General features: G+C 43.3%; 1 protein-coding gene and 5 long non-coding RNA genes across 11 annotated transcripts; 2 read left to right on the top strand and 4 right to left on the bottom strand.

Annotated features, from left to right (window-relative positions):
• Positions 1–10,787: 10,787 nt before the first annotated feature.
• Positions 10,788–13,079, bottom strand: LOC139073739 (uncharacterized). The gene is made up of 3 exons (XR_011522728.1): positions 12,924–13,079; positions 11,728–11,850; positions 10,788–11,209 (listed from the first exon to the last, which is right to left on the bottom strand). It is a non-coding gene; the product is annotated as an uncharacterized lncRNA (long non-coding RNA).
• A 24,827-nt stretch (positions 13,080–37,906) lies between these two features.
• On the top strand, positions 37,907–41,880 carry LOC103556345 (uncharacterized). Its single transcript, XR_011522152.1, has 3 exons — positions 37,907–38,229; positions 39,257–39,324; positions 39,922–41,880. It is a non-coding gene; the product is annotated as an uncharacterized lncRNA (long non-coding RNA).
• Positions 41,881–96,028: 54,148 nt separating this feature from the next.
• SGK1 (serum/glucocorticoid regulated kinase 1) lies at positions 96,029–203,931 on the top strand. 6 transcript variants are annotated; one of them, XM_070557237.1, is made up of 16 exons: positions 96,073–96,463; positions 96,546–96,633; positions 97,117–97,577; positions 141,088–141,303; positions 174,617–174,692; positions 198,548–198,623; positions 199,069–199,144; positions 199,560–199,664; positions 199,769–199,852; positions 199,970–200,101; positions 200,374–200,486; positions 200,828–200,951; positions 201,405–201,500; positions 201,973–202,128; positions 202,234–202,323; positions 202,733–203,931. In XM_070557237.1, the coding sequence occupies exons 3-16, from the start codon at positions 97,509–97,511 to the stop codon at positions 202,898–202,900; spliced, it is 1,581 nt and encodes a 526-aa protein (XP_070413338.1). In that variant the 5' UTR covers positions 96,073–96,463; positions 96,546–96,633; positions 97,117–97,508; the 3' UTR covers positions 202,901–203,931. The 6 variants fall into 6 exon arrangements, with proteins under 6 accessions (XP_070413339.1, XP_070413338.1, XP_070413337.1 ...); XM_070557238.1 differs by lacking the exon at positions 96,546–96,633 and having other exon boundaries at positions 96,029–96,463; XM_070557236.1 differs by having other exon boundaries at positions 96,079–96,463; positions 96,546–97,577.
• LOC139073738 (uncharacterized) lies at positions 149,465–151,746 on the bottom strand. The gene is made up of 2 exons (XR_011522727.1): positions 151,521–151,746; positions 149,465–150,433 (listed from the first exon to the last, which is right to left on the bottom strand). It is a non-coding gene; the product is annotated as an uncharacterized lncRNA (long non-coding RNA).
• Positions 203,932–215,411: 11,480 nt separating the features above from the next.
• On the bottom strand, positions 215,412–247,128 carry LOC139073427 (uncharacterized). Its single transcript, XR_011522151.1, has 3 exons — positions 246,924–247,128; positions 222,188–222,302; positions 215,412–221,178 (listed from the first exon to the last, which is right to left on the bottom strand). It is a non-coding gene; the product is annotated as an uncharacterized lncRNA (long non-coding RNA).
• A 13,246-nt stretch (positions 247,129–260,374) lies between these two features.
• On the bottom strand, positions 260,375–271,730 carry LOC139073737 (uncharacterized). The gene is made up of 4 exons (XR_011522726.1): positions 271,479–271,730; positions 266,498–266,628; positions 262,008–262,574; positions 260,375–261,763 (listed from the first exon to the last, which is right to left on the bottom strand). It is a non-coding gene; the product is annotated as an uncharacterized lncRNA (long non-coding RNA).
• Positions 271,731–276,779: the final 5,049 nt, after the last annotated feature.

Here is a 276,779-nt window from a genome sequence, read left to right as displayed (position 1 = left end):
GCGCTTATACATGCTCTGGCACTTCCCCTGGGATCCATTCATGCATTCAACAAATATTCATTAAGCACCTAACATACACAAGGTATGGCATATGCTAGGCACTAGAGATATAACTTTTAATATGACAAAGTCGCTTTATCCTCCTGAAGCATAAATTCTAGGGAAGAACAATAGGATGTTCTAGGGAACACTATTTATGTACTAATTAAGCAAACAAATAATTATATAGTAGTAAAAAAATTTCAGATAGAGATAAATGCTGTGAATAAAAATACAGGAAAGAAAGACGTTACAGAAAAATCAGGTTGGGAAGGGGTCCTTTTAGATAACAGTAGGTTGGAAAAGGCCTCTGGAAGAGCCCTAATGAAGTGAGAGAGAAATTCATGAAAAGATTGGCAAGTGCAAAGAATGTGGACCACAAATGTCATTCAAGAGTTGGAAGAACAGCAAGGAGCGTGGCTGGAGCAAACTAGCGTGACAGGAATTCAGTCCAAGTTGGCGGCTGGGTTTGGCTCACATAGGACCTTATAGGCCATGGTAAGGATTTGTTCTAAGTGGGTTACATTCTAAAGTGTCTTTTGAGGCAATAGTAAGTTCCAATTTAAAATGTAAGATATCATTCTGTCTGCTGTGTGGGAAGTTAACCGCAGAAGGGTAAGAAGAGAAGCTGGGCGGTCTGTTAGGAGGTGAGTGCACTGCTGTAAGTGAGAGATGACAGTGGTTTGGACAAGGGTGGTATCAATGGACATCATTAGAGTCAGGATATATTTAGAAGGCCCAGACAACAGAGCTTGCTGATGGATTGGAAGTGTGGTATTAGTGGAAACAAGGAATCAAGGATTACTTCAGGGTGCTTTACCCTGAACAAGTGAGCGATGGAACCATTTGCTGAGATGGAAGAGACTGGTAGAGGAGAGATCATGGGTGAGAGGTAGGATAGAGTTCTCTTTTGGGTGCATTAGATTTGAGGTGTCAGAGACATCCAAGTGGAGATGTCTTCTAGGTAGGTAGGATGGGATGTGGCGGTTGAGGGGAGATGTCAAAAATGGAGGAGTAAAGGTTGGGATTCCTCAGTGCATGGGTGGGGCACTTCAACTCTAGAGGTCAAGAAGAGGAGAGGGGCCAGCAATGATTAAAAAGGAGCAGCCACAGTGAGACAAGAGGAAAGACCCAAGTTCTAGTCTGTAGGAAGCCAAGGAGGGGAAATGTTTTAAGATGAAAAATGTATTCCATTGGGAAAATTGATGTTGAAACGTCCTTCACTTGAAATGTGGATATCAGCTCAAATGTTGCCTCTTCTTTGAAGCAAGCTCAGCCATGCTTTTTTCCTGTAACCCTTGCAAATCTCACTGATACAGAAGTTACGGTGATGCATTATAAGAGTCTGTGTTTGTGTTGCCCCTCCCGACTGTGAGAGCTCCCTGAAGGCAAGGACTCTATCTGATTTCATCTCTGAGCCCAGGATTCGTGTAGTACCTAGCCTTACATGTGGTTGATGTTCAATAAATTCTTGAACGGATTTATAAAATTTTTCCACTGAGAAACATGGGGAGTTGATTCTTGAGTCGAGTAGCCAAATATATACCTTTTGAAAGAAGCCAGTCTATATCCACAAATAATAAACTACTGAGCAAAGGATCAGTGGTGGGGAAGTGGCTTCTCCCTGGGAGATGGTCTGAGGGTGATCCCTGCCACTTCTGTCCCTTCGTTCAAGCCCAGATACCTTTGAGCACCTTCTAAAAGGAGCATCACAAGAATAAGATTTGCTGTAGGCCTACTATGACTAAGGGCCTCTGCTCCCTCCTCTTCTCTCCCCTGCTCACCATCCACCACCTCCAGACACCCACAGTTGAGTGCCCCACAGAAGGTCCCAGCTCCCAGCCACCCCAGACAGGAGCAACAACTGAAAGGGGCAGCCCAGCCTGGTACCCTCGGTTCCTGATTTCTCCTTCCCTCTCAATATCTCTGTGCAGATTTATCTCTCCTTCTCTCTAGCTCTGGCCTCGGGCGCTCCCAACCACTCCATCCTCACCCCAAATCTTCAAGGACAGGAAGAACAAACGCACTCTGCATGTATCCAGTACTAAACACTTTACATATAACAGAGCAGTAGGAGGGCCTGGTGGTTTGGGGTCTCGCTTCCACCCAGCCTGAACTCCCCATCTTTCCTCCCTGAATGGGGACTACTTTTATTTGCAGCATCTCCAGCCAGGGCCCATCCTCTCACACTGCCTCTCCATGTCTCAGGCCTGGTACTGTGCCTCAGTCCAGATGCCCTCTCCAGTTTCTACAATCGAATGCCCAGGAACATCATGGCTTAAACTGAATCTCTGAAAAACAGACACCTCAGGATTTCAAGTACTAAAACATCCACCTCAGCTTCCTCTACCTTTCTCTCCACCTAAAGTGGAAAAACGAGGGTGCAGCGTAGAGAGATGAAGGTGGTCGGAAAAGAGACCTAAGATCTTTCTGCCCTAGTCAGTTTCCCTTCATTGGTAAGAGTTATAATAACTCTGAGGACCTCATAAGGCCTAAATTCAGACATAGAAAAGGGGGACTTTCCTCCGTTCCCCAGAGGACCACAATAGAAATGACTCTAGTTATAAGAACAGCTGATGGTGGAAAGGGAAGCAGATGGATCCTTGGAATGTAATAGGACCAATAACTCACCTTCGGGGGAACACCAAGAGGAGGCTCCAGCTCCCTCTTCTCCACCAGATCACCCTCCTTCTCCCAAAGCTGCAGGCTTCCGAGTCCCTGTCCAGGCCAGGAAAGCAAGCACGAATGATGAGTTCAAGCTGGAAGTGTCTCTGCTGCCACAGGCAGAGTAGCAGCAGGGGTGTGGAGGAAGAGCCCCTAATTTTCCTTCTACAGCTCCAGCTTGCAGATATTCTAATACTCAAAACTGCCATTTTCACCTTAAACTAGTAGTAGGTCCCATTGTGCCATAACTTAAATTCTTCAGATTCCACCGCATAATAAAAATTCTCCAGCCATAAGTGTGAACTAGCAAGAGCTCTTTGGGACTACTGATAACTAACATTCTTGAGTGTCTCCTATAATCCATGACCTGGGCCAAGAGTTTCACATGCATCCCGTCTAGTCCTTATAATAACTCCATGAAGTGCCGGTATTTCTAAGACTTCCATTTCGTAGATGAGGAAACTGATGCCCAGAGTAGTTACATCATGAGGAAGCCATGGGCCTAGGATTCTAATCCAGATGGGCTGTTTCGCCCAAGTCCATACGCAAACCCCAGTGCTCACCACCTCAGGCAATGCTGATTCCGTACCTTGTAGCCCTCACTCTCTGAACTTCTTCAGTCTTTTATCTCTTTGTGTATCTTTTTTGACGCTTTGTGATTTTTACCAAATATTAGAATTATTTTTATACGTATCTTCCTTATAGACTTTGAGTTAACTGATGTCCTGCCCTGGATAGATCTTGGAACCTGAAAAGCTCAGAATTGTGTCTTACACATATCAGGCCTTAAATAACCTTATTGAATGAAAGGATGAATGTGAGAAAATAAAGAAGCAGTTTCTAAGTTCTATGCTAAATAGTCCGTTTAAGAAGAGCTTTTTAGAGCGCCACCATTTTGCCAGTTGGGAACTGTCTGTATTCATATTTAGTAAACAATATCTCACAAACCATTCATCACAGATCAACTTTCCTCAAACCCATCAGTATCTAAGACCTTTTGCCTCTTAGGAATTCCTTCTCATATGAAACTATATTAGGAAATATTCTTGATATGTTAACCGTAGTAGGAAAATTCCTCAAACTTTCATTTGGCAGATTCCTCAAACACATAAACAGCTGGTTGTCCTTTTTCCTAATTCTACTTTGCAGTTCCATGACAGCAGTCCTTCCTTCCTGTAAAGTTTTCTTCTGTGCGTCCTCTCCTTCCCTTCGGAGTTGATAAACCTCATACATCCATCCTTCATAGCTTCTTCTCACACACTTTGCCTACACTTCCACTTTTTATTTGTGTTTTATCAACAGAAGAGAAGAGGCTTTGTAAATGCAGGAACAAGAGAATGCAACCCAGCCCCTCCCTTCCCCACCCCACCCACCAGCACGGCCCCTTCCCCGTCTTCCCCAGACGTGGCCATAACCTGTCTAACCACTTTTTCTCAGTTCCCTCTTCCTGGATCCTCCCAACATTAAAGGTGGCAGCTCTACCGGAAAAATACCAACCACATTTCCAGCTGAGTCCCCTGGGCTGGTGTAGACAATTGGATAACCACTTCATCAGTGACTCACATCACAGGTCACTCACCCACTCATCATGGCCATCATAACTTAATTTATAGACCATGGAATATTTTGTCCATCTAGTCAGAGAGACAGAGAGGTGACTAATATGGGTTGTTGCTGTTGTTGCTGGTTCGGTTTTTTTTTCCATGAAAACAAACACTGTGTTTCTTTCATTTTGCAACGGACTGTGAGGCCTCAGTTGCTGAGAACTTTTGCTGCTGCAACTGAGGGGTTTTCTATCCAGTAAGAAATTTAGGTCATGATGAAGTGTTTGGTAATAGTTATTGGTTCTTCTGTTTTGTTTTTACAGCACTGGAAGGTTGTATTACCCCAGGATTTGTCTGTATTGAATTTTAAGCATAATTGGAAAATGACCTCAAAATCCCAGATCTTTATCTGACTTTTCTTTGACCAATAATGCAGTGGAAGGAGGAGGTGAGAGGTAGAGGTGGAAAGAGAGAGGAACTGCCTTGCCCTGGTGCGAAGTATCCGCCTGGTTCTACTGAAGTTAGAGGGCAAATCTACTAGCCGTTCTACGTTAAAGGTGGCCTTGGATGTTTTGAAATCACCACGATACTAGATAAACACTATTCTAACAATTCCGTTTGTTTTTTTTTTTAATGAAGAGCAAAACCACATTATCACATCAGTTCAGCAAACCAACTGCTTTGATTTTTCTCTGGTTTGAGCAATTAGATATCTTTTAGATTTTTATTAGATAGGAAAAATATGTGTCTGTGTTATACTATTATTTTTCTTCTTTCCTGGACCCTTCAATTTATTTAGAACAAGATAACTTGAAAGTACATACAAGGATCTGAAGCACCATCATTAAAATTATACCTATTGAACAACTCTCCCACCCCATTGGCCAAGTGCCATTCTAGGCGCACTGGGAGATACAAAAATCCCTGTTTTTCAAGACTTTTACGATTTAGTGTCAGAATCAGAAGAGATGCATGAAGAAATAAATGTAGAAGAGAGAATGGATGTTATCCCCATTACACATCCACTTTCTTATGAGAGATGAGCTGGGCCTTGTGAAGGCTGACTCCCCTAGTCACCCTCAGATCCTTTTATTTGCTGACTCTAGGAAAGATCAATGAAGATAGCATTGTGATGTCTATGCAACTCTCACTGTGGAGAGCAGACCCTGATGCAAGAAGAAGAAAAAAGAGTGTTTTCTCTTCCTGAGAATTGAATTCTTCCATTTTAACACTTCTCCAAGTTTTCCATGCTGAGGATGAAAAATCCAGGCCTGAGGATGGTTGGAGGAAGGAAGCAAGGTGGTCTTGGAGGAGAGAGTGGTGGGACGTGAGGCAGAATCCGGATTCCTATGCCAGGCAGAGTCTGGGTCATCTGGAGACTGAAGGAGAGCCATCAATCTCTGAGCATGTGACAAACAGAGAATGCTTCTGAGCTGGGAGACTGGCATCCACAGAAGGTGGGAGTGCGGCAACTCATCACCTCTATATCAACTCAACTATGTTGTCTTCAATGAGCCTTGGCCTGGCCTGGGGATGTCCTCACCCTTTACAACATTGTTTCTATTGAAAAATATATTTTTAATTTCAAACAGCCTACAGGCAAGCAAACTTCTGGAAAACAACTTGCTCATTAAATGAGGCCATTCTGCGGGGTATGGGGTCATGAACCTCTGGATTCTAGTCTAAAAAAGACTTAAAAAGCACCAACAACATAAGCTCTGAAGTACTGAGAAGAACAAACAAAGCAACATTGTCTTTTATCTGAAGAAATCAAAAGGTCAGTGAGAAACTTTGCCCTGAAATCTATGTTATTTAGCTTCGTTTCCATCTGCCATCTTCAAAGGGCGAAATGAGCACGGTACAGTCATCCATTCTGAGAGCTGTTCATCTGCCGTGTCTTGATTAAGCCTCTGTGCCTGGCGTTATGCTAAGTTCTTTACGCAGGTTATTGAATTTAGCCTTTACCACCCTCCTAGGTAGGTATAACCATCTCCCTTTCTGGATGAGGAAATTGAAGCTCAGAGGGTTAGCTGATTTGACCAGGACACAAAGTTAGGGAGTAAGCAGAACCAGAAGTGGAACTCAGATCTGTCTGAGCCCAAAGCCAGGGCATTCAACCACTTCCCTCCATGCCTCTATGGGTCAACCCACCCATAAACCAATTTTATTTGGTTTCCAGCCTTTAAAAACAAGTCCCTTTTAACTGAATGACTGGCTCAGGTAACAGGTGCATCTAATCTGTTCTATTTGTCCAGACTGCTCCTACCCCTTCTGCTCGAATCTTGTTCAAGTTCTCAAACACAACAATATTTTCTGCACGCTTTTCAAGTGTGTCATTCTACATGTTGGAACTCTCACAATACCGCTCAGCAGTAAGTAAATATTAACATCCATTAGCTATGCATTGGTCGACTGAGCTAGAAAGAGGACAAATGGCAAGTTCTGGGGTGTAGCAGAGGTGGGACCTGTCTCAGCAAAACCAGTAAAGGTTGATGGACATCTGAGGGCACAGGAAGACATCTCCCACCTGCAGTGGCAGCCGGGACATTGAGACCTCAGGGTGCTTGCCTGGCTAAGGAACTTGACTCCTTCCTCCTCCCTTTGTCACCGAATCATAAACACAGAAATGACCGTGTTTATGAGCCCTTTGCTGTGTGGTAACTGATTCACAGTCTCTCCCTGGGAGTCCTTGGTAACGCATATCCAAATCATGAACAATGTGTTGTCTAGGTCAGAACAACACGCCATATACGATTAGTCCCAGTTAAGGATTTCCATCTGGTCTGACTCAGGACTACACAGCAGGGCGGTCAAGGCAAGTAGGGCTCTTGCAGAAGGAGTGAATGGGCGAGGCCAATGGACTCAGCGCTCTGTACTCCCTAGCTTCCTCTTTGGAGGTGCAGGCCCAAGGCAGTCCCTCCAGCCAGAGTGCATGAAGGCCCCAGGCCATGGGGAGCTCCATCTTGAGGTGCTTCCACTGTGTCACGTCACAACAACCTATCAGTGAAAGGCAAAAAGAAACAACCAAATGCTATCGAACCACAGATGTGTTAGCAGAAGTGTCCCTGGGTGCCTTGCTCTGTAGCATTTTTCACATGCATTTTAAAGAAATCCAGTGTCCTTGTGTAACATTCCATAGATGGTTCCAAATTGATATTTGACCACAGAATCAATTTATACATGCACCCTTGTATGTGCATCAATACAATGTATATAAACATATATTTGTATACAACTTAGCACTAACCATTTGCCAGAGGCTGTCCTAAGCGCTGTAAACACATTACTCCAGTTAAACCCATAACTACACACTGGGATACAGGTGGTGCCCTTATCCCCATTTTACACAAGAGACGACTGAGGCAGAGGTGAGTTGTCAAGGGCAGTGGGGAAACAGGGAGCCAAGGTTTGCGTCTGACTCACTCTTAATTACACTCTACAGATGGCAGCTATTGTGAAAAATACTAACTCTTTGACAAGGTCTCAGTTGCAAAGGACTTTGACCTTCTGCTCTCAGCTTTCTTATTGATTCATTAGATTGCTTCTTCAGCTGATCCTACTGGTGCTCCTGAGTGGCCTCATATGAAGGAGGCAGCAGCAGGGGAGCCCATTCCAGAAAAGCACCCTTGCTCAAGTTATCTCCTCCATATATGTCAGGCTGATGTCCACACTCCCACCACTGTAACCTCAGTTCCGTTCCGTGTGGTAATTCTCCCTCTTTTTTTTTTTTACCCCCGAAGAATATGAAAGAACAAGTGCCATAAAACTGACACCCAAACAAGAACTAAAGAGTGAAAAAGAAACATATACTTCAAACTATTTACACTGATAATTACTTGCATCTGATTAATACCCAGGGGAAAGTTGACCTTCCATTGGCAATAAGCATTTCCTTCATTTCTTGCTTTCTACTTTTGGATGTTTCTCTTTCCTCCTCTCTCTAAAGCAGACTCCACACCACCTGGAATTCCAACTCTCCCTCCGCCCCTCTGGGTCCTTCTCTTTCTCATTCTTCAAGGTCCACGTGGCCATAAGATTCACGGGCCTCAGCGAGGAGCTAATTTTGCTGCAGTCCTCTGTGTGCCCAAAGATCCACTGATGTGGAACTTTGTGTGTGTTCAGAATCCAAGAGACAGAGACAGAGGAGGAGAGAGAAGTGAGTGAGATTTTAAAGTCCCTTTTATCTTACCTGATAGTGGCAGATAATATTCTTAGAAGGGTTCAAACCTCAGCTCCATCCCTTACCCACTCTGCGCTCTTAATCTATCTCAGCCTCTATGTCCACGTTTTCAAAATGAAAACAGTAATTCCTAGCTTGTCAAGTTGCATTCAAGAATACATGTGAGTGCTTAATTCATGGTATCTCTAGAAACGTCAATGCCTCAAAAGGACAGAACACTTGCACAAAAGAGAGGCTTTGCGCACAGAGGTTAAGAAAGAAGCTGAGGCTGGGTCCTTTCCGCAGAGGACAAAGGAAGACAGTGTTCCCATTCAGACATGGTAGAAAAGAGAGAGTTATACTGACAAGAAGTCCTGAGCTTCCCATGGTCTAGCCTTTGAGTAAAGAACGACTGGCTTTGACGACATCACACTTAAAGGAGAATCTAAACTTGGGTCAGAGGCCCACATTTAATAAGTGAGAGGGGCCTGCCCCATGGCCGAGTGGTTGAGTTCACACACTCCACTTCAGCAGCCCAGGGTTTTGCCAGTTCAGATCCTGGTCGCCGACATGGCACTGCCCATCAGGCCATGCTGAGGTGACATCCCATATAGCACAACCAGAGGCATTCAACTAGAATATACAACTATGTACTGGGGGACTTTGGGAAGAAGAAGAAAAAAGAAAAAAAAGAAGATTGGCAACAAACGTTAGCTCAGGGCCAGTCTTTAGAAAAAGTAAAAATAAAAATAAATAAAAGAATAAATATATGAGAGCTTCCGCCCCAGAATGACTCCTTTTCCAGCCTGGTTAGTGGCTGAGCCGAGACCAGCACTGAGGTTCCTGATTCACCGTGGCCCCGGGACTTCACTTGACAGCACAGTGCAAGGCCCTGTGAAAGCGGGGATGGGGGTGAAAATGGGGCCATGGCGAGCTGTATCCATCTGCTTTCCCTATCCGCTACCCGGGAGCTTGCAGCTTGAAGCTAAAGGTTGCAGAGGCAGCATAATATAAAACACAAACCCTGGGAAGAAGGGCGAGAGCATGTGGCAGCAGATATAGGGAATCTAAAGACGCCGCAGAGCCCCTGAACGCATGACGATCCTGTGGACGTCTCTTTATCTCCGCTCCGAGCATTGTTGTGATGAATTGTTAATAAAATGGTTCGTGCCAAGTGGTGATGAAAAAGAGACCTAGTTTTGCCTGACAAACTTAAGCAAATGGAAGGTAAGGGGCTTTTGCTTTTCAGTCAGAATTTTAAAAATACATTAAAAGCACCTGTGTAAGTGGTGTCTGTGCTTTTCGATAAATAAAAGCAGGGAAAGCACAAAGACTGGATCAGAGCAAACGCCTCTGAGTAAAGTGAGCTTGGAAGACTGGTGCTCTTGATATTTAGTCCTGTGCCCCAATCAACTTCATCCTGGAAGAAAAGTTTTACATTTTAAGACTAGAGACAGTCCATTCAATGAGTCTATTTTTAGAATAATGGGTTTCCATTCTTAGATTCTCTGACCTGGACTCATAAGGACAGGTAATATTAGATTGCTCATATTAGTGTCTTTAATTTTATGTTATTTTTATTTTAAATGTGTTTTATTTAGTCCACTATCTTTTAATGGTCAACACTGAAAAATTAAATTTCAGATCCTGTCTTTTTAAGAGAAACTAGAAAGATCAGGAAGTTTGGGGCCACACTCCTACAGAGCAATGAATCAACTGTAGTCAACAGAAGCTGCCCCACAGATGGTGGGGCCTTCCCTCCACCCTTGAGCTCCTGCCCTTTGTGGTCCTGCCCTCTTTCCCTCCTGCCCCACCCCTTTTTACACACATTCTTTCTCTGCCCTGCCTCTGAAGATATTTAAATCTGTTTTAAACCCTTCCTCTTCCTTCCAACAAGAGAGCTTCATTAGACCTTTTTTCTCAGCCCTTCTCTACTTGCTGACCTTAGGCCACAGCACAAAGGTCACAGGCAGACTGAAGGCACATCACTGAACAATATATTTTTGAACCTCTACAACAATTACTTTGGCTCTTTTTAAGATGCTCACATCATGTTTAGCAGTTGTGTTCAATGTTGTAAAGGAAAGTCATCTTGCAAGATCTCCGTCCTTCAACTCTACATCTCTCCATTTCTGTGTCTATCTCAGAAGAGGAAAATAAAAGATGTATAGCCCCTTTCATCTAAGTTAAAATAATTACCAAGCGTTAACTAAATTATTTTGAGATAAAATTGATGATGTAAGTTTCACAGGTATTATTATTTACACTGAAAAATGTGAGGCCTGCCTATAAGAGCATTTGGTAGGTAAACAATTGACTGATGATGATGTTGAGACAAAGTCACACAATGATTGACGGGCAATGAGAGGAGCGACATCTACTAAAAGAAGGCAGCAAGTTTTAATCCATGCCTGGTCTGTTTGCTGTTCCTTATAGACCCAGAGAAATGTGTATGTCCTTCCTTCAGGTCTGTGCTGGTGAATGCTTGGGGTTAGAGCACGTGCCACACGTAGAAAGTGGATTTTCTCCCAACAAGCCTCCCTTCCCCACGCCCCGACCTTTCTGCCCCACAGATCAGAAGCATAGGATGTGAAGCTGCCCTCCAAGCTGCTGAAGACTCCCAGGAAGAACAGAGGCAGGAGACGCGGGAGACTTCCTGGCTCTCCGGGGTAGGGGGGAGCGTATCTCTTCTTCTCTTCTGTCTCCTTCATATGATGGAGGCAAACCCACCACAGTTTTGAACCTCAGCTCTGAAGTCTGTTAGCCATGTTGATGCAGTAGAGGCGATGTAACCCCTCGGAGCCTGTAAGATGAGGAGATTAGCATTTTCCTAAGAAGGCTGCTGTGAAGGTCTGGGTTGCCCTAGACAACTTGTGCGGGCCCCTCCAGATCTGTGCGTTACCCGTTTCTACCCGAGTGTCCTGGGAGGTTGCCCCCTATGCACCAAGTCAATAGGCTGTGTTGCCACCTGACTTCCTATGGGTTGTGCCCGTGGAGGCACCCGTGGAAGGCCAGGGGAGAGAGGAGTGGGAGATCCAGGTATTTGCTCCCCCGTTCCCTCCCCGCCAGGGTGTTGTGGGCTGACCACTTCTCACACAGGCATCTACAGCTCCTGTTGGGCAGCTTCTCCAAACAGCTACCCTCCGTGACTTCCAGCACTGGAGGCCCACTCTTCCCAGCCCCAGGGTCCTGCACCATCCTCCGTGGTTTCCTGCAGCTCTGCCCGCACTTTGTGGGTATGCCCTCTGTGGGACTCCACCCAGATCACCCAGAGAGTCTGGGGGGGGGTCTCTTTCCCACCAGGACCTGAATGATACTCACATGAAGCGCCTGGCTACATATGAGGCTCAGCCGATGCTGATGACGTTCACTGATTCTGTAATCATGGTCAGCTTTATGACGCGTTTTAGGAGGCCTTGTTTCTTGTTCAGAAAAGGAAATATCCTGCAAAAACATGATTCTGCATCTATATCTACAATCATATAAAGTGATTTGGAAGTGAAATGCACGAATCAATTCAGTCAAATGCCCACAAATAAAAAAGGCTTTCATCGGGCTAGATATAATCTCAGAAACTAAAGCAGAATCTGGAAAAATCAGAGACCCTGGACCGTGAACCAGGCCTGCTTTCTGGAGGACGGGTGCAGTCTGAACTTCTGGAAGAGGAAAGTTTTTTGTAATAATCCAATAGCACGCCTGCAGTGGTTCTCAAAGTGTGGGGCCCAGCGTCACGTGGGAACAAGTCGGAAATGTGCATACCCTGGCAACCCCCCAGCCTGCAGACCCAGAAACTCGGATCAGAGCCCAGCAATCTGTGTTCTAACAGGCCCTCCAGGGGATTCTGAGGCAGGCTGAAGTTCCAGAACCGCTGGACCCGAGTGGTTACTAGAAGTAAGCAAGGGCCAACACGCAGGAGTCTAAGCGAGCAGCTGGCTCACTGAGCAGTAAAGGGTTCAGACACAGGGGAGTTCAGAAACCAGGCGGTTTGCTTTGGGAAACCCCGTCATTCAGGAGGGGCAATTGTTTCAGAGCAGGGCTCCAGTCCCGATGTACAATCAAGGTACAGTCGAGGCAGCACCCGAATGTCACAGGGGCTGAGGGCTACATGGGTTAGGAAGCAGAGCACTGTGCATCAGAAATAAGAAATGCAGGACCCTTATGAGACCTGGGGCCCTCAGCAGCCCGGGGGTCTGGAATAGCCAGAAGCCCAGTTACCAGAATTGGAACTGAAGATCAGGTCTGGAGAAGCATGATGAGTAACAATGTTTGGGATGTGAGTGTGTGACCAGGCTTTCTAGGTCCCTTGTGCCTCCAATAGGACTGGTCCTAAGAGCCCCAATGTAGCTTTTTCTTCTGGTGCAAACTGAAAACCGACAGTTTTGGCTGTGGGGAGGGGGTGGGTGCATGACTAGATCTTCACGCAGGGCCTGACCCCCACCCTCCACACCAGCCACCCGCCGGCCAGCTGGCCTTCCGATTGGGCGCGTTGTTTTTGAGAACTAACTTACGGCACAGACCTGTGGCTTTCGGCATGCGGCAGGATGATTTATGGAGCGTTACTTTGTGTTCTGTCCTCTGGGTTTTCTCCCTGCTTTGTTCCTAGAAGTTAGCCAGGCTCCTGGTATGTTCTTGCCTCGGTGGCTTTTGCAGGGCTGAGCAGAAGCTGCTCAACTGTCTGACATCTGGGAAACCTGGAGTTTATTGAAGGGCAGGGGAGACTGTGACCTGAGACAGTGGGTAGTGGGCGGGGCCTTCACAGGCAACAGGAAGGGAGGGAGACAGTGTGGCCGAGTTAGGGGAACCCATAGCAGTGCCACCCCCCGCAATGACGGGACCCCCCCGACCCCCAAGGGGAAGGTGCACGGAGTGACCAGTCCATCTTCTAGCCTTGGCTTCTCGCCTTGAGAGAGTTCCATGGCCCCGAATATGACCAGGAAGCAAAGCCCTGGGCCCGAAGGACAGTTTATTCTGGGGCAATAGAAGCCTTACGTAAACCATAGGCTCCTCATGAGCATGATCATCACCTGCTGAAAAGTCAGACTCCTGGGGCCGACCCAAACCTTCTGATTCGGTCGTAGCTCTGGGGCAGGGCTCAGGCATCCTCACTGTAACATATGCTTTTGATTCAGGACTCCACTCAGGGACATTAGAAAAGGCGAAGCAAAATCTACAAAAGCTGCAGGGGCCCTGTTGATACCTGCAGGGGGTCTTCTCCTTGCAAATAAGTGTTATAGAAATGGTCTTCTTAAAAATAAGTAGTCCTAGTTCCTGCATCTTTAAGGCCCAGCCACTGAGGCCCCTAGAAGCAAAGCTGAGCAAACTTCTTCTGTCACTCCCAGGATCCATAATTTCTCTCTCCACCTTTTATTATGAAAAAATTTATAGTGGGTGAAAATTGAAGTAGATCCATCCATTTCACCGTCCATACAAACCATCAGTTGACGACAGCACATTCTGATGAATGATGCTACTACCCCGTCTGCGTTAGAAACTGTTCCTCAAAGTGAATTTCCATCGAGTCCTCTTGCAAATGTAACTGTTAAACGGGACGGTGTTGGGGTGAGTCTGCTGTGAACGTTCCACTTTGCTCACCAGACGAGGATCGACACCTCACTCCCACCATGGACACTTGGTATACAATCTGAATGCAGTCACCGTCATCTCTATGTGATAATGTTTGTTTCCATAGAAGAGTTCCTCATAATAGACTGTGACCCTGTAGGTTACTTCTACCGGCTTGTCATTACCTTCAGCTTAAATGGGTGGAAACATCGAGCATCTGTCATAGTGGTTGGCAAACTGGAGCCAGAGGATCAAATCTGGCCTGTCACCTGTTTTTGTATGGCCCGTGGGCTAAGAAGGGTTTTTACATTTTTTAATCATTGAGAAAAAAAAATTAAAAGAAAAGTATTTCGCAAACATCAAAATTATAGGAAATTAAAATGTTAACGTCCATAAAATGTATTATTGGCACCCACCCATCCTTATTCATTTCAGCGTTTACTGTCTATATCTGCTTTTGCACTGCAATAGCAGAACTGAGAAGTTGGGAGAGAAACCTCATGACCCATGAAGCCAATAATATTTAGTCTACAGCCCTTTACACAAAAAGTTTACCAGCTCCTAATCTATAAATTCGAAGTTTTCATCTTTTAAAGCTTCTGAATGAGGACGCGATAACAATGGGAAAGTCTTTGGGAAGTCTGGTCTTTCATTTGTAGTAAGCATGGCAGAGTTTGTGCACCTGAGGTCAACATGTAAATAGATACGGTTGGGGACATTCCCCTCATTTTGAGTGTTAATATCTGTTGTGTTTCCTTCCAGTTTTTTATCCCTATTTTTACATATTTCTTACCTAATTGCTATCATACTACAAATGCAGGCATATGCAGACTCTATATGTACAATAGCATATTTAGCTCTTATTCATTTAACAAACATGCGTGGGTTTCATGTCAATAAAAATTCTTTGAAAACATCATAAATGACTGTATGATATGAGACAGAGCATCTTAAGTTTTCTATTAAGTAAGACAATATCCATAAAAGACCAATCAGGAAAGTTATCTCATCCACTGAACATCTCTCCCCTGGAGCAGACCCACAAGCAAGTCCCTACAGAGGTCAGGCAGGTAATGCAAGTGTGAGAAGGGGGTCAGCCAAAGAAAAGTGAATGCTTTCACATTGAAATGCATGGCCTTCTCAGTGCAGATTTCATTTCTTCCTTTTTATAGAGATGTATAAAAAATTCATGGTTCTCTATTATAATAAAAACAACAGCACAAGCAAGATGATAACTGGCAACTGAAAAATGAGACTATATAGAGTGACGGGGACTGTGACAAAATGAACACTGCGTTTCCAAGCCTACAGCACGGATGCCATGTGGAAATGTCCGGCAGTCCTAGATTACGCAATATCCTTAAGAGTATGGTCAAGTACAATTGGACATGTCCATTTTTGTAAAACTTCCCTGTCTTTAAATGCTGGCTACAAATTTTTTAAAAAAAATTAGACACCATATTGGCTGAATCCATGGACCAACAGTTTGCAACCTCTTATGATGTTTGACAGCACCAAGTTTCAGACCACAAGCTACCAGATCCCTAGATCTATGGACCCATTAGCATGACTAACCGTTCTGATTTGCCAAAAACTGTCCTTGTTTTAGCACTGAAAGTCACACGTTTCTGGAAACTACCTTAGTCCTGGGCAAACCTGGAAGGTTAGTCACCCCTGATCAACATTCACCTGACTCTAATTTGTTTTTTTAAAATTTGGCCTATGTATAGAAATACACACACAGGCTATTTGTTTTCAAACTTATGATGAGTTATTGGCCTTTTGGATTTTATCTCCTTTCTTTACTTTCTTCTAGCAGATTTGGTTTATGATGAACAGATCAAGATGTTGAAAGATTTGGATTGGTCACGGACGTTACATTCCATTTCTGGATCCATTTCACCAGCTACACCTGCAAGTCACATTGACTAGCAAACGGCAAAACCAAAAGTGAAATTCTATGGCCCATCAAGAACCTGACACCAGACACTGATGGCATTCTCCTAATAAATAAACTACCCCAGGTCAGGCATCTAACAAAAAGGATTACAAGAGCAAAAGGATTAATTAACCTCTTCTGTGTATTATAGGTTGAACTGAATTAGGTACTAAGCGGCTGAAAAGGGTGCTTCCACTGCCTAGGAGCCAATGAAATGGTTGGAGATGCAAGAGAATCTGCTCTTCTTATAAAGAGTGCCTCTGTTCACCGGATGGGTCAGCCCCTACCCCTCACTTTTGTGATGGATCCTGAGGGTCATCTCACTCTGCCCCCACTCCAGGCCCTTTGAGAGAGCTGAGGTCAAAAAGCTAAAGCCACACTTTTCAGGTGTGGTTTGCAGTGCCATTCTGTATGTGGTTTGGGCATCCCAATCAGATGCTCTCACATGAGACTTCGATTCAGAACTGCATCGTTTCGGGGGCAGGCCGGGTACAGGACACTCAGTTTGCTGGTGCAGACTGAAGGAGAGAGGTGTAGATTCGCACCTGGTAACTGAAGTGGAAACTTCTTGATTCGATAGCTTCCTGATCAATGGGGAGGTGACAGCCACCCTTAATGGCCTGCTTCTACAGTGTGGCTCAGGGCTCACCCCTGAGAACTCAGCCTAGGTCCACTCCCTCACATCTCCCAACAGGTGGGGAATTATCAATATTCCCTAGGAAATACCACTCTTTTGCACTCACCAGAGAAGATTCTGTTCTCTGCAATAAGAATACTAACTCATACATTGAATTGTGCATTTTAAGCTTTCTTGAAGCCTGTAACTTTAAAAATTGTTGTGACTGGAGAATTGGAGAGTACTGCATTTCTTCTGAAATTCCCTGCAGTCCATGGGAAGAGACAGGAAACAAGGAAAGAACAGGGTTAAAAATAGTTCAGAACAAGAAAGCTTCGATTGTGGGATCACCAATGACCATTTCACATTTTCTGATCTTTCTGCCCAGGGATTACTGGCTTCATGTCCATCTTCCCTCCTAGACAGTAAACTCCATGAGGACAGGGGGCCGTATTTGTTTTGTCAACGCTTTCTGTGTGACACCCAGCATACTTCTGGCTTATAGTAGATGCACAATCAACATCGTGTGACTCCAAATACACAGCCAGGTTCGCGAGACGCTAACCTAGTCCAGCTCTTCTCCAAATTCTGCAGAGGTAGAGACAGGTAAGGAGCGCACCAAGGCAGGATGTCTATCTGTTCAGTAACATCAATGGTTACCATTTATCAACCACTGCTGGGAGAGTGGTCTTGTGCTAGTCCATTCTACACGTTATCTCACGCTTCGAAAGAGTAGGTTTATTACTCTCATTTTACACAGAGAGAAACTGAGTCTCAAAGAAGTGAAGTAAGAGTCATAGCTAGTGATTGTTTTTATTCGAACTCCAAATTCTGATTTCAAAGTCCATGATGCGGTTTCTGTTCCACCCCACATCCTCTGTTACAGGGATTCGCTGGCTTTTCAGGAACAGTGGCTCGACAGCGTAGGAGGCTCAGAGCGTCTACAACCCCTTCTTCAGTCACGGGAAGCCCTTTTGAGAGACTCTGGGTGTCCAGGTATCGCCTGCCTCTGTGTAGGAATATCCTCCTCTTGTAGGGTGCGTCTCCTTTCCACTCCTAGGGGCAGACCCGGCAGTGGGGAGACCCACCCCAACGTGTTCTTCTGGAGGCCAAGAGGCAGGTCTCAGAACGCCTTGGTGGTTCGGCCAACCAAATCTGAGGACACCAACACTAATTTCTAGGCAGGAGTGCTTTCAGAGAAAATAATTTTACCCAAGGATCGTTTGTGTAGTACAATCATATTCGCCTTCACAGCACTTTTGGATTCAACTTAAAAACCCCTTTTAAAAGCCAGTGTGACACAAAAGGAGCTTGGTTGATTCTGTCACTTTATTATTCATTCATATATTCATGTATTCATTCAACAAACATTAATACAGCCTCAACTACATGTAAGGCACTGGGCTAGGAGCCCCATTAAATGTGTTAGTTTTCTCTCTCCAATCACTGTAGTACAACTAGGAGGGTTGAAATATACTGTTTTGTAGTAAACGCTTTGGGTGGTTACATCTTTGGAACCTTGAATCCTGCGTGTGTGACTGTAAGAATCGGTTCCTTTCTTGTAGAAACATTCGAGCTAAGCTTAGTCGTAGAAATACGTATCCCTCTGTGTTGGACATGACTCTTCACCACCTCAATTGATGTGAGTGTGCCTTAGCTACATATCAAGTCACACGAACTCACAAACATGCCCAGTATCTCCCATAACATCTAATATTTTAAATGTACTTTCGTTGTCTCTTTGCTGTCTGAGGTTTCTTAGATCCTGATGACAATTGTATTAACAAAATTTTGTGTCTATTCTGCTCTGCTCATCGGAGTATGGGCACTGATGTAAAGAAGAAAAGAAAATGCCAACTTCCAGAAGGTTTTAAATGAGATATTTTTGCTGAGGACACTTCCAGCAAAGACCAATTTTCCCTGACCTTGTCACCCAGCTGGCCTCCTGAGAGGGCCACTTGGACTCCAGCGGATGATTCATTACAGATTCAAGTCCAGGTGGAGAATACACTTGAGCAAGAGCTTAAAGCTCGTTATAGTCTCACCTGCCAGGAAAAGTCCCTGCCGCTCAAGGTCTATTAGAAAGGATACAGCTTACCCGTAACTATCTAGCTTTGGGCTGAAATCGCACAAACGAGTTTCTAGTCCATTAGTACCTTAAAATCAGAAAACTCAATTAGGTACTTCTAAATTAAATGACTGTTAATTGGCAGAGAATTGAATTTTGATGTTTTAAAACTTCTCGCCAAAAGCTTGAGACATTTTAGTGTTTTAAAATATAGTGAAAATATAGTGAAGCAATTAGAGTAAGAAATCTGAGAAGTCAATTCAAATCGGGCTTCCTGCCACCTCCCTCCCGCCTCCCTGACTGTAGATGTTTCTTAAGTACTCTGCACTTGAGTTCTTCTATGTGGAAAACTGTAAGGACATTCACCTTTGCCCAGAAGGTGTCAGGGTGCCCATTTAGTGACTTGAATCCTCCTTTCAAGTTCCAGAATGCACTCTTCGAAGGAAGCAGGCCAGCGTCAACCGCCCCACCCCCAGGTCCCCTGTGGTAGTTGAGCCCAGGCCCAGCCAACCTCTCAGAGAACGGGGAGTCTTCATGCAACTCCTTCTCCGCCCGTCTGGAACGAGAAAGAGATTTTTCCTTTGGCTGATTCCCAGCAGAGAGGGGTTTGTGCCTCAGAGAGAATGAGGTTTAATAGTTTTACCAACCCCGGTTAGAAATTTAGTTCCCACTTTCCAGATGTGTGGACAGTCTTCTCGTCTGTGAAGCTATTGCCGTTCATGAGGAACGAGCGAGACAGCAGATGTCGAGCACACACACAGGGCACAGTAGATGGTGGCTGCAACAGTGAGCACCCAGCGAATGAGTCCAGCCCCGTGACATCCACTGGCCGGCCTGGCGGGGCTGCCTGCCAGCCTTGGGGAAGCCTCCTAACCTGGGAAGGTCAAGTTCACGCAGGCAGGGGGCTTTCTCTGGTCTCCATGCAGAGAAGCAAGAAAAGTGCTGTGGATTGGGGAAATAGACTCAGACACTGCTTTGGGGAAGATGCTCAGGAATGAATGGTCTCTTCATATCCCAGCAACGTAATGTCAGGATTTCCCGACCAGTAACATGGCTTCCTTTTCCTAAATAGTTTTCATAATGATTTCTAATAGGAATTTGCGTATTTAATGGGAACACAATATGCAATTCTGTGTTTCTTATTAATACTCTGAGGAGCAATAATAGTCAAAGCTCCAAAAGCTTATGAAGACTAATACCCAAATGTGGTTAAATGTATTAAAAAGCCTTAGTGAAAAATGTGCACTATTGATCCCACTCACAGTCTTGGCTTTCACGAAGGGTCCATTAAAGCACAGCATGTGATCAACGCAAATTAATCCCCAATGTGTGGCTTTCCTCCGTCTTAAAATGAAATGGCATGAAACTAAAGCTGAAATATTCTGGAAATTGCTGAATAATTATAACCTTTTTTCTTCTTTCCGTGTTTTATGTAATTTACTTATCAAGGGTTTTCAATATTGAGTGTCTCTCATGCAAACAACAGTTTCCAAAGTGGTTAATAAAGATATAATAAAATAGACTTTTTTGGTCTATCACAAAAAAATTAGTTTATCTTCCTCCCTAGGGCCCAAGGCAGATAAATCACAGACACTCAGCCAAGTTAGATACAAATAAAGTTTACATTACTAAATCCTCATGGTTCAACATTTTGTTTATCAAGAAAACTTCTAGACTGTTCATCTATATAAGAACTCACCTCTCCTTCTAATTAATTATTCTAATGTTATTCCCTGATGAGTAGACTATCAAAAATATTTTTAAGCATTTTCTGCTAGAGAGCACTAAATAAGATTTTTTTGTTCTCTGTAGATTTTTAAAATTAAAGTGAAATTTATATAATATAAAATTAGGCATTGTCAAGCGTACAATTCAGTGATATTTAGTACATTCATGATGTTGTACAACTGCCATCTCTATACAGCTCCAAAACATTTTCATCAGCCCAAGAGGAAACCCGTGTCCACATTAAGCAGTTATTCCGTATACTCCCCAACTCCTGTGACTGCCAAGCTTTGGTTGCTTTAAAACTGCTTACAACCAATTAGAGGAAGAGATTTCTATGTGTTTACCATGGGAAGCGTAGTGGTGACCTGGAGTACCTGGTAAAAATGGAGACTCTGGGCGTGCGCGCAAAGACATTCAGTGCAATCAGTCCTGGAATATCAGCCTCGAGGCCGTTTCTCCAGACCTCTGAGCACGCTAGGGAGCTTGCGCTAATAAGCACCTTCAGCCTAACAGGGTGACGGAGATGTGAGGAGAAGGCCCCTTTTTAGAAGTTCCCTCTGATGGGATGAGAAGACAGGGTGCGGGGGCATCAAGGTGGGTCAGGGGAGAGTCTGGAGGATGACGCAGCACATCTTCATGCTGCAGGCAGACGTGGGCACTGAGGAAGCTTCTACTGGAGTGTCATACTGAGAAGGAAGGAAGGTAGAAAGGAGGGAGGGAGAGGGGAGGAAAGGAAGGAAGGAAGAGAGGGAGGAGGAAGGAGGTGGACTGGCAGGAGGCAGGTACCTGTGATCAACTGTGGCTAGAAGGAGAGCTGGTTGCTCATTTTCACCAGGGAGGGAGAAGGAGGAGGCAGGTGTAAAAGCTGGCAGTTTGTGGATTTGGTGGTGGGGAGGTAAGGTGCTTCTTGACTGTCGTCCTCCGCTTTCTCCTCAGCATAATACGTGATTCACTGGTGAGAGGGGTGGTGGGTGGGTGTGGTTCCTTAGAGGAGAACCGAACAGGCATGAAGTAGCAGAACACGGAGCAAGCTTTCTAGAGAAGCGGAGAGAGTTTGCAGGGCTGTGCTGAGGGTGGGAATCATGGACGTGCAGTAATTCCAGTCCTGCTGGTGCAGAACTTTCTCAGAGGGCCCCTCTCCTCAGAGCAGTCAAGGCAAAGCAAGCGTGGAAGCTCGGCCGCAGTTCAGGTTCGCCCGGAAGAGAGAGGGGCGAGGGTGCAAAGGCATATGCAAGAGAAAAAAATCAAAATCTCTCAAGAATACAGAGAACAGACAGAGAAAAGATTTTCATCATGGATGAAATGATAGACGCTAATTAAGCATCTTCCGCATCCTCACCTGGAGCTTTCTCTACCCTAGTCCCTGCACAGCCCTCTCACAAATATCCCCTTCCCAAAGGGTCAACTTTCATGGCCTTTTAAAAATGTACTTATCATGAGAAGACAATTCACATAAGAGCTAATACAATTGGATAACAAAAATGTGAAAAATGTTTCAGCTTCACTAGCAAAGAAATTAAAAGTTTTTTGCTAAAACACAACTAGCTCTATTTGTTCCTCACAAGGGAGATGTGTTGTTTTCGTATGTCCAGCCTCCCTACCATGTATGTTATAACTGAATCCCCTCCCCCCCCCCTCCCGCCACCATGGACAGGAGGAACTTCACTGCCTTTGTTCCAGGTTTCCCTACAGAGACTTCCGCTGGGAGCATCCCTGATCTTTCTCCCCACCGCCTCGCTCTCCTCCCTGAGCACGGGAGTGAGGGACTTACCTGAATGAAACTGGGCTTCCCCACTTCAGACTCTTTTTCTCTTGCCTTTTTTTGAGCCAACTTATCTGCAAAGCACATATATCCTAGTCTGCTCTCTGTCTTATGGCAAGGAGCCTGCCCCTGGGGGACACCGGAGTAGTCTAGCTGAACCCTGCAATTAAGTGGATAAATCTATTTAACTCAGGCCTGAAGAATTAGCAAGCACACTTGGCCATTGATGTAAAACCATATTTTCTAGGTTTGTGTGTAATAAAGTTGATCTTCTAGTTCAAAAAAAAAGAGAAAAGCTGAGGCCTGCCTGGTGGCGCAGTGGTTAAGTTCACATGTTCCACTTCGGCGGCCGAGGGTTCACCAGTTTGGGTCCCGGGTATGGACACACACACCGCTTACCCAGCCACGCTGTGGCAGGCGTCCCACATATAAAATAGAGAAAGATGGGCGTGCATGTTAGCTCAGGGCCAATCTTCCTCAGCGAAAAGAGGAGGATTGGCGGCGGATGTTGGCTTAGGGGTAGTCTTCCTCAAAAAAAAAAGAAAAAGAAAAGAAAAGCATCTCCTAAACTCTCATTGTTTGTTGCCCAGAACAGAGCTCAGAACTTCCCAAGGTTTTCGGTCCATGGCATCCTTTGTGTCTCTGTAATTTCTTCCTCATGTTTCCAGGCCCAGAGAAATATCTAACAATTCTGTTTATTAAGTAGTTGAATCCAAATAACTTAATAAATACTTACGTCCTAACAATTTACTAGCTATTTGAAAAAACTGCATAATTCGAAAGAAGAAATAATAGCCATTTCATTCTTAAATAGTCACAATTACTTACCAATAGGATGTGTGTAGGTGGTGGGCCCTCCACAGCTTCTGAAGCCTTAGAATCAGACGGGATACCACCCCCCTTATTTCCCGTCCCACTCTGCCTTTCCGGAGGTGCCGACTTTTTATCACAGCAATCACCAAAACACCACCTTTGCAAAGATATGATGTCATGAAAAGAAATGTAGTGTAGTCTCATTTTGAAACTGTGAGCTACCTTGAGCTAATGGTTCCTGTGCTGGTCAACAGAAGTTGGATATCGCTGGGTTTCTCTCAGAGACTGCAATCATTCCATGGTGTCCCCGTGAATCTGTCATGGTGTCCCTGGGTGCTGCGGTGCGCAGTTTGGGAACCATGGACCTATCAAAGAGGATTCCATCTCAAGTTTGGCACCCGCACCATCGTGCCCTCCTGCCTCCCCGAATCATCATGGAAAAGGCGATGCTGATGCGGAACACAGACGAAGGTCACAGAAGGACAACAGGCCCAGCGCCTCGGTTAGACAGGCAGAGAGCTCCAACCTGCTGGAGATGAGAAGCAAAGACTAACAGCTCATCCCGACCAGACTTCCAGGGGCGGGAATGGTGTGGGACACCAAGAGAGTCAGACTCCAGGGGTCGGAACTCCCGAAATGACCTCGCTGATTGTGAGTCCCCTCCGGTTCCTTAGAGAAGAGCTGAGGACTGTCATCAGAAGCCTGCATCCCCTTGAATGTCTGTGTCCACTCTCTGATTTGCCTCAGAAATTCAAGACAGTCAAGTGGAAAGGACACGGGTTTGGGGAATAAATAAGCCAGGTTCCAAAACCTGTTTTCTGGTTTTACAAGTTTGTGATCTTGGGCAATCTGTTTCTCTCCCCCAGCCAGTTGTTGCATGTGGCGAGAAGGCTGTAGTGCCACCTGCCTTAACAGCACCGTGAGGATGGAGCAATGCTGCATAAAATCAGGCTCACATAGTCAACCTTTATTGCATCATGGTTGTTCTCGTATCATTGTTTTTGATTTTTGGATGGATCCATAAAAAATCTTCTTAGACAAAGTCAAGTATTAAGAGGAGAAAAGAAGAGCAAACACTAATTTTCATGAGAATTATCAGGCAGTTGCTTCCCTGGGTGACCATCATGGACTGAACAGCAATAATTGGAGGAAGATCGGAATCGGATAATTGCCACCTATGAGCCAGCAGCATTTTAGGTTCAGTTTTTCATGTTCTAGAAGTGAAGAAAGCAAAGCTTACTCCTCTGGGGCAAATGCTTAAATGATTTCTGGATTCACACAGCCCTGGGGTAGAAAAAGAGTTAAAGAAACCAGAGATTAATCTTCCAGACCCCTGACTTACGCAGGTCCCTTGCAAGGCCTTCGGAGAAACCCAGCAATGTGTTCACATCATCGTATGTTCTCGTAAAATTCACTAAAGTAATAGACAGTTGATTCTTGCTGTTTGCAGTAATTATGTTCTATCAAGTCCTCATGAAAACCAAATTAGGGAATCCTGGAGCACTGCTCCTGAGGGGAACACAGGGTCAGGCTCCTGAGAGCCTCTGATCACAGCGTTTGCATCAATCAATCAATACATAACTTTGCTTTATGTGTGTTTCTCTTTAAAGACACTTGATTTAATATTGTTGATTCACTAACATTGAACTCATGGCCAACAGACTCTAATTTGTGCCTGAATGAAGCTTATCTAAAACGCTTTTTCTCCATAAGGCACATCACAGCCTTTTTGCTCTTAGGAAGACGATCGGCCCTTCAGCGCTGTGCGTCAGGGCCATTTCAAAGAGCAAAACCGACAAAAAGCACAAAAATGTGAAAAATGGGACAGTAAATCGACTGCAAAACGGACAGTTGTTTGCAGCATGAGAATTAAAACAAGAAGGCAGAGTGGCAGCTTGTTCAACCTCAGCTTGGAACGCGTGCGTTGGGCAACTCAGATTTTTTGCAGCTCTGTACATATCTGTGAATCACCATGCAAGTGCTTCAATTATTGATTTGGGGGTTACAAATAAATTTTAGTGAATAAGCGAATTCACAAATGAGGATTGACTGTATATTTGCTGCAATTTGTTAAGACTGTTGCATCCATCCGTTCAGATGTTTCCTCCATCACACTTCCTCTGCTGTCTGTTGGAGTGACCACATGGATTTTGGGGATCCAGCTAAAGGGAAGTTCAGTTGGAGATAGATGTATTTGATTTTACGGGTATGTATTAATGTGGTTCACAGTCGCTTCCATCTTGTTAATTCCAGCTGTCCTGGTATGGGAATGTCTCCTGGGAATACCCCAGTCTGCTGGGCCAACCCAGCAAGGATTATGATATAAAAGTGCTGGGCCACAGGCTGCATCACTCTGTGGATGTTCTCTCTGGTTCGTGGCACCACGAGTTTAAGAGCAATGGAGGAGAAATGATGTTTGAAACATACAAAGCCAGAAACTAGTCTGTGGAAAATTCTTCTAATCATCAGATGCTTTTTATCATCAGAAAATTTTAAGTGGAAGATTCAGTTCTCATGATGTCTAGTTAAACAAAAATTCTCTCCTATTAAGAACATACTTAATAATGGTATATATGCAATAGTAAACGGAACATATTTATTTTTCTTTTTTAATAGTTATCATATGAAATAGAATTTATCTACAGATAATTCCTTCTTTTGTAGAGCACAAACATTTAGCCATACTGCAAACAGAGAGCTTCTGTGAAAAGTGGAATGTTTTCTCATCTCCATTATCAATAAGAAATAAATTTCCATTAAATACACTAGCAGACTGAAATATCTTTCTATTTTTTTCATGGAAAATGACTTTGAAAAGACATTATCGTGTGAAGAGAAAAATCAGAGTATGCAGCCAAAATACATAAGAAAGAAAATATTACAGAAGTGTGTCAAGCAGTTTATTAATAATAAATACGATGTTTTTTCTGGATTCTGTGATGTTTGTGATATTTGTCATATTTTTAAATTAGAATTTATAGAGATTTCTTCTCTAGTTCTAAACAAGTATTTACTTTCATACCACTTTTATATACTTTTTCTTTAAAAAGATCTATAAAATTGTATAATCCTAAGGGCCTACAAAACCTGGATCCATCCCTGATGTCATGTGTCCCTTTAGAAAGACATCTTTACTGCGGCGTCTCCTAGAATGGCAAGCAAGTGGAATCGAATTCCTTAATTTCTGGCAACCTTTACTCCAAAACTACCTGCAAACAGGTTATGAAATAACTTTCTGGAAAGGTCACCACCCATGACACACCAGTGAACCAGACCCAGGCGGAGGCCTCAGTGAAGCTAGGAGGAGGTGGTGTTGCTGGTCTCCAGGTAGACGCTTGCCCCGAGGACCCAGCATTCCACAGATAATATCGCTTTCTTTTCTCCCCCCAAACTAAGCAATCTGGAAGATAATTTTAGGACTGTTTTTAAAAAGGAACAAACCCACTTCCTTGAAATAAGCTCTCTACCTGGAAACAAAGACGGTGGTGGCCCAAGAGATAGTGAGAGGGAGGGAGTTGGGTGGGTGGGTGGATGGATGGATAGATTATGGATAGATAGATAGATTGATCGACAATTCTACAAAGAACTTGGCCCGATGTTGAATGTCTTTGTCTAATATGGAATTCACCAGTTTTCCAAATACGTGCTATTTCCACAGCCCTTCTGATTGTACCCTGTGTGCCTGAAATTCTCCACTGGCATTGGCTGACTTCAGGGACTACAGATGCACTTATATGCCCTGGGAATGCAAGCAACTGCTATAAACCTTCGCTTCTTCATTAAGTGACAAAAAGCTGCAAGACTGAGTTACAGCCCTGGAGGTTATTGTCATTCAAGTCATATGAGTAAAAGCTTTTGAAGGAGAAAGGTGAAAATGTCCCAGGAAAGGATGGGTGGGGAGGAGCAGAGAGCGAGGGGACGACAGTGGCAGAGAAGAACAGAACAAGGGGCAGCGAGCACAGTCAGAGCAGCAATGACGGAGCCTGGAGAAGCACAGGGGAGACACGGGTGAAGCGGCTCGGGAGGGCAGCCACTGGCAGCCTATCTGTGTAGTCTTGGGCCCCAGTGGATTCCACCTGGAGTAACTGTGGATCCCAGAAGGATCAGCTCAACCCCAGACCGGCATCCGGTGACTTTCCAGAGGCGGAAGCAGGAGGCAGTGCAGAGCGATCTTGTCTCAGTGCCCTTTGATTCAAGACACTTTGAAGACCTAAAGCACCCACTGAGTGGCCCTAGAATCTGTCGTTCCTCCTGTTCTCTGGTCTGCTTGGGGCCTTCCAGTTAGACAGTGACCAGGGAAAAGTCAGAGAGGGTGATGAAGTCTCTGTAAGCGTGATCCGACCATGTGAGGAGAGCTGGGGAGGAGGAAGGTGGTGGAAGGGGACCCTGGCTTGCTCTTTGTCTGAGCAAAACAGAGAGGGGGTAGAGAAGGTGAGAGAGAGTACGGGGAGAAACATTTAGAAAACATTCAACGTGTCAGCCTTCTTATGGCTCCCATGGAAGCCGCCTTAGGATGAAGCTGCTGCTGTAACTTTCCGGAGTGTTCTCATTGCTGGCACTGGAGAGAAAATTCTGCTCGTATTGTAATTTTTTATAAATCCACTCAATGTTGGTGCAATCCCTCTGCATTAACATTAATCTGTGTCTTTTCTCCTGGAGTAGAGAAGAAGGAGAAGAGGAGACAGTGGGGACGCGGAACTTCCCCAATTCGGTCACAGTCCTGTTCTGCTCACCAGAACTTTTCTGGGGTGACATGTCAAGAAAGAGAGGAAACTTTCGCTAAACGCGTTTTCTCCCAGTTTGGGGTCAGCTTTTGAAACCAATGGTGTGTGGCACAATCAAATGAAATTTGGTTTAGAGATAAAATAAATTCCTACCAGTGACTACAGGAATCGGCTTTTAAAGTGTTCTTTGTTTCGGATGGTGCACATATAGTCTCATGAGACCTTGCCATGTGATCCCCACATCACTTGGGCAAGAGGGAATGTACTGTGTGAAAGAGTGACAAAAACATCATTTTGGTGTTTGGGTCAGTCATCCAACGTGCTAGCGATTCTATTATCAAGCAGTTTAATTTGCTACTGAAATCCTAACCTTGGTTTACTTGTTGCCGTGACGCTGGGCTGAAGTTCAGGTTGCAACATCAGAGGCCTCTGGGTACAAACAAGAGTTGCTTTTCTATCTGGCCCATCAGGGTTAAACGGCAGAGTGTGAGTGGTTCGCATTCTTTCCACCCCAGCTGTCTAGTTGAAGCTGATCATGGCGATTCCTTTCCCCTCCACTGACTGGTCGGAAATGGACAGGCCTCACCCATCTGAGCCTGTGGAGGAAGCAGAGAGCCCACCTCAGGGCTCCTGGGGAAAGAAGACGATCTCTCTCTGCCCTGAGGATGTGAACACAGTTGCTTTTGGCAGCTGGTGTTAGTCGGGGCCTCATCAAGAGATAGTTGGCACACTCAAATTGGAATCACCAAAAATGATTTAATAAAAAGGACTGCTTACAAAGGTAGGGGCAGGGGGAGTGAACGTACAAGATGTAAGCTGCACCCCAGGGTGGGTTGCAGCAGAGCTCTCATCACGCCTGTGCCCCAAAACACAAGGGGCAGGGGTCACAGAACCCAGGAGAGAGTGGTGGAGAGAGGATCACCTTGAGACAGCTGTGAGTTTCAGTTAAGGCACGCGGTCAGCACACTGTGACCCCGCAGGGAGCAAGGCAGAGAACAACTACCCCAGCTTCGTTCTCTTCTCTCTGCTCAGTTTCTTACAGGGAACCCCATCAGCTGAACCCAGGCAGAGGCCAGCAGGTGAGGGAGCCTAGTCATGTATCATCCAGTGGGCCCCCGGGGAACAGAGCAGACAGAGAAGGGCAGAGAGAAGTTCTGAAGGAATAGTTGAAAGCGTTCTACACGCAGCCTCTTAGGAGCAGGGTGTGGCCTAAGAATGATGCTGACACTGCAGAAGTCAGAGCCAGTACCTGGGGGACTGATGACAAGCATCCTAAAGTCTGCCCCATCTCTGGACTTTCTTCTCTGTAAAATAACAGGTCTCCGGGCCATTCAAGCCAGTTTAACTCGTAGGAGCTATAACCTGCAGCAGAAACTAGCTTGACTCAACGCTTTCTCAAACTGCAAGTGGTAACCTGTTAGTGGGTTGGAAATAAGTTTAGTAGGTTAAAACCAGCACTTTTTAAAACCATAAGAGAGGGCCGGCCCCGTGGCCAAGTCGTTAAGTTCTCTCACTCTGCTTTGGCGGCCCAAGATTTTGCCAGTTCGAATCCTGGGCACAGACATGGCACTGCTCATCAAGCCACACTGAGGCAGCATCCCACATGCCACAACGAGAAGGACCCACAACTGAAAATATACAACTATGTACCAAAGGGCTTTGGGGAGAAAAAGGAAAATTTTTTAAAAAATCCTAAAAACAGAAGGGAAAAGAAAGATTAAAACAGAATACATAAGAGTGCATCACACAACAAAGGAATAAGTATCTTCTTATAGACATGGAAATTCACTTCTTACTGTGACTCATGGTTTAAAAAGTTTGAAAGTCACTTTGCTAACTGACAAAGCATGTTCCCCCCTCAGAAATCTCTTCTCAGATATATTATGCATTCAGGAAATCTCCCGAGCAACAGAAGCCTGTGGGCATCTTCAAGAACACAGCAGTCTTTTGGTCACAGCTTCTAGAATTCTCTGTCTGTGAAAAATAGGCCACATAGTTCAAGAGGTTATAGTTCTTTCTACAGTAATATTTTTCCATTTTTATTTTTAATATCTAATGTATTTTCAAAGCTATGCCACTTTCTACACAAGCAAATGTCCAACTCCTGGTTTCTGCAGATACTGAAGAACGATTTGAGTCTCAAATTCACAGTAACTGATTTCTTGTACCCTGATTCCAAACTCTCTCTAAGAGGCCCGCTACATGTCTCCATGGCAGGGCCCGCTCCCAGGCCCTTGTAAATTCCTCCTGCCAGCACAGTTGGCTGGACTAGGAGGTCCTCGTTCTGCCAGGTCTAGCAAATACAAGCAGCTCCCTGATACCTGCTACTAAATCACTGAGTAGAATTTTCAGCTCATTTTGGAAAGATTTTATTGCAGGAATTTTCCAGTCTCTTTTCACCTTATTGTCAGACCATGATCCTTTTTTCTGGTGACATAAAGCATTTGAAATTAAAGGGCATAGAGAAGGTGTGTCAGTGCTAATGCCCTTAGGAATGCTTTCAGCTGCAAGTTACAGAAAAGCAGCAAAGAGATCACATTATGTCGGCTAATAAGAGGCAGGCAGCTCCAGTTCCATTTGAGGGGCAGTAGCTGAAAATGACATCAAGGATTCAAGTTCTTTTCATATTTCCGCTCTGCCGTGTTTAGTACACTGGCTTTTTATCCAGTCATCCTGTCACTTCATGGTTACAGAAAGATCAATGTAGCTACAAGCAATTTATTCTCATTTAGCTACTTTTAAGATAAGAAAGGTTTAAGGTCAAAGAACTTTTCACAAGTCCCTGTATTTTGAACTAGGAAGAAAATCTTCTGTAGAAACCCCTTCCCCCAACAGATTTCCTTACATGTTTTCAGCCAGAAGTCGGTCACATGCCACACACTAGACCAAATCCTGGCAGAGAGGAACTGAATTTTCATGACTGGCACAGACCCATGAGATCCACGGCTGGTGATCACCACCTGCCTTGAGATTTAGGGATCTGAATGAAGTCAGGATTCCGCTGACTTGCAAAGAGGAAATGCTGGTGGATAAGTGCCTTTCACAACACCTTCCTCCTCTCATTCTGCTGGCAAATTTGGACTTGCTCATCAGAGCAGGCTAAATGACTTTTGTAATGTCAGCTCACTGAGAAGGCTCTTGGGAAAAGAGGTCACCACTGTACTTTCTCCATAGTGGGCAAAATTTTAAAAACTAGAGAAGCAGAGACAAATGACCTGATACTCTTAAACCTCAGCTTCAGCAGTAGAAGCTTTAACTAAAGACTTTTTATGCTAAATACCTACTAGAGTGAGACTAATGCTGTACAAACCTCTAAACATTCAGATACATGAGTCGATTAGAACCAATTTTGTTTTAATTCTCTGCACATCTATATTCCACAAAATCTTAAGAGCAATCAAAGTGGCTCTATTATGTGCCCGTGTATGCGTCCATGTTGAAATACAAGTACAGCAAAGATGAAATTAGTTATTTGCTTGGTTGACATATACCTGAAAATGCCTCTCTACTAGATCACTCCATTATTTAGAAAGACCATAAATTCCTGGGGAAGTTCAAAACTGCTCATTTGCATAGTGAAAATCTTGCATAGATGATCTTATATAAACTTTTTTTCTTTAGGCGGATCAAATATATATATTTTTATACTGAATATCAACTTGATCAGTATTCTACTAAAATTTTCAAATGAGCCGTATTCTTGTCTAAGTTTGCTAGTCTAAATATAACTATCTAGCAGTAATCCCTGCATTGTCAAAAACTCAGAGAAATTCCTATGACAAATTATTAGTATAACTCATTTGATGTTTGAACTTGCCTTGGATGGTGATGTTCATGTTTACAGACATGATGTAGCGATAACAGCCAGTCAATATAGGACACTTAGTCTGGGGGGCCCTGTGCTACACTCTTCCAGACATGTTCTCATTTAATCCTCACGAATCTGGGAAGTAGGCATTATTTTCAAAATTTTACACATGAGGTAACTTCTTAGAAAGACTAAGTAATGTTCCAAGGTTACTAAAACAGTACTTTATTTAACTGTTAAGTATTCTGAAGTCATTATTATAAAGCTGTTAGGTTGAACTAGATATTTTGCACTTGTTGAAGTCCATGAAGGTTAGAGTTATGATTCACTTATTTGTTTAGACTATTCAAGTTCTCTGGGTACAAATAAGAGAAACAGATTCTGATTAATTTAAGTAAAACTGAAACGTATCGGAAGGAACTGGAGTAGCTCACAAAATCAGGGGTAAACAACTAGATCATGGAAAGTAGAAATACAAAAATTCCCAGCATCTAAATAGCAGGAGCTAATCGACCAGTTTCTTCAAAAAAAATACCATAGAGATGATCAGCTCTGGTTACTTCCCGACGTCATGGCTCACAATCCTAATTTCTGGGAGGCTGAATCTGATTGGCCTAGCTTGGATCACATGCTTTACTCTTTCTCAGGAGGAAGGCAGGGATCCTGATTATTGGCATAAAATAGGGAAAGAGGAGTTCCTTCAGGGAAAAGGGAGGTGCAGTTTCCAGAAGATGAAGGCGGAGATGCTGGGCTGGCAAAAACATGAGGTGCCCACGACAGTCTGTGATAGAGCTGGGGTTCGAACCTCAAAACACTCCAAATGCTTTACCCCTAACCATCTTTTTCCCCCCAGTGGCTCATTAGTAAAATAACCCCAGTGGACCAAAATGAGACAAATATATGATAATTATCATATAGGGTTTGGCACTGCTGTGTACAAATTCAATGATAATACCAGAACTCTGGGAAAAGTCTTGAGGGAATCCAATGGCAGGTCATGCTGATGGTTTTGGCATCTGGTCTGTTGGTCTCCATTATGCCACAGCCTGCTTGTTGGGAAGTTTTGTTACCAGACAGACCTATCTAATCAACCACATCTGGGATCACTGAGTTGTCTCCATTCTCCATTCAATTGCAGAAGTGTGTATTTCCTATTTCCAGTGGGCTGACGTCAGAAAATTAACATTATTGCTACTCTTAGTAACATCCAGCAGTTTCACTCGTGGCTTACTGTTTCGGTACCAGCTCTGGCAAATGAAATATCAGTTTATATTTTAAAATTTCCAAGTTCCTTTTTGAAGTGAAGATTTATTTTTCCATGAAATTTCCTCGGTCTCTACGAATGTGTAAAGAAACAACTTAGGTTATAACATTTTGCTTTTTAAGTTAAAGGTGTGTTTCAAGTTGTAAAGTAGCCACCTGAAAGCCCTTTTGATATTTTAAAAGCCTCACCATTCAATATCCTCATCCTCTGAAGCTGTAACGTGCATTATTTTGAAATGCCCGAAGGCTTCATCTGGAACTATGAAACCAGGCTTCTTTTTTTCCTCATAAAATATTGTATGCGTTTTAGTCTAACTTGGTCCTGGTGAGTAAAATCAAACAACTAAATTCTAGCAAAAGAAAGGAAAGAAAGGAAGAAAGGAAAAAGGAAAGAAAGGGAGGAAGAAGGAAGGAAGGAAAGAAAGAAAAAGAAAAAAGAATATAAGAATTCTTTTTCAGTACCATTTATTGAGCCCGTCAGGCCCCGGTGTGGGGCACGTGTCTACACACAGTCTCAATTGATCGCAAAGATAATTATTACTAAAAATAAATATAAGTTTGTGAAGGAAATGAAAGGATAAAGGGGAAAAAAGGCACCATGATATTGCCCCAACAGAGCGGGCTCTGGCTGTGCTATAGAGGAGAATTTCACAGGAGTCCATCAGCAGCTTTTATAAAGGCTTCTGAAGGTTCCACGGGCTCATGGAGCAGAGGGGCTGAGGACGTTGCCCTAGATCCAGACGGCAGGAGCTCCAGCCCCAGCTCTGCTGTTTAATAGCCATGGGATCAAAATCAGGGAATACTACATTACTTCAGTTTCCTCATATTTAAAATGGAGATAATAAAATCACCTGCTACATTTTTTGTATGTGAGAGAGTATTTCAACGGTACTTAGAAGGGTGCCTGCACTTTATATTAGTCTGTCGATGAGGGAGATACCAGGGAACCATGAAAATTATATTGTAGAAATAGTATCTGTTGACATGTGGAAATGTTTCTTATAGAATAACACATGTAATATGAGCTAATTTTATTTCTTTAAGATATACGTTTTCATTAGCAAAGGGAGCATCTATAATGTAACGTTAACAGTGGTTATCTCTGAGTGGTAGGGTTATCTTCCAGTGAGAGAATTATGAGTATTATTTACTTTATTCATTACGTTCTTCCATATTTTTCAAATTTTACCAAATAAACCTGACTGATTCCATAATCAGGAAAAGAAAAAATCTCTGTAAGTACAACCAGTATTTTTTTTAATGTTTTTCTTTGAGTAGGAAAGATGAAATCAAGTAGAAAGGGCCCTTCCATTTTGATGGTCAAGATCAAAGAAAAACTTGCTGGGTCGCAGAGGAGTTAAAAATCTGAGGTTCAGTCCAGGGACACTGCAGGGAAGAGAAAATAATGTGGAACTTGGATTCAAGTGCGTGTTTAGATCTTGAGTGCAAAACAATAATCGTGTGACCTTACATAAGCAACTTACCATCTGCGACCTTCGGTTCCTCATTTATAAACTCAGGCTGTCAATGCCTGTTGTGGAGAATGGATGAAGTGTGCGACGTTAGGCAGGCAGCACGAGTTCAATAATGATATCTTTATCTCCCAGAGTGATCAATTTATCATCTTCATTACTCATCAAATGAAAAATACAAGAATATTTTTATATAGCTTCCTGCCGTAAACTGGAATTTAAGTAAGCTCATGAATGTAATAAATAATGCAATAATCTTTATTCCTTTTATTAGTGTTTGAGTCCAAAGGGCAAGACTGAGGTCCATGTTTTTAAGAGACTATTTATTTCTACCTGATGTTTATTATAACTACTATTTATGTGATTTTTTTAAAGGATGATGAGCAAACCAAGTCTCAATTTATTTAGAAAAAACATAATTTCTTTTTTTTAATGAAGTAATAGTAATTATATTATTTACTAAGGGCCTCTGTGCCAGCCACCTTGACAAATCAGGCATTGTTTCCATTATTTTCAGGTTTCAGGCCAATTTAGTCTCATGGTCAAATGACATCTAAATAAATGGGAAGGAAAAAAGAGAGAGGAAAAAGTCACTTTACGGTTACCCGATCCCAAACCTCATTACTTTCAAAAGCTGTGCTTCTCACATTTTAACGTGTCTGAATCCTCTGGGCACTCACTCAGCGGGTCTGGAGCAGAGTCTGTGAGTCCACATCCCTAAGAAGCTCCCAGGTGATGCGATGCTACTGGTCCATGGATCACCCTTCCAGCAACTGACTCTAAAAGGGCTCGAGGCAAAGCAGTGTATCTGGTCTAAATGCTCCCATGTTACAGGGGATGTAAATCGAAGAAAACAGAAATTTCTCATGACTTTTAGTCCCCTCTTCCCTCACATTGATTTGAATATTTCTAAGCTTCTGCTCATTTTGTTCCTGCTAACTTGCTCTCTAAGGTCCACCTCCACCTGATAAGTTGCTACTCACCCTTTCAGGTTCTTCTCCAAAATTGGATCTTCTGGGACAAGACCCAGCCTGTGTGTGGCAGTAGCCAGGCCCCTAACAAATCCCCCTGTCGGTTGAAGAGGATGTTTCTGCTCCCACTGGCTCCTCTTCCCATCCTCATCTGACTCGTCAGCTCAGCGTCCATCAAGGAGCCATGAAGAGACCCTTGCGTAGGGCAGAACACCCGTCTAGGCACATTCTTCCCCATCAGGCATTTCCCTGGATTCTGCTGTCCCTCAGGACACTGTAGGCCACCTGGCCAAGGGGGGTCAGTGGGGTTTTGACCCTTTAACTTTTGCATAGTCTTTCGAGTTCCTTGAGGGGAAGACACCTGTAAAAATACAAGATGATATACAAATATCCGAATAACACAGCAGCATTGATAAAAGCCATTTTCTTTAAAACACAAGAATAGGTCTGTGCCACTAACCCTGCTTTCCATCCAGCAGGGACAAACTCAGACTTCGTGGCACAGAGAAGCCGGAAAGGTCAGCAAAGGAGCGAAGGTGGTCAGTGACGGGCAGCATCCTGGCAAGTCCATGGCTCATCTAAGCAGGGCAACATCACACTTCCTTCCCACGTGGGAATGCGGCCCAGGGCTGCCAGACCCCCCAGATGCCAGAAATTCAGATTTTTTATATGAAATCTCCTACATCAACAAATCCAATTTTTGTTGTTGTTGTTTAAACACTGTGAGAGCCAAATCAAACAAATCGATGGGCCAGACGCAGCTGGCTGGGGGAAGGCAGGCAGGAACACATGATTTTTTGCTTTTGATTTAAAGCGACTCTGCTTTTTTTGTTTTTTGTTTTTGGAGGAAGATTAGCCCTGAGCTAACATCTGCCACCAATCCTCTTCTTTTTGCTGAGGAAGACTGGTCCTGAGCTAACATCTGTGCCATCCTCCTCCACTTTATATGTGGGATGCCTGACACAGCATGGCTTGGAAAATGGTACGTACATCTGCACCAGGGATTTGAACCTATGAACCCTGGGCCTTTGAAGTGGAGCACATGAACCCAATCACTGCACCACTAGGCTGACCCAAAGTGATTCTGCTTTTGAAATAATTTTCACTTCTAGCCTGTTGAAACCAAGCAGAGCCGGGTGTAAAGTGCACTAGTGCTGGACGTAGTCTGTGCTTAGTGACAGCTCAATCTTAAACTGAGATGTGGGCAATAATGTCAAGTCTCGCTCAAGATACTCTTAGCTCCCATCCATGTAAACATAGATATGTAGCCAATAACACCCAGAAGCGTCTAGAAAGTCCAGTTCCTATGTCTGCGCGAATGTTGGAGTATTGTTTTTCCCAGCCTTCTTTTCAGACAATAGCTGCCATGTAAGATGGGGATTCAAGATGGCTGGATGAACGCATATGGTTCTGACCAAAGTCTTCACGGGCAGAGAAGCACCCCATTCTGATTCTGGTGGTGCAGCAACTTCCCAGATCTGGCAGGTGATGGAAAGAGCTCTAGATATTTAGGCTTCACATGCCAAGAAGAAATCTATGAAACTTGCCCAGGACAAATGGCATCTGAGAAGGAGAAAATTAGTGCGTGTGTCAGCAACACACTCCATACCCTCTTTAACCAACAGTATCCTGCAAATCAAATGAGTACACCGATCAGACTGTTACACGCATGGTGCCAAAAGCACTATTTTAATTGCTTCCATTTTTATTGTTTGTCCCCCCATTTTTATTTTTCAGATGGGAAAACAATCACCAAGATATCTGAAATAATGGCTTCATGTCTTATACACCGTGGAGTCCTCTGCAACTCAATGGAATTTCAACAAATATTTGTCAATTGAACAAATGGATGAATGTATTATTTTAAATCACAGAGGCTAGAACAATGACCTTTTTACCCTGTCTTGTGTACCAGGCAACCAATCAGAGGTGCCCATTTATTTCGCATAACAATAAATGACGAATAATGAATAAGCAAGAGGCTTACAAGCTCCTTCTGATCACTCATGGGCAATGCAAACTTCCAGTGTATCACTTAGGGAAGGTAGTAATACCTGGTATTATGAGAACACGTAATAGAAGGATTTGATCTAGTCAAAGTTATCAGGGAAGGTTTCCTTGGAGAAGAGATAAGGATGCATAGTCCTATTCATTAGGAAAAATGGTAGAAAGAACATTCTGGCCTATGGATCAGAAAATTATGGCCCATGGGCCAAATGGGTCACATCCACTTGTTTACATATTGTCCATGGCTGCCTTTGCACCAAGATTCAACTAGTTGGGACAGAAACCACATGGTTTGCAAAGTCTAAAATATTTACTATCTGTACCTTTACAGAAAACATTTTATCAACCACTATTCTAGGCAGAAGGAATAGGATATGCACAAACCCTGTGGCCAGAGAGAGGACAAGGAGAAGGAACAACTGAGAAGGCCTATGTCATCAAAGTGGGAAGAGTGAGGTGAGAGATGACGGAAGATCAAGGTAGAGAGGTAGGCAGACCCAAACCATATAGGCCACATTAAGGAGTTTTGGCTTTATCCTAGAAGCAAATGGAAGCCATTGCAACATTTTAGGCATGATGGGGACAGGAAGCGGGTGGGAGAGTTGACATGATTAATTCATAAGCAAAGGCCATTGAAGCCATGCTATGAAGAATGGATTGAAGGAAGGCAAAGTGGATAAATCACTATACTTAAGAGACTCTTGAAGGAGACCACTCAAGGTAAGCAAACTGCTGTAACAACCCCCACATTTCAATGACTTGACATCATAAAGGAGAATTCCATGCACAATGTGAGTTGGAGGTTGACTCTCTCTCCTCTCGGCCATCAGAGTCCTCTCTGTTCAGCCAGCAGCATGTGTGGGAAGAGGGTCACAGTGGGCTGGGGAGGTTCTTATGGGCCAGGTCTGGAAGGACACACATCAGTTCCACTCACATCGTTGGCCGAAACTCAATCATATGACCACATCTAACTGCCAGGGAAGGTGGTCTAACCGTGTCCTCAGAAAGAAGAGACGAACATGGATACCGATGAGCATTGCAATCTCTGACAACGCTGAGTCTACACTGTGAAAACAAGAAACAGCAATGGGTGAGACAATCTCAGTGAGTGTCCACCGGGGAGATGCAGTGGCTGAACGGCAATGGTACCGCTTGATGATATTTCTTCCTCCCAGGCCAGCACAGTGTCTCAAGGCAGCTGGTCAGTCACAGTGGAGCTGATGTCCATGGTCCACCCTTCTCCCCTGCTTCATCTACTTCCCAAAGCCCATTGAGGGGCAGAGGCGTGGAAAGAGGGGGCTCCTCTCCCCTCAAGTTGTATCAGTTAAACCCCCTCTCAGCTGGAGCACTTGGGCCCCGAGGAAATCTCTGATATCAAAGAGGAGAGTCTTTGCAGAGGACAGCAGCAGCTGCTGGCCTGTCTTCATTGACGACTATGAAAAGTGATCAATACTGCTGCTAATTTTAAAAAGCAAATATTCACAGTAGAGCTGCTCCATTATAACATGGCTCATTGATATTGGGATACAACTATTCTGAGGGCAAACAACTATTATATATATGTACATACATATATGTATCTTTACATATATTTGTATTTATTTATATATGTTATATTTATTTACATATATATAGTATATATATATGGACTTGGTAAGATATCGTTGGCTTCAAACAGTATTTTTTAACCCAGGTCACCACCCATTAATGGGTCATGAATCAACTTAGTGAATTACAGCCATAATTTTAAAAAAGCAAAATAGAAGAGATTTTTTTTAAATGTCAGAGCATATCACACAATAAGAAGAAATGTTATTTAGTGAAAATTTCTTCAGATACACACACGTATACTGGACCACAATGAGAAATTCATATTTCTTATTGTGGGTCATGGTCAAAAAGGTTTAGAAAACCCTGGCTCATAAGATAAACTGACGCTCCTGTCCCTGAATGGCAGTCTTAAGGTGGAGTTTCCAGGAAGAGTTTTATCCATAGATAGTCTGTGCTTGAACTCCATTGATCTGTTCCAATTTTTATCTTTGTGAGGATCAGTGTTAGGTCCAACCAGTGGACAAAAGGACTCCTTCGTCAAATTCTGTTTCCTCTTCTGTATGCAGCGACCAGACCACCAACAGTGATGAAAAGGTCTCACCTGTCATATCCGGACCTGAGCAATAATCTCTAGGTAATACCCTGACGACAACCAATCTGGTTTTGGGGAAACAAAACAAATGCTTATTCAGCTAAATAGTTTTGTTCCTGTGCCTCGTCCACTCCTTATCTGACTCCTACACACACACACACGAACACACACACACAAACACACACACACAGCCTATAGGTGCCCATAAATGATTAAAGCGAGGCCACCAGAGACTTGATCTTGCCAGTCCTCCCTGGATCCAATTCACCTCTGAGCTCACCAAGGTCACTAGAGTTATCAAACGTTTTGTTTGTTTGTTTAGTTATTAGAATAAATACTAAGTAGCTAGTTAACCAAGCTGTCATGAAAGGACATTTCTCATTTATTCACAATTATGCCACCATGTCAGAGTAAGAAGATGTGGACAGTCCTGTTTGAAGCATCCAGTTTGCAGAGAACAGCTGGGACAAGCCTGGAACGTATTTCTCTAGTCTGTTTTCCCCATGGGCAACACGCTGCAGGGGTTTAGGGCTGGAAGGGAGGGAGGTAGGGGCCGTCTAGCTTGAATTTCCTTTCACTGATGAGAAAAATAGGTGGCGAAGTGACTCACTGGGATTCCACCCATTTTTCATCCATCAGTCGACTGCACTCTGCTGCTCCAGGAAAACACCCGTATTTGCATGAGGCTGAGCCCAGGAGTTCTATAGCGCAGAGAGATGGAAGGGAAGACGTCTAAGCAGTGGAGACTCTGCCTTCTAGGCCTGTTGTGTCTGGGGCAGACTGAGAGCCATCTTGCTGCTCCACGAAGCACACTCTGTTTCACAAGCATGGCGAAGGCAGCGAGCAGATGAACCAAGCAGGTGGTCTCCGATGCACTCACCTCCTCTGCTCACCAAGGGCTCTCTGAGTCTCCACTCCCGCATTAAGGAGAAACTGTCCTTGCCTTGTATGTACTGTGTGTTCCCAGACAGGCACGTGCATTCATTTATTCATGAATCATTTGTGATGTGTCAAGCTCACGCCATATGCCAGGCACATGCTAGACCCTTCAGAGACAACAAGAGCAGCAAAGCACAGGGTCGACTGCTGTAGGTGACACCCTAAAGGTACATCCGCAGAGCTAAAATTAGGTTATGTATGTTTATTGCATCCACGTATATAGGTCTTGAAGATAGATTTAAAGACTTAGATTCACACAAAAATTATTGCCAGCCAAATAAATTTTTACAGCTCATCCCATGTTTTCTACTCACAAAGATATCACTGGAAGCAACTTGGAAGGATTTAGAAACCCAGCTTGGTGCCCCAGTTTTACTATTTATCATTTACCAAGTGACCTTGAGCAAATTCTCCAGTCTCCCTATCATCAATTGCTCTTCCCTTAGGCAAGCATGACAGTACCTGTCTCATAGCTTGTCAGAAGGACTAGGATGAGGCATGAGTGTGGAGTGGCTAAAAAGCAAGTTATTTCAGCTTTCTGTGCCTCACTGTCTTTGCTTGTAAAAGTAGGATAATAGAACCCATGTCATGCAATTTCTGTGAAAATTAAATGAGATAATGACACATTCAATACTCAACACATTTTAGTTATTTTATGAAAGTGTCATATCAACTACAACATGCTAGATAAAAGTTAAAAAGCATTAACTGTTAAAGTTAAGCTCGGTCAGAAGAAGAGTATTGGGACTAGAATCATTCCAACATGCTACGTATCCAGGGGATTGGTACCTTTCAATCAAACTCTTGGGCTCAGCGCTGTTTTGGACGTTGAAATAGACGGCTCTGCTTTGGCCGTAATGTCATCTACCTCTCCAGCTAAATGTACATCCTTTTTCCGGGCCCTCTCCTCTGGTCTTCTCTTTCTTTTTAGATCAGTTCTCAAAACGTAATTCCTTTAAGGACCAGTTCTGAGTGTTTATGCTGGTCCTGTGTGTATACAGAAAAGGAAGACGAAATGACGCCACTCTTTTCCATCGTAGTCTGTGTTTATTCTTCCTCTTCTTTAAAGCAATAAGGATGATTTTTTCCCATCTTTGAAATGTCACGTCCTCAAAGTAAGTTTGGGCAGCATCAAAACAATTTATAAATTAAAGGATTATCAGAGTAGAGGGGACATAATTACCTACCGGAATTTGACATCACAAAAAGAAGACTCCAGATAGTTTTCTTTGGGGTTGAATCATCACTATTTATGGGCTGAAGAATTCCTGCTTCAAAGATCATTGGAAACTGAGTGTTAGGCTGTCTCTAGACCTGTTTGTTTTTTTATTTCAGTTCATGTAAAAAATTCATTGGCTACGTTATTTTATACTCTTCATTCAAATGACCCTTTTCAAAACAACCCAGTTTTTTATTAGAATTCATTCAGTTTCTGTGTATGTAACAGTTTATATGTGGAGACAAAACTCAACTTCTCATTTGGTGGAAGAAAATGAGCATGACTAAAATATTAACATTCCTCAAATCCAGACTTGTTCAGGCAACAGTAAGCAAGTATGCGAAGGAGCGTAGGCATTTAGCTTAAATCTGCACAAAGAGAATGACTACCATGCTTTTAAATGATTGGTCCTATGATTTTTGAGATACAAAAAAAAAAAAGAGAGAAGAAGAAGAATCTTGTTGCCAAGTATGGAAAGATGCAAAGGTGAGTCAGGTGAGAATTCCAGCGGCGGTAATCCTAACATGCGCTTCTGTGCCTGTTGCATATTAGGAGACGAGTACCTCGGTTTTCACATTTTTTAGTGAAAAGTGCTGTTCTGACTTAGGTGCCTTGGAAACACCCGCCTCTGCGGTGTAATATTGATGAACGCGAGTCGGGAGCGGCTAGCACTGCGCCTCTCTCTGTGAATAATAGGGCACACATGAATGATTAAAACAAGGCAACCAGAAACTCATCTTGCCAGTGGTCCCTGGGATCAAATTCATTTATTAGCTCTCCAAGGTCACTGACCTCGATTACCCGGAGCCCAGCTACTAAATTGATTAATTGATCCATTCTCTCATTTCACTCATTTAATTTGAAGGGAAAATAAAATGAAAATATTCTGGATGAATTGACTTGTAAGCCATTGTATTCTGCTTGCTGCATCCTCTGAAACACGTGCTAATGGTAAGCAGAGCATCAGCCCTTGTGTCATCACAAAGAAAACCGTGAACATAGAGACCGCGGCTTCTCTCGCACATCTTCCTTGCACTCAACAACTGTGCTCCCAAGTTTAACCCTCGCTGTACAGTTCTCCACACGACTCTAATTTCGAAAGTTGTACAGGCTTATGAATTGAAAGAATATACGGAGATACGGAAATCTAGTTGGATCTCTGTAGAGGAAACATTTAAGGAATTTTTTTAAATGTGTTTCTTTTGTGGTCATCAATGGAGAATCCTAATGCTGATTCTCTCAAAACTTCAAGGCAAAAGTTGTCCACTAGAAGTTTCCTGCAAATGATATTACCTTCTTCACGGAATGGTGAGCACAGAGGAAATAACAAGCGCATACGTATAAATGAATTTATTTTCACCGTAGTGACAAAATAATCAAAGAATCAGTTCATTCTAGGCATCTGAACAGCACCATACGATATTGTTAGAATGACTAAAATGGATTATACTCAGTAGTGTGCTGGTAAATATTTAATAACTGGTTGGGGAGTGGGAGCCCTGATTTGTGGTGTCTGCTGATATCTGCGGGGTAAATACACCCACCGTGACTGATTTCAAGTTATCAACGTAAAGTCACTAAGCATGGAGTTGGGATGAAAGGTGTTGTAATGCACCATTATACAGTATTTCTCCCACGTGGAGTCTGCCAGATTTAGCAAATAAAAAGCCAGAATGCCCAGTTAGATTTGAATTTCAGGTAAACAACAAATAAATGTCTTAGTATTTCCATGTAATATAACTCTAGTAAAAAATTATTCATTGTTTATTGAAATTCAGATTTAACTGGGCATCCTGGATTTTATCTGACAACACAAATACAGATATCATAGGCATAAATAACCTCCAGTGTGTAAATAATAGTGAAAGGTACTGATGAATTTTGAGTATTACCTTTCTTTTGAATGTAACTTAAATTTTAAGTTTATATAATTTGATTTTTAATAATGACTGCATTTGACAACTGACTCACAAAATTCCCGAAAATTTTGCCATCAGCTTCTTGAGGTCAGCTCCAGCGTGCCTCTGATCTTATACTGGAGTGCAACAGTTCTACGCCAGAGACTCAGACTTCGAGAACACGATGACAATACAGACTTAAACTGTGTCTCAGCTCATAACATTACTAAGATCTTCAAAGAGCTCATAAACGTGACTTCGTTAAATTTTACATGAAGTAATGTCAGTAACTTAATTCTCCCAAGCCCCACCCCACCAACCCCCACCCTGGGGAAATGTCCCCTAGCAGGAAGGACACATCTTTAGACGTCTTCCTTTCCACTCAGGGATTTGTGTGGTAACCAGCCCTCTTTAGAACTGGGTGATTTTAATGAAAAAGCTCTAACGTCAAAGCTTCTGCCATTTTTCTGCGGGACAAGAGTGGAGTCCTAGAGGAGAACGTCCTTTTGCTCTCTTGTCCTGCTGAGCACTTTCATGAGATATTGGTAATGCGAAGATAAGCCTGGAATTGTGTGGGGGGTAAAGGTGAAAAATCTGCACTGATCCACAAAGCGATGGGATGAGGATGGTGTGGGTTGCAGCCCGGGAGACGCACGGGGAAGGTGAGCCTGGAGGACAGGCACCGAGGAGGCCCAGGCTGCAGTTGACCTAATTTTTGTAAATAAATAAAACAGGTGCCCTTCACTTTAGTCAAACATTACACGCAAAGGGATTTGCAAAATCAATTCTCTTCTTGATGTTTGGGGCACTCCTGTTTCATGGTAAAAACTTGCAGTGTGAATTATCACCCCACATATATATGTTTTTATTATACTGTGTTTTATTTTAGGTTTTCTTCAAGTGAGGAACCCCCATACACATTCTTTTTCAGGTTATAAATTTACGTAGGATCCAGTAAATGTTAACTTCCGTTGTCCTGGGAGAACATAAAACCAGATACTATTTGTAGCATTAAAAACAGTAGTTTGTACTGTACGTCAGAGTCTGTGCATGATAAAGACTTCCGCACGAAAGGTGGCGGATTTCTATCTCGATACCGGTAGTCAGCTACAAAGTTCTGCAATCTAGTTCCTTTTGTAAAGTTTCTCATTTCTATTATTAGAAAATTGTATCGCAAATAGGAACAGTGACTAAATATGTTTGAAGTCTCTTCTTCTATTAGTTTGAATAGTGACTCAGTGAAGCATTCCTACAGACTTTTCACACTTGTTCATAAACTTTATTTAGTTTCCAAACTGAATTTTGACTACACTGGAAAGTTGTTATGTTATTGTTAATAATTGAGCTACAGAACAAAATTATTTCACTCAGATAACAGAGTTTTAAAAGCTTCTTCTAACCACTTGATTCAACTGGTATTGATTGGCTCAAAGGTGCATCCTAAAATTATTTTTAAAGATTGCATCATTTGTCAAACTCTCTGTATTACCTAGGGCACTAAGTGATGAGAGTTAATCCTCCTAGGTTTTATCTTTGTAAAATGAAATCGAATTTATTTCCATTTTTCTCAGTGAAATTGAAGTGAGATGTACAAATCAAAGAAAAAGATGGTACATGTGTCCCAAACAGAAATGTAAAACTAATTTGAAACTTTAAATAAAATTTTTCATAGATAGTGTGGAAGAAATAAAATGATAAAAATACAGGGGGAAGTGAAAAGAAACGCTTCTATCTAGGACTTTGTCTCATTCGTACATAACACAGTATTATTGTTGTTGTTGTCATTGTTGTTATTTTCTCCCATTAAAAAAGAAGTGATTCTATTTGGGACTGTGCCTCATTCTTATATCATGCAGGATTACTGGGTTGCTATTGTTATTTGCTCCCAATAATTTTTAGTTAAACCTACTAAAGAGGTGGTGGCATTTCTGATCACGCAGTAATGAAATGGTCACCAAATGCTAACCAAGGATCCCAAGTTCACCAACAGGCTACGCAACCTTGTCAAGTCACTTGGCCTCTCTGGGTCTCAATTGCTTCCTCTGAAGAGCAGAAGATTGGAGCAGATATTCACTAAGCTCCCTGTCTAAAATTGTAAAATTCCTGCTTAAGAATCCTGCGACTCTGAACTCTACAGTCACACAGAGGAGCAGCTGCTTTAAACGACTCAACGCCTTGCATGCTGTTAGGATGGTGGGTGATGAGGCTTCGGCAGCCCTTTTAAGTTCTGTTTCATTAGATGAAAATCTCGTCTTTTTTTCTTCAATCAAAGCTAGATTAGAATTCAGAATATTAATAAATGTTAATTTAATGGAGTTAGGGGAAAAAAAAGTCCCGTATTATGAAGAAACTTCTCCCAGGTTCCATTTTAACACCAGAGCAATGTATTTGCCACCCAGGCACAAATAACAGAAACCTTACCAGTTTAATTTTAGAATAATAGATCAACTTAAAGATGTGCAAGGGACCATGTCGTTTTTTGAAATTGCTTCAGAGAGTATACTAGAAAAAAATGTAAAGACTGTTGCTCTGGACAGTCTTACCTTCTTCAGTGCTTTGCTCCTAATGCCTAGCTTAATGCTGGGCGCAGAGTACATCCTCAATAAATTGTAAAGTGTTGGGGAAAAAGACGATCTTAGGGAAATCTCCCAGATGAGTGAATCCTTATTTATTCTTCGCTATCTACTATAAAACCTGCCCCTCAAAAGGTAGGAGCCACTGAGATACTCATTAATTCTCTTGTGTTTGAGACGATGCACTTTCTCACCCTTCCCTTCCCCACCTCCCTTCAGACGGATGCTGAAGAGGAGCAGGGCTGCTGACTAAGCATGTCATCCAGTCCTTAATCGTGGCATCCTCAAAGCTCTGTGTAGCTGAGGTGTGGTGGGGAAGAGGTCTGGAGCTCAGTCCTTTTCCCTCCTGCTGAAGGAAGGAAGAGAATTCAAAAATAGGGCTCAGTGGGATGGACTGAAACGAGTGCTGGGGAAATGTGAGCAGTTAGGGAAACAGTTCTCTTCTTCCTTGTGACTTTACCTGGATGAATGCCAGGGGTGGGTCAATTCCAGAGAAATCTTTTATATTGGTGTGTTTGTACAGTTATAATCTAAAAAGTACATATTGCCAGTTATGTTGATAGGTTTTCTTTTACGGTGAACTAGTGATTGAAAGCAATTTTCAAGAAACAAGATGTCTGTTTCTTAAGCCAGTATTTCTCCAGCTGTAAATCCTGCAGAATTAAGGAGCATCTTTTCTGCTTTAAACGTGTGGTGTTACTCAAGTCTAAGGAAGAAAATGCAAAAAGCAGTCTTAATTCATTGGTGAATATCTTTAAAAAAATTATTTTCTCAATGCAGTGCAGCCTTAGTCACAACAACGTAATGGTATTATTCTTTAAAAACTGCAAAATGTTTCCCCAACAATTCCACTTTAAGGAACTTGTCTAGCAGAAAAAGAAAATCATACAAATATACAAAGATGTACATTGAAGGATGTACGTTGCAAGAAAAAAAACAGAAAAATTGGGAAAAAAGCTCAACAATAAGGTACTGGATAGATAAACGGGAGAACTTTGATCTGGTGTAATAAGCAGCTGTTCAAAAGGATAAGACAGAACTGTCTTTATTGACATCCAAATATGTTAAAGCAAATAAAAAAACAAGTTGCAGAAGAGCAAAAACACAACTCCATTTTTGTTAATGAAGAAACATATATGCAAACGTGTAAGTCTGTGTGCAGAGAAAAGCTTGGAAGAACGTGTTCTAAACTATTAATCCTGCTTATGTTTGGGTAGTGGAGCTGGAGTGAGCTTCAGAGAAAACTAGAACTTTTATTTGTTCCTACATATAAATTTTTACTATGAACAAGTACTATGCTTGTAACTTAGAAAACCCACAATCACTTACAAAAAGCATAATGAATTTAAAAATATAATAATTGGTGGGGCTGGCCCCGTGGCCGAGTGGTTAAGTTTGCGCGCTCCGCTGCAGGCGGCCCAGTGTTTCGTTGGTTCGAATCCTGGGCGCGGACATGGCACTGCTCATCAAACCACGCTGAGGCAGCATCCCACATGCCACAACTAGAAGGACCCACAACGAAGAGTATACAACTATGTACCGGGGGGCTTTGGGGAGAAAAAGGAAAAAATAAAATCTTTAAAAAAATACATATAATAATTGGAAAGGAAGGATAAATTTATTATTCTTTGTAGATTAGTTTAACTAGAAAAACCCAAGGATTCATTGAAAACTGTCAAATAAGAGAGTTCAATAAAATGGCCATTTACAGGACATATATTCCCCTAAAACAGCTTATCAATATTCCAACTATAACCCACTAAAAAAGTATAGTAGACAAAACATAAATGACCAGGAATAATATTTCTGACTTCCTTCTCCCACTGTTCATTCCACGTTTTCTCCGCCCTCCTCCATAACCTCAGCTGGTTGGGTTTATTTACCTGGTGGGATGGCTCAAACTTCATTCCTGAAGGGTCCAAATCCTCAGTCGTCCTGATATATTTGAATCCTGTAATTTTCCACTGACTTTACTTTGGGACACGAAAGTACTAAAAGGCAGCCCAGGGAATCCCCTGGCTTCCACACAGAGGCCTCCAAGTTGTTAGCAGCAACCCAATTCCCTCTTGGTAATTAGGTTGAATCATTCCAGCCAGTGGACTAATCCCCTTCTTTTCATCTTGGTTAAGTGGCATGAGGATTCCAAATTGACTAGGTAGTAGTCTCTTCTTCCTATTCAATGGAACTATTGTTGCACTCCCAGTGGATTATTCCCTCCTTGGGAAGTAAGCCTTCCAAATCAGCAGTTTGTGCAAGGAAAGTGCAAGGAAGTACAGAAGTGCATGGAAAGAAGGGAAAAACTCTGCAGTGGATTATAAGCTGAGAAATGATAACTTAATAATTGTCAGAAGTGTCAAGTGAAAAACAGAATAAAAGATACACACATTCTAAGTAATATACTAGACAAAAAAAGAAAAAATATTTGAGCTATGAAATGAGATCAGGATACTATAAAAAAAGAATATTCAAAGAATTCTCAGAAAAGAGATCTTGGAAATTAAAAATATAATAGCAGAAAAAAAATCTGAATTCAGTGGAATAGGAGGAAGATAGAGTCATGGGAATCCCAGAGAAAGCAAAACAAGAAAATCAAAAGACAGAAAATAAAAGACAAAAGATAAAAAAGTAAGAGGTATCATCCAAAAAGTCCATCATCCAATCGATAAGATTTCAGAAAAAGAGAGAAAAGGCAAATATTTAACAAGAAATTAAGAAAATGTTCCAGAATTAAAGAATGTGAGTTTCTTAATCGACATGGCTCACTGAATATCAATAATAATGGATGAAAATAGACCCACACCAAGGTTCATCGTCATTGATGGTAGAACACTTGGGACAAAGAAAAGACCCCACAAGCTTACAGAGGGAGAGAAAAAAGTTACATACAAAGGATAAGGAAGAAAAATCTCACTAGCAACCTTGGCAGTGACAAGGAACTGGAGAAATGCTTTCGAGATTGCAAAGGAAAATTATTTTAATCCAGAATTGTATACCTAGGAAAACTATCGATTGAGTGCAAGGATAAAACGAAGATATTTTCAGGCATGTAAGGTTTCAAAATTTGCCTTCCATGCACCTTCTACTCGACGCTCCTGGAGGTTGCATTTCACCAAACCAAGGGACCAAATTAACAAAGGAAGAAATGGGATCCAATGAAAGAGAGAGGTGGTAAGAACCCCCAGGACCGCGGTGAAGGAAGGTCCCAGGACGACAGCTGTGACAGCCCGTCTACCAGTCTACACGGAGCAGTTATGAACGCTCCAGAAGAGACTTTTCCATTAAAACAAAATTGGTAGATTACCTGACGTGTCTAAATGACTTGGGAGGTTTTACAATGACAGAGAGTGTGTAGTTGAATTAATCACTAGTGCATAGAAAATTAAGCAAATGAAAAAATAAGATTTATGAATTTGAAGGGAACAGAAAGTGGTATAGGAAAGGAAAAGTGGTAATCGCCCACAAACTGTATAATTTTCAAGAGATAAGACTATATAAACCACATTGAAAAAATACTGAGAAGATACAATAACAAGGCATTTTAGCACGTATGGAAAATATGATTAATTTAGATTTTTGGGTCTGATCAAAAGGCCGATGGTAGAGTATGATTCCCAAAAACGTTTCTCCCTCTATTAGTTGAACTGGTGGATACCAGATCCATCACCACAACTCTGATTGTTGATCAAAATGAAAGAGATTAGGTCTGGCCCCGTGGCCGAGTGGTTAAGTTTGTGTGCTCCACTTGGGTGGCCCAGGGTTCATGTGTTGGGATCCTGGGCATGGACCTAGCATGGCTCATCAAGCCAAGCTGTGGTGGCATCCCACATAGAATAACTGGAATGGCTTACAACTAGGATATACAATTATATACCATGGCTTTGGGGAGAAAAAACAAAGTGGAAGATTGGCAACAGATGTTAGCTCAGGGCCAATCTTCCTCACCAAAAAAAAAAGAGAAAGAAAGAAAAAAATGAAAGAGATCACAAGTGGACCTCTTCATAGGTGTATCAATCGGGGCTGGACAGGAGGCAAGTGGCACACTCCAGGAGGGTTTAGTAAAGGGATTCTTCATAAGGAAGGGGCAGGTGTGAGGAAACCACAAAAAAGAGTGAAGTGCCCCTGGGGTGGTAGTAGCAGGTGTTACAACCCATGAGTATAAAGGAACAAGGTGGGGGAGCTGAACCCAGTGGGAGAGAGGCTGGAAGGGTCACCTTGAGAGGAGCTGTTCCCTTTGGCATTTGGTGGCGGTTCTACAGCCAGCCCAAGGCTACCCTGCGGGGAGGGAGGAGGGAAATACAGGACCTGAGCTCACTCTGCTCCCTCCCTCTGACCTGCTGGGGCTCCCCATTGGACAAACCCAGCTGGAACCGGAGGACAAGTGGGCCTGTCACAGGAATCTGCTCAGGTCTGCCTCTGAGGCAGAGAGCTCCCTGCACAAGGGCGCCAGCGGCGCGGGGAGGGTGGAAACGGATTTCTGGCACTGTGAACATAGCACACACTATTGCACATAATTTCTTTTATCCCACTTTTTACTGCTCATAACCACATTCAGAAAATACCTCATCAGTATGGAAAATTATCCACTTTATTTCATTTGCTTCAGATATAATGAGGCCAAATAATAATAACAATAAATCAACCTTTCTCAACAAACACTTCAGTGAAGTATTCTTTGGGCACATTCTGATCCATTTGAAAGTAAATAAAAATATTTATGAAGATAATTAATTCATTGCATTTTGGAAGTGACTGTTGGCAGAGAGGATAAGGTAGCGTAGGGAAGGACCACGGACAAAAGAAGTGTTTGGAATGCATTTGAAGGGCCAGCATTGGTTTCATTTGGGGAGGGGGTGGTATTTGACTTGGTTTCGAATTGGTGTGAAGGGTGGGAGAAACACTCAGCGTACGGGCCGGCGATCCTTACACCATTACCTGCACTGGAACAGCCTCGCTGCTTCCTGATTCTGAAACACAATGGAAATCTGACCCCAGCTTTGAAAATATATCCTCAGCCACGAATAGGTTACCATACGTGGATGTTATTCAACAAACACTTATTGATCACACTCTCAGTGCCTGGCATCATTCTAGGGGCTGTTGATACCTCAACCCATAAGACAGACATTGTTCCAGCCCTGATGAAAGCTTTGTTCAGATGAAGCTTGTGCAGAAGTCCATTACATTTACATAAAAGATAGAAGATGAATAATGATAAGAGCAGAGCTGCTCCTGTTTAGTTAAGGGTAGGGAGCCTGCGGCCTTCTCTACTGCCCCATTCCTTCTGTCCTTTGGAACACAAGACATTACCAGCAAGCTCCGTCCTTATGAGCTTCACACAGTATTATCACCTCAGGGTTAGGGGACAGCAGTGTCTACTGGAAGAATTAGGCTCAAATAAATCCCAGGAAGATGTTTGCCCATAATTCTCATGTAACCTTTTTAGGGAACTATGCATGCTATGAAGTCCCAGAATGTTCTAGCTTTATCATTCTTCTGTCCATTCAATGAGTGGGTGCCTTCTGTCTGGGAAGCACTGAGGACACAGTGGTGAAAGACAAGAGGCCTTGCCAGGAAGATGGGTTTACACCCCTAACTGCACAATCAACTATTTAATTGCAATTGCGATGAATGTGGTGAAGAGCGAGGACAGGATGCTTTGAGAGTGTGGGGCCGTGAAGGTTCCTTGAGAAAGTGACATTCGGGCAGATTACTGGTTGATTAGCAGGAATTAATTAGTCCAGGGATTGCAGATGCAAATTCCTTCGGGGTAGCAGGCAGGTAACACAAATGTGTGTATCTGGCAGGGGAAAGACTGAAAGAAACATGAAGGCCCCGGGCAGGCTGGAGGAAGTCTACCGGCCTCAAAGCATTCACACTGAAACTTTAAAAATGTCCGGGCTGGCCAAACCAAAGAGGTCTGCAGCCAAAGACAGCAGAAGGGCTGGCAGCTGCTCCTGCTCTGTGATTCGGGCAGGGGGAAGAGCTGGAGCAATGGCCCTGAGGTAGGAGCGAGCCGTCTGCTTTGACCAACTGGAAGAGAGCCTGTGGCGGAGTGCAGAGGCCAAGGAGAGAGAGGGTGCGGCTCCCACAGGCGGGAGAGGGGAGAATAACCACCATGTTTTCAAGGCCTCATCCTTGCAGGTGAGGGTTTTGGTCTTGATCCCGGGTAAGCTTTTGCATTGCAGAGTTGTAAGCAGAGAAGTGAATTAATTGCGCTTACATTTTTCAGAGCTCCCTGGGCAGCAGTATCAGAAAGGATGGGAAGCAGACAGTTAGGAAGTTTCTGCAGGGGTGACTCACCTCGCCTTCAGCTTTTCATCAACATTATTAAATAACTGTGTCTGTCTTCATGCAGTCTCAGCCACGTATTCCTCACTCTAGACGACCAAGCAGGACACTTTCTTCTTGGTCCTGACTCTGACAATGAAATTACAGGTGTCTGAGCCCTGGAACGAAAGACTTGAAAGGAAAGTCTGGCAGCCCAGATACAGAACCTTCTATCTGCTGACTGATAGGGACTTTGGTTCACTTACTGAAACCAAGGACAGTCCCCATCATCAAGAAATTCACTCACTGGGGAGAGAGATACTTAAGCCAATAAATGTTAAGCCTGTGGTGCCAGCGATGCTACTGTAAATCCTAAGGACTATGAGAGCACAGGAACTTGTGTCTAACCAGCCAGAGGTGGAAAATCAGGCGAGGCTTACCTGCAAAGCTAAAAACTCTTGCTCGATTTATCATTTGGCTTAGTATTTAAAAAAGTAATTCTTGTCTAGAGGTTATCTCATGCAGACTTTTGTCAATTAGCAGACACAAATGTATACAATTATATTACTTATGAATACAAATGACTTGAACTTGCAACGTTACTTTGTCCACTGTCTTGGTGGCACCATTCTTGGTTCTTAAAGGTCCAAGGAGAAGGGAAGTCCCACGAGTCAGCAAGTCCCCATAATGTTTATTTAAAGGAGAAAACTTGAAGTTAGAAAACAGTAGAGTGAGCCAGACAACTTTGCTTCTCCGTTTACAAAATGGAAATGACAAAGTCTTGCAAGTTTCACACACAGCCCATCTATTTGCGTTTTTGTTGTACAAGACAAATTGGGTGAACATTCTCTTGTTAAAATTAACTCATATTTTTTTCAACTGATTTATTCATCTGTGTATTTAGGCTCAAAATTAATTTCTTCCTTCTTTCTCTTCTTATGACTTTGTATAAAACATGTTCATATGACATTAACGCTACAAATAAAACGCTGGGATTAAGTGCCATTTCCTTAGTGAACATTATCCTCTTTTGATGTAGTAATCATTCCTCTTTATGATGTCTCTAAATCTAGATTCAAAACTCTCTCGGCTTGTATTAAGATTTCATTTTATAGCTGTTTTATCCTTGGATAATTCACACAAAATCTTGTGGTGTTGGAAAACCAACTTTCATGCAGAGAGCATTTATTTCTGCTCGTGCCCAAGGGCAGGGCTCTATGCTACAATCCCTGGAAGAAGGAACACTTCCAGGGCTCTGCATAGTGACCCGAGGACAAGGGAGTTTCTCTACCATGAGCATTTGCATCCAGCTTCCCACGAATCACAGTGAAGTCCAGCTGTGGACGGTGGATCGTGCAGAAGTCAGCAAACAAGTTTGCTCGCAGTGTACTGACTGATTCGTTTTCAGAATGTTGCTCCGATGTCTCAGACACAAGCCCAAACATCTGTCAAACTGCTTTCTCCCTCCAAGTGACAAAAATAAAAGAAAATAAAATGACAGTTGTCATCAGCCCACTTTTTACCCTGAGTTATACAGTCCTTAGCAACCGGAGTCTCTACATTCGAGCATATTACAATGATTGTCATAACTTTGAAGAAACCAAATCTCTGATCTTTTCCAGAAAAATGTGTCAATCCTTTGATGGTAAAAAGCATTAAAACCTAAAATTGAGAGGGAAACTATATCATATCCCACTAAAAACTCCTTGAGCTAGACAGCTGACAGGGTATGGAGTTAATAATGGTAACATTAGCTAGTCAGTACACCGTGTAATGTGTTAAGACTTCTAAAGATATTATCTCATTTAATCTTGCATCTATAGATGGTAACATAAGGGGACAGTTTTGTTTCGATGTTTAATGTTTCATCTATACTGAAAGCTTAAAAGGATTAATAACGAGAGACAGGGGTTAGCATAGCATCTATGATATAGGAAGTATCCAATTTATTAATTTATTCAAAAAGTATTCGTGAAGGAATGTCTCAAAGGTGTCTTTCAACTGATGTTTATTCCACTGTGGCTGTTTACATGTCTCTAAAGCATAAAGCAAATTTTGAGAAGCACCGACGAAGATGAAAGTTCTCTTTCCTCTTCCTAGAGGCCTACACAGTTCATACCATGAGGAAAGTAAACCGTGGGAAGCAGATGTGGCAGATGGAAAGAACCAGAGGCATTGGCTTTGAATCTCACACACACCTCCCACTCACGAGTCCTCGCTGCAGCTGGTGGTTGGGATAGGAGGGTGGGACAAGATCTCGACAGATGCTAGGGTCACATTCCAGTAGATCAAGGTTGAGGGCAGAGCAGCAGGCCCATGGGGACACCAAGACAGTGTATGTGGGCGGCCTCAAAGGGTGTGACTCAGGGCAGCCAGGTACTAGGAGCTCATCACAGGCACACCAGCTCCAAGCTGGGGAGGGCCAAGGCAGCCAGGGCTTTCCCCGCCCTAGAAAGATTTGGATCAGTGTCTCTGAATCTGGGCATCTAAACCAGCAAAGCTCAAACTCCTTAGCTGGACCCCAAAGAACTCTCAAGATCTTGCTCTAGCAGAACTTGCTTCTCACCCCCTTCAGACATGGGCTACATCACAACCAAACAGCTAGGTTATGGGTCCAGAAAGCACTCAGCATTTTCCTAGGGTCATGCATTTGCTCTCACATCTCCACTACCTGTGGAGCCCCCTTATCTCCACCCCCCCATTACTTGTCTAATTCCTCACCTCCTTCAGATCCCAGTGAAGAAGCATCCCCTGCATGGAACCCTCTCTGACCCCCAAAATCAGACACCATCTGACCGTCCTTGGAAATCTCACACCACCTTCTTTGTGTTTCACTTTTGCACTTTCTGCTTTGACTTAGTTGTTTGTATCTGTTGTTTAATCTCCCTGACTAGGCGAGAATCCCCTGGGAGAGCGATCAAGCCTTACGCATTCTTGTACTAACCACAGTACCTGGGCCCAGTGCCTTAAACGAAGTGGTTACCCAATAAATGCCTGGGGAGTTGATCACTGTCTCCATTGCTGCCTGTTATACTGAGAGTGAATAACTAACTATAATTTAATGGTCATATATATACTCAAGTTATTGGAGAAGAATAACCAAATTGGAGAAAGCAGACTATTGTACTCCACAGAGTGAAATGGTGACGTGTATCTGTGTGTATTTAAATTGACACAAATGGATTGTAATTAGTCTTTGGGTGATGAACAAGATGTAATCTACACAGAATTCGAAATACATTACAATGTACACCTAAAAGTTATATAATGTTATAATCCCATCTTACGGCAATAAACAAAATAAATTAAAAATTAACAAAATAAAAATAAATGGAAAACACATTCCCAAATAACATCGCTCTTAGTAAAAGTTACAGTAAGTCTGTTTATTATTAACCGCAGCACAGATTTTCTGAAAGTCTCAAAGGAATAAGAGAAATGAGGTGGATGGAGGGCATGAAGACAGTAATTTTAGACTTCCCCTGGGAGTGGCGGGCAGAGAGGCAAGAGGGCAAGATCCCCTCGTGTGGTGGAAACAGGTCCTTATTGTCCTAAGAGGCACTCACTGTTTCATGACTTCAGTCACTCCTGCTTTACTTAGAGCAGAGTGAGAGATTACAGGGGGCCAGCTGCCGGCTCCACCCCTCTCCTGGGGCCTCCAGGGGAGCCATAACCTATGGGGCTGCTCCCTCCCTCCCGGGCCTTCCCCTCACTCGAACAGGCCTAGGCCGCTCTGCTGCACCAGCGCCTTCAACAGAGACAAACCCCCGATAAAGGGATGCTGGGATGCAGGGCAGGAGGGGTTGACCGCATCACCAGCCTGGCTAACCGTGAGGTCTGCCTGGTTGGTTGCGTTTCCCAAGTTTTCATGATTGAGATAAAGCACCTTGTAAGACTATGAAGGACTGATGTTCACTCTGAAATGAACGTTTAGTTCTGACCTGCTGTGTTGTCAAAGGCCCCGTAGCTTCTGCCCTCAGGAGTGCTGGCTGCTCTGGAGGGACTGCGGCCGCTGCAAAGGAACACGGTTCCCATCGTTACCCAGACGACCACAGGCTCCCAGACTGGAGCCTCCTCCACTGCTAGAGAGAGCACAGGGCAGCGAGGCCCCTCACAGGCTCACCTTCTGTCTCTCGGCTAACACTGCAGTGACAAGTGGACACAGCAGGGCCATAAAGGAGAGATGACCGATCCCCGTTACTTCGTATGAGGAAAACTCTGCTGGTTGAATAAAGGCCAAGGACTCCAAGCATAAATGGGAACAGAGGCAATTTAAATGAGATAATCTGAAGCACGAGTTTAATTGAGTAAAGTAAATTGAATCCCATGCACTTTCATTCTAGAACTCTACTTCCATTAAATCCAATTGCTTCCCTCTGTGGCTTTGGCTTTAAATGGATGTCGGCAATGATTACACTGAATTCCTGCCCGGTGCCCCCTGCCCCAGCCTTCATGGTGATGGTGCAGTTATGAAGCGATTGCACCTGCCAAACGCACATGCCTCCAGCTCAACACAGGGGCTGACACTGGACAAGGACACCGTGCAAGTGCACGCACTGTAAAATACTGTGGTTCTTTTGTTCTTTTTGCCCAATTGTTCTCACTATCCCCTCACCCCCAGAAAAGGTTTATACGTGTGTGTTCCTCGTACTTTCCAAGGGTTAGCAGCTTAGCTCTCGTAAATTCTTTACGTTTACCTTTCAGCAACATCAGAAGCAGCTATCCAACTCATAAAACTCATTCCATCAAATTGGTGGGGGCAATGTTAGGCAGAAGAGCAGGCTCCTGCCCTCCTCTCAGCTGATAGGCAGGTGTCCAACCGGCCTCTCCCATCAGAGAGAACCTGGTGGAACCATCACCTCAGGCAGTCACTGTCCTCAGATCCCAACCAGCCTTGTCCTTGCCTGCTATCGCTCTCAAGAAGGTTACTAACCTTGCTTAGGAAAGGAGACAGATACGTGGCGAGATGGAGGTTTCACAGCTTTGACTGTCTCTGTGGACATAGATTCGCTCCAGATTAAGTCCCCAAAGTCAGTCAAGGGTAACCTAATTGGGGAAACATCACAGCTGATTTTGTTGCTTTTATAGGGACGAAACTATCCAAGCTTTCAGGTTAGAGATTGTACGGAACTGAGAAAACGAGCTTTCTCTAACAATTCTGCTGACTGAATTTCTTGATGAATTCTGCTTCCAAACAGTGTACAAATAGGAATTTGGGGATTGTTATTGCTACTGCACCATTGTGGGACGAAAGATCCTCTCTCTGCCTTTTTGGGGTGCTGAATCCTGGAATTCTACTCCTGTCACTTAAATTGTGAAATGTCGTCAAAAAAATCTCAAGCCAAGAATAATGCCTGCACAAATGATTCAACTGTTAGGATGTTGTCAAAAGTTTCGTTGTTGGTGGTGGTGGTTGATTTTAGGAGGACTGACTTGTGTCAGTGTCCTATCATAAAACGAGCAGTGGTTCTCAACTTCGGCTACACTCAGAATCACCTGGAAGTTTTCAAAAAGAGGATGCCCAGGCCCTACTCTGGACCAATCGCGTCAAACTCTCTCCGGGATGGGACTCAGCTGTTGGAATTTCTCAAATATCCCCAGAGGACTCTGGATGACAGCTTGAAACCACCAAGCTGTGTCCTGAAATACAAATGCAAGAGGTGATACACAAGGAAAACAGAAAAAAGCCTGGTTAACTGAAGTAATCTCCTAATTAACTAAACTGACCTCTGTCCTAGGCACTTAAAATAAATTCCTGGATGTCCAAGTCCCCAACTGCCATTTTGGGGACAAAAAGAGAGCCAAAGCATTTATGTGTAGCCTGTGTAATGTAGCATGGTAGACCTCAGTGCAAAGGGACCATTCAATATAACTCTTCTAAGATAGCTAGGACTCGCCAACAGCGAAGCCTGGCAGGAGGGCAGGTGGGGTGGTCCCGGGGACAAGGCTGCCCTGCTCCTTCACCCACACACGTGGAGGGTGGGGGCTTCTGGGCTGGGTTCCCAGGAAAGTCCTTCGCTCGTTCACAGGGAAGAAACAGGCCTTTCCTTGGCCCTGCAGGAGTTAATTCTTCAAAGAGGCCGTCTACACCAAGAAGACAATACTCCCTTATCCAGCACCCTCCTTCCGTTGTTCGTTGTTCGCAGAGCCCAGCTAATCAGCAGGAATTAGGACACCAGCGAAGTGACTAAGGCCTTCCCCTGACCTGGGGTGACTCCACTTTTGGAAGTTCCGCTGTGGCCAGCAGGGTTATGGTCCCAAACGAGAGTCTCATCTGCTTCCAGGAGAGGACGGAATCATGCCCCTGGGACTTAGCCGAGGACTTCCTGTTATGTTATGTTCCCAGGGAATTCTTTTCAAAATCAATCTTATGCATCACAACTAAAAAAATTGATTTCGAGAAGTGAGAGGATGTCCAAAGGTTAAGTAACATTAGTGATGTGTATGTGACATCTCATAATTATGGCATTTTCTTGAGTAACTCAGACCTCAGCATGCAGGGCTGCCAGATCGGAAACAAATGGGCCCTATTCTGAAGGCAGTGCCCTCAGGCTCCAGGGTGCATCCAAAGTGCCTGTTGGATTTGAATCTGCATTTTGAAGACACATCCCAGGTGCCTCTGAGGCTGTAGACGGTCCTCAGACCCAGAGATGGGAGATGAGCACAGGGACCCTGTTCGTGCATTCTGAGCTCAAGGACAATGCTACAGGATCAGTACCTCTGACGATGGTCTCCTGAAATGAATAGGGTCTTTTCAGTCAGGCCCTTACTACTAATGTTAACAATGTGAACATGTTTCTAAGGCATTACAGCCCAGCTTAAGTCTCTAGAGGAAACAGTAAGAAGACCATTACCTTCAACTGAGGGCTGCCTGCGAGCCCCTTCCGTCACACTGTGAATTCCCTTCTCTGTGCCCCAACTCCCACCCCAGTAAGTGTTCTACGTCAGGCTCCCTAGCCGTGTGATAAAGTGGTGTGGCAATATCTGGTGTTGGTAACGTTTGGATCTTTAATTGTTTTATTAGCCTACATATGGGTCACAAACACATTGTTTAGACATTTTGTAATTTGCGTTTTAAAAACCTGTGTCCACACATAAACCAGTTTAACGTAATGGAGTTACTGTTATTGTTATTGTTATTGTTGTTGATATCATTCCTATTATTATTATTGTGGTTGCCTTTAAATGTTGGTTTTATGGAGAAAAGAGGAATGCAGTTTTTGGTGGGTTGAACGAAAGGACACTGATAGCAGTATTTTAGATTGATTGCTTGTCAAGTAAGAGATTTGACTAAATGTTTCACCTGGCATCTGAAGGGACTCCATATAGACCAGGGGACTGCGGACGAAATTCAGCACCCAACTGTGGAAAAGGTCAGAGAGGTGAAGAAAAAATAGTGGCGGCGAAGAAAATGTTCATAAAGGAAGCAGTTATCTGTGGAGCAGAAGGACATAAACAGGATGCTAAGGGTGATCCATAAACAAGGAAGGCTGCCTTTCATAATGCAGAGGAAAGAGAACGGGGTCCATGAAGGCCACTCAAGGTCACTGTCAGGACGGGGAAAGACCACTGCCCTCAGCACGTTCCTGGATAGAAAGAGAAATAGAGTGGAGACAGAGACAGAGATGCGAGGGAAGAGAGAAAGAGGGAGGGAGAGAGAGACAAGGATGGTAGATAAAGTAAAGCTTCCAGAGAAAAAGAGGTAAATTCGTTGAGCCCTTACTGTGGGCACTAACAGTCCTGTGACACAGTAACTAGTGCTATCTGCACTGGTAGATAAGGCACAAAAAGGTTATAAGTAATTTGCCCAAAGTCCTCCTGAGCTGAAACTGTAATAAACTAGGCGTTGGACTCAGAGACTGCATGCAACCACTCTGCTTCAGAACTGGGAGGCCGATGGCTCACAGAGCAGGAATGGCCCATTTCGTATGCTCTTTATCATACGGCTGCTCTCAAATTCATAACCACACCAAATAAATAGAGGGGATTTAAAAATAGGTAAAGATAGGCTAGTTTTTAAATGTGCAGATGGGTAGGATCTGGTAGCTATTAATTAAACAAAGCAAAATAAGACAAAAAGCCAGCTTACCACATTCTAATAATTTAAAGCGAGAGAACAGATACCACACCCGGAAGTGATGATGCTTTGTTTAACTGGCCATCACCAGAGAGTGCAAGCTGGACCCAGCCTCTCTGAGTGTCCTCTGCATCGACAACAAATGGATGCTCACAGAACTTGCTCCTTCACTCTAAATAAGTTATCCATACAGGATGATTTATGCGATTGTTTTTCTTTAACATTTTATTATAGAAGTTTTCAAACATACGGCAAAGTTGAAAGGATGTTCCCGTGAACCTCCCGTGTCCTCAGCGCCTGGATTTTCCATGCTGGTTTATCCAGCCTGCACCTTAGAAACAGGATTCTTGGTTGATCTTTAGCTTCACCTCTGAGTCATCTCGCAGTGTCCAGCTCGACGCTTGTTATGACTTGAGTCATTCGGATGGTTGCTGATCATTCACTCTGCCTTAGGCAGGGATAAGTGGTGAGCAACTAATCAAGGGCACAGTCCAAAGAAGCCAAACAAAGAGTCCTTTGTGTGTTGTGCATGTTAGTGCTGGTAAACTCTCCCTGCATACTTAGGGTCAACAATCACCTGGTGGGAAAAGTTTTGAAAAGACACCAGGGTTTAACACTTGCATTTTATTAAGCTAAGATTTCTTAGAATTCTTTTTCTCCCTTAATTTCACTCTTTCTCTTGCTTTTCACCCATACTGGGTAGTGGAATGGGATGGAACTCACATGGTGCATAAACGGATATTTGCTCTCACATGCACTGGCCAAGTCATCCCAAGACAATTTTACTTCTATTCCAGCAACGCTCTCCCTGTAGCAGCCACTTGAACGAGGACACCACATTTATAGACATCTCAATCCTTCTCCCTTCAGAGAACCAACCTCATGGAAATATCTGGACAAATTGCAAGGATGGTGCACGCCATGAACCACAGCTGTGAGAGTTATTGCCTGCCCTTCTGTGGGATTATTGGCCAGGTGTAACTAAGGATTGTTATGGGTTGAATTATGTCTCCCAAAAAAGATGTGTTGAAGTCTTAACCCGTAGAACCTCAGAAAGTGCTTTATTTGGAAATAGGGTCTTTGTAGATTTAAGCAAGTTAAGTTGAAACCATTAGAGTGAGCCTTGTAAATCCAATATGACTGGTATCCTTATAAAAAGGGGACACTTGGAAGTAAACATGGACACATGCAGAGGGAGAATGTCATGTGAAGATGAAGGCAGAGATGGAGGTGATGCATTGGCAAACTCCTGGAAGCTTGGGGGGAGCATGGAATAGATTCTCTCTCTCAGCCCTCCGATGGAACCAACCCCTTGAGGTCAGACTTCCAACCTCCAGAAGTGAGACAATAAATTTCTCTTGTTTTAGCTACCTGGTTTGTACTACTTTGTTACCGAGCTGTAGCAAATTAATCCAGGGGTGTTGGCAGAAGCTGAGACCACTGCCTTTGAGGATATCACGTACAAGGCTAAAAGGTGAGGAAAAGAATCGATTAGAGAAAGTCTAATTGTGCAAATTTCCTTCCAACTGATGTACCAGCCTTCTGAAGATCTCCTTTAAAAGGAAAAATGTTTAAAAATCCACTTTAAAGTGAGTTTTAGAGACCATATCTGATGATAACTTGTTTTGTTGCCTCTTTGGCGTTTGAATGTGGCTTATTCCTGTTTTATTGGAACATGTGAATGTGCAAAGTTTTTCATGAGGATGAAAAAGTAAGTCTCACAGGATACAGGTGTGTAATGGGTGAGTAGATCTGGGAAGAAATTCTGCATTTTTCTTCTCAACTCAGCAAGGTCACTATTCTTACAGCATTCTTATATGCATAAGATCATGCAGGAAGTAAGAGGCTAGATATTTCTCATAGACAATTCTTTACCAAAAAACCTTCAGAAGACACTAGAATTTAATACCCAGTTTCTCTCTACCCCTAAGCCTAGAATCAAGTAAAAGGAAGCAATTTCAATGGCCAGTTCCTCAGAAGTGGAAGGCCTCCCGGGGCTTAACTATTGCCAACCATTTCAGAGGAATCCCTGTTCCTCTAGGATGACCCAGATCCTCTGGGTTCTTTCTTCGTTCCTTTAATCAAAGCTCTAACTGCTGTTCGGTGTCCTTCCTCCTCCTACTTCCTGTGTGCCTCAGCCCTCAAACACGGGAACGTCATTCCAAGTCACCCAGCTTGTAAAACAGAAAGTGGCTTTAACTACTTGGGGCCCTAAGCTGGCCAGATTTTGGACTGTAGCCCAGCCAGCAGCATAGCAGTCGCCGCAGGTGCTGACGTCGTCCTGGCAGCTGTCACAATGAGGACATGCGTTAGGGGCGGTCGGGCCTCGGTTCCCAGAGTCAAGACCGCATCACATATGTGGGAGCCCTCCTCCCAGAATGGCACATAAACTGGGTCAGAATTCACCAAGCTTCTGTTGACTTTTCTGTGACAGTGAAGATAATCCCTGTAATTATTTACCTTTCTGTCCGTTAAGATTGAATACATTATATTCCATTTGTGTGTATGTGTATACACACATATTCCATCTTTAAAAATAAAAATAAGTTCAACGTATTGCTTTTGATTGCCGTGTGATCATTATCAGTAGATCAATATGTATTTATTGAGCCATGTGTCCAGCACAGGGCTAGGCGTGGTGGGGAATATAAAAGAAGGATAAGGAATGGTCTCTGCCCTACAGGTGGATTTGCGTTAATTGAGTAGACAGAATGAAAGCTCCTGTCACAGTTATTGCCAAAACCTATGGTAAGCAGCAGAGAAAATATTCAGCTCCAAATATAACATGAGCCAAAAGAAAGAAGCTGGCTCGACTTCAATAGCCAGAACAACCTCTACCAGGGACATCAGATGCAAGCTGCCTTAAAAAAGGAAATTATAAAGTTAGGCTGAGGGGCAGGGTCTGACAGACTGGATTGTGCAGAACACAGAAACAGAGGCGTGGAAATGGGGCCAGGCACGATCTGTGTTGGGAAAATTAATGTGTTGGATCCAACAAGGCTACAGGTCTGAATGGAGGCAATAGGGAACAGGTACCTCACAGATAGATGTTTTCTCTCTTTCTTTTGTTCTGTATCTTCCTTTTTTATCTCTCTTTTTTTTTTTTTTTTGAGGAAGATTCACCCTGCGCTAACGTCTGCTGCCAATCTTCCTCTTTTTGTATGTGAGCCGCTGTCACAGAATGGCCTAGAAGTGGTGAAGGGCTGTACCCAGGAACCAAACCCAGGCCGCCAAAGCAGAGTTCACCAAGCTTGACCACTAGGCCACCAAGGCTGGCCCCAATGTTCCTTCTTTCCTTCAACAAACGTTGACTGAAAGCCTGTTGGGTGCCAGGATCTCTTCTGGGTGCTGGGGATAAGAGACCCCATCTACTGACAGATACACAGCCTACGTTCCAGTCAGGTAGACAAACAAGAAGGCTGACCACAAAAGGTTACGGTTGGAGGGCAGGGGGAACAAAGTCCTGGAAGTTTGAGGAAATTAGAAAGGAGAAATAACCTATAATTGGCAACAAGGATCAAGACGCAGTCACTCCGTCTTCAATCCACGGGTGCATGGGGTATGGGAGAATCAGCTCCCACTGGAGGCGGATGCACAAGATTCGATATTCTGACAGGAAAGCAAAGTTTCAGTTAGGCCTACAAGGTGAAGTTTATATCCTGAAAAGAAGTCGAAGATTCAAGGTGTTTTGCTGATGGCAGAGAGTGATCTATGAAGCATCAAGTGGAAGAGTTTGGAGACAAGAAAGCGTAAGAGGTTGGATCAACTTCATTGTGTTGGACCAAACAGGAAGATAAAAGTGTGTGTGTGTGTGTGTGTATTCACTTGTCAGTTCAAAGTTGGTTTAGGTAAAGGAAATCTCATTTGTGCTGGAGTTGTACTCCATAAATGTGTCTTCTGCTCTTTATCCTTCTGCAGAAGGATTGGATTTGCAGGTAACTTTTAAGGTGGTGTCCAGCTCCCTTCATCACTCACCATCATCTTTTCATCATTCACCTTCCTACCTTCCTCCTACCACATCTGCCAGCAGTAAAGGCCCCATTCTGAATTCCCTCAGTCCTGCTGCAATAAAATTCTCTCTTCCCGTGGAACCTCCGTGTTCCAAAACCTCCAAGTCCCCCCCTCACCAGCTCCACCAAGTTTTTTATTTTCTGCTGCTTCTGGATTGTTGAAAGTGGGTAATTATTTGGCAAAAGTTAAAGCACACCCCAAGAACACAAGCTACTCTTCCATATACTGAACTCTTCACACCACCCACTAATTTGACAATCAACTGCACTCTCCAAGCATAAGGCTTGGACTGAGTAACCTCCAAAACAGATGAGTCTGTTCTTTTCAGGCTCTGATATGCACTTAGCATATTTGGTCCTCACAAGAATCCAGTGAAATAGACAGATGCAGAAACTGAGGTCAGGCAGTTAAGTCACCTGCACACATTCACATGGGACCACAGGTAGATTTACTGTAAAGCCACTGGAGGTTAGACAACAGGGCTCCCTCTTGAATGGGTTCCTTCTAAGACTCTGGAAAGGAAAGAGGTTCACCAGTATGTTCATGTGGTCATAAGTTTCTATAAAGTTTGTAAGAGTGAAACTTTTTATTGAGATTATGATAGTTTATAACCTTGTGAAATTTCAGGTGTACATTATTGTTTGTCAGTCGTGTTGTAGGTGCACCTCTTCACTCTTTGTGCCCACTTCCTACCCACCTTTTCCCTGGTAACCACTAATCTATTCTCTTGGTCTATGTGTTTAATTTCCACATATGAGAGGGGTCATACAGAGATTGTCTTTTTCAATCTGGCTTGTTTCACTTAACATAATACCCTCCAGGTCCATCCACATTGTTGTGAATGAGACGATTTTATCCTTTTTTATGGCTGAGTAGTATTCCATTGTATATATATACTATATCTTCTTTATCCAATCATCAGTTGGTGGGCACTTAGGTTGCTTCCACGTCTTGGCTATTGCAAACAATGCTGCAATGAACATAGGGGTGCGTGGGACTTTTGGAATTGCTGATTTCAAGTTCTTTGGACAGATACCCAGTAGTGGAATGGCTGGGTCATATGGTATTTCTATTTTTAACTTTTTGAGAAATCTTCATACTGTTTTCCATAGTGGCTGCACCAGTTTGCATTCCCACCACCAGTGTATGAGGATTCCTTTTTCTCCATAACCTCTCCAACATTTGTTACTTTTTCTTTTGGTTATTTTAGCCATTCTAACGGGTATAAGGTGATATCTTAGTGAAGTGTTGATTTGCATTTCCCTGATGATCAGTGATGATGAGCGTCTTTTCATGTGCCTATTGGCCATCTGTATATCTTCTTTGGAGAAATGTCTGTTCATGACCCCTGCCCATTTTCTGACTGGGTTGTTTGATTTGTTGTTATTGAGTTGTGTGAGTTCTTTGTATATTATGGAGATTAACCCTTTGTCGGATATGTGATTTACAAATATTTTTTCCCAATTGGTGGGTTGTTTTTTTGTTTCAATCCTGTTTTCCCCTGCCTTGAAGAAGCTCTTTAGCCTGACGAAGTCCCATTTATTTGTTCTTTCTATTGTTTCCCTTGCCTGAGAAGACATGGTGTCCGAAAAGATTCTTTTAAGACTGATGTCAAAGAGTGTAATGCCTATATTTTCTACTAGAAGCCTTATGATTTCAGGTCTTACCTTTAGGTCTTTGAAGGAGTGAGACATTTTAATCACAATTGGTGATTACACCACAATTGGTAAATACCACTATGCTGTCCGCTCCAGTTTCCCCTCCATCAAATTTCTCTTCATGTTGAGTGGCCTTGAGCACTTTTAGGATCCAGCTAAGGAAAAGTTGAGTTGGGGATCTATATAGTTAAGTTTTATAAGATCCATTCATGTGGTCCAAAGTCACTCATGTGAATAGTTACATTGTTGCCAGACTTCCTGGTGTAGGACTGGCTCTGATGCATGCACTCTCCAATTTCCTACTCCTCACACACACACACACACACCGGGCCAACTCCTCTGGCTCCTACATAAAGATTGTAGGGCTACAGGTTGTCCTACAGCATCTGGCACTGGAAGTATTTGGGTGTCGGTAGTGGGAAAGAAACAAATATAAAGACTTTCACATATAAAGACTGGATTATCATTCCGTTCTCTACAGAAAATATTACAAAATTGTTCATCTTTTCAAGAGGTTATTTAAGAATAGGCAGCCAAAAAAATGTTGGAAAAAGAGTATTAAAGAAGTGTGTCAAGCTAATAAAAATATTGTGTTGTTTTTACAGATTTTGTAACATACGTGACATTTGCCAGCAATTTGTAATTCTTAGTATTTCTTTTCTCATTATAAATATTCACTTTCACATCTAATTTTGTATTTCTAACTTGTATTCTTTTCTTAAAGAAGACCTTTGCCAAGTTGTAGAAGACCTCAAAATACTTGCAAACAAACCAAGTATTCTAACTCCTGGTCTGACCAAACTTGCAGGCTCTCTGCCCAGCCAGTGGACACAGCGTCAGAAGCAGAAGTTACGGGGGAGAATCTGACCAGTGGTAGTTTCCACTGAGAGTAGGTGGTTTTATTTTTTCCAGTGACTTATCCATGTTGAACATTTTGATGCCATGAAAAAATTGAGAAATTCCCCTTTCCCCGCCCCAAACTTCCACCCCAGTACTTTTCCTTTTCACATTCGCCTCTTCATTTCCTGATTTTGGTCTGGGCTTGAAGCAAAGCTACCTGAATCCAGCCAGAAAAGTTGTCATTACAACAGTTTTGGCTTCACAGGGGCAGGAAATACCAACAACCCTATGCAAGCTATTCCTCAGGGAAGAGCCAGCCTGAATGCACAAGCGTGGGGCCCTTGCATAACTCACACTCAGATAAGATCGCACATTTGGAAACCCCTCTCCTCCTAGTCCATGGAGGCCACTGAGTAGTATGGCTTCTCCACAATGAAATGCTGAAATAAGGGACTGTAATAACAATTTTAATGCAAGCCCCATATAAATAACAAATAACATTTCTACTGGGAATATTGTTCCAAATACTAACTTTAATCGTCCAATAGATAGAAAGAAACACGATTGCCAATAAACAGAGATTACGTTTTATTCCTTGAGAAAAAGGGTTCACTGTCCAGTCCTTGCACAATTAAGCGTGTTCACTTCAATTTGGCTCCAAAGTGAACGAAACAGAGCTCCTTCCCCTGCTGCATTACAAGGACAAAAGAAAGAAAAGAGAGAGAGAAGATTGCCATGCAAGCTCCCTGATCCCCCAAAGACCATGCGCAGATTCGCAAACACCCGCGGAGCATATAACATCCAACAACGTAGTGCATCCTACTTTCGGTTGTGAACAAACTGATGTTATCAGTAGGCGGGTTAGAAAGTTTGACACTTAATCCTCCTCTTCGACATCATCTTAAATCCTTGACTCGGGTGTTTATGACTCTCTCTCTCTTCTTTCCACCTTGGGCGCTTCTGAAATTTTTATTGTCGTTTGCAGAGCTTGACATAAAGTTTTGTAGTCCTGTTTACTAGGCTAGTAATAGGATTCGAGTGAAACATTTTAGAATTCACATTGGCCTTGTTGTGACCTGCCCGTTGAATCAGCCTTGGTCGACCAACCCACAGTTTCCCAGCACTGACACAAGGCTGTTTTCCCCACTAATTGGAGAATGCTCTTCACAGAGGTTCACATGCATGTCCAGGCTGGGCGGTCTGAACTGCTCTGGGGAGAAGCACCAGGCAAGGTTTGTGGGTGGTGAGCTCTCCCTGAGGTCTAAGGGTAGCGGAGGGTATGGCATGAGATCTTCAAAACAACTCCCTCTGCAGGAGGCCTGCATTTTGCTCTTTATGTGGTTGGTTCTGAGAATCATTCCATGACTTCTGTTTGCTTAGCTCCCAAATATTTTGGTGTTGATGCATTGACTGTTGAGGATGGTCACAAAACAGACAGTGGGACTGGGCAGAAGGATGCTTGGCGGCTGGAAGAGACCCAGCTCATGGCACGTCTCCTGCAAAGTCCTTCAGGCAGAGTAAGAACTCAGGTCTGTGTCTGTCAAGAGATGATTAAATAAATGAATGAACACACTAAGGGATGAGCAGAAATAGGATATGTAGCTACACTTTATGGGGAATGAGGCCCTGCCAACCCCAGAGGCTCACTTAGACAAAGCCTGCTAATCCTAACGGCATCTCAGTTTGATGTGTTTCCTGGCACTAATTAAGCCCCATCGGACAACTCAGGTCAGAGGTTAAGAAGGACATGCCCCTTCCTCATTGTATTATTGCTAAATTAACAAGAATATCACAGACCATCAATTCTAGTGAAATCTCCAGCATCCACGTTATCAATTATTCTTGGCCACTGTCCTTCCACCCACACACTACCTGCCTTTTAGCCTTTTGACTGTTCATTTTGATCTCCTCCCAAATTAAAAGGATTGAGGAGGAGCCTTAAAACCAGTTTTTTTCTGAGTTAGAAACTCTTATGAAATTGAGGCCAAGAAACGGGATCAGAGGAAATGGAAAAGAGAAGAGGTGAAAACTACCTGTGATGTGGCTGCAGATTTCTGGGGCTCACAGAGCACCTTCTCCCCGGAGGCCAGGCTAGTTGAGAATGGAAGATATAAGGTACACACCAGCCAGTTACCCTCTTCAGTAAACCTAGAGTTTACCCATCATTCAGGCTGAACCCGATCATAACCCCAATCCCACTATAGCTAACATTATAAACCTAGTGATGGAGGTGGGGGCAGAATGGCACACAAACAACAATAAGTGAACCTCATTGTATTACAGAGGAATGACTCAGACACACTGAAAGGGATCGGGAAGAAGAGAACCAACCCGAGTAACTTTTGGAAATAGTATTTTGTCTACACACTAAAAGATCGTAAACAAAAAGAACCGTGCACAAATACTATACTCAAGTAAACTGCATCTCTCATGGGTCTCAGCTGGCAATTCTGAAACTACTTTATGTGTATATTAGGATTGAACAAAAAGTAAATCTATTTTGGATAATGGAAGCAAGGTTTCCACATGTCGGAAAAAGGAGTCACAAGGGGAAAGGGGAAGTTAGGAAAGGGGAAGTCTGGGTGGAATGAGTCCTGTGGTGCTGGATCAGAAACAAAGGCAACAGTGTGAGTGCCTGGATTTACATGCATGTATGTATTGTGTGTGTGTGTGTGTGTGTGTGTGTGTGTGTACAAAGATGGAAGGATCTTTTTTTGAGGGGTCATCTAGGGTCCTTAGAGAGAAGATGAAAGTGTACTTTGTCAGTTGTTTTGAGGGAAGCAGATCCAGGCTCACACTGAGACACCAGGCTCCCCAAGCTATTGCAAAGGGGGCCATCGAGGGCAGGACTACCCAAAGCACAGAATGGGGGCAGGACTGTGTGAAGGCAGAGGGGTAAGAAAATGCCAATAAGAGCTAAGAAGGACCCTGTTCCCAGGATGCCTCGAGCCAGGAACCATCTTTTTAAGTACTGCAAACTTCATTGACTCCATTTCAACTCTCACAGAATAGTCACAAATTCAGAGCCTACCACTTAATTTTAGGATATACTCTTGATCTGTAAAATGTGTTTAAAGGCAGAAGTCCTCCTGTTTAATATTTGCAGGAAAAGAGCAAACCCAAACTTTTAGGCCACTTTTAAGCCATTTTTGAATTAACAATGTATGACCCAAATGAAAAGCACAGCAACTCAAGAGCACATCTCAGGGATTCTTCACAAGACTCAAGAAAATTACAGGCAACCAAGTTACTTTCTCCAGAGAACTTTCCCGTCTGTTAGTCACTTGCATGACTCCAAGGAGAGATGAGTCAAAACGGCTTCATGCCACATGGAATGAATCACTCCTGGTCCAGTGCAGTCTCTGAGGGGTATCAACAAGTCATCCACTCCCTGTTTCCAAGGAAGGATTCATTTACGTGTGAGTTCAAGGAGAGAAGATGACTGTAACACTTTGCATCAAACCAAACAGACTCGAATGAGTTGCCCAAAGACCGAGGCTGAGGGAGAGGGTGATGGCAGCTGCTCTGCAACGTGAGCTCGGAGATTCCCCGACTGAGGAGTTTCTGTCTCTGCTTTACCGCTGTCTGTGCTGTTTTACGACTGTCTGTGAAAAACTCACACCCTACTAAACCTCCCTGTGCTATGACCTCTCTCCATCTTACTGGCAGCCCCAAGACATCAAGAAGGTCTAAATCGGATTTGCGTGTGTTTGCTCCCTTCGCCTGATTGAGCTCTCCAAGAAGTTTACGATAGGAATGTAGAGGAGATGCAAAAGATAGGATCATCCATAAGTTATAGGGTCAAAGCCCTAGCCAGGAGCTAAAATGACTGTGCACAGCCCTGTTTTGGGTCTCAAAGCTCTGAACCTTGAAAGAGCATTGCCGTTTACAAAGTTTTCCTATGGTACAGGCGGGAGTTCAGGTTTCTGAAATTTATTGAATATTTTATTTTAATTGAATAAATTGACATCTACTGAATATGAAAAAATGCTAAGTCTAAAATCTAGGATGAGTTCATCCAACAAGTAGTGATTGTTTACGATGTATTGTACTGTGTCTGGTTACTGGGAACTAGAGACGAATAAAAAGATGGACTCTGCTCTCAACTGGCTTATGAATGGAGAAAGAACATGTAAACACAATAAACACGTAATATGATAAACATAAAGTGTGAGAAGGATGCAGAAATAGCACCAAGGGGAGAGCTTTTAACCCTGGGGGTGTCCGGAGTCCTAAAGAGAGGGTCCTGCAAAAACTGACATCTGAGCTGGTTCTGAAGGAGAAACCGGAGGTCACCAGGCAGCCTTCAGGGGAGGGGAAAGTGGAGGGAGGGGACGGACAGGGCTTTCTTGGAAGCAAAGAAAACAGCAGGTGCAAATGGAGGCAGGAAATAGTATCTTGTCCTATAAAACTCAAAGTCAGTATTCTTGGCGAGTTAGCTGGGCCAGAAGCTAGGAAGGAAGCAGGTGTCTGGCGCAGTGGGAGCACCTACGGCCCGAGGGCATCAGCCGGCCAGGGCCACCTGTGTCACACCAGCTCTCATGCCCAGCCTTGATCTAACAGGCAGTGGGGCGCCACGGAGAGATTTTCAGAAGAGACAGGGTCAGACTTGCATTTCAGATGGATGTCTCCAGGTGAAAACAAAATGAGGGAAACCACGGTGACGGCATGAAGTTTATACATCTGGTTAGAAATGTCTCTCTCCAGTATTGCTTCAATCTTCTAAGTCACATTGAAGAGCGCTAGCCGATCTTTTCTTCTGAGCCTTCAAACCCTGTGCCAACCGCTAATGATGTCAGCAGCAATGACATGGGGACGGGGGTGAGGGGTGGGAGGGACGTTAAGATTGCCACCAACACCCCTTTTAACCTACTCCTTCAACTAGCCCAAATAAACATTCCATCTAAGTAAAGACATTGTGCTTGCTCTGAAAAGGCAGCTCCAAGACAAGGCTCTGAGCCCCTCTTTCCAACCGCATGCAGCTCTAAGACGCCCCTCTAATACACAAATTCTGGAGCATGCCCAGAGTATCGCCAAATGACCCCCAGATGATCCTTTTGTTCTTCCAGAACTCGGAGGTCTCATAATGCCTTCTTAAGTAAGGCCCTGTGGGAAACTTCTCAGAACCCCACTGGTCTGCAAATGGTCAGAAGAGGCCTTTGGAGGTGGGGCCTGGGGAAGGTGTCCCCATTCCTCAATGACTAGTACCATTGCTCCTGAAACTGGAGACAGAGGGTCTGGCCATTGGCTAAATCCTCGGCTGAACCTCCCAAGAGTCTTTTCAGGTGTGAGTTGCCACATAATCATATTCTATCTGAAAAGCCAAAAGCCTGGAGCAGCCCCATAAAACACAGACAGTATTAATGATCATCTGAAAAACCAGAGCGAATTTCCTGTAGTACTTTCAAAACATAAAACCAATAGCTGCTCATAAATACCTTCCTTTGTTTTATTCATTTTTAAGAACTTTGGTTAGCTGCAATACAGTTACTGCAATTTACCTTTTTGAGACTGTAAATACCATGTGCCTATTTTTCTTCTCTCTCCTTTCCTTCTTACTTCTTTTTCACTTTTCTTTCTTTTCTTCTTCTTATATATTTATTTATTTATTTTTTGCTGGGGAAGATTAGCCCTGTGCTAACATCTATGCCAACTTTCCTCTATTTTACGTGTGGGTTGCCACCACAGCATGGCTGACAAGTGGTGTAGATCCACACCAGGGATGTGAACCCACAAACCCAGGCCACTGAAGTGGAGTGTGCCAAACTTAACCACCAGGCCATGGGGCCAGCCCCCATTTTTATTTTCTGCTTAGCTGTTACCAACTGGTAGATTGCTCACAAGAAATTAAAACTACTTTCTTTTTTGAAAAAATTAGTGTCGATTAGGCAGGGTAAACAGATCTTCTTTTTCCTCATCTCACTCATGGGGTTGCCAGATTTAACAAAGAGAAATACAGAAAGCCCAGTTAAATTTGAATTTTAGATAAACTACAAATACTATTTCAGTATAAATACATTCCGTGCAAAATTGGGACATACTTACACTAAAAAATGTCTTGTTATTTATCTGAAATTCAAATTTAACTAGGGATTCTGTATTTCATTTGGCAACCTATCGAAAAAGAACTGAGTTTTATTTTGTGGTATTTTGGTTAGAATATCTAGCCTGAAAAAAAAAAAAAAAAACAATCTTCCACGCAGCTTTACAGAATATAATACGGAGAGATATCACTTTGTTCAATAAAAAATAACTTGATGTCAGTAGAATATTGTCTAGCCATGGCTAGATAAGACATTTTGCGATGTGTATCCTCACGTGGGAAAACCCACCGTAGGCTAAGTAAAAAGAACAGGATGCACGGTTCCACAATAGTAGGAAAATAATAATAGCCAGGCTTTATAGAATGCTCACTGCACGGCAGGCATGTTTTAACTGCTCTCTTGTGTTAATTTGTTTAATAGTCACAACACCACGAAACAGGTGCTATCATTATCCCCAGGGTAAGGATCAAGAAGCTAAGTCCCAGAAAGAGAAGCTAAGTGCCCACTAAATATTATATATTCACACATGTACATACGCGTGTGGTACACATACTACCATCTATGTAATACACATTACCATATATGCATATCACCATACGTGCATAAGCACATTTATACATAAATACGTGGCACAAAAAGCTACATGAAGAAAAAAAGACTAGAAGAAAATACAACACGCTGTAATGTTCATTATTTTGGGTAGGAATACAGTGATTTCTAAAATCTTACTCCTACATCTTCTGTATTTTCCATAAGAGTATGTGTTGCTTTTCAAATAAAACAGTAATACAATTTAAACGGGAAAGTATATCTAATTAGAAAAGCTCTAGTGCCATTTTCTAATACCCCTGTTACCTGCCCACACCGCACATTAGGAAGCCAGTCTGGGGGGTTACGTTATTCCAAGTTTTAGCCCAGCCAAGTCTTTGCTGGGCAGATATGGGCCTCCATTGTTTACATCGAGGGCCCCTCTGTAATCAATCGGCTTAGTCAATCCCCTGATCCCAGTGGTCACCACACATTCTGCAGAAGGTGAAACAAAAAATATATCTGCCAATAAATATATAAATAAGTGGAGCTCCAGTGGCTTCTGGGAGCCATTCCATCAGATGGAGCAATGCTGGCTTCGCAGCCAACTAGGAGAAGTACCAGCAATGTATGCGTGCGTCCAACTCATCCTCTCAGGGTGCTCTGAAGACTCCGTCTCTGCAGAGAATTACAGACTCATGCAAGGTGAGGTCATGATGCTGGCACTGGTGCTCGTCGAAGAGATCTCATCAGCTGTGTATCAGAGAGAGGATCTCACAAGGGCATGGGGCAGGCTCCCAGCTAACCAAGATTTGAGGTCATTCCAACGGCTCTTACGTCATCACTAATGGGAAATTTGTTTTAACAGGAGACTGTCACTATCAAAACATAAGCTTTTGGCTTTTCCTTTAAAGGAAAGATGCCAGCTCCTAAGCTCATCCTTGAATTGCCTTACACGTAATAGAAGAGGTCATTAGTGCAGGGAACAAGCCAGAACAGGAATGTGAAACCAACTGTTCTCTATTCCCACCTTGGAAAGTTCTCTGGGAGGTGTGGTCTGATCCAACTAGATGATGCAGGAGATTGCAGACGAGTTCCCTTTCCCTTTGGGCCCACAGCAAAGTATGTTGCCTTCTTCCCTTTGCAAAGCAACCACGGGGTACTTTTCAGAGAGATGCTACAAAGATGCTTCAGCCTAGAACAAGAATGAGTCATGGTTTGTATAACTCAATGGTGCTGCCAACCCGCCTCTGCTCTCCCTCACAGTTTTTGTTTCCTTGGTATGATAATTAGCTGCTGGCATTATGAAAGTGTCTTCTGCGAAAGAAAATGTGGGCACCTGTTATTTCTGGAATGCGTGTTCTCTGCATCCTATTGAGGTAAGCTATCCACCCAAAGTCCAAGTGTTGGCCAACAGGTGGTCACCTAAGCCAGAGCTTTACCGCTGTCACGTGATGTTTTTACCAGTCCAAAAGAAGGATGGTGATTTCCAGCTCCTGCCTTCTCCCTTCTGCTGAGATAAACAGCAAACAGACTCTATTCAGGAAAAGCAGGAGTCCCACAGTTTCCAAAAGCTTGAGAGCCATCATCAAGTGGTTCTTAACCTCGGCTACACATCAGAATCACTTTGGGAGCTTTTAAAAAAACACCAGCGCCAGGGCCCTACCTCAGAGCAGGTTAGGCAGGCTTTCTGGGAGCGGGGCCAGCCAGGTCATTGGTGTTCTTTCAAAGCTCCCCAAAGGGCTTCTAATGGAGAGCCGCAGTTGACAACCACTATCTCACCCACCAAGCCCCTTCCTGGTGAAACAGACTCAGAGAGGCTAATGGACTATCCTGAGGCCCCACAGCTTGTGAGAGAGTGTGCCCTCCTCTGTTTGTCTGCCTTCCTCTACACAACCAAATCCTTGAGCACCCAAAGAATGATGATGACACGTAAACCAGTGCTGCCCACGATGAATGGCTGACGAGGGCGGAAAGCCAGGAGGTAAAGGAAGGACCAGAACCTCTTCTTCCCTTTGCCACTCAGCCTCTCACAAAGTAAAGCTGTTGTTAAGATAAACCACGATGAACTTTTTAGCCCCAAAACTGGGTCATTAAATATCAGCTTCCCCAAACTTATGACCCATTCCTTTCTGGAAAAATTCTGTGAGTCAGATTGCCCCCCAAATCTTAAGCCAAATGACTTGACTCTAATTGATCTGGCTGTTTTAACTGAGTGCCTGACCTTGTTCAATACCCCATGCCTCACTAAATTCTCATTTCGTGGAGTCTCATTTATTTCCCTAGTTAAATTTGACATTTTCCAATTAATAGGCTGCTCAAAATGGCTTGTTTTCCCTCAGTAGCAGGACTGCAGAGTGAAGAGGAGAATTATGGGAAGTCTGTGCAGCGATGAAGGAGACGTCAGCCTAGAGCCTAAGAGCTGCTAAGGCCTCAGCACCGAGTTCCAGAGTGTTCCCTGGCTTTCCTGGCTCTATCCACTGCTGGCTGTGCATCTTTTACCTGCCGGTCAGGTGGAATCCGAGTGGAACCCAGCCAGTGTGAGGTGGTGGGAGGGCTCAGAACTGGGTGCCAACGTTGGGGTCCTAGACCCGAGCAGCAGATACGGGCCATGTCCTTGTCTTTGTGACTGTGCTGCACGCAGACCACCTTTCCAAGTGCCGGCGTCTCCACATGCTTTCGTTTCCCTAAGACTGTTCTCTGGATCCCAAGCCCACTTTGCCCACCCAAGCGGGAGACTGAAAGTGCCTGAAAATGAACATCTACTCCAGCCCCACAGTGGCCTTCAACCCAAAACTGACAGGAACTGGATTTCCAGCTCCCACGTCCTCAGGTGCTCCCTCTGAGGCAGCTGCTGAGTCTCCCTGGGGATGAAGGCCCAGGGCCCGGCGGTCACCTGGCTTGGTAGCGCCCCTTTCATTAGCCGCCTTCCTTTCTTTCTCCCTTTCCCACTTCCTTGCTGGCATTTCCTCAGCTTCTCCCCCAAATAATGAAATCCTTGTGTCCAGGTCTGATTCTGGGGGAACCCAAAGAATACTCAGTGACCTTGTCGATTTGTCGTCATCTGATCTTAGGAAAGCCATTTAACCTCTCTGAGAGCCGCTGTCCTCGAATGCAAGATAAGGAAAGGATTGTGAAAACCCCCGGGTCACAGCAGCAGGCAAAAGGCTGCTTCGTGTGCTGCCAAAGGCCGCTGAGGGACCCAGGCCCCAGTCTCTTTCCTGCCCCCTCCCCTTGTCTCTGAGTGCTTCCTTACACGCTCCTCTCCAGCCACAGGGAGTTCCTCTGATTTCTTGCAAGTGCCAGGTCCCACTTGCCTCCTGTCTCCTACTCACACTGTCCCTCTGCCTGGAACACTCTTCCTCCTGCTGTTTGTTTGGCTCACTCCTGCGCATTCTCCAGCTTTCAGCAGAAATGTCACTTCCTGTAGGGACGCCTTCTCTGACGCCTGGTCTAGAATCACGCTCTTGTAATGTGCTACCAAATATAATGTTCCCATCCCCACGTTTGGCATTCTTTACATCATTTCCACTTACCTCTCCAAATCCACCTCCCCCCACAACCACCATCATCACCAGCCTCTGCGCTCCGTGAGGACGGAAAGTCAGTTAATCTTGCTCCCCTCTGCGTCCCGGGTCCCCAGCCCAGTGCCTGAACACAGGAGGTACTTAATAAATAATTGTTGAATAAAATGCATACTTATTTACTAAATGTCAGAATTGGTAAATAAGAGGATTTGGGAGTTGAAGCAGAGCTTCCCAACCAGAGAGTCATGGGTCTCCCTCAAGTTGGTTTGCACCCAAGACATGGCTTTCCCTTCAGCCTTGTACCTGAAGCCCGGGAGAAGGATGCAGAATGGGTGTAGTTCCCTTCAGCAGAGAGCGGCTTTATCGTTCCATCCTAGTGTGGGCTGTCATCATTTTTTACATGAAAAATTTTAAAAGTTGGAAAGCACTGTGTTAAAATAATTCAGCCCAGTACTTACAAAAGCGTGGAGTTGAAATTTGGAAAAGAAAGTCTCATTGCAAACATTGAACACGAGCAACGCTTGGAAGCAGAAGGGGCCACACGCATCAGCTGTTAGGGTCAACGCAGCCTTCCTAGGGGTGGCCTTTCCTACATTCCTTTACACTTGGTGGCCTGATGGGTTTTATCTCAAAAATCCTAGGGATGGGGCCAAGTGCAGAGAGACACTCCCAACCTTTTCCAACTACCACCTGTCCTCAAGTCCAAATTCCTCCGCGTGTATAGAGGCCTCCGGGGGCCCGACTTGCCCTACCTTTCTCTCCAGGCTCATCTCCCCCCATATCCTGCCTCACGCTTTCCTTGCCCATTTGTTTGCAGGCCCAATGTGGATTCACAGCTCTGTGCAGCTGCCCCTGCTATTCACCCGCCCAAGGACTCCTCCCTCGCTCCCCACCCTTCCGTCAGTTTTGCCTGCCACTCCTGTCGGTCCTCTGGGACTTGACTGAGCGCCAGGGCGGCCTTCTCGGAACTTCAGCTCGGAAGTCCCACTTTTGGCTTCCACTGTTTTCCCCAGAGATTTCTGTCAGCATGCTTAGGTATTGAAAATGTGGGTGTGCTCTGCCCCACCCTCTCCACTCTAACTGCTCTATAAACTTTTTGAGGACAGGATCGCATCTTACTCAGCTCTGTCTCTTCCACGCCGAGCACAGTGCCTGTCCCCCAGTGGGCACTGACAGATGTTTGCTCAAATCGACTCAACAGTATGATTGTTTTTTGTGTGATCCAGCCCCTGCCTGACCAACACTCTAAATAAATTGCTGACAATCGATTTACTACAAATTATAGTAAAAACACTTTTGCCATGTGCGGTTTAAGTATTATCCAATAATTCACACTGATCGGAAAAAGGAAAATCTTGGCTTTAAAAAAGGTCCCTATAACATGCACAAGTCTCTCGTTCTGAGTGCCGTGATGACAGATGACAGTCCTGGTGGGAGACACCTGGACGAAGGGAAAGCTTTCCAGGCGTTCAATGGCAAGAGTAAGTCGCATTCCTCAGGTTTTTCACACGCGTGAGTATGTGGTGAACACGACTGTGCGTGGGTGACGCCTGAGAAGTCCGTTTTCTATTTTAACCCAACCGAATAGGAGGAGTCCTTTGTTGGGATGAATGAAATCTGCAGTGCAGCGTTGGAACTCATTTCCAAGGGAGGGGTCATCCAAGAAGCCCTGCTCCGTTCCGCCCTGGCGCCGGCCCTAAGAGCACTCGAGGCCGGCCAGCGTGTCCCCGCCGGGCCAGGAAAGGGTGGGCCGCCAGCCCGGGAGCCTGCAGCAGGATGCACAGCCCCTGGGGACGGGAGACTGCCACATCCCGGCCCTGGTCCCAGGCTTTCCGCACAGCCTGAGGTCTCCTGAGGTTGGGTTTCTGGGGCTCTGGCTTGTTCAGACCCTTGGCACATTGCCCCCTCCCCTGCAAACCACAGCACTGCTGTTTATCGAGCTGTTGTCAGAAAACGCAGTGCACATTTGCATAACCTGCCCGCCTCACACGGGCAGAGTCACTGAAATAATTTTTTTTTTAAAGATTGACACCTGAGCTAACAACTGTTGCCAATCTTCTTCTTTTTCTTTTTCTGCTTTTTCTCCCCAAATCCCCCCCTGTACACAGTTGTATATTTTCGTTGTGGGTCCTTCTAGTTGTGGCATGTGGGACGCCGCCTCAACGTGGCCTGATGAGCAGTGTCATGTCCGCACCCAGGATCGGAACCAGCAGCAGAGAAATCCTGCAGCACCGAAGCATAACTACTCGGCCGCAGGGCGGGCCCTGAAATAATTTTTGACATAACTTTCCCAAAGTCGGTGAGTAGCAGTGTTGGGTTAATACCCGGTGGGGGGGCGGGGGGGGGGATCTGCCTGCACTCATGATAACAGCTGTATTAAAACTGTGACAATATTTATAGTGTCTATGGTTACCACATATTGCTCATTTCACCCCCACGAAGCCCCTTTTAAGAAAAAAGCATCCTTCTCTTACCGGTAAGGAAATTGAAGGAGAGAGATTCAGTGAAAGATAAAGAAATGCGCCTCCCATAATCACATAGTGGGGGTGGGAAGAACCTCATTCCTGTCTTTTGGTTCAGAACCCTGCCCGTTCCCTTATAAACGTACACATGGACACACGCACACGCACAAAGGCTTCACTTCAGGGGAAAAAGAAACAGGTGAGGAGAGAGCTCACGAGGAGCCCGACGTGTAATTTATGTAACACAGGTTCTTCGTAAACATGGCAGGCACCACGAGACATAAATTATAAGATCACTCACTGATAATTTACTTACAAGCTAGGAGGTCTGGTAGACCCCAAATTGGCTCACAGTCAGGATGACTGAGTTCTGCCCTGGTTTCCATCCTACTTTGCTCTAAAGCATAGACTACAATTAAGAAAAGACAAACGTGTTTGCAATTTTAGCTCCACAAATCAAAGCACTCAAGCTCAACCCCCTGCGAGCACCAGGAATGTGTGGCTTCAAACGAAGACGGATTCCCTCCTGCTGTGAAGTATGATATGAAGTCTCTAGATATCTGAAGATCTCAAACGTCCACTTAGTGTGAACACCCTGCTGTCGTCACCGCACTGTAGCTGTGGGAGTCGGGCTGAGAATGGGGTTTGAAGATGGCTCTTGTCAAAACAAGCTCTTGGTCTCTCGAGAGCTGCCAAGGGAGTGAAGTGCCTAAGGGATGAGCACACCCTGCAACTGCAAGTGTTCATGAAATAACAGGGTTGGTTCCTACCACTTGCCCTGGTGTGACAGCTGTCCTTCCTGGATCAACATCATATTGATTAATGATGCCGCTTAAAAGCCAAAGCACGCTGCGAGCTGACCTCTGAAAGATTGCCAAGTTGTGTAAATTTAACGGGCCACGAGGAAGGGGGCATGACACTGAAAGGGCTTCCTTGCTACTCTGGTAGGTAAGGATTTACATTAGAATGCAGTCACGTCGTAATAATTTCTCTTTTAATTTGTCAATAGGAAATCATGAATTGTAGCCACTGTGGTGCCAGCACCACCATGTTCCTAGGTGCCAAGTGGCACATCCCTTTCCAGTATTAGAGAAACTGCCAATCCCACTGGAATGACTTAATAACTCGATTTCCAAACAAGAACATAATATTAGATAGAAAAATTAGTTCAATATTCAGCTTCACTGTCTTCTGGCGATATATAATTTTAAACATAGAGTGGATGTAAATTTACCTTGACCAGAGGCTCTTCATGTGTCATTTGCTGTTACAAATCTATGAGAGCCATTGAAATTCTGGAAAATTCAGTTTGCTGCTCCCGCAATAGCCTTCACACACCATGAACTATCTGGGGGCCTTTGCCCTTGCCGACTCCCCTGCTGAAACGCTTGCCCCTTTACCCACATGGCTGCTCCATGTGCTCCTTCAGGCCTTTACTCAGTCACCTTCCCAGAGAGGCTGTCTCTGACTTTTCTTACATTTAATCCTTTCTTCCACCAACCCTGGCACTTCCTATGCCCCTTTCCCATTTTTTTATTCTCCATGATTTACCATATTTTATATCTGTTTGTTTTGTTTCTTGTTAATCTGCCCCCAGTAAGATATAAACACCATGAGACCAGACATTTTTCTCTTTTTTTCCATCTGCTAAAATTCCTGCTCTTAGATGAATCCCTAGTACATAGTAGTCATTCAGTAAATATGTGTTGGATGGATGGATGAGTGGGTGGATGGATGAGTGGATGGACGGATGGATGGATGGATGGATGGATGAATAGATGGATAGATGGATAGATGGACGGATGGATGGATGAACAGATGGATGGATGAATAGATGGATGGATAGAGGGGTAAATAATCATTGGATCCATGAACTCTTTCAGATGGCTGGAATCTGATACAGAGAGTACAGGTCCAGAAGCAAATAAAGGACAAGCTGATTTCTCAGCTTTTATCTCTCTGCTTATTGGCAGTTGTTAAATCATCTGCTGTATAAGACAATTCTACCATTTCATTCCCGAAGCCCTGTGTTGCTCATATCACTACATGGTAATTTCTTCGCTTATCCAGGACAGCCATGTGGTAATATCCTTTGAGATAATCCTAAAAGAATAGTATTTTATGATTTGTTTAAAAGAAGAGATTAAAGTGTTATTGAAGATGTGTCTATGGGGAAGTCTCAAGTCTTTATGTGTGGTGCCTAATGGGCCAAATTCTTTATATAGGTTAAATGTCTAATTGTCAGTGGCCCTTTTTATGCACTTAAGAACTATTTAAGTTTACCTATTCTACGTGCATTAGATGCTAGTTCTTATGTCTGTATGTATTTTCTTTCTGTATGTACTAGCGATGGTGTAGGCATCAATATTCTCACTTAAAGGGGAATACCCAGTTGGTTCTCTTGGATCCTACTTTGATCTGATGGTCCTGAATGATGCCTCTCCTCCTGTAAGATGTCCATGCCCCATCCAGAGAACTTGAAAACACAAATGCATAAAGATATATGCACCCCTGTGTTTATCGCAGCATTATTCACAATAGCCAACACTTGGAAGCAACCTGGGTGCCCATCAAGGGACGAATGGATAAAGAAGATGTGGTATATATACATAATGGAATACTACTCAGCCATAAGAAATGATGAAATCTGGCCATTTGTGACAAGAAGGATGGACCTTGAGGGTATTATGTTAAGTGAAATAAGTCAGAGGGAGAAATCAAATACCGTATGGTCTCTTAAGTAGAACATAAAAAACAATGAAAAACAAACACATAGAAACAGAGATTGGATTGGTGCTTACCAGAGGGGAAGGGGGTAAGGAGGAGGGCAAAAGGGGTGATTAGGCACATGTGTGTGGTGATGGATTGTAATTAGTCTTTGGGTGGTGAACGTGATGTAATCTACACAGACATTGAAATATAATGACGTATACCTAAAACAACAACAACAAAAGAATGTTACAGCAACAAAAAAAAGAGAAGAACACGTAGAAGTAAAGAAGGAATGAGATGTAAGTTACAAAGGCAAAGAAAAAAACGTGCGTGCAGAATGTTCACTGCCGTATTAAAAAATCTCTGACAAGGGGGAAAAAGAAAGAAACAACAAATGCTAACAGTGTATGTTACTGGGTTGCGCCTTTCTTAAGGACAGGGACCATGACTTGTTTTTCTTTGTATCTCCAGCAGATAGCTGTGATTAACAAATATTAGATGTTCAATAAATATCAGTTGAAATATTAAAAAAAAAAAAGTCCATGTCCTCTTCCCCTCCCACTTTTGTTGGAGCTGAGGTAGAAAATTAACTTACAGGAGTTTAGCAGCTAAAGATGGGGGTAATCCTCGGGCAATGAGCAGAATAGGAAAGAATAGGACATCATTCAAAAACTCTTTGAATGATGGGGTTATCACTGGTCCTGAGCTAAACCTGCTTCTGCCCGGCAACCTGGTCCTGAAGGTGGAAGGTCCTCTTTTGCTCCTGCCCCATCCTTCTCTTCCCTCCCCAGTTTGAATGGTCCATCAGCCCTCTCCTCTCCCTTCTCCAGATCCAGTTTTATTTAAACAGGGAGGTAAAACTCCGCTCTGTGCACCCTAAAAGCCTCCCGCTTAGGATAGTATTTTCTATGAGCCTTTGTTTTTGCTTTACTGTGGCCAGAAGGAGAAATGGCCACAAGGCAAAGCATGTGTGGCAAATGCACGAGTTAATGTTTCAAGATACAGCCTTTTACATGCTGAATGAGTCCCCTACACCCTTCACTCCAAGACCCACTTCTTGCTGGAGACTTGCCCTCTTTGCTCTCATAGGCACAGGTTCCCTCCTCAGAATCACCCTGCCTACACCATCCACTTGTCTCTCCTGATCACGCTCAACCTTACTTTAGTTTTTATTTTGTGGTCTTCTAATTTCTCTTAAATTTAGTTTTTCTTTTGTCTTTCTAACAATGTTATCAACTCCTTGAGAGCAAGAAAATTTCCTAAAAATATTTTACAAGCTACTGTGTCTTATATACAGTAGGTATTCATTAAAAATTAAATTAAAGCAGATTTTCATGACGCACTGATCAAGTCCCAATCTGGAAGCGTCTGTGAGATGCAACTGATCAAGAGAGGAGGGATTCTCATCAGCATGAAGTGCTTTTCCAAAGCTTTGAGGATGGGAAACCCTCCTACCCTGAGTGCTGTCACTTAGAGGTCTTGACACAAAGTGCAGGGTAGGAATCGCACAGCCTAAGGACGCAGAGGGACAGAACTCTAGAGGGAAGTTTATATTGAGGATGGTGATGATAAAGATTTGACTATTAACTGTGTTTCAGATACTGCCCCAGGTCCTTCACATGTATGAACTAACAACCCTTGCAATAAATAGTCCGTGTGATCTACACTCATGGAAAAAACATTTGTTTGACATAACAGAACAGGCTCAATATGAAAGAGCAAAACAGAAATTGAAAAAGATTAAGTTTTTGGGTTCGTGTCATTTTCCCATTAAAAGTCTTAATCCTCACCCCAGGGAAAGAGCATATTGCATAATACGAAAGCATTTCATTTTTTGTAGGGCTCTTAAGCTCTCCATTACCAAGGAAAAGGATTTCCACTCAATTAGATCACGGAGCAGGGGATTATGCAGTTTGAGTCCCAAGATGTGAAAGACTTGAAGAGACTGTGGAGGGAAAACTAGTTGAAGACGAGAACAACTGTGCCATGACATGCTAGCACCGTGGTGGTGTCCATTACGAGCAGTCAAGGTATTTCTCCTCCTTCGATCCTTCTTACGGCTGTCCTCATGGTACAGCTCATGGCCAGTAGGAGTGAGTCATGCATCCTCAAATTGCATGTGGCCAGCCGAGTCTGGGGGTCTCAGCCGTCAAGTGGAGCACAGTCTACTGTCAGCACTGTGTTTACTTAGAATGTCAATTAAACTCCTGAGCTGGGACAAGCCAGCGGAAGAGACAGCAGGCAGCATTTGTTATGGCAGGAAAAAGTAAAACACGGTGTCTCCTCAAAAAACCTAGTAAAGAAGCAAATTTGGGTAGGAAAAGTGCTATCATTATTACTAGTTATTGCTTTGTTATTTAATCTGATTTTTCCCAGGAAATAAGAATTTATGGAGTTATAGGACTCAAGGGAATGAGAAAAAGCTGAAGGAAGTAGTACTGATTTCTCAGCCTGGTTTGGTCCTTGATTTCTTTTTAGACTCAGGGTAAAAATAACAACCTCTAGGTGATTTATTTTTACTCTGTGCTTGAAACATATTAGTAACATGATAGTCAGTTTGGTGTTCAGTGTTCTGAATGAGATCTTACTGATCGCATCATTTGATAAAGCTGTGGACTCATTAAGACAGAATTGTATGAGCCCCTTTGCCTCCTCTGCCACTCATTGTCCCCCAAGATACCCTTGTCACGGGAGGACCAGGTGAAAGAGCTCAAAGAGAGCAGCATGTGGTTGATGCTCCATAAATAGTTGTAGAATGAGCATTGGTTGAAATTACAGTCTCCAGTGTTACTTTGGGCAGAGTGATCCATAAAGGTCATCCCTTTTTAGCTAAGTTTGTTTCTTCCATATTGCAAAATGTATCTCAGGGTGAAACCATAGGAGTTCGAATGCTACTAAAACTAGTCATTTACATGTGTAACAATATGAATTGTTCCCTGACACTTAAGTGCAATAAATGTCACCATCTATGGGACCTTCAATAACCAGTCCCCTACACACACACACACACACACACACACACACAGAGGGAGAGTACCAGGTCTGGGGGGCACCCCACCCCAGGCTATACTGTGTGGCGAGGCTGTCCAGCCTGTGCTGCCCAGCAGCCCAGACTTGAGAAAACCGCAGCCTGTTTGAAACTGGCTCCTCAAATCCCAGCAACCTCTTTCTTCCTCCCTCTTTGCGGTGGAAAGCTTGAAAGAAAAAGCTGTTATATATCCCCTGAGGCGACAGAGGACCTAAAAGGGACTCAGAAGGCTAGATCCAGCCTACAGACAACTTTTTGTCTTAGAGAGTTTTAAAAATTAGGAAAATTTTACGTAAATAAGTGGTTTTGCAGCGTCTCTGGAATGTCAGAAGTTCTGGCATCACGGGATGACACTTCCATGTGGCAATACCTGGTGGGAGCTGGGGAGCAGCCACCTTTTCAGAGGGTCCCATTCACTCGGTTCCTGACAGTGCCCAGCTGTCTCACCTGTGTCCTTTGCCCACCTGGCGCTTAACAAATCTTAAGTTTCTCACCTGGCCTGACTATTGGGGGTGAGAGTGGGAGGTCCATAATAGTGAGAGAATCCTCAAAAATATCAATTAATTTATCAGTATGATTGAGGCATCGGCTCCATGCATATTCGCGTTTATAACTTCCCTCTCCTTCAACTTCCCAGAGCAACAAGCAAATAATTGCGTAGAACTTATTACGGGCCAAACACTACTTCAAAATTCACATATTAACTCATTTCGATCCTTGCAACAACCCTGTGAGGGAGATATCATTTTTATCTCCGTTTTCAGATGAGAAAACTAAGGACCAGAAGTGAAGTCACTTGCTCAATGTCACACTGCTGGTGGGCAGCAGAGGGAGGAGTGGAACCCACGTGGTCTGAGTCTAAAGTCTGCTTTCAGCTCCCACAGTATGCGTCCATGCCCTGCACCCACTCAGTTAAAAACTGTATTCTTCAAATCCCTGTCTATGTCTGGATCCCCGAAATCCGGTTGGTTTGGCCTTCTATGGGTTCCCAGTCACCCTGTGCTTGTGACCACCATAACACTCATCACGCAGCCTTGAAATTGCCCGCCAACTTTCTGTCTAACTTTAAAGCAAGACAGCATCTTATTCCCCATTAGGAGGTATATAGCAGACATTCAATATGTGTTTGTTGAATGAAAAAATAAAATATGTGCTTTTTAAACTTTGTATTGCTATCCTCTTGGACCAAATTCTCATCATGTCAAAACGAGACCATTAGCATCCTACTGAATAGCCTCATTGCCTCTGGACTCCCATCTTTCTTATGCAATGTCCTCCTCTGCAAATGCAGATAGTAATAGCCTGTGCTCAGAGCTATTGTGAGGGTTTAATGAGCTGTTCATGAAGTACCTAGCCCAGTGTCTGGCACCTAAAAAGCACACACACTATAGTACCTACTGTTGTAGAGGTCCCTAAAACATTCCATTTAACATCCTTTTTAGAAAGTTACCCCCAGACCCAACTTATACTCCTGCCTCCAGCCTGCCTGTGACTCCTTTCTCATCTTCCCCTTGTGTTCCTCCATGTGGCAGAAAGAACAGAGTGCCAGAAGCCGCAGAATGAGTAGGTCTCAGCCCCCAGGAGCAGAAATTGTACTTGAGGACTCGGAATGCAACGCGAAGGAGGCACGTTACTCTTACGTTAGCACAAGCGTACATTATGGAATATAGTACAAAACTTGCATGAATTTTTCAAAAGATAAAACATACGACTTAAAGAAAATTCTTACTTGCAGGTGGTCGCTTTGGGTTAATATGCCCAGACCCCTGTGGAAACTGGGTCCACTGCCCTCTGGGGGTTACTATCTAGCCCCAAGCAGGATCCTCACTACCCTCCCTGCCCTCCAGACACTGCGTGGTCTTTTGTAGCCACTGGTTTCGCTGAGAAACCTCCTCTGTGAGTGTTTTCAGGTGACAATAATAGTAACAGCCAATCCTTACTGAGCTTCTGCAGTGCACCGTGCACCCTGTTAAACGCTTACATATATTAGATCTTTTAATTATTCCAGGAACTCAGAGACATAGGTGCAGATATTATCTCTTCTTTAGAGATAAGAAACACGCTTGGAAGGCTTAAATCGTGTGTCCCAAGTTACACAGCTAGGAAGTGGTGGAGGTGCTCAAACCCCAGCATCGCCGCTCCTAGCCATTAGGCCACACTGCCTCTACAACAGTAGTTCACTCTTCCATTCTTATTCTGGTATTGATTTAACACCAGAGCTATCCTATGCATATTGGATCTTTGAGATGAACAGGTGAAGCTCATGTCCTTTATTTAGATTGTCTTTCCTTCCTCATCCAAACAGTGGTGATACACCCCTAGCAGACTAAATAAATACAGCTTAGCATACAGACCTTCACAAATAGAGGGGAATTTTGATCATAGATCCTTTCTTTCGCCTTAAGATTTCATGTTTGTGCCCTATCTAGAATACCTTGCATTAAAACATAAATTTATATCACATTTTAAAAGCCTTTCAATGGTCCATTTCATTGTAGAACCAGCACACACTGGGTTAGATTAAGAGTATTCCATTTCACATACACTTGAAGCCCTTCTAGAGAAGCTAAAATACTGGTACTCTGTTCAGCCAATGCTGAGAAGGAATCCTAGGCAGAATTCATTCTTAAAATCCTACATTAAGAATTAAAAATAGAAATATAGAATCATAGGCTAGGTAAGGAATAAATATTTTTAAAATATAAATAAATAAATGGGAGAATTTCAGAACATATGTGTTGGTCTTTCTCCTCCCTGTTCAACAGCTTTCATCCAAATGTCAAGTCTGCACTTCAGTGAAAGATGGAGTGGAAGGAAAAGCCACGTCAAAGGAGAAACAGTCACTGAAATGTGTTTAACCATTTACAATGTCTGACCTTTCACAATTCAAATGATTTTGGGTTGCATATAACTTTCCAAAGTAGCAGGCTTCTCTTCAGAATGTTATTAGATTTCTAACCAAAAATTATTTTTCCCATTCTTTCTGGAAAAGTCTAACCTTTTATTGAACTCCTGATAGATCTCTTAACTTTAGGAACTAATGGAAAGTTTCATGAAACTCTTATGATGCAGATTCAATCAGATTCTTGATCACTACCAGAATCCGGTTTGGATGACTTTATCTCTTTTGATTAAGAAGGCTACTTACAGGGAGAGGCTGTCCGGCTGATTTTGTAATCAGTAATAGAAAAAAAGAGAGAAAGAATAGTCACCAAAAGGAGTAGCTACAACTTCTCATGCAAATTTTGTTATGTCGGCCATTATTAAAAAAATGCACTGGTGGCCAAGGGCTGAGTCTAAACAGAATGAGTCGGAGCCTAAAGAAATGTGACAGATGCGTAGTCCTGAGCCCAGCGCCTAAGGAACAGTTGGATTGTCCACCCATTCTTGCTGTCCTATTGCTTGATGGATACATTTTACTATATTTTCTACTCTATTTTGTGTAGATTTCATACATTCCTGTGATTGGCTAGATTCAGAATGGGAATGTCGTTAACGAGGATGTGACTTCGGGCAAGCCAGTCTCTCTCCAGACCTCAATTTCGTCATCAATAGAATGAAGAGTTTGGATTAGAAGATCTCTAAGTTTCCTTCCAGCTGTATGCTACATTCGCCAATTCTAGATTCAGGCTGTGGTCAAATGGTATTCTTTGTAAATGTCCTAGCATCAAGCACAGCGCCTGAAATCTATGAAGCGTGTAGTCAGAGATGAACGGATGGAAGCTTTCAAAGGGAGGAAGTAAAACATCTGGTAAAAATGAGATGATTTGGGTACATTTGGTAAACCATAGGATTTTAAATATTTTTCAACTTTATTGTAATAAATACTTGTTGTAATAAGTACAACATTGTAGACGTTTATAAAGAAAAAACCTAATTGTCTCCCCCATCCATTTCCTGAAGTAACCAATTTCAACTTTTTGATGTATAACTGTCCATTCTTTTCCCTATGCTCATACAAAAATAAGTTCCCTTTTCTATAGAAAACACCAGGATTTTTAAACTTGACAATATATCATGCAAGCTTTTAAATTTATACTTTTTAATAGCTGCAAGTATTCTTTAGTATGGTTGTATAATGCATTTAATTATGTTCCTATTTCCCCAGATTCTTGTTATTACAACCAATCTTGTAATAAGCATCTCTTTTCGTCGAGTCTTGTGAGTAGTCTTGTACATGGACTGCTGTGTACATTTTCAAAGAGTTTATTCTCAGAAGTCAGATTACCAGGTCAGTGAATAGATATATTCTAATTCTATATAAATATTGCTAAATTATTTTCAAGAATATTCATCTTCTCCCAGCTATATGACAGTACCTATTTCCCTGGAGTCTTGCTTGTTTTGAATACATAATTCTTTTTAATATTTTCCAGTCTGAGAAGTGAAAAACAGTATCCTGTCACTTTAAGTTGCGCTTGCCTAACGACCAGAAATTGTAGCATCTTTCCACACGTTTATTTGCTTATATTTTTCTTCTTTTGCCGTCTGCCTTTACCGATTTGCTTTTTATGTCCTTAGCACCTCTTCTATTAAGTTATTTTTCTTACAAATTTATGGGAGTTTTTTGTATAGACGTTCTATCAACCCTTTGTCACACAGACTGGCATGAATTTTTGAAAACTTTTCATATCTATGACTTACAAAATAACCAATATAATAATATTCATTTTTTAGAATTAATATGGAAATTGAGAGTGCGCCCGTACCAAAAATAGTTTCTAATCACAAAATAACTGCAAGGAACTGAATTCGGTGTCTCCAAAATTCATATGTTGAAGCCTTAACTCCCAATGCGATGGGACTTGGAGAGGGGACCTTTGAGAGAAAATCAGGTTCAGATGAGGTTGTGAGGGCGGGGCCTGTGATGGGATTAGCATCCTTATGAGAAGGGACCCCAGGGAGCTCTCTCTCCCTCTCCTCCTGCCATGTGAGGACGCAGCAAGATGACAACCATCGACAAGCCAAGAGGAGAGGTCTCACCAGAAACTGACCAGGCTGGCAGCTTGCTCTTGAGCGTCCAGCCTCCAGAACTGTAAGGTAATGATGTCTGTTGTTTAAGCCCCCCAATCTGTGGTATTTTGTTATGGCAGCCAGAGCTGACAAAGGCAATAGCAGTATACAAAACTCAAAGATAATGTTGCCCAAACAAAGAACAGCATCCTGCAATTTCCTCACCAATTACTGATGGCTATTTCAACATTTCCCACCCAAACTATCAACTATTACTAACTGAGCATTTCTTTTGGTGTTAAAGGTCTCCTGTGCTCTCCCTCCCCATGTTGCAGAGGGATGCGGGGATATATATCCATCGCTGCACAACAAAGTACTCAAAGTTAGTAACATGAGACAATACCACTTTGCAGTGATCACAGATTCTATCTCTGCTGCCCAAAGTGTGGGACCTCAGCTGAAAAACCTCAAACAGCTGAGGTGACCTCACACTTGGGCGCTAGAATCATCAAGGATTTCCACTCACAGGTCTAGTGTCTGGGCTGGGATGCGTCCAATGCTGGGCTCAGCTGAGATTGCCAGCCAGAGCATCTGTGCCTGGCCTCTTCATGAAGGTCGGGCTTCCTCACACCGTGGTGGGCTCTGGGCGCTCCAGCTTCTCACATCGTGGCTCCGGGGCTCCAGATGAGACCAATTCAGTGAACAAAGCAGAAGCAACATGGCCTTTGATGACCTAATCTCAGAAGTCACAGAGCATCACTTCCTCTGTGCTACATTGCTGGAAGCAGTCACAAGCCCACCCAGATTCAAGGAGAGGGACCATAAACCCCACTTGTCAATGGGAGTAGAATTGAAGAATTTGCAACCATGTTTTATAGCTGTCACATACAGAAGTAAACTAAACATATAAATAGGTATAGATGTAAGTAAACATATGTGTGCATGTATATTAAAGCCGCTCTAATCCTCATAACAAGTCAATTGGAGAGGTAGTATTCTGTCTATTTTAGCTTGCCCAGGGTCACATAACTAGTAAGTTGTAGAGGCAGGATTCAAATCCATCTACACACAGCCACGCTAATTCTACTAGCCCATATTGACTTGACAGGAGACCCCATTAGTTGCAATGCTCATCATTGCCACTTCAGCAATTTTGAGTTGACACTATATTCATGGTACCAGATTTCGCTGGAAAACAAAATACGCCAGAGGAGAGGAAATTGTGTTCACTTTAAAGAAGCGTTATTTACAGAACAGATATACCCCAGGTAAACTTCGAGAGAGTTTCAAATTGCAGCCAATCATGTTCGGGGATCAACTCACCATAAGGCGCAGTGTTTTTTTAGAATTCTAAGACATGAAACTCCTGAGCGCTTCTTTGTTTCTTTGCTGGGGCTGCTCCTGCTGCTGGAGGTATCTGCCCAGCTCGCTCTCCTTGCTCTTCAAGCCCTAGCTGATTTGAATTCACTGAGAAACTGACTGAGCTTTTCATTTCATGGTGCACATAGAGATAAAGCCAAAGATCATGCTTATAGAGTGGAGAAAACAGGACTCTGGCACGGGCTACTGATTTCCCTCTAGCATCTTCTCAATCAATACCGATCGCAGTAGCCTGTTCCATGGCAATCACAGCATGGTGAGATGTTGACAGGAGCCGCCCTCACACATCACAGTTCATTTGTGCTGTCCATAGAGAAGCAGCTAATGAACATCTTTGCACAAGTAAGGTGGAAATATGATCTTCTGGCCTCAGTTAAGGAATTATATTGAACCTGATCTCAAAGGTTTCTTGTTGAAAGAAAAAAGAGAAGAATCACTACAATTACAAAAAAAATATCTATACATCCACTGACACCTAGAACATCTACTTCATTGCTCAAAGTCATTCAAAAGGCAATCCAGTTCATAGGTGACAATGACCTCTGGCAGAATGCTCTGCTGACTTGCTCTGTTCGTTCGCACTGACTGTGTGTGTGCACGTGTGTTTGTGGGCTGAAGTGTGTGTCTGTTTGTTCGCTTGGTCTCCATCAATGCCAGCTACACAGTAACAAAGTCTTGCTACAACATTGAAAATACCCTGACGGAGGAGACAAAAGGTCACTATAATAAGGACAGTCAGGTCAAAAGGGAGCTTGGAGAAACACATTTTCTTTAAAACAAACAATCTTTGCAGATTTTAAATCCTTTGTGTAATTTAAACAAAGGAATAGAAATAAATGCATAAATGTGAAATCTGGGAGAGCTGTAAAATTCACTGTTTATGTTGAATGAATTATCACTAATATTCAAATGAGCAATTACTAACAAATTGATTTGTCCCCTTGGGCTACATGTCACGTTGCCAGAAAAAAGAGGATTTCTTTATGCCTTTGTATCAGAAGCAGCTATGTCATAAATAGATTTGGTAACATTTTATTATCCAGAACCAATGAGAGAAGAAACAAAGAGAAAAGTGTGGGGGAAGGGGTGTGCCAGTGTGGGTGAGTGGCCCAGGTAAAATGCAAGTGACAGAGAGAGATGGGGAGGAGGCATGAATTTTTAATCAGCTGCTACAGCTTCTCATAAACTAAGGAACTAAATTCTGCAGTTCTACCTAAAAATATTTCAAGTAATAGAGAAAAATAAAAGTCCAGTGTGTTTGGTGATCTGACTGAAACCATATCCCGGGGAAAAAATTGAAAGCCTTAAATATGAATTAAATGCCATCAGTAGGCAAGATTTGCCAAGACAAACACAGATCTTCTTACTGGTTGGTTCTCTTATAAATGTGAGCGTCACATACTTGGCAGTCCATAAATAGTGTCAAATCAGGTAACACTGGAGATCCTTTCTGACTTTTTTGCCAATTAGAAGAACATAGTTGATACATACTGACTCTGTAAGGGAGCTGTACGTCTATAAATTACCTGACGTTTTTTAACACAGTGAGAATGGAAACAAATTGCGAGAACCAAGCACTTCATCCTCACTTAATGTCTTGTCCACATAAGAAAGGACAGCCCATCGCTACTTGCATGTTTTCTACAAAATTCCAGGAATCTATTCGGTATTGATTCTTTTTGTTTGTACATAATTCTTTCTCTCAAATAAAAAATATAATAAATGATATTTGAGGTTTGGTTTTTCTTTTGTAATTTTTCTTTGATGCATGCATGAATTAAATGAAAAGAAATCTAATTTGGTGAAACCAAAGGATTCTAATTTTAAAAAAAAAAGTCTTTCACATGTACAAAAACAAACCCAGAATCCCCAGTGGGCTTTCCTAATTCCTAATTACATACATCACTATCCCCGTGGCCGGAGTTTTAAGCATATGATCAAGTCATCCTGGCCAAAGAGGAATGCAAAACATTTCTCATGACGTGGTCTATTTGTGTCCCTTTTTCCTTAGGGACATTTGTCACTAGACGGATATTTTATTGTTTGTTATCTTTTATGTTTTCCAGGTTGCTATAGAAAAAAAAAATCACATTCCATTCAACAACTAAGTGTATCACACAAAAACAGTTTAATCTGTGGAAAGACCACCTTTCTAAACAGTACCACGGCTTTAACCAACAGAGGAGAGTTACTCATTGTTTTGCAAAGCCCTTTCATGTATAATTTGGTGCTGACAATCGCCTGATGAGGTCGATGGGATGCATTTTACTATTGTTATTTTATAGATGAGGAAACTGAGGCTCAGGGAGTGGAAGAGATTTATTCAAGCTCACACAGTTGGAGAAGGGAGGTTAGTGATCAGAACTTCCGGATCAACACAGCACTCTCTCCACTTCCTGTATGTACTGGTAGTCAGTCCTACCTGGTTAGTTATTTTATTCTTTGTGTTATAGTTCAAACATCATTCTTGGGAGGAAAAGTGAAAATACTACAAAAAAAAAGCAAATAGAGGTTCAAGGGATTCTTTTGAACACCAGGGGTTTTGGGAAAAAAAAGATGTGTCATCCCAGGATAGCAATGTCATTGAGGCTTAGAGAAGAAACCGTGAGGACTGAGGTCATTTTTTTTTTTTTTTTAAAGATTTTATTTTTCCTTTTTCTCCCCAAAGCCCCCCAGTACATAGTTGTATATTCTTTGTTGTGGGTCCTTCTAGTTGTGGCATGTGGGACGCTGCCTCAGCGTGGTTTGATGAGCAGTGCCATGTCCGCGCCCAGGATTCGAACCAACGAAACACTGGGCCGCCTGCAGTGGAGCGCGCGAACTTAACCACTCGGCCACGGGGCCAGCCCCGAGGACTGAGGTCATTTGCTCTGACCAGAGCTCAGCACATTGGTTATGGCGGGAGTTTACTTAACGGTTTAGACACCTCAAAGGTATTTAACAATTCCTATAAATGATCCAGCGCCAAGGTCACTGATGTTAGCTTAGCATCATTTTTTGTTTAGTTTATTTGAAAACCATTCACTGAGGGCATTGTCTGGCTCAGGCTCTCCACTCTGTGCTGGGACTACGAAAATGAATAAGCATGTTCAGTGAGAATTAATTTAATTAAAGCAAGTTTAATGTGCAAACAGGATGTTGTAGAGGCCAGGATGTTATAAGAGTCTGGGGGTTATTTCCCTTTTATTATGAGCAGGAGCCTGTGCTCCTTTGTAAGTATACACGCCTGGCAAAGGAGACATTCAGTAGACAGCGGCCACTCAGGGCCCAGCTGCAGGCAGCTTCATTTAAGAAAACATTTAAGAAAACAGAGGTAGGAGTGGACGAGAGCTGCTTTCTTTTCCCAGAGGAGGAGCCAGCACAGTGTACTTAGCACACTTCTCTTCTATCGCAGTGACCAGAATGCAGTCCAAAGTCAGGCACTAGGTGATGTGGTCAGAGGCCCTGCCCTGTGCTTCTCTCCCATCAGCCGGCTGACCTCTACTCATTCTCTAACACCCTGCACTGACATCACCCCTTTGAAGAAAACTTCCTGGGCCTCCTTCCCAGCCACCCTAACTCACCCAAGCCGAGTAGGAGCTAATGCATATATATATATATACACACACACACTTCATTCCTGCTACAGTGTGGGTTTCTCCACGAAGCCGTGACTTCCTTAGTGATGAAACTATTGGTGTTTGTATTCACAGAACCTTCCATAGGATCTGCCATCAACTAGGTGACAGTGCGGCATCTCTACTGGGTGGCCCAGGGTGGAAAGGAGGGAGGGGATTTGACTTTGTCTCCTCCTCCTCTCCCTCAGCTTCTGTTAACCATCCCCTCTTCATACAAAATAAACACAGTACTTAAAACCAGTATGCACGCCAGGCCAAGTGGAATCAAGGCCCTAGTGCCCCCTTCCCACCAAACACTTAGAGAGCCACTCCTCTCTTATCACTCAAACTCAATAAATATCTGTGAAAATACTTTTAGGGGAGAGGCAAGGTAAGGAACAGGAAAGAATTTGAATGGCCATGATTATTTTAATCAGGCTTGTTAGACTATAATTTATATACAGCAAAACTTTCCTTTTTCATATGCAAAGTTTGATGAGTTTTGACAAGTGCATAGTCGTATAACCACCACCGTAATTGTGATAGAGAACATTTCCACCATCCTCAAAAAGTCTCTCGGAATCACCAGAATTTTAAAGGAACTCTTTAGAAGAACCACAAGTCCCATCGATGTTGTAGATTATATAATGTATCCTTGCATCTTGGACAACTTAACTCAGCTCTCCAAAGTGAAAGGTTTATTTTCCCTCCGTCACAATGCCATCATTTGGTTGTGTTGCATTTTTGGAAATCTCGAAACAGTTAGCAAAGATTTCATTGTTATTCCCCAAAAAACCTGGTCCAACTGTAGAGATTTATACTCCAATTCGATGAAAGCAGCATACCTTTTCCCCAGTTAACTTGTGTTTTCTCTTTTTGCCAGAGACTGTCATATAAATATTTTAATAGTGTTAGATGTATTGTTTTCAAGGAGCTGGGTTTCCCTTTTATCAGTTACACATTGTGTTTTCCCTCATTTGTTGATTACATTCCCTCTGGTGACCATGAAAAGGATCTCCATCCTGAGGACACTTGCCCCATTTGGATGTGATTGGATGGATAAGTGGAATGACACAGCAAACAAGGGAATGACTAACAAAATGAATGAGTGAAGGCATGACTGAGTGATCCTCCACCCGATGGATGAGGCACTGTCTGAGAGGCACGGGGGTCAGGCGACTGGCAGAAAGCCACCCACCGATGTCCCAGCAGGACTCTGTTAGATGCCAAGTTTATTTCTTTGCTGGGTCCATTGAGCTATCCACTCTGATTTTTTTAAATCTCCATAAAATATCAACATTAAAGAGTAAAAATGGAAAAATAGGCCACACACAAATTAAATGCCTTTCTTAAAGGAATTTAATGTGCAAAGACTAACAAGAGTAAGGAATCTGGGGGAGATTTTCCCTTGGTAGGAAGAAAGCTTTCATCTCTTCTTCACTGAGAGTCCTTCCTCTGCATTAAACCAGGTCAGTAATACTTTTTGGTAATGCTCTTTCTGTTTTTTGTGTAAAACACTTCATATATTTCCATTGTGTTCTTGTTTCACAGGCTTCTTTAGTGAAAAAGACACCATTACCTTCACTGCTGCCCACTATTTTATGACAAGTAAGGAGAGGATGCTGGAAGATCTCTACATGTGAGAGACGGTCTTTTGTTGTACCTATGCTTGCACTTCATTTCATTTTTCTCCACATTTGGACAGATTGGGAATAAATTTGATTAAATTTCCATCAAGAGGCTTTTTTTCAGGAATACATAGCAAAAGAATTTCAATGAGCATGCAATAAAAACGGTCTGCATCTTCTGTGAAACTCTGATTTAAATGGTCCTAACAGCAAAAAGAAAAGAAAAAAGCTATTAAAGTCCCCCCCCTCCAAGGGGAGTCAACCGCCTTTCAGTGCGTCCTGAGCTGGTGCGGGCTCTCCATCGCTGCTCAGATATTCATGAATCGCTGCGTCTTCCAGCATCGCCTTCTCTCTCCCTCTGCCTTTCTGGCGCGGATCTCCCTCTCTCCCTCCCTCTGGATTCTGCTCTTTCTTACTCCTTCTCTCAGCTGCTTAACTACAGCTCCCACTGGAACTTGCACAATCAAAAAACAGCTCTCTTGTCTCTCGAGCAGCCTCCAGAAGCGCATCACCTGAGCAGAGCTCGGCGGCGCACCCTCCGCAGCGCGGCCAGGTAGCTGGGGGCGCGCAGGGGGTGCCCTTCTCCCCGTCGCTCGGCAGCATCTCCCCGGAATCCGCTGCATCCCAGGGTCCTATGGCGGTGATGCCTGTGTTTGGGAGCAGTGATGGAAGGAGAAAAGTCACTGCCGGGGACATCTGAAAGTGAGGAGAGGTTGCTGCAGTGGCCGGTGCTGCAGAATCTGTGAGTGAAGACCTGAGCCCCGCCAGAGTCTTCGTCCTGCTCCGTCTTCGTGAACCGTCTCCAAGAGGGACCCCGGGAACCAGATGCGCTAAGCCGGCGGTGGCCAGCCTGGATTTCTAACCGTGAACTCCCTACCGTGGAATAATGGTAAACAAAGACATGAATGGATTCCCGGTCAAGAAATGCTCAGCCTTCCAATTTTTTAAGAAGCGGGTAAGGACAGGTTTTGTTTGTTTCTTTTGTTTTCTGCTCTTCTCTGCAATGCTTTTGACTGCTTGGGGGAGGTAAGCCTAAGGTTTGGTAGCCGGAGCCCTGAATGAAAGCCGGCTTCTGAAGCAGTGGTCCAGCTGAGACATACACCTGCCTTGATGCAAACATGTGGGTGGGGGCGCCTAGGAAGAGTGGCTTTGCGAGGAGGGGGTTGGGCTGGGCTGGCTGAAGAGCGTTTGAGTTGGAAAGGGCATTCCTCAATCAAAACCACAAGATTACAGGCAGTTTCAAGGAGAACTGGTCTGAGTACAGTTATGGCTAGTAATTTAGTCGCGGACTAATTCCAGCTCTCTCTCATCCTTGAAAGGTTCAACTTTTCCACACCTTTCATTCACACAGCCTTAAGGGCTGCATTACCGTCTTCACTGTCAGGAGCGGCCGCTGCTAGCTTCCCAAATCCATTCAGCCAGTAACTTGCTGAGTCTCTCTCGATGGTAAAAATAGCCAAGGACTAGAATGACCTTTTACAGAAATGACGGAATCCTGCGTTTTAATTCCTCTCTTTCCAGTTGCCTCAATTTTGCTTGCTATGGCCACCTTTCTTTCAGAAAGAGAGAGCAGTGGGTGGTCTAAATCTGAGTGATAATATGGGGTTATGTATGCTGCTGTACACCTTGATTTCTTAAATTGCTTGTTCTTCTATTTATGGTATTAATGTTACATTGCTTATAAATGAGCAAAAACAGATTTTCCTTTTCTGCATGTTTCACAATCAACTCAGTTCATTGGAGCGGTTACACTGGTGGTCTGCGTAAATCTGCAAATTTATACACAAGTAGGAGGGAAGAAATGAGTGGTTATTAAGCCACTGATGACTGACACTCTTGGCGAGAGTTTCTTAAGCAACAGAAGCTTCCTCCAGCCTCCAGCTGCCCCCTCCCACCTCTTTAATACCCTTGGGCAATTTCCTCAAAATGGCTCTCTCCATTCATTCTTCCTTCCTTTCATTCAGGTCCTTTCTGAGCTGCTCCTTCACTTAACCTACCAGCAGAACACAGGGAACTTCATGCTGGGCTGGACTAGCGCCCTGCACCGAGCCACAAGCTGAGGAGGCTGAGGAGCAGGGCCAGGAACAGCATGTCAGGCCCAGCCAGGGGGCCTTTGACAGAGTTCTCATCAGTATAGCAAAATCTCCCTAAAGTCCATGGGCCAAATATTTGCATTAAGACCAAAGCAAGACCGCTCTATCCTGGCTGCTGTTCATGGAACCCGGGGCACCGGGCGAGGCCTCTCTCGGGGAGACTGCCAGCTGAGTCAAAGCAAGTCAGTGCAACTTCTCAGAGCTCTGCGAGCTTTCTTAGTTTTCCCTGTAGGCAAAATATCTCTTTCCAAGGAAAGGGCCCTTTGTGAAAACTTCCAATTTCCAATGGTATCATTTCCAACAGTAAACAAATGTTTCACTAATAAAAAATGCTGTAGCCCATAATTCAGTACTTAAACTCTTTACTCTCCTTTAATTAATTTATTTATTTGGAAGTATTGGGGGGAGAGGGGTGAGAATGATATTTTAAAACTCCTCGGTCAGGGATCTTTTAATCAAACAAGTAGCCGTCAGAGTAGATTTCTTTTAAATTGTCTCTTATTTTCTTTGCTATGGAAATGTAGTCATAGGTACACTCATTTACCATCTGCTTTCTTTTTGCTTAAAAGCATAGTTCACCAAATCTCAGCTGGCGCCTCTGTAGACCTTGACTTTTGCAAAGAGCTAGCCAGGGTACTGATGTCTTATCTGAGGACTTGCTGAGAAGAGGAGTTTACCCAGAGATAGCTGGCAGGCAGCTTCCCGTGGGTCCAGCCATGGCTGGAGATAGGCTCAGAAGTCCTCCCCTGCCTGCCTTACTCCTCAAGGACAACAGACTCAGCAGAATGTGACTTAGTGCCAAGTCATGGTCAGCCCTGGGGTAAACTCCTTGATTCCTGTCTTCTGGTTCCATCCACAAGTTCTGAAAGTTCTCTTCAGTTTGCACCACTACTTTGCTTTGGGTTTTGCTTCTTGATTTGTTTGGTTTTGGTTTTTAATTACATAACTCATTCGTACATAAATGTGTAAAACATTAAGACAATACCGAGGTAAATGCCGCCTCTTCCCCTGTCTTCCTCCTTCCCCAGAGGGAGCTGATGTTACCATGGTGGTGTCTGTACATTCCAGAGCTTTCCTATGCATTTACATGCACATTCATATATTAGAATGCCTTTGTTTCCAGCTAAGAATCATCCATTTTTCCTATATTCTATTGTGGAAGTTCCACACATTTCTGCATATTTCATTTTTAACCTAGCTGGATAGTCTTACAAAGTGAAGCTTTGTCCAGAGCCCACATGAGACCATGAATAGATCTTGGGAAAAACCCGAAGGTTTTTTAGGGCTCACTAAAAAGACTGAGGTTTGGACCCAAATTTTGATGTCAGAAAGCTTAAATAGCGCTTCTTGTGCCTCTGAGAGATTCCAAAGGGAGCATAAAAAGCTGGCCAAGAGACAGTGCAGATTATCAACCCATCATTCATTCAGGAGAGTAAGCGCGACCCCCATTCATCCGGTGTGACTGTGTTCTAGATGTTACGGGCCTAGAACTTTCCATGTATTATCTCATTTAATACTCACAGTGACCCTAGGAAGTCAGAAAATTATTAAATGTGGAAAATGTGGTTTAGAGAGATTAACCAACCAGCCCAAGGTCACAGAGCTAAAGAGTAGTAGAGCTAAAATTTAAACTTTCTTTGATCCAAAGCCTGAATTCTTAATGCAGAGTTTTTATTTCAAATCACCCTCCTTCCCTTTTTTCCTACAACAGAATCTTTTTCTTCCCAAGTGAAATCGTTACACCACTCCCCAATTCGTCAAACCTAGGAATGCAGCCCAGCTTCACAGCCCCTTCCAGCCCTCAGTGGTGAGAGTGACAGCTCCTCCGGGAGAGCCAGCTTCCAGGAGCACAGTCTGAAGAAAGGCAGTCCTGGGAGAGTTCCCCCAAATCCTTTGGACTTATGCTTTCCACCCTAATGTTTTAAAAGCTCAACTAAATCAGCTTAATTTCATTTAGTGGAGAATTGCTGAGCAGAGCTCATGAGTTCTGCCTTCTAAGTCAGCATCAGATGTCTGTGGATTAAGTTTTATTCTTAGAGTCGCTAAAAATTCATTTAAGATGAATGGAAAAATGTCCTTATCAGTTTTAGTCTCACAATCCAAGAGCTTTAAAAGTTATCAATTGTGCTAAAGATAATCCATTTTCACGGATTTAAAGATTTGCTCTTGGTTCAGTTTTTTGCTTTGTGACTCAGAAAACACAAACAAATGACATTGTCTTCAACTTGATAATCCTTTTTGGAAATACACTAGGTGGGTAAAAAAGGCTTCTATAGCCGTAATTACATTACCTTTGGTAAAACTTCAAATGTCGAGCCTTACAGAATTTTGGATTTGGAATGAACCTTAGCAATGCTCTCATTGTCCTCCCTGTTTCAAAGCTGAGGACACTGAGTGCCTGTGAGATGAGTCGCCTGCTCCAATGAGAATGGGGCGAAACCCCCCTGACAGGTGAGTCCACTTCCAGATCTAGCGGGCTTTGCTCTCAGACCAGTCCAGCACGTCATGCCTTGTTCATTCTTCTTTTTAACAAAAAAAGTAAGAGTAAACTCCAGTTCTTGTCTTCAGAGAGCTAAACAAGAGGTGCTAAGGCATCTCTGTCTTGCCTCAGTATTTCATGGCTTTGTGCATTTGAACAATTCTTTGTATTGTTCTTTAACAGTAATACATTTCATAAGATCTGTCAGTTATATGGCACTAACATTGCTCGGCCCTCTTCTAAAGAGCTTAAGTATAATGCATATTTAAATTTTCACACAAAAACCCAAAGGCAGACACTACTGTAGTCCTGATTTCACAGATGGAGAAACTGAAGCATGCTGAGGTGGAGGAACTAGCCCTGAATCATGCAGCTCATTAGTCAGGGTTTGGGTCAAGACCTGGCTCCAGAGCCCGTATCCTTAACCACGGTCCATCCTGGTTGTTGACATGAAACAGTCCAGTGTGATCAGAGGGCGAGGGAAAGGCCTGACTGCCTCTGCTTCCTCCTCTCTCTAAAAATGACAACGACAGAGCCCAGGTTTCCAGCCCCGTTGTGGCATTTACGCTAGCAGAGCTGAGAAATGAAGTTAAGCTCCTCTGAAGTGGTTACTCTCCACAATGGTTCCGTACAGCATCCCTTTACATTTTATCTCCCTTTACGGTTCTTTTATGTCTGCTTACAGCATCTGAATTGGAATGACAACAAAGGTCCTTGTGTGAAACCCTCCACGTCTTCTCAGAGGGCTGGCATTTCTGAAGTATTTAGAGTTCTTAAGGGTCAGGCGCTGTTCAAAGCACTTTACTAGTGTAATCCTCACAGTCACTCCATTATGCCCATCTTACAGCCAAGGAAACTGTGGGTCAGAGAGCTTAAGTGACTGTCCCAAGATCACCAGTGCTGGGAAGAGGTGTAGCCAGAATTCCAACCCCGGCGGTCAGCTTTGGCACCACCAGTCTTGCCATTTGCATCACTGCAGTGAGCTGCTGCGGTGCTGACTCTGCCGCAGGGGCGGCTGTCCCCTCTGGAAACCACCCAGAGAGGACTATGTGGGGGTTTTCGCTACAGCTGTGCAGTTACATTTTCCAAATGACTCCTGCAGGCTTTCCAACAAATCAGATGTCTGTCTTAGATTTCTCCAGGATGTATTTGATCCTACTTCCTGGAACCATGGTGGAGGCTCCAATGGCTTCTACTGTGCTTTCTTTGGAATTAGCTAAAACGTGAGCCATCTCAGTCCCTCCTGTGTGTCTCCAGCAGCGCAGCACCTGGCCCAGTCCTGCTGCACCATAGGTCTGCTCGCTCACCCGGAGCTCCCACAGGGCGGGAAGTTCTGAGGGACTAGAACCCATTACCTCACTCACTTCATCCCCTACTAGTCAGACCACGCCTGTTAAACGAAAGTATGAAGAAAATGAATGAGCGAATCGTTATAGTAACTGGTCCCTAAGTCATCATCTTATCCTCCTCCCCCTTCTTTCTTGAAACAGATTAATGGCTTAGGAATCTAATGTATTTTAGTTCTCTCTCTGTTTGGACTGGGATAAATGAAGACTTAGAAAAATACCTTAAATCTGGTCAAGGACAAGTTGTCACTACCCTTAGTAGCTGGCAGGTACTTAGGGAACTTTGACCTCAGCCTGTCTGCTGGTTCAATGTCCACACCACAACTTCTTTTCTATAATGCTTTTCTTGTTAGTAATGACTCACTAATCTCTTTTTATTTTATATTGATTTAAATCACTGACTTCAACACTATACAGTTCTGCGTTATGCATTCTCCCATCTAGAATCCTAAAAACGTCTTTCCAATTATTATTTTTCCTCATTTTTCAATGTGGTCTTAGAAGCCACTGAGAGTAAAGAAAAGTTTGAAGTCAAGATGCTTTTGCCACGTTGACCGGTGAATCTTCAAGGGTTTGGCCTGGTGGGGGAGGTGTGTGGTGGGCTGGGCTGGGCTGGGCTGTGGGGGGTTCCTCTTCAGGACACAGAATGCCGTGAGGAGTGGGCCTCATGGGGTAGACGTTGATGCAATCCGGCAGCTCTCAAGAAAGCCTGTGAGCGTTAGCTTCTCGCTCTGCTGCGGGAAATATTTTGGATGGAAAATGTAACAGAGTTCCTTGAAAGTTCCATTTTTCGAAGAACTGATGCTGAAGTGCCAGTGCCGTATATAACACTGAAATAAAGAAATCTATCTGAGCTCACCCATATTTAATGATCTGTTAATGCTTAACGAGATAAAGCAAATCTAAAATGGGGGGTGGGGAGCCATTGAAACGCATGTCTCCACATGGAGATTTCTGACTATAAAAGCATAAGAGGAAGAACGGTATGGGAATTGGATCAATAGAAAAGTTTAATCAGTAATTTAGGTGGTGCTGAGGATCGCTCACTGGAGGAAATGTTGTGCAGGCATATTTTTAAAGTGTGACTTTTTTAATGCACACAAGTTAATTTTTTAGAAGTAAGTCCAAAAAGTTAAATAGTAAATATCACCATTTTCACATTGGCAGAGAAGGAGACTCCTGCCTGACCAGTGGGATGCTGTTTCCTGGTCCCAGCTTGTCAGCATGGCTGAGCCTGGAATCCTTGGCTCTTCCCCAGCGAGGGGAGGAAGACTTCGATCCCTTCCTTGGGGTTTAAGAAAGTTAAGTTCACAGGGCGAACAGTTTCCTCACAGGACCTTAGCTGAAGGAGTATGCATGACCTCTCAGGAGACCTGCATCCTACCCTTTGGGAAAGCCAGCTGCCACAGCCCTTAGTCTTGGTGCATCCTTCCAGCCCAGAAATGAGAAGGACAGTTGCAGTGACCCACCCTGGTCCTTGGTCTAAGGGCATGTGTGCCCAGCAAGTGGCTAGCTTTCTTTGGCAGACCGCAAGGTCAGGCCAGCAAATGTGAAGATTATGTGTGGGAGAAAGAGGAGAGGAGCAGGAGGAGGACAAGAAGACGAGCAGACAGCAAGGCAAGTTAGTGGCCGCTTCGGCTTCCTTCTGCAGCTGCTCGGCATTTGGAGAAAGGATTACTATTACAGTTTGTTTACTTTCACACCTATTTCTTCTCGGCATCCTAAAATGATTTCATAAGTATACACAGCAAAGAGAAATGAAGATGAAGAAGCAACCAACGCCGTAGGAGATCTCGCTCTTGGTAGAGCAAGATGCCAAAATAGCACTGTAATTGCTTTCCAGAGCCTGCTGTGACTTTTTTCAGGAAAGAGTCCACTCGGCTATTTTTATAGCATTGGGGTCACCTTGATCTCTTTTCCCTTCCTAGGTCAGGGCATTCACCCAAAATGCCATTTGCCTGGGGAAATGGCTGGTCATGTGGTGCTTCTCCGTCTGTCCCCTCTTCCTCCTCCTCCTTCACCTCCCCCCCCACCTCCTTCTCCTCCTCCTCCTCCTCTCTCTCTCTCTTTCTCTCTCTCTCTTTCCTGTCTCTGGAGGATAAGCTCACTTCAAGGCAAAAGAGAGAAAATCCTGAAGTGAAATACCCCTAGACTCGTGATCCACAGAAGCAGAGAACTCACGCTCGTCTGACCCAGGGATTCAGGACTAGCTTGCCATCTCTGAGTCTGTTCGAGTGAAATCAAGCTGTATGGAAGATCTTGACAGATCAAAGATTTCAGTTTCTAGAAATTTCAAGATGAAGAGGGTCCCAAAATAGTTAAAGATTTTAAGACTTGAGTCCTTGTAGAACCAACATTAAAATATGCCAGGGAGGGGCTGGCCCCATGGCCGAGCAGTTAAGTTCGCACGCTCCGCTGCAGGCGGCCCAGTGTTTCGTTGGTTGGGATCCTGGGCGCGGACATGGCACTGCTCATCAAACCACGCTGAGGCAGCGTCCCACATGCCACAGCTAGAAGGACCCACAACGAAGAATATACAACTATGTACTGGGGGGCTTTGGGGAGGAAAAGGAAAAAAATAAAATCTAAAAAAAAAAAATGCCAGGGAGGGGGGAAAAAAATCAAAGTTAATAGTTTGAGAATCGAAAATAAGTAAGAATATGTATTTTCAATGTTTATTAGTCACAAGTATAATCTTTTCCATAGAATGATCTTTCTGAAAATTGACTGAATTTTTTTAGAATCCCAAATTTTTCTTGACCAGTACTAATTTAGGTTGTATTGTAGAAAAAAGTTATAGGAAAGAAAACTATGAGTATACAGCTTCCAGGGTAGTAACAAAGGTTGAGGGGGTAAGACTCAGCAGCAAAACTGTGGAGAGCTAGTCTAAAATAATACATCAGAACCCTCTCTACAGTCTCACAGGGCTTCTCTGAATCCTAGAACGCAAACCCCCTGGGGACAGAGCTCTAGCTTGTTCACAGCTCTGAGTGCCTGGGGCATAGTAGACACTCAATAATATATGTTTAATCAATCAGCAAAAACAACTTAACCAAGGGGTTTGGGGAGGAGGTGTCACGTGTAATTGTAATATAACTATCTGGTTAAATAGAGACGGTGTTGATAAAAAGAGGAAGTAAGAATTTAAAGAAATTCTTGGTGTGATTTCCATTGCTTCCAAGTACTGCTGTTTGGCATTACAACTAAGAAAAGTGAGGAAGAATTAGAAGCTAGTGCCTTAATGAATTAAAATGCTCTAAAGCAGCTAACAAAATGATATGTTTGTTTGGTTAGGCTTGGTAGAAACTAGATTTGAGTAATAAACTTTAAACTGGGCGCTATTTTGATGATTAGTTTGGCATTTTTATGATACAGGATGTTAATGATTTTTTAAAAATCCTTGTGACAAATTGGAGGGCTTGATTTATGAATATTTATGTCTTTTACATCAATTTTGCTGTGATTAACAAGAAAAGATTAATGAAAATATTCATGGTTTACTGAAGAATGTGTTTAATGGGATTGTAAAGCTTCAGGAATTAAGAAACATCAAAGACATCTCTGGCACTTCATTCATGGAGGTAAATTCCAGAATTTCTAACCCATCTTTGGGTGACAAGTGAGAAAAGCTTCTAAAAACTATCTTTGATTTTCATGGGGAAATAGAGGCTGTTCTGGTTTGTTAGCACTGCCATGACAAAGCGCCACGAATGGAGTAACAGCAGAAATTTGTCGTCTCGAAGTTCTGAGGGCCAGAAGTCTGGGACCAGGGTGTCAGCAGGTCTGTTCCTTCTGAGGGCTGTGAGGGGAGCATCTCTCCCCTTGGTTTGTAGGTGGCTGTCTTCTCCCTGTGTCTTTACATCATCTTCCGTCTATACGCAGCTGCCCAAATTTCCCTTGTTATAGGGACAGCAGCCATTTTGGATTAGAGCCCCCCTCGTTGTACCTTGATTACCTCTTTAAGACCCTGTTTCCAAATAAGTTCACATTCTGAGGTTCTGGACTTAGGACTTTAATATACAAATGTTGGGGGAACACAGTTCAGAGGTTTTTCCTTATCAATGAAGCCTCATTTCTATCTGACGTGGAGCATCCCTAATAGGGTGGGTGCTAAGGTAGAATTCTTTACTTTGTTAAAATTATTAGTAAATTATCAGAAACTAAATATTGCAGAAAATCTGTAACACTGTAGAGTAGACAAGACAAGAATAGGTTAAAAAGAAAAGATGGTAATGTGGTAGAAGTGGGAGTAAGTAGTAACTGGAAAAAATTTCTGCTAAATGTTATGTAATGAAGCTTTAGGAGCTGGATGGAGGATAGGATGCCTAACATAGCTTTTAAGAGCTTGCAACTAAATAATAATCATCTGTAAATGAATTTCCAGAGAACATCAGTATAATTGTTTTCTCTTTCAACCACTTGACCCCAGATAGTAAATGTTACAGAGTGAGGATTAGACCCTGGCACTTCTTGTCCACTGGGCCTTAGTTATCAGCTTTGGCAAAGCAGTCATATCTAATTTATTTGTCAGTTAGTCACCTTTTCTGTAAAAGGAGCCACACCTTCTCACACTGATGCTAATAAGATAGTGACGCCATTGCTGATAATTAGTCTTCCAGCGCCAAATGGACGAGTTAAATCAGGCATTCAAGGGTAACCTCTCAGACCTGATCTCAATCAGATGGAATTTCAGAAAGTGTAATTTCTTTCATCTGATATCTTGGCTTAGCTCTTGTATTATAAGTTTTATTCCTTTCCAAAAATCAGAGCAATGAAAATTTCTAACAGTGACTTTCTTCCTAATGTCATTATCCTTCAAACAACAGATTCAGAATTTGTCTTGACGCTCCCCTTTCTTTGTATTCTTATGGTCAACAGCCCACATGAGTTGAGCACCTATAGGTGTCAGGCATGATGGGAGGACTGGGGAAAGAAAGCATATTTCCTTTCACCCTCCTCATGCTGCCCCGTCCCTGGGAAGTGGGATCGTGTCTCCCTGTTACATACTCTTTATAGTTTCCTGTACTTTTTTCATGGCACCTGTCAATCTGTAATCAGTGGGTGGAGTAGCTATTTAATTAACGTCCTCAATACTAATTAATATCCTCCTGGACCGTGATCTCTAGGAGGGCAGGGACCTCCTTTCTCTCTTTGGCTTACAATTATACCCTCAGGGCTAGGATCCTGGAGAGTTGTCAATAAATCCTTATTGAAACAAATAAAAAGATAGGAAATTATGAAATTCTGATCTAAGCAGGGGGTAGTTAATCTAAAACCCCACATAGAAATTAAAAGTCCTTTAAATTTTATTCTGTTTTGTTTTAAACAGGGGCATATGCCAGGTCTCAATGTCTGAGACACCTATTTTCCAAATGACATCTCTTTTGAAGCCATTGTCTCTTCCTTTCCTTACCGTTTCCTGTGAAGAGACCCACATAATAAATTGCTCTTACACTTTAGCAGTAGGTTAAAGGTTTTTCTTTTCTGAAAGAAATCACATTTAGCATGATATAACCCCACAGCTTTGCCTCAGTTGCCAGGAAACTCAAAGCTAAATTTAAAGGTAAATTTCAGTGAACAAATTAGACAAACTTTAGAAATAGCTTCTCAGGTGCTAAATTTGGATTTAATCTTGTGTTTTTGTTTTAACTCTTGTTATGTGTATCTCATTGTAAACTGCCTCAGATGTTTTTAAAAGGAAGATAGAAGGCATATAGTATAATAAAAAGGCCAAAAGCAACTACTAAGGACTCATTCCAGTTATAAAAAGTAGATAATCATTCTACCGATGCATTACTGTGACGACACAGCAGAAATGTAGTTCCAAAATATAAAGTGCTTCTCTGCTGGCTTTTCTTCTTGAAAAAGCTTGCCTCACACCAGATAAAATTAGCCACCGGACCAGAGCTAACTTTTAAACTGTCGGTTTATTATCTCAGATGTACAACATAACACGCTTGGGCTCAAAGGAAAATTATAGGAATGTTTTCTGCTTGTCCCTCTACAATATAGGATAATTTTCCAAATTGTATCCAGCTGTACTAAATTTATATCTAGTGTTGCATAACGAAATACCCAAAACATAGTGATCAAAACATCCACTTTTCTTTTTTTTCTTTTTTGCTCATGATTCTATGGATTGGGAATTTGGGTTGACTCATTAGGATGGTTCTGCCGTGTGGCGGTAGCTGGGACATTCCATGGCTGCTGGTGGCTTGGCCAGAATGTCCAAGAACGCTTCACACTCATGTCTGGTAACTCATCGCTTCTTCATTAGCCTCCTCCTCTCTCCGTGTAGCTTGGGCTTCCTCACAGCATCATGGTCTTGAGCTAGTCAGACTTTTTAGAAGGCTGCTGGCTTCTAAAGAGGACACGCTTCAAGAGGGCAGCAGAAGCTACAGATCTCGTAAGGCTCAGCCTTGGAGGTTAGACAAGAGTCACTGCCACTGCATTTGATTCATCGAAGATGTCTCAGGGCCAGCTCAGACCCAAGAGGAGGAAGAGACAACCCCACCCCTCAGTGGGAAGAGTGGCAAAGTAAGATTATTGAATGCTTCTATTTGTTCCACTGAAAAAGAGCATGATTTTCCAAATTGTATCCACAGGTACTGAATTTATAAGCTTTTTTAGTCAAAACATTTTCAGTTATACTCAAAAAGTAGAAACTCTTATAGGAGAAAGATGTTAAGGACTCCTAACAGGGCATCAGACAGACCCAGCTGGACTCTTAACTACATTACTCACAAGCTTTGAAACGTTGGGCAAACTAATGTTCTAAGTATGTTGCTTATCTGTAAAATGGGTTTAATAACAATGCCCACTTCATAGAACTATTGTGAGGATTAAGTGACATAATGCATAGAAAGCATTTAGCCCCAGTACCTGGTACACACTTAGCACTCAAAACATGTTAGCTATCATCAAGACAGCCTCACGAATTACGACCGACTTTCTAGCCTACCTTTCTCCACTTTCCATCACAGTATAAATTGTGATTTTACTCATGAGTCTACTTGTAGACCTGCTGTTATAAAACCTCTTTGCTTTTGGATTTTATTGTTTAAAGATCGTTTCTCAAAAGACCTCTGCGTGGTCCGTAGGTACACACTTTTACTGAGTTATTTAGTTGTTTCCATAGGCTTAGGAACTAGGAACATAATTAATTTGTCTTCTCTAGGTGCTTGCAGTGGGCTGTCTTCATTGCTGAAATGGTCTTTCATTTGCACAGGATCTCAAGTCAAATGCCACCAAATTACTCTGCTTTCTTAGTTACATGTGGTCAAGGCAAGGAGGGAGGAACGGATACACGAACCCTAATGCCCACCATATAATCAGTTATTGATGAGATTCTATCTGAATTTAGTGCCAAGTTTTGTTTTCTGATCTGCCTTTCACTGCCAAGTCAAGACTTGAAATCCATCTGAAGTTTAAAAGTGTAACTCATGAACACTCTGACATGATCTTTAAAATCCTTTTATTGCTCCACTTTCATGGAAATATTTCTTATTAAACCCTCAAAAACTTGTACAGCAGGGTATTTTAGCCTCTGTTTTCTTTAACTCTACGAACAAGCTCTTTTGTTTGTATTTCCTTTGTCCTGTGGACGCTTATCCATCCACACGTTAACTTTCTCTTTCTCAGCGTCCTCGCTGCGGACCATTCCACCGGCACCCATGAAAGCTCAATTGTGGCTTCTGTGGCACAGCACTGCCCAGCTTCCCTCCTGCCTCTGGGCTCTTCCTGCTGTCCCATCTCTAAAACGGGAGTGGCTCAGCCTCAAACCTTGGTCAGCTGGCCAGTCTCCGTCTCGCCAGCTCTTTCTCTCTTTCCCCTCTCACTCTGGTTCTTCACCTTTCTCACTTTCCCATACACTCCCCCCACTCCCCCTCCTCCTCCCCAGCAACACACAAGTTCATTCATTCCCTGTGCATTAAGTACAATCCATTTGTCTTCCTTAAATTTACCAGTTCTCCGAATGTCAGATCCCTATTCCCAGTTATCTACTGAATATTCCCACTGAAATGTTGCATAGACACCTTAAACTAATCCTGCTCAGAACGGAACTCTTGATTTTTCTTCCTATCTAATTTTGTTCCTTCTCCAATTTTCCCCGTGTCAGTAAATGAAACTGCCCTCTACTAATTTGTTAGAGCCAAAAACCTAGCAATTACACCCCGTTCTTTTCTTCCAACATCAGTGCATTTCATTGGCACATCCTGTTAAGTTTACCTCTAAAACAGATTTTTTTTAAAACTCCCCCTCTCTTTAGCTCCAGGGCCTTGGCGCAGCCACCACCGTCTTCTGGACTCTTGCTTTTCCCTGCCTTTCTCCTCCTTGACTTTCCCATGAGGAAATCACAGCAGTTTAGACAGATTGACAGCTTTCCCATAGTAGCTGAGTTTTTCCTGAGGAAACAGGCAGTGGAAGCAGAGAGCACTTCCCCGGAGTCACAGAGAGGAGTGGCGAGCTTGGCATGACAAGCCAGCTTCCTTCTCTGTGGCAATAAACTCTTTCGCTCTCTCAGATATCTACCATTTTGTTTCGTTTTTCTCCTCTTCATGATTTACTTTCCTTTTTCTGAATGAAGCATTTTATCTTGTGAAGAATTGAGGTGTTTGGGCCCTCTTGAAATTAGCTGATGCTAATATGCTTCAGTTTAAATGACATTATTCACTCCCATCTACTTCAGGGCGAAAAAAGTCACAGGGATGGGAAAAGCTACCAGGGGCTCCCAAGGCCTATCAGAAGGAAACGGCCTAATTCTTCTTCGAAACTAGAAGAAACAGACATATCCAAACACTGAGTACTTCCAGATTGGGAATCTTTTTTCCAGACTAGGAATCTTTTTTTCTGAGCGGTTTACTAAGCCAGAGTATAATAATAATGTCAGGGACCTTCCGTTTAATGGGTTTCCCTGTGTGTTGACCAACCACTTTGGATAGTTTTCAAAGTCCTCCATATTCTGTATACATCAGCATATTTTCCCTTACCCCTTACGCTCTTGGGCATAACTCTCCACCTCTATGTGTCAGGAATAGACTGGTCCTCCATCACCTCACTCTTCTACCTGGAAAGTCCTCCTTTCGCTCACCCCTCAGCCTTACCCCGCACTGAGCTGAATTCTGCATGTTTTTCCACAGCCAGCTGTGGTTCCGCGTGAGCTATAACACTTACCCAGCTGCTGTGAATTGTATAGATTGCTTTCTTCAAATGCCTCTTCAACTCTTAGTAAACACTGACTTATGGTAATAATTACCCTTTATTGATTGGTTATAATATACTAGCACAAATAACATGTTCGTAGCACTTCGTTTAGAAAATGTTCGGTGATTTTTTTTTCTCCCTGTGTTTCACAACTCAAGAATGCAGACGTCCTTAGCCTCGCTTTACCAACAAGGGTACTGGGTATCAGGAAGGTTAAGTAACTTCCCCATGGTCACACAGATAAGGAGGCCCACATCAACTGACGACATTTGAGATTATCTTTCTATTACATCACATCACTTCTCTGGCTACTGCTGGGGTTTCTCAATGGGGGTTCTGTGCTCAGCATCTACTACTGTGGGGACTTCAGCAAACTGAAGGCAGTTCTTCGTTTTCATGCTAGCATTGTCAGATTCTGTGGTCCAGGAATAGAAGGGACTCCACCTTCATCAATTCTACCTTCTAAGGAGCTTTTGGCTCCCGCTTCCATTTGCTTACCGACAGTCTGCCCTGGCACTTCCCGAGCTCAGCCACCTTTGTCTTTCCCTGGACAACTGTTACCACCTCCTACCTGGCCTCCTGTAGCCGTCTTGCCCTGCAGACTCCTCCACACTGCAGACTGGAAGAGCGTTCTGAAACACGCGTTGGAGCTTGGCAGCCTTGTGCTTAAAACATGTCGATGGTTCATCACAGCTCTCAAAATAAAGTCCTGATTCCATAGCGTTGCCTACAGAGCTTCTGAGATGGGGCCCTCGATGACACCTGTCACCCTTCATCTCCTTCCCTTTCTCCACCTTCCGCTTCCTCATCCCCCGATTGCCAAACATGCTGAATAGCTTACTCTTCCCCAACTGCTCAGTCCTGTTCCCAGTCCAAGGGCTCCAAACCTGATGTCCGCAGACCCCTTGGGGGCCGAAAGATGCCTGTGGATGGAATTCAGGAAGTTGGATGAGAAAAAGCACATGTTTATTTTCATTAACCTCTAACTGAAATTTAGCACTTCCTCCAGTTACGAAGGCAGCCAACAAACTGCAGTGGTATTAACAGGACCTGCGATTTTGTCACTAACAGAAATCACAGAAATTTTCCCGTCACCTGCCAGTTAGTGAGGGTACCACAATATATCATGGATGCTTACCGTTATTGAGAAATTTCAACAGTTACTAGCCTCATCTTGACCTCGTTATCCAATGCATTAACGAAGAATCACATGCGTACTAAGAGGATTTATACATGACTGAAAGGATTTTTTTACTTTTAAAGATTGGCACCTGAGCTAACATCAGTTGCCAGTCTTCTTGTTTATTTTTTTGTTTTGTTTTTCTTCTTCTCCCCAAGGCCCCCAGTACCTAGTTGTATATTGTAGCTGCAGGTCCTTCTAGTTGTGGCATGTGGGATGCCACCTCAGCATGGCCTGATAAGCGGTGCCATGTCGGTGCCCAGGATCCGAACCAGTGAAACCCTGGGCCATTGAAGCGGAGCACATGAACTTAACCACTTGGTCACGGGGCCGGCCCCTGAAAATATTTTTTAAAATATTTTGCTAACTATAGTTTGACGGAATTGATTGATTTGGATGTATTTTAGTTTTTGCTTTAAAAACTTATTTGAGGAAAGGATCCCTAGGCTTCACCAGACTGTGAGTGGGTTCAAGGCTCAGAAAAGTCAAGAGCCCTGTGGTTGGTCCTCTCCCTTAAAATGTGCTTACAGCCTTGAACTCCATACTCTTGACCTGGCCAGCACCCCCTCATTCCTCAGGGCGGGGTTTGAAGGTACACCCTTGAAAGCCGTGTTCCCCAATCCTCCCAGACCAGGGCACCTCCTGTCTGTTTCTTCAGCAGTGAACTTACCCCAGTCGTGGCACTGATTTCCCTGCCATACATTACTTTTCACTCATTTGACTCGAGCACAGACACGAGCTCTCTGGGGCCGCCCTGCTGTGGCTAGATCCCTGGTCTATCCACAGGGCCCAGCACTCAGTGAGCGCTCGGGAGACCTCGGAGCAATGTCACCTGATTGTCACCCCATCGTAGCACTGTGGCCCGTCCTGAACCATTCATTCATATAAACGTTTACTGAGAGTCTCCAGGTCCCAGGGGCTTCTTCGGCACTAGAAATAGAGCGGAGAGGGACACAGACAGAAACGCCTGCCCTAGATGCTTACGTTCTCAATAGGCAGGCTAGTCAATAAACAGAACTTAAAAGGTAAAACACTCCCATCACAAAAGGACAAGTACCGTGCGATTCCACTCATGTGAGGTTCCTAGAGGAGTCAAATTCACAGAGACAAAAAGTAGAATGAGGGCGGCCAGGGGCAGGAGGAGCCGGAGGGGGAGTTACTGTTTAAGGGAGGCAGAGTTTCAGTTTGGGAAGATGGAAAAGTTCTGGAGATGGATGGTGGTGAGGGTTGCACAACGAGGTGAATGTGCTGAAGTGCACACTTAAAAATGGTTAAAATGGTAAATGTGTATTATTATGTATGTACAATATTATGTGTATTTCATCACATTAAAAAACTTCAGCCGTGCTGTATTCGTTGGGAAATGTGCTGAAGAAGAATAAAGATGGGGAGGGGAGAGGGAGGGCGGGGAGGTGGGAGGCAAGGATGGCCTCACTGCTGTAGGCTCGCATGCTATTTTGGGTCAGGACCTGAGCTACAGGTGCAACCAAATGTTTGGAAGAAGATTCAGACAGATGGAAATCTTCCATCTGATTATCAATGGGGACAAAAGTAGAGCTTTTGTAACCTGTGTTGCTAAATCCCTGAGAACCAGATGCCTTTCGTTCCTCCGTGGTTCCTGGAGAAAGCATAAGCGAAACCTCAGGAGGAACGCTGGCGTCTCACGGGGTTCCTCGGACCTGCCATTTATCTTTCCTCGTCCGCGTTTTGGTTTGACATAAGCACTTCTCTGCCATGTGTCATCAGAGAATTATGAGACCATTTGCGGAGGTGAAGATGACTAGTTTTTGAAAATCAGATAATTGTGTCTGATTTATGTCTCCAGAATCTCCATAAATCACCTTAATATCAGTGCTTTCTTGAGTTAGCTTTATACTATTTACTTTTCTTAACTCACAAAAGATAATTAATGTGGTTTCCAAGTCTGATTGTAATCCTTTAGTAAGCGGTCTGCCTTCTGTTCTTTCTGACATTAAGATACAAGTTTTTATTAAAATAAATATTATCAAATCTTGAGGTTTCAAGCTTTGATATCAAAGTTCGATCTACACAGTATCAAAACAACTGGTTATAAAGTGAAACTTCTGTCCAGTCAAGGCTGTTTTGGCTTTGCACTGTCAACTGAACAGCCTAGCTGATTTTTTTTTGTTTTAGTGGTAGTTTGGCAATAAATAAACATAGATCCTCTGATACTCTTATTTGCCTCAAACCTGAAGGTTCCACCATTTAGGGACACTATGACCAACAAAGCCTCATGAAATATTCAGTCTAAATCTCCTTTGTAATGTTATCTTAGTTGTAATTATTTAAGATTTTAAAAATTTACAAATCTTTCTCAATGAAATAGTGAGACTTTTACAGCTTATTAGAAACTAGCAAATTATGAGCCATCTTACATCATCTGGATCCTAAAGTATAGATTGCCAGACCTTAATTCTTCAAAAATTAAAAATATTCTCTCCCTCTTCTCACCTTCTTCTGAGACATTCATACAAAAAACATGGAGTTTAGCTGAGACCACAGCCTAGAAACAAGTGAGTTATCCAATCATGAAGACGACATACGACTCAGAGACTAACGTCTCCAACTGCGGTGCTGCCATTTAATTTCCCGCTCTTGGTCTTTTTTTATTCTGTCAAATGGGACCCTTTGACATTTCAATCATTATGAAGATGTGCTGTTAATACTTATAAAATTCTTAGAAAATGGAAATATTCAAGTGACTGCTAAACTAGAACTTTCACTGAGCTCATTTCCAGCTTCAGTGTTTTAAGGTCAGTCATGTCTAGGATCGAAAGCTTTTTTAAAGCCCTTTCTTTCATTATTCAAATACATTTTAGATCCTTTTAATCTTTTCCCCCACTTTTCTGTATCTGCTTAATAGAATGTTTGTAAAATGACTCCTTCTCCTATGACCTGTAATCTTTTCGGGATTCATTTTCATAACAAAGTATATTTGTGCAGAGTAATGAACTCTCAGGTTTAATTAAAGGAAAGTAATTTAACTTATCTGAGCCCCACTTTCCTCGTCTGTAGAATGACAAACGTTCTTCTGTCTCTAAGAGTGTACCATTTCTGCACAGTGCTTTGCTGGCCTGGGTCCTTGTAACTGACACATATGCCCCCCAGTCTCCTCCAGCACAGGGCCCCATTGCTTCTCATCTGGACTCCTTCAAAAGGCTCCTGACAGGCTCTCCACTGCCCATCTCTTCTCATTCCTAAGCATCTCACACAGGGCTGAGCTGCAGACAAACATTTGAGATGCAGGTGACAGGTATGGAACTGGCTTGTTCACAGAATTCATTGCACGCCCTTAAGCAAGTGCCCAAGGCCCTAGCAACAGGCCCTCAGTGGGACCTTTCCCGCCTCTCCATCTTCTTCCCTACGTTCCCTGCAGTCCTTCATTTGTTCATTCAAACATGTTTACCCGGGACTGACTCTCTCCTGAGCACTAGGCCAGGTGCTAGAAGCAACAATGAGCCAAACCAGACAAGTTCCAGGCAGGGCACTGCTGCGTAAAGACCCAGGAGGGAGGGAGGGAGTTTGTGAGAGGTGGCGCACAGAGCTTGCGGCTCAAGCAGAGAGCCTGAAAATGGGAGGGAAGTTTGGAGAGTAAAGTAGAAACATGGACAGGCCCTCACAGGCCTCTTTAAGGAGTGTGTCAATGACTCAAGCACAGCGAGCAGCTCCGCTGGTTGAAGGAACTTGCAATTCCTGCCATTCTCCTCCCTCAACGCGTCGCTTCTGTGGGTCCTTCAACGTGAACTACACCCTTCATTCTCTCCAACTTGTAACCATTACTGAGAACGGCAAATTCGAACCCTGTCTTTTCCGTGGAAAACCTCCTCCTCTCCTTAAACCAAATGGAGCTTGTATGCAGCCATTTATGTCCTTATCTCTTCCAAGCCCTGGAGGTGTAGAGTCTGACGGTGGTGGCCCCGTGTGGCCTTTGAGCACTTGACACGTGGCCCGTGTGAACCGAGATGTGCTGTAAGTGCAAAGCGCAAATCAAAGCTTAAAGACTTGGCGCCAAAAACATGAATACGAAGTCCTCACTGATAATTTTATGTCAATTCCATTTTGAAATTATTGTATTTTGGATAGATTGGGTTGAATAAATTATATTATTGAAATGAATTTCATCTCTCTTTTTCTTTTATTTACCATGGCTAGTAGAACATGTAAAATTAGGTGTGTGGTTCAGATTTTATATCTACTGGAAACCACTCTTCTAGGCTGTGCACTCCCTGTGTGGTGAATGTTTCCTCAACTACGTGCCCCTTTCTCCCCCTAACTAAGGAACTCGCTGGCTTGTCCGTAGTAAACACTCAGTAAATCTTGTTTAAATCCATTGCCATTCTCTAAAGGTTTTTAAAAAGTCCTTTGCAATTTTAGTACAGTGCCTATTTCTATCTGAAATGTGGACCCCAAACTCCACAGTGAAAATAATGGGTTGAGGAGGGGGACCCCACGTGCCCCAGGCCCTAAGGTGGCTAACGCAGGGCACATGTGCTGTGACCGTGGCAGACGCAGGGGCCCAGGCTGGTGATTCAGAAGGTTTCTCTGTTTCCAAAACAAGAACTTTTATCACGGTGTATGGAAGGAACATTAGGACAAGGAGATCCTTGTGGTTTCTCGCTGTATCTGTGGAAAAAATTTGAGGTTAAGGTTTAAATTAAACTGACCTTAAGAGAGCTTTTGCAGTTCCCATGTGTGTGAACATCTGTTGCTACAGCTAATTATTATGAATGATGGTTCCTGAGTGATGGAACAACACGTGGTTTTCTGCAAATGGACATTTTCTGCTGTTGACCTGGTCTTCTTTAAGGAGGAGACACAGACCATGGGAAATTATTATGAGTATAGAAAACATAACACGGAGAAAAAGTTATTAGGATCCAAGCATTTCTGGTGTGAGAAAAAGTGTTTTGGACTTCCCAGTACCACATCTGTGACGTTCTGGATAGTTTGCTTTTGGCTGGCTTCTGGTTTAGAGCCATTCTCCTTACGGTTCACAGAGGATCCCCTTGGAGACCCTTCGTACACATTCTTGCTTTTCTTAAGGGATCTTTGAGAATGAACAAACATATTTCTAATTATAAGATGGTTGGGGACACCACTTTGCCAGTTAGAAAGCCTGGTTTAAAGGATATTAGGCTTTGTCCCTAGAAAAGATGTTTCGTTTTAGACTTTTCTCCAGGCTCCTCCTCTGTCACTCTCCCACAGGAGCCTCCTGTTCCAGCCACGCCTGTCTCCTCTTTGTCCCTTGAAATGTTGCTGCTCCTCTGTGTTCACCTCACTCTGTCCCTCACCAGGATTCTGTCTGAATCTCTCACCATCAAATGCCCCCCAAAACTGTGTCAGAGAGCTGCTGAAGATCAAGTCTGGAAAGAATTCTCATCATGGCCCCTCTCACAGGGCAACAGTCGCTGGAGCAGGCTGCCCCTGTGCCAGGGGCCCAGTTTGGGTTTAATTGTGGCCAATATGACAAAATCATGTTATTGATCTTTCCTCAGAAGGAGTGGAGGAGGTGGCAGACACCCAGAACCCATCAACTCCTCTCTGATATACCACATATTATACTTATTTATGTAAAGGCCATTTTATTTATCCCTAAGCTGAAAGACCTTTTGTTAGAAATCATTTATTTAATTATATCCCGCATACTGTACATGATAGGTGCCAGGATAAAAATGTGTTTTTATATGTGTTGTTGAGGTCTAGCACGTTCTCCAGAGAGGCAGCAGGAGGTAGTAGATGGGACTCTGAAGGGAATCAGACCTAGCTTCGTCCTCTTACTTGCTGTGTGACTTTAGGCAAGCCAAGTGACTTCTCTGAGCCTCAGTGTTTTTCCTCTATAAAATGGTGAAGACATTGAGCTTGTGGGGTATTATGCCTAAGAGGTGATAATTGCACAGTGCCTGGGACACAGTTGGCCTTCAATAATAGAAAGCTGCTTTTGATGTATTGGGACATTATTGTTGGAATCATTAGAAGAAATTTGACTTCATTTTTACTGAAATGAGTCCTTACTTTTTTTGAGTACTTAACATTTATGAATCTGGAATGGAGGAGAAACATCAAACTCAGGTTCTATAACCTCAGATGTTACCCCGTTCTGGGATTTGTTACATTTTACACAGTCATAGATTATACATGGCACCAAATGTCCAAGGAAAGCAAAACAAAACAACCTCCCAGTCAAACACTCGGTTTTAATGTTTTGGGTGGCCAGCATGACAGCCTTGTGGTAAATCAGTGTAGCTTTTGATAATAATGTGTGTGTATGTAAGCCTTTACACTTTGCAAAGTGTTTCCACAAACACTATCTTAATTAATCCTCACAATGACTGTTCCGTTCTGGAGATGATAACAAGGACGATGAGAAGGATTATGATTCAGGAAAGACAATAGTCCCGTCCCCCAGTGGAGGAGAGCTTGCAAATATAAGAATGCAGAAGCTGGGGCCAGCCTGATGGTGTAGTGGTTAAGTTCACGCACTCTGCTGCAGCAGCCCAGGGTTCGCAGGTTCAGATCCCAGGAGTGGACATAGCACCGCTCGTCAAGCCATGCTGTGGTGGCATCCCATGTAAAATAAAAGAAGATTGGCACAGATGTTAGCACAGGACCAATCTTCCTCACCAAAAAAAAAAAAAAAGAAAGAAAGAAAGCAGAAGCCAAGGAGGCTCGAATTCTTGGTTCTAATCCTCAATCTGGATGAAAGGAGGGAAGTAAGAAACTAATCTTAACTAGGTGCATATTAACTATGACACATTTTGTCTGGCCCTTGCAATAGGCTTGTCAGTTAGATGATATTTCCATCTGGCAAAAAAAGATGTTGAGGCTTGGGGTGTTTAGTGACATAACTAATGTGGCAGCAGGTCTTCCAGCCCGACACTTCGAATCCCAGCCTGCCCATTTCCAACCGGCACTTCTTTTTGCTGTAAGCCAGGGGCGCCTGTTTTAACTTGGGCGAGCTCTTTAATTGATTAGCCTTCATTTTCCCCAGCTGTAAGAAGGCTCTAAGGGCTCCCTCGGGTCCTGTTAACCTCTGACTGCCAGCTGGGGTCAGAGGGTCTCTTAGAGGCCAATTTTCAGCCCGTGTGGCCTCTTGTGCTGGGTTACCCTCCTTACTGTTTTGTCCGTTAGCATCGATCCTGGGTCAGATAAAGTCGGAGGCATCCGTGTCTTAGGAAAATCACTGCTGAAATGGGCAATCCTCTTTGGAACAAGACCCCTTTAGCAGCTCCTTCCTCTCAGCCAGTGGAATCCATTGACCCGATATTTGTTTCCCAGCAAATTCTGTCTCTGTATCACTGAAAAAAAATTACCAGCCTTAAGGGCTGGCCCAGTGGGTGGCCGAGTGGTTAAAGTCCCACGCATTCTGCTTCAGTGGCCCAGTTGGAGGTTCGGATCCTGGGAGTGGACCTACTCCACTCATCAGCCACGCTGTGGCAGTGTCCCACATACAAAATAGAGGAAGACTGGCACAGATGTTAGCTCAGGGACAATCTTCCTCAAGCAAAGAAAGAGGAAGATTGGCAATGGATGTTAGCTCAGGGTGAATCTTCCTCACCAAAAATAAAAAGAGAATTACCAGCCTTTCGCAGAGATAATTGTTCCCCATTTTAGTTGTACATTTTTAGTGCTTTGAAAAGCACCTAACAAATAGTAGCCTTCAAGAATGTTCGAACATATAAAGGAACGAATTCGTGTTGCTAATATAGCACATCGTCTCAGAAGAATCTTAAACTGAACTGTGATCCATCTAGAATTGGAAGAGGGGCCCTGTAGGTATCTCTTTACGCTAAACGACATGCCCTTGAGTTTTTGAGGTTTTGCCTGAAGGAAGAGAAAGGCGCTGTACAGGGACCAGAGAGCAGCCGGGGACTCGGGCCCCTGAGAATGGCGAAGGTGAGGCTTGGAGAGAACTGCGTGGCATCTGTCTCCCTGCCCACAAGGGACGGGCTTGCGCAGTGGTGGAGAAGGGACGTCAGGAGGATGCTGAAGGGCAGTGTTCTGCAGAGGCTTGGAAACCGAGCATGAATGGCGCCGCTGGGACCTCCAGTGATGGCCGCATGAGACAGAGAGCTGAGCAGACGGATGTCTTCCAGCCCCCTAACCATCTGCCCCTATCAAAGCCCTCTTGCCAGCATCGAAACAGAGCAGCTAAGGTGTCATAAGGATGCCAGAAAGTCGCCAGCAAAGGTGACCGTGCAGAGCCAAGAAAACACAGCAGGGCTAGAGGCCCAGACAAGGTTAAGGTGCGTGTGTGAGCACGCACACACATAACTGGATTTATTTCTGGGGACACCCTGAGGGGAGACTGAGACGAGACGACCTAACGTGGCTGTTACCTTTAAACTGGACTCCTGTGCGCCAACAGGCGCCTGCGGGCTGGGACACCTTCAAAGGAGCTAATCAGATTAGTAGAGTCACTTTAGAAAGTGCTGACGACTTGGCCTTGTGCAGAAGAGATAAAATGTGTTTTTGTTGCGAGGAAACAGAGGGCACCAGGGCTGCAAAACCCCTCCTTGTTTGAAGGAGAAGAGGAACGACACTTGAGGGGAAAATAAGAACTGTGGGGAGGCCTGGGGCACTGCCTCTCAAAGTGGGGTCCCCACGACTGCAGCCTCACCTGGGAACTGGACAGATATGCTAACCCTGGTCCTCATCCGAGATGGACGGAACCAGAAACTCTGCACATGGGTCCAGAAACCTGTGCTTTAAAGCCCTCCCTGGGATTCTGATGCAGGCTTAAGCTTGAGAGCCCTGGCCCAGGGGAACAGTGAAGAGAACTGGAGGGGCCCATGACGTGGGAGGGACCCCTGGCAGAGGCACTACCTCTAGGACTGGGGCCATAGGAGCGCCTCTGGGCCCCATTTATGTAACACCACAGCCACTGACCTTGTCTCCTTGCAGGGAGCGAAATGTATAGAGCCCCAGCCCACACTCACCAGAGCTCTGTCCACCTGTAGACCACGCCCCACATAGACCATGCCCCACGTCGACCAAGCCCCCAGGGCCCACCTGGGGTTTCCTGTACAAGTGGCTCCAAGGCCTCTTCCAGTGGGCCTGACCAGGGTGCTGGTGGGGGCCGGGTGGGGCTGGAGCTTGAGCCCCTGGCAATAGGGTGGAGTCAGATGACCTGGCTGGGGCCTCGGGCAGCCCCAGGTGCTGTTCTCAACATCAACGGGGGTGTCCAGGACAAGTCACCACTCACAGTCTTATCAGCGGACAACCTAAGTGACCCCAACTCAAATTACTGGCCTTCTGAGAAGAAAGAAGATGATCATTTTTTTTCTTTTTTTCCCCAGAAATCTAGTCTTTGAGAGGAAAGCAAGAAATTGTATGAAAATGGATTTTGATGTACTTTAGAAAGAACAGCTAATATTTTTCTGCTTGCCTATTTATATGCTGTATCCTGAATTGGTCACTTAATCACCATTCTGAGGTACATTTTCTTTACCAGGCCCTTATATGTGGAATTCTGAAATAAGGCCTGAAAACCCAGGTGAACTAGAAAATTGATATCAATTGAACTTGAACTTTAGAAAAACTTCCAATTCCAAATGAACGAACTTTTCTTCTAGTCAAGAACTAAAAATATTTTTTTCCATCTCATGCCAGCTCTGGAAATTTTTGAATATGTTTGTTGAAAACTTCTTTATTTCCGGGAAAATGAGAAAGAGCAACTAAATTAAGAGCACCATGGAGATTTTAGGAGCTGCAAAGTAGTGAGAAATGTATTTCATTGTAAGATTTATTATTTCTCTTCAGATCGACACAAAATAATACCTTTCCCATTTTAGAAATTCATTTTTAAAATATTTCAAAGTCTACATCCTAGTGAATTAAAATAATTGCGTATAATTTAATGAAATCAAAGGAAGCAGATACAAGACTGTGTTAAACAGTACAGGAACATATGCAATATCTTTCAAGGTAACGAGACATAGAACTAAAGCCGGCGTAATTTCATCTAAGAATAACGATTAGAGTTAAAAGGTGGCTCATTTTAAATGAGGAAATCCATTATATTCATCTCCAGTGGCCAGGGATGATTATTATATTGTAATGATATTTTATATTGGCTCCGTATTTCAGCCAAAGTTGCTGAAGAGTAGGGAAAATAATTACAGCAAACAATTCCACGAAGTGTACATTGGGGAGAATAGAACTCAAGGCAGGTCTTTTCACGACCGTGTGCTCGCACGAGGGCATGCAGAGTTGGGTGCACCAGCACACTTGAAGTCTATATTTCCAAGGCCCAGTTGGCTGGTTTCTAAGTCACTTTCTACCTTTCAAGTTATTTTCGTAAGATCCACTCAATCATTTTGAGAGATCCAGACAGTAGCGTTAGGCATTACAACATAATAATGCCATTTGTGCATTTCAAAGATAGCCTTTTTAAAAATTCAGTTCTTGATTCTGTGCTTATCTAGCTCAGAGTGTGTTTTTCTGGCTACAACCTCACAGAAAAATTTATGGAAATTGTACATCACTAAAGCCATTTGGCTGAGAGATACCGCTTACATTGATAAGAAAAGCACGGGCTGAAAGTTTATAAATTGGCTAAACTTATCCGAGTCCTGATCTGTTCCAGAATGGTTGGATGGCTTCAGCGAAGCCTCGACTTTAATTTCTGCAAAATGAGAACCACGTGAGCAGCTTCACTCAGTGAATAAACATGCATCTAGGAGCTTTGGGCTTAATACAATAGTCCACGAATTAGAAATTTTGTTTATATGGACCACAGCAAAGTTCTGGGAAGAACGATTATAGGTGCAAATAAAATGTCAAGAGCTATAGGGGCCAGCCCAGCGGCCCAGCACTTAAGTTCACGTGTTCTGCTTCTGCGGCCCGGGGTTTGCCAGTTCAGATCCCGGGTGCAGATCTACTCACAGCTTGACAAGCCACGCTGTGGTAGGCGTCCCACATATAAAGTAGAGGAAGATGGGCACAGATGGTAGCTCAGGGCCAGTCTTCCTCAGCGAAAAGAGGAGGATTGGTGGCAGATGTTAGCTCAGGGCCAACCTTCCTCAAAAAAAAAAAAAAGCTATAAAAAATATATAAGAGAGCAAGAAGTGAAGCCAGCACCTGAGGATTTCTATATATATAAATATTCAATGAGACTGCCTTTGAACCTTGTTCCTAACATGACATGGATGAAAATAAGTTAATCTTGTTAATTTGCTATTTTCTTGTCTAACCTGAGGAGTGACTCAAGGGTCACTGGGATTTATGAACTCATTTTACAGAAGAAAAAGAACACCTTCAAGGAAGTCACAGTCCCAGATAACCAGCCCCCTGCTGCCACTGACGCCGGAAGTCTGATTGCCCCAGGGCTTATCTGGGGTGAAAGAAACAGGATTCCCCTTTGTTTCTTGAAACTCCTCCTGCCAGGCCCCTTAGCTCTACAAAACCCCCTGCTTTCTTCTCTTGTTAAGGTGGATTTGAGAGGACCTATCCTCCCACCTTCTCATTTTGTCCAGTTCCAATAAACCTTTCTCCATCTCCAAGCACCAGAGGTTTCAGTGATTTGCTTACTGCACCCCCGACCCACAAACTTGAGATCAAGAGGTTCCATATCAGAAGGACGGGCTCCTTTTAATGCCTAGAACCTAAACGTGCATGATTTTGGCACTTCACAGAATGAAAGATTTGTCAGATTTCCTCTTGATGTGCCCCCTGAGGGGCGGCTGCCTTCTTTTAAAAGAAAGCCCCATTGAACTTTTGGGTATGGGAAGCCCACACATGCCTGGCTGTTGCCTCCACCCGTGGGTTCATCTTTCACATAACAGCTATTCAAATACTGTTAAACTGTTGTCATGGCCTTCCTGAGTTTTATATCTTCGTCTTTCTTGTTGGATCTCTGCATCAGTTAGAATTCTCCAGAGAAACAGAAGCATTAGGAGACATATATGAAGAGAGTTATTTCAATGAATTGGCTCATGCAGTTGTGGGAATGGCAAGTCAGGAATGAACTGGGCAGCCTGAAGGCTGGCTGCACTCTTGAGGCAGAATTTCTCCTTTTTCAGGGAAACCTTCAGTTTCTTCTTAAGGCCTTTCAACTGATTGGATGAGGCTGACCCAGATTATCAAAGATAAACTCTTTTAATTAAAGTCAACCCATTGTAGATATTGATCACATCTTCAAAATGCCTTCACAGCAACACATAGATTAGTGTTTAATTTAAGGACCGGGGACTATGGCCTGGCTAAGTTGATACCTATAACTAACTATCACAATCACCTTCCCCATTCTCACTGATCTTATTTGGGTGTTCCCTAGTTTGTCAGTACCCTTACTGACATCAGAGAACAAGTCTAGAACCAGTACTACAGAGTTGATTTAAGAGGACGGAGCTCAGTGTGTCACCTCCCTGTTCTGGCCTCAATGTTTCTACTAATATAGCCTCATTGAAGTAGTCCAGAAGATGGATTAGGCCGTTCCTATAAGGCTTAGTGTGAACCAAAATCCCTGAGACTTTTTCTAATTGAACTGTTTTCAAGCCAGTCTCTCTCGTTCCACAGTGTGGAGTAAAATAATTAATGTGTTGACCTTGGCATAGCTCAAGTGTAAAAAAGCTCAAGTAGATAGTTAAATTTTATTAACATGTGCATAACTTTCTTAGTACAACCTGTATGTGGGATTATAGTATGTCAGAATTGAACACGAGCATAAAGATCTTGACTTCCCTCTCCCCATACTTGCAAAGTACTTGCAACTTTCTCTGAAGTAACTCTAGTGACTTCCTGTCTCTTCTGAGACCCAGTTTCATCTTTGGAAAGCTAACTGTGAATAATTACAAAGCTAATTACACTATTTATGCATATTTATTTTACATCCTTACAGAAGGCTCACATGCTTTCCTGTTACTACCATCTACTTATCTTCTAATCCTCACCACTTTTTAGATAAGTATGGTCATGACCTCCCAATGGATGAGAAAATGCACAGAGGTTAAGTAAGTTCCTCAAACTTGCACATCTGAGAAGTGGTGGAAACAACACTTGAGATCAGCCCTTCTAACAGTGCTAGGATGCTGAAATAAACACCAAAAAGGACAGAAGCTAAAACGATGGGTGAGTAGGTAGATGAAAACTTGGATCAGGGCCTGAAAAATATGGTTATGGTCTAGATTCAGGGAAGCTGTAACGGGAAATAAGGCTGTGAAATTTCCAAAGATTGGGTCTGTTACTTCATTCAGACCCTTTAAGGTGACGGACACACTTAGCAATTAATACAAGAAATATTTTCTGAACTTGATCCATGTGAGACACTGTGGAGGGTGACAAGTGATGCAAACATGTCCAAAGTAAAATCTTTATCCACAAAGAACTTACAATCTAGTAAGGGACACAAATTGAGGAGCTAAATTACGTTGTAAGGCATCTATCCATTCCTTCACCTATCTGTTCATTCACAAGTACTTAGGAATTTCGACGTGCTCTCTAGACAGTCATGAATAAGACATAGGTAATAAAAGGGTAACAGGAAGCATAGTGTACAGGATAGAGACGTCCTTCTACAGAGAAGGGCCACGTGGAAGAGCGAATAGGACTGGAAGAAACTCTTCACCCAAGAGAGGAAAATGATGAAGAATAAAGTTGTGTGTTCTAGAAAAAGGGGCCAAGCGCTCCTACCCCCAAATATTCTCATACTGGTCTTTGCGTTTCTGGGGGGAAAATGACTAGGCAGACAGCAGCTATACCGAGACCAATGATTTTTCAAGAAGGTGATAAGTGAAACTGTTAAAGCCCCATATAATCAAAGAGGCAAAACTAATACCAGTGGGTGGAAAGACGAGAGGCACCTGGTGATGAAATTAAAAGTGAATCATTGGCCACTTCCCCAGTCAAATAAATGTCAACATCAAATAAGTGCTCTGGAAATCATTAGTCCAAGGACATGTTAGAAATCTTACTGTAGCCCTCAGGGTCTAGTCCATCCTCTTAGAAAATGGAGTAGCAACAGTGGTGGCAAAGAAATTAGTTTCAGGGGGTCGGCCCGGTGGCGCAGCAGTTAAGTGTGCATGTTCCGCTTCGGCGGCCCGGGGTTTGCCGGTTCAGATCCCGGGTGCGGACATGGCACCGCTTGGCACACCATGCTGTGGTAGGTGTCCCACGTATAAAGTAGAGGAAGATGGGCATGGATGTTAGCTGAGGGCTAGTCTTCCTCAGTGAAAAGAGGAGGATTGGCAGCAGTTAGCTCAGGGCTAATCTTCCTCAAAAAAAAAGAAATTAGTTTCACAAACTAGACCCTCAGAGAATTCTCAGGGTACAAGTGAAGTCCTCCTATCTCCTGTATGCATTATGAGTTATTTTCTCCTAACCCTTCTAGCATGAAATTATGGCAAAAAATTCTTCTATATTTCCCATGATGCCTGGAGGGGACTATAGCTCATGGTAATTGCCCATGAAAATAAACACTAGCAGGACTCTTTAAAAAGTGCCTGAATCGTGGTGCCTGTGGCATGATAGAGTCACACAAGAAGTTTGAAGTTATACTCTATGGCATCATATTCAGCACTCGTGTAGATATTTTTAAAGCCAAGTTTTCAAGTTTGGGTAAAATTTGACCTAGCAAAACGGAGATGAAATGAGAAATAAAGTTCACCCTTATTGCCAAGAACACATGAGCAGCCAGACACTCAAAGGTCCAAAAGTGTAGAATTTGTTAGGAAAAGACCAAATAATCTGTTTCAGGTGGTGCATGGCGCAAAGGTAAGTGAGCTGTGGGGAGCAGGATTGGAAACTGCGAGAGCCAGAGCGTGGAGGGGGTCCAGGTAAAATGCTAAATGAAGTGGCTTGGCCCTAATTCAGTAGACAAGGAAGAGTCATTGAAGGTACTAAGCAGGGAAGTAATATAATCAAAACTCTGTCTTGGGAAGATGGATCTAGCAGCAGAGTGCAGGGTGGATTGGAAGGAGGCAAGGAAGGAAGGGAAATGAGTAGGCTGCTGTGATGGTGTTTAATCACTACTTAACCTGTGACTCTTGGGTTCCTAAAGAAAGTTCCCTCTGGGACTGAGAAGAGAAAATGCTACTGAGCTGGTTGTCGGCTGATCGTAGTCATTCATTCAATCAACAGCATTTCCTTAATATTCGGTCACTAGAGACAAGCCCGGAGTTCACATCTCTTGTTTTCCTTAATACTCTCAGTTTTTATTTTGTTTTAGTGGATTTATTAGCCAAAGTGCCCACAAAAATCCATTCAAGGAATTTTATTTCATGTTTTTGGAAAATTCTTCCCTATTTTTCCATTCATTAGGATTCGTTTTCCTTCTGCTCAGAACATTCTCCCTGTATTTCTTATGAAATTTAAGTGTTTATTTTATTTATCCTTGGACACGGACAAATCGTTTTTTTTTTTTTACACTATTATCTTCTGGCACTTGGTGGAGTGGTCAGGGACAGCTGGATTGTGGCAAGAAGTGAAATCATGGTCATCAGCAATTTAGGATGTAAATGAAGACTGCAAGATCCAGAACTGTAAGAACAACCTGAGTTTAAGCTAGTTGACAGTTTTCATGGCCTTTTGCCATCTAGATCACACAGTCTATTCTCATTTCCACAAGGAGCACCTCAGTGTCATCTCTTCTCACCCCAGACGAAGGCTGATGTTCAGTTTGTATGCATGGTAAGCCAGACTGCTTTTGAAATATTGAAACATTTCCCTCGTGGTTAGGGTACAGCCGCTGTCCAGAACCCCCTCAGTGTTCCTTCCCCAACCTACCCAGCTGTGTCTGCCTGTCCTGAGGGACTCTTCAAGAACTTTTCACAAACAGCAGACAAAGGGGTAAAACTTGGCACAGCCAGGCTCCTGAGGGACCCCGTCTGGGTCCTCTGGCTGACATCTGTGCCCTGTGCCTTTGCTATTCAGCTTGTGAGATGTTTTGAGCTATTATATACCACAAAGCACCTTTCATTTCCTGTGTAATTTCATCCCTTGCATCTAACTACACTATGGTCCACGTTAAAAAATGCACACTCCTTCTCGAATCTGGGTGCACCGTGTCTCTGCCCCTCCTTCCGCTTCTCACCAGGTAGGCTGTTCTCTCAAGCTTTTCCACCTGACAGGAGATGCGCTGCTGGTGTTTCCCCAGGGCGCATCCCGGGAGCGTGAACCCCAAAGGAGAGAGAAGACGCCGCCTCCCAGCTTCAGGATGAAACAAAGATGGCAGAGGAGGATTCTGATTGGCTCTGTTGGGGACACATGGCAACCTTTGGGCCAATCGCCATTGCCAGAGACATGGGGTTTTATAATTGTCTTTGCCTGAATCGCATACCTCTCCTGTTCAGGAGTTCATGTATCGCACTTGGCAAGTACTCAAAATCATAATATTTGAGAGGAATAGCACCCAAATGAGAAAGTGGAGGTGGGAGTAGGAGTGGCAGTGGGGCTGCTTTTACCATAAAAAGGGGCCAAGGGTGCCAGGATGACAAAAACATTGAAGTTACCCAACATTGGACTTTCTCAGCAAAGCTGAGCGTTTATATTTTTCAGTGGTTACCGAACATCTGTTGACTCTAAATTTGTATGTAATCTTAGCTAGTTTGAGTGTTGCTTTTATACTAAAAGATCAGTACAGCATGATGGTCAGAAGCTTCTATAAACCACCTTTTCGTGTAAAATGCTGTATTGAAGCTCTCCCCGTTAAGCTGACGGGTTTGCTACTTCCTTTCGGGGTTTAATGAGGACCATATTAGCGTAATGCATTAAATGTGTATTTCTGGATTATATGCCCATTTTCCCTTTTTTTTTCTTTGACAAGTCAGCTCATGATGCTCAGTACTGCTTCCATTGGCAGAATGCACCATTCTGGGGTGGGGGTGGGGGGCTCCCGAGGGATAATCTTGCCAGGATCTTTCTTTGAGTCTGACCCTTTAGCTTCAATATTATTATTTGCATTTAACAAAAATGCATCCGTCCTGAAATATGTCTTTTTTCCCTTCGCCACTTACACAGACTCATATTAACAGTAATTTCCCTCTGTCTCGGTTGTCCTGAGGGCACAGTGAGTTTTCTCATTTCAGTAGTTTCCATAGGATCTTCCAACATCTGCAATTCATTCTCAACCCACTCTCCCATCTTCCACATTTTCAGAACCCCACACCGTTCTTGCACTTGGTAGGTACTTAGTAAAAATCTATTTATTGGTTTTGATTCTCTTCTTGTTTTTAGGGAACAATTAATCTTAACTTTGTCTTTATAAAACATGAAATGAGGACAAAAAATAGAATACCGAAATAGCAACCATTACCAATACGGCACAAGCATCGTTTGGAGGAAAACTGTTTGCATAAAATTGAAACCGAACGTGCTGTGCGGCTTATTTATAAGACTCCACGCAGGAGCAGAAACAGCAGGGGGGGGTAACAAGCCTCCATGCTGGATGTTAACCGTCTTCCCTTTCATTTAGTGCCTTCAATTTAATTAAGTCGTGTACACAGGTCAAATAACGAGGCTTTTATTCGGTCTTTATCATTGCAACTTAATGGATTTTCCAACTGCCCTTAAGACTGTAAGATTATTTTAAAGGCCTTGTGGGGTTTCTCCAGTTTATCTAATGGAGAAAATACAAAGTTAGGGAAGAATGTGATGGGAATGCCAAGCAGGGAGAAATGTACTGGGTAGAGCCAAGGCTGCTTGATCCTTTGTTCATTCAACAAACCTGTGCTGGGTGCTGCCCATCGTAGAAGTGGGGGATCCAAACTATATTCACAGAGCACCAGTGAAAAAATAGCCTTTAATCTGTGACATGGCCACAAGGGCCTGCAAGGGCTACCTGCCCCAGATAAGGGCGATGAAGTTCACACGTGTTAAAGGACTTGCTCAAAGTAGTTGCAAAGCTAGAACTAGAATCCGGTTCGCTTAATCCAGTTCATTATTCATTTCTGTAGAAAATCATTTTTATATCTTAAATGGTTTTTGTTCAGTAAATTGTGAGGAAATCCCAAATGACCTGTAAACTGACTGCTTAATCTCAGAATAACATAGAAACAAGATTACTCTTGCTGTTTATGTGCCACAACTGACCCTACCCTTAACCAGAAAAACCTATGAAATCCATAACACACCTAGAAGATTAAGGAATTCAACAGCTCTAGGACATAATAAACCTTGGACACTCATTCGACTTGGGGGTTGGGGGATGGAAGAAGGGAAGGCGGTGGTCTTTGGGGGACAAGGCCGTGGAGCTCCACCAGGGATGTGAATGGCACCTCCACTCCGTGTGCTATGTAGGCCTGGCCCCTCCCACTGCTCCCTCCTGGGTCTGCCCAGTGACGCCCTACCCATCCCACCAGCCCCCAGACCTCCAAGGCCCCGCTTATTTCATGCTCCACTCAGCCTTCCCTGACCTTCATCCAGGTCACACAGAGCTTGAAAATAAAATTTAAAAAATTTAAAAGCCACTGGTGAACCTCCGTTTTTTAAAAGCTCCCCTGGGTTTGGAAACACATGGAGAAGACAGGCCTTCTGAAACCCCCTCTGTACACATGCTCATTCATCTAGTCTAGGCTGCCTTTCCCCTGGACCGACTCTGATCCACCCAGGGTACAGCAAATCAGATCGGATCACTCTAAGGTATGAAATCCTAAGTTTCCCTCCCTGTGAATTCAGGATAACATTTCAGTGTTTAATCTCACAAGTCCCTTTGACATTAGACCCCACCACCTCTTTGGCTCCCTCTTTGTCATCCCTGCTCACTGCCAGGTTGGCTCCAGGCAGCCTTCTCTACCCAAAACCAGCCCCATCACAGCCCTATCCTACCTGTCCCCAAAGATGAACTCATACTACCTTTAACAGTTTTACAACTGTTCACTTCCTTGTTGGTTCTTAAGGACAATTGCCTCTTATTTTTTAATCCCTGTGCTTTGACTAGTACCTGGCATTAAGTCAACCAACAGATAGCTCCTCCTCGCTGGCTATATGCTGGGAGCTGGACTAAGCTCTGGGATATAACAGTTTGCCTCTTTCCTTGGGATCTTCAACTCAAAATGAAGGCAGACAAGAATGCGGTGGGAATAGGCTAGGAGGAGGGAAGACAATTTGCAAGTGTCCCATTAATGGAGATATGAGAGAAAATAGCATCTGGGTCCTTGTGAAACTCACATCCTAACAGAGGAAATAGACAAGAAAGCAGAGTGAAGGTGTGTTCCCATTTGAACAAATAAATACCCAAATGGGTCAAGGCATGGTGAGAAGCCAGACAATGGAACACTGTCCCAAGTGTGTGACCCTGAGCAGGAGTTCCCAGGTGGACAAGGTGCGTCAGAGGGAAGAGGTTGTGTACAGTCGAAGACTCAGGACACCAGTCTTTAAGGCAACTGCAAATCAAGTGATAGAGTGAAGGATCTGGGTGCACTGAGGGCACAATGGGAGGCAAGAATCCAGATCGTAGGTCAAGGATTTAAGTTTCGCCATTTAGATGGGTGTTCTTCAATTTGTGTGGCACTCATAAGTGGGTCATGAAATCAAGTCAGTGGGTTGCAATCAGCATTTGAAAGGAATAAACTAGAATAGAAAATGTCAGTGACTTTCAAGCAAAAAGGGTAAATTTGGGGACAGAAACAACCATTTCAGTTATATCTCTGTTTACTATAAATGTGCACGGGGCTTTCTTGCAGTACATCAATCCTATCAAACAGGTTTGAAAGCTGCTGCTGCACGTGGGGGAGCCACCAAAGGGTTTAAAGCTGGGACAAGATCAGCTTCTGCATCTGGAAAGATGCCGTGGTGTCAGTGAGAACAGATTAAAAGACAAGGTCATTTAGGGGACAGCTTTAGGATTCCAAAAAAGACAGTAAAAAGGTGATACTTGAATGGGGAAAAGGATAAAGATTTGACAGCTAAATGATAGATTTGGTGATTCATCTCTCCTTTCCATTCCCACTGCTGCTATTCTTTTTTTTTTATATGTATGCTTTTTGGTGAGGAAGATTGGCCCTGAGCTAGCATCTGTTGCCAATCTTCCTCTCTCTTTTTTTTCTCCGCAGAGCCCCAGGGCATAGTTGTATATCCTATTTGTAGGTCATTCTAGTCCTTCTATGTGGGATGCCACCACAGCATGGCTCAATGAGAGGTGTGTAGGTCTGCACCCAGGATCCAAACCAGCGAACCCAGGACCACCAAAGCAGGGTGTGAGAACTTAACTACTCTGCCACGGGGCGGGCCCCACTGCTGCTTTTCTTGTTTGGCCCTTTATTATTTCTTTTATAATCAGTTCGTCACTCATCTAGCTGCTTGTGTTCTTGACCACCTTAAATCCATCCTTCACGCTGCATTCAAAGACGCCTCTGACCGTCTCACTCTCCTGCTTAAAACACTTCAGTGACCGCTCATTGCCCTACGACCCAAACTTTCTGTCCAGCTTCACTTCTTGCCTCTCCTCTTTGGGCTCATTTTCTATACGTCCCATGCAGACTCTTGCCTCTCTATCTTGGCTTCTGCCATCCTCTTTGTTGGAAATGTCTTTCCCATTTTAATTCACCAGGCTTCCTTTAACTCAACCTTCAAGACTCGGTTTTACCATCACTTCCTCAAGGAAGCCTTCCCCGATTTCTCCCAATTGGGCCAAATACTCCCCATCTTTCTCCCTTGGCCCTTTGTATAAAACTCTTTCATGGCTTGGAGCCATCACTGTAATAGCAAATATTAACCAAGTGTTCACCCGGTGCCAAGTGCTGGGCTTACTTGGGTCATCTTGTTTAGTCCTCACAAAACCCTGGTGAGGTAGGTATTCTTATTATCTCCATCTTACAAGTGCAGAAAATTGAGCTCCGGGAAGGCTGGGTCAGTTGTCCAAGCACGGGTGCTGGGCTTTCAGCCACGCAGAGTTGTTCTAGAGAGCATGCTTTCAGCTGTTTGCTACATCACTTCCTGTGCTGTGACAAACCACAGGCTCACGGGTCAGCCTCCTCTGACACGCAAGCACCCCCACTCAGACATCACTCAATCACATTTCTCTGGGTCACGTCCACCCCACGCCCCCGTCCTCTCCCCACCACAATGCCGAGATGGTTGTTCAACTTTTGTCGAAAACATTAAATGCTGCAGGGTATGCGAGCCAGGCGGGTCCCGAGATGTGTCCACAGATTTGGCAAGGAGGGTCCTGGCATCTTGGTGAAAACTTGTTTCAATGAAGTGAGACTCTTTGTCAGGTTCTTCACTTTAGTCCCAGCAAATGTTAGACGACCCATAAATACCGTTAATGAACAAACTAGCGTGGGTTGAGGAGTGAATGCAAGGTGAAGCAATGGGGCTCATTTTTTCACGAAGCTGGCCTGAGACGGAATGGAGCTGGGGTGCTGGCGAACGAGGGTTGTCGGAACAAGGAAGTTTGTGGGTGACAGGGGGTGTTTCGGGTTGAGTTAGTGAGCTAGCTTTTTAGAGACAGTGGAAGAACACTGCACTGAATATGCTAAGAGACCATGGCCAAGAGAGAGGAACACATTAAAGACGCTGGGAAAGGGGGTTTCTTGGAGGAGACGGGAGCGCAGGCTCCATCTGTCCTGGTGGATTAGCCATGTACAGGCAGCCAGGCTCTTCCCCAGGGACCCGCCCAGCAGGGCCATTTTCCCTGAGCCTTACTTTTCATTTTCAAAGGCAAATAACGCACAGGGTCCCTTAGAGATAGTACCTGAAAGAATTCTCTCCTACTTCCTCTTTTTTCTTTTTTGAAAATTTTCTAAATCCGGGAAAGACTAGTTCAAACTCAAAGGATCAGCCCCATAACTTAAAGGACTGAGGAAATCTTTACCTTCACTTCAAAGGAAAGACTTAGGTCAGTGAATCCCAAGCTTTTTCTATTTAACACTGTCGCGGGGCGGGGGGGGGAGTGCCTCCCGGGAGAGGAGGATGAAGGGGATTTTATGGTTACAGAGCTACAAGTACAGGCAAGGACTGTGCTGGGTGTGCTGGAGAGGAGGGGCTGGCAGCTGTGTGAGAGATGGAGCTGGGAGTGCAGCCCCCCCTCCCCCTGGTCCTCCCCACCAGCCTGTCCCCCAGACTAGGCCTGGGGAAGCGCAAGTTTCGACCCTGAGAATCTAGGGCAGGATGCAAGTAGCTTCATCAGGGCTGAGAGGAAAGGACAGGGGAATCCCAAGGGCAATGAAAGGACGGGGAATTCCAAAAGCCGCTCAATCTTCCAGGGGCGTCTGCTCCGGGGAGGCATTGCCATGTAAGGGAAATAGTTATATAGAGTGTATTTATTACCTTGATAGAGGATGGTAGCAAGGTGTGCTAAGATCTACAAATGAATAAATATAGTTGTCAAGCAATTCTTATTTTTATTGCATACTATTTGTAAGGCCATATGCCAGCCTCTGTGGAATTAAAAAAAGCCTAAGAAACTGTCCTCACCCTTCTGGTCCAGTTGGAGAGATGACATGGACATAACAACAACCAGTGAGCATGAAAGTCCCATGCTTTTACATAAGCGATAAACACTACAGGTGTTTGGAGGGAAGAAAGCTATATGGTGACCACGCCTAGCTGAGGTGAAGAATTCAGACTAACATCCTTCACCCAGTATCACAGCACTGTGACATCTTAGGAGCTGTGCTATGAAGCAGCCCCAGGCACCCATGTGAGAGGAATTTGCTTCCAGGAGCCTTCTCCTGAATTCCACTAATGTCATAACCTGCCTGCTGGCAGGCACTTTCTAGAAAAGGAGTGGGTGTGGAGGTCCCTTTTTGTGACCAATTGAACTATCCAAAGAATTTAACCAGAAAACTTGCTTGACTATATCCAAATTGGAAGTTACTGTGGCACCGTGTACACAAAGTTAGTTTTCTATACTAAAAAGATGCCCCTCTGGAAATGGCAGAAGTTGTGTCCAACATCAAGCATGCTTGAATTTTAAGGAAAAACCAGCTCTTCACTCCCAGAAAACAGACAGAATGATGAGCCAAGCAGGCAGAGCCTTACGAGTTCACAAATAAGTACCTGGCTGCTCCATAATCTTTCTGCATCGGTTGATATCACTATCAGCTAAGCCATTTTAAATTAAGAGTAATATCTGTTTACTATTACATAATAGGAAAAAACCACAAGTGGAAAATCCCTCAAAGCTGGCCAGCGCCTTTAATCACATCTGGCGATTTTCTAGTTTGAGAGGTTGTTGCTTTTGGATATCTTCCCCCCACCCCACCCCCAATAAAGAAATTAGCAAAACCAGGGCAGACTGGATTTAGCAAAGAAACTGGATTCATATTTTGTTCACATGGTTGAGTAACAGTAGCTGCATGGTCAAGAGAGGGGCCTTGCTCCTTGACCCCAGTGTCTGGAGAGGTCACTGCTTCTAAAAAGGTCTGGTGTCATTCAGAGAACAGGCTCCTATAAACCCCAAGTGAGAGAATTCTGGACTTGCTCAGGGCGGGGAGGACGTCTCTCCCGGTCTCTGTTTGTTTACAGGGCTCTCCACAAGCGGTGGCGTGGCTCTGAATGAGGCCATGGCCCAGGTGGCCCGGGAGCCAGGGCTGCTGTATCCGGGCATTCATTCTTCTCACACACAGCTGTTCCAGCTTTCCCAGGCCCATTGTGATGTCTCTGAGGGGCTTCCGAAGCCACTCACAGCAGCATCCCTCCACCCCAGCAGAGCACTTCACCGCCCACCTGAAGGAACACAATAGGCCAGTGGTCATACAATAGGCCAGTTGTCGTCTGAATCCCCCCAGGGGCCAAGGGGACAGGGCGGTTCTCCACTCAGCAGTTTGGAGGGGACCTGGCCTGACTCCACCAGGCGAGGGAAAGCCCCACGCCTTCGCATTCGCTCACAACCCAGCCACTCTCTCAAGTCAAGTCAACACCATAAACCATGCCCGTAACCCGGCCTATCAAAACCACGTGGGAGGCCACAGAGCCAGGGAAATGTGTTAAGGAGTAGTGAGCGGGGAAGGGACACACTGAAGCCAGTCTGAGGACTCAGCCAAAGGAGATACAGCATCTCAGGGCAAAGCGTACACTTAATGCCAGCAGTGATCTTGTTACATGTCTTAACGCTATCTATTTTTGTAACACCTTTCTCCCTGACGCTTCTGGACAAATAGGAATATTTCTAAATTTCCCTGGGCACATTCTGTGTGGAAAGAGAGGGAATATCACACCCCTATGTCCGTGAGGCTCAGAACAGGTTAATTTATGGAAGGTTATTCGCAATCATGGGCCTTTCTAATGAAACATCACCCCACTGGCCCCCACCCCTGGCGGGATGTGTTAAGGCATGAAACACACCCACTCTTAGGAGACTTGAGTAAGTCATATATTTCAGTAGGTTTAAGTGAGAAATAACAGATTCTAATAATCAAAGCCCCAGAAATAGGAGCGTAACCCCTAGACACATACTTTCACACGTACATCCAGGCAAGTCCTTGGGTTTTTTTATGCAAGACTTCAGTAGAATATGGCTATGCATCTTAAGCCTCCAATTCATATTTGCAGCTTCGATCTTTCCCCTGAAATCCAGACTTGATGATCCCGCTGCCCATCTGACAGCTCCCTCGGATGTCTTACGGCTTCATCTCCCCTCAGGTCTTCACCAAAAGGCCACCGCCTCAGGGAGTCCTTCCCGTCTCATCCTATTAAAATTGAACCCTTCCTCCCCCAAATATCCTGATCACTTATCGCTGCTTTATTTCCCCTTACATATTATAATTTACTTATTTGTTTTATTAAATAAATAATCCATTCCCTTAGCCATAACTCAAGCTCCATGAGGGCATGTTTTCTGAGGTCTGTCTTGTTGGCTGCTGTATTCCCAATGCCTATGCTGTGCCTGGCACAAAGTTGGTCTTCAATAACGAATGATGAGTGAATAAATGAATGGGAAAATGTTGAAAGCATTGGATTGTTTTTTTAAAAAAAGAAAATATCAAATCATGGTATCTCTACTGCATAGAATTCTGCTTTATACTTATTCTACTTGATGGAATAACTTCGTGAGTCAAGAGCTGACCCCTGAAGGTGGGGGAGATTTGACTAGGGTTTTATTTGGCCAGCATTGTTTGCTTGTGTGCTGGTTTTTAGTTTGTTCTGTTTTTTAATTTAAACTTAAATGCCCTTGGCAAGCATGCACTCCCAGTTTACCCCAGTCCCCACCACTCTGTATGTTATACCCTGGTCGGAGGGCTTCACGCATTTCCTATTCCTGCCAGCCTCTGAAGGTATTGAGTTTACCATCCCATACCCCAATAGATACAGGTTTCAATGATTTGCCTAAACCAATATCTTGAACTGCATAATGAGTATGACTTTGGGTGACTAACATCTTTGGGTCTCTTCCAACTCTGAAATTCTATAAAAACATCTCTTGGTTGTCTGACAGCCTTTGCTCAAGGTCATCTGAACTACTTTGGGGATGCTTAGCTGGATATCAAATGAAATGACAATTCCTTATGTGATTCTCTTTTTTTTTTTTTTTGAGGAAGATTAGCCCTGAGCTAACATCTGCTGCTAATCCTCCTCTTTTTGCTGAGGAAGACTGACCCTGAGCTAACATCCATGCCCATCTTCCTCTATTTTATATGTGAGATGCCTACCACAGCATGGCTTGCCAAGCGGTGCCATGTCCGCACCCGGGATCCGAACCCGCAAACCCCGGGCCACTGAAGTGGAACATGTGCACTTAACCGCTGCGCCACCGGGCCGGCCCCCTTATGTGATTCTCAATCCTTGTGATGTCTAATGTCCAACAGATCATTAAGGTTATAGATCATTTGTCTACTCTGAAGTGACAGACAATGTCTCTAAATTCTCATCATTTAATAAACCTGGTTTATGTTTTCTATAACCTAATGGAAGGTTAGATTCCGTCACACAGACATTCTTCTATTATAAATTGAAAAATTGTCAGACGATATTGCCTGAGATTTACTCTAAATATAGTGGTCCATAAATATAAGATCTACATTTTAACACACCAAGATTCCTAATCAGTCAGGCCATACAAATTCATTTGAAGATAAATCTGTTTAAAATTCTACTCATAGTAACTTCAAAGTGAAATCTACTTGGCAAAAGGGACGCAGAAAGTGAGCTGGAACAAAAGATGGATTTTAAAATATAAGGTTGGCAACTGAGCAGGAGTGACGACCAAACGTCAAGCCCAAAACCTTCTGAATAAGAATAATAAAAACCGTTTCCTGTCACTAATGAAATTCAGTACGTTTTAGATTGATCAGTAACACATTTGGTCCTAACATCCGGAGGAGAGACTCTGCTGCAGTCTCAAACTTTTAGACTCTCATTAAAGAATCAAATAAGTGCTCTTGGTCCCCTACTACTGAGCTTATGGGGTCCAAGAGTGCAAGAAATACCGCCAGAAACCTCCCCAACGCTAGCGTTAGGAGAGTCAGCTCAAAAAGACCTCTTAAATGGCTATTGAAAAGAGTACATATAAATAAAGCAATGAAAAGACACATATGCAGCCAAAGAAAGATATCTGTTGAGTTTAATTGCTTGAGATGCTTGTCAACTTTAAAAGAAGTTATTCTTTGAAAAATTAAAGATGAGACACTGTCAAAAGAGGGAAAACTAAACACCCATGATCCTAACAGTGAGGACAACAGTTTCTAGTCTGCCTGTTACCTTCTTACTTGGTCTATAGATACTATATATATTTTTACATTTGTAATTATAGTAATTGAACAATTCTGTACTCGGCTTTTTTTCATGTAATTATGTTCTAAACATTTTCCATATTGCCACAGAGTCTTTCTAATATTTATTGTTAGTGAGGGCACAATATTCCATCAAATGGCTTAAACATTCTTTTGCTATTGCAATTTTAGTTTATGCTCAGTGTGTTTTAAAAAAATTTAATGATAGCTTTACTAACTAAAATTCAGTACTTTTATTTCTTCCTCCTTCTGGTATAAGCTAATTTCATTAAATTGGTTAACTCTAAGAGCCTCCTCGGAAGTGCTAAAGAGCATGGAGAAGCCATATTACATCAGGATAAATTTCAAGCATTTGGTGACCATAAGTCTCACAGCCCTCCAACCCTCGCTCAAATTGCAGCCTTGTGAAGGAGCAGACTCTGGATTCAAGGTGCCTGCATCCTGCCTTTGCTGGGTACCAGCATTTGTCTTGGGGAAATTTGCTTTCTTTCTCTGTGCCTGTTTTCTTGTCTGCAAAATGGGATTAGTAATAGCATCTATCCTATAAGACTGTCCTGAGGCTTAAACAGGACGATGCATGTCAAACATTCAGAACAGTGCCTTTCATATTGAATGTGCTCTATAGATATTAACCCTCTTAATATTAGAGTAGCTTTCTATTTTTTCTGTACCTTATAGGGTTCTACACACAAGCAAGACAAGCGGGGAGTTTTAGAACTTTAAAAACAAACTTGAGATAAATTTCTTAGCCAGAGTACCTCCTTTTATAGTCAAATTTTTCAAGGGAGAAATATATGTTAATTCATTTAGCAACAATCAGATCCTACTCTATGGTGTTAGTTTTTTTTTTTTTTTTTTTTGAGGAAGATTAGCCCTGAGCTAACATCTGCTGCCAAACCTCCTCTTTGTGCTGAGGAAGACTGGCCCTGAGCTAGCATCCATGCCCATCTTCTTCTACTTTATATGTGGGATGCCTACCACAGCGTGGCTTGCCAAGTGGTGCCATGTCTGCACCCGGGATCCGAACGGGCGAACCCTGGCCACTGAAGCGGAACGTGTGCACTCAACCGCTGTGCCACTGGCCGGCCCCAGTGAGGTTATTATTGTGTCTAGTTAGAATAACTAGTAATCCACCTTAGACATTTGGGAACTCTCATTCTGTCAGCATAAACATAACAGTAAGAGTCAAAGTAGAATAGTCACCTCCCACCGAACACCGTGTGCCAGGCAAAACACTCGGACCATTCAAAACATTGTAAAATCTGCACAAGAACCTGGGGGCAAATGTTATTACTCCACTCTTGCACATGGGGAGTCAGGCTCAGCGAGATGAAATGACCCTCGAAAATCACACACCCCTGAGAATAACTGGTCCGCGTTGACCAACTTGGGTTATACTAACACTGGAAAGATGGAGAGGTCGTGAGACTGAATTCTCCTTTCCTGAGTCTCCGTCCCCTGAAATCTGCCTCTAAATCCCCATGAAACGTCAAAGGAGGTCAAATGCATTGTTTTCTTTTCTTTTTCACGTTATAGGTACGAAGATGGATCAAGAACCCGATGGTCAGTGTGGACAAGCATCAGAGTCCCAGTCTGAAGTACACGGGCCCCTCGGTGGTACACATGCCACCAGGGGAGTCAGACTTCGAGCCTTCCTTGTGTCAGACGTGCCTGGGAGACCACGCTTTCCCGAGAGGGGGCCTCCCTCAGGAGAAGGAGTCCTGCTCCTGGGAAACTCAATCTGGGTGTGAAGTAAGTTCATTTCTGCTCTGGATCCATCCTCCTGAAAGGATTCTAGGCCTTTGTTTTTCTTTTATTCATGCCACAGTATGCCAAAAAAAAAAGGTTTTTTTACTGCACGTTTATAAGCTTCTGAGGAGAATATAGAATTGTAGCGTTTGTTAGCCTATTTTTATAATAGAGTTTATCTTTTAGAGCAGTTTTAGGTTCAGAGCAAAATTGAAAGGAAGGTACAGAGATTCCCCATATATCCTGTGCCCCCACACATGAATAGTCTCCCCCTCATCAACATCCCCCATCACAGTGGTACCTTTGTTACAATTGACGAACTACGTTGACGCATCATCAACACCTGAAGTCCACAGTTTACGTTAGGGTTCACTCCTGGTGCTTACGTCCCACGGATTTGGACAAACTTATAATGGCATGTCTCCATCATCAGAATATCATTCAGGTAGTTTCACGGCCCTGAAGGTCTTCTGCGCTACGCCTAGTCATCTCTTCCTCACCCAGCCCCTGGCCACCACTGCTTTTTGCTATCTCCATAGTTTTCCCCTTTTCAGATGCCATATAGTGGGAATCATACAGTATGATGTACTAATTTTTTATGCCGTTCCAAGATTTGACATAGCTGACCAATGTTTTGGTCAACTAGACATTTCTCCTAAGTTGCTGGATCACACAGAGATCAATTCTTGTACGTTGCAAAAAATCGATCTCAACGGTCGTCTACAGATTTGTAGCCTCCACTGAAATATTTAGCTCAACATGACTTGACCCAAATCAGAGCACTGTATCAATTTTCATGATTTTTCCCATAAATGTCCACTCGTATTTTTCATATCTACTTATATTTTTACTAAGCCATTTTTTTCTGCCACTCCAAGAGTTTTGGTTTTTAATTTTGTTGATCCAAGAAAGCCAGATAACTGACTTATCTTGCAGGTTCTAAGATTTCAAAACTTTGAGGTTGTATTTTTAACTTATGACACAATTTGGCTCATGTGTATTTTGACTTTTTAAATCATTAGATTAAATGTTTGCTATTTTTATTACCATCTTATTGACATAAAAACACAACATTAAGGGGACAGAGCCAGCCTGGCGGTCTAGAGGTAGAGACTAAGATTCGGGAGGCTCACCTCAGCAGCCTGGACTCGTGTCTTGCTTAGGGAACCACACCACCTGTCTGCGGCTTGTCATCCTGTGGCAGCTGCGTGTTGCTGTGATGCTGAAAGCTAGGCCACCTGGATTTCGAATACCAGCAGGGCCACCCATGGTGGACAGGTTTCAGCCGAGCCTCCAGACTAAGACAGACTAGGAAGAAGGGCTTGGCCACCCACTTCTGAAAAAATTGGTCATGAAAAGCCTTTGACTAACAGTGGCGCACTGTCTGATAGAGTGCCAGAAGGTGAAAGGATGGAGGAAAAAGATTGGGCAGCATTCCCTCAGCTGTCCTCAGGGTCTCTGGGAGTCAGAATCCACTCATCAGCACTGACAACAACAAAAAAGGGTAGAACATGTTATTACAAAGTGCAATTAATTGTAAGTGATCTTCCAATCTATTATTTTAAATCAGTGCATCATAAGATGATAAGTAACTCTCCTTTTTTAAAAAAACAGTAAGTGTTTGCCGGAGATAAAGTTATCCTTTTAGCTGAGTTCCTTTTAACCCTGGGATATGCCATGTCTCCGAATCTGTTTCCTCAAGAAAAAGTGACACCTGCCTGCCTACTTTCCAGGGTTACGGGAAGATCAAATGAGATGACACACATGGAATATTTCATAATCTAGGAAGGGCCATTATTACTTCCATTCACTCATTTACATACGTGCTATGCTGTGAGTCTGTGACACTGACTTAGGCTTCACGATAGGGGAGCACTTTGCCAATCTAGGAACAGTTGTCGTGGGGCACTGTTGTTTCGCCAGACACTGGCTCAACTCCAGGTTGGCCATAAAAGGCAATAACTAGATTCTAAATGCAAGGATTGGCGACTTTTTCTATAAGGGGCCGGATAGCGAATATTTCAGTCTTTGCAGGTGGTAGTCTCTGGCGCTTCTCTTCAGCTCCACCTTGTAGAGACAGCAGCCACTGATAATGTACAAAGGAGTGGGCCTGACTCTGTTGGAGTAAAACTTTCATTTATAGAAACATGTGGCTGGTCCTCCAGCCGTAGTTTACAGCCCCTTAGACTCTTACAGGAATTTGCCAACTCCTTAGAGTCTGAAGAACTGTTCATGACTTGGAGATGGAGAGAGGGCTCTGCAATCCCATAGACAGCACCCATGCCTACTCCTAACTGTTTCCCCAATGGCTGCTGTATGCCCATCCCATGGGATCTGGGCGTAGGTCAATGAGTAAACGTAATTCCACACCAGAGGAAACAAAAAACAAAGTGCTGGAAGGAATTTAAAACAACACTGTGATTCATCCTTTTACTTTATCTGGGCTAATAGGTGAATTATTCTCCAATTTAAAATGGATTACTTGGTTCTGACTTGGCTGGGTTTTTTCTTAAGGTCACCACAAATGAAGAAGATACTTATCTTTTAACAGTTTAGAAACGAATTTATATTTTGTGTTCCTATAGGGATTACACAATGAAATAGTTCCTTGAGAAGGTGACTCTGTCCTTTTAGGAAGTGGAGTTGTGTGAAGAGAAGACAGAGGGGCTGTTAGAGGCAGAGGCTGGTGGTGAAGACCCCAAGTTGTTCCTCTGACAACTCCTGATGTGGATTATTTTAAGCAAGTCATTAATTCATGCTTCCTGCTCAAGGTTCCCTCCTGCAGAAATTGAGATCGTTCATGCTTGCCACTGAGTTTCTTTCCGTGTTCTTTTCAGTAATTTGTAGATGAGATGGGATTTTAAAAATCTTTTGTAAATGTAAATTTACACGTAAATAGTGTTTCTGAATCAGGCAACCCGCATTCTGGTGCCAGATCTGCCACAAGGTCAATATATGAACTTGAGCAAGTCACAAAGCTCTCAGACATCATATGACAGGCCGACCTAATTGAGTCTGAAGCCCTTTTAGGTCTGAAATCCTACAGCTGGAATTTGATGATCTCTAAATGAAAATAAACTCTGTATTTGATGTGTAAAAATCAAACATAGAAAATGAGATGAGACTTTTAAATAAAATAAGAAAGCAAAGAAAGTGCAAATCCTTTATGAATAATTGTTGAGGGTTTTTTTTCTGACTTTAAAAATAGTGCATTATAAATGCTGCCTTTAATGGCCAAAAATCGCTAAGAGTTACAGTGCAGGGAGCTTGTGCCAGGCCACGCCAAAAGTCTAGTTGGTGGCTTTTAAACATGTTTCTTCCGTGGAGGAAACCAGGATATAAGTATTGCCAAAAAATCACCCAGAAGAATAACAATATTGTGATGTTACTAGTAGTGCTGTCTTAAATGGGCTGTTGATAAATTAAACGGCCCTTTCTGGGAAGGAGATGGGAAGATGATATCATGGAGCTGAGTAAGCTGTTACTGAATAATGCATGCTAGAGGAGCTCAAGTTGTTGCATTGCATTGTGAAATTAACGTTTAGGCCATAAAGAGATGGAAACCAAAGTAGTTTTTCAATGGGTGCATGCTGACTAAACATATTCACAGACTCTGTTCTGCAGCCTCTCTCTCAAAGCACCTTCAGTACCCAGATAAACTGAGCTGGAAGAAAAGGAAACGATGTTTTGGAGTGAGAATGGGGAAAGAAATCTGGTATTAAGGAAAGCGTGGGATTAGATCAATATGGCGGCCTGAACATAGAACGCTAGCTCTCCTTCCTTCCTTAAATGACAGAAAACACATATACATATTTTACTTTATAGCAGTGCTAGAAGACAAAGGGAGCCATTGTGTGGATAAGGGATAATTCAGAATCTCTGAGAAACAGAAGGCAGAATCTCTGAAAAACATAACCCCATCTGGGATTATGAGGTTGATAGGAAACCACAATCCAAAATGATCCCATTAGAAAACTCTTGCCCCAGATGGAGATACTGCAAGCTGACATGTTCAAAGAGACCCAGTCAGGTGGAAAATAAAGACGTTCCATGCAAGGCCTAATAAAAGGAAACTAGTTTTAGCAATATAAATTTCAGAAAAAATACAATGTAAGACAAAAAGAGTTGAAAGGAACAAAAGGAATATTTCACATTGATGAAAGATATCTACCAAGAAGATAAAACATTCACCAACCTTTATGTACTTAACAACACAACATCAAAATCTTTAAAGCAAAAACCGATAGAAATACAAAGAAAAATTGGCAAAATCCTGTCATAGAGGGAAATTTTTATCATACTTTTCCCAAAAATTGCCAGTTCAAGAAGACTGAGAACATGTAAGGATAGAGGATTTCAATGAAACAATTAACCAAGTCTGATTTATGTTGAGATTTGTATCTAATAAACAAAGAACATACATTACTTTAAGAATATGTGGAACAGTTACAAAAACTGACCAAGTATTAGATCATGAAGCATATCTCATCAAATTCCAAAAAGCAGAAATCACGCAGGCCACCCCAGCTGATTACAATTTGATAAAATTAGAAACTAACAACAACGTGAGAGCCAACTGCTGTCCCCAGCCAATTCACACACCTGGAATTCACAGGAGCTCCTCCTAGAACTCTGAGCTTAGATAGGAAATTTAAAAAAAGGAAATTTAAAACTATTTTAAGTGCTTACAATACCACCAGAAAAATGCAAATCGAAACAATGAAGTCCCATTTTTTTTTTGAATCCATCAGATTGTCAAAGGCTGAAAAGATTGATAATGTTGTATTGGTAAAAGTATGGGCCCAAAGGCTGTTGGTGGAAGGGTTTTTTGGCAACGTTCCTCTATTAAAATTTTTAAAATCTCACATCCTTTAACTTAGCAAATCTGTGTCTCCACGTCTATCCTAGATACATACTTGCTTGTGTGATAATGGGGTGAGATACAATGATATGCATTACAATATTGGAGATGGTAAAAAAAAAAAAAGGAAACATCAGTGGATAACAAAATTGTGAACTCATAAGGAATTAGTAATTATGGCATATCTGTACTCTGAAATATTATGCAGCAGTTAAAAAGAATGAGATGTGTTTGTAATGACATATCCCAAGGTATATTAAGTTAGAAAAGCAAATTAAAGATGAATATGTATATAGCATCATCACATTTATTTTTTTGAAACTTTGTATTTCTCTCTTCATGTCTGTGTGTGTGTGTTTGTGTGTGTTTGTATAAATGCAAATAAAAAGATCTGGGAGTATCTACACCAAACTGAAATGGTGATTTTGGCTCTCCAGGGACTAGGATTGAGAGTTAATGAGGTGGGGAGCGTATTCAAGAAGGACTTCAGCTTTGTCTGCTGGTTGAATTTTTCAAGACCATATTAATTTATTACCTGTGGGTTAGGGAAAACACCACACCCACCAGGAAACTCACTTGTAGAAAGTCAAGTTACAACTCAGTCCTACTGGTGGAAAGTCAGGGACCATCACAGGGAGCTTTCGCCCCATGAGACCCTTCCACCACTACAAAGACCGGCACCTGGAGCAAGATGGAAACCACCCAGTACTCACCTCCCACAGCTCCTTGCTTCCACTTCCGTCTGTCAGTTATTTCACTGCCCGGGGCGGTGACTGTGTCCACGTCCACGTGTTCTCTAAGCTCCCGCCGTCGCTAACTCTGAAGTGTTCATTTTCCTATCTCCTCCCAGGGCCTGGCATACATGCTAAAGTTAATGTGCTCTTTTCTTCTCTTTGCCTTTTTTAGCTGCAGTGGAAATTTTGCTCATGCCATTTCTCTTTTTTTAACATGAAAGGGAGAGACTAAGACAGAAAACTCTGCAGCCCATGCTGGCTGTAAGTCAGGTGCGTTCTAGAGGTGCTGCCTGCTGGGGCTCCAGGTTTGCCCTCTCCTGGGCTATGGATTTGGTGACGGGGACTTCCTGGGCCTCCCTGTCCTCCAGGAGAAGAGAGCTGGGAAGGTGCTCAGTCCGTGGCCCGCGGCTGCAGCCAGGGCGTCTGAGCTGGGGTTCAGGCCCAGCACAGCCAGGGCTCTGCAAGGAGCCTGCCGACCTGGAGAAGTTGAAACCACACTACTACAAGTGCAAGAATGAGCACTGAGTTTTGACATGCTAAGATTTAAGCCATTGCCTCTTCTCAGCAAAGGCACTAAGAGAAGGCCCTTCTAACTAAGCCAAGTCACACAGTCCCGGGACCTGGGGGAGCTGGCTGCTCAGCCCTCGGCTGGCCGGACGCCTGGCCTCCACCCTCCAGACCCCACGGCGTGGGGAGCTGCCCTTTGCATTTCTTCTTGAAATCATTGAGCTGTTTCTTTGAAGCCCAGGAAGCTTGCTAGTAAAGCGGTCAGCTGAGGAATAGTTTCCATACCGACTGACTTTCAAATCGTTTTGAGTTTTTCTGATCACTTAAGAAGAGGCTATAAAAAATATGCTTAAATCGGCCAGATGGCTTCATAGATTTCTGCTTTCTTTCCATTTCCATAGTAAAAATGGTTTTTATGAAGGCTTACAGGGAATAAAATAATAGTGTCTCCACTTCTCTCTTCCCCCAGTTTTCTGCCCTTGACGTGACGTATTATGGCCTCTGCGGATGGCTGGTGCTTTCAAAGCTTGTCACCCACAACAGTACTTGTTCTGCACCAAATTTTAAGCCGTGTAATTCTTGAGAAAGCATTCATTGCATAAAATAGAAGATTAGCCTCTAAGGGAGGGACGAGAAAATGCCCTTATCTTTTGCTCGTACACTTAGAACATGACAGAATGGACCAAATTGTACCCAGAACCAGCAAACTGGGTTCCACTCCCCTGGCTGCCACAGGTCACATGACCTTACACCTGTCACCCGGCCTCCTGAGGCTCACCTGCAGGTCCTGAGAATCAAAGGTGCTGTTCCTCCCCCCGGGAACCACAGAGAGAGCACCCGTGGAAGCTCCTAAAAAAGCCAGACTCGGCGTTTGAAATATTACTGGTTGGCAAATCCACCTAAGGGTAATAAAAGCTGAAAAGACTTTAAAGCAAATAAATCAGTCTTAAGGAAAACATTCATCACATTTCCAAGGTTTCCCCATTAAAACGATGATGATGATGATGATAATAATAATAATAGAAAATACTACCTAGAAAATAACATGTCTTGGGAAACATTAAAAACGAGTTAGTAAGCTGCCATTTTAGGATAATGAAAGTCCCTATAATTACTCTTTCTATTATTTGTCTGAATATTATTATTCTAATACTGAGGCAGAATTGGAAAAAAGATAGTTTTACCCCAAAAAGCTTGGAATTCTTTTCCCGAGAAAGACAGCATTAAAAAAAAAAATGTTTGTTTCAGGCAGGGTTATGTAAAATGGAGAAAATTCTACTGGTTTCTCTTTGAAGTTCTCAACATTTTCTCCCTTGTTCTACAGTAATTTGAAATGTCCTAAGAAACTTTTAGTCGAGCCCTTCTCTTTGGCTAAGAGCCAGAGGAAGGAATCCCTTGGTATCCTATGGTCCCGCTGAGTTGTTGGTTCCTGAGATTTCCATTTTTAGATTTCATATGTCTTTTACTATAAATCCACCTCCTTCCTCACTTTCCCCCATGATTTTCAAAAATTATGTAAGAATTGTTACACTAGCACTATTGAAACATTTAGAAAGAACTTTAGGGGCTGGCCTGGTGGCATAATGGTTAAGTGTGCACTCTCTGCTTCAGCCGCCTGGGTCTTAGGGATCGGATTCTGGGCACAGACCTACACACTGCTCATCAAGCTATCCCATGGCAGCATCCAACATACAAAACAGAGGAAGATTGGCATGGATGTTAGCTCAGTGACGATCTTCCTCAAGTAAAAAGAGGAAGATTGACAATATAGGTTAGCTCGGGGGCCAATCTTCCTCACCAAAAAAAAGAGAACTCCATTTTCATTACACACCAATTGTTCTTAGTTTTTTGTGTTCTCTTTGAGTTTTTCCCTGTGCTTACTTATTTTGGACATGATTATTGTCATCGTGTACATATGATAGTGAAGCTGCCTTTTTTTCACTCGATATTTATTGGAAACATTTGTATGTTGTAAGATGAATTTAATAATTGTCATCGTGGTTACCATTGCATCAAATTGACATAATTTTATGTAACCACATATCTACTATGAGCCCTTTCATTTTATTTTTTTTTCTCTTTTTGATATGGCTGCAAATGATTTTTCCCCCCAGCTTGAATAACCTTACAAGAAATTGAACCTTAGTGTAAATTGCCAGTAATAGAGTAGAGTTTGAAGATAATTATGGTTCTCGTCAAAATACTTTCGAGAACAATTTAGAAACAGTCAAATCGATAAAAATGCCACCAGCATTATGTGGCTAAACCTGCCCCACCAGCACTTCATCCCTTGGAGATAGTGGCATGCTCTATTTTTTGTTAATTGAACTAAATGATGCTTCAGTGATGTGATATGCATTTCTTTGATGACCAAAAAGTTAAGAAATTTTTCCATTTTTTAAGTTATTACTTGTAATTCCCCCCAGGGAATAGTTTCGTTGCCGCTCTAGCTGATAGAATCTTGCATTTATATTCATCAATTTAAAGGAATTACTTCTATGTAGATTTAAATTCTCTTTCAATTCTATCTGTGGCAGGTTTTTTCTCCCAGTCTGAGTCTTGGTTATTACATTCCCAAAAATGAACCAGGTCTGCTTTTCGTACGATTAGAGAGGGAATATCTATACGAACTTAAAGCTTAAATAAGCACATCCTCTTCCTCCCAAAAAGGTGCTGAGCCTGGCCCTGAGGCCCACAGGAGGCTGGCGAGGGAAAGGGTGCAGTCCTGGGTCACTGTGGCTTTCTGTCACGTGCCACGTGCACATTTTGCGTCCCGCCAGACAGCTTGACAAGCAGGAAGCTGGCTCCTCCTCCTCCAGGAGTACTTCTGTGCTTCCAGTCCGTGTTTCCAGGGCTCTCAGAGCTGGGAGCCACCTCCATCCAGCTCAGGGCTGCCCTTCTCTGCCACAGGCAAGGGCCAGGACTCTGGAGGGGAGCTCTGCCGGGATCCAGGGCACAGGAGGCACAGCGTGGACTTCGGGTCCTCTGCTTTCTCCTCTAGGCACTGACCAAAGGATTGCTTGACACACTTCTGCTGTGTTTAAAGACACGATTCAAGACACAAAATTTCAATTTTATTTTTTTTCGTCTTTTTGTTTGTGTGTGTGTGTGTGTGTGAGGAAAATTGGCCCTGAGCTAACATCTGTTGCCAATCTTCCTCTTTTTGCTTGAGGAAGATTGTTGCTGAGCTAACATCCATGCCCATCTTCCTCTACTTTGTATATGGGATGCCACCACAGCGTGGCTTGATGAACGGTGTGCAGGTCTGTGCCCATGATCAGAACCTGCAAACCCCCGGGCGGCCGAAGTGGAGTGCACGAGCTTAACCACTATGCCACTGGGCTGGCCCCACAAAAGTTAAATTTTAGAGTCAGGACTTTGGGGTAAAACAAGTCTATGCCCAACTCCTAGCTCACTTCATTTTTATTACCTCAGCTCTCCTCTGAGTGACATGCCCCCAGAATGCCTCCTTCCCGGGAGATGCATCTGGAAAAGGATAAGGGAATCCATCTAGACTGTTTAAGACATAAAATATGCCGGGAAAGCTACTGCCGGTCCCGTCCTGGAAATCTCAACCCTCTCACCCTTGGGTTGGAGCATGTTTCATTGGCTCTTGCTGTATGTAACCAAATCTTTCCTGCTTCTAATTAAACTTACTGCTTTTAGTATAGTCCTTCCCAGAAACCATATGGCCATTTTCCACTAAAATAATATCCTTTCTTAGTAGTTTTGAGACTTTGAAAATTTTAAAAGAAAGCTTTTTACAAACTACTAAAAAATCTACAAGCAAGAGCAGAATTTAAGGGATAAAGTAAACTTTAATTGTATTCCATTTCTCTTTTTTTTGCCATTATTTCTCTGTTTTCTCAAAGTTTATGATTACACATTTTTTCTTGGATTGCTTATTGAAGTGATAGAATTTGATCTAGTAAGTAACATTCCTATAGCATAAACTATTAAAGAATAAGTTAAACAAAAATATGAAGAATTTTTTGAAAGATTTAATGATAATTTATTAAAGTAGTATAACTTCATTCTAAAATTTACCTTTAGGGACCTGAAAAGACTCTTCTTATAAACCTTCTAAAATAAAAGGAAGTAGAAATGATTACTGTCACCTTGATATGTCCTATGCACATAAAGTAAATTGCTTCTCGTTCATTCTGCTTACACAGAGAGCCTTGGATAAACACCAAAGTTTGCCAAGACACATCTGTGCATGGTGTTCAGGATAAATAATTCATTCTATTTTCACTTGCCGCTGATGTTAGATCCCTTGTCTTTGTGAGCTAGCAAATCAATCAATTTCTAAGCAAGGTTCTAGCAAAGCTCAATTTAGGTGACATCATCTCTGGAGAGAACCATCACAAGCAGCCAAAGTTCCGTTAGTGACTCAGCAGGATTCCGTAAGAAGATTAAACTTTTCTTAGCAACCTTGAGTAGCAGAGATTGGCATAAGAACAAATTAAAACTCCCTTTGAAGTCAAGACAAACTCCACAGCTTGCTATTTATAATTTCAGTTTACTTTTCCAAGGTCCGTCAGCCTTGATAACTATAAACACACAATTCTGTTCTCAATTCACTCTTCTCTCTTATGCTGGTGGGTTGTTTTCCTTTTGAGTTGATTTTAAAATGACCATTTCAAGGGATTCATCTAGATTTTTACTTGAGGGAAAGTGCAAGAATTCAATCCCTCTGGCGGGGTTAGAGATGTAGCAGACAGGTGGCTCCCTAGTTAAGGGACATGGGGAGCAGGAGTTATAAACCTTCCTAGATTAGAAAATGCTAAATGCATTGACTGGGCAGTACCGAGAAAGGAAAAGCAAGAAATTAGTGACAATTACAGTTCTCTTCTGGGCTTAGAATTGGATGTATCAGCAGCACTGAGCTATTTTCAAAACAAGCAACCTCCTATCAGCGTGAAGCAGACCGTTCAGGCAGTGACCAAAGCGAAACAGGGACCCCAGAAGGCCGAAGCCCCTCCCAGCCCGCCACAGAGCCTCGGTCTGTTCTCTCAACTAGTGTTTACTGAGAGTTTCTGTCACAGGCCAGGCAGTATCTCACCCAGTGCTTCCGGGAGATGGGAAATACTGCCGGGAACCAGGCGGTTATCACGCAGGAGATGCACGCTGCCACGGGGGAAGGGAGAGGCTGCATGCAAGGGGTCCCATGGCCCACTGTGTGAAGGCCCAAGCAGAAGAGCCAGCTGAACTGAGAAGCGAAGGATGCGTAAACCAGTGAGGTCAGGAAAGGTGGGGAAGAGGAGCCAGGCAGATGGGACAAATAAGCAAAGGCCTGGGGGACTGAAGTGACCATGAATGTGGAGCAAGGAAAACGAAGCCAAACTGGGAAACAAGTGTTCAGAGCATTAAGCCTTTTCACAGGGCATTTTAAATAATTTATATACTCTCCTCAGGACACAAAGTTCCGTTTAAATATTTCAATCACAACAGTGTTATCGCTAGGCATAAAGAATGGATAGGAGAGTGTCACATTCCAGAAATTCTTCCCTTGAAGATTTATAGCTTTAGATTAAGGTTTATGGCTCTGACCCTGTGAAGGATAAATACGCATGAGATTTAATACAATCAGCTTGATTCTTGTTTTGCAAAGAGAAACAAGGATTCCAGATTTCGGAAAGGGAAACATTAAGCAAAGATCTCTCATGACTGAAGTAGGAAAGAAGGATTAAAAAGGGGAGTCTGGAACCAGGAACCAACTGTCCCTTGCCAGGTGTGTGATTATTTAGTAACCGAAGAGAAAATGTAAAATGAAGATGTGGTAGCACTGAAAAGCTTCGGAGAGGATAGTAGCTGGAGAGAGAGGGGGCCATAGGGAGAGAGAGGAAACATTTTGGGCTGATACAAATGATTGCAGGCTATACTCCATTTTGCATGACTTGAGAAATCCGGCAGTCTGTGGAGAGGCCGAGCCCAGCTGGACCAGTCAGGGAGTCTGTCCATTAGGATTGATGGTAGGTGAGTAAGCAAAAAGCTGTAAGAGGCGGAGGAGAGAGGCTGTCTCTAAAGGGCCTCAGCGTGGTGTCCTCAGTCTTTGTACGGGAAGATGACATTGACCCTTGTCAATGTGAGTGTGGTGCTTAGCATTAAAGGCTGGATTTGTTCTGATCTGTTCATACTCTCTCTCGCCTAACCTCACTGAAGACTAATAGGACAAGTTTTCAATAGGCCTGGAGGTTCATCTCACTGACTTTCCCCAGGCTGGAACAAAGGGCCTTCACCTGTTACGATGCTCTAATCAACTACACTAGTCAGATCCAAGGCTTGCCATACACACAAGGAAAACAAAATAACACAATTGAAGGAGTGTTTTTTGAGTGATTTTCAGCCACTGAAGAATGCAGAAGTTCCAATTTTCTTCATAATTGAAATCACAGCAGTTGTGAGAACTCGGCTGTTTATCAAAGATGCCAGCAGAAGTTGCAAGCCTTTACTTCATGGATTAAGTCTAAAAGCTGTGTGTACTGCATGTGGGCTCAAAATGGGTTGGTAATGGTTATTATGGATGGTAGCATTTATTTAGACAAGTCAGAAATACCAGGTACAAAAGATGTTTAAAGCAAAAATGGCATAGCCTGTTTTGCAAAGGCACAGGCTGAAATTATCTACAATTTCAGTGAATGGCATAAATTATGTGACATAGAGTTGGCTCTGGCTTCCATTTTCACAGGAAGGACGCTTATAAATCAGTGACATGAGTCATGGGTCTCAGGCATGGTTTATCAATCGAGCACCTGTTTTCCCCATCAGTCAAGTTACATTTGTATCCAAACACAAATAGCTGTATTATTAACCTCAGTCACCAAAATTAATCTTTCAGCATTGAGAGGATGTGCAAATTCAACCTCATAGGGTTCATTTCCTCCTCATGGCGTATATCATGCGCTTAATTCATAAAAACAGTGCTATTTCTTCCTCTCGAGCATCTCAGAGGCAAATGCCCTTTTGAGTTCCGTGTTTGTGGCTTTGTGTGGGCCATGTATAGGTAAATTTTAGAAAAGGCCACAGCAGGTGTGACATTGAACCGAGCCCGTGTGACCAGAAGCAGCGTGCTACCCCAACCTCACTTTGGGGAAATCCAGGCTTCGGAGTTGCCACACAGGATGTCTCATCAAAAGAGGGATTTTCCCCTCTGCTCTGGAACGCCTTACTTCCTCTCCCTACCTCAGCTCTGCAGGGCAAAAATATTCTCAGGGCAGGTCACAATTTGCCCTGTCATGGGCAACTGTATGAGGGGCCGGGGGGTGGGGATAGAGAATTCAGGGGAGTTCAAGCACTGGGGAGCAGAAAGGGCAGGGAGAACAGGACCACCGGAACACTCTGGTCAGCCCACCATGTCTTGGGCATACTATTGGATATGATGCAATATTAAAAAAAATTGTCACTGTCCCATGTATGCATCCAGCATGGTTTTGGTCTTCCATCTCAGGTCAAAGCCGGGCTCTGACAGGCACCAGCTGTCTCCTTGTTTCCTCATCCATAAAATGGATAATAATACTAACTAAACAGAGCTGCTGTGAGGTTTAAATGAGAGAATGTCTAGACGTTTACTTCGTTTCTCTCTGCTTCCGTCCTCCCCTAATACGTACCCTAGTTCTGAAACCTAAAAGAAATCAGACAGGTCCACATGATGCTGCTTATGTGCTGATTCTGAGCTGTGTGTCATGTGCCCAACCTACAACTTCTCCTTCCTCGTAATGGGTGTCCATCAGATACTACGCTTGTCATTCGCAAGCCCGTGTCCTGTGTCTTTTTCTTCAGCAGATAGAGAGTTAAAAGAGGAAAGATTGCAAAGCAAGTGCATTATTATATGAGCCGGTGTCCCTGTGACCTGTGTAGAACCAGTGAGCTTTTTACTAGTCAAGGTATTTTGTCAATTTGTTTCTAGTCTCGGTTGTTATATCTTTTTTCCGAATCTCTTGAGCTAAACCGGGGGAAAGCTGCAGGAAAGATCTTAGAGTTTGCCTTTCTCCCGGGCAAAATTTTTAGGATTCCCACCCCTAATTCTGGAGGTTGGGTCTCTCCAGAATACCTACTATTGACAAAATCATGTTGACTATTTGCCCAATCCACGGTGTGACCTGAAATGTCTTCAGAGAACGATAATTCCACCAGCATTTCGTCCCATTGAGCTGCAGCCCCCTCTGGAAGGGCAAATTCTATTTGTAAGCTCGTGGGAAGGCGTCTCTAGCAAGTGTGTCTTTATCTTCAGTTCTAGGAGATAGTTGCTGCTGGGAAGACTAAACTATTAGGGCCTAAAACACAGAAAGAACCGCAGCTCCTAGAGTTTTTTACGTTGTTTAGTGTTTTCTCAAACTCAATTTTATTATTCTAAACTTTAGTGTCATCGAGACTAAATTTTCCTTCACTTATAAAGATGCAATGCAGTTTTAAAAACATAAATAACAATTACCTATAAATTGATGAGCCACAGTTTGAGCTTTCTGAGAATAAGCCAGATAGTACAATTCCTTTGTGCAGGGTTCATGAATAATATAGATCAGAAAACCCCTAGCAACTGAATTTCTTCAAGGATTGTACTTTAAAACTGCAAATTGCAATGAAAATAACAGGGCTATAACTTGGTACATAATGAATTGTCCCAGGTATACTTTTTATAAGTTTTTATAATTTACTATTAATACGCCTCCATTCAAGCAATTTAGAAATTAAACTCAATCATTTGTATATTAAAGATACATAGATTCTCTGTTATCCTCATATAAATGCATTATTATGAATTCTACATTTCCTACACCAGAAGGCTAAAGCTAAATAGGAAAACATATCGATGACAACACTTCTAAGAATTTTTTTATTTGGAAGACAGGAGAATGCTTTTAAGGTTTTTTATCACTAGCTGAAATACATGTTCAGACTGTCACTGTATCATCTAGCTCATACCTGAGGACAAATGACTGTTTTAAAGATTAAATAAAACTCCCAGGGTCATAAAGCAACATTGGCTAAATCTCTCATGTTCACAATAGCTCCACCGCTGGCCCAAAGCACCTGTCTCCCTCGCTCTTATTCCTTCTTTCAAAGCTCCATTTCGACATTGAGTCGGAGAGGCATCCAGATCAACAGTCCGTCCCACTGCCGCTGTCTTCCCAAAACTGCTCTCCCACTCAACTCTGCGATTCCTGAGTGTCAGCACCCACGGCCCTCTCACTTTCTAATCCCACTCTTCTCTGCTCTATCCTTTTTCTCACTCAGGGACACCACTAAGCCCCTTGCTTTCCCTTTCTACAACATCCTCTGAGACTGTTGTCAGTAAATTCCATTAAATCAGTAAACTTTTCGTCAAAACCTTCCCTCTGGTCCCTCATGTTGTTAACGCAAGTTGGAGATATGTGCCATAGATTAAACAGGGTTGGTTGGCCAAGTGTGTTTTGTAAAAACCAGCTTAGATTCCTCAGAGCCTTCCTTTGGGCAACATGCTCTGAATCCCCAAGAGGGAAGAGCCTGAGCATTCCCCAGACACGTTGGACCAAAAGTCTCCTTTACAGAAACATCTTCAGGAAAATGCTGCCTTAGCTGAGATTTGTTTTTCTACTAAAGACGACACATCTTCTCCAACAGCCTCAAGCAGAAATGCCTTCTTCTCCAGACTCCCCTGCCTGGAGGCCAAGATCTTGGCCGGCCCTCTCCAACCCAGCCTTTGAGAACCTCACCACCTTTACCCAACCACAGTAAAGCTGTATCGACATCATCCACTAAGCTCCAAGACACTTCTTCCTGTTCTTTAATCACTTTGGTTCCTGATGTAATAATTTTCCTCTCTACTCTTTCACAAGCAATCATTCTGAGCAAATTCAATGTTCACACTCATGATTCAGCAAATACTAACAATAATGGTAGTGATAACGAGAACTAATATATCGTTTTTGAATGTCTACTGTGCACCAACAAGTATTTTTAACACAACATACATTATCTCATGTAATCTCCACAACCATTATGAGACAGAGATATCATTACTTCCAATTTGCTGATGAGAAAAATGTGTTATTTAACAAGTCCAAGGATATACTGGATACTAAGTGGCAGAAGCAGGATTCAGGGTCTTATTTAACTGATCCAGAATGTCTTTCCCTGCTTTATGGTAACTCAGACCCTTCCTCACTCCTCTTTAGCTCCACTCTTTCATCAATCTACAGGCACAGCCATTTGTCGGATCTTATGAGTGTCCTCTGCTGCTCCTTCTCCAAGTTTTTCAACTCAGTGGTCCCCTCTTGACTAAGACTTCCTCCTTCACTATCCCTGCCTTACCTCCTCCTTCATCACACCCTCCACACACACACCTTCTATGCTGCTCCTTGTCACGTGGACATCCATCATTATCTGCCGAAGCTGCACGTCCTCTTTTCACCAACCAGAGTTTCCTGCAGTGTGTTTAATGTAGGGTGGACCCGACAAGCTGTGCATAGCTTATAGAGAGCTTAGAGCAAAGACAACACTGGCTTAATTTGCTGGCAGGATTGTAATACACCTTTATAGTCATTTGAGAGTTTGTCCTGGAGTGTAGCCTTCTTTCCCAAAGACCCAATGCTATCAAGCAACATGCTCTCCCTGAACCGGCTTCAAATGCTTGCTCTCATTCCTTCTTCCTCTGAGGCCTTTCTCTCTGTGCCCAGCACACAATCTGTAAAATCACAAACTCATGGGACGACAGGATTACAACGGACCATAAAATCCATATAGTCCAACCCCTTCCTTTTGCAGATAAAGAATTGAGGCCCAGAGAGGCCGTAAACTGACATTGACAGAACTTGCTGAAAGATTAGATAAAGGCAACAGAATTTGCCTATGCCTTTCAAAAAGGGATTAATTGCATGAATATATCCCTGACTATTTCTCATCTGCCAGGTTGTCATGGTTTTACATCCAAGTCTGCTAGTGAACACCCTGTGCATATACATTTCTCGTGATCACCCCCTCGTTGAGAAGCTCATGTGTTATGAAAGGGAAGTTGGCCCACTGCTTTTCACAGCAGCACAATACGGCTCTTTCTGTTGGGTGGGACACTTGGTCCAGATTTCCTTTGCACCAGATGGCTGTCCCCCAAGGGCCCCAGAGCTCCTGGGATCATTAGGATTCCAGATGTGCTTGCTACTGTCCATCTAGGGTAATGTGACTGCAGCTCTCTGCTTGCCAAGTATGTGTTCATCCGTAGACTATATTCAGACATGTGGTGGTGCGCTTCTAATCTGCTTGATAATTGTCATGTTCAATTTTGATCCTCAAAATAGGCATTATGCAGTATTTAAAGATATTTAAAGTTTAAGTAGTTAAAAACCTGGCTATATGACTAGTGTGTTCCTGAAATGGGTTGGTGGACACTTGAGACAACCTGAGTCCCAGGGCCCAGAGTTCTAAGGCATCTCTTTTCTTAATGCATCGAACTTGCTCTGAATCCAATTATACTCTTTGCATTTTGCAAAATAAATCCTTTTGGGTGTTCATCAATCGGATGTACTTTGATATTAGGGAAAAAAATGGCTTTACTTTTATGTGCTGCAGATTGGAGACCCTTATTAAGGCCGGCCTGCCTTATTTCCCAGTTGTACTAATTAAGAGTTCTAATTATTTCCATGCTAGTATCTCAGGACCATCTTTTGAGGCATGAAAGTTTCCAGAGAATTAACAAAAAGAGCTGACTGACTTTGGGTATCATGTGAGAGAATTAATATTCTTTAGTCCTAATTTTAAAAAAAAGTTTTGATGGCAGTTCATTTGACTTTCATCCCTACTTCTTTGGTCTCAGGGCTGTTCTGGATTTCTGCCACGTGCGAAGTAGCTGCCAGAATCCCCTTTCTTTAAATAGCAGTTTGTGTAACTAATGCTGAAAAGGGACACACCTCACAACTGATGCTAACAGGCTTCTCAAAGCAGCTTCATGTCTACTTCTTGTCATTTATGAAGGAGTTAAAACAGATTGGCAAGATCCTTCCTACATCTAAAGTCAATAATTTTCTAAAACCTTGTGATCACTTTCCTAATTCATAAATCAACCCATTTCTTGCTCTCATGAGGAATAATCCAGGTGTGTTTAGGCAGGAAGTCAGTTATTTATTTTTCTAGTCAAAAGGTGAGAGAATGGCAGAAAGATTGTCTTTCCAGCTGGAAGGCTATCCTTTCCAAGAGATTCAGATAATCTCTTTAAATTTCTAAGCTCAGGAACAATTATACTCTAAAAAAGGAATTATTAAGTCACATAAACTGAGGGAGCCACTATATTCAAGAGTAAGATTTCTTTTTCGTTTTTTTTTTTAATTTTAATTTTATTTATTTATTTATTTTTGGTAAGGAAGATTGTCCCTGAGCTAACATCTGTGCCAGTCTTTCTCCATTTTTGTGTGTCGGACACCACCACAGCACGGCTTGATGACTAGTATAGGTCCACACCCAGGATCTGAACCCATGAACCCCAGGCTTCGGAAGCAGAGTGGGTGAACTTAACCACTATGCCCCCGGGCTGGCCCCAGGAGTAAGATTTCTATTCACACTTTTACTGGTGGGAAATTTTGTGAGTTATGTGAATTATTTACAATGTATCATTCTCAGTGGCAAATTTATTCTAATTTAGATCTTCGGGGATTGCAAATACCTAATTTATTTCCTACCTTTGGTGTCCTTTTGCTTGAGAGAAGAGAATATTTTGATGGCAAGCTATTTCAGTGGAGTCAGACTACACAATAGGAAAAAAAAAAAGCTAATAAGAAAACACCTTCCTAAAAAGTGTATGTTTGAAGCTGAGTTTATTTTATGACCATAAGGTCAATGAAAATGAATTCCACGGGTGGAATGTATTCACTCGACAATGAGCTCATTTATAGATAACACGACAGCAGTGTTGGAGATGCCTGCTGGGGGCACCTTGCTGTTCCACTGTAGTCCTGGCAGGAGGGGCAGGGAAACTGAAAATAGCAGCCAGGGCCCCTACCTGAATCCCATTACCTCTTGGAAGTTAATATCCTGATTTCTGAGAAGGAGAGAATTGGAACTGAAAAGGCAACAAACCATTCCGTTCTGCAATTTGTATAATTATCTCAAAAGCCTTTAACAGTCAATAGCTAAAATTAGGCTATTTCAGATATTTGAGTTGCTGACAAACTACCCAAAAATAGTTATTTCTTAATGATATTTTTAAAATCACTGATCCAGGGCTTATGATGGAAACAACAAACTCTTGGGATGAAGCGTAGAAGCAATTATAGGAAGAGAAAGTACCCAATAGTGTGTATAATGTGTGGGAACTGAGTCATACGTAAATTTTTTTAACTTCACTCTTAAATTCTAGTTCCTGGAATCTCTCCTTCAAAAATGACTCACAATCTATTTTGAAACACACCTGCCAGTACTACAGCCTTTCACTATACATTAAAATTCATACAGAAAAATCAGAGACTAATGGAATAATCAGACGATACTAAGGAGGCTCACACAGTCGTGGCCTATGCTGACTCCAGCCTGTGGCCTCTGAGTGGAGGCTGACCTGAACTCTCCCTATTTTGAAGTGTTGTTTCCGAATGCTGTGCTCGGAAGACGAGTTGATTATAAATACCTAGTTCATAGTTTAGGTGAAACACTCGATCTTGTCTTTTATTTAAAATATTTTTTTCCGCTTCCTTAGAAAACTTTTCTAAACTTTTTAATAAAGAATTTAATTTAATTTTTTTTCGAGGAAGATTAGCCCTGAGCTAACATCTGTGGCCAGTCCTCCTCTTTTTGCTGAGGAAGACTGGCCCTGAGCTAAGATCCGTGCCCATCTTCCTCTACTTTATATGGGGGATGCTGCCACAGCATGGCTTGATGCGTGGTGTGTAGGTCCACACCCGGGATCTGAACAGGCGAACCTTGGGCCACCAAAGCGGAGTGTGTGAACTTAACCACTGCACCACCAGGCTGGCCCCTGAATTTTATTATTTTTAAGTAATTCCTTTATTGCCTTTTTTCTAAAAAGCATTTGGATCTACGTTTTCCTCCTGATCTTACTTGCTTTGTCCTCCTTTTGTGGACCATGTTCAGCTCATTGGGATTAGGGTTCACATGAACTCCCTGACTGTAAGAGGACTCTCCCCAGGGACCTGAATCTCAGGCCTAGAAGGACGTGAGCACATCCCTCACCTTCAGGCAGAGCCACTCAAAGATGCCACACAAAGATTATGTTTTATGGCTCTAAACAAGATTGCACAACCTCAACCTGCATTTCATTTTAAGCACGCTTAGTCTGTCCAGCCAAAGCCTTCACACTTTCAACCCAGTCTGTTTTCCCTTGTTTTGTGCTCAGTGCAGGTAGCCAACCATCTCCTTATGAAAAGCTCTCCATGCACTCAAAGAATGTATTCAATTACCATCTGGATTTCTCTTCAAGAAAATGAAGAACAGCTTCTCTCCCCTCCCCTGCCCCCAATTACCTCTCCTCATTGGTCTTACTTTCCAACACCTGAATTACTTTGCCATGTTTGTGGCTGTCTTCTAAATAACTTCCAAGTTCTCCAATCATCTTTAAACACGAGCTCCAAGAGCTCAGCTTTCAGAACAACACTAAGTCGAGATCCCCTGACAGCTTCTTCACATCGTACTCTCATTCCAAATTTATTTATTTTTATATTGGTCTATTTAAAGTGTCCTATTATTAGAACTATTTTTTGGTGGTCTAGATTTGGATTTGTTTTTAATGCCACTGGTTTCAGATAAGAGCATCTATATAGAGTAGACCTTTTAATGCAGCACTGATACACATGTAAAAATTTCTCCAAGAAACATTTATCAACATTATTGCTACAGCTAAAATGGTTTGATTGTATTTCTATTTAATATCTTTTTCTAAGATTTTTTTCTCTGTTTAATCCTGGATGAATTTTCCAGTTCCATGCTTTCCCAGCAAGTTTCTGGCCAAAAAAAAAAAATCAGAAACTAGCTGCATAATAATAATACGATGACTATGCCAAGTTAGTTTGGCATCAGTGTGATTATGAACAAATTTAGAGCCTTTAGAAATCTTTTGGGCTATTTCTGCATGGACTGTATTTAAATCCCATGTCTACTGCTTTTCTGTCTTTCTTTTTTTTATTGGAAAGCAGATTGAAAATGATTACAAAATATGCAGTTTGTATTTCATTAATCCCTCTAAAGAGTCAAGTCTTCAGAAATGATGACCTTGTCCTGCATATTCATCACTGGTCTTTGGGAAGTTCAACAAAGTGCTGCCCTGGCATGTGGATTTTCATCTACTTTGGGAAAAAAACAGGCCCTTGGGGAAACTAAGCAATGGAAATAATGGTTGAAGCCCAGGGGACATAAAAGAAAGGCTTCAAGGGGAAACCTCCACACTCCCTGCCCCCCTTTTGCCAATGACACAAAATGAACCTGTCATAGATTGATACTGGAGAGCCTGGTCTTTGCATGTCAGAGAAACTCAAGAACATCAAGCTGGAAGTGAAGACTGGAGGGGGACACACATGCATTCAGGGTCATCGTAATTCTCTGCTGAAAGAAGTGTGAGATTGCAACCTCAAAATGCATATCATTTATTCATTTTTTTATAATAACACTTTATATCAGGGCCTTTTCCAATCATTAGGACATTCATCCTTCTACTCCATTTCCTAGTCATCAACAAAGCTGTTCTGTTCTCATTAAAATAGGTGATAGATAGGTAGGTAGGTAGGTAGGTAGATTAGATAGATGATAGATAGATTTATAGATGCTAGATAATTTTTAAATTATGAAGATAACATGAAAATATTATTAAAAATCAAAGAAATAGGAAACAAAAGAAAAGCATCCAGGGGCTGGCTCCGTGGCGTTGTGGTTTAAGTTCTGTGTGCTCTGCTCCTGCAGCCAGGATTCACGGGTTCAGATCCTGGGCGTGGACCTACAGCACTTGTCAGCCATGCTGTGGCAGTGACCCACATCTAAAGTAGAGGGAGAATGGCAAAGATGTTAGCTCAGGGCTAATTTTCCTGGAGAGAAAAAGAGGAGGAATGGCAATAGATGTTAGCTGAGGGCTAATCTTCCTCAGAAAAAAGAAAGAAAGAAAGAAAGCAGGAAAGCAGGAAAGAAAGAAAGAAAAGCATCCATAATCCCACTGCAGTAAAACAATAAACATGGCTTCATGCATTTACTCATCTGTCCTTCTATACACAGCTGAAATACAATTTTATAATGTGATTTCTTTTATTTAACATAATATAGGTTACATTCCATACTATTAAGAACACTTAAGAGCACCGTGTGCATAGTGGCTATGCCCTTCTTTACTGAATCATCTCCCCATTAAATATTGGGTCACTTCCAGTATATTGTAATTATGAATAATGTTAAGATGGCTTTATGTATATAGATTTACGAATTATTTATTTAGGATAAATTACCTAAAGTGAAATAAATGGGATAAAAGTGTTGAGCCTCTTAAGCTTTTCAAATATATTGTAATAGCTTTCAGAAAGTGTTTTGAAAATTAAAATACAATGAGCAATCTATGAGAACAACAGTTTTACTAAATTCTTGCCAGTATTGAATATTGCCATTTTAAAAATCAGTTCTGTATATTATTATGAATATCCTTTTCTTCTCCAGCATGAATATTCTAACCAAATACCATTATTGCTAACCCTATCTTTTTACATGGGGAAAAGAGTCAAATGCGTATCATTTAAAATATATGGGCAAAGCATTTCCCACTTAGATTTTCAACCCGTAGCCCAGGCTATCTGAGGAGTGTGGGGGTAAACAAGGGCGCTGTCTTCAGCTACGATCCGCCACAATCATGTGGGAGGCAGGTCTCCCATGGCATCAAGGGCTAAAGTCTAACTCGTCTGGAGGAGTTACAGAAACTGCTGTGTTCTGAGCTGCTTCTCCTCTGGCCTTCCTCAGCAGCTCTGCTGCAAGCTCAACTCCCTTTAATTATCACATGAAACTCTCATGCCCTCCACTCCAGGCCTTTTTTCACATAGACTTTTTAGTGGCTTTAACTGGGGGAACAGGTGTTGATAAAAGAAGTGTTGAGCTCAGGGAAGAAATGATAAAGATTCTAAGCAAGACTTTTCCTTTTCTCTTGACCTGGTTTTCCCATTCCTGACCCCAAGGCCTCCTTCTTGCTATCTTCCATGGAGAACAAAGCCCAGAGATGTATGTCGGAGCGCACCCCCCACCCCACACACACACACGGGAAATCGTTGAGATACGTATTTGTGTATATACGCCTGGGCATTTTCTGGAAGAACCCATGAGAAACTGTCGGTGGTGGTTACTGGGGCGTGGGACTGGGGACACATCTTCTCCAGGCACGTCATCAGCTAATCAGGAGTTACCTTTCTCCTCAAAAATCAATTTAGTTAAAAAAATGCATCACTTCCATGAATGCTCAGAAAAGATATTCTTCCATTTCCTTTAAGAAAATAAACATATGTGACCAATACAAATGGAATTGGCGCTTTCCTATGGTTGTTGAGTAAATATACCAGGATGGAGCGACTTTAGCAGATGTTTAAGCAATAGACTGTTCAGATTCATTTTTCTTTACGCACTTGGGTGCTACAGGCTTACTCCTGTTAGGTTAAAATAGTGACTGGGAAGAGTAAGGGAAGTTGGGGACCACATCGAGGTAACTAACAGGCACAGTGCATGTGTGAGACAAAGTCTTGCCATAAACGTACCTCTGGTAGCTCTCTCTCCAGCCCCAGATTTGTAGCAACCAACCACAGCAGGTACAAGACCTGAATTTTCATTCTCTGTATACACAGCATTTGGACCTCCCCACAGGAGGCCTGGGGATACGTTGGGAACAAGGTAGCAGAAGCAATCACTTGTAGCTGTTTACTCCGGCTTTGAGTAAGATATACACAAAAGTGAAACCACGGTTATCGTCAATCGGTTATCGTCGATTCATTCAACAAGTATCTATTGATCTACTCTATGCTGATGCATGTACGTCACTCTGCTAAGGAACTGGAGATGGGCTGGTGAATACTTCAGGACACAGTTCCTTCTTCTACAGAGCTTACAGCCTAAGAATACCTAAATTAGAAATAATAGGCTGCAGAAAAGCTTTGTTTTATTTAGGAAATATGTATTTTTGTGCCTTTTCTGCTCCCTCTTCTTTTGCATTTCTATTTCCCGGAAGTGGAGCTTTGTCCCTAATTTTTTTTTTTAACTATTCCCTGCTTTTTTTTTTTTTTTGGTGAGGTGTTGCCAATTTGCCTCTTTTTTTTTTTTTTCTCCCCAAAGCCCCAGTACACAGTTGTATATCCTAGTTGTAGGTCATTCTAGTTCTTCTATGTGGGACACCTGCCGCAGTATGGCTTGATGAGCGGTGTGTAGGTCTGTGCCCAGGATCCGAACTGGCGAACTCCCAGCCCCTGAAGCAGAGTGCGCAAACTTAACCACCTGGCCATGGGGCTGGCCTCCATTATTAATTTTTAACCATTACTTTCTGAAAAGGCATCCTGTTTTATCATCTTCATTTTCCCACAACAAACTAATACTTAAAACAGTTATGTATGGTACACCATCTGGGAAGAAAGCAAACACCGATGCTATCAAGAATGAATTCCATTTGTTCTTCTCTTTCAAACAGGTTCACAAGGCAGAAAAAAGCCCTAAAGTTAAAAAGAATAAATTTCACGCAAAATTTTCAAATATGACTTTGTTAATATACTCCAGTATAACAGTTATGATCTAAGTCGTTTGCCTTCAAGTGTGCATACGTTTGGAGGCGTTGTGATGTGGTGATTAAAAGCCCGGGCTGGCCAGCTGCACTTGCCTTTCCCAAGTCACCTCAGTTTCCCCATCTGTAAAACGGGATAATGCTGATGGTACCTTCCTCACAGGGATGTTGCGAGCACAGAGTCAGGAGCTAACCTGAAGCACCTACCACAGTCCACTTTCCCCCTGGGCTTTAGGTGGGGTCTTTTGCCCTAGAAGGCTCCGGCTTGTCCCTCACCTCCCCTGATTTCCCGGCAGTGCCCGCTGCTCTTCTGGCCTTGCATCAGTCCCTTGGTAGCTCCCAGACGGGATCAAAGAGTCATACATCCTGGACGAGGGCTGGGGCATTGGGGGGCTGGGGGCCGACTCTTCCAGACTGCCACTGAACCGGGGAAGGGGTGGGGTAAGGGTGAGTAACAACACCACAAAGCTTTCCAACCATTTTGAGACTCCGCCCCCCCCGCCCCCCCCACTTTTTTTGATTCAGCCTTCCTTTGGTTACCATAAACCTTCAACTATTCTCCAGAACTTTACCAAATTTGGCTCTGACAGTTTCTGCTTGCTTTTTGACAGCTCTGGCCAGAGACAGGAGCTGGGAGGCACCTACTCTGCCGTGTTGCTGATGTCACCTCCCTGGATAAGATTTTAAAAGTTAACTGTCCATACTTCCCCTGCCTCCTAAAAGGGACAACAAGAGTGCCCAGAGGTTGTTCTGAGGATTAACTGAGTAATGGGATAATCAGTGTGCCTGGCCCATTGTAAACACTCCATAAAAAGATTATTAGTAGTTATTATGCTGAAATATAGTATGACTCGAAATGCCCAATACTCTAGGTCTAGGAAAAACTTCAACACTGGTTGCAGAGGCATTTACCGCCTTTTCAAAGACTTCTGAAGGCAGCATCATTTGTTTCTCATTAGCAGTCTCTTGCCCTTAATTATCTGGAATGTCTTGTCGATCCTTGACCAAGCTTGACCACAAGGATATTTCATAAATGTAGGATCTCCATAGGAATGATAAAATACACAGTTCACGTAGGGATTCCTTAGGGCTCCCCAAAAAAATAGATAGAAAAGAAGATACGGACAGAAAGAAGAGGCGTGTACGGGAAATCCCTCCAACGGGAAACAGGTGACGCAGGGTCTTCTCGGAACAGGCGCACACTCACGCGTTACTCTGCTTCCGTCCCAGACCTTCGTGCTCACGTGATCTGGCTGCCCTCACAACCTGCACCTCTCAGAGTTGAAAGTCAGTACTGAGTAAAACTACCCACTTCTCCACACGTCGTATACATGTTTTTCATTCCCTGGACGCTCTCCCATTTATTCCTCCATGGGGCTGATGACCTGCCCACTGAATGCCAAAGAGATGTTGGATAAAGAGTCATTGTCAAGACTCGTGATTAACTTGGCTAAATGCTAACACAGTTTTGCAATGAAAACCTTCCATCTCTGCCATTCAAAACCTTGTAAAAGATGTATTTGTGGGGTTTCAGCTCATGCAAAAAAGGCATTTCATAATTGCTTGGTATTGTTTTTTAACATGTGTTTCATATCAGATACAAGAAAGGTCAAATGAAATCTGAAAAAAAATGTTGGCCTGATCTGCTATGAGTGTGTCTTCCAGCACATCTGGGAACCTCTGTAAAAAATTAACTCAACATTCTGGACTCTTGGGATGGCCAGATTATTAACTGGTTTTGCAGAAGCACTCTGCGCAAGCCAAGGCATATAAGGAATATTTTTAGATCTGTAGACCATTAAATACTGTACAGTCAGCCTTCTGCATTAGAAAAACAGCAGGTATTTAAACGGTGATGTCTAGTTCCATTCATAGAGGAAAAAGAAAGCATGCATTTTTTGGCAATTGCATTTGACACTTTAGACTCTACAGCTAAAGTCTTACTGGAAGATTGAATGTTAGACTTTTTTATTAAATGAAAATTAAACATTAAGAATTATAGCATAGAACAAATTATAATCACTCTGGTCTTGAGTCTGACATAGCTTCCGTATAGAGAAGCAGCAGGAACATTTATCCTAGATCCTCACATAAAATCCACATGCAGATTTCTATTTTTTCCCCTCTTGTCAGATACCTTTTTGGAGGAAGGCTCAAGGAGAAAAATACTAAAAAATATTTTCAATGAGAGACAGTCCAAACATTTCTCTTTTCCCCATAAAATCTAGGAGCGGATGTTTGCTCATCATTAACTTGGACCTGGGAATCATTCCTTATATTACACTTATACATATTACACTTATGCAATGAGGCTGAAATAGCCACGTTTCTACCCTCTACCCAGTGGATAAATACCAGTTAATCCATATTACTTCTGTTTGACAGAAGTTGATTTAAGCAAGAGATCCCTGGGGAGCTTAAGAATATACTGATACCCTAGTCCCCTCTCCCTTTGCATGGGGTCCTGGCACTGGTGTTTATTTTTGAAGTTTATCATTGTAATGTGTAGTCATGATTGAGAACCAATGAAAAGCCATGTGTCTTAGATGGAAGAAAGAAAACTCCAAACATGGACTAGTCATGGACAAATCCAAATGATTATTTAACTAAGCCTGAATCTATAGAAATAATTTTGAAGATTATTTTTTCCAGCCACATATTTTGTTCTAGTCATAGAAAATATCAGAAAGATGAAAACAGTCAATCTTTACCAATTTTTTCTATTGAACACATTTGGTAGCAGAGTATAGCTTAAACAATTTTCCACATTTTTATGCTGAAAAAAAAAGAGATTGAATGGCAATGCCAGGAGCCAAACATCGGGTCAGGTCCCAGCCTTCTCCTTGATTAGGAGGTAGCTCTTTCACCCCCAATAATTGATGGACGCGTCAAGTACTCTGGCTAACCCCACTCTCTATCATTTCAGCACCCTAACACCAAGAATTCAGGTGGGTTAAAACTCTAAAAGAAAGGAAGACACAGTGTTAAACCACAACATTTTGGCATAATGACTATCTCCTTTAATTCCAATAGCTTAAGTTGGGTGAGAATTATAGTCTTCATTTTTAATTGTTTAGGGATTAATAATCCAATCATTCAGCAAATATTTATTGAATGCCTACTGTATTCCACGTAATCCTACAGGACTCAAGAAATTTACAAGAGACCATAAAAAAAAGAATGAGACAATTACATATATGGAGATGGTAAGTGCCGTGGAGAAACACAGTGCAGGAAGGGAGAGATGGTTTTCATTTTGAACAGGTGTCAGGAAAGGTTTCATTGAGAAGGAGACATCTGAGCAGATACCTGAAGGAGAGGAGAGCTGTGCAGGTATCTGAGCAAAGATAGCTCCAGCCTGGGTGCTCAGCAAGCACAGCACCCGAAGAGAAATCTTTTTACTTTTGCCGATATTATTTGCATGTAGATAATTAACAGAGCAAACCTTTTCTATCAAAAGAGTCTGCCTCTTCCAGCCTCCATTCTTAGTGCTGATACTCCCATTGACATTTGTATGACTCTGATTGTATGACCATGAATAATAATAACTCTTCACAATTGTTGAACCTTAGAGGAAGCTAACCCTAACCGTAACCTTAACCCTAACTCTAACTGCCAATTTTTCGAATAAGGAGACTAAGGCTAAGAAAGATTGTGCAGCTTGCCCAGAGTGTAACCCAGTGTGGGGCTGCCATATTTTATTCCAGGTCTACCTAACTTCAAAGCCCATGCTCTAAACAGTCATATCTTATTACTTCTATCAATTCCTATCTAAAATAAATGCAAAGAGGCTTCTCCTAACCACAGTGGATATATTATAAACAACATAGATAACTTCTGACTAGCTGTGTGACCTTGTGTAAGCGATTTTACCTCTTTCAGAATCTGTTTTCCCATCTGTTAAATAAGAAGGCTCAACTAAGTCATCTGTTAAATCCATCCTACCCACAGAATACTGTTATTCTGTGATATATTAAGTGTGGCCACTTTAACATCTTTTGAGTCCTACCAAATCAGTGACGTAGTCAGTAAACATACATCAATTGCCTTTTCTGACCCAAGTACAAAAAACAAACACCAGCCTCCAAAACAATTTTTACTTAAGAATTTAATTATCTGCTTTGGTATAGAATAAAGGTTGGACTTGGATTCCAGTCAAACCAGCTCTGTGTGGCTACCTTGCTTTGTGTTTTGACTTACAGATACAGATGGGTGATCACTGATTCTGGTGATTCTTATTTAAAAAATAAGTAAGAAGACAGACTCCCTTAAAGCATCTAAAATGACTGCATATCACCTCGCTCCCTAGTCATGTCCCTCTGTTTTTGCCTCTATAACACTCATCTCAATTACCAACATTGCAAGAAGTTCTGTGAGGGCAGGGACATGGCCTTCTGGTCCCCATCTATGCCTGTGGCTTCTAGCACTGTGCCCACTCTACAGGAGGTTATCCCCAAATACTTGTTGAATGACATGTATAACTGAATTAATTTCAAAATTGAGGATAAATCCAATTTTAAGAAATCAATATCGGTTCCCAACTGACGTCTTGAAATGTAACAGCTGAGACTTGGACGCTAGCCGTTCTTCAGTCACGACCCTAAGCTGTGTTACCCTCCAGTCCTCGGTTTCCTCCTCAACTACGCAAGGAGGAGGAGAGAAAAGATCCCTAAATCTCTGGTCCCCTGAACCCGACTACTGCTGTAGAATTTCCAAAACATCTGATGTGATAAAGGTTTAACCTGGATGTCTTGACTTTATGTAGCCCAGAGGTTAAAACTCAAGTCTTTCTAATGTCCTCATGTTCTAGTAACTTATGAAAGTGCTTCTAGACTTCAAAACTCTAGGGATGAGGCATTTAGCAGCAGCCTTATGGAGACCGTCCTCTTCCCTTCCCCTTCACATGCCAACCCTTTGGATTCTATCAGGCAGGGAAATTTTCCCTCCTTCACCTCTAGGGACACACAGGAAATAAATTGAAAGACAATACCATTTCTGTTAGAAAAATGATTTTTTAAGATCCTTCCTCCCCAAAAATCCTCTAATGATTTAAATAAGTGAAGATAAGTTCCATTGATTCTGTGGAGCTCACAGCTGTAAAGAATCTCTTTTTTAACCATCAAATTGCTTTGTGTGCAAAATAGGGCAAGTACTCATTCTGTTTTTCAGATGCATGTGTTGTCATTTAGGAAATAAATAAGCTTTAATAGCCTTCATTAATCTTTAATAAATCCAATTATTGTTGAAATTGTTAGTTGTGATAATGGCATGATGGTTATACAAAAAAATATATCACCAGTTGGAAACACATTCTAAAGAAATTATAGATGAAATGTCATGATGTCTGGGATTTGCTTTAAAATATTCCAGCCTAAAAAGGGGTGGAATAGATGAAATCAGATTGGCAAAATGTTGATAATTGTTAAAACTGGATGATAGGTACATAGAGGTTTATTATACTGTTTACTACTGTGTATGCTTGAAATTTTCCATTATAAATGTTTAAAAGCTCCATAATGTTGTTCTGCTGTTTTTATTATATAATCACCTTTTCATCCCTCTCCAATCGCACTTCCAAGGTGTATGTCCTACCGTACATCCTTCCCAGGGACAGAACCAAAGAGCCCACTGTGGATTCAGCCAGGAGTCAAACTCAAGGTGCCGGTCACTTCTTCGGCTTCCAACTTTGTGCCAAGGCTCAGGGGCCTTGTGCAGACTCAGCAGGGTTGACACCTGATAATGAATTTTCTCACTTCTGTGAAGTACCTAAAACCACAGGAGTTAGTTATAGGGCACCGCTTATAAACTGGGGCAGTACATGAAATCTTTAATAGATTTATAGAAACGTGCTGAAAATACACTATACGTGCTCTATAGATGACGTGCTGTAGGCTCTCTGGTGCTTGAGAATCACGGAGAACAGCATGTCATATGGCACGAGATCAACACAAAGCGCAAGAAGGAATTCTCCAGGACCTGAGTTTAACAGGAGCAGCTTCAATATGTAGAAAACTTTCTAAACAAATAGTGATAAAGGGTCATTCATAAGTAAATGAGATTTGGAGGAATGACATTTGCCACAAACACCACAAGGACACAAGGTAATTAGAGCTTAATGGAGACAGAACACTCAGATGGGGCAATTTTCCTAAATGGGTCTATAGTTATAAAATCAATTAGGACTTTTTGGAATAAAAAAGTACAAAAAAAGTGGCTAAGTAGTGGAGCATTCTTGACTTTCACAGTCTGGTAGATTCATAGGTTGTGGGAGGATTTTAATTACTCACATCTGGAAACAATGCTTGCAGTCTCCCCAAGAATTGTCCTTGAAAGCCAGTTCCTTATTTCAGTGGCTACTCTCTGGCCCCTGCCTGGGAACTCGCAGGGGCTGAGCTCATATGCCAGAGAGGATGACTTCGGGGGGAGAGCGACCTCAGTAAAGAGACTAAAACCGTTTCCTGAGAACAGTGGGCGGGAAGAGGGCCGGCTGACCTGGGAATGGAAGGCCAAGGTGAGACAGAGCAGCCGCTTTCAAATATTTGAGGTGTTATTTTATAAACGAGAGTGGGGCTTTGTTCCGTGGAACTCAAGCGTGAGCTAGAACCAGTGAGGAAATCTTCACGGATGCAGAGTTCGGCCCACAGAGCACTTCCTCCCGGCTGGCGCGGTCCTTTGCTGGAGTGAGTGGTTCCTCCGCAGGAATTTATTCTGGGATGCCTCAGTGGGGTTCCAGGGGTGCCTTGCAGTGCTGCTCAAAGTGTCTTCCTCCAAAAGGTGCTCCTCCACACAGCCTTTTATTTTTATTTACATTTTAATATTTTTTACCACAGTTTTGCTTCTAAAATCATATTTCCTATAAAAACATGCTACATCACCAGCAAACTCCATTAATAAAAGGTAGACAACTTACATATTTACGTATCAAATATTTTATGTGCCTATGTGGTATATTAACAGACCAGATGGTGATCTATTCCTAGATTTTTTTTTTATTGTGGTAAGAACACCTAACATGAAATCTGTTCTCTTAACAAAATTTTAAGTGCACAATCCTGTAATGTTAACCACGGGAGCAACGTTGCCCAGCAGATCTCTAGAACTAATCACCTTGCATAAGTGAAACTTTGTACTCATTGAATGGCATCTCCCCATTCCTCCCCACCCCCACCCCAGCTTCTGTAACCACCATTCTGCTCCCACGTCTGTGTGGTTGCCTGCTTTAGATCGCTCCTATCGGTGGGCTCACACAGCACTTGTCCGTCTGCGTCCGACCTATTTCACTTAGCGGAATGTCCTCAAGGTTCAGCCATGTTGTTGCATATGGCAGGATTTCCTTCATTTTTAGGGCCGATAATATTTCATTTTGTGTATATACCACATTGCCTTTTTTATCCATTCCTGCATCCGTAGACATTTAGGCTGTTTCTACATCTTGGCTATTGTGAATAATGCTGCCATGAATGTAGGGGTGCAAATAACTCTTTGAGAGATACTGATGTCCACACATTCTTTGATGCTGGTTCACAGCCAGAGGAAGAGCTTGTTCCCGACTTTAGCTCGATGCGCTGCTTCCTGCATCAATAAAGACTTTCTGCGAGGAGAAAACGTGAATGGAGCAAAGCAAAGTCCTTATGACGGTCTTGTGTACTTTGACTGTCTCCGCAATGGGAGGAGTTTATCCATTAAAGTCTAAATACTAGAGACTTTTCACAGAAATCAAATTATCACACTACCAAATGTAAACAAACAGAATGTCCTTTTTCACACTAAGATTTCTATTTCCCTGATGGAGAATGTGTTTGAAAGTTGCACATCGCAGTAGCATAAAGTTGCAAGAAAACAGATCATTGCTGTTCCCTGAAACTTCCTGTAAGGAATCTGCTCGCTGGATTTGCACTAGGCAGAGCCTCTTGCTTGAATACGTAATACCTATTGCACATATGCATGCGCTACTACTTAAAAAGGTACAGATTCTGTTATGGTTATAAAATAAGAATTCATTTTGAAGTGCTCCTGAATTAAAAGGAGCCCTTCCTGATTATATGTTTTCCCAAGCATTTATTCCAGAAGTACCATTTCCGTTAACGTAGAAGTCCAAAACTATCTTAGGTGATGCGCCCCTACACTATAAGTTTACTAATCGTGCGGGGCCTCTGCAGACAGCTGTGCAGCTTGCAGACTGCATAAAGCACGGTATGAAGGCATGAGCTGGGGGCTGAGCTCCAGCCCCGACGTGCTTCCCCGGCCAGGAGCCCTGGTTATGAGGCTGCATCAGGCCTAGGTCACCAACCATCCCAGTTTGCCCAGGACTGAAGGGCTTCCCAGCATATGGGACTTTCAATGCCATAGTGCCACAGCCAGCACAGCCCTGGACAAACCAGGATGGTTGGTCACCCTAATCGGGCCTCAGATGTGCTGTATCTGCTGGCATCAGCCTTGGAATCTTGCCTATAGAACTGTAGGCCCGAAACAGCAAAGACGTAGTCACCTCACTTCTTTTCTTCTTATGTTTTCAAGGTGAAAGAGCCATGTAATCCTGCCAACATCTTAACCACGCCTGATCCGAGAACCTTCTGGACTAACGATGATTCAGGTATTGTTGGAAAAATACGCTCTGGCCCTGCGATGCACGGGAAGCGTGTTGTAGTGTAGCCCGGCACAGAGGCAAGGTTTGGTGGAAGTTTTGTTTTTGCTTATTTGTTTGTTTGCTTATACCCAGTCCAACACTTGAACATACTTCACAATCATTGTCTTCATAACACAGGTGCCTTTGTTTTATCTTCTTTTTCAGCAGCTAAAGCACACACACCAGCAGGTGCAGCTCTCCAGATTGTGAGGTATACTCGAGTGCTGGGGGGAACAGAGGAGAGAGCCTAATTCTTGGAGGGGAGGACGGAGGACCAGGATGAGGTGGCAAGTGCACTGGTCCAAGACTCTCTTCCAGGGGAAGGAAGGCATTAAAGAATGTAAGGCGAGTTGCACTGCAGAAGGCTTCGTGGAGGGCAGGCGTGGCTTGTACTCCATCCAGGAGTATAAATCAGAGGCATGCCACTTTCTGAGATCAGAGAATATGCTTCAGGTTGTACAATTAAAAACTACACTCAGACAAAGGGTAGGATGTGTTCTTATAGGAGAGAGAAGACATCTTTTCATTCTTTTTCACAAATATACTGAACCACGGGGCCTAATTGCATGAAGTACAGATGCTGGAAATGAAAAGGGAGGTTAAGAAAAGGAGCTAAAACAATTAAGAAAGCGATACTAGAGCTGTCACCTTTTCTGGTTAAATAGAGCACAGTGATGGTACCTAATGTTTGCATTAGGCTTCACAGTTTTACAAAGCGCATTCCCAAAAATCTAATTTAGCGCTTTGTGCAACGCTGTGAAATAGGAGAGGCAGCCTCTCCCCACCCACCCTGTGTGAGAGATGAGGTCAGAGGCTCAAAGAGGCTAGCTGACATCTCCAAAACACACGAGCAGAAAACACCACAGCCAGGAGCGGGAGCAAGTGCTCTATCACACTTCCTAGGAAGAAGACGCTCTCGTGCATGCGAGAAGCAGCTCGAGCTAAATCTCTGCTTTAATCTTTTCTTCATAAAAGACAGTCAGACTCTGCCTATTAGCTGAAGCGGGAGGGGTTCAGGAGGGGAGTGAAAACCTCTCTGATGCCTTTTTTCAAAGACCAGGCTTATGGTCTAAACTTATTACCAATTTCGTCTGTCAAAAAAATTGTTCTGTCTGGTTTTATGTCTTTCGAAGAAAGACGAAGAAACATGAAAGTGAATTGGCCTATTTATGCCATCATTTGGTCCATTAGTAGCACAACCACAAGAGAAGCCATCCACTGGCTAACACAGCCATTGAGATCCACAGCATGTGTGTTGTGAAGAAGCTCTGTAGAAGGAAAGGTTACAACTGAAAAATAAACGATTCTCAAGTTACGTAGAGAAAATGGAATGGGAGGGAAATCTACATAGGACAGGTCCAGAAAATGATGCTCAGGCACTTTTTGGAGCTGGAGAAATTGTTACAAGAAAAACTAATGCAGAGCATGTAAAGAAATAGTAACAGGAATACTTCAGATCTTTTTATTTAAAAAATTGGGGCGGGGGATCAGCCCGATGGCGCAGCGAGCACATTCTGCTTCGGCTGCCCAGGGTTCACAGGTTCAGATCCCAGGTGCAGACGTGGCACCACTTGTCAAGCCATGCTGTGGTAGGCATCCCACATATAAAGTAGAGGAAGATGGGCACGGATGTTATCTCAGGGCCAGTCTTCCTCAGCAAAAAGAGGAGGATTGGCAGCAGATGTTAGCTCACGGCTAATCTTCCTCCAAAAAAAAAAAACTTTTAAATCATTTTTGTGTCATCAATGGGGTTACAAAGATATGTTCTTCCTCCTGCAGCAACTCATCTAATGAAGATCCACCTCAATAACCAATCCCTAGACTAGTGGAGTGACTTCTTTGCCTGGTGATTTCTTTTAGGGGAGAAGGGGAGTTGTTCAGTCAATTACTGAGACAGGGGTATCAAAATCTCCACCTATGGTGGTGGAATGATCTCTTGCTTCCTTTAATTCAGTCAATTTTTGCTTCCTATATTTTGAAACTCTGATTTTAAGCACTTACACTCTTATAATTGTTATGATTTCCTGATGAATTGATCATGTCTCTCTTTACCTCTGGTAAAAGTCTTTGAACTTTATTTTTTCTGCTTTCATTTTATTTATTTTTTGGTCTTGTTTTGTTTTTGTGAGGAAGATTGGCCTGAGCTAACATCTGTGCCAGTCTTCCGCCATTTCATTCGGGACCCCACCACAGCGTGGCTTGATGAGTGGTGCCTAGGTCTGCACCTAGGATCCGGAGCTGTGAACCCCGGGGCACTGAAGCAGAGCACGTGAACTTAACCACTACACCACAGGGCTGGCCCCTATTCTTTCTGCTTTTAATATTGCCAAGCCAACCTTCTTATGCCCACTTTTCACGTGGTGTATATTTTCTATCTGTTTACTTTCAACCTATCTGCGTCTAATAGTTAAAGTTTTCTCTTGTAGACTTCAGATAGTTAGGTCTTCCTTTCAAATCCTATCTGACAATCTCTGATGTTTACCTGGAACATTTAGACCACTTACACTTAATGTAGCTGCTGACCCTGTACCTACGCCATCTTGCTATTCGTTTTCCACATGTCCCTTCCTTCATTGTTTGTCTGTTCTTCCTTTCCTGATTGCTCTAGGACTGTTAAAATTGGTTTTAATTCAAGATTAATTTATCTACTGATTTAGCAGTGGCTTTGAGGATTACAATATTACAATAAATAACTTTAAGTTTTCATGGACCATTGTAGAAACCTTGAAAAAGAATGGGTCCATTTACCCCCCTCATTCTTTACATTCCGATTGTCATGTCTGTTACTTCTACATATGAAATAAGTCCTACGGTACAATGTATTTAGAGGAAAACCATCTTTTGGATTTACCCAGAGGTTTCCCAACCCCAAAGTTCTTCATTTCTTCTCAAAGATCCAAGTTTCTCTCAGGGATCCTTTCCGCATTCTTTAAGACGTAGCCCACTCAGGCTTAGGCAGTTTAGTGTGTTAGCAGTCTTCTTAGAATTCGAATCTGAGGGATACAACTGTTTCTGCTGTGGTTTCTCCACGTGATGCGTCCTTTCTTCATCGGCATAACAGCACTCTAACTAAAACTCTCCCCCAAATGCCTTCAATTCGGTTACGTCTAAACATAAGCGAAAACAACTGCAGAGACATCCTTCTGCAATGTGCAAATTCATGAGCTCGCTTTTCACAAAGGCAAAATTCGAGTCACAGTGTGAATTTTATATGGTCACTCTCACCAATTCCTGAAATAATGTTGATAAATGACTCTATCATTTCCTCTGGAACACGTATTTCAGTGAACGAGTATTTTCACTCAAGGCCAGTCAGCATCAGAGAGGATTTTACTTATTTAACCCAGTGTGTAGTCTCTCGATACGCAGTTTAAGTAGAGTTAAATATTAGGGGTAACTAGTTCATATTGCCTGAAAGAAATAGAAGTTAAGTTAAAGAATTATTTTGTTTCAAAGTGGGGAATTACTGGGGGTTAGCTCCCCCTGAAATCTGGTGAATGTGCCTAGAGTTTTATACTCACCATCATTTTGCATGACTACCGGAGGAGAGGACGGGCAGGTGCAGACGCCGTGTGCAGACATGGGAGTTGGAGAAACAAAAGTAATTTCTGGAGAGCCTTTTTTTTTTTTTTAACATAATATAAAAGTAACGTATGTTCATCATAGGAAAGACATGGAAAAAGATGGAGGGAAGAAAATCCTACCACCCACACTTTTTTCCATTGGATTTGACTCACGCATTCCTAGCATTTGTTCTGACCATACGCAGACAGGCTGCACAAGTTTAGGCTCTTTCCTAGTATCTTTATTTTTAAGCTTTGAAACCTGAGTTATTTGTTTTTGCACACCTTGTTGTTCAATTGCTGGTCGGGCTGTGACCTGTAACATTCTCCAATATTCCCTTATATTTTCAGGATTATGCCTTGTTTCTTTATATTTCCTAATGATTCATTACATTTTAAAATTCAGCCAAAATTTCTGGAGATGTAGAAATCACTATAAAGTGGTATATTCATATATATTCAGGAACAGTAATAGTTTATGTATCAAACGTAGAAATGAAATGATTCATATTTTGAAAACATATGGGCCACAGAAATATTTCAGTTTTTCAGAGAATATATAAAAGTAGATCATTAAATTAAAATAAGGAGAGGGAAGACTTCATTGTATAGATTTTTTTTAACGCAAAAACATAATTTCTAGATTTTTTTCCTTAAAAAGTAAAACACTGTCATATTTATATCTAGAAAACGGTTGCTTCATCCCTCCAAGTATGGCATTATCTAAGAAAAAAGAAAAACATTAAAAAAGGTAAACACAATCTGCTTACATGGAAACTTTCTGTCTGACACATGGTGGCCAGTATAGACTTTCCTCTTGCTATTAGAGATAAATAATTTAGTAAAAAATCTATGGACACACGAAAATCTTTTCAGTGGACCGACCTCATTTACTCAGGTCTTAACTACAAAAAAGATGGCTGTCTCAGTGATGAAAGTCATCTTGCCCACTGTGAAGACTTCCGAGGATCGCATAGGGCGCCAGCGGGGGCGGAGGCCGAGGCAGGCTGTAGAAAGGACAGTCCTAAGAAGCCTGCACTCTGCTGCTTTCGGCTTCCCCTTGTTCTCCAACTCAAACTTCTGCAGATCAAACTTGGTATTCCTTCCCTCCATCTTAGGTCGCACAGCCGTGACCGTCCTCAGTTCCCTCAACCACATCTCTTTCAGTCCATTGGACTCTCATTAGATTGACCGGCAGGCCATTTGGCCTTGCTTCCCAGTGAGCCTGTGTGGAAGCTGCTCAACGCGGCAGTTGTGCTTGTGCTGTGGACGCCTGGGTCAGCTGGCTGGGTCTGCAGCCGGCTTCAGTGCTTATTACCTGTGTGGCTCCGGACACATGATTTCACCCTTCCGTGCCTCCATTTCTTTCATCTGCAAAAATGCAATGTTAATAATAGATCATAGCGTTTGGAGAGGGTTAAAGGCGATAATGCAGGCAAAGATAGTCAGAACCACGCCTCACCGAGAGTTAGGGGCGACTTATGTTACTTCTTATGCTCTACAACTTAAGCTCTTCTTACTTGGAGAAAGAATTATTTTGTCTATACAAACCTCAACACAGATGCCCTGCCCTGTGTGGGGTCTACAAACTATGGGTGGAAAGAAGAATATGCTTTCATTGTCATTACTGTTACTATTTCTCGCTTTACTGGACCTGTAACTTGTTTTTTCCTCCTTGAACCACAAAGCTCAGCATTCACTGTCTTCTGTTATCTGTGTCCCCAGACACAAGACTGATAAACTTCCTGAAAATAGACACATGTCTGGACAGAAAATCCTCAAGCTGCAGAGAACCTTAGCCATGGCCTAGTCGTTTAGATAAAATATCGCTTTCTTAAGCAAGCTTCTGTAGAGCAAAAGCCACTTAGGTTTGCATGACTTTAACCATGGACAATGGTTTCAAGGGTTGCAGGTTCAAGGACAGGTTATTTATTCCAGCAAGTAGCAAAATGTCATTCCAAAACTCCTCTGTTTAAAGATACTAAGTCATGCTCATCTAGCGTTTAAGTCCGGTTTGAGGGAAAAGTTTGTCAAATCTGATCCTGGTGACAGCCCTGCTGCCAAGTGTGTGAAGGGGCCTGTGGACTCGGCTTAGCTCCGTACGGAGCAGCCCCTCCCGCTCCCTCGCACTCTGTAAATGAAGAGTTCAGCTTTCCGAAGCTTTACAGTTGGAGCGAAATCTGTTTCTCTCTTTGTTGAACTCACAGTTTTCTCTTCCTCTTTGTTCTGACTAAAATTACTTGTTATTTTTGCTGTTTTACTCAAGGCTAAACTAACAGTTTTTCACAATGGTTGATTTTCTGATTCCCCAGAAAGAGTCCCCACGCTTTTAAAATATTTTCGCATGGTATTTCCTTGTGCCCATTTTAGTCAAATCCTTATTTTCATGTCTAAGACGTTTGATTTCCATGGTACTTGCAGGACATTTTATTAAGGCTAAAATAGTACCAGAAAATTATCTCACTTAAGAAACGCAACGAAAATTAAACACAACTTCATAATTTTAGCAACACTATTTTTCTCTTACGTTAATGAATCTTTTCTCATTTTATTAGTTTACTTCAGACAAATATGACAACAGATTTAAAATGTGTAGTAGATTTAAAAAGTTGCCGCTAATGTTAAAATGCCCTAGTGTATTTTATTATTTTAAACATGCTGGAATATCAAGCCTCTGACAGCTTCTTTTTTGCCCAAGAAGACGGTCCCATGATACATGCTCCATAATATATAAAACAATATTTCAGGAAGTTATATGTCTATCATAAGAAAAAAGCATTTTAGACTTTTGCCCCTAGTAACGGAAGTATTTTATGTGGTCAAATGATGTAGTTTGCCAAATTTGAAGAAAAATTATTTTATGACTTTAACACTGTACATAATGAGAATAAGCCAATGACTAATCATGGAAACAAGTTATCTCGGGCATGAAACGGCCCACAGAGAGGGGCAGGTGCAGAGAGTGAGGGATTAAGATGGAGGGTGGGATGGATGTGGGTGACGAGCATAGGGACATGGAAGGGGGTGTCAACCTAGGATGCTCAGACCTGAGAACAGAATTGGAACTTAAGGCAAGGGAAACTTATTTGTAAAGTGAAAGTTGATTGAAGTAAATCAAATCTAAGATTCTTTTTTACTCTGAAACTCCTTTATTCTATGAAAGTGTAAATTGACAGTAAAAAGAAAATGCAAAAGGATTTAGAAAAAAATTGGCTCAGGGTGTGCTGGGGCCTTTGGAATAGACTCCAGCGAGCCGTGGATCTCTGAACCCTGATGATCGCTCCTCAGAAATATGTAGCAATCAGCTCTTTCCGCTGATTAAAATGTTAGCTCCTAGTGGAAAATTCTGTATTAATAGTTCAGCTGCACTGTTCTTGTAGGTATTTAATTACATAACACACTAGAATTTTCAAATGGTTCTCCCATACCTAATCTCATCTGATCTTTCCAGTCGCCCTGTGGGATTAACAAAGTGGGTGTTAACCCTGAGGATACTTGAAGAAGCTAAGTTCTTTGCCCAAAGCTAAATAAAGAGTCACAAAAGCTAAAACACAAAACTGAAGTCAGATCTTCTGGAAACTTCTCCAGTTTGCAGCTTCGAAAAGGTAAGCGTGGAGCTTCGCCATGAAAGTAGCTTGAAAATGGACACAGGTGTTAGGGAAGGAGCAGGAAGTAAAGGACGAGATTCAAACTGAGATGCCATCTTGCCACTGGGCAGGGGGAGCTGGGAAAAGGAGGGAAGGATGGCCAATACAGGGATGGTTTTCCAGGAGTGAGGTGGACCGTGTCCCCGTCTGCCCAGCATTCTGCTTGGTTCTGTGGAGAGAGAGGCAACAGTTTTCCCTGATACAGACTCAGGTAGATAAACTGGACGGACACAGGTAGACTGTGAATAAAACCGTATAAATACAAGTTAGAAGAATGATAGCTGCCTACAGAGGTGTGAAGGACTGTCATTTGGAACAGATAGGGAGGCAGATTACTTTACTGGTTAAAAGTTGAGCTTTTGGTGTCAGAAAAACCCAGAGGCACATTCTGGTTTTGCCCTTACTGGCTATGTCGGTCACACAACTAAGGCTTTCCTCTTTAAGCCTCAGATCTCAAGAAGTGTAAGGGGATAGCAAAAGCTTTTCCTAAGGTCATTAGGAGGATTAAATGAGAAATTGCACAAAAAGCACTAAAGCTTCGTGTCTGCCAGTTAGTATAATCATTCAATGTCAGCTATTATAATAGATGCACTCAACTGTGGAAGCTACGGAGAGGAACGTGTTCATTTCTGCTTGTCAGTATGTCCTTAGCACCATTATGGTGCCTGGCTTTGGAAAGTGCAGAAGAGCTTTCCTTAGAAACTGTCATGAGGATGTTTGAATATGGTCTAAGGAAGAATTCTACCCATCCATGCTACTTGAGAAGGGGAGAGAGAACTTTGGAAGTAGAGGGCATTCCAGTGAAAAAGTAAAGAGAGAACTTAATAAACGGTCAGAGGAATATTGTAGGGAGGTCATAGTTCCCAAGGTCCTTTTAACACTAATGGAATCTGTTCACAATTCTATGAAGAAAAGGAAATGAGGCTGGCAGTGCTGTTCAAATAAAAGCTCCAACTTCCATATATATACGATAGTTTCAATCTTTAAAACACAGACAAAAAGATCATCTAGTGTGTTGGCTATGAACTGCCCTTCATACACTTGAACACAAGAAAGCTAAGGCGAGTAGTGGTCGTGTTATTTTTAGAAATGTCAGTGAGTCCACAATGATCCTGCCACATGTCTTTGCTCAGTCTCTTTGTGAGATAAATTATCAGAAAGCAGTCTGTGAAAACCAGACAGAATGGGTCTGTAAGGAAGAATAATTGGCTCATATGGAGAAGACAAGCTGTGAGATCCAGCTGCACCGCGTTCTAACAAGGCTACTTGTGTCAGACAATTTTACTGTTAGTCCTGGAAGTAATCTAACTACGTCTTTTGTATTTACTCCTCTTTGACATCTTTATGTAAATGTACTTTCTAATATTTTTAAAATATTGAAAGTTTAATGATATTAATGTAATATATAATGTATATATACACATAATATAAGGTATGTGATATTAGTTCTAATCCTCTATAACTGTTTTAAGAAAAGAGATGGAAAAGGAATAGCAGTCCTGGGGGACTTTACAAGGTCCTCGTCAACCTCACAGAAACCAATAATCCTAAAGAAAATGAAATCCTAAAAGAAAATGGGACGTGGGAAGGGATAGGAAGAAGGAGGCAGAGGAGAGGGGCAAGTGGGGCTGAGACAGACTCTGTGTGTGTGTTAGGCTCATTTCTGCCCCGAGGTCATTTGTTCCCATTATAAAAGGAAAAATCAGAAGCAGTGGGCCATCAGTGATGCTCACAGGAGCAGCTTATGGATGTAAAACACAGCATTTACAATGTGGTGAAGACTAAAACGAAGATGCTTTTGCTTTTAAAAGGCAAATTCAAGGCTTATTGAACAGAACCTGTCAAACTAGATTTATGGTGGAATATAAAAAGGTATATAAACAGCATGATTTGAAGAATGAATTTCAAATTGGCCTCTCATGGTGATCTTTGTTTTTGTCCTGAGGCTTTAGACTTTCAAACAATACTTTATGAATTATGAGATAGAATCATTGCAGATAATAATGATGGTAACAGTCTTGTCTCTTTGGAATAATCATTTGCTCTAAAGGAGGATAGAGTACAATGCAATTTTAAACATAAAGTTTTATAAACAAATAACATTATAGTTACTTCTTTAAGTGACCGTATTTATTTCATTTAGAAAGTGAGGCATTATTCATGATTCCTGTCTTTTGCTCACATCTGTTTAATTTCTTCTCTGTAATTTTCTTGTGGTCTTGTACAAAAGCTTATTTTCATTCTTTTAGAGTTTATGTGTATCTTTTGTGAAGTGATGATTGTGAAACAAGGGTAGTGTTATCATACACACAAAAATAACAGAAGTAGTTAATATATCTGAAACTCTCAGCCAAACCATCAAAGAGTTCTTTTGTGACAACTAATCTTATTTGTTAAAAGGATTCTATAATCACAACTCAACAACAAATAGTACTATCAAAAGCATCTGATGGCATGACCATATGCTCTTAGAAAATTAGGCTATGATGGCTAATTATGGAAGTTCTGATCCTGGATATAATCATAAAAACAAAAATAAATTTACTCCCCTTAACTAGTCTAGAATAACATCTCTCACTGAAATGTGTCACCTGAGCAAAGGATCAAGGCTTTTAATGTTCATCTTAAGGTTTTAAAGCTGAGAAATAAAAGTAAGTAGAAGAAATTATGGTGGACCCTATAGAGAAATTTTTTCATCAAATGCGTCCAATATTTACTGAACATTGATTATGAGCAAGGCGTTATGTTAGGAAGTTAGGAAAGGCAATGGCATGAAATAATCCTGCTGTTTCGGTGCCTCAAACTCCTAGAAAAGTATAAACATGTGCACAGATTCCTGAAATCCCTGTTCAGCTGAGGGCGTCCTTGCTAGTGGCGATGAGACCAAGGAGGTTATTGGTGGTCTTCGGAGTTAGGGAAGAGCTTCAATACTTCAAGATAAGCTGTGGGGAAAATGAGTTTCCTGCCCCGTCTCCTGTAATTCTGAGTAGCCAAAAAAGGAGGCATAACAGACACCTCCCAAAGTAACAGACATCAAGAGGTCACATTTTTTTCAGGGCTTTTTTAAGCGTCAGAAGGACTAAGGTGCCATATCCTGGCATATGGGGGATTTGGTAACTTCACATTGCTAAGTTGCGCTGCTCCTGTGTAAAATACGAAATGTGCTTTAGGTGACCCTCTGAATTTCCCACAAAAATTATTTAGTGCTAAGACAATGCTTTCTCTACTTTTACTCCATATTTTCAAAGATATGACATGGATTGTCAGGTAGTGTAGCTAGGGCATCACGGTAATCTTTCTCTGGATTTTTGCTTGGCAAACTGATGCAGTGCCCAATTTTCACAGGGTTACAAAGAATGTTGCAAATTGTTAGCTAAAAAGAGAGTGGGAGGACAAGAAAAACAACAAAACCCAAATATCAAAGCTAGCCAGGAATGTTCTAAAAATAGTGAAATGTACTCAAATCTGCTAACTGAGAAAGCAGCAAATGAAGATGTAGAATCCTCAGGAAATAAAAATCCAAGTGCTTGGTATCAAGTCAGTGGGTTATTGCATTTTTAAATCTGAGATGAAGCTTGAATGTCACACCCTTGTATTGTGGATGACACCGTCAAGTTACTGATATATATATACACACACACACATAATCACAGAAGTGGACAGCTGCAATACTGTAGGAGAACTGGCCAGAACATGTGAGTATATACCAATTCATGAGCTGTGGCCAATGGTTTGGCTGGATGGCCAGGGACATGGAAGGAACATGATTAGAAAATTGGTGGCAAAGAAATTTGGGGGAGAAAAGTGGTGTGAAAGGGCAAAAATCTTGAAGATATATGTGTCCTGTGTGAATGCTCACCAAAGAGTGACCTCAGCAGAGAAAGATTTTAATAATAGAGTAGATAGATGATCAGTTCTGTGGCTACCAGTCAGTCTCTTTCCCAGCCAACCCCTGTCATCACCCAATGGGCTCATGCACAAAGTGGCCATGGTGACAGGGGTGGAGGTCATGCATGGGCTCAGCACCATGGACTTCCACTCACCAAGACTGACCTGGCTATGGCCATCGCTGAGTGCCCAACCTGCCAGCAGCAGAGACCAACACTGAGTCCCTGACACCTCACCATTCCCTGCGGTAATCAGCCAGCTACTTGGGGGCAGGTTGAGTACATTGGACTCCTTCCATCATGGGAGGGGAGCCTTTTGTTCTTACTGGAATAGATGCTGACTCTGGATATGGATCTGCCTTCCCTAATGCAATGCTTCTGCCCAAACTGCCATCTGTGGACTTACAGAATGTCTTATCCACCGTCCTTGGTATTCCATGTAGCATTGGTTCCGATCAAGGAACTAACTTCACAGCTAATGAAGTGTGGCCACGGGCCCCATGCTCATGGAATTCCCTGGCCTTACCATGTTCCCCACCATCCTGATGCAACTGACTTAAGAGAACAGTGGAATGGCCCTTTGAAGACTCAGATATAGCAGTAACCAGGTGCCAGTACCTTGCAGGGCTGAGACAAGGTTCTCTGGAAGGCTGTGTATGCTCCGAATCAGTGTTCAATGTATGGTACTGCTTCTCCCATGGACGGAATTCACAGGTCCAGAGATCACGGAGTGAAAATGGGAGTGGAACCACCCACTATTAGCCCAACTGACCTACTAGCAACATTTTTGTTTCCTGTCTCCCCAGCCTTATGCTCTGCCGGCCTCAAGGTCATAGTTACGAAAGGAGGAATGCTTCCACCAGGAGACACAACAATGATGCCCTTAAGCTAGAAGTTAAGACTGTTGCCCGGCCACTTTGGGCTCTTTGTGCCCCTAAACCAACAGGCAAAGAAGGGAGGTAGTGGACTGGCTGGGGTGATTGATCCTGATGACCAAGGTGAAATTGGACGGCTGCTACCATGGAGGTCAGGAACAGTATGTCTGGAATATAGGAAATCTAGAGTGTCTCTTAGTATTCCCATGCCTGTGATTAAAGTCAATGGAAAACTGCAATAACCCAATCCAGGCAGGACTACTAATGGCCCAGACCCTTCAGGAGTGAACATTTGGGCCACCTCACTAGGTAAAGAACCAAGACCACTTGAGCCGCTCTCTGAGGGCAAAGAGGTAGTGGAAGAAGCTACTTATAAATACCATCTTCAACTGCATGACCAATTACAGAAACAAAGACTGTAATTGTCATGAGGATCTCTTCCTTATTTGTTTTGAATATGTTTGTGTGCGTATATATAGACATGAAGTAAATATCTTTGTTTTCTTCCCTCTCTTATCCCCTTATCATATAACATAAGATGTATGGACTTTATATCACAGTATTTCAGCACTGTGAGCTTTACATAATAGTGTTTAAGTTACAGGATATCAAGGAGAAGAGTAAGCGTCCCACAAAGACTCTCATCCTCTCCTGGGGAAAGGGTTAGTAGGTTTTTGGTTGAATGCAGGATAGTTGCTACCATGGCAGGTGGAAGTATGACCATGTTATCGTCTTTATATGGAGATTAAGTATGATTTAAGAAGATGCGTACGGGTGCCAAGTTGACAAGGGGTGGACTTGTGATAGTTAATTTTATGTATCAACTTGGCTAGGCCACAGTGCCCGGATATTTGGTCCAACATTATTCTGGATATTTCTGTGAGGGTGCTTTTTGTATAAGGTTAATATTTAAATCAGCGGACATTGAGTAAAACAGATTGTCCTCCATAATGTGGGTGGGGCTCAGCCAATCAGTTGAAGGCCTTAATAGAACAAACACTGATCTCCCATGAGCAAGAAGGAAGTCTGCCAACTGATGGCCCTTGGACTTGAGCTGCAGCATCCACTCTTCCCGGGGTCCCCAGCCTGCCGGCCCCCCCTGCAGATTGTGGACTGGACAGCCTCCATAATCCCATGAGCCACTTTCTCTAAATAAATCACTCTCTCTCTGTATACACACACACACATCCTATTGGTGCTGTTTCTCTGGAGAGCCCTGCTAATGCACGCATATGAATACACAATCACAGAGACATGAAGTGCAATCACCCGCCCACTTGGTGCTAAGCTTTTGCAGGCCCTGTGCATATGCTGTGGCTTGTGCCCCTCCTTGCAACCTCATGGTCCTTCTGCTGTGGCTTTAAAACCACACACCAGGCACTGCACAATAAGCCCCTTTTATCAAGGCCTTACCATTGCGTAGAGAAGGACATTTGAAAGGAAAAGAAAGTAGAAGGGTTTTGTATTGTGTTCATTCAGCATTTTTGAAAATATACAAGTTATGGAAGAACTTTATGATTGCAAGGCAGAGAACAAACAGCTGTGAGGTGGCCATGTTATCCCCGTGTCCTCAGGCCGATGAAAGGTTCTGAAGCTCTGGGGGAAGAGGGTTGAATGACAGAAGTCAAACAGGTTATGACAGCATTCTTTTCTATAAGTCAAAGTCATATGATAGCATTCATGAGGAGAGTTTTCCCTCCCTTTATTCCTGAGTATCTGCAAAGACAGTGTGACACTTTGCTACCATCACCTACCGAGGGGACATCTACTCCTACAGACTACGTAGAGCAATTGTAGCATGCAGGGGGCCACCCTGAGAGCCCCAGCTGCCTCTCGGCCTGAACTCTGCCATTCTTGAAAGACCACTTGCTGTCACTTCCTTTCAACTCTAAAGAAAGGGCAGCTCTCCTTAGCCAACTGCCAGTGTCTTGTGAAGATGATCGTTCCATACCTGTGAACCCAGGGGTTCATACAGGGAGCAGCCAGCGGGCCTCCAGCTGAAAACGGAAGTAAGGTACCATGGAACCTGATGGGGTTCTCATTTTTAAATTCTATCTTTATAGGCAGCAAAAAACTTGGGGGCAAAGGAGAATTTAGAGGGCAATGTCAAAAGGAGAGAAGAAAGAGGATACATTTTTCTGACTCAGAAGACCATCTGAGGTCCTCGGAACAAAAGGCTAAAGTGGCATTCTACCAAGCGGGGTGGATGAAAACCTAGATGGCGACCCTCCCAGGGGTTCTCTGAGCTTGACAGAGTGCCCATTGAATGTTGTCCGTAAAAAAACAGCATATACTTTAGTTTTCTTGAAAAATGGTTATTCAACAAGATCGTTTAATGATCCCGTTGGACCAAAAGAACAGCCTTGAGTTCAAAATGCTCATTGTCCATCATTCATGAAATCTAGTCCCTCAGTTTTCTGAAACAATTGAGTCGCATAATATGTAAGATGTGATGAAATAGCTCAACCCGAGGGTTTTTTGTTTGGTTTGATTTTGTTTTGCTTCTTACAGTGAGTTGTGAAGTGCCTGCTGGGGAAATGTGCCCTTGATTATTAGGTGAATAGAGGAAAACTAAATTCGGCTGAGAACCAATTATATGCCAGCAATACATACGGGGCATATGATTAAACCATTTCATTACTGAGCACTGCCTGCCGGCCAGGAGCTCTTCTGGGCCCCAGAATGCTATGGAGAATAAGACATCTGATCCTTGTCTCAGAAACTACCTTCCAGTGAGGAAGACCAGCAATAAACCAAAGAAAATGTCAGATAATAAAACTAACATGCAGATCATTGAAGTAGGGTGAGTGACAAAGGATGGCCAGCTGGTGACTTCAGGTCCCCTGTGTAAGTGATGTTGATGCTGAGATCTGGTTGGCAAGAAGGATGCAGCCAAGTGAGCATCAGGAGGAGAGCATTCCAGGTGCAGGTCACAGCACTGACAAAGGCCCTAAGGCAGATGCAGTTTGGCCTGCAAAAGGAACTGAGAGCCAAGATGGCTCAAGCCTGGAGGGCAAAGGGGAGCAGAGAGAGAGGGGGTCGGAGATGTTAGTTGAATGAAAACATGAATTGTGCTGTCTGGTCTTCAAGGAACTCAAGGTCCAGGGAGACACCTGAGATTTAACTAAGAACAAGATCTACAATGAGGGGAGGGGAGAAGGTTCCAGAGGATTATGTGGGCATTGTTAGAGGAAGCCGTGCGAGGTGGTTCGGGGCCTCCAGAAGGTCCTTTTAGGTTTACCTTTTCCCAGATATCAGAGAGCTACAATATTAGAGCTGCAGGAGATCTGCCAGCCCATTCCTCACTTGAAAAAGTGAATATTCTAAATGGTTTAACCTGCCCAAGGCTGTAGGTTAACGGCATTAAGACACGGCTGGGCCTTCGGGTAAGCAGCAACATCTGTAAGTTTGCCTTTGCTCTTGGGAAAGGCTGCTCAATTTAACAAAATACGGACAGACCATGACTTCCCTGAGGGTGGCAACGCTGCCCATCCTGGGTGTCCTCGTTGGGTCCAGGGCTCAGCACAGTGCCTGGCACAAAAGAGATGCCACAGAGGTCTGAATAATTCGCAATAACAGGCCACGTCAGTGGGAGCTGGTTCCTCTCTCCGTAACTGGAAGGTACGCTGAGTGACCTAGAAAAGTGGCTTCTGTGCCAGCCCGCCTCCTTTGACCCGCTGTCACTGACTCCACCTCCTCAATAGGCCTGGATCTACCTTCTCTTGTTTCCCAGCCACTGGAGCAATCAGAAACTCCTTGAGGTTAGCTTTTGGCTTACTGTCTGCTTTTTCACTCTAAACTTTAGACTTTACTTCAAACACTTGGTACACAAGTCTTTACTCTGGAATCGTGCCATCTGGTCCTTTGACACAGCTCCTTCTGGAGCACCATCTGTGGGAGGCCTAGGCAGGAGGGGAAGTCTGAAGAATAAAGTGGGTCATCCTCTCTGGCCTTTAACGGGGACTCCTGTCACACAGGCCTGTCCCCGCCCAGCAGATGAAGTGAATGTTGACGTGCTTTCAACACGGCACAGGACCACGAGTATTTTGATTTGTTGGAGCCCCTTGTGCTGTGTGACGTGTTCTGTTGGTGGTTATGATGTGTGTAGCGTGAATCAGGAACATGGACTCATCTTATTTTCTATGCGAGAGTCCAACTTGAGCAAGGCACTTACTCAATTCTTTATTTCAATTATTTTTCACAATTTATATTAAGGATCAGTATCCCCATTCAACAGATGAAGAGATTAAGGTTTACAGAACACCTTGTCTAAGGTCTCATGGGTAGCAGGCCTCACTAAGTCCACGCACAGAGCTCTGCCTTCAGCACGTTCCCCACGCTCCTGAGCTCTCCGTGGGAGGTGACAGCCACATTTATGCAGCTGACACTCAGGGTTGACATCAAAAGGACACTCGCTAAACTGCTTCACATTGGAGTGATGCCGTCAACCTTCTGCCAGGCATCCTGTCCGTGATTTTCCCACTGCTGGTCATTACGACATTTATCTTATTTTGTTGCTGCAATTTGTAGGCAGAGTTTACCCAAAACAGTCCTTAGGGATGGCCTGACCTTCCCTTGCTACTTGCTAGATTGACTGACTGTAGGGTCTAAAGTGGGAGAAATTGGGGGGGAAGGTGTACACTGAGCAAATTAAAGCTTTCAGCCTTCACTCTAGTTTGTCAAAAGATGTCCGCCAGATATCCAGGCTCCTTCTTTACTACTGGCACTTTGCAGATAAAGTGGGGGTGGCAGAGAGTCCCTTCTACTGTCTTCCTGTAGGTTACAACTCCAGGATGTGTGTCCCAAGAAAGATCTGGTCTGCAAGGACACTCCGAGCCTGCGCTGCCTGAATTCGAGGCTGGGCTGCGCGGCTCACGGAGGGAGAAGGGGTGCGTGGGGCTTCGCCCTGGACAGAGAGAAGGGGGAGGCTGCTGGTCTGAAGCTCTCTGGCTGTCCTTGCACAGTACTTGATACTTTATCAATACATGTTAATTCTTTTGACTTGACAAAGGCCTTTTAAAATGCATACGCCGAACAATAAATAAACGCCTGGCCACAAGTGCCTGCAATTAAGCCATGTCAATAACATATAAGTCATTCAGGGAGGCCGCAGTCCTCTTGTGTTTAGAAAGTGAATTTTGACTTAAAAATTTTTCCAATTTACTCTTGTATTATTTTCATAATCATATAGAAATTTCCCCAGACGTCATTTTCCAGGCCAATCCTGAAAGCCAAAAATAAAGCTGTCGAATATTTGCTTTTCTTTGTCCTTCATATTGATTCTAGTTGACAGTCATTTTTATTTTTAGTTATTGTTCACTGGATTATGCTACATCAGGCTTGGAAGAATTCCAAAGATGGGGATGGGTGGGGGGAGGGTTCAGCCCCTCGTAGACCACTGGTTTGTGGCTGGCTAGCTTCCCATTCCTCCCACGTCAAGAGCTACCACTGGCCTCCCTTCTTTGCTTTATCCCTTGATTGAAACAAAAAATCTACTATAAAACCATCTGCACCCTCCCACCAACTTTCCCATGGCCTGACTTTCCAGAAGGGATGCGCGTGGAATATCCATGTTATCACGGCTGACAGATCGCTCCTCCCTGTGCCAGACTATACCTATGCTTGTCTAATCTTCCATCCATCTTCCGACTACATGAATTTCCCCATTCCAGCTTCCACATTTCCTTACGTGTTTCTGTATGTAAATTTTTTCATGTTTAATGAGATAATGGTCGTTAAAGAAAAAAGTCCCTTGAAGGAGTAATAGCTGAGTCATCAATCACATTTTGGTTTGAATTAACTTTCCCAAACCCATTGGAATATGTCACCTTAAAAGTCTTGGTAGAGGGGTTTTCCTTGGTGGCTTTTAGATCTCTGCACAGTAGGACTCAATCTGCCTTTGTAGGTAATTCCCCACCTGTCCCTCACCTGTGAGGGCATGTTTACCATTGTATCTCCTGCATCCAGCGCAGTATCTGATGCAGAGTTCTAGAAGAATCGGTCGATGAACGAACTTCAACCATGGCTGGATCTGTACCAGACCCAGAGGTGCCAATGCCGGCTATTAATCGGCAGTCCTTCAAATTGATATATTTTAAAGACATTATTAACTCCATATTTATTGGGGTCGGGGGGGGGAGTGAGAGGGAAAAGCAGATTTGTTTCAGCTAGGATCTTTTTTATTTCACTTGAAAGTGCTGTTTTCCCACTTCAGCAGTGGTGGCAACAGAACCACATACATTTTGCTCCTGTGTGTAAGGTCTAAGCAAGGACCATATTTCCAAAGTATTCCAGAGATGCTACACAGCACCTCAGAGTCTGGTGCTCATGCCATTTCTCCTGCGTAGAATGACTTTCCTCTTTTGTACCAAGCTGGTCTTTCCAGGATAAACCCAAATATCATTTCTTTGTGGAGACTTTCCTCAACAATTTCATGCCTGCTGCTTCTTCCCGGGAGCAAATTCTTCTCTCTCTTCTTCCATGGCAGACTGCTCCCACCTCGGTTTTAACACTCATCTTAATTTAGTGTATGTCTCCCCACTTAGAACGAGAGCAAAGTGTGCTCTCTCAGTAATCCAGATGACTAGTTTACTCATATTTGTGTCCCTTGATCTTAATATTTGTACTTAATAAATTCTTCTTAAATGTTTGCATGAATGAATGAATGGAAGGAAGGGAGGGAGAGAGGAAAGAAGGAAGGAAGGAGGGAGGAAAGAAGGAAAGAAGGAGGGAGGGAGGGAAGAAAGAAAAGGAAGGAGGGAGGGAGGAAGGCAGGCAGGCAGGAAGAATCAGGTCAGCATCTCCCGTGGCGATTAGCTGAGAGCAGGGCTTTGAGGCAATTGGCATGAGTGGGAAGGAGGGTGGCAGGCAACATTTCAGAGTTTGCAGAACCACGCAGTACCCTACTGCCGCAGGTCAGAAGTGGGAGAAGCACTTTTCGATGACAAAGAATGGTTACAGGAGGGAGATAAAATTTGGTCCTAAGCCAGTTTTGCTATTTCACAATTTTGCCTATTATCTGCTCAGCTCAGAAGAAAAATAACAATAATTGCTTAATCCTTACAGTTTAAAAAAAGATGTTAGAGAAAACAACAGAAGGTCTCCATACTAGACAGCTACATGTACATTATTTAACAAAACGCTACTCCAAGGTTCTTGTAGTGTATATTCTTGTTTATTCAAAACCACTGTCTTGGAAAAAACTAAGGCCTGCATAAATAAAGCATGTCATTTCGTGGGTTTTCATAACTATTAACGCTGTTATTCTAGATAATGTGTTCTTTTCTTAGTTACGTGCTGCATCACATTCTTATCTCCTTATGCATGTCAATTTTGACAATTATGAATATGGAAGGTAATAATCACTATAGCACCTGTGTTCCATAGATAGACATTTCTTTAACCACCATTGCTAGTTTCTTATCCATGATAGCTGTCCTGAATAAGCTCATTTGTCATCCTCATTTTCCGTGTGATGAATACTGTAGAAAAGACATGCACTTGGTGACAACCTTCAACAAAAACTGATCCATTCAGTTGCTCTCTAGAGTAATAATTATGTTTTCTGGCATTTCAATGAACTTTCTTTAGTGATGCCCCAGGGAAAGGATTCTATAAGCATCAACTAATAAATCAATAAGTATGGTAACCTAAACTGTGCCCAAGACTGTTCTAGGATTTATGGCACTTTGAGCAATACAAAACAATTATGTCACCCTATTATCAATGGAAGATACTGTGTCTAGGGAACGAAGATAAATACAGCTGACACATCCAAAAAGCAGTTCAGGTGTGGGCATAGTTAAGTTCTTATAAATTATTTTTGAAAATATTTCTTCTGATGCATTGAGAAATACCAGCAATTTGTTTCCTGAGCCTTTTAATCAAATAGAAAGGGACGTTGCTTAGTAAAGCGTTCAGATTTTAGTATTTACAGTCCGTCATTAAGGAAAAATATAGAAGAGCTAAAACGATTATCTGAAGTATGAAAATACACACACACTAGAAAATGTTTTCTTTCAGTGCAAACTTTACACCTTGGTGAATCATTTCCATTTGAGGGTTTTGATTGTAGTTTTCCCAGTATGAGGCATAAATGAGACGACTGGCTGGGGGAGTGCGGAGGTAATTAGCCTATCCCATATCAAGCCGTCTTTATTTTCTTTGCACAAGGTGTTGTAGAGAAATTATCTGAACCTGATTCAACCTCAGGAGGGAAGTGGGGAGATGATGCATTGGGGAGAGGTTCTCCCGGAGAACGCCAGCGCCCTCTAGGTTGCATTTGCAAGCAGATTCTGGTGACGCAACTCTGGCCACTTTGCCACCAGGGAGAAAGGGGGAAGGGGGCCGATTCCTCCCCGGTAGGAGGACTATCTGGACCAAAGAAAGAGGCTGGCGATGGGAAGGAAGAACAGATCAAGCATCTGAATAGCGGCCACGGGGCAACCTAAAGCCTGTGCAGAGTTAGCAGGCGCGCGTCACACACGGTCCCCCGCCCGCCTCCCCCTACCCCATACACCCGCCGCCGTGTGTCACCTTCCTGTTCGGAAGTCTTAGTAGGTTGCTGGGGCAGAACAGGGGGCGCCTGCTCCACCCATCAGGTATCCGGTTGGAAGAAAAGCCAGTCTCAACAACTTGATTCTCCCCGTTAAATGATAAGTTTAGCAGACCATCCGTCTCCAACTGCTGAACAGTAGGGGAGGGGAGGAGAGAGCACATCAGACGCTCCTTTTCTATCCCAACCACAAATCATATGGTTGTGCCTCTTCTCTATTCCACTCAAAGTCCTCTAACTTAAATGCCACGTTCCTCCTGGAATGCGTGCGCCAGAGCTTCTTGGAGAAAATGAACCCTGTGCATATGTTTTGAATTTTTTCTGGACTGATTTGTGATGATAATCAGTCAAGTTACATTTCTGGTGTGTCTTGCTGGGGGTGTAATAAACCCAGGACGCTGATGGCTGTAATTTTCTGGGTGATGTTGCAATGGAGGGAATAAATGGCCCCGTGTTGAACTTTGTGGCTTGCTCCCTTCCTGTATGTAAATTGCCTTATATAAAGTGGGGTTCCTAACAGAGCAGGGACAGCTGCCTCGGCCTCCTGCTCCCTTGCCATCTCAGCCTCCAGCCTCGTAGGCACATAGCTGCAGCCATAACAGAGCTCCGCCTCCAGCCTCCAGAAAGTAATCCCCAACCTTCATACCCTAGGCGACCTGAGGAATGAAAGAGGAGGCTATAAAATCCCCTTTGAAAGGTTCGTCTGCTTTTATTACTGAAATTTGGATGGAATGGATAAAACAAAGATGCTTCAGAGGATATGAGGTTACTCGGCAGGGGGAAGGCACTTCAGGGGGACGGGGAGGGTCTCTCATGGAAGATTTCTTAATTTTCAATGTTTTAAAAACAAACCAGCAGAAATCTTGGTGCAGGTTGGCGTTTCTGGGCAGTCACTGCAAAGTTTCCCCTCTCAAAAGGGGGAGAGCAGTGTGGGAGCAGGGCTGGGCTGGGCTGGGCTGGGTGAAGTGGAACGTGGGATGTGAGGGGCACTGGCAATAACAAAGTCATATTATATGAAGAAACCATGCAAGAGGAAGCAGAATTGGGCTAGTGACTGTAATCTGGATTTTCCTAAACCTCGCTTGAGGTTAGAGCATCCATTTCAGGCAACAAAAAATGCTTTTCAAAGAGTGCGTGCTGAGCAAAATTTCCCGGCCAGTTTCCAGGAGAGACGACCTGTGCTCCCTTCTCCCACTTTGGGGCTCTGGTAGACGAGCAGTTGAGACCACAGATCATCTTAGGGCAAATGAGGTGGTTGTGCCTGCAGAACAAACCCGTGCCCAGGACCAGAGAAAAACCGCGCCACAGGCTATTCCTGGTTTGACAGCTGATATTTCGGAGGGTGTCAGCCTCGATAGGCAACTCTAACATGGCACGGCCCTTGACAGCAAGGGGTCACGGCAGGGCAGCCACCGCAGCACCAGCCAGCGCCAGGTACCCAGCCCTGCAGACCCGAGTAACTCGCAGGCGTGTCCCACTCCCGGTCCCGTCGCCGGCTTGCGGCTTCCCCAGCGCTGGCGCGGGTCCCGGCGCGGCCGGCGGACTGCAGCTCCCGGGCCGGGTGACCCGGCTCTGCGGGGCTGACCTCTCTCCTCCGCCTCCTCGAGCGCAGGCTCCCCGCTAATCTTCCAGGAGTTACCGAGGCAAAAGGTATCTGGGGCTCGAGAGAAAAAGCCAGGTGGTTAAACTGCAAGGAGACTCCTGGGTCAGCCCTGAAATAAACCGGAGGAGGGGCAGGGGAGACGAGGACACTAAGGGGTCTGGAGACGATGTAAAGTGACCTCGCGGAGTTCTCAGGCGGCACAGGGAATCGGGGTCCCCGTGCCGCCCGGGGGTCACTCCAGCTCGCCCCTGCGCGCGGCTACCGCTGCCCGACTGGCCACTTCCTCACGTGTTCTTGGCACGGCGCGGATTAAAATGCAAGGAGGAAAATTACATGCGCAACGGACAGAACGTTCTCACAGATTACTTTAGGGAAAAAAAAATGCGAAATGTAGATTGTCCTTTTTCCCCTCTAGTGCAGAGACGACTTTTATTTCCGCCCCCTCCCCTGCACATTCCTGACCTCTCCCTCCCCCTTCCCTCTTTCTTTCCTTCCTTCCTCCTCTTCCAAGTTCTGGGATTTTTCAGCCTTGCTCGGCTTTGGCCAAAAGCACAAAAAAGGCGTTTTCGGAAGCGGCCGGGCCGCGCACAAGGGCCGTTTGTTTGTTTTGGGACTCGGCAGGAAATCTTGCCGGCCTGAGTCACGGCGGCCCCGGGGCCGGCGCTCAGTGTGCCGGCTGCCCTCGCCTCCGCGCGGCGCTCGCCGGGGAGATGCAGGGCGCGCTGGCGCGGGCCCGGCTCGAGTCCCTGCTGCGGCCGCGCCCCAAGAAGAGGGCCGAGGCGCAGAAGCGGAGCGAGTCCCTGCTGCTGACCGGGCTGGGTGAGCGGCGCGGGCTCGGGCGGGGGCTGCGCGCTCGCCGCCGTCCTGCGGCGGGGGGATGGGCCTGGGGCGCGGGCGCCCTGCCCGGGGTGGGGGGCACCCCGGCCGCGCGGGGGCATCGGAGGCGCCGGGGGAACTCGGGGAAGGGTCGCCGCCGGGCCGGGGGGAATCGGAGGCGAGGGCTGGAGAGGCAGAGCGGGCGCTGGGACCCCCGGTGGCCGCGCGCCCGGTGGAGAGCGCCGCGGGGCTGCCACTCCAACAACCTGGCAGGGCGGAATCAATGGGAAAGCTGGAAAATCATCCCGGACTCCCCTCCTCCCCGCCCCTCCGCCCGCGGCTTCCCCTAGTCGGCCCGGCAGCCGAGGGAGGCTGAGCGCAGCCGCCCGCGCGGCCCCGCGCCCCCCGCCCCGGGCTCGCCCTTTCGCCGGGGACCGAACGCGCGCAGCGGCGCCGCCAGCCGAGCCGCGCGGCGGGGGCGTGGCCGGGCCGGGCTGGGGGCGGGGCAGGGGGCGTGGCCAGCCAGCGCCGCATCCTCGCCGTCGCGCGGTCCCCGCCCCCTCGCGGGCAGCGTATATAAAGCCGGCCGCGCGGCCCGAGCGCAGTCCGGGCCGAGCGGATCTCCCGTCCCTAACGTCCCTAGCGCGCTGTCCGAGGCGATGACGGTGAAAACCGAGGCTGCTAGGGGCACCCTCACTTACTCCAGAATGCGGGGCATGGTAGCCATCCTCATCGGTGAGCGTAGGCGTCAGGCTGCACTTCGGCGCCGGGAGCGCGAAGTGGAAATTTTTGGGGTTCCGGATCACATGAGTGTGTGTGGCATCGGATGTGACGAAGCCGTCTAAACGTCTGTTTATTTCTCTTCTCTAATTCACAGCTTTCATGAAACAGAGGAGGATGGGCCTGAACGACTTTATTCAGAAGATTGCCAATAACTCCTATGCGTGCAAACAGTAAGTTTGGGGGAATTGGGGACAATAAAAATTAGTGTAGTTCAGTTTACCAGCGGGAAAGATACATTCTCATCAGTGTGTTGATCAGGAAGGCAAGACTGCCCCGGGAGTGGGGATCCTTTTTCTCTTTAAGTTCTCGTTTATTTTAAAACATTTTAAACATTAAAATGGATGTGCTGATTTGGCTGTTCTAATGGAAAGATAAAATTTCCTTGTTTGCCTAATTCGCCTCCTCTCTCCATAAAGAACAACCCTCATCTCTGTATTTAACTGGGTTTATTATTTTCTTTGGCTGTTTTTTCTTTAAGTGAGTAATTTACTGGGGTGTTGTTAGTTTGTACACTGAATTCTCCGGGAAAAGTTGAGCTGGAAACTCACTGTTGGTGTTGGCGTGCCCCCTTGTGGCGGGTTCGCAGGTTCTAAGTTGCTCCTTCCTTCTCTGCAGCCCTGAAGTTCAGTCCATTTTGAAAATCTCCCAACCTCAGGAGCCTGAGCTTATGAATGCCAACCCTTCTCCTCCAGTAAGTATTCTCTGTGATGTATCTGTTGAGAGAGCTTGTAAATGAGTCAGTTCGTATTCCTACATTGATGAATTAGAATAGCATTTCTAGAAATTAGCATCAAGGCAGGAATGTCTCATTACTTCGTGGCATGACAAGTGACAGAAGCATTTAAGTATTGAGTCAGTGGAGTATTTTAAGAGGCATATTGCATACAAGTTTTATGTGCTTACAACAACATGATTGTGCCTGACTTCCATACTCTCATTTGAAATATTAACGCGTATGGATGAAAAGTCGGTTAGAATGTGTTTGTAGATGTATGCTGACTCGCCTCGGTCATTTGCAGATGTCACATCCTTTGCACCACCTCTACTTTGTTATCGATGTTTTCCTTTGAAGCGAGGATATTAAAAGAAAGCATTTTCTCTTCCAGCCAAGTCCTTCTCAGCAAATCAACCTTGGGCCATCATCCAATCCTCATGCTAAGCCATCTGACTTTCACTTCCTGAAAGTGATTGGGAAGGGCAGTTTTGGAAAGGTAATTTCACTTCTAAAGACCTCGTTACTTATGGTCTTTCATGCCCCCATTTTACGTTCTCCCCGGATGTGGACAGCAAAATGATCTTTTAATTGAAATTTCAGGTTCTTCTCGCCAGACACAAAGCAGAAGAAGCATTCTACGCAGTCAAAGTTTTACAGAAGAAAGCGATCCTGAAAAAGAAGGAGGTAGGAGAGGTGCTGGATGGGTTGGGGTCAGAGAGGGACCTTCATCGAATAGTTTGACCTTGGAATCTCGGTGCCAAGTTGAAATTCACCATTAAATCCTAATTGTCCTTGTTCTAGGAAAAGCATATCATGTCGGAGCGGAATGTTCTCCTGAAGAATGTGAAACACCCCTTCCTGGTGGGCCTTCACTTCTCTTTCCAGACTGCTGACAAGCTGTACTTTGTCCTGGACTACATCAACGGGGGAGAGGTGAGCTGGGGGAGTGGGAGCCACCCCTTGGGCGTCCGTGCACAACCCGCTTGCTTTTAGTTTGAGAAGAAAGTTTTTAAAAGATACTTGGGGGTGGGGGAGAAGGTTACCAGAATTAACGTTTCCCTTAACCTGCCAGGTTTCAAATAGTTAATAGGCTATTTAGGGCCACTTCCTGCAATTGTTCTCTTTAGCTATATATGTCGAGACGAATTAAACGCATTGTTATGAGGCTTTGGCAACCCAGACTGACTTTGTCCTGTCTCCTGTAGCTGTTCTACCATCTCCAGAGGGAGCGTTGCTTCCTGGAACCGCGGGCTCGTTTCTATGCTGCTGAAATAGCCAGTGCCTTGGGTTACCTGCACTCCCTGAACATCGTTTATAGGTGAGCCGAGGACCTCTTAGGGCTGCCTTCTGGGTATAGAGGAGACATAGCCCAGCCTTTGACGGGGCCTTAGAATCATTTGTATTTAGGTACAGCATGGTCACCTAAAACCGCCTCCCCCAGCATGTGAGCTGCCTTGACTCCGTGCCACCAGGGCACCGGCCAGCTCGGATGGTGCCTAATCCAGAATAGATCAGCAGAACAAGGGCCCCCTTTTTTATTCACTGTAGAGCCACAGTGAATTTCAGATGCTTTTAATACCCTAGCAATTATCTTTACAGAGGATTTCTTGTGAAGTGAAATTAACTTATGCAACTACTTTTCTCTTCATTTCTTTACAGAGACTTAAAACCAGAGAATATTTTGCTAGATTCACAGGGACACATTGTCCTTACTGACTTTGGGCTCTGCAAGGAGAACATTGAACCCAACGGCACGACATCCACCTTCTGTGGCACGCCCGAGGTAGGAGCGCTCTCGATTTGGTGCCTGGTCCCCCCACCACCTTCCAAAAGAGAGAAGTGCAATGATGCTTTTAACTACGAAAGAGTGAACTGTTCTCAGAGATTTCTGAGTCCAGTTCACTGCAAGTAAAATGCATTTGCTGTTTGGTGCAGCATGAGTAATTCGAAGGCTTCATGTTGCTTTAATTAAAACTTGCTCTTTGCAAGATACACATCATAAAAGGCTTCTAAATCCCCAAGTACGATACCTATTGGGTGCCCAATGGCTTCCAGAATATCAGTGCACATAAGTGGCCAGTTGGCCTCAAAGTCCAGCAGTTTATCAGGAGATCATCTAAAGAAATATATCCTCCGAGTGGACCCAGGGTCTCTCAGCCTTTTCAAAGTACCTGCCTGGGCTCGGCATTGCCTGGTGTCACAAGCTCTAAACTCAGTTTCCTGGTCTGTCTTTCAGTATCTCGCACCTGAGGTGCTTCATAAGCAGCCTTATGACAGGACGGTGGACTGGTGGTGCCTGGGCGCTGTCTTGTACGAGATGCTGTACGGCCTGGTGAGTAGCATGATGAGAAGCAGGGAATATCGCCCCTGGTTTGACAACACTCCCTAGAATGTGGTCTTCTTAAAATCCGCATTTATCTTGGCACACAGGCCCATTGCAGACCTGGTCATTGTGCCTTGCCCTTCCTGGTCGGCTTATCAAATGCTGATAAGAGAGGCACATTGGTTATTTTATAAGTGTTTTAGGGTAAACTCTTACCTGGTTGGTTTTTCTTTTGTAAATTCACATTTTACTAGAGATGATCACACTTAACCTGTGTGAGAGTGAAAAACATGGCTCGTAAGCATCTACTCCCTGATAAGAGTTGCAAAATAGATACTTAAAAGTCCAAGGCAGAGAAAACCGATCAGGAGAAAGACTGTCAAGTCCAGCTTAGTCTATTGCAGTCCAAGTCGCTTTCTCCGTTGGTGACGTAGCTGTACAGAACTTCCAGCCAGAACTAAGGATTTCCCCTTTCTCTCAGCCTCCTTTTTACAGCCGAAACACCGCAGAGATGTACGACAACATTCTGAACAAGCCCCTCCAGTTGAAGCCAAATATTACAAATTCTGCAAGACACCTCCTGGAGGGCCTCCTGCAGAAGGACAGGACAAAGAGGCTGGGTGCCAAGGATGACTTCGTGAGTCATTTTTCCTGTTCTTTGGGGCCGTCTGCGATGCGCACCGCACCTCTGCCCTTCTTGAATTCTGCCTGTCTAAATTAATCTCGTGTTTCTTTTCAACAGATGGAGATTAAGAGCCATGTCTTCTTCTCCCTCATTAACTGGGATGATCTCATTAATAAGAAGATTACTCCCCCTTTTAACCCAAATGTGGTGAGTTCCTATCTCTCTTCCAAGTATAGGGAGACCCAAAGGGCATTTCTTGAAGTCAGAGGTGATGGTGGTGGTGGAGGGGGAGGGCCCTCAAGGAATAAACTGGTGGATATTTTATTCATAGACCCATTATTTTACCTGGAGAAAACGTAGAATTTCTGTCCCAACAAAGGTCACATAGTTTTTTAGCACATTCATCAAAGTACCAAGAGACAGGAAGTGAACATTGTCCCCCTTATTGATACTGTGTGTGGCCTCTGGATTTTGTTGAAATGGCTGATGGTCATGGGAGTTTCCATATGGTGCCCTAAAGAACTGAGCTCCCGGATTTAAAGCCTGGATGGGGATTTCCCTGCCCTTTGTCCAGGGTGAGCTCTTGACACTGAGTATGTTTCCTCCTTCCTGCCAGAGCGGCCCCAGCGACCTGCGGCACTTCGATCCCGAATTTACCGAAGAGCCAGTCCCCAACTCCATCGGCAGGTCCCCGGACAGCATCCTCCTCACGGCCAGTGTCAAGGAAGCCGCCGAGGCCTTCCTCGGCTTCTCCTATGCCCCTCCCATGGACTCTTTCCTCTGAACAGTCTTAGGCGTGGTTTCGAAAGATTTTCTGTATGTTCTTAAATGTTTTAGTTAGCCTTTTGGTGGAACTGCCAGCCGGCAGGACATCTTAAAAGAGAATTTGCACATCTCTGGGAGCTTGCACATCTTGGCAATCTTATTGCACACTGTTTGCTGGAAGCTTTTTGAAGAGCACATCCTCCTCTCAGTGAGCTCACGAGGTTTTCATTTTTATTCTTCCTTCCAACGTGGTGCTATCTCTGAAACGCGCATCAGAGGGCCGCCTTAGACAGACGCAGGAGTCCCGTTCGAAGGAGGAGCTGTTCTAGGCAGGCTCGTCTGAAGGTGTGTCTGCGCCGTGAGAACGAATCTTCTGAAATGTGCCTTTTCCGATGAGGTCGTGTTCGCTCCAAAGCTTTTTCTCTCACAGAGCGTTTTGTTCCTTTGTTTTCCCTTGTGGACTTACTGTGTGAACAGCGGTGTGAGTGTGGTGTGCTTGATCACAGACAGATTCAGTGATAAGCATCAATGTGACACTTGCAGGACACTACAATGTGGGACATTGTTTGTTTCTTCCATATTTGGAAGATAAATTTATGTGTAGACTGTTGTTTTTTTTGTAAGATAGAGTTAATAACTAAAATTTATTGAAATGGTCTTGCAACGACTTGTATCCAGATGCTTAAAGAAAGCATTGCTGCTACAAATATTTCTATTTTTAGAAAGGGTTTTTATGGACCAATGCCCCCGTTGTCGGTCAGAGCCTGGTGTTTTCATTGTTTCAAATGTCACCTGTAAAATGGGCATTATTTATGTTTTTTTTTTTTTTGCATTCCTGATAATTGTATGTATTGTATAAAGAAAGTCTGTACATTGGGTTATAACACTAGTATATTTAAACTTACAGGCTTATTTGTAATGTAAACCATCATTTGAATGTACTGTAATTAACCTGGTTATAATATGGACAGTTCCTCCCTCCTCCCCACCACACAACTTTTTTTGTGTGTGATAAACCAATTTTGGTTTGCAATAAAACCTTGAAAAATATTTACATAAGTTGTGTCGTGTGTGTTCTTTTGTATGTTTCGGTTATAGGGGGCAATAACAGATCCCTTTAAAATTTAAGGTCAGCCCTGAGGGTCTAGTGGTTTAAGATCCACTGCTCTTACCGCCATGGCCTGGGTTCGTCTCCCAGTCAAGGACCCACACCACCTGTCTGCGGGTTGTCATCCTTTGGTGGCTGTGTGTTGCTGTGATGCTGAAAGCTATGCCACTGGGATTTCAAATACCAGCAGGGTCACCCATGGGGGAGAGGTTTCAGTGGAGCTTCCAGACTAAGACAGACTAGAAGTAGGACCTGGCCACCCACCTCCAAAAAACTGGCCCTGAAAACCCTAGGAACAGCAGAGGAGCATTGTCTGATAGAGCGCTGGATGGGGAGAGGATGGTGCAGAAAGATCAGGCAGGGTTCCCTCTGCTGTGCACGGAGTCACTAGGAGTTGGGCCCGACTCCACAGCACTAAAGAGATTAACACTGAAACCAGGAAAATGCTGCTGTAATTTCCAGCTCAGTGGCTTGCTTCCAATAGCGGTGGCTCTGACTCCAGAGAGTAGACGGTGGTCTTAAAGCCAATTTATATTCCAGATCTTCAGAGATGCATTTTATGATGTCAGTCAGTCATCAATCCATCCAAACAAATCCTTTTCAATTTACTCATCTCGCAAGGACAGCCATGGAGTGACGTTCCCTGTATTGATTGCCTGTCCCGTGCAGCTGGCTGTTTGTCCTGTCATTTGGCTTATCTGAAGTAACAGGTAATTCTTTCGACAAATATTTGAGGCCTCATCCGGGCCAGGCTCTATTCTGAGTAGTGGGATACAGCAGTGAGCAACACAGACAAACCTCTGGCCTTCCAGAGCTTAATGGAAAGGCAGACTCTGTCCGTAAAGCAGTTTGTTGAAGTAGAAATAACAGTCTGAGGTGTAGGAGAATGCCACTGAAGAGGGAGACGATTTTTGTCATAAACGGATATGTTCCCAGAAAGCTGCGCTGGCCGGACTTGTGGTTTCTGAGAGTACGCAGAGCTGAACTGAGCCCAAGGCCACTCAGAGAAGGATCTGGAAGGAGCACATCCCTGGCTTGGACCGGAAGCCTGGAGCCGGTGTGTACCCAGCACTGCATGAGCCCAGCAGACTCTGGGCCTGGCGTGCAGAGGCCTCTCCCAGAGTCTGTCCCACTGGAGTATTTACTGTGGGAGAGGAGCAGGAGATCATCTTGCATCCAAATTGGAAGTTTCTAAGGGTTGAGAAGGCATCTGGGGTCACTCAGTCCTTCTCCCTCGTAATCCACTGACGGGATGGGATCAACATGCATGATGACTTCTCGCTGAAGGTGGGCCCCAGGGCAAGGTGTGCACTTCAGGGCTGCTCTGCCCGATGGACGTTAGCTCCCAAGCCCAAATGCGAAAGTTAACTAAGCGACCAAGAGAACCTAGACCTGCGTTTTCCTAGGAAAGACCAATGCTAGCTCAGACAGGGAGATTTTTTTGCATCTCTCTCCCTTGTTCTCATTATCAACAACAGTCTTGAATTCCTCCTTGAACAAAAGTGCTTGAATCGCATTTTTATGTGAGCACAGTTCTTGCAGACTGGGAATCTATAATCTAATTATAGATGGCTCAGGGCGGCTGGTCATGGATCACCAAGCCTGTTCCTTTTCTAGGGCTTGGAATTTGCTCACCGAGTTACAGTCAACCAGTACATGAGATCTGATTTGCGTTGTTCCAGAATGGAAAGGTGCCAGAGGAGTCCCAGGCCTTGTCACACGAATGGGAGGAGATTAGATCTAACACAAGTGGGTGGGAAGGGAACAAGCCTGGAACAGGGAAGTCGAGAAAGAACAAGGGGTCAATAAAAAAAGGGCAAATATTTACGAAACCCTGTGCTGTCAAATAGCCTACGTGCAGGGGGATCTTTTCTCTAGGGGAGTGGGTCACCGCCCTGCCAGCCTTTGGAACTGCATTTGAGCACGATGGTTACAAAAGGGGACGATTCGTGTCTCCATAGCTCTCCATCTGTGGATCTGCTCAAATAGAGGTTTGGAGGAACTTACTCAGTTGGGATTCCCACAAATTCAAATGGGACTCTGGAACCACTGCTGCCATGAAGAATAAACCAGTCACTGTCTTAGGGAATTTGCCATCTACTTGGGGACACATGGCACCCACCCATGGTGTGTGACAGGTGGTAAATGAGGGTTAACAGGACTTCACAAGTCCAGAGGCGCTCCATGGGGTCGGCTACCTAGAGCAGGCTTCACAGAGGAGAGGCCAGGGATTCTTGCTAACTAAGTCTTGTTCTAGGGAGTCTGAAGGGATGCAGGCCTTGAGGAGCAGGTAATGACACTCACAGACAATGCTGTTGAGCTCTGCCTATGTGCCAGACCTTGTTCTAAGTACTTCCTACAATACTTAATCTTCAGAACAACGCTGTGATGTCAAAAGTAAAGAAACTAGCACAGAAAGGTAATTTGCTGGTTAGTAAGTGGTAAAGTTAGAAGTCAAATCATGATGGTCTGGCCCCAAAGCCTGTGCTTGGAACCATTATGTTCTCTTGCCCACCAGGAGACAACAAGAGTGTGGAAGCAAACAAGTGTGGGCTTGTGAGTCATTCACTGATGGTTTCCCCAGACTTTTACTAAGACACCTTCCTGGTGTCATGCTGGGCCCAGAGGGAGAAAGGGAGAGAGCGAGAGAGGACCTGCAATGATAACGTAGACACTCTCAGTTGTCGATGAAGATGAGGAGCGGCTGGAAATAGAGATTGCAGTGGGGGGGTGAATTAGTACAACGTTTTGGAAAACTGCTTGGCACTATCTCCTAAAGATGGACGTATTTATAACTGATGACCCAGCAGTTCTGCTCCATCATACATACCCCGAAGAGTGTCAATATGTTCGATAAAAATTAGCAGTAATGTTCATAGTGGTAGTATTCACATTAGCCCCCAAGTGGGAATAATTCAAAATGTCTACCAACAGTAAAATGAATAAATATAATTAATAAGATGAATAAATATAATGGAATATTATATTACAACAAAAACAAATGAATAATTGCTACCTACAACAACAGGCAATAATTCTCACAAACAAATATAGAAACTAGACTGTATGATCTGATTTCTATAAAACTTAAAAGCAGGCAACAAAACAAATCTATATAGAAGTCCGGATCTGATTACCTTTGGGGAGGGGAGGAGGGCAGAGACAATTGTTGAGAGGGCACGTGAGGTGGGCGGTCTTCTGGGTGCCGGTAATTTCTTGATCGGGTTGGCGGTTTGGGGAGTGGTTGTGCTTTTTGATATTTCATCCAGTTATATACTTACGATACGAGCACTTTTCTCTATGTTTGTTATATAGCAATAAAAATGTTTATTACAAAATATGTGGTACGATAAAAACAGGATGCCATGGGAACACGGAGGAGCGACATCTTACCCAAACTGGGGATCAGCGAAAGGGCTCGGTTTTCAGGTAGTTTAAGAGAGAGAGATGCTTAGGGGATCTGGAGGTTCCAGGTAGGCTGTCTTGGGAATTGGATCTTGAACATGAAGCAAGAAGATGGGCATCCAGGTGCTGGCTGGTAGAGGAGGGGGCCTGAGGGACAACTTGAATAAGCACAATGAGTGGGATATTGGGAAAAGGAAGAGTCGCAGACAGACCTAGTTCCGACTCCCGGCTCCACCGGGCATCCTTCTAGCTTTGGGAAAGTGGTGACTTGGCAAACCTCTCCTAACTTCAGGGTCTTCAGAGACCATGCAGCCAGGGGTCTGTCTGCTCACAGCAATCCGTGAGACAAGGTCAGAGGAAGTGGCATTCGAAGAAAGCTCACGAATGTCTTCTTTCCCCACTCATTACCTTTCTCCATTTCCCCTCCTCCTTACTGGTGTACAGGAGAAAAAGAGACCAAGAAGCTGTGAGAAATCATTTTGAACAGGGAGAGGGACCTTGTCGTTGATGTTCGTGAAAGTCTCACAGAGATGTTTGGAGTTCATAAGGCAGCAGAACGGAGCTTTGGAGGTTTTCCTTGAGGAAAGTGAAGTGATCCAAAGGGATGTTCTGATGACTCTACCAAGAGCTGAGTGTGGGGAGAGCTTTGGAATTAAAAGAAAAAAGGAAGCACTTAAGGGACTTCTGACAGGCCCTCCACCAGTGGTGGTGGGAAAGAGAGAGGAGGTTTGGGGGGATTTTTAACTTGATTTTTTTTTTAATTGAAGTTTAGTTGACGTACAATCTTATGCTGGTTTCTGTTGTACGACCTAGTGATTTGACACATATGTTACGAAATCACCACCAAGGCAAGTCTAGCAACCATCTGTCACCACACGACATTATTGTGATACTATTGACTGTGTTCCCTCTGCTGTACAGGACATCCCCATGACTTATTTATTTTATAGCTGGAAGTTTGTACCTCTTATTCCCGAGAAGAGATATTTTGAAGGCCCCAAACAAATGAGGCTCAATGAGTTATTGGGAACGGAGGGAGAAGAAGGAAGGATCCCAAGCAAGTCACACTTAATGTAGCTTATTTCTCTAACGTCATTGACTTGCTTATTGAAGTGGTTGTCAAAGCTGCAATAATAGCATCTAGGACAAAGACCACCCACCAGTCTTCAACATCCCCGGGGACATAGTAAATCAGCTGATTAATCGATCAGTGTCATAGGCAAAGCAAGATGTTACACCCTCTAGTCAATCTCTACCCCATCCTGTTAAAAAATTTCTCACCTCACCCACCAAATATTCCTGAAATCCTCTTCCATATGCCTTGAGCCTAGTGTCAGGAGCATAATGACGTTAAACTTTACCTGTCGTTACTCAGAAAAACACTTCTATTAAGAAAGACATCCTCATCCAAATTAATTAAGCCCAATTTGAGAAATTATTTAAATATTTTTCTCATATGGCATGAAACTTGTTAACACATCACCAAAACCAAAAATTAAGGTATTATTGCTAAGCCTTCACGTTTGACTCACGTGTGATCTTTCCTCGTCTTCTTTGGCCACTGCATCCTTTCTATACAAGAACACATTTAATTTATATACATTTTCTCTGCTTTGCACATCTTTTCTGTGAAGGGTGTCAGCAGCAAGACAAGGAGCAATCCTCGATGTTTGCATAGTGTTTCCCTATAACACTGTGTTCAGACAGATGTGTTTGTGTATCTGCAAACCTTGGAAACCATGGACTCTGACGGGCAGGGTTCTCGGTTGTCTCTTTTCAGTGTTGTCTGTTCTGCGCTCCACCTAGTGTGCCATGGCAGGCACGATGACGAGGCTGTGACAACATGCGTAAAGTACAGACTGTTCATGAGAAAGTGTGCATGCAGATAATCACCTCTGGGGAACGGCAGACCAAGGGTCATAAGCACAGAGACATCGTGTCACTTTTCATATGTATATATAAAACAGATAAGTGGCTGCCAATTTGTTCATATCCAGATAATTTTAACCTCATTCTGCTCAATCTTATTTTACTGCCACTTTGGATAGTTGTTGACTCCTAATGTAGCACCACAAAGTCATCACCTCCCCATCAGACTTGAACCATTTGATCCTAGTGTGTTGCAGGGTTGCTAGCAAAGTGCGGCACAGATCTACTTGTTTTGACAATAATTAATTAAATTAAAGTGTGCTTAATTAAATTAATTAAAGTTAGGTTGGAAACAATTTTGGGTGCAAATTGAAAACAATGATTGTAGTTTCTTCTGTAAGATCATGAAAGAGAGGTACAGAAATGATCAGATGCCTGAAGTAAATTATGATCTATCTGATAATAACAGACACTTTGGGATAAATTTAGAGAAAATATAAATTTTTCAAATCAAACATATATGTGACAACTCTTTTAAAATACAGCAAACAAAAGATGAAATAATCAAGGAGGAGGAAAGAATATGAATGAAATGATGCTTCCTTACATTTTTCTTTTATTATAAATGGAGAATGTGCTCATGGTAAAACAAATAAATAAAAACATAACAGGTTGCACTGAGTAATAATTTCACATTGCCTCTCTCAGCCATTCCCATCTCAACTTCCCCTGGCTGGAGGTAACCAACAGTAAGCTTCTTGATGTATCTCTTTTAGAAATCTGGTATGCACATACAAGCGTCAGCGCTTCCAATAACACAGAATTCGAATTTTAAAGGAGGGAGTAAGGGAGGTATCTTGATTGCCGGTTGATTTTCTTCTTTTTAAGGTATACTAATTGTTTATTTTTTTAAAAAGTTCGAAATCTCACTTGTGTGATTCTAGTGAAAATGTTTGGTGCAATGTAACTCCTACACTGTGCGTTGACTTTTTCATCTGGTGCTGAATGAAGACACAGCAGTCTGGTTTCCTGTCACAGAACAAGCCAACCAGCCAGGCGGTGCCCTCACTGAGACACAGGCTTGGCCGCCAAGGTTGCCCCTTGCAACTACGCGGGATCTTTGCCTTGCCCAGTGGCTTTAGAACCTAACAGCTCATCAACTTCCCTCTAGCTACACTCTTTCCAAAACAGCTGGAAACATCTAGATTTTCCAGTCCCTGAAGAGCTGTTTCAGGCCTTGGGCATACCTGAATGCTTTCAAGAAAGTTATCTGATTAGGGGAATGATACTTTCCCTCCCAAACATTCCTACATTCCTTTGAGTCATTCTCCCTGTCAACCGTCTTGTCCTTTCCAGTATTGTAGGATCATAAAAATGTCTGGGTGGGAAAGATCAGCAGGTCCAGAGGTCATAATCTCAGTGACTTCAGGAGCCAGGCTTGTGAATCATATTAGAATAAGACAGTAGGAGCTACGGATAATGCATTTTCTCTTAAAAGCATTGAAATTAAAATAATAATTAAGATCAAAAACAAAAACTCCTTCGCAGGCTAGAAACACCTGCAAAGTTTCTCATCTAATCTCTTATGCAATTATGTAAAATTCAATGAGCTGTCCTCTCTTGCATTCTTGTCCATTCCTTATCTCTGAGCAACACAACAAAAACAAACCCCCAACACTGTGGGGAAAAGCTCTGCTTCACCCAACTGTGCAACAGGGAGGAAGGAACAGGCTTATGAGGACACCAGTTTGGCATGAGATGACACAAAGTCCACCCTCCAGGTTGACAGAGACTGTCCCCAGCTTCTCATGACATTCACACACCTGGTGGCCCCAACTTTCATCAGAATTCCATAACCAGTTTTAGAAAGAAAGCAGGCTGGCTCTTTAGTATATCAACTGGGAGCATTTAAGAAGCCCCTTTTTTAGCAGACCACTCACTCACGCACACACGGTTTATAATAATCTGAAGAATTTTCTGTCTTCCATAAAAGGACAAGGAGTCAGCTTGGCCAAGCCGTCCTGAGTTACAATGAACAGGAAGCCAAGAAAAGATATGTAGAGGGAGGCAGCAGAGTAAATTAGGAAAGTCTCTGATTTTTGAATTTTTGAAACCCAGCTCCACTCCTTTATCTCTCTGAGCCTTGATTTCTCCTTTCCCAAATTGGGACTAAAAACATTTCTTTTGTACTGTAGAGGATCTGAGGTAATATGTGTCAGGATGCAGAAGAATGTATTGTAATCTAACAGGTAAGTAAATAATGGTGCTATTGGCGTGTGACTGGGGAGCTGAGGGGCTGGGACCACTGAGACCTTCCATAAGCTACTGAACTCCAAACATCGCTTGCAATCATCTGCTCTGCTTGTGCGTCCTTAAAAGCGCAGAGAACAGTCCTTAGGTGAGCCCACCTTTCCAGCTGCAACAGGCAGATCCTGAAGGGTGACTTGAGTAAATATTCCTACGTCCTGGTTTTGTGGAGGTCAAGGTCTTTCTCGTTATCCCAAAGGATTACTAAACTTTACAAATTCAGTTCCTTTTAGGTTTCTTAAACACACATCATAAAATAAGGTTAAATTGCACATTACTCATCCACAAAAGCAGAGTGGCCTTGTGCTACCACAGCCCGACTCTGCACCCGATTCACCTGTCCTTTAAAGAGAGGGGGAGTGGCGTCTCACAGAAGCTTGGGTCTTACTTCTCATCATTGACGACAGCAGTGCGGTCACGTCTGCAGAAGAAACCTAGGGGTTGTTGGGGGCATATACGGATCTAAAGCGGATCCAGATTTGGGTTCAAATTCTACCTCTGCCATCTGGTAAGTCTCCTGTTCCGTAAAGTGGGGACAACAACACCTGCTCTGGCTTCACTGCCCGGAAGTGAGCAACTAGTTTCGGTGCCTCCCAGGAAACAACACGTCTTGAACTGCACCCGTTTACACAGTTTGTTAAGACTTGACGCCTGCAGGAGTTTTTTGAGACTCTCCTAATAGGTTGTCCTACTGAGAGTTTCGTACCTTAGTAGGAGTCAGTTTTTAAACACATCTCAGTGCATATGTTTGTTTGAATTGCCTTTGAAAATTCTTCCTATTTAAAAGCAAGAAACTTTTTCAAGCAATTAAATCCCTTAATGCAGAAATTAAGAACTGTTCTCCATCTTGCTAATTCTTAACATGATGAAATCTTATATGTGAGCAAGCAATTTAAAATAAAAGGTTTAAAAGATGTTGCTAAATAAAGAATATCCAAATCATTATTTCACTGTTCTTTAAGTGTTATTTAAATGAGAATCACACATTGGAGATAGAGAGAGAGAGAGAAAAAGAGAGAGAGAGAGAGAGAGAAAGAGAGAGAGATCCTGGAAACATGAATCCTGTCACTATTCAACATGTTCAACATAGTTTTAGAGGTCTCAGCCATGCAAAAAGGCCAGAAAAAGAAATGAGTTTTAAGGATCAGGAAAGAAAAGACACGATTGTTGCTGATGCAGATGATGTGATTGTTTATAAGAAACACCAAGGAGATCAACACGCTTGTAAGATCTAACTGGGGAGCTGATCAAGCCTGCCTCATCCAGAATTTATCTACCCAAATCAGTGTTTCTCTACCCAGCAATAAAAGGTAGAAAACCTAATAGAAAAAAAGATTTTGTTTACAACTATAGCAAAAATTATGAAGTGTCTAGGAATTAATTAACCTAGCACAGAATGCACAAGAATTTTGTAGAGAAAAAAAATTAACTCCCTTAAAGGGATTGACTATGTGAAAAGATGTTTTATGTCAATGGGTGGGATGTCATAACTTTGCAAAGATATTGATTCTTCGAATATTTATCTATAGGTTTCAGTAAATTTCCAATGAAAATCCTAAAAGGATTTTTTTGGGAGGAATTGAAAAATTAATTGTGAAATAAATACGAGAGAGTAAGACCCACTAATAGCTCATATAAAATTTATATGAAAGAATTGATCCACTATAACACACAATGGAGAATAAAGAAGGAAAACCAGATCTACTTGATCTTAAAGTGAATTACAAAGACGTTAAAACAGTATGCTATTGATATGCAGACAGACAAATAGGACAGAAGAGATGGCATACAGATTATGAGATTAGTGACACCGCAAATGAATGGAGAAACTGTGAATTATTTAGCAAATGACGTTAGGAAATTTAGCTCACTATGGGAAGAAAAATAAGTTGAATCTCTACTTCACATAACACGTAAAAATAAACCCTAAATGGATTGAAGACCTAAATATGAAAGATAAAACTATAGAGCTAATGAAAGAAAGTAGCAAAGAATATCAAATCACTGGTCAGCTAACTCATGAAGAGAGGCATCAAGCTGAGAGGAACTGGTGGTCACTGGACTGTGGGAGAGGCTAAGAGTCTGCTGTACGAGAGTCAGGGTTGAGCAGGATTAAAAGAATGGGAAGGATTTTAATGAATGTAGAGTCGGCTTCCAGAGAACGTAACAATAACCCACATTCACAGAACACTTTACACCATCACATGTTAACTCTTTGCATTGTAGCAGACTAGCGAGGTGAACGGGGCCAAATATTTCTATCCCTTTTAAAAACACTAAAATGCTAAAAATGAGACCCTGAAAAGTTTACATGAATAGACACCTATGGAGTTAGTGGAAGGGGCAGAACTGAACCCACGGCTTCAGACACCAGACTTCTCTCTTTCCACGGCCTCCTTTGGGCATCATGGCGTGATTACCGAGCAGTGAGCACGAGAGCCACCACCAGGAACGCAGAGGCCAGCTGTTTGAGTCTCCCTTCCACAGAGACTGCCTTTTGATGAGACGGACATTTGGAACTGGGGAAAGGAACCAAAGGTCTCCAGTAAATAACTTGGGAACATACCGCTCCAATGGGAATGGGCCATTTTAAAGTGAACAGCTCCAATATATCTGTTACAACTCTCATGAGAGACAGTTTCTTATGTCTAATGGTGTCTAAGTTTTCTGTTTAAGGGAGAGCACTACATGCTCCACATTCCTCATCCAGCTGTTGTGAGAATCAAATGAAGGAAGGAGCTTTGACAGATAAGGAATTACTGTCCTAACTTAATTTCCTGACACCCTTTGACCATGTGTGAAATATTAACGTCGGTCTGCAGCGCCACCCAGCGGATACAGTGATGCTGACGTTTTCACTCAGGTGCCTTCTCAGGTGGTCGATATCAGCTGTATCACACGTCTGTTACTCAGGCCTTCTGCTCACACTCAATACATTTCTCTCCGGTTTCTGACTTATAAAAATTTTTTACATGAGGTTTTGCTAGTGAATTTTCATTTCATAAGTCATGACTCCCTACTCCCCCCCCAAAAAGGGCAAACTTCAGATCCCAAACCCGTGTTTTACTCGGACTGCTTCACCCTGTATAGCCGCCCTCCTTGGAATTGCAACCCAGGTGTTTGTCTTATAAACTAGCTGTTATTGAGCACAGGAGGAATGGCTGCCGATGTTGTTGGGGAGGTCTGTTTCCTTCTTGATTTGCCCATAAGTTGTACTTAAAATTGCTGAGTCCGCACTTGAAACTTTTCTTGTTATCTTTCGCTCGTTCATACACGTACCATCACTTCAGTAAGGATCTGCCAAGTACTTTTCAGTGTTGGGCACCATGCTGAGTACTCGGCGGGATACAGTGAAGAGCGGGAAGGAACGTGGGCCCTGCCTGATGGCGTCTGCAATCCAGGCACAGGGAGACTCAACAATTAAGCAACCGGGCAAACGCCGCTGCCTCAGTTAGCTCAGGAAATGGGAATATTTGTTTCCTCGGGGGTTTTTTATTATTTGCAAATCAGCAAGAGTCTACTTTGCGTTTGGGGGTCAGTGGCTTTATGGTGGAAGGGCAAAAAGCTCAGTTGTCTAAACCTGACAATCAGCAGGAAGAAGAAAGGAGTCCCCCCCCAGGACGGCACCACCATGTGAAGCAGGAGAATTCGGAGTCAGAAACAGCAGCTTTGAATTCTGGGACCCCCTACTGTTCTCGTGATCTTCAGCATACGATTTTGTCTCCCTGACACCCACTCTTTATTTTCTGTAAAATAGAAATGATAATACCTACCTCGAAGGGGGGAAATCATGACTATTACAATGCATGGTGTACAATAGGTGATTAATAAATACTTCGTATAAATGATCAAAGGTCAAATGTTTTTAATGCGTAGCTCACACTGCACCAAACCCCAAAATGGTACAAAAAGTTTAAAAGGATGAGAAAAAGCTGGAAAAGTGGATCAAAAATAAGAGAAAATTCAGTTTTGAGAGCATAGTACATAACATAATGTTTGAACGCAAATACAAGTAGTCACACTTCAAAGGCATCCAGTGGCTGTATCTAAATTCTCATTTACCAGCCCCTAGAGTTGGCCAAGGCAGATGTTATAAATCCAGTTGGTCAAATGAAAGAAGCAGCAAAGTGTGGTTGGCTAGCTTCGGTCTCATGAATAGTTGAAAGGAGAAGTGGAACTCAAACCCATAACTCAACTCTCTGGGTTGTGTCTCTTTAGACACCATTGAAAAGAATAGATACTTTTGAACATCTAAACAATATTAGCAGAAACATCTTCTCAGTATTGTTGGAAGCCTTGCCATGCAGCCAGTTTTTCAGATAATTCCCAAACTGCACGTCTGAGCCGAGGAAATATATCAAGTGTTGTTCAGTTACAGCGTTGTCTGTCCTATTAGCACATACACCTTCACACACACAACTCAAAACGCCTCAGAAGGGAGGGGAGGAGCAAAGAGTTAACATTTGGTTAAACCTACATTTGCGTTAAGCCCTGTAGATCCATTATCTTAATTAATCAGGTAAGTGCTGTGGTCCCTGAGTTACGGAGCAAGAATGTGAATGGCGGAGACGGAATTCAAGTCAGGTCTTTCTGACCCCAGAGGCCCTCATATTTCCATCACTTGCCAGTCAGAATGGTGACTGATGGAAACAGAACATGCTCCCGCCTGACCTGAGTGTATTTCATTCTTTATGATGTCCCGTCAACTGGTGGTCATAAGCTGTTACTCTATGTGGCGTCAGGAAATTGAAGACGGCTGATGTCAATCTTCGTTTTTACAAAGGCAGTTAGGAAGGTCAAGAGCCTTCTCAGAACATTCCTAGAATCAAAGTGCACCTTATTTCGTATTGTCTGCTTTGGGGAAACACACATTTACTAAGCTTTTACTAACACTTCTTTGTTCTGCAGTTCTGATCACATTTTTGTAATTATTCTCTGCATCACGGACTTCTGAGAAGGGCCTAATGGGTGTTCCCCCTTGGCTTGTGTTTTCCTCATTTACTATATACGGGAAGAAGGAAAATTGGAAGCCAAAGTTAATCTGGGCAAGAGACCGCTGTCACTAGACCTCGATATTAATTTTCCAGATGACTTTGCTGCTGAGTTGGCATTACTCTGTGACATTAGAAGATTGACAGTAGGTAATAAGGTCAGTGGAAGGACTATGCCTGCAAGAACACATGCATACCATAAAGCAGGCACAATGCACAAGAATTTGCACTCACGTGTGTTTGCACTCATGCGCGTTTGCACTCACATGCATACACATACCGAGCTCTCATAGCCACTGGGGCTTTCCAAGGGACAAAGCTGCTTTCATTGTTTCTGTGCCTGCTCAGTCTGTAATTCCTAAGTCCATGTGCTCTTCCAAATGAAGATCCCCTAGAAATGGCCCCTCAGAGAGAAGTCTCCCGTTTGCCAGGTGAGGGCAGGTGGGGGCCAGCTGTGCCCCGGGGAAAGACTTCCCACTGCGTTCTGCATGTGAAGCCGTGAGCAAACCCAAGAAGCCCTGTGCCTGGGGCCCAGGTCAGAGCCAGAAGCAGATAGACAGAAAAGAGATCTGGAATCCCGGGACCTCGGCATCCTGGTCAACTCTGACCTGTCCCGCAGCTTTCTGCTGGCTCCTCCCTCTTCCTGAGAGGCTGCCTCCCCTCTGGACCTTTCAGTGAAGATGTGCTCCCTCCACTCTACCTAAAGCAGCTCCCCTAGGAATTCTTCTGTCTCCCCAGCAGGTTTACTTCCTTTAGCACAGCACACTTTGGGATTACTCATTATGTCTCTTCTTAGACTATGAGCCCCCCGAGGGCTGAGACTGTCTACCTCATCTCTGTCGAATCCCTAGCACCCACATGCTGGCGTATGGGAAGGGCTCAATAAACGTTTGCGGAATGAACAAATGGGTAACTCACTTGTATAGCACCTTCCAGACATTTTAAAAAACATCTCGGCACTAGAAAAGCAGGGGTGATAATAGTTGGATCGATGTCAGCTGGTCTGCCAAAACAAACAAATAAAGAATGTCAATAGCCTGAAATTAAAACTTGAGACTGAAAAAAGGAGCTATAACATGATATATGAGAGTCAAAATTCAAAGACTATTGAAAGACTCAAACAAGATCAAAACCAGTAAAAAATTATAAACTTTCAGATAAAAGTCCAAAGAATTAACTTCACAACTATAAAATCAAAAAAATTGAGTTTAACAGTATATGTGAAAATTACACAATTTAATTGATTGCAATGTCAATATGCGTCCAGTGGAAACGAAGCTTCCAAAAATCAATGCGCTCTTAGGCTGATTAACAGAAATACTGCGCCCAAAAGAAAAGCAGTTTCATTTTTTTTCCTGATGAGGCAATACCAGGAGAAGGTTTGTCTCTGGCAGGATACTTCAAGAAAACCATTCAGATTAAAACGAACAGGATGGGGAAGGTACGGAAACCAGGTTCCACAGGCAAAAGCTGTGAAGGTCTAGCCAGGGGAGGAGGAGTTTGGGGTGGTATTTAGCTTGAGAGGGGAGTGAGAGGTGAATGCAAATGAGCTTGATGGCTGTCCACAAATATGTCATGCGGAAGTGGAGTCAGCCTTATCTTGCTGTGCTGTGCGGCAGGACAGAACTAGAACCGGGTGGAAATCAAAGGGAGCAGACTTTGGAGCAATGTGAGGAGGGAGTGAGATCTCGATACTGGAGTGACCATGTTGTGGCTCCATGTGTTAGGCAGGCTTCTCTGGAGAAACAGATCCAGTAGGATATATATAGATACACACAAGAGGAGATTTGTTATGGGAATTGGCTCATGTGATTATGGAGGCTGAAAACTCCCACCATCTGCCAGCTGCAAGCTAGAGAACCAACCAGGAAAACGAGTGATATAATTCAGTCAAGTCTGAGGCCTGAACCAGGAGCTCCAGCATCCAAGGGCAGGAGAAGATGGACGTCCCAGCTCAAGCAGAGACAAATTCACCCTTCCTCCACATTCTTGTTCTGCTCCGGCTCCCAGTAGATTGGATGATGCACCTGCATCAGTGATGATGCTCTTCCTTACTCAGTCCACCAATTCAGGAGCTAATCTCTCGTGAAAACACCCTTGCAGACATACCCAATAACGATGTTTTGCCAGCTATCTTGGGCAGCCTATAGCCCAGTCAAGTTGACACATAAAATTAACCATCGTGCTTCGTAACTACTTTTGGGGGCAGACTGTGCTGGAAATTCCTATATTAGGTAGGGACCTGGGGAGGTAACCCCCACATTTTCTTCTAGCTCTAAATACTTTACGCTTCTGACAGTCTCTCAGGGATGTTGAGAATAAAATATAACCACTTGGAAGTGTATAAAATTGCTTTGCAGACATAACCTATTATTATCTACCATTAAAATTTTCTGCCTAAACTTTATTACTTAAACATGAGTTTTCTGGTAGTTCCTTGAACTAACCGAGAAAGAGTTTAGGATCAGATTATAACAAGAAAATGGAAAAGCCATTCACTTGACTCGTTTAAGGAATTGGAATGTGGCGGTGCCACGTCTGCAGTTCACTTGCTCAGAGAGGCTGCTTCCAGGTGAAACAAGGAGACAAACCCCATCCTCTTAGAGGCCTGAGGGGAGCTCTGTTGGTTTCAGCCCTTGATGTGTCACAGCAGAATCCTCCAGGAAATGAGGATGAAGGAATTCACTGGGGAAAGCCCCATAACATTTATTCTAAACCAGTATCACAGCAACTGCCAGATTAGCCTGGGCACATCCTGGAAAGAGATGCCCCCTGTCCTTCCTCACTCCACCCCTCCAAACCAGCCAGATTCACAGGTGAGAGGGCATGGGTCTCGTCACACGGAAGAATCTCCCAACGGTGTGGTTTGTGGGTTGTTAGACTCTGGGATGCATTCTGGAGGATGACTGAAAACAAAATCCTTCCTTAGACGTGATAATTAAAATAAATACAAGGGTTCTCATCTGTCTGGGGACATTTAAAGCAGCCATACAGGGCAGGATCACTTCTGTGCTATCCAGAGCAGCCAGGACACACTTCTACCAGAGCCTACAACAAAGTCACTCAGGTGAAAGTTACCCAAACTAGGATCACCCTGTTAGGATAGACTAGGTCACTGCAGATGCAACTCTGTGTTGATGCTGATGAGGCACAGCTACAAGGCTCAACTGGACAGCAAGTCCGCCCGCGTGCTAGCATGTGAGTGCGTGGCAAGATCACAACATTCTTTCTGGAGATGGTTCACGCCAGCCCTTGCACATGCCTAAAATTACAGACCAATTGCACTGAATTGCACCCAAATTCTAGACAGGAAAATGAAATAAGCTGTTAGTAACACTTAGCTAATTTTCCAGGAGGAAAAGCCCAGGAATCTAGGATAATTCCTTAGGGTCTGGGAGGGCCAGTGCTGGCAAATCCCAGATGTCGTGTACGTTCCAGACCCACCGAAGAGACTGGCTGTTGTCCCCAAGCTCAGCTTTTCTGAGACCTCCTGTGGATGGATTGTTTCTGCTTCACAGTGAAGCCTTTGGCTTCTGGCTTCTTCCATCCCATTTTCTCCTTGGATCCCATTAGGCAATCTGGCATCCCAGCTCTCTCTAATTTTTGCCAACTCCTTAACTTCATGCTCTTTAAATCTGTTTTATTTTAAGACATTTGACTTCGTGAATATAAGTATTGTATTTTCTCTGAAGTCTAAGCCTGTAATTTTATCGTGGATATACGGATAACGGCTTTTGCTTTCCTCCGACTCCAAAAATAGGTAGAGGTTTGATTTTGAACTTTCTATGGCTTAAGTAATAAAAATGTAAGCAGCATAAGAAATTGTATTATCTCCATTGCATTTGGCACAAATATTGAGATCAAATAACCAGTAAAAATGTTATTAGTTTAACTTTTCCAAAGGAAGCAGATTCCTGCTCCATTATCCCAATGAGTAATGCAGAGGCGTTTACAAGTTGTTTTTCATCCGAGAGTCCTAAGTGCTGTGTAAATGCAGCATTGGGTTACATCTGGTGGTGCTGTTATTGTCCCTATTTTACAAGCCGGAAAAGTGAGAGATTAAATGTCCTAGCACACAACTGATCCCCCACTCCAGGATTGGAGGCCATTGCCGCTGGCTCCCAGTCTCCACTTCAGCAGCAAGGTCATCCCTCTTCCTTGCTGCAAAGGAGCTCCTGCTGCTGCTGCAGACCCTGCGGAAGGGTGGCTGCTGGGCGCAGCCCGTACGTATGACGAGGTCTGAGCTTAAATCCTTCACCACCACAAGTTTGCTCCTTACTCCAAAATGTGTACTCACAGCCACTAAGAGCACAGTGGAGGTAAAGCCTGTCTGAGAAAACCAAACCCACTCTCTTCTAAAGGCCATTCAGCACAGGCACACCCGGCAACAAAACCTTCACGGGTCCAGCCCTTCAGTCTGGATCAGCAGCGAAGACAACAGAGCAGAGAAAGAAATGGTCACCTTTCAGCTGAGGCTCACGGCTGATCTACAGCTCGTTTCCACCCCGGGACTAGTGTTTCTTCCCAACAGGGCTGGAGGCCATCTGTTGGCACATGGTTCGCAAATGAAGATGGGTTTCATTCCCACTCTCTATAAAATGCAGAACTGGAAATCGGCTGGAGAAAAAGCAAATGCGTAAATAACATTCATCATCTCCCAGAGTGAAATACGCTGAATTTCCTCTCCCACTCAATCTTTTGGATAGAAACATTTTGTTCCCTTCCCTTTACGACACTAATGAAGAATTAATTCCTGTCCTTAAAAGATTTATATCTATAGCACGGGAATACTGTGACATGATTTCATTATCAAGCTTTAATTTTACAGATAGTACATATTCTTCTTGTGGAAAATTAGGACTTACAAGTAAAGCTAAATTCCCTTTGATCACAACTTTAATCCAGTTCCTTTCCCCTAAAAGTAACAAGTGGTTAACAATTTTTTGTGCTTCCTTCCAGATACATTTCTAAGCATGACATATTCTTATGTAGGCTCACAAAAATATATGGCAGTATTTAGTGTACACTCCACTTAAATATCATAGTGTGTCTACCCACTTGCTATTTCACTTCACAGTATAACATGAAGATTACACTTTTAAATTCCAGTATAAAAAATTATGGTAGAGTATGTCATTAAGTTTTAACTAATCTCCAATTTCTGGATATTTAGGTTGCTGCATTTTTCTTTACTACATACATTGATGCAATGGATATCCTTGTACGTGTGCGTTCCTCTGTTTCTCTGAGTTGAAGCTTAGGAGAGAAAGTGCTGAATCGCAAGGTATAAATACTTCAAATGTTAATACTAACACTAGCAATAGTTAATACTTATTGAGGAATCACTGTCTCCCGGTTGCCATGCTGAGTGCTTTACACTTACAGACCCACTTAGGAGAGTATTCATCGCCAACATTTTCACAGACACAACACTGAGACACAGCAGGAGTGAGTAGGTGGCCCCAGGACATGTAACTGGACATGACAGAGCCAGGATTTGGTCCCCAGAGTTTCCTTCTACACTCTGGGCTCTTTCTTATGCAGGACCCTCTCGTACCTACAGCACAATCTTTATTCTTGTCCCGCGCACCTGTGTTTGCTACTTAAACAGTGGAAATCTACTTACTTTGATGGGCTTTATCAATCTGATTCAATTGTATGTGGGGATTTTTTGGTTTCCAGGTTGAAAAGTTATCTTCGTAATAGCGGCCGACCACAGTCTCATAAGCAGGTCCTATAACCTGGCAAAATAAAGGAAAGAGAAACTGTCGCACTGTCACCTGTGTAAAGTGATGACGTAAGCAGATGAAAAGACTTCCAGGTCAGAAACTTTGCAGAGAAGGGGACCCAGGGCAAGTCAGGTCAGGAGCAAATCTGTCCTCACTGGGAGCTCAGTCTTGTCTTCGAAACCAGCACTTGATCTGTGGGATCCGCCCAAGCCCATTTCAATCTAGCCTCCCTGCCTCCCCTGGGCAGTTCTTAAAAACTAGAAGATGGAAGAATGCTCTTTGTATTTTCGTGTGCATCATTCTACTTTATTCTACTTACCGTTGTGAAACAACCTCAAATTTAGAGAAAATTTGCAAGTTCAGTACCACAAAATTGTTTTCCTGAATTACCTGAGTAAGTGACTGACTTGTTGCCCCATCACCTCCAAATGTTTTAGCACGTATTTCCTACAAACAAAGCTGTTCCCCTACACAAACACAATCAACCACCAACATCAGGAAATTAACACTGATATTTACTATTGCCTAATCCTTGGAACTCATCAAGTTTTGGTATTTGTCCCAATGTCCTTTACAGCAAAAAGATCAGTTCAGAATCATGTCTTGCATTTAGTTGTCACATCTCTTTAGTGTCCTTCAATCTGGAGCAGTTCCTCATATTTTCCTTGATTTTCGTGACCTTGACATATTAGAGTTCAGGCCAGTTGTTTTGTAGAATGTTGCTTGATGTCAGTTTGTCTGATGTTTCCACATGGTTACATTCAGATTGCACATCTTTGGCAGGAATATCACAGAAATGATGTGTTCCCATTGCATTCTATTAGATGACACACAATTTCAAATTGTCCTATTCCTCATCATATTGACTTTGATCACTTGTTAAGGTGGGTCTAACAGGCTTCTCCACTGTAAAATTACTCCTTATTCTCTATCATCAGTAAGTATTTGGTATGCGTTAGGGGGAGGGGTAGCCTATGTAAGTATACCATTCCTCATCAAACTTTCAATTTATTCATTCATTCATTTATTTCAGCTGTTGGGGAGGAAGATATTTCCTCTACCCACTCTGGGTCCTTCTGGTCTGGCTAAGAATTAAATTTACATGAAACAGAATAACAGGAGAAGATCAAACAAAGATTTATAACATGTATACGTGGGAGAGACTCAGGAAAACTGAGCAACTCGCCAAAACGGCAGAGGTTCTCATCTTAAAGACCATCCTCAGCTAAAGACAAAGGAAGATGTTGAGGGTCAGGGGTGTCAGTTATGGGAGATTACCAGAAAAGCACAGTAAACAAGAGTAAGGTTACTATGGAGATTTAAGTCCTTGCCTTCGACACTGATAAAAGTTTTTAGAGGTAAGGTCATCCCCCCTTCTTCCTGGTACAGAGAGGGAGACACCTTTACAGATGGAGATTTCCTTTACAATGTAAATGTCTCTTACAAAGGGTAACTTCTACTTTTCAGAGTTTCTCTCATGTCTGCAGTTATTAAAAGCAACCAGCCCAAAATAATCCTCATGCCAAAAAGACATATCTTGGGGTGGCCAATTCCAGTCCCCCACACAGTATACACTCATTGTTTCTTATTCTATTTAATGTAGGTTCTCATGTTACTATAACCCTTCATTCTGGTGCTCGATTGTCCCAGATTTGGCATGTGGGAGCCCCTTCAATGGTTCCTATGTACTTTGACATGTCCTCATGTTCTCTGAGCATTTCTTTACCTTCTGGCAAAGAGGTGTTGACCTAGCCCTGGAATCAGCCATTTTTCTAAAAAGCCCTGGTTCCTTTTGTGGAGAATGGTATTTAGAGACTACGACTGGGAAGCAAGTGTGCTCACTGCCTTGCTAGGTCCTGGGGTGTCACTGCTCCCAGTACCTCTCAGGGGACAGAGCCAGGGACTGTCTCTCTCTTTCCCTCTCTCACTCTGTGTCTCTGTGTCTCTGTCTCTGTGTGTGTGTGTCTCTCTCTTGTCTACCTATCTAGATTAAAAAAGAATTTATACTGATATCTCTAATTCCAATTCAGTTCATTCTTGTTTTCCGTATCATATCTGCACATGCTTGCTCCAACAGAGGGAAACCTGCTCTCTTTATCTTTGAAGTATTTCTTCATTGGATCAATTCCTTGTCTATGCCTATGCCCTGTTGTTCCTGCCACCCCTGTCTGGGTGCCTTCCTCACCTTCCTCAGGCTCTGACACCCCAAATATGATTACTGTCCTACGGGGACACCCTTCACCCCTCATGTGACTCCAACACTCACACCGAGCTGCCGCTCCCTGCTGTGGACACCCTTCACACGCGGTCACCTTGGCGTACCTCCCCATCCTGACCTGTGTAGACACCTGCTTTGCTCAACCTCACTTGATGGTTTTGGATCAAATTGTTCAGATAGAGAAGAGGACGAGTGGGGTGTCATTTTAAGAGTAACTCCTGGTTTGCCTATTTTAATTTACGGCTACCCCATTTTTTGTTTTTGGTTGTGTAAAAGAAGTTGCATTTAAGTTAGCTACAGCTACAAGTGATCTCTGACATTTTGAATTAACTTAATTACATTAATTAACTCTTATATCATTTTTGGACTCATGGGCTTTCTAAAATAGTAATAGCAACAATAGTTCCAGGCAATCCAGAATTCAGTCTATTTGCATCACTGAGGGTTTTTCGGAATCTTGCTTCCTGATGTCTTTATCTTAAATATTTTAGTTTGGAGGTAACTTTATTTCCTTTCACAGTCTTCTGCTCCCAGCATTTTCCAGGCTACATTCCTGTCCAAGTGTTTCTGAGCACCACCCCCAGCTTGTTCTCCAGAATTCTGCCTTTGTGTCCTACGGCATAAATGTCCTTGTGAAGCCACGTACTTCAGAAAGTACAGTTGTAGAAGTTTATGAAGTGTCTGAGAAATGTAGGGCACTCTGTTCCATGACTCGCTGGGGAAGGTCAGCCCGTCGCTGTTTCTAAGCTGGAGACAGTCTATTACATATTAGCTGCCTTTTGCTCTGCACAGGGAGCCCACTTTGTTAGCTCACACTGGTAGATGCCCATGTACCCTTGGTGCACAGACATCTGGCCTCTCTGGAGTGGTGCACACATCTCAAAGGACAGCTGTGGCCCAGCAGCTCCCCATTCCCAACAGGATGTCCTCGTGGTCTTCCAGTGGCAAAAAAAGAAATTCCAATCAAGAATATCAAATGATTTGAGCCTGTGCCATAACCATGAAAAGAAATTAGAGTGGGATTATTGCCACCAGTTTCCAGTAACTGAACATTTCCGTTGGAAGGATTTGGCATGAATCTGAGTGATGCTGGTGATCACATGTGAACTCTTAGGTTAATAACTCCGATGGCCAGTTTCTGATGCAAAAGTAGAATTAACATTTTTTCTTCCATAATGGAGAAACATTGCTCTTCAGGGAAACACTCAGTAGGGCAGAATCACAAACATTTTTAAACAACTTGCTAAGTTTCCTTTAAATGCAGAGTGCTTGGAGGGAGAATGAGTCCAGTGAAAATCTCTGGAACATACGAAAGCTGTGAACACATTGCGTCTGCATGCAAGGAAGGTGCGCTCCTCTAATGAGTTCGCTCCAGGAGGCCCATCCATAAGCCTGGGAAAGGGCAACGGGGTGCCCTGTGTCGCTGGGGAGCATGAAAAGCACTGGACGAGAGGAGATCTTCCACAGAATATACTTTGGAAACATTTATTTAGATGGGCAATCAGTTTTTCTATAAGGGAGTGGGAAGGGATGTCTATTTCTGTGTTGAGGGGGGAAAGAAGGAAGAAGAGGAAGAAGAGAAATCTAATCAGGCCAGTACAGGATAAAGGAAATGTCTCCTCGGTGAGAAAAGTGCCTGGCCCTCAGGGCATCCTAAGGATAATTTTGAGCCACAGCAGGAGAACAGTCACCGGGCCTTGGAGCTAAAATGACTGCTCTTACTTTAAATTGGCCTCTTCACCTCAAACGGAATTCAATTAGATTCAATTCTTCCCATGCTGCCAAGTACCTGCTGCCCATGGGATTCCGTGAGAGACCCTTGAATGTCCCCAGGGCTTCCTTCTGTAATCAGCCAGTGCGTCTTCATCTTCATGATCCTCCCTCCTCTTGTGGCTTCTGAGAAATTTTCTTCTTTCTCTCTGACAAGCTTTTAGTATTACTGCAGAAACACAGTGGGAAACAAATTTCCCAGGAGACCACAAGAGTTCCTAGAGGATTTAGCTGCTGGCATTTTGAGGAGTCCACATAATTCATGTAAATCTCCTTAGATTTCTTTTTTAGGCCATTGCGGCTGTTCTACCAGCCAGGAAAGGAGGCAGCCTCTGTCTGCAGGAGAGGAGCAGCAAGAGACAGAAGTGGAAAATTCCTCGACCAAGATGGTTCCTAAAACAGTAATGCGTCCTTTTGAGAAGCATCACTGGGTACTTTACATAGTCAGTCCAAAGGAAAGATTTTTAGTCCACTTATTGAGGAATCCTATCTTTAAATTGAACCTAAGATGAAACTGAGGAATCCTTGACTCCATCATAAAATATATGGTGAATGAAGTCATTGCCAGTCCTTGAATTTCATGTACAAGGCTGTTCCCAAAAGCTAAAAATTTCATAAAAATCCTACTCACAGCTTGCCTTTAGCCACAACAACGCAGCTCCAGCATATCACAAATGTTCTTCAATTTTCTTTTCATTCATGAATGAGCTACCACAGGTCAATGAATGTCTCATCAAAACCGGAGATTCACAGCTTTGGGCGGGACTAGTGATTTACATCTTTGTTTCAAATGTGTTGTTTGTAAGACCTATCCTTTTTTGTTTATAGACTGAGCTCCGACTTTCACATTTTAATTTTACAATTAATTTATAAAATAATAAGGTCTGACACAATGGAATATTTCATAAATTTCATCCACCCTGCTTCGCACACACATTATAAGGAGTCCAACCTCACCTTCTGGCCGGCACGCAGCGACCCGGTGAGACAGCCCAGAGACCCCGGGAAGAGTTCCTCCACTGAGTCCACAGCAGCTGAAAGCAACGCCACCGTGTGTGGACTGGAGGAGAAGCGGATGTTGCCTTTATGGAAAAGCTGTCAGGACAGTCTTCCAGCTGGAACAGGGGAAAGAAAACCTACCTGTGTGCCACCTTCTACGCATTAGACAAGCCTCCAGTGTCAAGACACTTCCAATGCACAAAACCCTTGAGGGATGTTGTTTTCCCCATTTTTCAGATGACAAGACTTAGACTCAGTGGAGTTAGATAACTTGCCCAAGGTCATATAACTGATAAATGCATAGCTGATCCAGGACTGGAATGCAGAAATGCTTAGGTTGAGAAAGGGTGCTCCTCCCGAGTAGAAACGAGATACGCCAAAGCAACTCTTCCCTCAACAGACACTCCTGGTACAGGATTAGCTGCTAAGGCTGCTGCTTCTGCTGTTGCTGTTGTTGTTATTATTATTTGGATGATTATGCTGTGGAACTGGAGGTAGACCAGTTGCTCTGTCTCTCTCCACATTAAAAAATGTCCCTGGCAGCTCTAAATGCAAACATAAGTTATTGGAAGACGCAGAAACCTCGTATCCAAGATGAGCCATCTGGCCTTTGCAGTATCTTTCGACTGGTTCACGGCTTCAAATCAGATCACCTTTAATGAATTGTCAGACACTGCAGCAACGTGAAGTGAATATGAAAGAAAAAAATCCAGAGAGCAATGAGGTGTTTGATAGAAATTGTTAGAAACCTGTAAATGAAGAAGCACAAACCAGCCCAGCTATTTCTCTTAATCCGTTGCTCATTCTTGTGAAAGCATTTGGCTGATGAATCATCTTAGTAATGCTTTTTAGAAAATCAGAAACGTACTGAGCCAGCTTTGGCTGAGCTAGATATGGTCAAACGTGATTCTGATTTTTAACTGACCCAGAAAGATTCTGCTTGGCCAGTTGTTACAAATGAGATCACTTTCTATCAACACTTAGAGCAAATCTTGATACTCGAAGCCCCCATCTGCTTGATTAACTAGAAATCTAGTCTTTTCTTGGGGTTCACCTTCCCGGACATTTTGAAGAGTCCCTGGGTCTTACGTGTGTCTGTAAATGTCTCCCTTGCCACCTGTTGAAGAAACGGACGATCACAATTTACTCTGAAGGCCCGACTTCTTAGGAAGATGCTAATTGTGGGGAATTTCCCATTGTCCTCAGCTTATTTTAAAAAGTCTTTTAAATTACATGCAGTGCCTTGCACAAATCTTAACTGTACAGATCAGTGAATACACACACACAAGTGTGAAACCCCAACCAAGGTCAAGATATACGACGTTTTCAGTGCTCAGAAGCCTCCCTGAGCTTCCCCACTTCCATCACCAAAGCTAATCTCCACGACGATGTCTGTCAGCAGTGATTCTGTGGTCTCCATATAAGGGAATCAACCACAGGTGCTCTCTTCCGTCCAGCTTCTTTCATTCAAGATTATTTCTGTGAGATCCATCAGTGTTGTTGTGCATACTATGATTTTATTCCTCTTTATTGCTGAATAGTATTCCATTGTATGACTATATCATGATTACAGTGTTGATAGACATTTGTATTGTTTTCAGTTTAAAAATAAGCTTCTCTGAATATTTTCACATGTGCCCTTCTTTGCACATGTGCACTTCTTTCTCTTGGATATATACCTACGAGTGCAACCACTGCATGTACAGGGAGTATATACACATAGTTCCATGTAGTTGTATAGAACATCAATTGGTTGGTTGATTACCAGAATATAAGGTTTACGTTCCATTTTGGTAGATACTGCCAGTTTCTAAAGCAGTTGTACGGACTCGCATAACAGTCCTCATCTTGATCCTCTGCTCTGACACCATGACTATTCTTCAGATGCTAGATACTCAGATTATCCCTTTCTAAGTGAGAGGGGAATAATGCCACATCCCTTTATGTCATGACAGGCAAGGAGTCCTGTGTCAAAGCTGCCTGGGCCTGCCTATTGGGGTTCTTTTGATTCAGACACATACAGCTATTCCCTTCCAGAGAGACCGAGACAAGCTAGATTTCAGTATCAGCCATAGATGTACCCTTATTTCAGTCTCATGCCTTGGGTCTGGGTCTGACTTACTGGGTCAGGCTCCTGATTCCCCTATAACATGTTCCCCTTCAGGAGCCTGGTGGTTCTTTTCCGTAATTAGGGGCCACCCTAGTCATAAATCGTGTGGGTAATCTTTACCTTTCAAAAAGAGTTAAGGTTCCCAGCTCTTTTTCAGGATGGACCTCTTATAGAAGGTTGTAGATAAAAGTAGGTAGATGGAAGGTGAGACCATCTCAACCCAGCCTGCTAACAGCAGCCAAGACCTAAACCATCTTTCTGAGACTCGATGCTGACATTTTTTGATGACTTCTAAGCAAGAGGAAAACACTGTTTCAAACCTGCTAGTAGTTTTCCTGTTTCTCTACACAAGGACGCTTGGATTTATGGCACCATGTTTTTCTTTTTTTATCTTATTATTTCATTTGTTTTTTTGTTGTTTCTTTTTTTTTGCTGAGGAAGATTCGCCCTGAGCTAACATCTGTGCCAGTCTTCCTCTACGTTATATGTGGGTTGCCGCCACAGCATGGCTGCCAAGTGATGTAGATCTGCACCCAGGATCCAAACCCGTGAACCCAGGCTGCTGAAGTGGAACGTGCCAAACTTAACCAGTATGCCATGGGGCCGGCCCCTTATTATTTCATTTTACCAGAAAAAACAATTTAAGAGAGCTGTTGTTTATGCAAATGCCAAGAAAAGATTTGCTTCTGAAACTGAAGGTTAGAGAGAATGAGGAATTGAATTATTCAACATACTAATCTCAAAATGTTCTTTGGGTGTTGCTACTTCACAGAAATTGTTTCCTTTTGTGAATAGGCTTTTTATTTTTCCTTTGGAGAAAAGCCTTGTTCTATGACTTTCCCTGCGGGGGTTGGGGGGAGTAGCCCCTCTCACAGGTCAGCGGGATGGGAACTGCAGGAAGACCCAGTCAATGGAGCCCCTCCACAGGGGACTCTGGGAGCAGGCTCTGCTAGCTTTACGTTGTTTTTCTTTTTCTCAACTGTCATTTTCTGTTATTATTTCCAAGCCTTCAGCAAAGTTTTATTAACCATCAGAGGCTGGCGTTAGCCCCGCTGTGGAGAGTCAGGCTGGGCCTGTGTCACACCGGCTCTGCTGAGGAGTGAGAGGGGACAGGTGTGACAGGCGGTGGAGGGAGAGCAGCAGTTGGAGGCAGATGGCGAGTGACAAGTGCAGCACATTTGTTGGTCAGACACGGAAGCATCTCTGGAGATTCTCCAAGATAAATCGGGAAGGGAGACCCAGTGAGCGACCTTCCTGTGGTCGTTCATGGCAGATCGGAGTTGCTGCTGTGTGGACGCTGAAGACAATTGTAATGCCAACACTTGGAGAAGTTTGTGTAAGGATATGGGAACGACTCATAACTCTACTTGCAAAATTGTCTGAGCCCTAGGCTCCTGCAGGGCTAAAACTTCCCCTTGCTTTAGAAACCTCGGCCAGTGTCCTCTGTGAGGCTGCTTCAGGTCACCCAGGCTGGGCTCATCTCCAAGTTCGTGTGATTTAATCTAACTTAATATTACAGTAGGAGATTTACTCTGCTACTCATCAGAGTAAAAATGATTGACTTCTTTCTCTTTAAGATACGATAGATTCTGGATTGTCTGATTTTGGCCATATTTATTTGTGTGTGTTTCTGTTGCACTTGAATTATTTACAGTGAATACGTATTGTTATTTGTGAAGTGAATTAAGTGATACTAGTATAAGTGTATTGGCCACTACTGTGTGAAATGGTCTACCAAGCAATTCCTTCAAACTATGAGCTTACTTCAAGGCTTCTCAACACAATTTTTCTAGGGCATGCTGGTATTCTAGAGCGTCAGGAGGCACACACCAAGCATTTGAAAAAAGTGGAAGTATCAGCTCTATTTATTATAAATGATTCTGCTTTAAGTCTCTTGAAAGACTTTCTAGAGGAAGCTTACCCACAACAATGACTAAGTATAAATTGTACAGCTTATTCAGACTCTCCTTGTCTTAAAGACCGAAGAAACTAAGGAAGTGCGCATATACATATAGTGCAAAATAAATTTTGCTTCCTATTTATAGTGATCATAAATAATGCAAGAACATCTCTGCAAATTTTATGGTTTACCGTACATCAGTTTTAAACAAACTTCACGGTCAATAAAACGAAGGTTATTCATAAGGATGGAAGGCAGGCTCTATAATTTGATGAAAGAGATTCTAAAATCTCTCTTTTCCCAAATTTCTTTCACATCAACTTTCCTAAAATTGTTGCCATTAATCTGTTCTTTAAGATGAGGCATCAAAGATACCTGTTCAAGGACACGATTTATCTGTGAGAGATGACACACTAAACTGTCACCGTGGGTCCCCTAGGGAGTTAATCTAGCATAACAGTCAGCTAATCACTTGAAGAAATGGATCAAAGGACGAGTACGCTTTCATGAGGCTTAGAAGACTGGCGAGTCCCAGTCCTCGTGAAGAACCTGGGATAACCAGGCATCAACGGAGGGTCCTCGAGTCACGGAACCAGAGAGGGAGACCCGGGAGGAGCTACGCGGGCCACGTTTGAAGAGGGTCAGGCATGTGAATGAAATAGTTCTCTTTAAAACACAAATTAAAACCCGTGTTCAATATTTCCTTTATTTTTAATACTTATTCTAAGTACAAAAGCAATGGCTGACTATATTCTTATTATAAAAATTCAAATAATTCAGATGAAAGTGATTTTCAACCGTTGTCCCTAATTGTCATCCCTCATGGAGACAGTTACTCCCACTTGCTTGGTTTGGCTTTCAGAGTGCACCACGCTATGATTATACTTACATCGTCTATGGTTACACAATGTACACACATGCACATGTGGATTTGTAGGGTTTTTTGGTTTTATTTGGATGTTTTCATGCCACACATTCTGTTCTGTGACTCAGCTCACTTCTTCATGTAACGTCTCTGGTGGTCCTTCCGTATCAGATATTTAAACATAGGGCTCCTTAAACTGCTCTGTGGTTGTGGTAGGTGGATATGCTTCTTTATTTTTAACTTCTGTTGTTAGGCATTTAGGCTGCTTCCAAGTTTTCTCTATTCCATACAATGCTGTAATGCGCAACCTTAAATATGCTTCCTTGTGCACATGTGCAAATGTTTCTCTAGAATAAACACCAAGAATTTAAATTTCTAGGTCATGAAATTTTTAGTTTTAATTTTAAAATTGTGCTAAATTCTTTTTTTTTGATGAAGAAGGTTAGCCCTGAGCTAACACCTGTGCCCATCTTCCTCTATTTTATATGTGGGACGCCTGCCACAGCATGGCCTGATGAGTGCTGCATAGGTCCGCACCCGGGATCCCACCCAGCGAACCCTGGGCCACTGAAGCAGAGCAAACGTAACCACTACACCACCAGACCGGCCCCAAACTTTCGCTGAATTTTAAAATTGTGCTATATGTTATGAAAGTTTTACTCTCACAACAGTGCAAGAGAAAGTCCCTTTACCCATATACTTGCTAGCAACTACTCTTATCAAATTTTAACTTTTTCCCAATATGATGGGTGAAGAAAGTACAGTACTTTGTTGAAGTTTGTGTTTTGGATTACCCTTATTAGTGTACAAATGAGCGTCTTTCTATATATTTGCTGATTTTTTGTATAACCTCTTCTGTGAATTGTCTGTTCATCTTTTTTGTCTCTTACTTAATGGACTATGAGTTCTTTGTAAATTTTGGATATCGATCCAATGATTGTTATATATGTTTTGAATATTTCCTCCCAGTCTACTGGTTGTCTTTTAACTTTTTTGTAATGATGTTTATAATATAGAAGTTTAAAATTTTGATAAAATTAAATGAATGCACCATTTTTCTTTATGGATTTTGCATCTTATATAATATTTAAGAAGCCTTTCTCTTGACTAAATTATGTTCTTTTTTCTTTTAATACTTTTACAGTTTTTTAAGTTTTTGATTTTTATGGAATTTATTTTTGTAAATGGCATGAGATAAAAAAGGTAACTTAACTTTTTTCCAAATGGATTGGCCATTGTGATTTTAGACAATTTATTTAATTTCATTTTGCTTCGTTTTCCTCACAAGAAGGAAGGACATTTCTCTTCCATTTTGGGATCAATAAACACCAGGGAAATGCTGAGTATGGCCTGCCTTGGGCCACCTGCCCATATGGGTGGCCAGGAGAGGAGAACGCCGTGATTGACAGCTGCCCTGAATCACGTGGAATGGGTATCTGGGAAAAGCCCTCCAAAGAAGGGGCCATGCTGTTCCCAGGGTAGGAGAGGCAGAAAAGCTGGGCAGATAAAAATGACACATGCTCACCAAAGCCCTGAATAATCTCTTTCATCCTGTTGGTGCATTTCTTCTTCTCTTTTGGCTTGTTTCTACATAGAAAATGGTACTAGTAATCGAAATAGCTAACACACAGCACTTTCTGTGCAGGGCTGTGCTGAGTGCTTCCCAGAAGCTCCTTTAAAGATGCCTCTTTGATGGAAGAAAGCTTCATCAAGGATTCTGAGCGCACTTTTGGGCTGATGGAGAAGATTGGGTTTCAAAGCTTTAAAGTTCCATCATCTTTTTTTTCTAGTTAAAAAATATAGCAATCTCAGAAGCCTAGAAGATGCTTATCAGGCAACGTGAAAGACATGAGCCCTCTCTGCTGCAAAACATCTATTACTTGTGGCAAACAAACAAATTGGCACTCAGGTTAAACATTTAGTAAAACTATGTTTACAAAAACTGTATAATGACACAGAAAAAAAACTTAATGACATCACGCTAAAATTGTCTAAATGCCTGGGTTGGAATTCTGGTTCTGTCACTGCTGCTGTGAGATTTTTGACTAAGTTGCTCAACCTCCTCAGTTTCGTCATTAGGAATGTGGGGGTACCGATAGTTCTGACCTCACAGAGGTATCACGAGTCTTAAATGGGGTCGTACATGTGGGGGCTCAGCCGTGCACCTGGCGCACAGTAAGCGTTCTATAAACGTCAGCTATGGCTATTACCATTGTCATCGCCTGAGTACAACAAGTAAAACCTGTGAATGGAAGCGAAATTGGAAAGAAATACACAATTTGGGACTAGCCAAACAACTACTCCTAAAAGCAGTGAAAAAGAAATTCCAGAAATTTGCAATAATATAGGGCAGACCTTTACAGTTTGAAAATATAAGTATCAGTTTAATAGATAAAATAAGGCTTAAACCGCTTAAATCAAGTGACATCTACTGGGAGAAAGGTGAATTATTCAACTCCTATACTCAGCACCTACGCCGATGCATTCGATTCAATAATTTATTGAGCAGAAGTTTGAGAGTCCAGCAGCTCAGCTATAAACCACCCGTGCCTGAGAATGAAAAAAAGGACGTTGTCACCACGGACCTTTCAATTCTGTTCAGAAAATAAGATCTATCACCAAGACAAAATTAAATGACAATACAAAGCTGATGTATGATCAAATGCAAAAATGAAAACTGTCACTGGTAGAGCTGTCGGAGTGTTGGGACAGACAGGACGAGGTCAGCTAACGGAACACCTGGAAAGTCATTCAGAGGGGGGGAATCTGGAATTTCCTTTTTTTAAAATTGAGGTCACATTGGCTTATAACATCATATAAATTTCAGGTGTACATCATTATATTTCAACTTCTGTCTAGACTCGACTGCATTCTCCACCAAAAGTCTAGCTGCCATCCATCACCATACACATGTGCCCCTTTTAATGACACGGGGCAGAGGGAGCGCTGAATGTTTTGGGGCAGGAAAATGATGATAAAACCAGTATTCTAGGAAAATTAACTTTCTGGCACTGTATAGGATGGATTAGTTTGAAGATGGATAAAGAAGAAAGAATGACGGGCATGCTATAATTTTTAACAGTTACGGTAATAAGGATCTGGACTGACTTGACTCCAAAGAAGGTAGAATCGACAGTCAACTTGGCAAAAGTGATTCTAGGGGGCCGGCCCGGTAGCGCAGTGGTTAAGTGGGCACATTCCGATTCGGTGGCCCAGAGTTTGCCGGTTCAGATCCCGGGCGCAAGCCATGCTGTGGTAGGCATCCAACATATAAAATAGAGGAAGATGGGCAGGGATGTTAGCTCAGGGCCAGTCTTCCTCAGAAAAAAAAAAGTGATTCTATTGGATTTCTAGTTTATGACACACACAAAGAAAACATGTATCTCTGTAAAAATGAACAAATGAGTATGTGTGCCCATAACCAACCTCCGCTCCTATGGTCAGGAAATAGCAGTCTCTTCTTCATATATAACTTAGGCTATTATAAAATTACACTTTTGAGTACTTTTGTCTCCACCTATTGAAAAATTGTCCTTCTGAATACAGAATGAGCTCAAGACATTGCAATTAAATAATTTTCAAATAACAAGCAGCAGCTGTGTGTAGTTCCAATCTCAAATGCAAGACAGATTCAGAACAGAATCTTGACTCTCAGACCATGAATGCAAAGGACATGTTTCCTCAGTCTGCTGAAACCTGGACTGAAATGCTCAAGGAATGTCGTTCCTCTGATTGATTCAATAGTCTGCTTAAAAAAGGGCCAAACCTTTTGATTTTGAAACTCAGGTCATTGACAATTTTCCAAAAGACACTTCTTCTAAAAATGCTTTTCTGTCCTAGTTGTAAAGAAAATTGCATTTTTATCTTTCCTCAGTTTATTAACTCAGGGTCACAATAGAGGGGACCACGTAACTTATTGTTCAGAGATGGACGATTTTGCGAGTGAAAGGAGGTGGGACACAGGCTGGCTGGCTAGACTGTGGGGTCCTCAGACCAGCGCACGATCGGGATGCAGGCTTGTCGTGATCAGGAGCGGAATTCTGCAGTCTGCACAGCCCGTCCTGCCCTGGCTCGTCTCTCCTTCAATCCAGTTTGGCTCCATGTTCCTCTTACTGCTTTCCTCTGTCTTGGACAGCTGGCTGTAGTAAACAGCATCCTGAACTAGGGAAATCTCCTACTAGCCGCCTGAGCTCGTGCATATCTCCAGATCCACCGCGACCATAGGCGGGCAGTCTGTTCACGGCTCTGCTGCCTCAAAAAAAACCAATCAGAAAACAATCATGAGAATCAATGAGATAATGAGTGTCAGAGGGTTTGAAAACTCTAGTGTTTCTCGAATAAAGAGACACAGCTAAGGGAAAGCAGAGACAACAGGAGCCAGTGGGAGCAGACAGGGTTTTCTGGAGCTGCTGTTGGGTGAGGCGGGGTCAGCCTGCTGTGGGTGAGAGGAGGGGGCTTCCCTGAATCAGTGGAGCCAAGGTTCTCATGGTGCAATCAGGAGAGGAGGTAATTATACTCTTGCAATTTGCAAGAGACAGAGGCACATTCACGGTGTCTCAGTTCGAGGGGGGTGGTGTGAGGACACATTGAGAAGGAGGGAGATAGGAAGCCCTGTGAGCAGCTGCACAGAGCAGTCTCCCGAAGGAGGAGGCCATCCTTGAGCACAGGACAGAACCCTCATGGTCTGCCGGCCTCCTTGGAGCCATTGCAGCTCCAGGCGGTGTCTCCTCAGAAGCGGTGTCATTGCTGCCTGCCTCAGGGTTTCACTTCAGCAGTGCCTCCTCTGGGTGCTTCTCCTGCTCCGGGGGTCAATGACCCACCCTGTGTTCCTGCTACAGCACGCATCTTGTTTATTCATCGAGGCCACCCCTCTTGGTTTCTGCTTACAGCAGCTCTTTGTGTGCTTCTCTTCTGTGTCAATTACTGTGTCCACTTCTGAATGGTTCCCATTCTGGCACCTCAAAGAAGGGGCTTTAACTGGCTGAGGGTGTCACTTCTATTGTAGAACGCTCCTGCCCGGGCAGAGCTCTGGAGCCAAGCATTTTAGAGATGACTGGCTGGATAGTAGACAGCTGCTTCACTGGTTCTTGGTATAGGGGCACTGATTCCGGTGTAGGGATTGTGCAAAGCCCGTGACTGATGTGTTAAGACATCTTTAGTTCTTTGCCCTAAGGGCGGTCCTGTTTGGTGGAACTCTAAACCCTACCGTTTCGTGTTGCATTAATTCATTTTCCCGTAAGACTTTAGTTGTGTTACTTTATCTCATTTATTCTACACTTTAAGCCTTCCATAGTTTTAGGTCTTAGCAATTTCATGCTCATCACATAATTCACAGCACCTAAAATGACCAGATGTGTCATCTTTGAATATGAACACTTTCTTTATAAAACAATAACCATGATAATTGAGTTTCTACCATACCACACGTTTTACATATGTTCGTGTCTCATTTAATCATCACAACCTAAACACAAGGTAGATATGATTAGTCTCATTTCGCAAATCAAGAAAATTAGTCTTAAGGAGATTAAAGAACTTGTTTACAGGCATAGAAGTAGGAGTTCTACTCAACTCTGATTCCAAAGCTCAAGCAATTTCTTCAATGACGGACAGCATATAGGACGGTGGTCCCATGAGATTGGTACCATAGAGCCTAGGGGTGTCATAGGCTGTACCATCTAGGTTCGTGTAAGGCCACCTACGATGTTTACACAATGACGAAACTGCCTAAAAGTTCATTTCTCGGAATGTGTCCCTGTCTTTAAGTGATATGTGACTGAAATCTAGAAAGACTAATTCAGATTTGAATTTACCTCTTGATTTCTGAAAGTAAAGGCATCAATGCTAACTGTAATGTTTGTCATTTCTCATTTATAGGATGGAGCAAGGGGTTTTTATTCCTGGCTTCCACCTAATTATATCACCATTATCAAGAAATATTTTAAAAAATTTTATCTGCTTAGATTATCTTTAATAAATCTCGGCTAGTGGGTCTCAATAAGAAGCAACAGAGTTCTGTGTGGTCTTTTTAAAAAGATAAAATGCCCAGGCTCATCCTCAAGTTTCATTATCTCCTGGCAGGGGCAAGAGGAAAGACAGGAAGCAGGCATCTGGAGTTGTTCAAAGCTTCACAGATGGGCTAATGTTACCGCCAATTAACCACTCCTCTGGCCTTACCTCTCAAACCTTGACCGTGCATTGGAGTCGTCTGGAGAGTGTTAAAGACAGCTGACGCCTGGGTCTCATTCCCACCCCACTCCCCCGCTGCCCAAGATTATGATTTAATTAGACTGGAGTATGGCTGGGGCATCAGAATTTGTTAAAGTTCTCCAATTGGTTCTAACATTCAATAACAATTGAGAACACCTGTTCTAAGCCATGGAAATGTGTTAAGTATTTTTCAGTTGTGGTTGACAAGATCAGAACTTGGCTTTAGGGAAATTAATTTGGCAACAATGTGTAGGGTGGATTTTGAAGCCCAAAGAAGTTTCAAGGAGAGGCCAGATAGTAGACTGATGGAGTAGAATAAAGTTGACAGTGAGTCCCAAGGAGGAGATAGGCGCGGCTGAGAATGCAGATGAATAAGTAACACAACTTGGGAACCGATTTCAGAGGACAAGCAAATTTGATCACTGAAAGACCTTGTTGATGAAACAACATTGAAACAACCTGTGTATCTAAGTAAGATGCTTTTCCAACTGATACACTGGTGAGTCTCTTCTTAAAATAATTTCTTATTTTGCTGAGGCATAAGCTAAATTTGACATGTCACAACACAATTCAGTCTGCTACTTGTTTACTACACCAGAACTGCATTGCTGAGTTCTCAGCTTAAATCTACAAGAATTTCCGCTGTAAGTGATGTGAATTATGATGTAACAACCATTAATAACCAACAAAATGAGAATTAAATACATAAATTAAGATTATAATATAACAACATGTTAATTACATTGTAGGCACTGTTTTTTGTTACTATGGAAATTTCATAATATAAAAATTAACTTCTGTTAAAATTACTTAACATTATTTAAAATTGAAAAAATATTGGGAGACTGAAATGGAGAGTTGTTCAATGGGTATAGAGTTTGAGTTTGGCAAGAAGAAAACTTTCTGGAGATCTGTTGCACAACTATGTGAATACACTTGACACCACTGAACTGTATACTTAAAAACGGTTAAGATGGTAAATTTTACATGTTTTTTTACTACAATAAAAAAATTCAAAAAGTATCACAAAATCTAAACTAAAATACTAAGCTTTTATATTAATTATCCTCCAACATCAGAAAGGAAAAAATGTTTAAATGTATATATGCATAGGTTGTTATATATAGAAGATTAGAAAAGCAAAATAGAAAACCATTAGAGAAGAATATGTACAAAATCTTTTTTACTACTTAATCAAATTTTGGAAAAAAAATATAAATTCAAACAGTGTCAGTCTCCAAAGATGGCCTCCAACACACAACATCTCTTGGAGTTCACTCTCTTGTCTAGTCTCCCTCTTATACTGACTCTGGGCTGGGCCTATGACATGTTTTGACTGATGGAATGCATTAGAAGTGACACTATGTGAATTCCAAGACTAGGTCTTAAGTGCTCTGCAGCTTCTGCTTTGTCCTCTTGGAATGCTTCTCCTTGGAACCTAGACACCGTGTTGTATGGAAGCTTAAGAAGCTGGGTGGAGAGGGTTACAAGAGAAGAATGGAGGCCCCCAGCTGCCATCCGCAGCTAAACTCCCAACCAGTGACATCCACCAATGGCCAGTCATGTGAATGAGACACTTTGGGACCTTCCTCTCATCCCAGCTTTTCAGCTGACACCACGTGAAGCAGAATTATCCAGTTATCACAGATTAGTGGTGAGAAATGATATATTGTTTTTATTTTGTCATTAAATTTTGAAATAGAGTGTTATGTAGCAATAAATAATTGAAACAATTTGCTGCTTAACACAACTATTCCAAAACTTAGTGGCTTAATACAGAAAATTATTACTTCTCACAATTCTGTGGGTTGACTGGGTGATTCTCTTATTTGTCTTGTTCCGGGTCTCTCCTGGGATTGCAGTTGGATAGCTTTGAGCCGAAATGCCTGAAAGGGTCTCACTCGCATGACTGGCCCGTGGTGCTAGCTGTTGGCTGGGAACTCAGCTGGGGCTGTCAGCTAAAGGTCTGCAATATTCTCCACATGGACCTTTCTACATGGTGTCTTGAGCTTCATCTCTACATAGTAGCCAAATTTCAAGGGAATGTTCCAAGAAGAAGGAAGCAGAATTTGCCTGTATTCTTAAGGCTTGGGCTTGGGAGTCCCAGAATGTCTCTGGTGCCACAAATACGGTCTAAGTACCCATAGGCCTGCCTAGATTCAAGGAATGTGGAAAAACACTCTATGTCTTGATGAGGTGGGAGAGGAATAGAGGTGGAATGCATCTGTGGGGAGGGAACAAACTGATGGTGGTCATCTTTGGAGACAATCTACCACAGCCTGCCTTCTCTACAACATTCATGTATCTCCCACGTAGAAATGTATTCATTCCCTCTCCCCACAGTTCCTCCCCATTGTGGTATCAGCTTGAATTCTAGGATCTCATTATCTGAATCAAAGGTCTCTTCAAGTGTGTTCCTTTAGATGTAGCTGCTCAGATGAGGTTTCTTGGGTACAAAGTCCTGTAAACTAAATGCACAACATACAATAGTGAAGAAGGGATAGGACAATTGCAATAGACATACCTAGGAGGGATGGAGCCATAGCAATTCTGAAACGCGGATAGGCACGTGTTACCACTTCCCAACTCTAGGGGCAGGAAATAGTTTTTGATTAGGGCCCAGTTCTGCTCCCTGTGAGTAGTTTTCCTTGAATCTTGAGTCTGCCCTTTGATTCATCTGTCCTTTTTCTTAAGAAATGGCTGGCGTTTGCAACCGAGTAGCTCCCTTGACCTGCTTTGTATAGTTGGGGCCCAGAGGCCTCTTTTTATTCTGAACTGTCTCTAGTACCTATATTCTAAACTTGTATAAAACTTTGTGGGCTTCCAGTAGAGTTTAAAATCTTTGTGGGCTTCCTGTGCATCAAATTAAAATCTATTCTTTTAGCAAAAGCCACATCCACAAATCTCTTTGATATGGGTCCCTCTCCTCTTTGGGCTGAGAGTCAAGCTTCTATATGACAAACATCCTTCAGAATCTTAGAAGCCCTATCGTCTAATTGAAGGTCTTAACAACTGAGAGGGTCTTATGGCTACATCCTTGATCTGATGTTTATTTTCTATCCTTAGAACATGGTTTACAGGATGCTGCATGAATTTGATTTTTTTCCCCTGAGGATAAGTCTTACTACAAATCTTTTCCTGTCTAAATAACCTGAGAATGAGTAACAGTTTGCTTTCCAAAATTGCAAGTCCTGGGATGAAAATATTTCCTCTGAATTCTTTTTGAAAACTGAACATATCTTCTTTAGCTCAGCTCACTGCTCCTGTAGTTTATCACAGGTAGCCAAAAGATACCAGTTGGCACTTTCAATATTTTCTTTAGCCAGATCCACAAGTTGATCAGGTACCCCTTCTATAATCCACATTATTGCAAAGGACAGTTTTGCTAATTTCTTCTGCCTGTACATAACTTGTGCCCCTCTTTTCTTGCCTCCAGTAGCAATTTCCTCATTGCATGTCCAGCCTTTGTTAATCTTCTAAAGCTCCTACAAGTGTCTGCTAAATTCTGCTAAATTGTTCAGTCCCCAAACCAATGCCATATGTTTTAGAATTTCTTTATGGCAAACTCAGCCTCCAGGCGCTAATTTTGTTCTGCATATCTGTCGTTATGTAATAAACCATCTCAAATACTTAGTGGCTGAATACAATTTAACATTGTCTTTTATAATTCTGTAGTTTGACTAGGCTCAACTGAGAGTTCTTCTGCCAGTCTTACTTGGAGTCCTTCATGCCAGATGGTTGCTGGGGCTGGAGCCCTCTGAAGGCTCAGCTGAGCTGGACCATCCAAGATGGCTTCTTCAGTCATGCGCATTGGTGCTCTTCCACATGGTCTCTCTCTCCAAGTGGCATCCCATCCTCCAGAGCCTCCACATGTGGTGTCTCTCTTGCAGAATAATTCAGTCTTCTTACATGCTAGTTGGTTTCCAACAAAGGCAGAAAGTTTCAGGTTTTTTTAAGGCTTAGTCTTGACACTGACCTAGCATCACTTCTGACACCTCTATTGATTAAGCTGAGACTTAGAATCAGCTCAAATTCATTCTGGAATCCATACAAGAGTGGAGCCTGAGAGATGAGATTCATTAGGGGCCATCTTTTGAGACTAGCAAAAATTGAAAAGACCCTGAAACTACTAGTTTCATCAGAATGGAGCACACCATGTGACTGAAGAACAGAATGTAAATTTACCTTTACTTTCATGTCAACTGGAAATGAATTTTTAAAAACTTGAAGAGGCAAAACCTGAAGAATCCACTTAACTCAATATGCTTTCCCCTGATCCAGGCATACGACCTTGTAATTTGAATAATAAACAATAGGATGTTATTATAGCAAACTAGCCCTATCAATTAAGAAAATTTATCTTTCCAAATTACATACAAGATGTTTTAGAAACCTATTACACATAAATTCTTTAAGTGGCTAAAAAACTGCTAGGTCTTGGTTTCTTTATTTTACCTCAAATGATTTTGTATTTTGCTAAATTGAAAGTTCCCTGAGGATGGAAAAAATTTACTGAAGAATGAAAATGTATAAAAAGATAATCAAAATTTATCATATAGTCTTAGCAATCATAAGGAAAGTAAAATGACTTTGTCAAAGGCAGAATTCTAAATGGTCCCCAAGGTCGCTGCCAATTAGTATACATATCCTGTGTAATCTCCTCACTTTGAGTATGAGCATGAATTGCGAATATGATAGAAGAGTTGGTTGGCCTGATCTAATCAGGTGAGCCCTTAAAAGGGACAAGGCTCTTCCTGAAAGTGGAGATTTAAAGTGTGAGAGGCATTTGACATAGGAAGAGCTCTGTTGCTGGCTTTGAAGACAGAGGGGACCATGTAGCGAGGGACTGAGAGTGGCCTCTAGGAGCTAAGCATGGCCCTGTCTGAGAACCGGCAAAAGAATAGGGACCTCAATCCTACAACTATAAGAAGCAGAATTCTGGAATTACAGAATTCTGACAACTGAATTCAAGGAGGGAGGGAGCTGGAAGAGGACCCTGAACTCCAGGTGAGGAAGCGGCTGCTCAGTACCTTCGTTTCAACCTTGGGAGAGCCTGAGCAGAGAACCCAGTTGTGCTGTGCCTGGACCTCCGACCTACAGACCTGTGAGCTAATAAATGGGTGTCATTTTAAGCCACTCAGTTTGTGGTAATTTGTAACGCAGTAATAGAACACTAATTCAATAATTAGTTTTCATAAGACTTCAAAAAGAGTATGCATTTGAAATTAAAATCTGATTTGAAAAAAACATGAAGGCTGAAGAGACTCTATGGGGAACAATATTGGCTCTTGTTGAATGTATGTACATATGACTTAGATTTTGGCAAAACAGTGTCCAACACAAGAGGATCATCCAAGAAACTTTTTGAGTGTGATATTGGGGATTCTATTCCTTTGGCAGAAACCATAGCCAAATCTGCTAACATTATAGCAGAACATTTAAACAGAAAATAAACATTAACACAAAATATTACTACACGTCATTTAGAGGATGAAATACAAAACCAAGTGATCAAAGTTACAGTAGATGTGATGAATAAAATAATTTTGAATAAGATAATACATTTTAAATATTGCTTAATTATTTCAGATAAAACTGCTGACATAAGGAAGCCATATAATTCAGGTAATTATGCTTGGATTTGTGGATCCCCAAATTGAAAAAATTTCTATATTTGAATATTTGGGGAATTTTGTCTAATAGATAATAGGGCTAGTAATATGTTGTTTTGATATTTCTATACAATCTTGTGTCACTGAACAACGGGGACACATTCTGAGAAATGCGTAGTTAGGCAATTTTGTCATTGTGCAAACATCATAGAGTGTCCTTACACAAACTTAGATGGCATAACCTACTACACACCTAGGCTCTATGGTACTAATCTTATGGGACCACCATCACATATGCAGTCCCTCTGACCAAAAGGTCATTACGAGGCACATGAATGTAATTGCTTCAAGTCTGGGAAATCACTAGAAAGACTCACAAGACTCAATAGCCGCTTATGCTTATGGTTAAGGTTTATATGGCAATGAATAAGAGCAAACACAGCAGGAAAAAGATATATGGATGGAATACAGATAGGCCAGGAAGGGCTTCTAAATCTTTCCCCATCTGAAGCCACACAGGATGTGCTTTCTCTGTGGCAGAGAACCACAGCGACGTGTGTGGAGTGTCTATGCCTGGAAAGCCTGTTCAAGTCTCAGGCTCTGAGGCTTTTATGGGGTGCTGATCACACAGGTATATGCTGTTATTCAACCAGCTACGGTAACTGAACTGGACCCCAACAATGAAAATAGGTATAACTCATCAGTCTTGATGCTTGTGGACAGCAACCTGACTGATTGCTAGAGCACGGCCAACTGCCCCAGATGTAGACGTACAAACATTTCAAAACTTTATCTAAAGCGCAGTTGGAAAGTCAACACAAAAACTCAGGGGCAGTATGTGACGATCTTTGAGAAATTATTGAGGCATTAATACATTCTAGAATACAAGCAAAAGTATACATTTGAAAAAGCAAATGTTATTAAATTTATTTTATCCATGTTAATTTGACATGATATTTTAAGTGAAATTAATTTTATAAGCAAAAGAAGTCAGGAAACAAAATTCAGTGCCCATAAAGACTTTGAAATCATAAAAGACACCAAGAAAGTTTTGAAGAAAAAGAAATTGTGTTTATGAAAAATGTATAACTGATGCTAAATAAATGACAGTGTATTGATATTAATGCCACCTTGTTTACATAGAAAACACTAGAATTATTAAGAAGATTTATCTCACCTATAAAATCACAAGATCTGTCTCACGCATGAGCCAAAACTAAATTTCAAAATCAATTCTTTTCCAATATTGGAAATAGCACTATTTTTAAAAGAAAGGGTCACTGTATCAAAAGAACATCATGGCCTTTTCAATGCTAGATGACCAAAGTAATGTGCAGAATTATTGTAACTATGTAAACATTTCCAACTGAGATGGAATGCTGGCCATGGTAAGGAATGTGATATTGACGGGCAGCAACATGTTAGCTTTTTCCTAAAATCTATTTTAAGTCCCATTGTAATACAGCACAATTTTGAGGAATAATTTCCTGGACTCATTTCTGAAAACCTTTTTTTAATATTACAGAATGTACGTAACTTTGCCAAAATTGGTCAGCGGTGGAGAATGCGGCCCCTCAAAATTTATCAAAAATGACATAATGTCTACAATGTCACATGAATGTCTAATCAAGTAGCCATTTCTGTAGGAAAAGATATTGGAGCTAGTTAATGTTGAGACTATCAAAAAGAATCTTATTTCTATGAAAGGGAATATGTACAATAATTTTATAATAAATTATTATATTCTAGTGACTTTGACTCCCTCATTATTGCAAATAAAATTTAGATTTTATGTTAATTGACTTGATTTGCATAAAATATACAGAATAACTTAATTTTTTTGTAATTATTATTTTTCCGTCTCCCACTCCCTGTGCCCAAGTCTATGGCAGCTCCAACTGAATTTTTTGATGGTCTTAATCTTTCAAACAGAAGAGGGTAGGGTTTTCTTCAGCAAAGTTCCTAGAAAATGAAGAAGCTTAAGAGCAGTTTTGTGTTTGTGGTTGTGTTTGAGAGCTGGAGGGCCGTGCAGAAGAACACATCCCCTGGAAATCAGAGCCTTGACTTTTCTCCAAAAAGTGGCAATAGAGGTGGAAAAGTAATGTTTCTTCTTCCTATTCTGATATAAAAAAACACTACAGATTACCCTGCAATGAACGCATTTAGCTCCTCTACCTACAACAATGCCACCAAAACAACAGAAAAGATAACAGAATATGATAAATGAAGAAGGGGACCATCAAAGGAACAGGAACTTGGAACAATTCCTACAAGACAGAAATCAGATGGGCTTATACTGATGAAGCATTTAGTGAAGAGAAGCCACAAATCAAAATAGGTGTCGCTGTGTGAGAGGACAAGTAGAGATCGGAGCTGCTTTTCCTAGCAGTGCCATGAGGGCGCCCACAGCTCCCAGCCTCTCTGGACAGGCTGAGGTACAGCCTAGGTCGTGAAAGGACTTGGCACTGGGAATCACGCCAACCCACTCCCCCATTCCCCAAGAGACTGAATATATGAGTGGACAATGGCCAGACCACGTTCAGAAATAGAGCTCTGAACCACAACCTCAGCAAGCTGCCCAGAAAACCAATCCCCTTGTCTACAGTGTCCGTCCGGCCCAGGAAGCCAGCCTGCTGGAAGTCAGCCTGCTTTAGCTGGTAACAATCCAGGAGCTAAACAATCGCTTCCCTGACAATTGGCCCCAAATGGCCAGGATTTGAATAATAATTGACCACTTCCCTAATTTCTGTCCCCATTTCCAACTCAGAACCAACCAGAGAAAGCCAAATATGTACCCCAACCAATCGCATAGGATGCCTCACTCCTATTTAACCCAACTGTAGCTTCCCCACTCCTACAGCCTCCAGTCAGCACCCCTGAAGCCTTCCCTTTTTTCTATTATAAAGCTTTCCACTCCTCTACCTGCCTTGAGTCTCTGCCCAAACTCACGTGATGGTGGCTGACTCCCACGCAGCTCTGAATAAGTAGCCTTTGCTTTTCTCACTTGGTTGATCTTCACTTATTTCCACAACCCCCAAAACAACTCTCCAAGACAAGTGGATGCCTGCTTCAGAGAGCTCCCACATGGAGGCCAAGAGGCGTAGGGGAAAGCCCAAGTGAGCTTCCAGCTCCGCCACTGGCCCAGCGGGAAGAAAAATAAAGATGGCTCCACCCGATCGTGGATTGCAGGAAAGCCTCTACTTCAGAGACGACTGTGACGGCTGCATCCTGCTGCTTACTATCCACAAAGGTCTGGTGGCAGTGCACTGGCCGTCTGCCCAGCCCGTCCACACACTCGCAGCACCTCGGAATTGGCCCTCCCATTAACCCTGCTCCATGGTTTGTAATTTCCCTTCCCTGTCCTTTCCCAGCGTGGACAGTGTGAGATATCGATAGGAACACTCAGGGATAGGTCACTTGACATTTGAAGTGCATTTTCCCTAATCAAGGATACACACTTCAGAAGTAGTTGGTAAGCATTTGAAACCCTCTAATGAGGAGACCTCCCTTCAGAGGCTACTGCTATAGGCTTCCGTTGTTTGCGTCTGCGCTGTAAGGATTGTTCACCAGCACAACAGCTGTTAGAATTAATTTGTATTATTAAAATGAGTGGGGCTCAAGTTGTGTGATTTGCTTAGAAATATTCTATGGGAGCGTCTGCCTTTGCACGGACTGAGACATAAGAATCTGATGAGCACAGCTGCCTGTACCTTTCAAAACTCTTATTCCAGGGCTCCAAAGAAGACCTGGGCACACCACTTCAGAAAGTCACCTGGTCTGACTACATCAGCTAAATCCTGCTGCCAGAATATCATCCCAGCCAGTGAACCTTTCATGCCAGGTAGTCACTGAGCTTTTAAAAACAGATTGGGTAGCTGTTATTGTGCCAGCTTGCTACAAGCCGTTCATGTGGCTAACGCACCCCGAGTCTTGCTTTCCTGGTAACAGACACCGACAGTAAGGTTGTGAAGTGGTTGTCTGATTCTCACCTACTGTAGCCCCTGGAAACTACTGACGTGTCCATAAGAAGCTAGCTCAAATGGGAGATCAGCTCAGACTAGGGCATCTAACTCAAGGGGAAGGGCGTGTTTGGGAAACATGTCTACACAATGTCTGAGAAAATCTATGCCATTGATCAATACTGATCAACAACTTTCCTAACTTATCAAAATCAATAGACAAGCAAGGTCATCAGGCAGTGGAAGAAAGCACACAGGATCCTCTGAGCGTTACTCAGAGGGTTAAATCGACCCCGTGTGTTAAGTGTTTAGTGCAGTGTCTGTCGCTGGCTCAGTTCTCCAAGTGGTAATTATTACTTCTAATAATTAAATGTCATGTCTGAGAAATAGTCAATGGAGACCCTGAAGTTTCATCTATTGTCAATAATTCTCACATGAATTCAACAACTTTTTCAAACTTCCTCCTATATGGTAGGCGTTGGGGGTATAGCAGGGAACAACAGAAAAGACCTGCCTGGCACGTCTTAGGGTGGAGACGCTCCAATAACAACTAAGTACACAGGACAGGGGAGTGATTTGTGCTGCAAATCCACCTGCAGAGCTGGCTCAGGGATGGAGAGGAAAGGGACAAGGATGAGGAAGGGGAGATGCTGTAATTAGCGTGTTTCGGGCAGACCCTTCTGTGGAAGTCACATTTAAGCAGGGGTATAATGATGTGAGGGAGCAAGTCATTGCAAGATCTAGGGAAAGAGCACTCCATCCTCCAGGGGCGAAAACAGCAGGTGCAAAGGGCCTGCAGTGGGAGTGGACTAAGAGTGTTCAGGAAGAGCTGGAGGGCTGGTGAGGCCCAGGCACAGCGCGGGAGAAGGAGTCTGGAAGGAAATGAGAGAGGGCAGCCCTGGCCATTTCTGTAGGGCCTGGAGGCCACGGTAAAGAGTTTGTATTGTATCCTAAATATGATGGGAGGCCAGTGAAGAGTTAGAACAGTTTACATTTTTAAGAGATCAACTCGAAGACATTTCAGTCATCCAGGGAGAGAAGATGGCGGCTTGACCCAGGCATTAGCAATGAAGGAGGTTACAAAAGGACAGGTTAGGGATGTGTTTGGAAGACAGAGCTGGTGAGTTTCTATGGATTGAGTTTGAGATGCAAGAGAAAAAGAGAAATTAAAGATGGCTCTAAGATTTTGGACCTGAGCAATGAGATGAAAGACGGTGTCCTTTACAAAGATAGGATGAGAACAGGGGAGAGCCACTTGGGGTGGGGCAGAAGGGCATGTGGTGGTCCCAGCGCCAGCTTTGGGCATGTTGCAGGAGTTCTTTGCAAAAGTCTTGATACCCAAAAAGTGACCATTCAGATTTGACAAGAGTGAGATTCAGAAAAGGAGAAAGTGTACAGTCAAATGGCCAGAGAATTGGACCCTAAAAGGACTGAGGCGGAAATGTCTGGGAGCAGTTCCCCAAGGCTCTGGGGAAGGAGGAACACGGGCTATTATTTACACGGCGTTGTGTGATAACTGTGATTTACAGAATATGCAAGTGACTGGGTCACAGATATTAACATGGAAGCATCTCCAGCCCTCCTCCCCATGACCTTCTGAGGAGGACTCTGAAGGGAGCTGCCTCACTCCTGTGCTTTTTGATATCGATCAGGATAATCAATGAAGAGACGATTTGGCAGGAGCTGAGAAAAGAGAGGCAAATTTACATTGGAAAGGGCATGAGCCCAAAGAGTAAATCTTGAAGTGAAGAAAGGGGACAAGAAGGCTGATAGGAGAAAGGAGGCAGAGTGGGCAGTCCCAGCAGCCCTCAGTGAATTTCCATGAGACCACGTGGGATGCTCAATTGTCTGTCTTCTGCAAAAATAGCCATATCCTACAAGTCGCTCTTGGTGGGTATAGGCTGCATTTCCAAAAGCGTTACTCATTTTTACCTGTTTATGGGTCTTTTTTTCAAGTTTTGTCACCATCATAAATTGGGTTTATAGAAAAAAGTGAACATTCAAAATAAAGCTACTATTTATGAAAAAAGAGGTTGTTACCTGTAATGACTCTCAATTAAGGATATTTTAAGACGTTGAATAATTTCAAGAGATGAAAATAGAAACCTCAGTAAAATTATAAACTTTCCATTATGTTCTGCTAATGTTGGATTATTAAAACAAACAAATAAATGGGAAGTATCTTAGAAATGAGGAATGTTCCTAGAAAATAATCGAGAATCTTTCATTCAGTTTTGCCTTAAGAAGGAAATAATGACAATAGCTAATATTCATTGAGGACATAGTATGTACTAGGCACTGTTCTCACTATGTTCATTTTATGGATGAGAAAGCAAAGACCCAGAGAGCTTGAGCAGCTGACTAAGGTCACACAGGTAGGAAATAGCACAGCTGTGAAAGTGACTAGACTTTTACTCTAGTCTAGTCACTTCCCGGAATCGTGAAACTCTGACCCTTTCCTTCCATGCCAACTTGAATAAAATTCATAGAACAAACCAAAGCAGAAGCAAAAACAAAGCCTTTGCCATTTATCAACCAAAATTTCATTCGGTAAGTAACTTTGCCAATAGATGGCAACGTTGGCTCAGAAAAGTGTGACCAGCACAATGCAAGGGATCCTTAGAGAATCTTCCGGCACGGGAACAAGGAGCAGCTCTTTACCGCGTTTTCAAAGAGGGTTTTGCTCTTGTTTACATAGTGACACTGTTGTGTGAGTATTTTATGATCTCTGTCTAACCTCCAAACATTAAATTTAGACTTGGCGCAAAGGAACATCCTGGAAACACAAGATTTCTGAAGTAACAATTTGGTTGGACTCACTTTGTCAGAGAGAAACAGTGCATGCATGAAAATAGAAATTAAGTTTGCTTATAGGTCGTTTCAAAAATCACCCAATACAACCCCAACTTGCTGCAGATCCCCAGGCTGTGTCTTCTTATTCGCTGCAATGAGTCAGTAAAACCAACCTTGCTTAAGTACAAATGTTCTTGGTGGCCTTTGGCTAAAGGGCATTGACACAACTCAGGAAACTTCTTTTTCTCAGTAATGTGTAGAATTATCGGTTCTTTCAGCTGCTTGAGTTTCTGTCAGGGAACCCTTAATTCACATCGTGAATGCCTATTCTCTACCTTAAAAAAAGGCTTCCGCACGAAAAAGGGAAAAAAAAATAAAATAAAATCTTTGAAAAAAAAAAAAAAAAGGCTTCCGCACTTCACTAGTTAGATTTTATGCACAATGAAGTCTCTATTGCTTCAAATGTGCATATTAAATTTTTTCTGCATTTTTAAGCTCATTTAAAGTGTTTAGCTATGTTTCTACTTTCAATGTCTCACCATACTTTTTTTCTGTTTTAATTTTAGCCTCGTCTCTCCTTTTAACTTTCTGGTCTTATTTCACATAGGCCATGTCATTATGAATCTTACTGAAAATTGCAATTTTTCTTCTGGGCTCTATAATAAATCATTTTTAGAGATTTTCTTTTTTTTGAGTCTTTGCTATCGTAAGTCTCTCCTCTTGTCCTGTAATACACTTTCAAAACCTCCATGCTTTGTAGGGATGTGTGTGGTAGATTAGAGTATTGCTAAAAAAAACATTCTCCTCTATAGTGGAATATACAAATTGAGTGCAGCCTAGAACAGTCAATCCCTACGTGACCCACAGGTCCGTGAGAATAAATATTTATTGTTGTATGTCACTAAGACTTTGTGTTTGTCATGCAGTAATAGCTCTGGATCCGCCATGTTTTCTCCTTTGTTAGCTTGCATATTCATAGCCCCATGATGGGTAACTATCCAGATCCAGCATTTGCTAAATTGGGTGGATGGATGTCCTTGGTTTTACTTTTTGACAATTGGGTGCTAGCTGAAATGTCTCTTTAGATCTGCAACTGTTTAATAGGTTAGTATACTCAGCTCCCAGCCCAAATTCTAGCAGCTGACAAAGTACCTTCGTCTAGTTTGTTCTGTCGAACTGATGGGATTTTATTCCATCTGCTGTACCAGTTTTCCGACAAGGAGCACAAAAAGAATATGAAAAATGATCCCCTCCAGAGCTGGCACACTCTGCCTAGAGCACTTTACTTATGGAAATTACATGACCCTAGATTCAACGCGTCCCCTCTTTGTCCAGTTGTCTTCCTCCAGTTGCAGTCCTTAACTGGACAGACGATGAGAGGCACTGAAAGGAGTATGCGAATGGCGGACAGAGGTGGCATGGCAATGTGGCTGCAGCTACAGAGGCAAGGGAGAGATGCCTGGGTTTATGTCTAGTCCAGGCTTGCATTTCTGGGCCGGGGCAGGTGATTTGAAAGGTGTTAGGGTTGTTCAGTTTCCTGTGTCACAGCACGGGCTAGGTGTTTCAACCCAGGTCATCCCTTGGAGTTAAAGAAAATTTCTCTTAGAGTCTTACTTTTCAGAGCTGCAAACTTTCACATATTTCTCTTAAGAATTTTAATAAAATGCAGAAGGAGGAAGGGTCAGAGGCCCCTCCGTAGATGCCATTTTAAATTAGGGAATAAAAATAAATGCAGTGATATAACCGGAGTATATGTTCCTTATGGGCAGAGACTAATCTTACATTTCTTAACTAATTCATAGCGTGGTATCAGCACATAATAGTTGTTCAATAAGTTTTCTCTGCTGGATAAACTCAGTTGGATCTAAACCATAGATGCTCCCTAATTATCCAATTGGCATTTCTTTGCAACAGAGAAAGGAATTTCATACACATTTCTATGGTCAAAATATCCTGCTGTTCAGATATCAAGCCAATTCACTATTTACTTGATGTCACTAAGTACCAGCTTCATAAGCTTATTGAGAAGATTAAATGAGGATTGCTTTAGCAGTCAGCATAATGCCGCTCGAACCGCAAGTTTGTCTTATAGTTAATTTAAATATTAACTTTTATTCTAAGCCACTTGTGATGTAACGTTCCTCGATGGTAGGGCTTTGATGCTTTTCTGCAACCCTGTAGCCCTAGCATCTAGGCACTTGGGGTACATTCGTTGAATGAATGAATGGATTAGCGAATGAACAAATGAGGCCACACTCAGCCCTGACTAAGTTCTCTGCCACCCACTTTGGGAGATCAATCACAGGCTGCTGTTATCTGTATTCGAAACTGGCAAGTTGTTCTACAAGTTTATCTCTTGGTGGCACCAACACAGGTAATGAAACCCTGAACGATTGACCTCAAAATAGGTCCGATCGGCCAAAAGGAAATTCCTGCTAAGTCAAAGGAGAGCTTCCCTGTCTAAACTTGTTTGTGATTTACAGCCTCATGGCAGGCATTAGCAGCAGGTAATTCCATACAAATTAGTCCTTGGGGCTTAAAGCTGCTTAGAGAACTTCCCTTTACTCTTTGAATTCAATTTTGATTCTCTGAAATATTCAGTGAAATATTTTGACTCCCTGAAATATTCAGCATTTATGGCAACGTTGACATGGGTTCATTACAAAAGCGATTTTAGGTATTATTAGTGGAAAACGCAGGTTGAGCAATGAACTCCAGCACCCGGGGAGAATCAAGCCAGTAAAGATTTTAAAACAATATTTACGTTACACAAGACAAGTCATGAAGGGAATTTCTATTAACTGATCTGATCTTATTTTATGATTCTTCCCCTCCGTGAATTTGCAACATAATGAAGGGATTTAAAATTTAATTACTTTCTAGCTTTTAAGCCCCATGATTTTATAGTTTTGTTCTGGGTTTGATGCTCTTATTCTGTGGTTGGGTCCTTATTAGTTTCCCAGGGTTGCCATAACATAGTACCACTAACTGGGGGGGAGGGGGGGCTTAAACCACAGAAATGTGTCGCCTGACAGATCTGGAGGCTGGAAGTCCAAGATCAAGGTGTCAGCAGGGCCGTCTCACTCTGAAGGCTCCGGGCAAGGAGGTGTTCAGGCCTCTCTCCTAGCTTCTAGGTAGTTCCTTGGCTTATGGCAGCACAAGTCCAGCCTTCACATGGCGTTCTTTCTGTGCAAGTCGTGTCCAAATTTCCCCTCCCTATAAGGACGCCAGTCACATTGGTCTAGGGGCCCACGCTACTTCAGCATGGCCCCATCTCAACCTATTTCCACCTGCAATGACCCCATTTCCAAACATAGTCACATTCTGCAGTATATTCAGTATATGAATGGGGGGACACAACTCAACTCATAACAGGTATTTCAGTGACTCTTAGCTGGAAGGAGAGACTAGACAGAGGCTAAAGCTGTAACGGGTACAGCAGCGGCGGGTGCTTCCACTAGACGTGTGGTCATTTTTGCAGTTTGGAGAAAGTTTGCTTTCGTCTGTGCTCGGGCATGGTTACAGAGCAGCCGTGTTTTTGTCCTGATCCATCGTGATCACAGACGACCTTGTCTGGTGTTGATGTTCTGTGAGACTGTTTTTGTTGAAGAAAAGGACAAAACTTAGCGGAGGGTGCCAGCCGTGCCTGTGAGCAAAACCGAGACCTGACTGGCAGTGCCAGGCCAGCTCCCGCAACCAGGCTGCTCTTGCCACCCCCAGCCTCCTGTTGTGGCCAAGGGCGGTGAAATTGGGTCGCAGGACCTTAACCGGCGATTTCCAGATCCTCACCATGTCTGAAATTTTTCTGATTAGCAGGTTTTCCAGAGAACATAGTCCCTATTTTCCTATGTGAACTATTTCAGACTTCAAATTTAGCTCTTACAGAACTCTCCTTTGAGCAGCGTGAAGTTCCTTTTCATTCCTCCAAAGAAATGCCAATCTCACCCTAGTTTAAGACTTGCCAGTAGAAAGACAAACTGGAAAATGTACTTTCAAAATATATGAAGCAGTCAATCCTCGCGTTTTATATTTAGAGAAAGGCTGTTCCGTCTCACGGAGAGTCAAGAGCGGAGGGCTGTGCTTTGAAAAGCTCCGTATATTTTTGTTTCTTGAAAGTTCTGAATTACCGTGACAGCGAGAATTGTGTCTTTCAAGTGTTTCATCAAGGGTGAACGGAGAGACGCTGGGCTTGGTCACTGTGCAGAATCTTTTAAATAGAAACCATGCAAACCTCCAGACTTATCAGTTAGCCAAAGGATAAACATCTCTTCCAAATCAGGATTGCAGGAATGAGGTTTATTTTATTACTGAGTGCTGAATCAGCGGCCTCACCACATTTCAGCTACAGATTGGAGAAAAATACAATTTCGGACAGAAATTCTCTGGTTTGATGAGATTTATCAACGGGGAACATTCTGGACAATGGCAAAGTTTAGGATTAAAGAACGTTCATGATCAAGACGTTGTTTCTGGAGTAAATGTCGTTGTTTTGTTGAGTTGTACTTAGTGTTCCCTTAAAATATGTGACTAAGAAGAACTTCATTAAACTCTAAAAATCACTTCCCAGGCTTCTTCACTTACGCTGTATTCTTTGCACATTGTTGCCGATTAAGGACCTGGTTCCGCTTTAGTAAGATGTAAAATGATGGTTTGTCTTTTTAATCCCCACTCTTCCTCCGCTTCCTCCCCACACCCCTCGGAGGAAGTTCTATAAAAGAGTTTTGAGAAGCCAGACTGTTTTTCAATCTTCTGCTGTGTACTTCTGTGGCTAAAGCATTAAAATTCCAAAACAAAACAAGATTCTGCCAATCCTAATCTCACTCACCCCCCCGCCCTTCTGGGCAAACCTCAGACATTTTATTGGCAATCGGTCCATGATCCCAGAATTGATAGATTCATTTTACCATTGGTCTGAATTAAATACGACAGGGATGGTAAACATTCTGCAGTGAAAGTTTTGGCATCATCATGTAGTCTGAACCTTCACGTAAGCAGTTTCGTGCGCTGTTGTGTTTTGGGTACCCTCACCCGGAGGCGGTGCGATGGAGCTGAAAGAACACGGCCTTGGTTCAAATTAGGCCTTCATCCCCTATGGCCTTAGATAATTGCACAGGGACTCAGTTTCCTCAGCTGTAAAGAGGGGATAGAAAGACAGTTTGTGAGGATCCAAGGAGATAATGGATGCCAGGCATCAAATATTAAATAGTAGCTTTCTTCTTTTCTTTTTTTTCTTCCTTACATAAGTATGGATTAATTATATTAATCCTATAACAGAAAACACTTATATAGTGCTCATTGCACCAGGCACTGTGAAATACAGATATTTCATTTAAGAGGTCAAAGATCACACAAAGGAAAGCCCCTTAATTCTCCCTTTGATGGCCCTTTCCGCTCCTTCCATGGGCCTCGCTGCCTCTTCGCCTGAGCTTTCCCACGTCCTTATCCCTGTCAGCTTCAGCTTCCTCCTCTTCTGCCTCAACTCGGCTCCTGTCGAGCCCAGACATTCACGGCCCTCAGCTCACCCTCTGGTGAAATGGTTCTTAAATCTTGGATGTCATGGACCAATACAATTTTATTTCCATAGTGTGGACCGTGATCAAGTTGCCCAGTTTCTATGTCAGGTGGGGAAATTGAAAAAAAAAAAAAAAAAAAAAAAAGCAACTACTATCTATTATCACCAACATTCATGTTTTTTTTTTAATGGATATTTCAATACCAAACAATAGTTGGAAGAACACAATCCCAGAATAAAGTCCTTTAAAGTGAGTGACTTTACCTTCATGAAAAACTCTCTGCACAGTTTTTACTTTTCTCATTTTGTTTCAGTCTGGTGAAAATTTGGGTCCAGAGGCTGGCATTAAAGATTCCTTTCTACTTTTCTCGCCTCCTCTTCCTCCCCCTCCCTTTTCTGTTCCTCCTTCTTTTTTCTTTCCCTCCCCTCTTATCAAAATATAGCTGCCTCGTGCTACGGTTCTTGAAAGCCTGGTTCGTGACAGGAATTGATTTAAAAAGCCAAATTTATGGTGGAAAATAGCTAAAGACCTTACCGTTCCTTTAAAAAATTTTCTATCTACTTATTGTTTCAAATAATGAAGATGTTTTATAGGCTCATGAAACTCAAAATTTAGGAGGCAGAAGAGGATTGATTTGACTTGCGAGTTCAAAGATGTCATTAAGGACCAGCATCTCTCTTTTACTGTTCCAACTGCGTAAATCTGGCTCCCCTTCGTGCACAAGATTGTGGCAAGTGATAGCCGGCTGACCTCTCTCTTCATCCGCGTCCAGGGAGAAAGCCCGTCCACGGATGCGTTTATGGTTACATTTCGAAGCCGGCCTTCCTGGCGGCAGATCTGTTTTGAAAGTCATGTTGAGTCAGACATGTCTCTCAGCAGGCAGCTGCCTGGGCCACCAGAAGGCCCACTCTGAAGGAGAACACTGAGAATTGACTATTTTATAACTGGCCAGAGTCCCAGCTTTCCAAAAAAGACTTCTTTCTGTCCTCCTACAATTACTGAGCTCTGGTGCTAAATCATCAATGTCACGTGAGGAGAAGCAAGAGTTAAATGTTATCTTTCATCCCCCTCATCAGTGCTGAATTTTAAACCAAGCCACCCAAAAGGCCGATTATTTAAATTGTAAATGCAATTTTAAAAAGGTAAAAAGAATTTTTAGAATACATATTGGCATTTGATTCTTAATTCTGTAGGAAATGTGAAGGAGGAGAGTTGTTTTTCCTCCTTTCGTTTCCTAAGAAACTAGATTCTGACTACGTGCTCCACAGCTTCAGGGATATTCTTATCGCAGAACAGAAGGTGGGCGTCTCTCAGAATAAGCCCTTCTTGCCCCACTGACCTTTTTGTCCTGAGAGTCTGGCCCATTAAAGGAGGCTGGTGGAGGAGCTAGGACTGGCCAGAAAAGGATGCAGGGGGTGTTCGTTCCAGAGCCTGAGGAAGAACAGATAGTTTGGGGTTCACGACGGGTGGGGGCTTGAGCCCTAAGAGGACATCAGACCTCCCTTATGAGACGGCTCACCATTGATGGAGAAACTGAATACTGATGTCAAGGGGGTGTACTTATTCCCTTTCTTTCTTCTTTTTTTTTCGGTGAGGAAGATCGGCCCTGAGCTAACATCCATTGCCAATCTTCCTCTTTTTGCTTGAGGAAGACTGTCGCTGAGCTAACATCTTTCCCAATCCTCCTCTATTTTTTGTATGTGGGACAATGCCATGGCATGGCTTGATGAGCGGCGTGTAGGTCTGGTGCCAGGGATCCAAACCTGTGAACCCTGGGCCACTGAAGTGCAGCAGGGGAACTTAACGACTATGCCACCGGGCCAGCCCCTTGTTCCCTCTCTTGATGTTTGCTTCTCTATGGAGAGACCTCCATGGGAGTCAGACACCTGGGCTCTCTGCACCCGTAACTCAGTTCTCCCGGGGGAGAGAAGCAACTGCTCTGATGAGCGAGCTTGGAGAAAACACCAGGCCTGCACATCCCAAGTCTTCTCCACTTTTCTCTGCTCCACTCTGCTGTCGGTCTCCAGGCTCTGCCTCAAAGGAGAGGAATGCAGTTGCCCGGAGCAGCCTGGGCTGGATGGGTACACCAGTCCAGCTGGTGGGTGAACTTGTGGAGCTCTGGAGTTTAGTGCTAACAAACCACTTGGCCATTCTCCCCAGAAGAGCTTCGTCAGGATCTACAGCGGTATTTTGATCTCCTTCTGCACTATTCCTGCCTTGGTCTCTCAGCTGGTCCTGACCTCAAGCAGGGGAGACAGGACGTGCCATGTATTGACCCCTTCAGATACCAACGACTAAGAATGATGGCTTTGGACACCGAAGTAACAGATCCTCCTGTCCATTTAGAATAGCCATCAAGCATTCATTCATTTATTCAACACACGTTAGTTGACTGGCTGCGATGGGCGAGGCACAGTTCTCAGCAGTGGGAACACGGCGGATGAGTTTCTTAACCATGGCAGTGATGTTGTGAAGACTAGAAACCTTTCTTGTATTTGAGGGCGCGAAGGAACTCTTCAGAGCCTTCATGACACACCCAAAACACGGTCAATGTATTTAATTTATAGTAAATAGTACAATCTTTCTCACAAGTAAGTACTGTAGATCACATTCAAAATTGCTACTAATAATTTAAATTTATTTTTGAAAGGGTAGCTGTTATGAGAGATTTGGAGGGTGGGCTAGGAAGGGAAAGCATATGACCTTCCTTTGAATTATATGGCGGTTATATGGACACAGTAAAAGTTGATAATTCTTTTGCGCAAAGCTACTCCATCACTTGGGGAAAAAAACCCCAGCCTCGAGTAAATTAGGTTCAAAGAGAGGAAGGTTGAATGTTTAAAAAAGTAAAATAAAAGGCTAAATGTAGTGCTCTGTTCTCTCCATACAAAAATTGTTAAAGATTCTATACAGAGAAATAAATCCAAATATGTTAATTCAATGGTTGTCAGATTTAATGTAATCCTTAAATAGCTGGATGGCCAAAATACCATATAGCTGAGGAGTGGATCTTACTCAACGTGCCAGAATAGCAGCATCAAAAAATATCTTCCTCAAGACCTTTGAAAAAAGCATTGTAGTCCCTGTACTTTGCTCATTTCAGAATCTCTAAGGAAAAGGATTTGAAGAACTTAAAATGTTAAAGATTATAATTATTCTCACTTTTAATTCTTGTCTTTGACTAGGCCAAAATGCCAAAAGCATTTAAAATTTTTCCGTTTTCTCCTCATTCACCATAACGTTTGCCAAATCCAAAAGTGGAGAGCAAGAAATAGCTTTAGTTTTGTTAAGATTTTTGTTTTAATACGTGAAAGAAAAAAGGCATATGGCCGTGCCAATTCCTACCCGCTCTAATTCCAGAGAGTTGGGTTTAGTTTGCATAATAGCTGCCACAAAACTGGTTCCTTGGCAAGTAGCTCGGGCTCTCAGCAAAGTCATGAGGTGGACAAACTCTCTCAGCCCGCCGGAGTCAACCTTCCTATGACCTGGGCCCGGCCCCTCCCCCTCTACCTCGTGGTCTGCCCATTTCCCTACTAGGAAATCCCAAATTTAGGTTAGTGGCTCTCCCCAAGTAAATTTTAACTTTAAGGATATGCAGATAACAAATGCAAATGAACATAATGAGATCTGAAAAGGCTTCCACATGATTCTGTGTCTACATCTGTATCGTGATGTCACTTCGTGCCATATTTATTTGTTCTCACGTCTGACTCTCCCATCGGACTTAGAATTGTGCAGCACAGGCTCGCTCTTCTTCACGTTGTAGCCCCCATGCCCAGCCCAGGTCACGACACACAGTAGGTGATCCACCTATTTTTAATGAAGTAATCCTGAAGGACTCTCACCACATCTGGACACTTTGACCACATACGTGTTGTCTTTATTCATCTAAATTGCTGTCTCTAATTCCAATGTCATCTTTCCTCAAAAGGTATGTTTGAAAGTTGGATCTGAAGGAGCAGAATGGAGATGAAACCTCCTTGGGGTGCAAGCAGGAAACAGCTCTCGTCTTTCTCTTCACTGCCCTCACCCACCACCGGTAGAGGTATTTCTTCTCTGCCTGCTGGATAAAATCTGAGACAGGCTCCACGAATCTTAGAATAACGCTCAGAAAATAAAAAAGACCTCCAGTTACTCCTAGTCATGGTAACAGCTTTATTTCAATATCAATATCTAGATCCATGCATAGTAAGATCTCCGAACCTTCTTCAGGGAAAGCTTCTTTCTTATCCAGTTCAGGCCGCCTTCAGGCTGGAAACTTGCGATGGGCAAGAGGGGCGTGGTCAGTATCCTTTCTAGTTCCTTGACTTCTTTCTCCTCTCTACCAGCTGATCTGGGGCTCTCACTGAGCATGGGGTATGGAGGTTCCAGGCTGACGTTTTTCTCTGAGTGCAGAGGGGTTCTTCAGAGGCCCCTGTGAAACCTCACATTGCTCAGGTCCCTGACATGGGTAAGTCATTCCCTAATGAACTGTTGTAACAAGCCCTACCCTCAGCACAGACTCAATGGGCCTCCTTCACCCTAATGCTAATGGGGTTACCTCACTGGGCTGCTCTCCTGTGTGGGGCTCTTTCCGGATGGATCCAGTGACAAGCTTCATGTCCCCTTAGTCCACGCTATGCTCAAGCATCCTTGAGTATGCCACCTGCCCCCACCACTACCCTCTTGCCTTTCCTGTCTTCATACATGGCTTCCACTTCGCCTTTAAGCTTTGCCTTTATATGGCTCAAACTCATTCCCAAACTCTAAGAAACGCTCATCAAGCTTTCCGAGGGTGTCTCTGAAGCCCTTCTCAAGAGGCTCAAGTAAAGAGCAAGCAGCCCGCCCTTGCCCAACGTCTGGGATGGGGAGGAGAAGAGCCTCAGCTTGCCAGCACCTTGTCCAAGGGCCTCCGTCTTCAACCCCAACCTCCTATACCTTTTGTAGCTGCCAGGCTAGGAGGGCCATGCAAACAGCTCTATGGTCGCTTCCTCTGCTAGCCATGCCTAGGTGGCGCAGCGCCTCCCCTGGTAGTGTGGCAGCACCTGACACCTGTTATTTTCGATGTAATTTTTTGAGGTTGTAGTCAAAATTGAGAGCAAAAGTGTCCTATTTTGACTTCCTGTACACACAAAAGGCAGGGCTCAGAGCCCCCTGTTGAAATGAAGGGGTTAGGTTTCTGGTACAAAATGCTGGATGAGTATATGTTACAAGCAAAGAAATTCAGCGAGGAAAACAACCATGGCAGGCGAGGAGTGGACTAGAGATTCTGACTGACTTCTGGCACATGGAAAGAAGATGGGAAGTACTGAGCAGCAAGAGCGGCCCTCCAGCTGCTCCTAGGAGAAGCTGCAGGAGAGGTGGCGGCAGCTGGTCCCCTGTGCCCACTCCGGGGGCGGTCAGTTTGGCATCGGCAGTCCAGGGTGGGAGCGGGAGGCCGGCGTTTATTGGAGACTTGCACAGAATAGCAGAGCTGGAGGCTCCTTGCCAGCTATCTTCCCTCATCTCACACTTCGCAAGCAACTGGCCGCTATCGTCTTTGGCCCTGCGGACAAAGTAAAACACATGGAGTGGTAGCTAAGGAGAGAGAGGGACCCATCACCCCAGGTTTAGGGCTCCAAGGGTGGACTTTGGTGCACAAAGTAAAGCCCTAGCATTTGTGTCAACAAAATTAGCCTATGTGTTCCCTAGACGGCTTCCACCCCAAAGTAAGCCCTGTCATTCAGGGCACGTGCACACACGCAAACACATGCACACATACACACGCACGAATACACACGCACACATACCTCTACCGTGACAGCATGCCGGCTTCAGGAAGAGCATCACTGGGGAAGAGACCTACACAGCGGCTTTGGAAAGCATGCCAAGCCCTCCATGAATCAGTCTAGCCCTTCACACAGAGGTGAGAAAGGACAACCAAGGATCACCAGACCATCGCCAAACCAGCGCTTGACGTGGTGGAAGCTGGGAGGATGCTACTCTCTCACATCCTGTAGAGAGCCGGGCTTGATTTAGGGAGCCGCTGAATACACGGTGGGGCTGTGCTCCAGCAGACAGCCCCTGATTCCTGTGGCTCTTGATTCGAATAAAGTGAGCATTACTGTGGTCTTGGATGAGAAAAATAACCGTTCTGGGCCCGGAGCGCTGAGTGCCAGTTATTTAGGAACCTCCTGGGAAAGGCCAGCTGTCCACCTCTAGAGCATTTGAGGGTGTCTGCTGCAGTGAGAAGCTGAATTCGGGGAGCAGGAGACAGGTGGGGCACCTGATTACACAGGAAATTTCAGGCTCTGCTCCCCAGAGGCTTGAACCATCAGTATCAGCCAGCTTGTTGCCAGGTAACCAAGGGCAGCTTCCTAAAATGAGTGTCAAAAGAGAAGGACCAAGAGGAATAAACAGAATGACTAATTCTGGAGAAATCATAGTTTACCCAGGGAACCCAAGAGAACTAAGAAGTAAATTAGAGAAGCTGTTGTGCCCCCCACACTCCTACAGCAGCACCTGCCCACCCGCCTTCAGAGGAGAAGGGTTGATGGCCAAGCAGACTCCTTTGAATCGTGGGTCTACCCAGCACCAAACTTCACCAAGAGTTCGAAGACCCTGGGTAAGAAACAGGTGTAGATGCAGCATTTCTTTCAGAAGGAGCCCAAATCTGTCAGACGCAGCCCCTTAAAAACGTCTCTTTCTCCCTCATTAGAATGTATTTGTTTTCAGATTCACAGCTGGTTTCTGAACAATGTTTGCTGGATGCTGTCCATCCTGCAGCCAGAGATGCTGCATAACTCCACGAATCCCATGCTCATTTACGATAAACAGCCTCGACCTGATGCTTTCGTCCTCCTTGGATTCATTTCTAAGTTTTGCTGAAGTTCACCCTCAATGTTTTTTTTCAGAAGGGCAAACAGTAGTCCATCTTCTGAGAAACGCATATCTGAGAATGTCTGTATTTTGCTTTCACGTTGCAGTGATGTGTGGGTCGTTATATAACTCTAGGTTGTCTTAATTACCACCTTGACACCTGGTGGTGCTCTCTCTCTCTCTCTCTCTCTTTCTCTCTCTCTCTCTAACAGTAAATATCATTAACATATTTATAGGGAGGTCTGCTGAAGTTCAACCATGGCCTTCCACATCCACTCAGTGGGGAGGAGGCCACATTCCTGCTATTAGCCTGTCCCTTCCCCACCATCATTATTCTTCTTATTACAAACTGTCTGCGCTCCCATCTAAGGACAACCTTTCTACTGGTGCATTGGACTCTGTTGTCCTTTATCTATTTAAGATTGTTATTCTAGCTGTTGTCCCTTTTCTCTCATGTGTCACTTTATTTTTTGCTCTTTTCTCCTAGATTACTGCTGTCATCATATAAACATGCAAGAAGTCTCACGTCTTACATAATCTCTCTCCAGCCTGCATCCTTGTCCAACTCCTGCCCCATTTTCTCTATTTCTCTTAACAGAAAAACTCCTCCACAGAGTTGTCTATAGTTTCTGGCTCTAGCTCTTCTCCTCTCATTCTCTTTTGAAGCCACGTCAAACAGGCTTCTACCCCCATCATTCTACCAAAACTGTTCTGACCAGAGGCACGATGATGCCATGTTGCTAAATCCAATGGTGAGTTATCAGTCCTCATCTTTCTTGACACATTAGCAAATGAGACACAGCTTTTATATTGCTGACCACTCTCTCCTCTTTGAAACACGTCCTTCGCTAGACTTCTAGGATGTCACACTAGTAGGTGATTTTTCTCCTACTTCATGGGCCTTGTATTTTCAGGAAGAAGAGGCAAATAAGTGAGAGAAAAATCTTCCAGAGCATAGATTAAAGGGAAAAAAAATTTAAAAATGAAAACCTGTGTTGGGGTTGGGGGCTGACTAAGAGACCTGGTGTTCAGTGGACAGACTCTAGGGTGGGCCTCTCCATGACCCCTGCTTCCTGGTGTTCACACTCTGGTATAACCCTCTCCCCTTGAGTGTGGGCTGGACCTGTGACTTTCTTCTAGTGAACTAAGACAAAGGCGATGGGATGTCACTTTGTGATTACATTATACAAGATCCTTTCTTTTTTTTTTTTCTCAGTTAGTGCTTAGATTTTTTTTTTAATTTTATTTATTTAATTGCAGTAACATTGGATTATAACATTATATAGCTTTCGGATGTACATCATAACATATTTTGAATTCTGTGTAGATTACATCATGTTCACCACCCAAAAACTGATTATAGTCCATCCCCTCACATGTGAGCCTAAGCACCCCTTTTGCCCTCCCCCCCTTCCCCTATGGTAACCAGCAATCCATTCTCCAATGCTATGTGTTTGTTTGTTGTTGTTTTTATCTTCTACTTATGAGTGAGATCATATGGTATTTGACTTTCTCCCTCTGACTTATTTCACTCAGCATAATACCCTCAAGGTCCATCCATACTGTCACAAATGGCCGCATTTCATAGTTTCTTATGGATGAGTGGTATTCCACTGTGTATAAATACCACATCTTCTTTATCCATTTGTCCCTTGACGGGCACCTAGGTTGCTTCCAAGTCTTGGCTATTGTGTATAATGCTGCAGTGAACATAGGGGTGCAAGTATCTTTATGCCTTCACATTTTCAAGTTCTTTGGATAAATACCCAGCAGTGGGATAGCTGGATCTTATGGTAGATCTATTCTTAATTTTCTGAGGATACTCCATACTCCTTTCCATAGTGGCTGCACCAGTTTGCACTCCCACCAGCAGTATACAAGGGTTCCCTTCTCTCCACATCCTCTCCAACATTTGTTGTTTCCTGTTTTGTTAACTATAGCCATTCTGACTGGAGTCAGGTGATACCTCATTGTAGTTTTGATTTGCATTTCCCTGATAGCTAATGACGTTGAACATCTTTTCATAAGCCTGTTGGCCATCCATATATCTTCCCTAAAGAAATCTCTGTTCAGATCCTCTGCCCATTTTTTAATTGGATTGTTGGTTTCTTTGTTGTTGAGTTGTATGAGCTCTTTGTATATTTTGGATATTAATCCCTTATCTGATATAGAGTTTGCAAATATCTTCTCCCAATTGTTAGTTTCCCAAAACGAAATTGTCTTTTCATTTTGTAGATGGTTTCCTTTGCTGTGCAGAAGCTTTTTAGTTTGATGCAGTTCCATTTGTTCATTTTTTCTTTTGTTCCCCTTGCCCGGTCAGACATGGGACTTGAAAATATGCTTCTAAGACTGATGTCAAAGAGCGTACTGCCTATGTTTTCTTCTAGAAGTTTCATGGTTTCGGGTCTTACATTCAAGTCTTTAATCCATCTTGAGTTGATTTTTGTGCATGGTGTAAGGGAATGGTCTACTTTCATTCTTTTGCATGTGGCTGTCCAGTTTTCCCAACACCATTTATTGAAGAGACTTCCTTTCTCCATCACATGCTCTTGGCTCCCTTGTCGAATATTGGCTGTCCATAAACGTGTGGGTTTACTTCTGGGCTCTCGATTCTGTTCCGTTGAAGACCCTTTCTTGCTAGAAGACTAGTGCTAGGGATTCTCTCCCCAGCTGGCTTTGAAGAGGAGGACAGCCACGTTGGGAGGCCAAGTAGCAAGTATCTGAGAGTAGCCTCTAGGAGCTGAGAGCAACCTCTAACCAACAACCCCCAAAAAGCTGGGCCCTCAGTCCCACAGCTGCAGGGAAATGAATTCTGCCAAACTTGAAAGCAGATTCTCCCCAGTCAAGCTTCCAGATGAGACTGCAGCCCAGTTGACACCTCAATTAAAGCTTTTTGAGATCCTGAGCTATGCCAGACTCCTGACCCATGGACACTGTGAAACAGTAAATGTGCTTTGTTTCAAGCTGCTGAGTTTGTGGTAATTTGTTATACAGCAATAGATAGCTAATACATGCAGGATCAACCCAAAATCTGGTCAAAGGGAGTTCCGGAAATAAAAAATAGAGAATGTAAAAGGGAGAAAATAAGTTTTCATATAATACAAGAATATTTCTAAAATATAAGGAAAATTTTAACAATTCTGATTGAAAAGTGTTGAGAGGGATTAATAGGTGGAAAGAAAACAAGATTCATACTAAGATATGAAATTTCAGAATACCAGGGATAAATAAAAGAACTTAAAAGATTTTGAGGGGGTAGAATGTCATAGTTTCTCTAAAAGGAATGAAAATCAAGTGGACATCCTATTGCTGAATGCCTTCAAAGTTTGGAAGAAGAATTATTTTTCACCCAGAGTTGTATATCAACCCGCACCATTACTTCAACATGCAGGCAAAATAAAGTATTCTCAGACATACATACCTCAGACGGTTTTTTACTAACTCCTTTGAAAAAAAATATATTGAGGATATAAATCCAAGAATGAAGGTACCATGTCGAGAAAGAGGAGACTAACCCATGATGAAGATCATGCACCAGACCTGGGGAGCAACCTGTTCAAATTAAAACAAGAAGTCAAAGAAGTGGCTTCACCTTGGCAAATATTAAGAAGCAAGACAACCTTAGTGAAAAGGTAAAGGCATATGCTTCTTTTAGGAAAAAACAAAGGCAACTGGAAACTAAAAGAAAAACAAACATCCCTCTAAGAAAGTCAAGGCTCAAATATAAAGCAATCTAAAATAGGGTATAATTTTGAGCAATTGATAGAGTGTAAGAAAATAAATAATTGATTTCAACACTTGGATGTATTTTTTCTTCTAGTGTCACAGCTTTGAGTGACAGGAGCACATTTCTTTCCTTATGTATCCCATCACATTACTTCATTTAGTTCTCCAGAGAATAATATATTCATAATCATCCTGTTGTAAATGCTGTATGGTGAATACTAGTTTTTAAAATCAATCAATAGAGGAAGCATGAATAAATTATTTACAGCAGGAGAAACTAAAAACATAAATGCTATAAATATTAAGAATGTAGGGGCCAGCCAGTTGGTGCAGTGGTTAAGTTCGCATGTTCTACTTCGGTGTCCCAGGGTTCACTGGTTTGGATCCCGGGTACAGACCTACACATCGCTTGTCAAGCCATACTGTGGCAGGTGTCCCACATATAAAGTAGAGGAAGATGGGCACAGATGATAGCTCAGGGCCAGTCTTCCTCAGCAAAAAGAGGAAGATTGGCAGCAGATGTTAGCTCAGGGCTAATCTTCCAAAAATAAAAATAAAAAGAATGTAAAAATAAGTTTAGTTACAGAAGTTGGGAGGTGCTATAGTGAGAACTGGAGACACGTGGAAAAATCCAATAGAAGGATTAAAAATAGTTATAATGAATTGGGAAGAGAGAGGACTGACGAGATCTGGGTAAGTGAAGGAGCTAGGGGAAACTGAAGTGCGTTCTGCTCCCTGCTCACCAACCCCTGTGTGTGAGAGAGACAGTTCGGGGCATCTCTAATTTCCACAAGGACTGAGTGGGGAGGGGAGGGGGAGCCTTTGTGGGTGAATCTAAAATCTCTTCCCCTGAGATTCTGCCAGCGCTGCCCCAAAATGCTCAAGACAATGAGAACATTCAGAGGAGAGGACTGTTGCAGCTCCAGGTGTGGAACGCACAAAAGCCCCCGTTCCTTTCCCAGTTCCAGAGGGAGCTCTGGAAAGTCTCTCTCTCCTGCGGTTGCTTGGGGCTTTCCTACCCTGAGCGCTCAGAGCTGGCTCTCCCTGTTAGGCAGCCCAGTTCCCTCAATCGGCCCAGGCGAAACAAAAGCCAGGAGGAGGGGTGTCTTCTGGGTGCCTGGCAACCGCTCCTTCCTGCAGCGCCACACAAAGCACCGGCTGCCTGGGGACACAAAGGCTGGCTATCTTCTGGGATGGGGGATGTACACACCCTCACAGCAAGACCCACACACAGACTGATATTTCAGAATGGTCTTACCTCATCTTTTCTCCCTCCTACCTCCAAACACAATCTTGGAGTCTTTGAAAAGGAAACATATTCCCTACTCTGTCGTCCCTCCAAGAGGACCAGGTGTGGGTTTCCAGGATGTTAGCTCCCTACCCGAAGCAGCAGTGTGTCAATTGGTGCAGAACCTTCCCCAGACATCCTCAGGACTAGGCGGGGAAGACTGGGTCCCCAGCAAGGGGAGGTGGAGGCGACTCCCCAACGTGCTATGCATCTCAAACTTAGGATTTTCCTCATCTGGTGAAGCCCCTATAAACCTCAAGTCTAGGGGAGCAATGTTGGACTTAAAGGCAGCTGGAGAGGAAGACAGTCAATCTTTGACAAAAGTAGATCTGGTCCCCAGTGAGAGAGGACTGTGCCCTCTTCCTCCTCCCTGTTCTTCCCCCCAGTTTTAGGACCTCCGTAGTGTGGAGTAAAGGGGAACAGTAGAGGAGCCAGCAGAGCCTACTTTCCCACTGTTGGAGTGTCTCCAGACCCTGCTCCTCCCTGACGCCCCATGATCACAGCAATCACACCCCAGTTCCCACTGTTCAGCTGTGGCTCATTCCTGGCTGCCATCTACCATAAGAAAAGCTAACATGGGTCACTGGGCTTCCCTAAGCCTTAGGAGGCTGGCTCTGAATCTTCCCACCGTAGGGCTAAGCAGGGCTCCTGGTCTTCGCTGGGGACCCTGGGGGTCTCCTCCACGTTGTAGTTCCTTCACTTGGGTTCCAGGCCACTCCTTCAAGGATCAACTGAGAGCCATGTCTCTGAGGTGTACCAGTCCCAAGGGTCCTCTCTGTGCCTCAGCAGCCAGTTCCCAGGAGGCCTGTGGAAGGGTGTCCACACTAAGCTTCCCAGATCCTGCACTAGGACAGTCAGGGCTTCTCGTTGCCATGGTAAATTCCCATCCATCCCAGCAGGCGAATACAGGCCACTGAGGTCAACCTGTTCACATCCTGCTCCCGTACTCTTGGGAGCGAGCAGTGGCTTCCTTGCCCCTGGAACCCCACTTTCCTCCACCTGCTTCAGTGGATAGGCAAGCACCGGGGTGCAGGAGGGGATACACAGGGCCAGCGGGGTTGAGTATGCAGCAGAGCGGCACACAGCTCTGCACGTGTCCACGCGTGCTTTAAACGAGCAATTTCCGAGCTACATGTGGCTCAGTCTCCCAGGCCGTCTCCTTCTGTCCGAAGACTCTAATGTGAGTACGGACATAGACCCCAGGCTCCTCGGCAGCCTTCAGGGGGGTGTTCAGGGAACTGACCTGAAGCGTCCTCTGGTTTCAGTGGATCCTGAATCCTCTTCTAAAGTTCTCAGCTGTTCAGGTGCCACGTCTGAAGAAAAGCTGCTCTGAGCAGAGCTCAAATTGTGACCCCTCCCATTCGTATATTGAAATCCTAACTCCCAGGACCTCAGAATGTGACCTTATTGGAAATAGAGTCTTCATGGATGTAATTAGCTAAGCAGAGGTCATACAGGAGAGCGTGGGTCCCTAATCCAGCATGACGGGTGTCCTTATAAAGAGAGGACATTTGGAGACAGACACACACAGGGAGAATGCCAGGTGAAGACTGGACTTACGCTACCACAGCTGGGGAACTACCAGAAACTGGTGGAGACGTCCCTTCCCGGCACATCAAAGGGAGATGGTCCTGCTGAGACGTTCATCTCGGACTTCCAGCCTCCAGAACGGTGGGGCGATACACTTCTGCTGTTTAAGCAGCTCAGTTCACCGCACTTTGTTACAGCAGCCCTAGCAAACTAATACACTGAGGGTATTTCATGAGTTGATCTCATTTCTGGCCTTGGGTGTCTGTCACTGTGGCACCACCTACTTAATACTCCCACTGCCCTCCACCTGGACCTACGGTTGCTTATTTTCTGATTGATTTCCACCCTGGGCTGCCTTACCACCAATCCCAGCAGCTTAGCCTGCACCTCAGGTGGCACGGCCAGGCTGAAAGACATGGGGGCTGCTCTAGTATTCCTGGAAAAAGCTAATTTTTCAGAAGAAATTCAGAATCTGAGACACAGGCCTTAAAGATCTCCATCTGTGCCCTTCCCTTTCATGATGTCCTCCTGGGGTACAGCAAAATAAAGCTCTGCCATTAACTCAAGCGAGGCTGCCTTTGTGTTCTCTCTGACATTTTTGTTGAACATCTTACCTAGCATCTGCCCAGGAGTTTCGAAGCACTTTATAGGTTTTTTTTTTAAGTATTATTTCAAAATCCACTGCTTTTCCCCAAATCGGCTGGGACTTATGAAAGTCTTCACTCAGCCCTGTTGACCAACTCTCCAAAAGGGTCAAGGCTTTGTCGAAAAATCAATGGCATCCAATTTTACGGGTTGTAATCAGCCATAGATTGTACAAGAATGCAAATACTGAGTGTCCATTGACAGAGGAATAGAAAAAGGATAAGATACAAACACATATACATACAATGGAATGTTATTCTGCCATAAAAAGAAGAAAATCCTGCCATTTGTGACATGGATGGACCTTGAAGGCTTTATGCTAAGTGAAATAAGTCGGACAGATGAAGATAAATACTGTATGATCTCACTTGTGTATGGAATCTATAAAAAAGGAACTCATAGATACAGAGAACAAATTGGTGGTTACCAGAGGCAGAGCGGGGAGTGGGGGGCGAGGGAGGGGCAAGATGAGTAAAGGTAGTCAAAAGTACAAACCTCTAGTTATCTTCTAGTTGTAAGATAAATCCGTTCTGGGGATGTAATATGCAGCATGGTGACTGTAATTAACACTGGATTGTGTATATATATATATTTTTAAACAAATGCCTCTAATCTCAGACCCTAATGTCTTTCTCTTTTTTTTATAAAGATCAGCACCTGAGCTAACAACTGTTGCCAACCTTTTTTTTCCTGCTTTTTCTCCCAAAATCCCCCCAGTATATGGTTGTATATCTTTTTAGTTGTCGGTCCTTCTAGTTGTGGCACGTGGGACACCACCTCAGCATGGCCTGATGAGCGGTGCCATGTCTGCACCCAGGATCCGAACCAGTGAAACCCTGGGTCTCTGAAGGGGAGCGTGCAAACTTAACCACTCGGCCATGGCGTTGCCCTGGATTATATATTTGAAAGTTGCTAAGAGAGATCTTAGAACTTCTCATCACAAGAAAAAAGATTGTAACTATGTGTGGTGACGATGTTAACTAGACCTGTGGTGATTATTCTGCAGTGTATACATATATCAAATCATTATGCTGTATGCCTAAAACTAATGCAATATTATATGTCAATTATACAACAATAAAAAAAAAGAAGACGAAAGAATTCAGATAATCCTGCAACTATTCCTCACGTGTGGTTGTTATGAATTTCATTCTACATCATGGGGTGTAAGAAATACCGCCTTTCTCTAACTCCTATAATCAAGTATACTGACTGATAGCGGGCTGAAATTCCATCTCAGTCACTGGGGCTCTTTCTCTCCCAGGTTGGAGAATGACGTGGAGGTTTCACACGGCTCACAGTGTTGAGATGGACCCTCTGGTCATTGTCTACAATGGCCACTGTGGAGCCCTCTGCTTTACAAGCCCCATGCTCCCTTGATGGGGTGATTTTGTTGCGTGGACCCAGGCATCTTTGCTGAGGAAGTAGTCACAGCTCTTTGTGCCCAAGCCCCTCTAAGTCCACCAGATAGTCATTGTGACTGAGTCCCTAGCACCTCTCTGGGGCCCCATGGGGGCGGCATTCTGGGTCCCTACTAATTGTGGCATCACAAAACTGTCTGTCTCCCCCCCAAATTCTCAAAGCCCCACTTGTCAAGGGTTGCTCCTGACTCCTCAGTCTACATTGGATTAAATAGTGGCCTCCCAAAGGTATGTCCTTCCTGGACCCTCAGAATGTGACCTCAGGGGCCAGCCCCATGGCCGAATTCTTAAGTTTGCTTGCTCTGCTTTGGCAGCCCAGGGTTTTGCTGGTTCAGATCCTGGGCGCAGATCTAGCATGGCTTGTCAGGCCACGCTGAGGCGGCATCCGACATAGCAGAGCCAGAAGGACCTACAACTAGAATATATAACTATGTACTGGGGAGCTCTGGGGAGAAAAAAAAAAGAGGAAGATTAGCCACAGATATTAGCTCAGGGCCAATCGTAAAAAAAAAAAAAACAGGAATGTGAACTCATTTGGAAATAGGGTCTTTGCAGATGTAATTAATTAAGATGAGATTATATTGGAATAGGGCGGGCCTTCTTTTAGGACTGGCACCCTTATAAGAGCAGAAAGGAAACAGACATCAAAGGAGAAAGCCAAGTGACAGCGGAGGAGAAGGCTGAACTGACATGTCCACAAGCCAAGGAGCACCCAGGGTGGCCAGCAACGCTGGAACGTTGCGCGAGGCGAGGCAGAGTTTTTCCCTGGAGTCTTCAGAGAGAGGATGACCCTGCCAACACCTTGATTTCAGACTTCCAGCCTCCAGAAGGATGAGAGAATAAATGTCTGTTATAAGCCCCCCAGTTTGTGTGCCTTTTTACAGCAGCCCCAGGAAGCCAGAGTAAGCCCCAAGCACTGGCCCGCATCCCCACTGTCAGCTGGACAGTCCAGCACGATCCTCTCCATCAGCCTGGACTTTGGCAAATCCAAAGCCAGGAGGCAGCTTGTTTTCCTACGGCCAGATCACCACCGCCCCACAGCCCCAGGCAGGGCCCTCCCAGCCCCACTTCCCTCCGGGAGCCCGGGCGGGGATGTGCCAGGACCAGGGAACACACTCAGCATCTCCATCAATTATCCGTATGGAATTCATACAATATTCCTATAGTTGTTGGGGACAAAAGACGTTCTTGGATGAGTCTTTAGAACTGAACTTTTCCATCTCTGCAAATATTTGGGCCCCACGTATCTGGTGGTGTCACTCACCCAGGGAGGGCTCAAACTCAGAAATAAGCACAAAAAAATGGCTTCAGCCACTCATGAGAGCCATCACAGGTCTGTGCGTGTTACTGGGCAGGAGAGGGCGGAGTCACCCCTCCCCCTCTCAGGGGCAGAGCCTGTTTAATTATGCAGATGCCTTGGGGCATCTGTTTTCTTCCAGCCTGAAGTTACTTGCTGGGTTCCAAGCAGGAAATGGAGGTGTAGAGAATGTGAGGTCCAGGAAAGGTGAGGCAAGGAAGGAGTCACAGCTGCTAGGCCTCCCTGGACCTTGCTGGTTGGTCAGCGGTCGGAATGTACAGAGGAGGAGAGAAGGCGGCGTCGGGGCCCTCAGGCACCTGCGCTCCTGGGTCGGCCCTCGTCACGAGCACGTGCACAGACCACTACACCGACTCCCCACTGCGTAGCCAAGACCAGCCACCACCTTTGGCCAAATCGGTAGAATAGATTTGAAGAGTAGAATAGATCTGTGGAAAGAATAACAGCTCAGGGGTTCGGGGCTGTCCTCACCTGAACTTCACTGCTGTCCACCGCCTGCCTCTGGTCCAGGAGCCAACTCCTCTCACCGCAGGGCCTCCAGCAGAGTTCCCTGGGCGCCTTGTTCCCTCTCGTTCTTGAACCCTTCTTCCCCAAATTCCCAAAGCAAGAACGTCTCCCTCCCACCCCACCCACTCTCACCCCTGACCTCGAAGCTTTCACTTTGGGTTTCTAGTTCTGTTCTTTCTCAGGACGATGGTGGAAATTTCCACTTGCTTCCTGAAATTACATCCACAGTCCAGAAGGGTTGACCTTCTCTGGCCCGAGCAAGATAACAGCATCCACACACAGCAGGCAGGCATCGACATGGTTCCCCAAGCCAGAGGGAGCTCGTCTGTTATTACACCACCTGCGAGACAGTCACAGACCAGTTCAGATTGAGCTTGGTCAGAACCCGTCTATTTTTTTTTCAATAGACTTAATTTTTTTACAATAAGCTTAGGTCCACAGAAAACTTAGAAGCTACAGAGATTTCCTATACACCACCCATCCCCACACACGCATAGCCTCACGCTATCAACATCCCCCACCACAGTGGTACCTTTGTTACAACTGATGAACCACATTGACACATAGTTATCACCCAGAGTCCACAGTTTACATTAGGGTTCCCTCTTGGGGTTGTATATTGGATGCGTTTGGACAAATGTATAAAGACGTGTATCCACTATTACAGAACCAGACAGAGCAGTTTCCCCGCCCCCAAGCCCTCCGTGCTCCACTTGTTTGTCCCTCCCTGCCCCAACCCCTGGCAACCACTTATCTTTTTTACTGCCTCCATAGTTTTGCCTTTTCCAGAACGTCACACAGTTGGAATCATACAGCACACAGCCTTTTCAGAATGGCTTCTTTCACTCGGTGATATGCATTTCAGATACCTTTCCAGGGCTTGATGGCTCTAGCTGCTTTTCACGATTTTTCCGATATGAGACAGCTGTTGGGACTGCCCGCTCCTCCTGCAAACTTCAGGTCTCCAGTTCCAACTCAGGGCAAACCTCCTCCCTTCCTTCCAATTTCATCAATCTATTTTAGAACAAGAACTCAGAAGCGAGAAGACGGTCACAGAAGATGCACATCCGTGTGGTTATTTGAACTTAAAAATGAGTCCAAATGTTTCCTGGTGGAAAATCAGTATTGTGTGACTGTTTGTTTTGATGCTGAAGCCTGTTACAATACGGGACAGATGTTAGCCACAGATGGAGTCGAGATTTCCTTGCTTTTAAGGAATATATTTAAAGAATATACATGTAATACAAGTACCCTGGAAACTACGGACTTTGAAACTATTTAAACTTACGGCAAAAACATTTAGAAGTCAGCTTAAAAATGAGTGAAGAGGTACAGAGTTTTTCCAGAGTTTTCGATTCTTTTATGGTATACTTGAGCAAAAATGTTTGGGGACTACCAGCCAGAAGCAGCTGTGGAAGGAGCTAAGTTGGTTTGTACTTCACACAGCAGTTGCTCTTCAGGACATCATTGTACCACACTCATTACCCAGAGTAATCCAGAAAACATTCCATCTGGTTCCCACCCCGTGTTAACTAAGGCAGGGAAGTGTGTAACGCACATTAGGATGATGATGAAAATAAAATTTCTTTCAGAATATTCACCAAAAAATTTACTCATCATCTAATTCCCAGACCCAGGCAAATTCGGCTGTTCCATACATTTTGAATTGCCCACCATGGTGTTTAAAAGTTTCGGTGTGTAGGGAAGGAAATAGAAAGAAAGTACTTAAGAGAAGGAAAGAGAAAATAATGTTTACCAGGGCTCAATGTTAATCTTTGTCCTGTTCCTCACCTGCCCCTTGACCTCAGACGAGTCCCCTTCCTTCTCAGTCCTTTGTCAGGAGGCAGGCGACCTGAGAGCTGCCTCTGCAGGGCCCAGGGAGCCCCAGCACCACCTCAGGGTCAGCAGCACGAGTCAACAAATGGCTTTTGATAATTTTAAAGATCAAAGATGAAAGTTAATACTTCTACTGCGTAATAATTAACGGCTTCCTTTACAACCTAAACCTGCTGAGTAGGTCACTTCTGGCTAATTATGTGACCTTTTAAGGCTACTGACGTAACTATTTGAGACCTCAACTCCTCCACTTGCCAAAAAGAGGCACTGAACTCGACAGCGTCTGAGGTTCCCTTCAGCCCTCACACGGAGTGCTTCTTAGTGGTGTCATTACAAAGCTAAGAGAAGAAATGATCAGGAATCAGTTTACTTCTCAATAATGACTGTGCGTCAGAAAAAAACTCTGTGGGACCCTAACAAGGTTCATGCTCAACAGGATAACACCTTTGCACCTCAGGAATTCCATTAGAAGTTCTTCCCAGAGCGAGGATCCATTTATGACTGAAAAGCAAAATGTCCTTAAGAAATAGTATTTGGGATCTGGAAAGCTGTGAAAAGAGGATTGTTGGATGTGATAAGAGGAAGGAAGTCTTGATCAAAGAGTTCAGTCCTTGAGATTCACATTTAGAAAGGAAGGATATTCGAGTCAGAAGGAAGGTCAGGCACAGGTGCAGTGAATGCAGTCAGACGGTCTGGAAAAGTCTGGTTCTTCCGCCAGAGGCACTCTCCTATCGCCTTGCTTTGTGCCAGGTGCATAGTCAGCACTCGATAAATACTTCTATGGATGGATGGATGGATGAGCTTTTGAATGAATACCCATATTCCCTTCCCTCCGGGGTCCAGGGACACCTGGGCAGGCATAGATGTAGCATGAGCAAGCAGTGAACAGCGGCCACAAAAACTATGCAGAACAGCTGGCCAGAGCAACCCCCAGGACTGATGTGGAGCTCTCTCTTTCCCAGTTCGCACAGGCCCCAACCCCCTGTCTTCTCCTCAGTCCCTAGTGGCTGAAACTTGCTCTTCCCTCTATCCATCAAAAGGGGGCAGCAGAGAAGAGCAGACTGAGAGTCAATGTCCGCCACAGAGCCACCCACTCCCACAAATACCCTGATGCTGGTTTCCCAAACTGTGTCTGTCTCAAAGTTATTGGGCTTTTTGTGTGTGGAGAAAATACGGATCTAAAATTAAAGGAGCTGGCAGAAATCCATATTGAAACTATTTACTGTCTTTATGGAAAAATTTCTTAGATATAAATGTTTTTTGGTGTCCCAAGAACAGCACATAACAGGAAGAATTTCTCCGTCTTTTTGGATGGTGAAAGAGCTCCCTCAGTTTTCAGTTCTTCAGAAGGACTATTAACATCTCGAGGGGCGCTGAGGCTCTGTAGAAGACGAATTAGGAAGTGCTGTCCTAGCAAATCCATTCCTGTCTTTAC

This window comes from Equus przewalskii, chromosome 9 (genome assembly GCF_037783145.1).
Source record: "Equus przewalskii isolate Varuska chromosome 9, EquPr2, whole genome shotgun sequence".
Classification (NCBI taxonomy): Eukaryota; Metazoa; Chordata; class Mammalia; order Perissodactyla; family Equidae; genus Equus; species Equus przewalskii.
Note: the sequence above shows the minus strand (reverse complement) of the source record. Positions and strands in the feature narration are given on the sequence as shown.

Bases quoted from the DNA above. Each gene is read 5' to 3' on its own strand.
- SGK1 (XM_070557238.1), top strand. From the start codon at position 97,509: ATGGTAAACAAAGACATGAATGGATTCCCGGTCAAGAAATGCTCAGCC. The intron at 174,693-198,547 runs GTATTGTTGGAA...TCTAATTCACAG, and splicing joins CTGGACTAACGATGATTCAG to CTTTCATGAAACAGAGGAGG. The intron at 199,665-199,768 runs GTAATTTCACTT...TTGAAATTTCAG, and splicing joins GGAAGGGCAGTTTTGGAAAG to GTTCTTCTCGCCAGACACAA.